Raw genomic sequence first — 278,053 nt, forward strand, 5'->3', positions numbered from 1 at the left:
TCAGAGCTGGGGCAGTTCTCTGCTGTTCATGGAGCAGTTTTTTCTTTATCTCTCCCACAGCCAATCCTCCCTCCAGGAGATCTCTGCTGTCCATGGCCACTGAGTGTCCCTGCAGGGCTGATCCAATTCCAGCATCCCATGGGAGATGCTCCGCCCAGGGGAGGAGCCAAGCATTCCTACCTGGATCCAATCTGAGCCTGGCACAGCACAGCAGCCTTTGCCCCCTGCATTGCCAGAGGAGCAGCTTTCTGCTGCCCTGCATGGCCAGAGGGAGCCCAGGTCCATCTGCAGCAGCCCTGGAGCTGCAGAGGAAAACTCCCCCCTTGTGCAGGATCCCTGCTGCAGCAGAGCCACAGCTGGCACTGCAGGAGGGCTGAGCCCCCATGGCATGGGGCTGGGACAGCCCCTGACACACAGGGGACAGGGCATGCTCTGAGTCTGTCTGTGATTTACTCTGTACTATTGCATTTGTATTTTTAATTTTCCTAGTAAAGAACTGTTATTCCTATTCCCATATCTTTCCCTGAGAGCCCCTTAATTTCAAAATCATAATAATTTGGAGGGGGGAGGTGTTGCATTCTTCATTTCAAGGGAGGCTCCTGCCCTCCTTAGCAGACAGCTGTCTGTTCAAACCAAGACACTAGGGACACTAGCCACCTCCACGTGTTCTTTGTACCCTGCAGGGATGGGGACTCCAAACCTCTCTGGGTAGCCCCTTCCAGTGCTTAACAAATCTTTCAGGAAAGAAATCCCTCCTGATGTCCTCTTGCAGTATGGTAGAAAAATTATAAAAGAAAGGCCTCATAAAATCAAACCTGCTCAGCTGGATGGATGGCTGGCCTGTCATTTCTTCTAAGCGCAGCCAGCACGTTGCAAGTGTCCATGTGAAAGCAATCCTGGTGTGAACAGTTTGTTAACATAACAATCTATTCCTAGGTAAAAAAAAACCCTGCATAAACATTAAACCTATCCCATCAGAACCAGTGAAGAAAATATGTAAACCCCTTAAGAGTAGAGAGATTTGATAGACAAGTAAAATACCTTTTACTAACAATAAAGTAATTGGCAAGAAAGCTCCTGATCAATTGGAGTCACACATGAGGTCTGTAAAACTGTATAAAAATGAGTTATGTGAATAAAGGATGGGCTTCTTCCACCATGAAGAAAATGGAGTCTCACCTGATTTATTCTGATGATGTCCAACCTGAACCTCCCCTGGTGATCCAGCCCCTCAATGTCTTTCTTGAAATGAAGGCCCCAGCACTTGTCAAAAGAGAGAATTGGACTCTTCAAGGCTTTGCTCACTCAACTCACACTGGCCACCTTCAGATGTGCAGGGCAGTTTTATTCCTCTTACAAGTGATTTTATTCTGTGTCGGGTGATGAGGCGTGTACATAGCAGGAATGCATTCCCAGAAACAAGACTGAGAGGAAGAAGTGATGTAGTAAAGTCAGAGAGATGGGGATGAATGGAGGGTTTGTCAGCCAGGCAGTCATGGCAAGGCAGGGGAGGGTAAGCCAGGCTCAGGAACTGGAACCTGCTTTGCCTTAATGTGTCTTTTCCCTTTGCCCCTGATGTAACTGTGCCCATTGAGACATTGCCCTCACTGTCTTTCTCAAATGTCTCCAACGCGGTGACAAAAGAAAATGTGAAATTCCAGCTGTGGAATTTTCCAAAACACAAGTTTAAATAAAAGGGGAGGAGGAAGGGGGAAAATAAATGTCTAAATGTGAGTGGAGAAGGAAGAGGAGAGGTGGGTTAGCAGGGTTAGGCAAGGAAAATAATCCAGTTATTTTAATTGATTAACTCAATTGGCAAAATTGCAAGAGAAAACAAGAATATTAAAAGCATAAAAGGCTTTTCCCCCCAAGGGCTTGGAGTAAAACAACTGCAGACTTTTTGGTGCAATGGTTTTTTTGTTTGTTGACTGGCTTCATGGGGCAGGACAGCAAAGGGGAGGAAGAGCCCAGGTGTGTAGGAGCCAGAACTTCTTCTGGGCGCTCCTTGAACCTCAGTGGCAACCTTGGACTCAATTTACCATCTGCTTCAGGATTAGAGTTGATTTAGCTGTGCTGCTGAAGGCTGTAGTTTCCTGAACAGCTGATTTTGGGAAAAGTTGTCAGTGGCACCAAAACAACTCATCTGCTTCCATCCTCCTCTCTTTGCTGGTTCAGGGAAGCATCCATATTGAAAGTGGCCTTTGTTGTTTTTGTTGAGAATTAACCTCAAACCTTTCCTAGGTGGTGTGAAGTGGCTGCTGGGTTTTATACCTGGACTGGCAGCAATTCAGGATCAGCTTTTCTCACACTGTGGTGTAAACATGGATGTAGAATGATGTTTTTTGAGAGGAGGAGCCAGTTTTTGCCTCTACTCACCAAGTTCACTTTTTCAGTTATAAGTGTTAAAATTATTATTATTGTTATTATTATTATTACTCCCCAGTGTTTGGGGTCAAGTAGTATAGCGGTTAGGAAGAATAATAGGTAGGTGAAAAATTTTGAAAAATGTAGGGGTCTGAGCAGAATATTTCCAAGGATACTTCTGCTTCCCAACAGAATCCTTCCCAGAACAGGAGAGTGTACTGGCCAGAGGAATCAGAGCAGACTGTGAACTCTCCAGCCCCTTCCAACTGTGACCGTGTTCACAGGGGTCCCAGGATGAGGGAAGAGACGAGGATTTGACTCCATGTTTCAGAAGGCTGATTTATTATTTTATGATATATATTATATTAAAACTATACTAAAAGAATAGAAGAAAGGGTTTCATCAGAAGGCTAGCTAAGAATAGAATAAGAAGGAATGATAACAAAGGTTTGTGTCTTGGACAGAGAGTCTGAGCCAGCTGACTGTGATTGGCCATTAATTAGAAACAACCAACATGGGCCAATCACAGATGCACCTGTTGCATTCCACAGCAGCAGATAATCATTGTTTACATTTTATTCCCGAGGCCTCACAGCTTCTCAGGAGGAAAAATCCTAAGGAAAGGATTTTTCATAAAAGATGTCTGTGACCTCCAATCTCTGCACCATGCTCCTGGCTATCACCTCTCAAAGTGGTGCCTCCCCCTCCTCTGGCTGTGGGAAACATCCAGCTGGAGCAAGGCAAATTTCAGGTGGATGTGTGGCTTTAGCCCTGGGATCCCCACTTACTGTCCTCCTACCTGAAGGCTCTGGGGAGAGGCAGCTCTTGGCTGCATGAGGGCCATGTGGCCTTTACCCAGCACAGGACACCACGAGGTTCTTGCTCCATGCCCTTCCCTGGTCCCAGCTCTCTTGGGGTACAACCCTGTGTCTTTTGTAGCTGAGCCCTCTGTGAGAACATTCACCAGATCTCACCTTTTCCTGTGCCAGTCTGCCCATCTTTGACTGTTTCACCTTGAAACTCTTACAGAGACCATGCAGTGGGGCAGATACAAGGGAAGCCTCCACCATGGGCAGTACAGACTGAAGAACACAGTGTCTTTCACTTGGAGAACAAAAGCTGATCTGTTTGATCCTTGTGATGCTCCTGCTCTGGACCACACCAAGCAGCAGCCCTGTCCTGGATCTGTGATGGAAGGAAGAGATGTGTGGGGATTCAGGGCTGGGAGCACAGTGTCCATATGGAGAAAAGTGGGGCCTGGATGGCAGGGAAAAGATCCCAGCAGGAATTACAGATAAGAAAATGTTCACAGACAAAACGCTGAGATGAAGTTCCTCAGTTTTGCTTCTAGGAGTTCAAACCAGCAAGTGTTGTGTGAACAGGAGTCTAGGAATTGCCATCAGGCCTGGGGCAGCAATGGAAGAGATTTCCTGAGAAAGTGAATGTGGTTTTGTGTCACTGGAGAGCAGGAACAAGGTGCTAACCCCTTGGTAGATCAGGTCTGACCTGGAACTGCTGAGGTCACCTGCCAGACCTGATGTGTGGTCCATCCCAGTGCTGAAGATGGCCTTGCATTCTCCAAAATGTCTGTTTTCCTTTGGCCTCCAAGGAGGTCAGTGTCAGACATTGCCACCCCATGCACAGTTTGTTCCTCATCACTTGCACGCCCATGGCCACAGCCGTGCTGCCCTCCCAAACGTTCCCAATCATGGCCCAGTCTCACAGAAATCACAATGTTGGTGGAAAAAACAATGAGGTTGAAAAACAATCCCGTAGGGTGCTTGCTCTGCTGGCTCTCTTTCAGAGGAGCTGCACATCTCCAGCCAGGAGGGCTGGACGAGGGGAAAATGAACATCTGAGTGTGCCTGCACGCTGCCTCCACATTGTCCTGCCACACAATGCTTCCGGGTCCCTCAGGGCCAAAATCCTCCTCACACATGCCATGTCTGCCCTTCAGGCTGTCCTGGCAGTGCCTTGCTGACGTGCAGGGGAAACCTCAGAGGTGCCCAGCCCTGACAATGGCTTCCAGAGCAGTTGTGCCTGTCACCCTGCCACCCCCAACACTGCTCCTCAGCTAGAATGCAGCCCACAATGGCCTGAGCCTCCTCCCTGGCAGCTTGGCCCAGCACCTCAGTGCCCTCCTGCCCACTTGGGCTGTTGCAGTGTGTCCATCAGCTCAGAACTGTGGCCTTATCACAGTGGGACTCCCAGCCTAGCTGCACTTAAAATAATGGAACCTGAATGATTTGGGTCAGAAGGGACCTTTAAGCTCAACTCATTCCACTCCTTGCCATGGGCAGGGACAACTTCCACTATCCCAGGTTGCTCCAAGCCCCGTCCAACCTGGCCTTGGACACTTCCAGGGATCCAGGGGCAGCCACAGCTGCTCTGGCCACCCTGTGCCAGGGCCTGCCCACCCTCACAGCCAAGAACTCCTTCCCAATATCCCATCTAACCCTGCCCTCTGGCAGTGGAAGCCATTCCCTGTGTGCTGTCCCTCCATCCCTTGTTCCCAGTCCCTCTCCAGCTCTCCTGGAGCCCCTTTAGGCCCTGGAGTTGTCTCTTCCCCAGGTGAGCACCCCCAGCTCTCCCAGCCTGGCTGCAGAGCAGAGGGGCTCCAGCCCTGTGGTCAGTGTGGTGGCCTCCTCTGAACCTGTTCCCACAGATCCACATTACCTTGTGTTGGTAGCCCAAGGAGTGGAGGCAGCTGCAGGTGGGGTCTCACCTGACCAGAGCAGCCTCATGAACTCTTGCTGGTGGAGGATGGGGAGCAAGAACTTCCCTGTGTTCTGGCCTTGCTGAGGTCATTTCACACCTGTGCTGGTGGCCAGAAGTGGGTGGCACAGTCTAAGCTGACTCCAGCATGGGTGTGGGACTGGCCAATCCAGGTGGAATGTGCTGCCTGCAGAGCCCAGAGTCACCCCAGGTACCACAAGGTGGGCAGGGTGGCACCAGTAAGGACCACACCAGCTGCTAGGAAGGGAGGTGGAGTGGTGTGGGATTGCTTTTACTTTTAAATTTTTTAAAGAAGTTGTTGAAGTTAGTGCTTGGTAGAGTGGAAAGACATGTACACTGTTAGAGATGTGGGGAAAGGCATTTCAATGAGCATTTTCCAGAGAGCTCACACTCTGGATTTATGGCAGCAGAAATGGAAAGGTGCTGCTTTCTGTTTCCTGCAGATCCACATTTCACTGTTTCTAGGGCACCTCTTTGGTCAGTACAGGATGTGCTCTGTGTTTGTGCTCCCTCCTTCCCCTTAGCAACCCTGCAAGGAGCACAGCCCAGAGAGGCCTTCAGGCTGTGCCTGCTGCCATGGGCTCTGAGGGGCTGCTGTGGCCTGGGCAGCAGAGGGAGCAGAGGGAGCAGATCCCTGCTGCATGGCCAGCTTGTGCTCAGTTAAGCAGATCCCTGCTCCATGGCCAGCTTGTGCTCAGTTAAGCAGATCCCTGCTCCATGACCAGCTTGTGCTCAGCTAAATTCCCCTGACTGCCTGTGCAGCAGCAATGTGTGGGAGGGCTCTGTGCCCATGGGAGCTGGGTAAGAGAATCCTGGCTGGTGCATTGAGCAGTGCTCCAAGGAGCTTTGTTCTCTCTGAGCTGACAATTCCTGAGTTGCCAGGAGATGGGCATTGGCTTTCAGAGGCAATTGAGCTTCCCTGGAGGGAGCCAAGGGACTCTTTCCTCCTGAGCAGTGAGGAAAAGCTCCTGTGCTTTACAGCATGTCTGCTTTTGGGGCTCAGGGCTCTTTGGGGTGATCTGGTGCTCTGTCTGTCCCTCCTTCCCCAGAGATGCTCTGCAGCCTGTCCTTTGCTTACTGGGGACACCCTCCATGCCTGCAGACATCAGTGAGGCAGAAAAAGGGTGCAGTGGGGATCCTGGGTGAGCTCAAGTAATGGTCAGCACATCCATGGGCAGCATCTGCTGTGGAGCCCTGAGGGGTGAGTGAGGTGCTGAGGGTCTCCTTTTGGCTGCCCTGGGCTGGCTCTGGCACAGACAGGCCCTGCAGGGCTGCTGGCCATTGCTTCATCTGGGAGGAGAGGGTGTGGGAAGTCCCCCATTGATCAAGGACCCCCACACAATCCAGAGAGCTTTTATGCAGACCCACAGTGGACTTTTCCACAGCTTCCTGGAGGAATTGTTCATGGGAAGGGCAGTGCTTTCACCTGTACCAGCCCTGTCATTATCTCAGGGTCTTCCTGGCTCTGTTTTTAATGAGCCAAACATGAAAACAGATTTTGAGCATGTGTAGGGTATCAGAGGTCTGGATCAGGATTCAAGTTTCACAACAGGCCATATTTTTCACAGTTCCCACCTGAAGACTGTAGCAGAGCTTTGGATTTTGTCACTAAATTTGGGGGTCCCACCCTCTTCTCTAATTGTTGGATCTTGTTCCTCTGATTTCTTGGTATCTCTCAAGTTTCTCATCTTGAGATAAGACCACAGGCCTCAAGTGCAGAGGAGGGAAGCAGAGCCAGGATCTGTCTGGTGAGTCTGGCTTTGCATAGACTCTGTTACATGATGTCCTTGCACTTTGATGCCACAGATCTGTCCTGGTGACAAACTCAAACCCCTGAGCAGCAGATCCCAGGGTACAGGGTCTCACATGGGACCTGGAGAGGCACCTGGTGCCACAATGCTGCTGCATGAAGGTGATTTGGCTCTTCCCTCTGAGAGCAGGGCTGGGGAGGGTGGTACCAACTCACATGGACACAACACAATTTCTCAGCTCTCACTCTGGCAATGCAGACAGCACCCAAGGCACAGCAGCTGCCAAGGGAACCACCAAGGTCTCCTCACGTGAAAGAGGACAGAAACCAGCCACTGGTCAGCAACAGGGCTCATTTATTATCTCATGAAAATGAGTGACAAACAGCTGCAGTAACGTCAGCAGAACCAAAGCTTTGCCCAGGCCTGAGCCCTGAGCACAGGGCTCCCTGCTGCACTGGGGGCACTGGGAGGGTTTGTGATGGAGTCAGAGGATTGGGAGATCCCTGAGCGGCAGGGAAGGGATTTGAGGCTGTTCCCAGTGGCCTGTGTCCTCCGGATGCCACCATCCCACAATGCTGATTTCTCTTTCCTCCTTCTACACCAGCTGCCTGCCCTTAAAACAGGAGAAGGCACATGCAGTGCCCAAAGTGGCTCCACTGTGTGTGGGACATGTACCCAGAACCAAGAGCCTCTTCCAGGGGTGAGGTTTGGGGGCAATGAGGCAGCAGCCAGACCCCATTCTCACCATGTCTGACCAGGAGCAGGTGGCTGCAGACAGGAGTGCCCCAGGTGTGCTGTGCTGTTTGAGGGGGCCTGCTGTGCCCTTGGGTGCCTTGGCTTGGTGCTGCTGGGTGACCTCAGGCAGAGCACATGGGATTCTCTGGGAACTGTTTGGGTTTGGCTGCTGCGGGTTTCAGAGACCCCTTGTGAGACTCTGTGGGTCAGATTGAAAGGCTGAGCATCCCCAGCTCCTGGGCTTGGCTGGAAGTGAGGGTTGTGTCCAATCCATGAGGCTCCCAGTGAATGAATGGGGATTCCCAAAGTAGAGGTGTCCAAAACTCAGGTGTACACATGGATATGCTGCTTTTGGTGGTGTGAGGCAGGCACCAGCCCATTTCCAGGGGTGTGTGGGACCTGCAGAGAGCCCTAGAGGACAAGGCCTGGGGTTCCTGTGGGTGGCCATGTCCTCACAGGTAGCCATTTCCAGGGGTTGCCACAGAGCCATGGCTTTGGCCAAGAGGTCTCTGCCTTGGGAACACAAGCTTGGCTTTGCTGCAGGCTCCTCCTGGCTGGTGATGCTGCAGGGTGGGCAGGAGGAGCTTTCCCTGACCCACTTCCTGAGCCAGGGGGGCTCTCTCCCAGGCAGTTCCTAGCAGAAGTGAGACTCACACAGGGATTGTCTCCTCCCATGGCCAGCCCTGAGTGTCTGGAGCTCAGTCAGAGCCCTTCCAGGCCAGGGGCAGCTGGCAGAGCGGTGCCTGTTGCCCAGGCAGGTGTGATGGGGATGAGGGTAGACAGATTGTACTGGTGCTTTTCAGGGAGCCGTTTGTGTCACCTTGCTGGCCCCTGGGCACTGGTTTTGGCCCTCGGTGTGGGCTGTGGGGCCGTTCCCACGGCTGCTCCCAGCAGGGTTATAAGTGAGATGTGTAGGGCGGCGTGGCTGGGGAGGGGAAGAAGGTTATCCGGAGGCTGCTGCCAGACAGATCCCGGCTCTCTGGAGTTATCAGCACCTCACTGTCATTGAGGCAGGGGCAGTGCTCAGAGCAGCCCCTGTCCTTGCCTCTGGTGCCCACCCTTTGCTGGCAGGGGATGAGCGCCATGGAGGGGAAGCTGTAGCTGTCAAGGATGGGCCGCACTCCCAGGGAATCAGGTGTCTCACACATGTGGTCGATGTCAGAGAAGTTCACCAGAGCCTGGGTGGAGTCATAGGAGCTTTTCTCCATGCCATCAGCCCTGCAGGACTGGGGGAAGCTGCTCTTGTCCTGCCCTTTCTGCCTCAGCAGGCGGAAGTCATCTCTGAAGTGGGGGTTGAAGAGCAGGTAGAGCAAGGGGTTCAGGCAGGCGGGCAGGGGCAGGACCACAAGGAAGACGGATTTGATGACCTCTGGGGTGATAAGGAAGAGATTGAGGGTAGAGGAGAAGGTGAGGAAGGCCACTGGGCAGTAGAGGAGGCAGTTGGTGAAGATCAGCCAGGCCACATGCTTGACCATGGCGCAGTCCCAGACAGCGCTGAACTCCCCCTTGAGCAGGCTGCAGTAGAGGCGGATGTAGGTGCCCGTGATGGTCAGGAAGCAGAGCGTGTTTGTCATCACCAAGGCCACGGTGAAGCCCAGGCTGCTGGGTTTCCCCTCTGGGATGGGGTATGGGAGGCACAGAGGGGATGCTCCATATTCCCCAATGGAGAAGAGAGGCAGGATGGCGGCCACAGAGGACAACAAGAGGCAGCAACAGGCGGCGGCCTTGACCTTGCCCAGGGACGGGGACTTCCCGTATCCCCGCACGCAGGAGGCCGAGAGGCTGCACTGCACAGCAGCCAGGGTCAGCAGGAAGATGGCAGCCTGGGAGGCCAGCACGGACAGGAACCCTGTCACCCTGCAGCCCGCGCCCGTCTCCCATCGGGCGCCGTAGCGGGCGAAGCGGCCGTAGGTGAGGCTGTCCACGAGGGCCAGCATGCTGCACGAGATGCCCGTCAGCAGGTTGGCCCCGGCGATGGAGCCCACCAGGAACTTCACCGGGGACAGGTAGCTGGGGGAGGCAAAGACAGCCAGGATGACCAGCCCGTTGCAGAGCACCGAGACCAGGACGATGAGCCAGACTCCCAGGCGGATGATCCAGCTCTCAAACAGGTGATCACAGGGCTTGAAGGGACCTGCAAGACAAACCCCAGAGTTACACCCAGCAGGAACTGCCTCTCTCCAAGTCCCAGCCCTCTCCTGGCCCCACCAGCCACATGAGTGCCTTGGAAAATATGACATTGTCCCCCCTCTTCTGCAGCTGCCTCTTGGGTCTCCCCTGTGCTCCTGCCCTCACACTGGAGTGCCTCTGGCACCCTGTCAGATCTTGTCTAAGGTGGGAAGAAGGTGCAGGGTGGGGTCAAAATAAAATATAAAAAGCAACAAACTGATCAGTGCTCCTAAAATGTAAAAAAGTTATGACTGCAGACTCCTCTGGCGTGAGCCTGTTATTTGGGCTCCTCTGCCATTCCCTGCTCCTCCTCACGTTCCCCCTGGGAGCTGGTAGTGTGGAGATCTGCCAGGATGCTGCATCCTGCTCTGGCACTGCCAGCCTCTCTCTGTGCACTTAAGACCTTGGCTAAGAGGTGTCTGCACCTCTTCATTCACTCTGCATGAATGGGGATGAGCACCAGGAGGTGAAGTGTCTGGGCATGAGGGAGAGAGGGAGGGAGCTGGGGTGGCAGGGAAGGGACAGAGGGGTCTGGGCAGGCAGAACATGGAAGGATGTCAGGAGAAAGAAAGAATAGAAGTGTATGGAGGGGGAAGTGAGTAAGGGAAGGTCATGGAGGAGTAAAAAGATAACTGGTCTGGAACCTGAAAAAAGAAGAGAGTGGGCAATGGTATAAAATTGCCTCTGGGAGGGATTGGGATGTTTCAGTGAGTGGCTCAGCAAAAACAAAACTAGGGTGGTAGAAGTTTTAGGTGGTAGAGAGCAAAATAATTAGGGGAAATGGAGAAAGCTTTTTCATTTCTAAGGAGGTGAAGCTCAGAGTGCCAGGCAGCAGGACATGCCCTCAGCTGAAATCTTATTCGTTTTGCAACAAACTCAGTGGAACAACTGGTAAAGTCTGTCCCTGTCAGTGTCCCACAGCAGGCTGGCTGGAACCAGACCTCTGCAGCCTCCAGGTGTGCCTGTGTAGGACCCCACTGAGCTATGAACAGGGACAAAATCAGAAGGAAACTTCCTTGAGCCCCAGCCAGCATGTGCAGCCCAGTGCCTCCCCTCCCCTTCCTCAGGACACAGAGCAAAGTGTCCCTGCAGTTTGCAGTGCCATGGGTGCGATCAGGACACCAAGGACAAGGCCTGCCATGCAAAATTCCAGGCTGGATGAGGCAAAGCTGAGTGTCAGGAAATCAGGAGAACCAGAGCTGAGGGCAGCAGGTCAGTGGATGGAGGAGCTGGTGGTACCTGGAGTTCCTGCTCTGCTTTTCCTGACCTGGGAGAGCAGCTGTATCCAGGGGGGAGAAGGAGACTCCTCACCTGTCCCCCACTTGGTCTAAGCCCAACCTTTCTGATCTGTAAGGTCGTGGGGGATCCTGGGCATTGAGAGAAGCTCAAAGATCCCAACTCTGTTCAAAGGGTTTCCCTGGCTGCTCACCTGGGCTTGGTGTGCACTGAATTGTGGGGTGCAGCTTGGATTCCTCAAGGTCCAGCTGAAGATCATCTGCATCCAGGTCATCTGGGGAGGAAAGAACAAGAAATGGTGCTCAGATAAGAACCAGCAGAACCATCAGAGCCAAGTGGGTCAGGAGCTTTTCCTGCTGCCTGTCCTGCACACAGACCTTCCCAGCCAGTTCAAAGCAGCTGCTGGTGTGCAGTTTGTCCCCTGCAGTCACTGCTGCAGAGGGAGAAGATCTTGTAAATGTTGGTGGGTTGCAGTGTAGCCAACCCCTCTGTTTTTAGGTTGCTCTCAACATTTGAAGTGTGAGAGCCCCAGATCCCAGAGCTGTGGGACTGTGGTTCCCTCCTCCCAGCACTCTTTATTAAAAGTAAAGAAATCCTCCAGCCTGTGTGGTTAAAGAACACAAAGCCTTCAAATGCAGCTTCTCCATGGGAGCTCTCTGGGCAGGCCTTGTCCAATATTTGTTCATCAACAGGGATTTTGGGGCTTTGTTCAGAGGGAACCATCAGCCTCTTCTTGCAGCACAAATGTTTTGTCAGCAGCAACCGCCACCAAGCAGTTCCTCAGCAAAGAGACAAGGGAACACAACATTTATTGTGTTATTTTATGTCCTGTAAAATGCTGGGACTGTGGTGCCCTGTTTTTGATCGTGGATGTTCCCAGGATTTGCTGAGGGATTTGCAGACTCTGCAGCCATGGGGTTTGTGCAGCCAGGCTGCAGAGCCCAGCCCTGCACCAGCATCTCTGCACCCCGAGCCAGGCTGGGCTTGCTGAGGGTCAGGCAGAGCCCCTGGCTGAGAAGGAGCTGCTGGAAGGGGATGGGGCTGAGCCCTCAGCTGTGTGTTCAGTGCAGGCTGTCACCAGGGTGAATGGCATCCTCTCAGCCTAATCCACGACTTTTCTGCTTTGTTCCTTGCTCCTGTTCCCAAAGTCCTGCTGGCTGGACACGGTGAGGACAGCTCTGTCCTGCTGCCCCATTCCCAGCTGTGGCACCAGCTCCCAGTGGAGAGTTTGGGAAGGTTTTCTGCCAGCAGGAGGAAAGGGAAAGGATGTGGTTTTGTTCTTGCTACAACCTAGTAGCCAGAGAGTTGGATCTGTGGCTGTGGGATGAGCTCTCTCTTGGATGAATGGACTGATGCTGGAGCCCAGGTGTGCACCTGGCAGCTTAGACACTGGCCAGGAAGGCAAATCCCCACAGATAAGACTGACCTGAGTGGGATTGATGTGTCTAATCTGTTTAGAAGTGGTGTCTCTCAAGAGCTGTGCTCCCTGCCTGTGTTTGAAAATGTGACTGGGATTATTTGATTAAAGGATGATGACAAATAATGTGCTATCTTTAGTGCCTCCTGACAAGCTTCATGGCTTTCTCGGCTTCAGGGAGCTTTGGAAAAAAAGGTCATTTTTAAAATCTGTCTGTGTAAGAATTGAAATATTACTGCTGCTTTGGAGCCTGGCAAGGAAACCCTCACAGTGGGATGGAAAAATATTTCATCCTTGTATTTTATAGTCTTATAAATCTCCAGTGTCTTTTCCAGCCACAGTGCGGAGGCTGTGATGTGCAGTCACGATACCCAAATAAAACAGACACAGCCTTGCCTTGCTGTGCTCTGCTGAGACCCAGCCCTTGGGAAAGTGTAACCTGTGCCATCCATTTTCTCCTCAAAGCCTGGTTTTAAGCCCAGGTTAAACATTTTCCTGAAGTGAAGGATGATCTCTTGTTTTGCCTGGACTACTGAGCCTGCTGGGAATTACAGAGCAATCCTTAGTCAGCACAGTGGGATTCAAAGTGAAAAATGTACCTCTGTCTGCTCGAAACCAGTGCCTCTCCAGCCTGGGAGCTGTGAGAAAGGAAAATGGCTGTTGTGTCCCAGCAAGGCAGGCTGCATTGATTTTGAAGAAGCTGTTATTTATTTGAATTTTGCTGAGGTGCCTTCACTTTCTGAGGTCTTATGAGAAAAGCCCTCTTTGCCAGTAGTGCCCTTTCCATGAGAAAGGAGCTGCCTGTACCAAAAGTCAAGTGAGAGGAAGAGGAGCAGAATTGCTGAGGAAGGGGTGGAACAGAAAACACTGGGCTGAATGCTTTTCCCCTTAGTGCTGCCTGCTCATTCCCTGCTCAGTGCTGTCTGTCTCAGCCAGGGCAGCCCCATAGCTGGCAGGGCCCTGCCCTCTCCTCGGTGTGAGGGTGGCTGCAAGAGGCCTGGGCAGATCCTCTTTGGGGTCTGGAGTAGCTTTTTGAATGGCAGAAGTAGAGGTGTATCTCTGAGGACCCTGCAGGGTTTGCAGGTTGTTGGGGAAGATGAAACAGGAAAGCCTTATAAATATGGATGCCTGGCAAAAGATTTTGGGAACATAGAAACTATAAGTGAGATTGAAATGAAAGCAAACTTTGAGATCCCTCAGTTACTGAACAACTGGAAAACAATGGTGTGGCCAGCTGAAGGTGATCCCCTTTTGATGGAACAACACCCTCTGCTTGCAGACAGGCCAAAGGGTCAGAGCAGACCCTACAGCTTGGCAGAAGGCCCCAAAGAGGAGTTTTTAGGGTTTAAAATGTAACACAGTGTGGTAATGTAATGATTCTTATAGGCTGTGTATAAATGCTATAGGATTTGTATCTTGTACTAGATTGGTTAGTGAGAATTAGAATATTCAGCACAAAAGAAGATTTATGGTATTGTAATGGGAACCTCGCTCTCTTACCCTTTTACTCTCTCACCCTCTCATCCTCTTTGCCCCTCTCTTCTCTCAGCCCTGCTCCAGCTGTGGCTGGCAGCTCCCAGCAGGGCCCTGCACCCAGGCCCTTTGCAATAACCCACAAGTTCCAGCCCTGGCTGCAGAGATCTCTCATCTCTGTCCATCCCCACTGTCCCATCCCCGATGCTCTTACAGCAGGTGGCTGCAGAAGTTCATTCTAACATTAACTCAGTTCTAACTTCAGAGGCTGCTGGAGGTGCTGGGCTGGGGGAGCAGTGTCCCACTGCCCAGGATATCACACAAAGTGCTCCCTTCTCCCTTCCCACAGCTTTGTTCCATCATTGCAAACACATGCTGTAAGTGAATTCATCCCCCTCCTCTCCTCAGACCAGAGGTCCCCAAGGGAGGTGCTGGGATGGTGATGGAAGTGCCCCAGGGCACTTTTGCTGCCCTCCTCTGCAGCACCACTGGGAGCTGCTGGGGGCTGTGCTGGGGGCTGTGCTGGGGGCAGGTCCCTGAGCCATCCTTGGGTTCCTGGTCAGCCACAGAGGCAGACTTGGTGCAGGGGATGTCTGCTAAACACTGCCAGCTGTAATCCAGAGGCTGAGACAATTGGGATTGCCCAGCCTAAGAGGAGAAGGCCCCAGCATTTAGGGACCCTTCCAGTGTCTATAGGGGTGCCAAGAGAGCTGGAGAGCAGCTGTGGCTGCCCCTGGATCCCTGGCAGTGCCCAAGGCCAGGCTGGACAGGGCTTGGAGCCACCTGGAACAGTGGAAGGTGTCCCTGCCATGACAAGGGGGCAACAAGAAGAGCTTCAAGGTTCTTCCCAAACCATTCTAGAATTCAATGATATCCCAAACATTGAAAGTGCTAGAAATGAGACCTTAACTATCCATTTTGGCAAGGTGACAAACAGTTTGAATGGTGAGATGTGCACTGACCACTCTAGTTTGGGCCCCAGGTGGGTGTTACTCAGATGAGAATGGACACACTCAGGTGCTGAGGGGGAGTTCCCAGCACCCAGGGCCCTGGGGGGATGGGGAAGAGCTGGGGTCTGTGGCACCACCTGTGCTCTGGGTCTGGGGTCAGGGGCTCTCTCAGGGCTGGGCTTGGCTGGGATGGGGATGGGATGGAGCAGGAGAGGCTGTAGGATGGGATGGGGATGGGATGGAGCAGGAGAGGCTGTAGGATGAGATGGGGATGGGATGGAGCAGGAGAGGCTGTAGGATGAGATGGGGATGGGATGGAGCAGGAGAGGCTGTAGGAGCCACATCCAGGCAGGGCAGGGCACTGGAGCCTTTTCCTGTCCCTGCATAGCTGCCTGGGACGAGCTGCCTTTCACTGCCCAGCCTGAGGTTCTGGGAACCTCTTCCCTCATTTGGGAAGCAATGCACAAGGCTGAGAGGACAGAGCTCTCTGGAAATGTTCCCTGTCCCTCTCCAAGCTCTCCCACAGCATCCTGAGTGCCCTGACAAGCCTGGCTGGACCTGCTGCCACACAACCCTGAGGTATTTTCTCTCCAGCTGACCACTTTCCCTCTTGCATGAAAGGAATGTTTGGGAGCTTTTTTCCTCTTTAATGAGGAAGTGTTACAAGGTTCATATAACCCAGCTAAATGCCATCAGTGGCCATCAGAAAGGAAGCACAGGGAACAGAAATAAAGCCATGTTTAATTAAGCAAAACAGCAATACCACAAACCCCATATCATCAAGAGCAGACCCTGCTGCTGGAGGTCTGCAGAGTCATCTGCAAAAGCTGCACATCACAAGGAATGGCGTTCCTGTGCATTTCAAATTTGCACCTCTGTGCTTTGATATTCCAACACAGATCCAATGCTTTAACATCTGAAAATGGGAGTCTTTATGAGCTGTAAATATCCTCATTTGGCACATCTCAGAATCAGTCAGGAATCAGTCAGCATTCCCCTCCTGGTGCTGGGACTGGCCTGGAGGCCTGGGGTAGGTTCTGCTCTGCTGACAGGGCCAGGTGAGAGCATCCTTTGGCACATCAAAGACTGAGCAAAAGCAGCTCTGTGGCCCCTTGTCACAAACAAGATCTTCCCACAAATGCCATAATTTGCTGGGCAAACCCCACAACTATCTGCTCTAGGACTGCCACAGTATGGGCTGCATTAATGATGGAAAAAGTGACCTGGCTCAGATGAAATCCTGCAGCAATGACTGAAACATGACTCCTCTGTGCTGTCTGGCCAGTGTTACCACCAAGTCTACCATGCTTCCTGGAGCCACAAATGCCAGCAGGAATCACATTGGCTGCCCTCTGGCTGTGCTCTGTGCATGTCTAAAGGTCATTCTCAGGAAGGATCAGTGCAGGAGCAGCAGCACAGGGCTTGGGGGGTCCCTTGCTGGCTCTGTCACAAAGTGTCTTGGTCATCCTGCCCAGAACACAGTGAGAGGAACAGCAGATTTGTCTTTACAAACGAGCTGTGGGTCTGCTGGTAGATAAAAGAAGCAATGGGAAGGATTACACTGATTGATGAATGGAAAAAGATATTTGCTTTTACAAATAAACTTCAGGTTTGCTGATAAATGAAATTAGGCATTGAAAGATGAAAGAAACCATGGGGAAGAAAAACCCCTAAATTCCATAAGAATTAAAAATTAAAAGGGGGGGTTGTACATTAGAGGGAAATCTTTGGTATCAGGTGTTTTGGGAAGTCTGAACCTTTCAAGTACCTCAGAAATGGGGAAAGAGAGAAGGGAAATGCAGCTGGGAAATTGGGATAAAAAGGAGGCTGCGTCCTCCAAAAATCTGAGAGATCCCAGGGGAATGCCCCATGGCCTCTCCCTTTATTCAAATAAAGTCAAAGGACTCCTCTGTCTCCCTTTGGACATAAACCCCTGGTGTTTGTGGGTTAATTTTCCTGACAGCAGTGTCCGGCAGCTCTGGGTCTGGCTGTGCCTCAGATGCAGTCCTGCCTGCCCAGGCTGTGCAGGGCAGCAGGGCTGGATGCCCAGAGCTCCTGGATCAGGTGGGTCAGGGCTCTGCAGGGCACAGCCCTCTCTCACTCTCCAGCTACCACGTGGATTTGCCTGCAGGATGTCTCAGGCCTCGGAAGTGCACTGTATTTACACAAATATATAAATAGAATTAGCATCCAGGCTGTGCTCTGAAATGTTTGCACTCTCCAGCAGTTACAGAGGAAGCAAAGGGGTTCATGTTTTGCTTTATGCTATTCTGAGATTCTCTTGCAGAGGGGTCACACCAGCCTGGTGCTGGAGCTGCTGCTGTGCTGTGGGGCTGGGAGTGCAGAGGTGCCTTGGACTCTGCTGGCTCCTGGAACTGGTCTCAGGCAGTCTGAACAGAGCTGCACTTTGGAGCACAGAATAAATGGATTCCTGGACAGAAAGTGCTGTTCAGCCATGGAGCTTTCCTTCCCTTCCCTTGGTCAGTCCCTGTGCTGTGTTCCCCAAGCATGTCCTGTTGTCACACCTAACCCTGGCCTTGGCTGTAACACCCAAGAGAGAGATGACAGCTCTCTCTGCCTGCAGTCAGAGGGATGTTCCAGGTCTTTGAGTTCATTCTCTTACTCAGATTAATCCCAGGTCCTTCCTCTAGATGATGCAAGAACAAAGATTGATGTCCTGCCAAAGGCTCCACATTGCCCAGAAGCCTAATGACCAAGATGACCAAGCCCAGTTGTCCCAGGTAGCCTCAGCCACCTCCCAGTGCCTTGAGCAGCCTCCCTCCATGGCCAGCAAGGCTGAAATGACAAACATGCCCAAGGTGTGGGGGCTGCAGGTCCTTTGGCTCCATTGTGAAGGTTTGGATGTGCCAGACCTACTCTTTGTCCCACTCAGGGTCACCAAAGGAGCCTGCTCCAAGCAATGAGCCCCCTGTGCTGCAGAAGGCTCAGCCTGCCCACCTCTGAGAGTGGCACCAGCCCTGCAGAGGCAGGATGGCACCCCAGCTCTCAGCCCTGCCCAGGCTGATCCCCATGCAGGCTGTCTACTCACAGTGGTTGTCAGCGTGGCCTGGGAACAACTCCAAGGTCCTCTTGTGGGGATCCTCCTCCTCAGGGGCCATGTCTTCTGCCTCCCACTGGCTGGACACCCTGAAGAAGCTGCTGCAGCTCCCATAGGCACAGCACTGGTAGGCATAGGGCACCTCCAGGACTCTGCACAGAGGAAAGCAGAACTTTAAGATGTGTCCCTGTTGAGAGTTTTTTGCAGATTGAGGAGTTCTTGCCAGACAATGGCCATATGCAGCTGATGCACAATCCAGCCTGCTTGTGCTAATGGACAATGGACACGTGCACAAACAATGAATAATGGACATATTCAGAAATAGGGTCTGTATATCCTTGAAAGAGATACAAGAAGAAGAGTCATCAGGACTCAGCAAGTTTGTCAGCAAGCTTGGGAAAGTAAGAAAAAAGTGAGCCATGGGTGAGACAGATGACCACAGCAAGATGCATGAAAAATTAGCTGATCCAATCAGCATTCTAATTTAGACACATGAACATCTAGGATTAACCAATCGTATTAGCTAGAGACACGTGGACAGTAGAGATTTATTATAAATATAGTCTTTTAGGGATAATAAATTTGGCTTCACTGGATCATATTGGTTATGGTGTAATGACCCTGAACCTCCGCACCCCACATGTCCCCTCCATGGCCTGACTCTCCATTGCTTTGGACTTTTTGCTTAGTTCCTTCAGTTGTTCAAAGATGAAACTCATCTATACAGAGTCACAAAATATTCTGGGCCGGAAGAGACCCACAAGGGTCATCATGGGCAGCTCTGAAGTGAATGGGCCCTACAGGGATCACATCCACAATGTTGGTGCTATTAGCACCGTGCTCTAACCAGATGAGTTAAAAAACCATGGAACACTTCATGAATTTCTGTGCAGGAGCCATGCTGATGTTCTCTGTATCATTCCAGTTTTGGTACCTGTGCTGCTGACATGACAAAAGCTGGTCTGTGTGCTGATGGTTGCAGTGGAGAGGGACTTTGCTTTGGTGCAGGACAGGGTGTGGACCCAGGGCAGCCCATGGTGTCTCTGCACCACTTTTGATGCTTAAGGAACTGTCAGTCAATAGAATGTTGTCAAACACCAGGTTTGGAAACTGCTCTACAGTTCCCAGATAGTTCCTTGTCCTGGTTCCAGCCAGAACAGGGTTAATTTTTGCAGGTGTGAGGGAGCATGGCCAGGACCCAGAGGTTATTCTGTACCACTTCACTCATTGCTGGGGGCTAGGGGGAAAGGAGAAAATGTGGTGGAGGAGCCATCTGGCATTTGTTTGTTTTTGGGGGCTTTCCATGTAAATAACTTTCTTTTCTTATATTTTTTGTTATTAATATTGTTGCTGTTAGTGTTTGTGTCTTATCTCATTGCTGTTTCCAGTAAATTATTCTTATCTCAACCCATGATCTTGGCCTTTTGTGCCTCCAGTTGGGGAGGAGCGAGCGGTGCACGGTTTTAGCAGGAACGCTAAATTGGAGAATACCATTCCTAAACCACCACATTCCTAAAAACCCTTCTGCTGTTCTCCTCAGAATAAACTAGCCCCTCTCTCCAACATGCAATGGAGAGAAATGATCTTCAATTTTTACCCCAAGGCCATGTTTTTCCAGGCATCCTTTCCCTCCTTCAAGGGGAGAAGCTTCCCTAGAGCAAGGCTCCCCTTGCTTGCTGTTGAGGGCACCTTCAAACTCCACTTCCAGGAGTCCCAGCTCAGGCAGGGAATTCTCAGGTCCCCCAAGTGAAGCAAGTTATTTAAAAATGTCTGATTTCTACTCAAAAGTTGAATTGATAGTTGCTAATTATAGTATGTATTAGAAGGTTAATTCAGCAGCAGCTGAGCATCATCTGGATGCAATACCAGGCTGTCTGTCAGCAGCTGCATTTTTGGCTTTGCTGCAAGTCAGGGAGACTGCTGATGAAGGCAAAGGAACCCCAGGTTTTTCAGACAATTAAGGTCCTCTGACAAGATCAGTAAATATGGTAAAACTCTATATTCTAAAAATATGCTTTTGTTTTATGTTCCCAAACATTTCTGGCCGAGCCCCGGGAGGGTCTGGAAATTCTGTATACAACTTGTTTCCTGTTATAAGCTCCAAATTAGATCCTATTATTGAAAGGTGGTAGGGAGGTGCAGCTCCTCCCAGCAAGGCTCAGAACTGCTCCCAGATGACTCCTGCAGACATGCCCCAAGAGTAAGGCTGCTTAATGGCAGCACCCCAAATTTGGGGAATGTTAATGGCTCCATTGCCTGGCATGGTTCACTGAAGCACTGCTGCAGGCTCAGTTTCTCTGCTACAAACACAAACCAGCTCAAGAGATGTGAATGGAACTAATTTAGAGGAGAAACACCCTGGAAGTGCTGAACTTGACCCACCCTGCACAAGGGACTGACTCTTGGAGCAGGTCCAGAGGAGACCACGGAGCTGCTCCAGGGCTGGAGCCTCTCTGGAGCCAGGCTGGGAGAGCTGGGGGTGCTCACCTGGCCAAGAGAAGGCTCCAGGGAGAGCTCAGAGCCCCTGGCAGTGCCTAAAGGAGCTCAGCACTTGTGAGGGTGCAGCTTCAGTCCTGTGCCCAATTCTCACTCCAAGGAAGACATGGAGGGGCTGCAGTTGGGAAAGGAAAATGGAGCTGGGGAAGGGTCTGGAGGGTAAATCATATGGAGAGTGGCTGAGGGGGCTCAGCCTGGAGAAAATGAAGCTCTCCCCCATCAGCAGCAACTTTATCACTCCTTACAAATGATGATTTGTAACAAGGTGGGGATTGATCTCTTCTCTGGGCACTGCAGGGAGAGAGAAAATGGCCTCAAACTACACCAGGTGAGACTCGTGTTGGAATCAGGAGGAATTCCTTCAAGGAAGGGCTTGTCAGGCATTGGAAGGGGCTGCCCAGGGAGGTGGTGGAGTCCTCATCCTGGGAGGTGTTCAGGGAACAACTGGAGGTGGCACTGAGTGCTCTGGGCTGGTGACGAGGTGGGGACAGGTCACAGGTTGGACTCGATGATCTCAGAGGTCTTTTCCAACATTAATGATTCTCTGGTTCTGTGGCTGTGTGAAGAAAGCTGGAGAGGAACTTTGGACAAGGGTTTGGAGGGACAGGACAAGGAATCGTCATTTCCTGCTGGAAAGGACAGGGTTTGATGGGATATTGAGAAAAAATTCCTGGCACAGGGTGCCCAGAGCAGCTGTGGCTGCCCCTGGATCCCTGGAACTGTCCAAGGCCAGGCTGGACAGGGCTTGGAGCACCCTGGGATGGTGGAAGGTGTCCCTGCCACAGTAGGGGGTGGAACAGGATGAGCTTTAATGTTTCTGTCCAACTCACACCATTCTATTGTTGTATGATCTTGGGTGTAGGAAACCCTCCAAAAGCTTCTGGAACCCCCTGCCATTTGGGAACCAGTCATGCAGCATTTCCTAGCCATGAATAAAAAAGTCAGAAGGAGAGAGCCCTGCACTGCTGAGGCAGATGAAGGGAGAGCTCCACACTCCTCCTCAGGCCTGAGCTTTAATCCCTGTGTTGGTGCAGTGACCCCAGCCCTGTGTGTAACCTGGAGAAGCTCCAGCTTTGGGAACCCATCCTGGATGAGTGGGAGCATCAGCTCAGGCATTTTTGGCTTGAAGGGAACTCCCTGGGACACCCAAGCACGAGATGACTTCATCTGGGAGGAATCTGTGCTCCCTGGACCCTGGGTGTCTCAGCCCAAAGGCAGGTGCCACACTGGGACCCAGGAGCCAAGGAGGGTCTGAAAGTCTGAGCCTGCAGCACAGCCCTCTGCTCTGAGCCTTCTGCAGCCTCTTCTTCATCAGCCTGACTCCTCCAGGCTCCTCATTAATCCGTAACAGACAAGACAGGGCCACACAAGCAGAGTTTATGGAAGAAAACCTGGATGTCATTAGGTAGGACTGCTTCTGGGAATGTTTTCCATTGAGAGGAGCCCTGAGCTGGGCCTGCTCCACGTTTTCCACTTGTGTGTGTGTGTTTGGGGTGGGGGTGGTGGCCTGGGAGCACATCACTGCTCTCCCATGGAACAGATTCAAGATGAGATGTGCAAGCAGCAGATGGATCCTCCTCAACCCGCCTGGAAGTGTGGGGACAGCAGGAGATGGGCCAGGAGAGCAGGAGGCTGAGTGCTGTGAGCAAACACAGCCCAGAAGGGAAAGAGCCAACACCTCAAGTACCTCATTTTGGGGAAGCTCTCCTTGCTGAAGGGCTCAGAGAGAGCTGGGTTGCCCTGGAGCTTCAGGTGGGTCAGTCCAGCCAAACCATCCAGGGGCAGCGTGGCCAGCTGGTTGTCAGTCAGGTCCCTGTGAGGGGAGAGCAGAGAGGGAGAGCATGGTCAGGGCTCTGCTGCCAGGGGTCTCTCAGCCAAGCAGAGGGCACTGCCTCAGTTTCTCCCTTGATGTGATGCTGAAATGAGGCTGGTGCTGCTCTGGGGCCAGGAGCTCTGGAGATAAACACTGCAGGGCTGGGGTTGGTGGCCATGCTGGCAGCTCTGGGTGGCATCTCCCTCCCTGTGCACATCTGTGCCCCACACATCTCTTATTCCACTGTGGGTCAGGAGTAGCTGCAGGTCCCAGCCCATCAAATACCCAAGGGTTTTAGAGAGGGGGCTTGTCGCAGACATGTTTTTGTGAAAATCCTTTCTTAGGATTTTTCCTGCTGAAGCTGAGAAGTTTCAGCAAGAAAATGTAAACTGGTTGTCTGCTGCTGTAGAATGCAACAAGTCCATCTGTGATTAGCCCATCTTAGATGTTTATAATTAATAGCCAAAGGCCGAGCAATCTCGGACAGAGTCTGAGAGAGCTGCCTTTTGTATTCATTCTTTTCTATTCTATTCTTAGCCTTCTGAGAGGAAACCTTTCCTTCTATTCATTTTAGTGTAATTATAATGTAATATATATCTCATAAAATAATAAATCAAGCCTTCTGAACATGGAGTCAACATTCCTGTCTCTTCCCTCATCCAAGAACCCCTGTGAACACTGTCACAGGGGCTGAGAACTGGGGCCCTCCAGAGCCAGCACAGATGGTCTGCAGTGACTCTTGCAGAAACAGCCCATCCTGTTGATCTTCCTTAAAGGCATCTATGGAAGCATCAGGAAATAGAGGTTTAGTGTTCAGGATGAGAGCATCTTGAAGATGGCCCCTCCTGCACTTCATCATCCCTTTGTTAACAGTATTAATAGGAAACCTTGGGATTTGTTGTGTCCACATCAGTGCTGAGACATGAACCTCAACACATCAGTCATCCAACATCTCAATCCCAGGTGTTCTGGTAACCCAGGGAGTGAGTCTGAGGTGCTCAGATACCTCCCATCCCTGGTGAACATCCCTGCAACTTACAGCTTGGTGAGGGAGTGCAGGGTCACAAAGGCTTCTGGGTGAATAAACTGGATGGAATTCCAGCTCAGGTCTCTGCAAGGCAAGGACACAGCAGTAAGAAGAGAGCAGAGCAGGGCAGTGAAGCTGCTGACAAAGGCCCTGGTGGGAGCACATGTGGGATCTGAAGCCCCTTGGTCAGCAGCAATTTCTGTCCCATTGCAGCTCCCCACAGACAAGTCTGGGGTTGTGTCTGGATGGTTTCCAACAGAGGGAACAAGAGTTTGCCTTGCAGGAGCTCCTCTGCTGAGACCAATAGGAAAGGATCCATGAAAAACGTTCTTTCCTGGCTTAATTTCTGCAAATTTGGGAACTTTTTGCCAACATGCCAAACAGGTCATGCCTTAGTGCCAGAGCATCCCCAGTGCAGTCACAGTGCTGGGTGGGGCACAGGCAGACAGGGCCAGTGTGGAAACCCAGAGCACATTGGGAATATTTCTGTGTCTGCTCTGGGGTGCCCTGACCCCCAGGGGAGCACTGACTGTGACCCTCATCCATTGAGAAAGTTTCCTAAACTTCAAGGTAAACTAGAATCAACAAAAGTGTGAAATAGATTTTAGAGAGTAGTGTAGGTGTATCACTTGGTGAGAAATTGAGGTTTGAGGTTTTGGGATTTTTCATGTGTTGTGGATGGAAGCAAGATGGAGGGCACAGGGTGTTGTCCTGGGTTTCTTCTTCATGCTTCTTCTTCCTCCTTCTCCATGGGTTTGGGTGGCATTTTGTAATTGGGCAGAAAAGTCTGCATTGGGGGCTCTTTGGGATCAGTTGTTGGGCTAAAAGGGGAAATAATCCAGGTGTCAGTTCTTAATTGGATAGCTTAGCTTTAAAAGACCTTGTAACAAGAGATTGTTGGCCATTTTTGTGGTGCTTTTCCAGTGTGCTGAGCCTGATATGGACAGCGTGTAAAACTTTAAATAAGATAATAAACAGGAACCTGAAGACTGAAGCAATCCACTGCATCTCTCTTTCCTGACACAAAACCAGTCCAGAAGGGTCTCCCCTGACAGGGGAGCCACCAGGGAGAGCCCAGCCTGAGCCCCAGAAGGTGAGGAACCAGCAACAGGAACCCCAACAGCCCAGGGCTCTGGGGAAGGTGAGTTTGGAATGTCTCCTGCCATGCACAGGTGCTTTGGGTTCACTGAGTCCCCTCAGAAAGCTCTGCCTTCATTCAAGTGAGACAGCTCCACTCCCTCTGTAGGCAGGGCAGAGGGAACCAGCAAACTGGGACACATTTCTTGCCCTAAGGCTGGGTACAGGCCAAACTTCATCTCTCCAGCTCCAAGGGAGCCAAGACACCTGCTCAGGTGTGTGACATTGGGTGGGATGGATCCTTTCCCAGGGACCAGAACACACCCAAAGCTGCCAGAGCTTTCTCTGTGTGTGTGACTGGGCTGGGGCAGCCTGCTCAGGTTCCCTGGGTGTCTGCAGTGTCCCCTGTCATACCTCAGGTGTAACCCTGGTATCTGCGACACTCAGGGGATCCCAGGAACTGTTAAATGGCACTCACATTGCTGCACCATGGGAGCAGGTTTGGTGGGATTTAGCTCACTTCCTAACAGAACAGCAAATAAAGACTGTCAGGGCTCTTCCTAGATGGCACAGAGCCAGGGGTGCCCTTCAGGGCCTTGCCTGGCACCTGGGAGGGGACTCTGTGTGTGTGGGAGGTGCTTGGGTGCACCTGTGGAACACAAACTGCTGAGGAGTTTCAAACCAAACAGGATAGGTGTTCCAGGAGTGCATGGCCCAGAACCTGCCTGTGTAGGACAGGAGTGCTGGAGCTCAGGTACACTCAGGAACTGCCCTGGGTGCCTCCTGGCATTCAGGAGCCTGTCTGTGATGTGGGCTCTGCCTTGGCAGTGTGTGGGGTGTGGGCACGAGGGGGCAGGTAAGGAGGGGGATCTGCAGGCACAGGGGGAGCCAAAGGATGGTTTGTGCCCTCCTCCTTCCTAAGGAGGAATGGAAGAGGGATGTTGGGGAGGATGAAACAGGAAAGCCTTATAAGTATCATTGCCTGGCAAAAGATTTTGAGAATATGGAAACTATAAGTGAGATTGAAATGAAAGCAAACTTTGAGATCCCTCAGTTACTGAACAACTGGAAAACAATGGTGTGGCCAGCTGAAAGTGATCCCCTTTTGATGGAACAACACCCTCTGCTTGCAGACAGGCCCAAGGGTCAGAGCAGACCCTGCAGCTTGGCAGAAGGGGCCCAAAGAGGAGTTTTAGGGTTTAAAATGTAACACAGTGTGGTAATGTAATGATTCCTATAGGCTGTATGGAAATGCTATAGGATTTGTATCTTGGACTAGATTGGTTGGTGAGAATTAGAATATTCAGCACAGAAGAAGATTTATGGTATTGTAATGGGAACTTCCCCTCTTACCCCTTTACGCTCTTACCCCTTTTACTCTCTTGCCCTTTTACTCTCTTACCCTCTCATCCTCTCTGCCCCTCTCTTCTCTCAGTCCTGCCCCAGCTGTGGCTGGCAGCTCCCAGCAGGGCCCTGCACCCAGGCCCTTTGCAATAACCCACAAGTTCCCAGCCCTGGCTGCAGAGATCTCTCATCTCCATCCATCCCCACTGTCCCACCCCCCGATGCTCCTACAGAGGGACTCAACAGAAAATCCTCCCAGCAGAGACAGGGGCAGGCTGGGAGCTCCCCCAGCCCCCCTGGGCTCACAGCCCCCTCCCCAGCACAGCCCCAGCTGCTCCCTGGCAGGCAATACTTGCATGGAGCGCAGGGCCAGCAGCTGCACAAAGGTGTCTGCTCTGATCTCCTGGATCTTGTTGTGCTGGAGACCCCTGGAAAACAGAGACTGGTTTGAGAAGAGAGCTGAAGGCAGTGATGGAGATCTTTGTCCAGGGCAGCACTGTCACTGTGGAAGTTGCAGTGCTTGGGAGACCTACTCTGATTTCAGGAGTTGAGCAGGATGAGCAGGAAAATGTGTCAAAGCCATTCTCTCCTACAGCAGCGCCAGGGCTCAGACAGCCTCTGCTTTTGATGCCATCGTGACTCAGTTAATGTGCAGTGGCCAAAGGTGCCCTGTTAACCCCAAACCCACACTGGTTTCCCACTCTGCTCTGCCCTAAGCCTCCAAACTGCTTTTTCCAGAGGAAAAGCTGAGAGCTTGGAGCCAGTGGTCAGCAAGCAGCTCTGTGTGACCCTTCAGGAAGGACCGTGGGGTGCTGCCCTTTGCCTGGGGGAGGATGAAGGTTTGAGGGCTGAAGGTATCTCAGTGTTTCATGAAGAATTCTCTTGATGTCTTGTAGAACCCACTGTCCACATCTGCACATGAAGTGCCTCAGCCCTGCACATCCCCTTTCCAGCTTCTTCATCCCCTGGGAAGGGGAAAAAACAGGGTGAGAGTTCACACAGAATCTGTGACTGACCTACACACTCCCCACATCCTCAGGAGACATCCTGTATCCTGACAAAAACCTCATTTTGGTCCCTTAATAAGAAAAAAAATTTAATTTTAATATTAATACTTAATATTAATACTTAATACTAATTAGATATTAATCTTTTTAGAGATACATAGGTATAATCTATTTGACTTCACTAGCCAAAAACTGGGATTTAATGTGATTCTATATTAATGTCAAGTCTGAATTTGGCATATTATAAAATTTTGTAAGAAGGAACTCGGGCAGAATATGTGAAACTACAGGTTTGAAATTTTGAACATTTGTCTTTTTTTGGTGTACTTTTAATTTTTTTCAAATGTTTTCCTGGGGGTACTCTCACAGCTGCCACAAAAAGCAGCAGGGGCTGTGTGCTCTCATTTCCATGTAGTTTCACAGTGTTCTAATGTGCAGTTTGCTGAGGCTGGATGAGCTGCTCTGACTATCCAGGCTAAGGTGCTACAGAGAGCAGGGACAACCTCTGCTGTGGGGTTTTAATGGGGATGCTGCTCCCATACATGTGTTCTTCCAGGTAGCAGAATTCTGTGAAAAATCATGGAGTCTATCTTGATTGGTTTTTTTAACAGTTTTTCTCAAAAAGGCCAAGAACTTGTGCTTTATTTGAAGTGTAGAGCCACATTTTGAGCTGAGTGTGAATAACTTTGTCTCAGAGCAGCAGCAGTGCCTCCTGGGGCCTGGAGAGGACCCAGTTCCAGAGCTGAGGAAGGAATCCCCCTGAACTGAGGAGGGGCTGGCCCTGGGCAGGGTGGACAAAATCTGCTTTGTGCCCATGGCATGGACCCCTCCTTGGAGCAGAAGATGTTTATGGTGGACATAAACCCATTTTTGATTAGCTCATAGCAGGGCTGGAGTTAGAGAAGGGAATTCAGTGTTGTCACATCCCACTTCTGTTTGAAGTGGCTGGGACCTCTGACAGGGCCTGAATTAAGCTCCTGTGCACAGGGGATGTATTTTTATTTATTCTGTGTGTGCACAGGGGATGTATTTTTATTCTGTATGTGCACAGGGGCAGAGTGGAGTGTGGGAATCCAGGACATCCCTCTGTCTGTCCAGGATGGCCAGGACCCCTGCCAGGGGGCTCACAGACCCTGGCACAGAGCCCAAAACACCTGTGGGTTTGATTCTGACCCGTGGAGCAAATTACCAACCTTAGATGAAGATCTGCCACCCACAATAGTTCAGGTAGAATATTAGTGAAGTTATCACAAGGTGGAAAAGTAGATTTTGGGGTTTTTAGAATGGGGGTTCAGGGGGCAAGATGGAGGAATCTGGGTGTGCCCAGTCTTTCTCCTTCTTCTTCTTGGCCTCCATCTTCTGCTGTGATGTTGGCACTTACAGATTGGTTTAGAGTAGAAGCTCACTGTCTAACATAGGTGAAAGGTATTGGGAAGTAATTGTAAACATTGTAGATGTAGATTTTAGTATAAAGACATAACACTGCCCTGGGGAGAGAGTGCCTGGAACTGTCCTGCTGGATGGACCTCAGCAGGGCAGGAGAAAATATTTTATAGGTAAGATGCAATTAAAAACCTTGAGACCGAGAAATGAAGAGCCCTGACTCCTTCTTTGAGCACCAGCCTGGGAAAAGAGACTTTTGAACTTTTCTCGGGGTCACTGTGACAAGCTAAAGATCCCAACAGTGGAGCTCTGGTCCATTTGCACTCCAAACAGTGAGTTACAATGCCCAACTTCCCCAGTGCTTGGGAGTTCTGTGGGTGGGAACCACCCCTCTCCTCAAAGCAGCCCTTTTCCCCAGAGCACAGCACAAACAAGGACATTTCCATACTCACAGCTCCTCCAGCTGCTGGCACCGGTGGAAACTGGGCAGCTCCTCAATTTGGTTGTGTGACAGCTCTCTGCAGGGAAAGGACAGCACAGGAATGTTGGGACGCCAAAAGCCAGAGCCCCTGAGCCCTCCCTTGCAAGGCAGGTACTGCTGAGAACGAGGTGACCTCACTTCATCCTGCACAGCTCCACTTTTGGTAACCCAGAGAGTGGGATCTGCTCCCTGCAGCTGCTGCTGGCTCTGGGTGTCTCTGTGCAAGGTGAGGGCTGCCCCATCATTTCTTGTCACAGACATCTTTTATGAAAAATCCTTTCCTTAGGATTTTTCCTCCTGAGAAGCTGTGAGGCCTCAGGAACAAAATGTAAACAATGGTTATCTGCTGCTGTGGAATGCAACAGGTGCATCTGTGATTGGTCTCATGTGGTTGTTTCTAATTAATGGCCAATCACAGTCAGCTGGCTCAGACTCTCTGTCTGAGCCACAAGCCTTTGTTATTCATTCCTTCTTTTTCTATTCTTAGCCAGCCTTCTAAGGAAATCCTTTCTTTTATTCTTTTAGTGTAGTTTTAATATAATATATATCATAAAATATTAAATCAAGCCTTCTGCAACATGGAGTCAGATCCTCTTCTCTTCCCTCATCCTCAGACCCCTGTGAACACTAACACAATTTCTGTGGAGGGTGAAGGTTGCCCCATGATTTCTGTGCAGGGTGAGGATTGCTCCATGATTTCTGTGCAAGGTGAGAATTGTCCTATAATTTCTGTGCAGGGTGAAGGTTGCCCCATGATTTCTGTGCAAGGTGAGGGTTGCCTCATGATTTCCCCACTCACCCACCCCCAGCCCAGCTCCCTGCCCAGCCCGGAGGCTGATGGAGCTGCTGGTACAGCTGGGGTGGGCTTGTCCTCCCCAGCCTCAAATCAGCTGGGAAAGGAAACCCTCCTGTGCCACTTCTGCCATGCCCAGCCCTGCTTTCCATGGGCACAGCACAGAGATGTATCTGCCAGAGCTTGCACAAGCTGCAGATGTGCCTGGAGGATTTGACCAGCTCCCTCCTGGCACAGCAACCCCACTGCCCATTGCCTGCTCCCCATTCAGCCTTTCCTGGCTTTGTCCCAGGGTCAGGGAAGGGGTTGTGCCATTGGCAGGGATTTGGTTCAGGACATTACAGACTTTGGCAACCCCTGGTCCTTGTTTTTTCAAGTGCTGTCATTCGAAAGCAGTTTGCAGCAAACTCCTCTTGCCACTGGTTCATGGCTCAGTGTCCTGTCAGCATCCAGAGTGGCTTGATAGTCAGAGGAAAACCCACCCTGGCACAGCTTAATGAGAATTTATTGAAGCTGAAACAGGCTGGGGAAGGAGCAATGTTTAAACCCAGCTCTTTCCCCACCAGCAGAGACTGGATTTGTGGTTGTTCAAGGGAAATTTACCCCAGGGTAAAGTTTTGTATGTGGTTTCTCGGCCGACTTTCCAAACTCGGTTTCCATCTTTCTGCCAATAGATTGCTCCTCAAATATTTCAATTATTTTTTTTTGCCAACCCACTCACCACCAGTTTTCCATGGTGGAGAGGAGGAGGGAGGGAAAAGCAAGAAAAAGGTTTGTGCTTGGCTCTGGAGGCTGTCACCCAGGATGGAGAAAATCCTTAGCTTCAGTCACTGTGTCAATGCATTGGGCTTGACAGGGCTGCAGCGTAGCTAACAGTGATGGGGAGAACCAGCCCCAGGAGTTATTTCTGGCTCCTCCAGACTGAGGGTAACCAGGTGCAGCCCAGAATCTACAAACAGAGCAGCCTCAGTCACTCCTGCTCTGTTGGGAGCACACCAGGATGAAGGTGCTGATGGCACCAAGGGACTTCAGCTCTGCTCGGGGCAGTGTCACCTATTTCTGCTTGAGGAGAAAGACAAATCTTCAGAGCCCAAGGAGCATTTGGACTACTCTGTCAGGCCCAGGGTGGGATTGTTGGGGCGTTCTGAGCTGGACTCAATGATCCTTGTGGGTCCCTTCCACCTCACGATTGAACAAAATCTGTGCCCTGAGCAGGAGCTCTGGATAGAAGCAGCAGGATGATGCCAGGTTGATGCCCAAGGCTGCCCTGCCTGTGTGGGGCATCCCAGGATGGCTGTGACCCTCTGCCCCTGCAGTGGCTCCACAGTCCCTGTGCAGGGTCCTTGCAGAGAATCCACACCTGGAAATGCAGCTGTACCTGTGCCACCTATGGCCAGAGGTGTCACAGCCACAGCTCCTGTGGCTGCCCAGAGACCTGCAGGGAGCAGCACTGGCTCTGTGGGGACAGGGGTGAGGCATTTCAAAGGCAAGAGAGATGTGAACATGCACAAACATTGGCCCTCACGCTCTCTTTCCAAACCCAAAAGCAATGCAGTTAATGTCAGGAATGTTCACTAGGGAAGAGGCACAAGGGGCAAGGAACAAGGTGGTGTGTCCCAATAAAACTGTCCCACAGGGTGGTGGGGGCAGGCACAAGGAACAGGCTCTGCTGTGAGGGTTTGCAGTCTGATAACAGCAAACACAAACAGAGCTCTGGGACCCAGAGCCTGGGCCAGCCCAAAGGCTGCACTTTCATAGCAACTCATCCATTGAATTGGTCCAGATGTCTAAAGATGGGAGATCTTCCCTACAGGGACATCTGGAACCAAAAGCCTCTAATCTCCTAAGTTACAAATTGTCTTCTTTTATTTTTATGTTTTACTCTTGTTTCCAATTTCTGTGATCAAGAATTCACTCCTGTTGCTTTCCTGGAACAAACTTGTTTTCTTTTTCAGCTTGCTTGTATAAAGACTGATGAGACGCAAGCCTGTTGTTGCCCTAAGGCTGCAAACTTGTATAAATCTGGCTCATGACTCATTTCCTGAGGATGTCTTTCACTGCAAACATAGTTGAGGATCTCAGGAACCAGGGATGTGATTCCTGAGATGATGCAGAACCTTTCTGAGATGTTGATTTCATCATGTACCAGGCTAAAGGAGAGAGATGACCCCCCAGCATCATTCAGTGCCTGGCTAAGCAGGCAGAGCCAAAGAAACAGAGACCAAGCAAAACCCTGACCTGGCTGTGCTGCCCCAGGTGAGGAAATGAGGCCTTGTGGCCTCACAGGTCCCCATCAGGTCAGACCTGATCCCTCCTGGGGTATGAACAGGATCCTTCCTCCAGGCGATGGCACTTGCTGCAGCTCCAGCTGCAATAAGCCAAGGCTGGGGCAGAGGGTGAAGGTGATTTCCCCCTTGTGTTTGGGCTGAGAGGAGTTGTGAAGGGCTGTGGCCATCCTCACCCATCTGCTTTTGTTCTCTCTCTACTCCCCCTGCATGGTGCAGGGCAAGGAGGAGGTGCTGGTGCAGCCCTGGGACCAGAGCAGCACCTGGGATGGAGCAGCAAGGGCAAGAACAAGCAAGAGCTCAAAGCAGTGATGGAGAAGGTGGAGATTTCTGCATGGAAAAACGATGGGAGCAAGAACCACAGGAGGGTCTCCCACAGCTGGCCCTTTCCCTGAGCTGGACAAAAGGAAAGCCCAGTTCCTGAGGGCACTTTGTAAGGACCAGGCAGGCAGAGGCACGGGTTACTCACAGGACTCGGAGGCTGGGCAGCTGCTGGCACATCCTTCTGGGGAGGAAATGGATTCCTGCCCGGGTCAGGGTCCTGCAGGGATGGAGGAGAGAGAAGAAATGCTGCTGCTGACAGACAGCACACAGACCCTGACCCAGAAACCCAGCCTCAGATAGTGGCAGGAGAGACAATGTCAGTAGGGCAATAAAATATATGGAGAGGATAAAATCCTGCCTGGCAGCTTTGGAAAGAGGCACTGCTGCTGGACCTGGCTAAGGTGAATGTGAAGAGCTCTGGGCCATTCCATGAAGAGTTCTGGGCCACTGCTGAGTACTGAATTCACAGCTGTCCCTGGCCTTGCTGGGGGCAGGTGGCAGTGGCCTCTGTAGCATTCTCTGCCATCCCTGCTTCCTCTGTCCAGGCTGGACAGGCCTGGAGCCAGGACTGCTCAGAAGCTGTGTGTGAGGGATGGATGGATGGATGGATGGATGGATGGATGGATGGATGGATGGATGGATGGTCCCTGTGTCCCCAAGACATGGCAGGGCCAGGCCACACCCTGCCAGGGGTTCTCCAGTTTGGGCTCAGCATGAGGATAGTGTCCAAGAGAGCAGAACCATGTGTGGCCAGGGGCAGTGTGTCCTCCAAGGCCCTGGGGACACGAGGAGGGGACCAGAGCAGCTGCAGGAGCCCCAGCCTGGGTGGCAGATATTCCTGAACTGCAATATGGTGCTGGTTCCAGTATGGGCAAAGACACTGGGGTGCAGGAGGGGAGGAAGGAAAAAACAAACAAACAAATGAAAAAAAAAGGCTGGAGAACACTCAAGAGTCCCGAGAGAGCCACTCACAGGGAGGAAAGCTGGTTCAGGAGCCACAGGGGTGAAACGAAGCAGAAGGGTGAGCGACCAGGGAGAGGCAGAGCTGAACACTGCACAGCACTGGGAAAGTTGTCCTCACTGAAACAGCCTGGAGCACCTTGGAGGAGGAAGAGCACAGCTAGCAGGGTAAGAGGGAGAGAGGTGCCACTCACAAAACTTCTAGGCTGGTGGTGCCTTTGAGGTCTGGGAACTCCCTGATGTCTGTGGCTCCATTGAGGGACCTGCAGAGAAACGAGGCTGCAGTGAGGTGGGCAGAGCACCTGGAGGCACCTGCAGCTGCTCAGGGCTCCAGACCCACCAGCCAGGGTGGCAAATGTGTTCCTCACACCCAGATGGGATCAGGGCCCAGCCCCAGCGTGTCCCTGTGGCTGGAGCAGACACTGTGTGGATACAGCAGGATGGAGCTGGGGCTTCCATGCAGGGAGGCTTGGCAAGCTCCAAGCCTCTCCCAGCCACTGACATTCTTGGCACCATCTCTACCCAAATTAAATAAAAAAAACCCCCAAACAATTACCATGGGGAATGTAAGCAGGGCATCCCACCCAAGCCTCCCTGGGTCTATGCATTTGGATCTAAAGAATGCAGGGCTATTTGAATGATTTATTTTATGTCTTGGGTGAGGCTTATAAATAGAGATTTATGAGGTTGCCTCTGTGCCTCTGCCTCAGTATTTTTAGTGCTGTGCCACAACAGGTTGGCTGAACTGCCAGAGTGGGGCAGCTGCTGTGGTTCAGGTGGTGCCCAGCCTGTGCTGGTGGCCCCGGAGCAGGGACAGGGCCAGACCTGTGAAGGAGGCAGTGCCACTGCCAGCTGCCCTGTAACATCATTTGTGCCATGGTGCTGGGACATGTTCCTCCACTTCTCCATCTTGTGGAGAAAGGCAGATGTCTTCAGTGTCCTTCTGTTTGGGCAATTATGCAGCAGCAGAAAAAGCTGTGACACTTGTGTATGGCACTTTGCTGCTCCTGGCACAGCTGTGGAGACCCTGGAAAGCCCCAGTGCCTGTCAGCTGTGTGGGGAGGAGGAATTAGTGGCTGGCTCCAAAATGCCCTTTCAAAATTAACCTTCCTCAGAAGAAAGCATCTGCAGTGTCTGTTCCTTAGAATAACCTTTGGGGTTGGACGAGAGAGAGGTTTCATGGTCCTCTGTTGGCACAGGGGCTTGGAAAAAGGGAGGCCACAAAGGTGCCCAGTACACAGGGCTTGGAAAAAGGGAGGCCACAAAGGTGCCCAGTACACAGGGCTTGGGTGTTACCTCTCTGGGAATGGTGAACTTGGTGAACTTACAGAGTGTGGAGCTTTGGCAAGTACTGGAAAGCAGACTGTCCAACAAACTGGATGGGATTGTCATAAAAATGGCTGCAATGGGAAAGAGGAACAGGTCAGAGTCTGCTGCACACAAAGAGAAGGTCCTGTTACAGGTCAAGAGCCCCAGAGCCACCAGCAGCAAGCCATGCAGGAGGTGCTGCTGGGCTGTGAGGAATTCTTGCTCCCAGATAAACACAGGTTCTTCCATGGCCTCTTTTGGCTGGACATTGCTACAACTGAGGTCTCCTGATGCTCTGAATGGCCCCTTTGGGGTCCTGCTGAACCAGATGGGCTGGAAAGATGTAAAACCCTTCTTCAGTCCTACTGAGAAACAAACACCTTGAACTGGTGTCACGTCCTGTGGTGTCACACAGAGCACCAGCTCCTTTCCCACTTGTCACAGTCAGTGCAGTGACCTCTTCTAGGACCCAGTGAGATGTGGGAGGAGTTGGGTGACCTCCTACAAGAAGCACTTCCTCCCCACTAACTTTGTGTCACAGACATCTTTTATGAAAAATCCTTTCCTTAGGATTTTTCCTCCTGAGAAGCTGGGAGGCCTCAGGAACAAAATGTAAACAATGGTTATCTGCTGCTGTGGAATGCAACAGGTGCATCTGTGATTGGTCTCATGTGGTTGTTTGTAATTAATGGCCAATCACAGTCAGCTGGCTCGGACTCTGTCTGAGACACAAACCTTTGTTATCATTCTTTCTTTTTCTATTCTGAGCTAGCCTTCTGAGGAAACCCTTTCTTCTATTCTTTTAGTATAGTTTTAATGTAATATATATCATAAAATAATAAATCAGCCTTCTGAAACATGGAGTCAGATCCTCATCTCTTCCCTCATCCTCAGACCCCTGTGAACACGGTCACAACAGTGGAAGGCTTTAGATGGGCAGATGCAATGGGGAGATGAACACTCTGGGAGTGTTGGCCCCATCATCACCCTGTGGATGCTGCCCAAGCAGATGGGATGAGGCTGGTGGCTCTGGCTGGAGCACTGAATGGTTTCACCCAGTGTCACCATGGCTTCCCAGATATTGGTATTTCTATAATTTAAGTCCAGTTTGGACAAGCAGAGCTTTTGTCACACAATTTTCAAGATCTGTGTGGTTCAGAGAAGTATCCAAAAATCCCTAACTGTGCCTGGGTCAGAGCAGACATGACCTGACAGCTGGGTGTGTTTATCTGCAGAGCTTTGTGTCCCAGGTCTGGGCAGACACACAGGGAGCTGCAGTCCCAGCTCTCTGACACGTGTGGCTGCTGCTGGAGCTGGCCAGCAGCTTTCTGAGCACAAGGAATAAACAGCAGCAGATGTCAGCCAGGGCTTAGGTGGTTTCCATGCAGACCACCTGTGTTTGTTCCTCCCTTGCTATCAGCAAATGTCAGCTGCAGGGAAATCCTCAGCCTTGAGGATGCCCAAACTTCACATCCCACAGCACCCAAGGGCCTCAAAGATCCTGAGCTTGGGACTGATCTCTTGTCTTCCTGAGGGGGAGAGAATCATCCCCCCACTCCCATGGCCATTTCTTCTCTCTCACCAGCTTTGCTGAGGTTGTGTTCAGAGGCAACACTGTCCTCTGAAAGGAGAACCCACAGCAGTTCTGAGGAGGAGCCCAGAAGCAGCAATTTCAGCCTGCTTTGGCACATGGATAGCAAATACCAGATTGTTGTCATTTGTCAGAAATCCCAACTAAAGACAGCAGGAAATGCTCCTTTCTGGGCAATGTAAAGATGTAGGAAATATTTAATTTTCTTACATTGTTTGGAGGAGGGGATTCCCAACGAATGCGTTCTCTGGAATAGCTTTGATGTTGTTGTTGTGAAAACCACTGTTGGGAGAAACAAATATCTTGATATTAATTAAATTAACATTCTTTTCTCAACACTTTTAAAGCCAGAGAGCCTTCAGAATAACAATCAAATAGGAGATATAGGCTCCTTCCCAGGTGCAGCATCATCCCAGCAGGTGAACAAGGTCTGTGGTTTGGCAGGGCAAAATCTGCTGCATTTACTCTGTGAGTGTTCCATATGTGACTCCACCAACCCCACCAAGGGTACAAGGACTTAACACAAGGGTACAGGTTTAACACTTAACAGGTCAGGAAACAAAAACAAGCAAATACAACATTTTCTATCCACCAGGAACTACAATTTTTGTGGATGATTTCCATAACAGCCCCACAGCTGCCAACCAGAGTGAGTGTGCCAGGAATTATCAGCCCTTGTGACTTTAAAGGATTTGTAGCTGGGATATTTTTGGTTAAGCTTGAGAACCAACTGACAGAACCAGAGGACACAATCTCAAGCTGCACCAAGGGAAATTTAGGTTGGATATCAGGAAAAAGTTTTTAACAGAAAGAGTGATAAAATTATGTAATGGCTGCCTGGGGAGGTGGTGGAGTCCCCATCCCTGGGGGTGTTTAACAAAGCCTGGATGTGGCACTGGGTGCCAGGGTTGAGTTGAGGTGTTGGGGCTGGGTTGGACTCGATGATTTTTAAGTTCTCTTCCAACCCAGTGATTCTGTGAATTCTGTGAAAATTTCTATCAGCAAACTTGTTCAGCAGAAGAGAGCTCTGTGGGCACAGTCTGACCTCCTGTACAGCAAAGGCAGTCACAGGCTGCTGTGTCTGTCCAGGACTTGGACCAAGATCTGGGTGATGCCCAAGTTGTTTATCCCAGAGGAAGTGATTAGTTGATGACTATTTGGAATTTGCCTCCTCTTTAGTGAAGGCATTTCAAAAGCCATATTGGAGGGGATTAAAGATCTTATTCTCATTTTGAAGGTGAGGGTAATGATGATATTGGGATGAACACAGAAATCTCATGAGAATTCTTCCAGTAAAGAAAAAAGTAGTGTCAGATTTTTACTCCAAGGCTCCCAGAAACATGAGAGCAGCTGCTTTTGTCCCACCAGTGTGACACAGGAACTGTGGATCCACATCACTCACCCCACCCTGGGGCTTCTACCTTTGTGGGTGATAACTGGGATGATTTCTTATTTTTAGTGTCTCCCAGGCTGACCCGTTAGAGGAAGGAGAGCTACCCACTAAAATGGTCATAAACTGGTAATTCCCTATTATAAGTTTATCCTAAGGGAGCTATCCTATAAATTTATCCTAAGTTTCTTTGCATTAGAGGAGGTGGCACAGTGGTGGCACAGGAAGTGGCACAGTGCCTGCAGAAACTGTGGCCTCTCAATATCAAGTTTAAGTCCAGGTCGTGGTCCCAAGCTAGGGAATGGACATCAGAAGCAGCCAGAGAACAGCTGGAATTTGACCCCTGAGATCCCACAGGAGAGGGAGGAGCAGAAGGAGTAACCTGCTCCAAGGCTGGCAGAGAATCCCACTCCCCTTTGAGGTGTGGGGGCTGATGTGGAGCTGGGCAGGGCTGATGGAAATCGAGGGGATAAACTTTGAGGCAGTGGATAAGGCTGGGAAGGAGAAGAAAGGCCTGGACTGAGTGCTCTCCTCCAGTCAGAGCACACTCGATGCTTTATTGGTCACTCTCTCACAGGGATTGGGTTTGAAAAGGAATAAAAGGAAAATCTCACAGCTCCTGCAGTCGGCCCAGTGTCCTGATAGCCCCGGGGAATTCCAGCAGCTCATTGTAATTCAGATCCCTGAAAGACAGAGAAGGGAAAAGCATTAATTAACATTTCTGTAGGGACTTGACCTTTGAAGCTGGGAACTTGGTCCTTAACGTGGGAGACAGGTTTTTCCTCCCATGCTGATCCAGCCACTGCCTGGAAACACAATCTCACCCTTTCCTGCAGCAGGAATATTGCAGCAGGAACATTCCCTGCTCAGAGCACTGCCAGGTGAGAGCCAGACCATGCCATGGCTGTGCCAGGGGGCTCCTCCCAAGTGTCCTGTGCCCAGCACTGGGCAGTGGAGAGCTGCTCCCCATCTTCTGAGGGCCCTGGCCCCTTCTCCCAGGAGCTCAGCCCTGGGCCTTTGGCTCTCCAGGTCAAAATTGGGTTCATTGAAGGACAAGAAACACGAGCAGCATCAGTTGTGTGGGGCCCATGAAGGGCTTCTCTGTGGTGCAGAGGGGATCAGGGGCCATTCCCCAGTGGGGACATTGCTCATTCCCCACCTTGGGGACACTGAGTGTCCCTGCCACTGGGACAATGCTGTGACTGGGAACAGTGGCAAGAGGAGTCTGTGGAAGGACTTAGGTCTCCTTCTGATGGTTGGAGCCAACCCCACATTGGAATCTATGAGCCAAAGTTGGAAGTGATGTGCAAGAAGTACTGACACTGCTGAGCATTGTCTAATTTACTGTATAGTAAAATAAATAAAATATACTCTGTTGGTTGTAATGACAAGTGTAGAATTTACCTACCCTGACTTGGCAACTAAAAGAGACATTTGAGTCTGAATGAAATCTCAAGAGTTGTCTTTGTTCTCCAATGATGGGCTTAACCTCTGGAAAAGGATTTATTTGACTTTTGGGGCACTGCTGGCTGTTGAAAGCAAAGGGAGACGACCCATCTTGTTGTTGATCAGCATCGACTCCGATTTATTGATCAAATCAGTCACCCTTTATAATAGTGTTAATTAACTTCATGCATATTGCAAAATCCGAGTTCACGATAGGTTACAGAGAAAACTCTAACCCCTCCTTTTGTTTACAATACCCGTGGTTGTCCATTGAAACCAAAATTAGTGTTCTCACTGTGATATGAAACCTTCACTCACTGTGAAGGTTCTCAAAACCTTCATATCTGTTCCCAGAGCAGCCAAGGACTGTTATGAGAAGACTGTCTGAGAATCCTGCTGTTTATAGAAAAGGTGTCTGAGAACCTAGTTATTTACAAAATCAAGCCTGGGAACTGCTGCTTTACAGCTACGTTTTACTTTCCCATCAGCTGTATACCTTCATGGCCTCTTTCTTTAAGCCATGCTTGAACCAGGCTCTCCACAGCTGGCAACCTGGGAGGGGCAGCCCTTCAAAGGCACCGATCCTGCTGTTGGCTGGAGGGGGCCCATGGAGACTGGCTGGGCTTTGGGTGTGCAGCATTTCTCTAACATGCCAAACTTTCTCCTTGGAAGGCAATTTCAGCTGTCACAGTAATATTTGGCCCTGTCCTGGCCATCCCACTTTGCAGTTCACTGAAGTCTGAAAGCCATGAGACTGCTTCCTACCTGCATGACACTCAAGTTTTAAGTGGTAGATACTTTGGAACATGATTACTGGCTCCTGGAGATTACTGTATAATTACACTTAATGAACCTCAAAGTAATTACCATGTAACCTGGATTGTGGTTTATGGAACAGAAATAACTGAGCATTTACACAGCAATGGGCTGCTGCCCAATTACCCTGTAATTCTCATCCTCTGGCCCAGGCTTGGTCATTATGTTATGATCTCTCTTGGCCCCCTTGTCTCTTACCTCTTCTCTCACTACCAGTGCCCCTCTTGGGAACGACTCCATGGCACCAGCTCAGCTTTGCCCTGGAGGTGTTTACACAGGAAATCAACCCAGAGAGCCTCTCCAAATAGGTCCTTCCAGGACTTCCAGTTTATATGATTTATGTCTTAGGGAATGCTTATCACACAATTACAAGATAGGGCACAAACCCAAGAGAAAAGTATGGAATGAGGTTGTTGTGGGTGGATTTTGTCAGGTTTAGCTCTGACAAGGTCTACACCAGATCCTGCTGCTGGATTCCCTGAGAAGCCCAGGTGCTGGGGCAGCTCCTGGTGTGGCAGGGTTTGTCCCCTGACACTGAGGGCAGTTTTCCCTCCTTCAGTTATTACACAGGGATCTGGGTGCAGGTACTCTGTGCAGAGATTTGAGCTGATGAATCTGCTTCTGCAGGACCCAGCCAGGGCTCCTGCTGTCTGATAGTTGGCAGTGCTGGCACTTAGCAGGGGAGGAGCACAGGGCTGGTGAGACCCTGAGCTCTGCCTGCCCAGTGCCAGCCCTGCAGAGTGGTGACAGGGTCCCAGCACACCTGAAGCTGCCGTATCTGTCCCAGGAGTGATGTCCCCTCCTCACATCTATTAGGCAGGAGAGCTCTGCCTCTCCCTGAACTTGCTCTGGCACACTCTGTTCTCATCCTGCTCCAAGCAGATCAGTGCTTTTCCTCAGACTTCCCTGTTTGAGCCCAAATTGATCTGTTCAAGGATAAATAGCCCAACACATGGCTGCTGATAGCCTCACTCTTGGCTTGTAGCCCCCTCTCAGCTGCTTGGGTGCTCTTGGCCAGTGTCTGCAGGTGGCACTGCCAGGTTCCATCAGGGCCTGGCTGAGGGCTCTCACTGCACAGGGTTGGTTACCAGGGGCAGGACTGGTAATGACACATCTCTGCTGCTCAGGAAGATACAGGAATGGATTTCCCAAGTGAACAAGCAATGGGAAGTGCAGGCAGGACCCCAATGGAAACTTTCAAAGCATCAGTCAAATCTGATTAACCTCCAGATCCCTGCACTGATTGAAATCAGAGGCATTAGCAGCCTAAGTTAACTGACAGCCCCAAATTATGCACATAAGGTGCATAATACCTTTAAAAATTTCACCCTACAGTGACTCCCTGAAATTAGAGGGAGATTCCACAGAGCTGCAGAGGTCTTTCAAGGCTGGGTGTCTGCCTGTGCCACTTCCCTCCGCTGCACCACAAACTGGGGCTGGGATGAGCCTGTGTGATGCCAAGGGAGGGTCCCTGGAGAAGAGGCTCTGTGATCCCAGCCCCGGGTGACATTCAGCCCATCACTGCACTGTCACTGCCACTGTGGAGGCTTTCCGTGATGGCACAGGGCTGTTTCTGTGAGCTGCCAACAGATGGAAAGTATTTCCCAGCAGAGAGGAGCCTTGGCTCACCTGTGATTCACTAACAAAACAAGGGATCTTAGATCTGCCACTGGTATTATTTACAGGGAATAATTCATCGTGCTGTAATATTTGCTCCTGTCTTTAAAAATGTGTTTCCTTTCCAGCCTGCACCTCTTCCAGGCAGGCTGGTCTTTCATCAGCAGATGAAGGTTCTGTTTGTACCTCCCCATGTGAGCAAGTACGTGCAGGACCAGCTCTTCCTGAGCGAACACACAGCGCTCCCAGCCCTGGCAGCATCCTGGGGCCTCCCTCCCCTCTGCACTTGACACATACAAAGAGCATTCATTGTGTTCAGCAGCTCCTGCTGGGTGAAAGCCCATCTTGGAATGCTGGCAGCCACTGGGCTTGTTGGAAAGTGGAAATGCAACAATTGTAGTGCTGCTGCTGCACCCCAGCTGCCAGCGACCCCGTTCTGTTCTGTTCAGAGGAGACAATGCCTGTGCTCGCTCCTGCCCTGCTTCCTGGGTTTGGGGAGGTGAGCCTCCCTCCTGGAAAGAGCCCAGCTGCTGAGGGGAGCAGGTCCCTGGTGCTGCTCACAGGTGGCAGCTCTGGATGGAGTGCTGCTGTCGCCCTGATGTGTCCCCAGGGCAGCTCCCGGCCCAGCTCTGCCCAGTTCATGGGGCTCAGCTGGATGGAGGGGGATGGGAGAAACCAGCACTCAGGATGGCCCTCAGGTGCCATCTCTTCCCTGCAGTAGGGCCACTCTTCCCAAAGCCCACACCCAAACCATGATGTGAAAAAATTTCCCTGTCCCTGTAGCCCCACATTTCTCTTCACAGAGAAATTTCTCTTCACAGAGAAGTGTAAGGCACATCTTCCCAAGAATATTTCTGGGTTTCACATTCTCTGAACCTCAGAGAAAGAAAACACAATTCTTATAATTTGCTGTGCCTGTGTTTGTGCAAAAGTAAAATGCAATATGGAGATTGTTTACCCACAGTGATGGTGTTTTGTTTCCTTGGCCTGTCAGATCCAGGTGTGTGTGTGTGTGTTGGGACTGTTGGCTGACAGTCATGAGATTCAGTGCAGTGTGACAGTTGTGTGCAGGGTTGAGTGCTTGGCAGATTCAGTTTTAGATGTATAGAATAATGTAGTATAATAAAGTTATTAATTAGCCTTCTGATATCCATGGAGTCAGATGAACATTCTCTCTCCCTTACCAACACTGGAGTTGCTGTTGATTTGCAACATGTCCCTTCTTCTGTCACAGAACTGGAGTTGGGCCCTGGTCCAAGCAATGGCCCAGAAACAGCATTCAACCCCCACCAGAGTGCTCCTGTCCATGGGGAAGTTTCTGTTCATTTGGTGAAATCCAGTCCTCAGGTCTTTCCACAGGTGCTGTCAGGCTCCATCTGGCCCAGACATCTCCTCTCTGCCTGCTGTCAATGGGGAATTTGGCCCAGCCCATGTTCCTGCTGGTGGATCTCCAGAGCTTCTTCCCCAGGACTCAGATTGGAAGGACTTTAAAAAAAGACTGGATGTGGCACTTGCTGCCATGATCTAGCTGAACAGTTAGAACATCGGCTGGACTAGATGATCTTATAGGTCTCTTCCAGTCTTGAAAATTCTGTGATTCTGTGATTCTGTGACTCACAACTTGGTGGGTCGGGGATGATTTTGCTTTTTGACTCCAGTGGCAACGAAATTTCCTGTCCTGAGCATCAGAGAACTGCTCACCAATCATAAACCCTCTCCAGGAGATGGTGGATGTAGGAAGGGTTGAACCTTGAAGGGTTCCCTTCCTTTTCCTGCCTTCCTTGAGGTATTGGGCAATGCTTTGCTTCCCCAGCTCCATACTCTGCCACCTTCCCACTGCTGCCAGATTTGGGATGAAGCAGGGAAAGCTGCAAAAAGCCACGTCACTGTTCCCACTGCACTGCTGGGGCACGGGCTGGGGTGGCCCAGGAGGGCTCTTGGCCCAAGGGAGCTGGACCTGGCAGTGCTGCCCCAGCCCTGGGGTCTGACCAGTCCCTCCCAGTGCAGCTCTGATCTCCACTGAAAATCCCAGCAGTGTCCAGAGTGTGGCTGTTCCCCTCAGGACTCCTGTCTGCTCTCCTGTCACTTTGTGTGTGACCTGTGGCGTTCCCCACATGAAAAAGCTCATTGGTTGTTGCTCATCCTAATAACTCAGCACAGTAATTTCCTTTTAATTTTCCCTCATTCTTATCCCAGGGATTAGGAAAATTCCTCAGCACAGGCATTGTCTCCCTGGAATAATTAAAGGAATGATTAAAGGACAACCCTTCCCTCCCCAGCACTTTGATTTCATCAGTTTCTCATCCAGAACACCAGGAATATTCCCCTGGATCAGCTCAAATATCCCTTTCTGTGCCATGAGGAGTTCCTGCACTCCCAAAGAACCCGGGAACAAAATTAGAAATCAGGGAGAAAAAGCAACCAAGGGAAAGGACCATCCGGCCCCAAATTAATCCCTGAATTCTGCTGTTTACTCAGGGAAAGAACACAAGGAATTTTTTTCTCTCCTCCTTTTTTTAAAAGGACAGGAGTGTTGTCCTTTTTGGCACAAAGGAAATCAAAGGCAGCATTCCTTGGTGGAACGATGGCAACACACCATGGCCATGGCTATGCCAAGCAATAGGGAAGCGTCACAACAACAAAAATAAATTAAAAATAATGAGCATGACATAAAGGAGATTTCCCCATTATCAAGGGCTTTTGAAAGTGAAATCAGTCAGGCAAGAGGTTCAGAACTGATGTGCAAGAGCAATGTCTGTGAATAATCCCTTTCCTGAGCTAGGCTCAAAGCTACCAGCTCTATCACGGCAGTGGGATGGCAGGAGGAGCCTTGTCTGTTCTTCTGCTTGAGATGAAAGCCTCTGAAAGGTCACCCAGTCTGCCCAAGACACAGTGAACTGGCTGGCTTTCCACTGTTTTCATTGCTAGAGGGAGCCTATAGCTTCATATTTGGAAGATCTTAACCAACACTGTTGTTTATTTAGAAATAAAAGTAAGTTGACATCAAAGGCCCAGTTATTTTGGGCTTTAACTGCCAGGGTGATTTGAAGCTGACAGCAAGCAGGCTGGAACTATTAATATCTTCAGTCATGCCAAAAGGAGAGAAGGAGGGGAAAGAGTCTCAGGTCAATTTTCTGCCTGTTAGGGACTATTAGTGGTTCCACACAGGAAGCCAAAAAAAAAAAAAAAATTATATAGTACTATAAATTCTTCCATAAGCCACAAAACACCACAAATTTGCAGCTAATAAACCTGAAGATGAAGTGAGATTAGAAGCTGTAGATGGGACATTTGCTGACTATTTCAGTCCCAGTGGGGTTGGAGATGGTACCCTGGTGCCTGGAGGGGACTTTTTGTGCAGCCTTCTCTGAGGACCTGCATTTCCACCTGTCCAGTGCTGGCACCTCATCAAGCTGCCAATAAATGTAATTACTGCCTCTGCTAGTTGTGCTGGTTACTGTGGGCAAATCAAGCACTGGAAATGATTTAATTGGTAGTCTGGAAGCCCAAGGGGGCCATGGTGACCATGTAGTTTGACCTCTTGCCCAGTACTGAGCAGAGAGCTTTACCCAGACTCCATGCATCCAGTCATGGCTTGCCAGATCAGTTCAAATATGAAAAATAACTGCACAATCTGGTGCTGTATTTTATGGGATCACAGATTCATTAAGGTTAGAAAAGCCAAGATCATTGAGTCCAAGCATTACCCCCACACTAGAACATGTCCCTAAGCACCCTAAGTGGTTTTTTGAATGCTTGCAACACTTGATGCTGTGTAGCACCAGCCCAAAGCCCACTCTCCTGGCAGTGGCTATCGTGGCAATGGTCCCCTGAATGGGGAATAATTAGCATTATTCAGCAAAAGGCAGAATAATTGCTTTATTCTTCTATATCACACTATACTGTACTATACTATACTATACTATACTATACTATACTATACTATACTATACTATTAACTTCTAACTCTTACAGACTGTCTGACACAGCTTTAACTTAATTGGTCAATTAATCTAAACACTATCTAGTGTCTAACTAAAAAACTACTCTTTAGTAAACAGTTTCCTATAACACATTCTACATGTGCACAACAACAGGTGCAGCAAGTGGAGATAAGAATTGTTTCTTATTCTCTTCTATGAGCTTTCTCACAGCTTCTCATAACTTCCCAGGAAATTCTAGGAGAGATGTGTCTCTCTCTGTTCAGAGGATATGTGATTACCACAGGTGGCAGCAGTGTGTGCGTGCCCTTGTGTAGCCACATTTCTCCTCGCAGAGAAGAACAAAGCCATCTTCCCAAGAATATTTCTGAGATTCACATTCGCTGAACCTCAGAGTATGATCATAACAATTCTTATCTCATTTGCTGTGCCTGTGCAAAAGTAGAATGCAATATAAAAATTGTTTACCCACAGTATTAGTGTTTTATTTCCTTGGCCTATCAGGGCCAGGTGGGTGTGTGGTGTGTGTCGGGACTGTCAGCTGACAGTCACAAAATTCTGTACAGTTGTGTGCAGAGTTGAGTGCTAAGCAAATTCAGCTTAAATATAATATAACATAGTTATATCTAGTTATGTTATAGTTATATCATAGTTGTGTCATAGTTATATCATAGTTAAATTATAGTTATATCATAGTTATATTTTATCAGCTGACAGTCACAAAATTCTGTACAGTTGTGTGCAGAGTTGAGTGCTTAGCAAATTCAGTTTAGATATAACATAGTGTAATATAAAATAATGTAGTATAATAAAGTAATTGATTAGCCTTCTAATAAAATAAAGTCAAATGCATCATTGTCTCCCCCTGGTTGAGGACAAAAATGTCCACTATACCCAACTTGGCCTGGGGGATGAGATGCTGCCAGTGCTGTAAGCAGTGAGAGGAGGGAAGGGGGATGTGGAAGGACACAGAGCACTTGTCTGGCTCCAGGCAATGTCCGCATCCCCTAAAGGAAGAGGGGGATGTTCACATGCACCACAGAGAGACAAGACCCACCATGGGATTCATCTGCTAGGGTCAGTGTTTCCACAGGGACATGAATCATGCCCTAGAAAACCCCCTTTTTTTGCCAGTTATAAGGAGAAGCCAGGCTATGATGGAACTTGAGGAGTGCATATGTGTCCCAAAGAAGCAGAGATGCAGAGATGAGTTGCCCACTGTGGGGAGGTTGTCAGGTACTTGGGGTACATGATTCCTGCCAGGACCAAGCAGCAGTCTCTGAACAAGGATTCAGAGAGTCTGGAAATGTCCCAGCCTCTCACTGACAGGGTTCTGCAGCACTTTACAGGGTTTCTGTGGCACTGATGGCCCATTGCTGACTGTCTGGGGGTTGTGCCTTGCACCCCTGCAGCCACCAGTCCCTCCCAGTGCAGCTCTGACCCCCACTGAACATCCCAGCAGTGTCCAGAGTGTGGCTGCTCCACCCAGGACTCGTGTCTGCTCTCTGACTGGCAGAGGTGATGGATAAATGTTTGATGTATTTAACCCTCTGCCATGCACATTCAGACACAAAGGGACCTCATTTCTGGGTGCTGGGACACACAGAAACACCCACGAGCTGATGGCTCAGGAGGCAGGCAGGGAGGAGGGGAAGAAGAGGAAGGCAAAGCTCAGGGAAGCCTGCTCTACAGCAGAGCATTCCCCAACTGCAGAAAAGAAGCTGGGGATTTCTACCTGCTCCCCAAGGTGCACAAATGGCTGGGGATCAGCCCCTGGAGCTCTGCTGCTGGCAGGAGGGAGCAGAGCTCCTGTGCATCAGCACATCCATGGTGGAAACGTGCCCCCAGCTGCCTCTGCTGCCCTTCGGCTGCCTGCATAGGCACCACTTCACATCACACACCTCGGGAGGAAGAGGCACGGATAGCTGCTCCAGGAAAGGCTCTGGCAACAGGGAAAGGCTTTGGGCCAAGAGCAGAGGAGCTGAGGATCTGTGATGGTCACAGCATGTGTGCAGACTCAGAGGCTGGAGCTTGGAGAGCCCCAGTGCTGTTGTTCATTGCAAGATCAGTGGCAGGGGGAGGCAGGCTGGAGAGCTGCTCAGGAGCAGGAGGGGGTGTGAGGGTCTGGTGGGCAAAGGGAAAACAAGGAGAGACCTGCAACGGAGATGAGCCTTACAGCAGAGCTGTGGACAAGTGCAGCACCTCCAGAACCACCTTTTCATCTGAACTGCCTTCACTTTCTCTCTTTTTTTTCTTTATAAACCTACAGAATATCATGTCTGATATGGCTTGTGCTCTGCAAAAGCTTAGCCTGTTACAAGGCACTGACAGGTTCAGGGCTGAGCTGCACCAGGGAGGGCACGTTCCCGGTAGTCCAGGCATCTGCCTTAGGGGGAGAAGCTGTAGCACTCTGGGAGGAGGGCCCAAGGGACACCCAGTCAGTGCCAGGTGTGGTTGTCATTTCAGTTTTATAGGTGACTCTGAGTGTTTGGAAAAGTCACTTTCCACTTATACAGTGATCAGAGCAGTCAATGAACTTTATAGCTCTGTTCTTGGGCTGGGCACAGAGACCTGTGCAGCCAGGGCCCTGAGCTGTGGCCCTCTTTCCAAAAAGCCACATGTCCCCTTCCTTTCTCCATCCCCTCAGCCTGGGTACCTGAGTGCCTTAGGTTGCAAGAAGTGGCTGGGGGTGTTTATTCTATCACCATCAGTCAGAGCTGGGGCAGTTCTCTGCTGTTCATGGGGCAGTTTTCTTTATCTCTTCCACAGCCAATCCTCCCTCCAGGAGATCTCTGCTGTCCATGGCCAGTGAGTGTCCCTGCAGGGCTGATCCAATTCCAGCATCCCATGGGAGATGCTCCGCCCAGGGGAGGAGCCAAGCATTCCTGCCTGGATCCAACCTGAGCCTGGCACAGCACGGCAGCCTTTGCCCCCTGCATTGCCAGAGGAGCAGCTTTCTGCTGCCCTGCATGGCCAGAGGGAGCCCAGGCCCATCTGCAGCAGCCCTGGAGCTGCAGAGGAAAACTCCCCCCTTGTGCAGGATCCCTGCTGCAGCAGAGCCACAGCTGGCACTGCAGGAGGGCTGAGCCCCCATGGGATGGGGCTGGGACACCCCCTGACACACAGGGACCAGGGCATGTTCTCACTCTGTGTGTGTTGCTTTATATTTCTGCATTTCTATGATTTTTCCCCTAATAAAGAACTGTTATTCCTGCTATTTTTGCCTGAGAGCCCCTTAATTTCAAAAATTATGATTCAGAGGGAGGGAGTTTGCATTTTCCATTTCAGGAGAGGCTCCTGCCCTCCTTAGCAGACACCTGGCTTTTCAAACCAAGACACTGAGCCTCTCCTGAAGTCCCTCCCATCCTCTGGCAGGGCAGCTTGGGATCACACAAGCAAGCTCTGCTGAACTGCCTAGGGAGCTGTGCTGACACTGTAGCATCAGGATGCTGAGGAAGTACCAGAGCAGCTCAGTGCAGCAAACAGGGTGTCCTTGAGGGGTCAGATCCATCAGCTGCTTTGGAGTTGTACAGATTTGGCATTAACATCAAGAGACTGCACAAAAGGCTTCAAATTAAACATGCTGATGGAGAGAGATCCACATGAGGAGCAAGGTACCATTTGACAGACAGTTTTCTGGGAAAACAGCAAAGCCTGCCTGGCCCTTAAAGTGTTAAACAACCATTGTATGAGCTGTGCTGGAGATATTTCCCATTTCCTTCTTCCTGCCTTCATTGCCCAAGGTGTACTTTATATTAATTTTCTTACTTTCTTTTCTTTTTTTTTTTTTCCTCTCCCATAGAAAATCCAGCTCTCCAGAGGAGTTGGTAGGTTCCAGCTCTGCTCTGCATTTACAGACTCGACTAATTACCCAGATAATGGGATGGGTGCTGTGGTAAGGGCATTTCCTGTGAGGCAAGGTTAGGCAGATAAAGTGCCTGGAGCCAGAGGGTTTTGGATTCAGCCCTTCTGGGAGACGTTTCTAATTTATTAGTGCTATTTTTTAGAAATAAATTAAAAGGTTTTTAAATGAATGGAGGTTTGCTCTTTCCAAGTGATTTATCTCCTTTGTGTGATGGGCGGAGGAGCTGGCAGGGATGCAGAGGGGGAGGGAGAATCCAGGCAGAGAGGAAACAGCGGGGTCATCTCAGGTGGAGGGGATGGGCAGGGCTGCGTGGCCTCCCTGAGCACGTCCATGGCACACACAGGCTGGAGATTTCCCAGAGGAGCAGCCCTTCTGGAGCAGATTGTTCCTATTTTGGCTCCAGCCCAGAGACCTCCAGCACTCTGAGCTGGTCCTGGGGAGCAGCCATTGATTCCCCAGCCCTGCCTGTGCCCCAGGAGTGACCTTGGCGCTGCTGGGGCTGGCTGGGAAGGCAGGACACTGCCAGGACTGGCTTCTGCTCTCTGCCAGCACCAGGGGCTGCTGTGTGAGTGTGCCAGGGCAGGGGAGCCCTGGCACTGTCCCTGCTCCCTGGGACCCAGCCGTGTCCATGACAGAGACCACAGCCGGGCCACAGCTCTTACTGTGCATTTTCCCTTTGCCTCAGCAGCCCCAGACAGAGCTCTGAGCAGGTGTTGGGGAATGTTGTTGGGGAAGATGAGACAGGAAAGCCTTATAAATATGATTGCCTGGCAAAAGATTTTGAGAATATGGAAGCTAGCAGGTCAGAGCAGACCCTGCTAGCTTGGCAGAAGGGCCCAAAGAGGAGTTTTTAGGGTTTAAAATGTAACACAGTGTGGTAATGTAATGATTCTTATAGGCTGTATGTAAATGCTATAGGATTTGTATCTTGGACTAGATTGGTTGGTGAGAATTAGAATATTCAACACAGAAGATTTATGGTATTGTAATGGGAACTTTGTCCTCTTATTCTTCACTCTTGTCCTCTCTCTCTCACTCTCTCTCTCTCTTTGGGGCTCCTCTCTTGGGCCTGCTCCAGCTGTGGCTGGCAGCTCCCAGCAGGGCCCTGCACCCAGGCCCTTTGCAATAACCCACAAGTTCCCAGCCCTGGCTGCAGAGATCTCTCATCTCCATCCATCCCCACCATCCTACCCCCCGATGCTCCTACAGAATGTGAGGTGGATTTTGTGGTGGGGACCCTGCACATGCTTTGCCAAGGTGCTGCCTGGCACTGCCAGCCCAGCTGAGCCACACCTGAGAGCACCAACCTGCCAGAGCCACTGCTGCTGCCCCCTACCTTGTACCAGAGCCCCCAGGGACTCTCATCCTCATCAGGATTCCTGCTGTGTGTGTGTGACAGTCAGCCCCCAGGGCCACCACCACCCTCTCCTGCTTGGACAAAACAGTCTGATGGGAGAATAAATAGCTTCCTCTTTTTCTTCAAAGGAGAGATCCTATCCCAGGGCCATCCCATGGATCTTCCCAAACCCTCCACCAAAGCAGTTGTGGAAGTGACTCACTGAAAATGCCACTGGGATGGGATCTCCAATGGCTGTTCCTCTGAAACCACAGCCATGCCCTCCCTAGCATTCTGCCCCAGCCCTGAGCACAAGGTCTGGTGTTCCCAAAAACCAGTCTCTGCCATTGCAGGGATGCTCCTGGCTGCAGCTGAACTGCTTCCATCAGCTTACCCATAATACTTCTACTCACCAGGCTTATGACACACAAGTCTCATCACAGAATTATGGGATGGTTTGGGTTGGAAGGGACCTTAAAGATCATCTCTTTTCACCCCTGCCATGGGCAGAGACATCTCTTACTAGCAGATGTCTAAACCCCTTGCCCTTCTTGCTGCTTTGTTAAAGACTGAGAAATTGAGTCTAGGATAATCAGGAAATGTAGAAGTCAAGATCTTTCCATCCAAATGGCAGAATCAGGTGATGCTGCCAGATGTTTTCAGCAGGAGTTAAACATCCCAAAGGAGGATACACCATGGGGCAGGACTGACAGGGGAGATCTGGAACAGGGGAGCAATGCAAAGAGCATTGTGTCTGCAGTTTCAGCTCTTGGCATGCCTTGCACCTACTTCTTGCAAGAGATGGTGCCCTCTTGACTCTTTTTCATTTCATCTCCCCATCCCTCACCCTCTCAGGATACCCTCACCCTGCTGTGCCAGGCTGTTTGCCATGGTCCAGACATTCACTCTGGCCATCTCTAGCCATGCCAGGGGGTGATGGATGTCCTTCCCTTGGTGTTTTTGGTCTCCATGCCCAGCAGGGCAGTGCTGCCTCCTCCCTGCATTTCCTGCGGCCATCCCCTGACCTTACACCTTGTGTGGAGGATTGAGGCCATCACCCAAGGTGGCTACAGGAAGAATGTGTCACATCAGGGTATTTACACTCCCTTTTACTCCATGTCTTTGGGAAAGGGCTAAAAAATGCCAAGCTGCTCCCACTGACCATCTAATCCCTGGTTCCATGGCTCAGCTTGGGGCTTCTTCCCACAGCCCTGCAGGGTTGTTCTGTGCCATCTCTCAGGCTGGTGGGAGCTGGAGAGGGAATCTCACTGCTTTACAGGGCTCTTTCGAAACCCCTTTGGAACCTGGCCCAGGCTCTGAGCTGCTTCCAGCCTATCCTACCTGCCAGCTCTCCTTCCCAGAAAGAGAAGGCTGGGGGGGTGGCTGGGGAGCAGCCAGGTCTTGCCCTGACAGAGAAAATTTTCTTGGAGCTGCTTTCTCCAGTTTCATGCTGGTATTTGACTCATTGAGGCCTGGTGGGTGCTGCACATCTGCCTGTCCCCCATCAGTGAGGAGAACACTGTGCACTTGGCAGAGCTGACTTGTGCACAGGAGCTGCAGGTCAATGCAAGGGAAATGTGAAGTCATTCATCTGGCTTCACCTCTTTCTAGATTTGCTGCCCTCCTGAAATATCAGGGCCAAGCCCTCTCCAAGAACAAAGATGCTCCACTGGGATCTGTTTTTGCAGAAATGCTGGGACTTGGAGCAGGTGAGCAGTGTGGTTGTACTTATGCAGCTCACGCATTGCTGAGACCTGCACGGGGCAGTGCCTGTTGCTTCTCTCAGGGTTTTGGCATTTAATAAAAATAGAAGATTTCCTGTCTAGCTGAATATGAGAAGAAATATTTCCCTTAGGGAGACAGAGGTTTTTGCACCTAAAACTTCCCAGGCTCTTCTGAAAAACCTGAAACAATGTTTTCCATTCTAATATTACAGTTCTTCAACTATTGTGCCTGGTTTATAATCAGCATCTGGCCAAAAATACTCATTTTAGGAACCCTGGAGAAATTTCTGTCTTCACCAACCCTTACCATCCTGCTGCCTTCCAGGAGGTAACACCCACGGGGTAACTGAGAGCATGGTTTGGCCTCCACAAGCCAAGAAAATGTGCTAAGTGCTGTCAACAGAATGTAATCATAATCTGAGTTAAAGGATAAATGTGGAGACTATAATCGTCTCCACATGCACAGGAGCTGAGAGGTGGAAGGTGGATGCAGGTCCAGCAGCTTGGCTGGGACACTGCAGCCAAAAGTTTGGCAGTTTTTAGCCCCAGAGCTTGCCCAGCTTTGGTCAGCAGACAGGTGGGTGCTAAGGATTGACATAGGGGTGGCTCCACTTGAGGAACACCCATTCCTCAGGGGTCACTGAGCTGGAATTCCTGCTGGCCCAAAGGAGAGAATTGGGTGTTCAGGCCAAGAGGAGCAGAAGGCCTCTCATTGCTCTGGAGGACCCTTTTTCAGAGCAATCAGACATGGAGGAGAGTCTGGAGCTCTCTGCCCCAACACTGTCCTGGGGTTGTGGGACCCTCACACCCATCCATCCTGCAGGGCCTGGGCACAGCAGAGCCCTGTTCCACCAGGACCTCCCTTGGAGGCTGGATCCTCCCAGGGCTCCTGATCAGCAGAGAAGAGACAGGGCTTGCAGAGCTGCAGAGCCCCCAGATTGCTGCACAGCCCTGGCCCTGCAAGCACTGGGAGCAGCAGCAGGGGACACGGAGCTCCCCAGGTGCTGGGTGACATCTCATATGGGGGCAAAAAGCAAACAAAGTGTGAGAGTGGGAGCAGGAGAGAGGGAAAATGAGCATTCAGCAGAAATGGCTGTGGAAACAGAATTATCTCCCAGGGCTATGAAACCCTTTAGTTTTTCCCATGGCAAACAAGGGGCCATCCTTTCCTCTGGAGCTCCATCCTGCTTGGGATGGGCAGCAGCATCCCTAACCACCCTGGCTGCAGAGAAGGGTTGCCCAGATGCAGGCTGGGGTGTTGCTGCATGTCTGCTACAGCCCGAACAAGGCTTTCTTCCATCAGCGAGTTCTCTGCTTCTTCCTGCAGCTCCTGCCTTTGTGCTGCCTGGGTGCCACAGCTCTGCCCTCACACATTTGCCTGTGACCACCAGAAATGACTGGGGAGAAAGCCAAGCTGGGACCCGTGGGTCACCAGAGGAGACCATCCATCAGCCTCCCACCCCTGGCACAGCTCAGCCTCTCCCCAGCTGAGCCCTTCTGGGTGGCCCCAGGATCTGCCAGTCTGCAAGGCAGAGACAATGTGTGTCATGGTCGTGCCCTGAGGAGTGCGTCTGGGGACCAGGGGTTGGCCTGCTGCTGCCACTCTTGCCTGATAGCTGCTGTTGGCACCACGCTGGGCACAGAGGGGCCCTGTCTCCTTGAGTGGCACTTGAATGCTGGGAAGCAGCATCTCCTCCTGCCAGGACCTGGACCCCCTGGTTCTCCTGGCAGGAATTGAGGGCCTGACTCCGACCCTGAGCCTGCATAAAGGGACATATTTCTGCACAATTGAAGGCATCAAGCACCTCTTCCAGTCTTTCAGAGTCCCAATTCATGTGTTTGCTTGTTTATGTTTCCTCCTGGGCCCATGCACAGCCCATGAGGCCCAGGCCGCTCATGCAGCTGTCACAGCACAGGGAATGTGTGGCCAGGCTGTGGGATGAAACTGTCCCTGAGCTCAGGGTGAGCTCCCTGCTGCTAATCACAGAAGGTTTGGCTTGGAAGGGACCTCAAAGCCCCTCTCATTCCAACCCTGCCATGGCAGGGACACCTTCCACTATCTCAGGTTGCTTCAAGCCCTGTCCAGCATGGTTTTGGACATTTCCAGGGATGGGACAGCCACAGCTGCTCTGGGGACCCTGTGCCAGGATCTCAGCACCCTCACAGCCAAGAATCTCTTCCAACTATCTGATCTCAATCTACCTTCCTGAAGGTGTGTCCTGGAGGTGAGTTCATTCCTGATTCCCATCCTCCCTGCAGTCTTCTGAGGGATTGTTTCCCAGCCACACCAAGCACAATGAAGTCAGCTGGCTGCGGGTGATGCCTGCAGACACGAGATCCCCTCAGAGATACCCCTCAGAGATCCCCTCAGAGATACCCCACAGAGATCCCCTCAGAGATCCCCTCATAGATACCCCACAGAGATCCTCACAGAGATCCCCTCAGAGATCCCCTCAGAGATACCCCTCAGAGATCCCCTCAGAGATACCCCTCAGAGATCCCCTCAGAGATCCCCCTCAGAGATCCCCCTCAGAGATCGCCCACAGAGATCCCCACAGAGATCCCCTCAGAGATCCCCAGAGAGATCCTCACAGAGATCCCCCTCAGAGATCCCCACAGAGATACCTCTCAGAGATCCCCTCAGAGATCCCCACAGAGATCCCCTCAGAGATCCCCTCAGAGATCCCCACAGAGATCCCCTCAGAGATCCCCACAGAGATCCTCACAGAGATCCCCACAGAGATCCCCACAGAGATCCCCACAGAGATCCCCCTCAGAGATCCTCACAGAGATCCCCTCAGAGATCCCCACAGAGATCCCCACAGAGATCCCCTCAGAGATCCCCACAGAGATCCTCTCAGAGATCCCCTCAGAGATCCCCACAGAGATCCCCTCAGGGATACCCCACAGAGATACCCCACAGACCCCAGAGGACTTTACATGCCCCAGACTCGAGTCAGCCTCTCACTTTGGTGGTCAGGTATTGGGAGGCTTTAGCACCATGCCCATGTGCTGAGGAAGGAGACACAATCCCTGAGAAGGGAATGCATCCCAGCTCTTGGGATTGCACCTGGACTGGAATGGTGTCCAGAGCCTTAGAACCTCTTGCTATCCACCCTGCCCACATGCACAGATCCCCCTGCAGCAGCAGCACAGGCACAGCAGGAAAGCCCAGGCTCTCACTCCCCCATTGGCATCATGCCCTGGGCATCCACTGGTGCTAGGAGTCAGCCCTGCTGCTGCCCTCAGTGCCTGGAGACCAGGGACATGTGTAGGGCTGACCCTCTTTCCTCTATGTGGAAATGGATTTGTAGAGACTTCTTAAAGCTTGACAGAAGGCTCAGATAATGTGTATCTGTATGTAAACTTTGAGATGAGAAATGTTGACTTAGATATGTTATGGAACAGGACATTGTTGAGAGAGAAATAAGTTTCAAAGGATGGTTTTGTAAATAAGACTGGATACTTTGGAGAAATAGAACTATGAAAGATGCATTGTAGTGGGACCCATGAGGGGTAATTTTAGATAATTGGTTTTAAGACATTTGCAGCATGGCATGGCAAAAAGCTGATAAGCCAAGAAACACTTATAATGTATTGAAATTAGGAAATAGTTGGCTTCTGATTGTGATGCTGTGAATTATAACATCTGTATTGTCTCACCCTTCACATGAGACTGAAAATAAAATAAAATAAAAGTTTTTAAAATGCCTCTCAGTTACCCCATCTGTGGGTCAGAAAGGGGGTTAATCTGACAATGCATGCTGTGCTGGGGGATGAACACACCCTGTGTTTTTAGAGCAGAGAATGAAACAGGCACTCACAGGGTTTCCAGGCTGTGCAGCCCATCAAAGCCGTTGGCTCCCAGGCTTTGGATCCGGTTGTTGTGCAGGTGCCTGTGGACAAAACAGAGAAGGTCACTGGGGGTACAGGCTGACCTTTTCCTCTGGTTCAGAACATCCTGTAAGCTGAGCACTGCCTGGGCTGGGATGCCAAGGGCACTTATGGGGTTCCCTCTCTACCCCATGAGACACATGTTGGGTGCAGTAGTGCTTGCAGAGCTACTGAGCTCCCACTCCTCTCAGGAGTTCCAGGCTCATGTAGGAGTTTCCCTGAGATCTCCACCTTCACAGCTGCCAGGTGGCTGTGGATGAACATGCTTAAGCAAGAAGCTTCAAGAAACACCCTAGAGCTCACCTTACCCTGGGCTCAGCCCATCTGTGGCTTCACCAGCTGCTCATGGGCACTGGGTGCTATCTAAGGACACAATTGTATTTGGGCTCCTTGGAGTCTTAGTACCAGCAAGAAGACTTTGAATGCAAAATCATCCTGTTAGTCACAGTTTATTATCTTCACATGTGAAAGGGGGGAAAAAAAGGAAAAAAGAAAACACTGCCAGCTCCTGGACCAGCTCCAGTTTGATTGCAGTGAGAGCTGTCTTCAGCTCAGTGCTTCAGAGCGCCTGGCTGAAGTGCTGGGGCTATGCCACAGGCTGATGCACATTCTCTGCACCATAGGAACAGTTTTTTCCTGTTCCCCTTCATCCTGCTGCTACATGCCACAAACATCTATTGCTTACAGGCTTGGGAGCTCCCAGCCTTAACGTTGGCACTGGGAAGCCATGTGCTGGGGGGCCCTGCAAAGCCACCTGGGGTAATTTTGCCTTGGAAGCTCTGTAGGTGATGAGTTTCTGGAGTTCTGGGTTCTGTGTTTCCATGAATCCTTCACTCCCCTGTCTCAGTCTTTTGGCAAACCCAAGCCCTTAATCCCTGGATTCCTCGTCTTGGGTTATCAGAGACTCTTGTGTATGTGTGCACATCTCAGTGCTTCTTCCATATCACTTCTTCTGCAGCTATGACTTGTAGCTAATTGTGCATCTCCCTCTGAAATTCCACTCAAAGGCACCTCTGAGTCCATGGACAGACTTCTTGTGAGCAGTCTGAGAAAAGTCTGCTGAAAACAGGAGAAGACAACCCACTGCTGCCCAGTCTGCACTTCTACCAGCCTGCACTTCACCCCCTTGGTGATGCTCTGTGTGCTGACTGCCCACCAAGGTCTCTCAGGAGGGGTTTCCTCATCAGTTCAGATTCTCTTTTAACACCAAGTCCATATGGTGATTTGCTGCCATACCACTCCTTTTCGGGATCCTTTTGTCCCATGCCCATGGTAGCACTAGCAAGGGATGCACCAGCCTTTGTCCAATGCTGCTGCCTCCTCCCAAGAGCCTGGGGGAGGCTCCATCCTGGCAGGTGGATCAATGATTTTTTCATTATTTGCTGCTTGATCTAAATGTGTCTCAGCTTGAAAAATCTCTCCCTCCACCTGGATTTGAGCGTGAGCTGTTTGGCTGAGCACAGACAGCTCCCACTGCCAAATATTGTAGGGTAAAACAGGAGGAAGCTGGGAGTGCTGCCCTAGCCAGGCTCTAGGGCAGTTTGGTAGGGACCTGCAAAACAGAAACCAGCCTGAGAAGGATGTTTGTCACTGGGATGAGAACATACAAACATTTCAGAGGAAGGGGAAGGGAAGGGGAAGATATCTGATGAAATATGTTTGCTCCTTTGAGCAAACGGGAAAAAAAGAAAAGGATGTTGCCTGCAAGAAAACTTGAATTGTGACTTTTAGAGGAGAAAAGAAGCCTGAGATCAAAATGAGAATCTTATGGGAGAATTTTCTCTTTGTCACAAGAAAAGAAGTTCGTGCCCAGATGGTTTCCTCCATCAAAAGTTAGCACTTCTGGTCATGCTGCCTTCTCTTCAGCTGGTGCTGAAAACCACTTTGAGCTCCTTTGCCACTGGATACTGCCTTTGGCAAAGAGAGGGTTGGGGTCTGGAGTTGCTGTGGGATCACATGAAGAGGTACCACAAAAACCACATATCAGATGTGAGGGGACAGTGGGGAACAAGGGAATGCTGAGTGCCAGGGAAGCATTCAGCATTCTGGATGCTCCCTGGAGCTTTGTCAGGATGGTGTGACTGGAAACCTTGTCTGAGCTCAGACCTGCTGCCCAGCTGACTGCTATCATTGCAGCCAGGCAAGGAGACAGCAGAGAAAAGCAATCACCTGCTGTGTTTATATTTGGCTCAAGAGTGCTTTGTTTGGAGGCAGAGTAATGAAAATCATCCGAAGGAAGTTCTTTGTTGGTGAGAAAATTATGAATGACCAAAAAAGGGAGTTATAAAAAAATTTGCTGTCCAAGTTGAACTCTAGAGTTACCCAACCACATGGCAATAATAGAAACAAGAGAGCTGGAAAGGTAAACACTTGAAAAGACATTCCTGCCTTCCATCCTGCCTCATTTTTTCTCCCCTGGTAAACAAATTTTAACAAGTGGAATTGCAACATCTCCAGTGCTTGTCAATTTGAGCTCAGCCCACACAACGTTATATTCTGCCCTGTAAATTACAGCTCAGCTGGTTTGATAGCAGCTCAAGGTGCTTGATTCTGGGCTATAAACAACCCCTGTGATGCGAAAACATGGGAAGTCTTTAAGCTTTTGCTGTAACCCATCCGTCACCCTGGTAAGGGCAATGGGCTTTAGGAGCTGGGTCTCTTCCTTTGCAGGTCAGTGCCATGGGGTGAGGGTAAGTTTGGGCAAATACCCATGGAAGGCTGTGCCCAGAATGAGGACAGTCACTGCTGTTTTGTGGGGTGGCTGTTCTCAGCCATGCACCTCCATCAGAAACAGGAACAGCCATGGCCACACTGAGCCCTGGCAGGGTGGGAGCTCCTGCAGCAGCACAAGGGCTCCCACCTGCCGTGGGATGAGTGAGCTCCTTGGTGAGCCCTTGCTGAAACCAACATCAGTGACAGCGGCTGCAGAATCCCACACGGGCTGGGGACAGAGGCTGCAGCCTGGCTGGTGCCTCTGGTGGTGAGAATTTAGAAACAAAGCAGAAGAAAACCAGACCCTACAAGATTAATTCTCACCTGCAATAAGAAACATGCAACAGATTCTATAAAGAAGATTTTCTCTCCTTGCCAACAATTTCTTGTCATAAATTTGGAATAAATGGGATTTCCCTTCATCTTTCATGCAGCACCCTTAGTGAAATTTGTTCAGTTTTCATCTGATTTCCTTTTCCATTTAGTTTTTCAGTGAATTCAAAGGTCCTGGATAACAGTTTGAGAGACAACCCAACACAGGCAGCCCCTTCAACTCTGGCAATGCCACCTCCAAGGGAACTGCACATTTGTCTTACACAGAAAGGAAATAAGCTGAACTAGTGCCTAAATACCGCTTTAATGAAGGTGTTTGTCTCTATGGGCAAGGAAAGGGAAATTTTATCAACATCTGCATTGAACAATGCTGAAAGCAGATCTGGCAGGACAAACGTGGTGCTGATACCCACACTGGTAACTGGATGTCAATGAACTGAAATGGGTGCAGAGAAGAGCAACAAAAACTATCCAAGGGCTGGAAAAAAATAGGATGAAGACTTAGAGAACTCAATCTGTTTAGCTTATTAAACAAGATCAAGGGGATAAGTGCAGTGTAATGTATAGGATTCTTCCTGGTTAAAAACTGGGTACTAAAATGGTTCTGTGATTTAACAGAGAAAAGAATAATAAGAACAAATGTCTGAAGTCAAAGCCAAAGAAAATTTAAATGGGAAATATGAGTGGGGCTTTTTTTAACACTAAGGATGATTAACCACTGGAACAGACTACAAAGAGAAGTGGTGGATTTGCCATTGCTTTCATTTTTAATGACTTCATTTTTTTCTTTTAAAAAAGGACAAATGCAAACATTTTCCATCAATTATTTGCATTAGATGATTTGAACCAAGCTCAAATCTGACATCATATGAATTCTCCCCTGACGAGCCACAGCCATGATGAGCTTCCATCTTTATTGTGGCAAAATTGTCCTTTTCCTCAACTTGGCCATGGATAAGTAGAGAAATCTAAATCATGAATGGTGCAAATTCCATGGATTGTTTCCATTACTGGAGGACCAGCATGAGGCTTGTCTGGTGAAGAATAAAGCTCGATCAGAAATGACATTCTCAGGGTGCACTGGAGCACGATTTGCTTCTTCCTCAAGTGCTGGAGAAGGAAATCCACTTTTGCCAAGGCAGCAAGCTTGGTCCTCTGAGAGAAAAGGCACTTTTGCCAATAAAAAGGCTCATGAATGGGACCCAGATGTCCCAGGCAATATTGTTCTTAGTGATAATGAAGTGCACATGCCTGGCACTCCCTGCCAGCACCAAAGTTCCCAACAACTTCTCAGAGAGACACTGGTAACCCCCTTGCACAGGTGAGGGCAGGGATTCACGGGCTCATCCTGCACCAGGCTGGGCTTTGGGTGCTGGGAGGCCCCAGGTGGCACTGGAATGACTGATCAGCTTCCCTGGGAAGCTGGGGTGTGTTGATGGCTCCTCCTGGGCTAGGAAGACACTGAAGTGCAGTGATCCCTTCTGAAAGTCTCAGCCAGAGTTCCACCAGAACAAGGACAGAATGAGAGTGGGAACTCAGGAGTCTTGCAAACAAGTTTTCTCTTCTAGTCACTAAACCATTCTGTTAGAGAGAGAGCTGCATCATGTCCTTTAATGACAAAAACTGTGAGAAAGAGGAATTCTACTAAAGGTCCTTCATTTACCGTCTTCACACTTTCAGCTGGAAGGTGCTGCTGAGTGACCTTGACAATAAATTATCAGCTGATATTCAGGTTGTGTGAATGCCCAGTGCAACAGAGGGGAGAACCAGTCCTCTATGAGCACACACACTATCAGGCTTTTATACATCTCCAGGGGAGAGGTATTGGTGCTTAGTAGATATGAAAAAAAGCAAATGAAGTGACAGGGATAGCTAGAAGAGGGAAAATGGGTACAGAACAGCATTGTACCATGATATAAACCAGAATTAATTTTTGGCTTTGATGCAGTGTACAGAGTTGGTCTCTTCACCTGAAGGTGTGAAGGAAAAAATAAGTGTAATATGAGAATGAACTTCTGATTTTACACAGACAGGTAGCAACAGGACAAGGGAAAAAGAAGGTAGATTTTTTTTTTTAACTGAGAGAGAGTAGATTTAGGTGAGATGTTGGGAAGAGATTCTTCCCTATGAGGGTGGGCAGGCTCTGGCAGAGGTGCCCAGAGCAGCTGTGGCTGCCCCTGGATCCCTGGCAGTGTCCAAGGCCAGGCTGGACAGGGCTGGGAGCAGCCTGGGACAGTGGAAGGTGCCCCTGACATGGCAGGGGGTGGAACAGGATGAGCTTTGAGGTCCTTTCCAACCCAAACCATCCTGAGATTCCATGTTGCAAACCAGGTAAGAGGATGGGGACTGGAAGAGCTGAGCTGAGGGAAGGGTGCAGTAGACATGACAAATCCAGCAGTGGCACAGAGGAGATGGACACACAGCACAAGAATTAGAGGGTGTTAAACAAAACTAACTGGTAAGGGCATGAGAACAACTCTTCCCAGAGTCCTTTTTTGACCAGGTAGGCAAGGGTGAGGGCCAGGTCAGAGGAGTGGAGCTTCTCTTTTGCTCCCATTGTGGGGCCAAAATGATTCCTGGAGGCTTCCAGGGGCCAAGGCTCCCTGTGGACCCAAACAAGGAAGGATTTGGGTTTTGACCTCTTTTGCTCTAACTTAAGGGGTTCTCTGCTATGTGATGAAAGTAAAACTACTTGAAGATTTTCTCTATCCGGGTCCCTCATTGCAGGGCAAACTTCTCTACTTCTTGGCCTGTTTTGGAAAGTTCACTGTGGCTCTGTGTCCCACACACATCCCAGCACCTCTGCTGAGAGCTCCTTTGGTGACAGCAGGGAAGAAGGGAACTGCAGCCCACTGCAGAGATGTGGCAGCAAGGACACATCTGCAGCATGGGGGATTCCCTGACAATGTAAGATTTTACTTGAGAACCCCTCTGAAGAGTGGGACTGCAAAAGGTGCTGTGATTCCTGGCTTGAGACTTCTTGCTGAATTCAGCTGACAGAGGAAATGAGGGACACTACTGAGAGCTGCTGTCAGACACTTCATTGGACTGTCAGCACAGCAGCATGGGGGTTTCAGATGCTGACTGCTGAATGAAAAATCTCTTATGCTCAAGAAAGAAGATGATTTTTATAAAGCAACCTTTACTTCATGCAAACCATCAGCTGAAAAGTATTCAGGATTATTTCTGTGTGCAGCTTCTAAGATACATTTGGCCCTGAATAGATCAGACTGGAAGGTAACCACCAATTCCCATGAAGTATCCTGATCAAATATCCACCTCTCTTCTGCCATCAAAGCACAGTGCCAGCAACCCAGCTCATGGAGCCTTTGTTATTAAAGCTGGGAAAGGATGGTGCCAGTTACAGAGAGTCATGGATTTCATGATGAGTGATGAACATGGGGCTCTGCTCCCTGAACAGCCTGCAGCCCTAGCTCGAAGCCTGCAGCAGCAATAGATGGGAATAAGATCAGGGAATTCCTCAGCAAAGGTGTCATTTATTAAGACACCAAACCTTTAAAGTATTCCAGATTGAGGCTCTGATGTCAGTGCTTGTCGCAGTGCAGGATGGTGAAATGGTTCTGCCCAGGGCACAAGGGGTGTGGAGGAGGAACAGCACACCTGGGAGCCTCCTGCACTCAGCCATGGTCAGCTGTGGTCAGTCATGGTCAGCTGTGGTCAGTTATGGTCAGCCATGGTCAGTCATAGTCAGTCATGGTCAGTCATGGTCAGCCATGGTCTGCAATGGTAGTCATGGTCAGCCATGGTCAGCCATGGATCAGTCATGGTCAGCCGTGGTCAGTCATGGTCAGCTGTGGTCAGCCATGGTCAGCCATGGTCAGTCATGGTCAGCCGTGGTCAGTCATGGTCAGCCATGGTCTGCAATGGTCAGTCATGGTCAGCCATGGTCAGCCATGGATCAGTCATGGTCAGCCATGGGTCAGTCATGGCCAGCCATGGTCAGCCATGGTCAGCTGTGGTCAGTCATGTTCAGCCATGGTCTGCAATGGTCAGCCATGGTCAGCCATGGTCAGTCATGGTCAGCTGTGGTCAGTCATGGTCAGCCATGGCCAGCCATGGTCAGCCATGGGTCAGTCATGGTCAGTCATGGTCAGCCATGGTCAGCCATGGTCTGCAATGGTCAGCCATGGCCAGCCATGGTCAGCCATGGGTCAGTCATGGTCAGTCATGGTCAGTCATGGTCAGCTGTGGTCAGCCATGGTCAGCCATGGTCAGTCATGGTCAGCCGTGGTCAGTCATGGTCAGCCATGGTCTGCAATGGTCAGTCATGGTCAGCCATGGTCAGCCATGGTCTGCAATGGTCAGTCATGGTCAGCCATGGTCAGCCATGGATCAGTCATGGTCAGCCATGGGTCAGTCATGGCCAGCCATGGTCAGCCATGGTCAGCTGTGGTCAGTCATGTTCAGCCATGGTCTGCAATGGTCAGCCATGGTCAGCCATGGTCAGCCATGGGTCAGTCATGGTCAGTCATGGTCAGCCATGGTCAGCCATGGTCTGCAATGGTCAGCCATGGTCAGCCATGGTCAGCCATGGTCAGTCATGGTCAGCTGTGGTCAGTCATGGTCAGCCATGGCCAGCCATGGTCAGCCATGGGTCAGTCATGGTCAGTCATGGTCAGCCATGGTCAGCCATGGTCTGCAATGGTCAGTCATGGTCAGCCGTGGTCAGTCATGGTCAGCTGTGGTCAGCCATGGTCAGCCATGGCCAGCCATGGTCAGCCATGGGTCAGTCATGGTCAGTCATGGTCAGCCATGGTCAGCCATGGGTCAGTCATGGTCAGTCATGGTCAGCCATGGTCAGCCATGGTCTGCAATGGTCAGCCATGGTCAGCCATGGTCAGTCATGGTCAGCTGTGGTCAGCCATGGTCAGCCATGGGTCAGTCATGGTCAGCCATGGTCTGCAATGGTCAGCAATGGTCAGCCATGGTCAGCTGTGATCATCCATGCTCAGCCATGTCCCGCTGTGTCCCCGAGTCCTGACCAGGCTGCACATGAGGGTTTCCCCTGTGCCCAGCCCCTCTGCCCTTGCCTTTCTCCCCAGGGGCTCATTCTAACCCTGCAGCTGGGAGTTCTGTGTCTGTAGCAGCAGGCAGGTCCTCCATGGACCTGCAAACCCAGACTTTTGCAGAGGGAGGCCACAGACCAGCTGCACCCTGGTGGGGAATGCCTTCTCTCCAGCTTGGCTGCCTTTTGGGAACATTGGCTTGTCAGCTCGGTGGGTGAGTCTGGAGCAGGGACATGTCCCTGCTTGGGACACAGGAGGGACACTGGGTGACTTTCCACTGGTGATGTGTTGACAAGGGCTTGCATGGAAGCAGGGGAGAGATTGATGGGGCCAGTTCTGCCAAACACTTGTGATCCCACAAAAATGCAGCATCGTGTCCCGCAGAGCCTGGCAGGATCACACATGTGTTCCCTTCCAATTGTGTGTGGTGGGACATTATTCCCTCCCTTGTGACCTAATGGTCAATGACTTTTATTTCTCGAGCCTGCCTGGTTAATTAAGGAGTTGCTTCTTGCCCACAGTATGGGATGAGCCAGAATGAAAGCAGCATGCTTTGGAGGCTGAAATGAAACCCCAAATGTCAGCTCACCCGCTGAGTGAGCTATTAAAGCCGACTGAAGTGGTTGCATTATGGTGGCCAGGGGTTGCCTTAGAGAATGAGCACTATTGTGGGTGAAAACTACTTTTTTGATTTTTCTCAAGTTGCTTTTTGCTTTTCTCCTAAATAAGCCTTTATGCTTTGTCTAAACAGATGAATTTGATGCTTAATAAAACTCTGAACAGTGCTTTGTCCAAGCACTTTCCATGCTGGATGGTCTCAGTAAACACTTTAAATTTTGAAAGGGAAATAATTGCTAAACTTTCACTAAGGCACTACATGCTGAGGTTACTTAACACCCTGCTATCAGTACAAATTACCAAACTAGAGGTGGCATTTCATGTGGATAGAGGAGCGCTAAAGCATTTGGCAATCACCCTGCAACTTGCTAATCAACACCAAAGAAGTAACAACCATCCAATTTGCACATGTGAAGTTCCTCTTAAAGGGAAGATAATCTGTTGATAGAAAGGATGCCCCTCCAGAGCAGCTGCCAGAGGGATCAGCTCCCTTCTGCCGGAGGTTGTGCCTGGTTTGGTGTCTCTGCCCATGGAGGGAGCGTTTCCATCCCGGAGCAGCGCTGCTCTCCGCAGGGAATGTTTCCATCCCGGAGCAGCGCTGCTCTCCCCAGGGAATTTTTCCATCCCTGGAGCAGCGCTGCTCTCCCCAGCGCTCCCAATTCTGGCCAGGAGATTCTAACAACAAGAACTGGACAGCAACCACCGCAGAACATCTGACCTGCAGATGTACCACACTCATGCAAATAAGCCGGCACTGGCTTGGACAAGGTGTTGACGTTAGACCTTTGGTTTAAAATCGTATTTGGTAATAAAAGGGGGTGGGGGAGGAAAGGGAGTGAGCTGGTATGCTTTCCAAGGAATTAAAATATTACTTTTTTGACCTGACTGCAGATTGTTGCAATTTATTTTTTTCAGGTTGCTAGAAATTCCTGTAGTTTTAACACAGGGATTGGAGAGACAAAAAGAAACGAGGTTTTTGTTGCTTGAGTCTTCAAGGAAAATAATCTGGTTTTTGTTTCCAGTTACTGATTTTTTTTAAATACAAAACATTTATTGAATTATATCAGGGAGCTTTCTAGCTCTTCACTGAAAAGTGGGGAAAATGTCAAAAATCAAAAGAGGCAAATTTAGCAATTCATATCAAATGAGGGGGAACAAACCCTCTGCCCCTTGGAACCCCTGGGCAGCACCTTGTCCCAGCCAAGGGAATAAGAACTGGAGGAGGCTTACAGCACCACGAGGCTGCTGAGGTTCTGGAAGGCGAAGTCGGGGATGTGCCAGATCTGGTTGAGGGCCAGGGTCATGGCCTGCAGCGCTGGCAGGTGGTTGAGGGCGCGCACCGGGATCTCCGTCAGCGCGTTATCGTCCAGCCACAGGTGACGCAGGGACAGCAGCCCCTCAAAGCTCCTGTCGGGCACCACGGAGATGAGGTTTGCATCCAGGCGGCTGCGTGGGAGAGAAACAGGGTGGGGATCAGTGAAAGCCCTTCCCCAGGTGTTGGGCAAAGGGAGAGGGATGGATTGATGGTCAGGGAGATTGGACTGGGCTGTAAATAGGAGATGGATTGGATTGGGCTGTAAATAGGGGATGGATTGATGGCCAGGGAGATTGGACTGGGCTGTAAATAGTGATTAACATGAGAAGGTGTTGTGATTCTCCCACCTGTGCTGGGAGATGTCTGCCTGTGGAAACCCAGAGCACATTGGGAATATTTCTCTGTCTGCTCCAGGGTGTCCTGACCCCCAGGGCAGCACTGACTTTGACCCTCATCCATGGAGAAAGTTTTCTAGACTTCAAGACACACTGGAATCCACAAAAGTGTGAAATAGATTATAGAGAGTAGTGTAGGTGTATCACTTGGTGAGAAATTTAGGGTTTGGGATTTTTCGTGTGTTGTAGATGGAAGCAAGATGGGGGTGTTGTCCTGGGTTTCTTCTTCATGCTTCTTCGTCCTTCTTCTTCATGGGTTTGGCATTTTGTAATTGGGCAGAAAATTCTGCACTGAGGGCTCTGTGAGATCAGTTATTGGCTTAAAAGGGAAAATAATCTAGGTGTCAGTTCTTAATTGGATAGTTTAGTCTTAAAAGACCTTGTAACAAGAGATTGTTGGCCATTTTGTGCCTTCTAATGAAAAGCTGCAGAACTCACAGTAGTGAGACTGTTTTACTGATAAGAAATAATAAACATCTGAGTCTGAACATGAACTATCATCTCAAGTGCCTTCAATCCAGACCCAGAGAAACTGATATCTGCTCACTGCCTAGTGATACCTCAGGTTTGGGCTTTTCTATTTTTCAGATTCTGTGCTGCTTTAGTGTGTGGGTCTGGGCTTCATATAAAGGGATTGTAAGCTCTCTTCACAGTGCAGGGAGACAAAACAATTCCTTCTCCAGCTGGGGACCAAGCACAAATGATCCAAATCTCAGGCCCAAGAGAAAAAACAACATGGAATGAAGAGAGAGAAACAAGAAGGATGGGACTGCGTGGGCAAAAGCTGTAATTGGGCAACTAACTGCAATATGCAAATGGAGCAGAACTGTGGGATCCCAACCACCAGGGGTACCTGTGCAGGAGTCAGACCCTGTGTCACAGGGCAGGAGCTGAGCCTGTGCTCTGCTGTCACACCTTTGGGCCTGTCCTCCCCTCCATTTGCCAATTGCTTCTTTTAATCATTGTGGAAAGCTTAAACCTGTTGAATTTGAGGTTTAATTTGCTGAGAAATTTTAATTTTGAACATTTGTTTTTGTTTCAAAATAGAATGACAAGCCAAAAAATATTAAGGTTATTATGAAAAAACTTTAAAACTTAGGTTTTGGAATCATCTCTCTAAAGACCTTTTATTGCAATGATGGTGAGCAGGATACAATGTTATCTGTAGATTTTGAAACCAAATTATAAGAGGAAAATACTTCGGATTTGGATGAAATACCAGGAACCAATTATACAAAATTTAAATTTCCATCCGCAGCCAACAGAGCTTATTTTATTTTTCCAAGCTATCTAAGGCAGTGATCTCTGAATTCACATTGCAGAGAAAAAGCACTTTGTCTCTTATCAAAGCATGAGAGAAGGAAGTTAACAGTGCTGTCATGGCCCAGCCCACAAATCAATGATCCTCCAGAAAGGAATGGGGTTAAGAAATTAGTATTCTTGACTATATAAAGTAATATTTTTGATGAAAGTTGAACGCCAGAGCAAACCCCCAGACACTGTTACCCCCCAGGTATAACCCTTTTTCAAAGAGTACCAACATTTCTTAATTTAAGGACACTGCAATAACTGCAGGAGACCAAAGGCCCCATCACAAGTGGGAGAGGGGAGAGGCTGGGTGCAAGCCTTGCTTTCTGCAGGGGAGTGTGGATGGTATTTCCTGGGGGAAATTCTCAGATAATCCTGGGAAACAAACCTTCCCTACATCACAGAAAGAAGCATTTCCTGCCCTGGCTGGACAAATCTGGAGATTTGTACCTGGTTAGGAAGTGCAGTCAAACCTTCCTGAGATCTTCAGAAAAATGTCCTTAAAATGCAGAGTACAAGCTCTGGTGCAGCATCACCTTAGACTGGAATGATAACCCAGGGTGGGTTAAACCCTATTCCATTATTCCCATTTTTCCACTTTATTGTATTAACCTCAGAGGATGGTGAGGCCCTGGCACAGGGTGCCCAGAGCAGCTGTGGCTGCCCCTGGATCCCTGGAAATGTCCAAGGCCAGGCTGGACAAGGCTTGGAGCCACCTGGGATGGTAGAAGGTGTCCCTGCCCATGGCAGAGGGTGGAACTGGATGGGCTTTGAGGTCCTTTCCAACCCAAACCATTCTGTGATTGATTCTGTGATTCTGTGATTCTGTTCAGTTGAGAGCATCACAAAAGCACATCACACCCAAAGCTCCACTCCCACAGGTTTTGTGTCCTTGCTCAGAGGGCCAACACAAGACAATGAATTTTGATTTTTCCTGTTGAGAGAGTGGGAACTGCAAGTTCTGCCCCAATTTACTTACTGCCCCCACAGCTACAAACAAATCAGAGAATAACATCATTCATCTACTTGAGACAACAATTCCAAAGAATAAAGATCAGAAAAGCAAACCCCGCAGCAGCTCAGAGTAAGGCTAAGTATTCTATTTGAAAATTCCACCAAAATGTTTTTGGACAAACAAGAACATTTTGAGCAAAATTAAAACTTCTGCACAAAATGTTAATTTTTGTTATTTTTTTCCATTCCTTCCTCGGCATAAGAATTCTGTTAGGTTTTGGCATCATAAACTGTTAAAATAATAATAAAAAAAGCCAGCACTGCTTACTTTTCCCAGAGATATTCTTTCATCCAAATCCCTATAAGTTTAATGAAAATTGTTTTAAAGTGAATGCTCTGTTTCAAGTTTAATTAATTAAAGAACAGATGATGAAAATACCCATGAGGGTAGTTATAATTTCTCAAACCCAAACCAAGCTTTCAGAAATGTAGATGCTAAACCAGAGCCAGGGGCTGGTACACCAGGCTGAGCTGGGACAGGGACAGGGATAGGGACAGGGACAGAAACAGGGACAGGAGCAGGGACAGCAACATGGGCAGGGATAGGACAAGGACAGGAACAGGGATAGGACAGGGACAGGGATAGGATGGGAAGAGGGACAGGGACAGGACAGGAACAGGGACAGACAGGGTTAGGAAAGGGACAGGAGCAGGGACAGAGACAGGGATAGGAACAGGGACAGGGACAGGGACAGGAATAGGACAGGGACAGAGACAGGGACAGGGACAGGAGCAGGAGCAGGAGCAGGGACAGGAACAGGGATAGGAAGAGGAGCAGGGACAGGGATAGGACAGGGACAGGAACAGGGACAAGGGAGTGAGGTGGAGCCCATGTCCAACTTTCCATCCCACTTTGCTCATGACCTCCTGAGTCTGACCCACAAAGGAGTTTCACAGAATCACAGAATCACAGAAGTTCAAGACTGGAAGAGACCTATAAGATCATCAAGTCCAGTCGATGTTCTAACTGTTCACTAGATCATGGCAGCAAGTGCCACATCCAGTCTTTTTTTGAATTCTTCAAGGGATGATGACTCCACCACCTCACTGGGTAAATGATTCCAGTATCTGACCACTCTTACTGTGAAATATTTGCTTCTTAATTCTAACTTACATCTCGCTTGACGCAACTTGAGACTGTGTCCTCTTGTTCTATCTGTTATCGCCCGGAGAAAGAGGCCGACCCCCAGCTCACCACAGCCACCCTTCAGGAAGTTTGGTTTGTGATGGTGCCCCAGGACCTGGGGAAACTATGAATGCTGCTGGATTTGCTCTGTGGCTGTTTAGCAACACCCAGGAAAGGCCCTTTTTCCTCTAGGGATGTCCATGGGTATGAGGAATGCAGCACGGGTCCTTGGTGGAGGTTTTTGAGTGCTTGGATCCATCCAAGGAGTTTGTTAACACTCCTGGATGGCCTCTGGCTTCAGCCTCATGTGTCCACAGCTCTGTGCCTTATCAGCTCGCTGCCAGTGAGAGGTGACCTCTGCAGGGCTCAGATAAGCCCAGCTCTGCTGCTCCTCAGCTCTGCAGGGCTGCCTGGGCACCTCCTGGTGAGGTGTGATGTGTGGCTGCTGTCTGTAGGAGTGACAGGGTTTAGGATGGTGGGGATGGATGGAGAGGAGAGATCTCTGCAGCCAGGGCTGGGAACCTGTGGGTTATTGCAAAGGGCCTGGGTGCAGGGCCCTGCTGGGAGCTGCCAGCCACAGCTGGAGCAGGGCTGAGAGAAGTAAAGAGAGAGGTAAAGAGAGAGAAGGCAAGAATGTGGTAAAGAGGATGAGAGAGCAAGGAAGGGTAAAAAGAGCAAAGTTCCCATTTCAATACCATAAATCTTCTTCTGTGTTGAATACTCTCATTCTCACTAACCAATCTAGTACAAGATACAAATCCTACAGCATTTCCATACAGCCTATGAGAATCATTACATTACCACACTGTGTTACATTTTAAACCCTAAAAACTCCTCTTTGGGCCCCTTCTGCCAAGCTGTAGGGTCTGCTCTGACCCTTGGGCCTGTCTGCAAGCAGAGGGTGTTGTTCCATCAAAAGGGGATCACCTTCAGCTGGCCACACCATTGTTTTCCAGTTGTTCAGTAACTGAGGGATCTCAAAGCTTGCTTTCATTTCAATTTCACTTATAGTTTCTATATTCTCAAAATCTTTTGCCAGGCATCCATATTTATAAGACTTTCCTGATTCATCTTCCCCAACATCTGTCCATGAGACACTCTCTGGGTTCACCTTCTGGGAAGCTCCAGCCATGTAATTTCTTTTAGTCTGCTCCAGAGTGTGGAGATCAGAGTTCAGATTCCTCAGTGGAGCAAAAGGGAGATTTTCTCATGGTACAATGAGCTGGGCCTGAGAAGTCTCAGAATCAGCAGCCTGCTTGGACCACAGCACAGCAAGATGCACCTATCTGGAGCCACGTAAGTTAAAATGAGGAACAAGGCAGTGCCCAGGTGAAGGCATTTCACAAGCAGCATGGTGGGCAGGACTCCTCATTGCCTCTGCAGCCCTGCTGAGGGGACATGGGCTCAGTGACAGCTGCATGCCTGGCACCAAGGGATGGTTAATTGCTCCTCAGGGAGCTGCTGGCTCTTTCTGCAATAGATGTGCATTCTTGCTAATAAAAGCTGTGCATCTGGGGATTGCTAATTGCTATGGCTTTCAGACAGCTCTCTACTCTCTTCTGGAAGCAGAAAAGCTGAAGTTCTTGGCACAGGGTTGTTAGTAATTATATCAATTATACTAAACAAAAACTAACCCAACAGTTCTTTCTTCAGTGTGTGACTCTGGCTCTGTAAGTGTTTTGTTATGATTTATACCTGAGGTAATTGGGCTGATTAGTGGGTAAATGAGACAGCACAGGCCAGGGCTGGCTCCTCACCTTCCACAGAGATGTTTTAATCTTTGTTTCACCAAATCACTCAGTTGGTTTTCCTTGCAAGCTTTAACCCTTTGCTTGCTTGCAGAGGAAGGCACCTCTGGCAGAGCTGCTGGATGGCTCAGGAGAGGAGCTCATCCCACCCCTGCTCTGAGCAGCGCTATGGGTCTGGAAAGAGCATCACACACAGGGACTCCAGATGTCAGCATGGCCAATGCTTCCAAGTGACTTCACAGGCCCAAGCAAGGCTCTGCTGAGCACTGGCCTGTCTGTTACATGCAGAAGGAGCTGATTTTAAGTGGGACATTCAAGAACAACAGCTTATGAAAACCAGCAGCTGCTCAAAGTCTCAGTTTCTGGCTTTAGAGCTGCATCTGCTGCTGAGAGTTACAGGATGATTATATGGCTTAAACATGACACTGACTCAGGTCCTCAAAGTGCCTGCAGCCACCTCAGGCCAGGGGACTCAGGGGCAGTGAGAGAGGGAGCTGCCTGCAAGGACATCCACAGCCCACTGCTCTGAGGCAGCTTTTTCCCTGGGCAGATGTTCACATCTCTGCAGAGCCATGGTGAGAGCATCAGGTCAGCTCGACATGTGAGTGTGGCTCAGCTTGCCAGCTGCTGCTGCTGGGGGGTGACAGCCCTGGGGAGGCAGAGGAACCTTGTGGGATGAGAAATAGAAGTGTTTCCTCCTTGGGCAGGATGTTTTCAGGTCAGCTTCATACTGAGTTCCAACATGCCTTGGAAGAGCCCCTTCATTGCTTGAATGTTGTCTGTGTTTGAGAAATGCTTGTGGAGAAATCAACTGCCCTGTCTGGAGCAGTCCAGAGAAGATGGTGGCATCAGGAACACTTCTAGAAGGAACAGGCAAACAGGGAAGTTCTTTTCTAAGGAGAAAAGGTCAAGAGTGGGAGATTCCTCCTTTCCAGTGACCAGAAGACAAATCAATGCCAGCAGTGCAGCCACTGGGGAGGTCTGGCAGGGGTGGGGTCTGTGCAGTCCTCAGTGCAGTGAATGAATTGTGAGGTTTGTGTTAATCCTGAGCTGATCTTGTGTTTTCTGTGTCACAGACCCAGCAGTTTCTGAGAACTGTCTTTTCCCCAGAAATGCTCCCAGAGTGTTTCACAGGATGTACAAGTGTGTTTCTGAGCTGTTGGTGTCATAACTGGCAGAATAACCAGAACAACCAGGGGATAACCAGAACCAGTCTCTCTGTTCCCTAACAGATGTGGTGCAAATGCCTCACCCTATGACTGGCAGAAGCAAATTTACCCATCTCTTACCATTTCCTTCTGGCTGTGAAGCCTTTACAGGGGGAGCTGCAGCCTGGAAACCAACAGAAATGCTCAATACCATGCTGCCAGGACATGTCCCAGATTTTGCTGCTGTTTTTTCCTTCCTCACACACATCAGAGCCAGTGAGAGCTGTCTGTCTGCATGTCTTAGGCCACTGACTGCCCTGCAGCACAGGCTGGGATGTTCCCCACAGCCCAGTCACCACAGGGGCAAAAAATATTGTGAGCCCATCCTCACAGTACTTTTTGCAACACTTTGAGCTGTTATCTCCCTGATAAAGCTGGAGGAGACTTGCCACTGAAGATAAACAGCACTGAGTGGTGCAGGTGCTCTCTCCAGAGCAGGGAGCTCCTCTGTGGTTCCCTGTGCACAGCAAACCACAGAACACAAAGAAAGTTCATTCTGGAGGGAGAGCTGTGCCCATTGAAGGTGTGAGGGCTGAGCCAGCAGCACGGTGAGGAAGCACTGGCTGCCACCCCTGCCACCCCACCCCAGGGACAGCAGAGAGCAGCTCCTGCCTCCCTGGCCCCAGAGCACACACGTGTGTCAGCTGAACAGGGCTGAGCTCACCAGAAATGTCTAATTGGTGCCTCCAGGCAATCGTGTCTCTCTTCCTGTCTGAGTTTATCTTGAAAGGCTCGATTGAGTTACCTCCTCTCCCATAATAGGATCTAAGTTCCTTGTAGTAACATAAGAAGGAGATGATGTCATTGCAGCTCCACTTCTCCGATAACTCACTCATGACTGGGGCCAAGAGCTCAGCTCCTTTCTCAGGCAGAGCTCCCAGCCTGAGTCAGGAGCTGCCTGGGGAGCCCCAGGAGTTGCTGAGGGCATGGCCAGGGAGGGCTCGGCCAGGGAGGGCTCTGGGGCCACCCTGCCCGAGCCCACTCTGTTCCCACTGTTATGAGTAGAACAGCTGCCCCATTTTTTTTAAAAGGTTGCAGAGTTAACAGGTTGGGCCAGTTGCTGCCAGGGTAGAGTTCTAACTGTTTGTTATTGTGATCACCTGTTGTTGATGGTTAAGAATTCCCTCTTTGAGTGACACCCTGCTGCTTCCTAGAGGATGACACCCAAAAGGTGAAGGGACATCAAAGTGACATGCAAATGACATCGGATCCAGTATGCAACGGGAGAGACCCCTCACCAAACCTAGCCAAAAACCCCTAAAACAACGAGCCAACACAAAACTGATGAATCAAAGTGATGAATAGATGTGAGGAACAGAATCCAGTATCTGCCAAGGCCTTTTTAACCCTCACCCTAACTTAAAGATGTCAGCTAGACAGAGGACATCAAATATTAAACCAGAAAATCCAGAGATTTTCCAGTGCTTTCATGAGGATGGAGCCCCCAGCTCTGCCCACAGACCAGTGGACAAAACTGCACTCTTCCTCCTCCTCTGAGTCATTCCTGAGAGCAGCAGTGGCATGAGTGTGAACCTGTCGGTTCTTCCCATCCAAGCTGATCACTTTTAATAAAGGCATTGAAAAGGAGAAAAGTCTCCTGCCCATGCTTTTTTTTGGGGCTGAAAGTGACCTTTAAAGGCCACCTAATCCAATCCCCTGCAATGAGCAGGGACACCTTCAACTACACCAGGCTGCTCAGAGCCCCATCCAGCCCTCAATGCTTCCAGGGAAGGGACACTTCTCTGAGCAGCCTCTGTTAGTGTTTCACCATCTTACGGTAAAAAATTTCTTCTTTGTATCTAGTCTGAATCTTCCCTCTTTTGGTTTAAAACCATCACCCCTTGTCCTATTGCTACAGCCCCTACTAAAAAGTCTGTCCCCATCTTGCTCATAGGCCCCCTTTAGACACAAGAAGGAGCTCTGAGGTTTGCCCAGAGCCTTCTCTTCTCCAGGCTGAGCAGCCCTATCTCCCTCAGCCTGTTTCCAGAACAGGAGGGCTCCAGCCCTCAGCACAGCCTCCTCTGGGACCACTCCAACAGCTCCATTTCCCCCACTGCCACACTGCCAGCTCTGGGGTCACCCTGCCTGAGCCCACTCTGTCCCCACTGCCACACTGCCAGCTCTGGGGTCACCCTGCCTGAGCCCACTCTGTCCCCACTGCCACACTGCCAGCTCTGGGGTCACCCTGCCTGAGCCCACTGTGTCCCCACTGCCACACTGCCAGCTCTGGGGTCACCGTGCCCGAGCCCACTGTGTCCTCACTGCCACACTGTCAGCTCTCTCATGCTGCTCCTTGTGCCTGCTCAGCCCTTCTGGGGCCTGGCACACAGAGGCTCCGGGGCTCTGAGCTTGCCCAAGGAGTCCAGGGAAGAACAGGGTTCTTCTATCAACTGATAACACCCGGGAGAGGACAAAGGCAGCCAGGGACTGCAGTACTCACCTGGAAAGGGAAAGCTGGGTTAAATTTCTGCCTGTCTCTTGTGTCTTTGCTGCCATAATGAATTGTAGATTCAGAGGGGAAATGGAGCTGTTGGAGTGGTCCCAGAGGAGGCCATGCTGAGGGCTGGAGCCCTCCTGTTCTGGAAACAGGCTGAGGGAGCTGGGCCTGCTCAGCCTGGAGAAGAGAGAAGAGAGAGAGAGAGAAGAGAGAAGAGAGAAGAGAGAAGAGAGAAGAGAGAAGAGAGAAGAGAGAGAAGAGAGAAGAGAGAAGAGAGAAGAGAGAAGAGAGAAGAGAGAAGAGAGAAGAGAGAAGAGAGAAGAGAGAAGAGAGGGCTCTTCTTCTCTGAGGGGAAACCTCAGAGCTCCTTCTTGTGTCTAAAGGGGGCCCATGAGCAAGATGGGGACAGATTTTTTAGTAGGGGCTGTAGCAATAGGACAAGGGGTGATGGTTTTAAACCAAAAGAGGGAAGATTCAGACTAGATACAAAGAAGAAATTCTTTATGGTAAGATGGTGAAACACTAACAGAGGCTGCTCAGAGAAGTGTCCCTTCCCTGGAAGCATTGAGGGCTGGATGTGGCTCTGAGCAGCCTGGTGTAGTTGAAGGTGTCCCTGCTCATTGCAGGGGACTGCACTAGATGGCCTTTAAAGGTCACTTTCAGCCCCAAAGCACTCTATGATTCTGTGAATGACACATTATTGCCTTGTAGGCCAGCTCCTCCACCTTGCATCCCTGCTGTGCCACAGAAAGGCTCTCAGCCCTCCAGCAAGACTCACAAGTGGTTCCTGGCTCCATTTCCAGCTGGAAACTTGTGAAAACCATCCCAGGCAGTGAATGGAGGTTCAAGACACAAACGTGTTTGCAGTTGGCTGTGGAACAGGACCCGGTGAGAAAGTTTGTAGGGCTCTGTTTGGATTGCAGTGAGTCTTCCCTCCTGACTCAATGGGGCATGTTTCTGTGGGAAGCTCTCCACGAGGGATGCTCAGGAAATGAAATCAGAGCAATACCTAGACTCCACACAAAGTGTCTTTGGTGTAGACAAGAGGGCTTTGTTATCCCCGGTTGCAAACACCTCCAAAACCCCTCAGGTCAGAACGGTGCAAGAAGGATTGCCAAAATCTCTGTGCAGCTACAGAAACTGCTGAAAGCTGGGCAGCTGTGCCAGCTCCCCGACCAGCCTCTCCCTGGGCCCTGGCACTGCCCCCCTGGCCATGGTGCCAGGCCCAGGGGAATGGAGGAGGCTCAGGAGGCAGCTGGAGCCTGAGCAGGGTGGCTCAGAGCCCACCCAGCAGCAGGGCCTGCATGGGAACCGTGGTGTTTGTCAGGCACAGGGCAGCTGGGCAAGAGGAGGGAGAGCAGCCCTTGGGACAGAAGGAACAGGACATGCTGAGCTCTGGGAAGAGGGCTCTGAACAGATCTGGGCACAATTGTTGCTGGGTCCAGCCCTGGGGCCCTCAGAGAGAAACACACAGGCCTGTTTATGTGGGTCCAGAGGAGCCCACGGAGATGGTCCAAGAACTGGAGCCCCTCTGCCCTGGAGCCAGGCTGGGAGAGCTGAGGGTGCTCACCTGGAGGGGAGAAGGCTCCAGGGGACCTGAGAGCCCCTTCCAGGGCCTGAAGGGGCTCCAGAAGAGCTGGAGAAGGACTTGGGACAAGAGATGGCACAACAGGACACAGGGAATGGCTTCCCACTGGCACAGAGCAGGGTTAGATGGGATATTGGGAAGAAATTCTTGGTTGTGAGGGTGGGCAGGCCCTGGCACAGGTTGCCCAGAGCAGCTGTGGCTGCCCCTGGATCCCTGCAAGTGTCCAAGACCAGGTTGGACAGGACTTGGAGCAGCCTGGGACAGTGGAAGCTGTCGCTGACCATGGCAGGGGTGGAACGAGTTGAGCCTTAAGTTTTCTTTATACACAAACCATTCCAGGATTCCATCATTCTATGACAGATGTTGCCAGTTTAAGTGTGTCCATTCCTTGCTCATCTCCCTATCTCCAGTTTGCCTGAAGCTCCTCATTGGTGTGTAAGGAGCTGTGGATGAACCACAGCTCCTTACACGCCAATGCCTGAACACCTGGGGCCCATCTTCCTTTGGCACTGACATGTCTCTTGTGTGGAACAACTGTTATCTGTCATTTCCATTGAGCCATCCCCCGGGACACACAGCATGGGTGCTCAGGTGGGTGGGTGGGCTCAGGTTCATGACAGTTATGTGTTATGCCATGACAAGCTTAATGGAAACACATTGGAACATTCTTTATGGCTTTATGAGGCAGGAGTGTGGATGAGAGCTGTGATTGTTATTTATTCAATGCTCACAATGTGCCCAGGACACACACTGGGGGCAGCCGAGGCACTTCCTGAAAGCTCTTCCAGCCTGAGGTGGGAAGTGACCGCGTGTTTGAGGAGGGTGTGAAGCTGGAGCCAAGTTTCAGTGTGTGTCAGAGTCTCTTCTGAGGGACCTCTGCTTATTGAAAAGTGGGTTCTGCAGTCACTGCAGTGTGGGCAGAGAAAGGGGGAAACAATCTGGGGAGATATGTGAGCACCAGGGGCCCCCGCTGCATTGCCACAGCCAACAGAGAGCAGTCTGGAGGTGACTGCAGTGCCTGGAGGGTACAGCCAGGCAGGAATAGGCACTGCTGGACAAGCACAGCTCCAAACACCCCCTGTGCTGGGACCTCCTCATTGGCAGCACAAGTAGGAATTCTGGAAGTGCTGGGGCATGGCAAGGGAGTCCCTCACCATCCCCATCACCATCATCCCCATCCCCATCCCCATCCCCATCCCCATCCCCATCCCCATCCCCATCCCCATCCCCATCCCCATCACCCCCTTCCAAGTGCTGCCAACCACCAGCTCAGTGAATGGGGAAATTGGAAAGTGAAGTCTCAAGAGAGAAGATGCCATCATGGACATGCTGGCCCCACTTAAGGTCATTGGGACCTGAATGACCTACTCTGCACATTCCAGGAGAGGATTTTAAAAGAAAGGAAGCTGCTGCTTTTTACACATTGTGAGCACAGATGAGGCAGCTGATGCAGCTGGGGCAGTTTCTCTGTCTTGTATCTCCACACACCATCCTTGGAGGAGATACCAATTCATGCAGATAGCTTTTTTCTGTATTATTTTCCAGTTCTTGACTGAAGTTTGCTAAACTTTTAGCTGTTAGCCTGGTAAACCACACAGCACTCTTGTCTTCCTGGGAGAGAAATCCTGGGATCCTTCACAGCATTGACACTTACAAGCATGAGATACATGGACATTGCATAAACTTCACAGCAACTCATTGCTGAAAAACAGCAAGTAATGAATGGAAAACAAATGCAGCAAGGATTTGTTGTGGCACTGCTGAAGTGAACTGCTCCTTGAGGATGATACATTCAACAGCTTGTGTGTGGTCATTAAATCTTCCTCTTAAAAATGCCATTGAGACCATTGTACTGGGATAACCACATTGCATTTCATGGTTTTTTACTGCTAAGCAGAAAAGACTCAAATCTGACCAGCTGAGCTCCTCCTACTGCCAGGAAAAAAAAAAAATCCATGTCTGTGATGCACCAGCAGCCATGTCTCCTTTCTGACTTGCTCTAAGAACAGCAGTTGCAAATTCAAATCCCTCCAGCTCTGGAGTGTAGAGAAATTCCTCCCTGGTTAGAGGGTAAGCTGCTCCTTGCATTTGTATTTTTTGGGTGAGATGATCTCCTCTGACAGATTTCCCTGAGGGCTACACAGATGTGCAGGGGACTGTGGGGAGCAGAGATGCTCAGGCCTGCTTTGGTACCCTGCTCTGATGGGGTGTGCCAGCTTGGGGGGCTGATTCTGCTGGATAAAACTGAGAGTGAGGACAGGGACATTTTTCTTTTGCCTTCCAAGTGTAGGAAAACCACATCTCACCCAGCCTTATTCACACAGTGAATAAAAAACCCAGTTATAGGGTCTTTCTATAGCCAGAAGAGAAAACCAGATTCCTCCAGAGAGTGATTCATGCCCCAGAGAGGGATCTGAGATAACAGAGATGATTCACCCTCTGCAGATGCTGATCATTTTCCACTGCTCCTGGGTGAGGTAATATCTAGCCAGCCACGGTCAGGGGAGACAAATCCACCTGGTTTGCCTGAGGGAGACGTGGGCACAGCAGAAACTGATCCAAATGGAAGGAAGGTTGTGTAGTGAGGCCATGCTGGTGACTCAGAAGAATTTGATCTCCTTCCTGGCAGTATTTTAGGATCTTCCACCATGAGAGAAGGATGCAGCACCCCAGTTACAGCAGAGGCACAAAGACACAGTCCCCTGGTCCCAGGCACTCAACATCCCTGCTGCAAAGCTGGCCCAGGGTTCTTTGTGGCTGTGCCAACCACAGTGGCTGATCCCCCTGCTGTCACCTGTGGGCTGCAGGGAGCTGATTCTTGGGTCCTAGCAAGAGCACAGTGACCAAGATACAGGTCTTGCCCCAATAAAAGAGAGTGATGCATGATCTGCCAAGTGGATTTACCAACTTTGGCTCTTGAAAATACATTGCTGCTCATCACTGCAGTAAAAATGGTTTTCAGAGGTTCTGGGGAGCACACTCTGAACAGCATGGGGACATGAGCTGAATGGCAAAGAAAGCTGCTGGAACAGCCAATAAGGTCCAGCCATGCACTTTGTTTCCCACTCAGGGACACTCCTGAACCCAGACCTAGGATTTGGGTCAGGCCTAAATGAACAGAGGAACGAGTCCAAAATCAGAATGTTGAACTGCATTTGTATTCTAATGCACCTTTTTCTCCTGAAACCTGGTCTGATCTTGCTAAGCCATTGTTGCCTGTCCTGGTGACAAACACAGAGCTGCAGTGGCAGCTCAGCCTGGCTGGAGGGAAGAGCAAGGGCACGGCAGGTTGGAGAACAGCCCAAGGTACACAGAATCAGAGTAATGTTATCTGTTCAAAGGCTGTGCCAAAAAAGCAGTAATTCCTCTGAATTTGCTTTATCATTGATGGATCAAATGATGAGAAGTGGCCTCAGAAGAAGATAAAAGAGAGTGATGAATGTTCTACCAAGTGGATTTACCAACTCTGGCTTTTGGAAATACATTGCTCCTCATCATTGCAGTAAAAATGGTTTTCAGAGGTACTGGGGAGCACACTCTGAACAGCATGGGGAGATGAGCTGAATGGCAAAGAAAGCTGCTGGAACAGGAAAGAAGGTCCAGCCATGCACTTTGTTTCCCACTCAGGGATACTCTTGAACCCAGACCTGGTTCAGGCCCATGTAAACAGAGGAATGAGTCCAAAATTGGAATGTTGAACTGCATTTGTGTTCTAATGCACTTTTTCTCCTCAAACCTGGTCTGATCTTGCTAAGCCATTGTTGCCAGTCCTGGTGATAAACACAGAGCTGCAGTGGCAGCTCAGACTGGCTGGAGGAAAGAGCCAGGGCATGGCAGGTTAGAGGACAGACCAAGGTACACAGAACCAGAATAATGTTATTTGTTCAAAGGTTGTGCCAAAAAGCAGAAATTCCTCTGAATTTGCTTTATCACTGATGGATCAAATGATGAGAAGTCGCCTCAGGAGAAGACACCAGTCCCTTCCAGGGACATCAGCCCACCTGAAACAAAATGGCATCATCTCTTCCCTGTCTGTGCACTGGCTCAATTACACAAGCCACTGTGCCATTTCCAGGTGACTCCCAGGCTGTGCAAGCTGTACCTGGGAGCTGGGATCATGGCAGGGCAGCCAGAGAGTCTCCTGCTTCCACCCAGCTTCGAGGAGCACTAGCAGCAACCAAACTTCAGCAAAGACTCACCACACCATGGCTACATCAGTGCCTGAAAATGAACTTCAGTGCATCCAGATGTGTGGCACATCTGCCTGCAGTGGTCACTTCAATGTGGTGAATGTTTGCTCTTGGACCCTCCCAGCGTATCTCCTTTGGAGAAATCTTATCAAAGCCTGAAGTGCCAAAATGGAGATCAGGATTGTGAAAACAGGAGTGGGGACAGAGCTCCTTGACTTGATTGTGCTGTTGTCCAGAGCTGGAAGAGAGGTCTCAGGGAAAAGGGGAGTTCAGAGCTGGGATGGGAAGGTTTTGACCAGCCTGTGCCCTCACAAGTGGAAGGACAGCATGGTGCTGGCACTGTGATGCCCACCCTGGGCTCCTTTCCCTGCTGCAGAGGAGTCCATAAGAGGGGAAATCCAAGGTCCTGTGTGCTCAGCAGCAGCAGCAATCACCAGGGAAACATTTGCAGTCACTTTGCTTTAGCCCATCTTCATGCACTCCATCAGAGCAACCTCACTGCTCTTCCCTGGTCTCCTTTTGTGCTCCAGAAAGACTCTGTAGCCAGCAAATCAGAGTTGAGGTGGGCTCACCACAAGACAGCTCCTGTGCCAGCAGGGTGCTGGTCACTGCTGTGCTTTATTGACTTTATAGGTGTCAGTTTGTCCACAGCTTTTATCCCCTAAACAACCCATGGAAACAACACCTTCCCCAAACCTCACAGCATCACCTGTGATTTATAGAGAGGAATATTGCTGTGAACAGCAAACTGTCAAATCTCAAACAGATCAAAGAAGTGAAATGAGGAATGAACAGACTGAGCTCTTCAGGCCATGTTGATTCCAAAGGAATTTTTTTCTTCCTTCTGTCATAAGAATTTATATGCTTGTGAGAATCTGATCTGGTGGGGAGAGCCTTCCTCCTTCGTCTACATCAAAGTCCACATGTTCTCAAATTGCTATAAGTCATTTTTTGCATTTTAATCTCTGGCCATATGTATGAAAATAATTACCTGCCTTAAGGGACAGGGGAGGGAGCAGCCTTTATTGCATTTCCACAGGAGTCCAAATGGTGGCAAACTAATGGGATGGAGGAAGTGGATTGTTTTAGTTAGAGGTACAATTAAACTGTGTACAGGGAGTTACATGTCAGGCTGATTTAGCATTTATTGATTATGGGTCAAGTACAGCTGGAGGGAAATCAGAATATAATGGGAAATTACAGCTTTAGCAAGCAGGAAGATGATTTCAGTGTTTTTAAGAACAACATTTATGGCAGAGTTTCTCCTCCACATTGCACCCCCTCAGCTTGTGAAGGCCAGATGAGCAGAACACAGCCCTGCTGTCACACAAGAGTCACAAACAAGAACGAGCCCTTGGTGGGGATGGTGCTGATGGGACCAGAGAGCTGCTCAGGGGAACCATGGATGATTTCAGCTGGGAACAGCAGGTTCATGGCACAGTGGCAGGAGAATTCTGAAAATATTCAAGAGGGAGGCAAGAGTGTGATGGAGAAAGGGGAAATAAAATGAGGGCAAGGCCAGGATCAGAGGGAATGGGGCTGCTGCACGCTGGGGCTGGCAGTGGCTGCCTCTGCCCTGCTGCATTTGCCACAAGGCAGCAGAGCATGGCTGGCTGTAGGGCACTGGCACATGCTGGCAGGAGGGAAGCAGTTCCTTTTCTGCACACAGGAGGAGTTGCCAAGAGACAGAAGAAGATGGGGACACAGTCACAGGTTGTTTTCCTGGATGCCATCAAGCCCAACAGCAGGAGAGTCAATCCTTGTGGGATACAGAGTTAGGGAATGAACCACAAGGCTGATTTGCCAGCAGAATGGAGCATCTTGCCAGAGAGAGAAAACCCAAAGTGCAGTGTGGAAAAGGGGTAAGGGGAGCTCAGTCTCATGGTGCAGGATCTTGAGGTTTAACTCTTCTGCCTGGCAGTAAATCCTCCCTACCCCCCCAGGCTGATATAGACAACACTCACACTGAAGAGCCAGACACATGCTAAACACCTTCCCAAAATGCTGATCTGCAAGAAACTCTCAAAAAAGCTTTCCATAGGCACTTGAAAAAGAAAAAAACCAGGAGTTTATCTTGATCTCTTAATCCACCAGGTTTTTTTTCTCTCTGCTTTCTCTACCTCGACAAGCTTGGTAATTATAATTTATAGCACCTGCTCACTTTGAAATACCTTGGACTCTTTCTGCCTGGCAGAGGAACAGACACAGTGCCCATCTGCTTTAGGTAAGTGCTCACAAACCACAAAGTCGTTAATTAGACTGACACACGACTCTTCCAGCATGCACATGGTATGTTGTTACTGCACCTACAAACCACTGGCAGCCAGACACTCTGCCAGGGGAGCACAACTGCATCTGAGCATTATGTAAGGCCTTGGCAGCCCTTGCAGGGCTCAGAGCATTGCCATCAGGTGTGAATGTTCTTTCTAATCCTCCCCACTGGCCTTCCCAACATGCTTCCAGATAAATCAAACCTGCTGGGAAGCAGCTCCCTCATGCTTGGTGGGAGGCTTGGTCTCCAGAGCTCGGACTTTTCTTTGGAAATCCAAATTCCTCTTTGTGTTCATCTAGAGAAAGCTGTCAAGGTGTCCTTCCTGACAGCTCCAGACAGTGATGTGTCCCCATCCTGGAGCTGACAGCTCTGGTTCTGGTCTGGGCATGGCTGCAGCTTTGCAGGACCTGGTGAGGGGTTTTTTTAAGCACAGGGGTGTGTGATGTGGATGGGGCTGTCTGCGTGGGTGTGACACTTGCCTCCTCATACTGGCTGACATCCATGGACAGAATGACCCATGGATACTGCTGGGGAAAGCCAAACCCTTTCAGGAGGGGTGGTGCAGACCACAGGAGGCCCCTGATGACCAATGGTTGGTGATACCCAGTGGTCCAAGCTGGAGCAGCCAAGCTTTGGGTCAGAACATGGCATGATGGCATCCTACCTACCAATGCCCTTTTGGCACAGAGTTATGTGGGATGGATGGAAACCTGGGATTCACAGCACCCCGGGGAGAGTTTGCAGGAGGGAGCCCTCTTACCATGTTTGAAATGTTATTTATTAGCCAGAACTCAGAGCTGCATCTTCCTTGGTTAGGAAGGATATGGGGGGATCACACAGGGCAACGGGAATGTCCAAGAGCAGGAATCCAAAGGGGAACACTCTGACTCTGTCATCTCACTGAAACTTGCCTGAACCATTTTTTTTCTGGTTTGCTGTCACCTTGGTTTTTTAAGATTTTCTAAGCCTTCTGATGTTGACATTCTTGTAGCGAACTTCCTCACACACTTTCTGTAAATAACTGATTGTTTTGCATCCCTTTATGGAGGAGGAGAAAGTTGATGGACTGTTGGTTTGTCCAGTGTCATTGGAGAGGTGGCACTGTCACCCTGCAATCCACTGTCACTTTTGGAAAACTATAAATGTTGAAGTCAAAAAGTAAACTTCCCTTTTTCTTCACCTTGAGAACAGCAGTGTGAGCTTGTGTTCTTTCATGTCCTATAACGACAGCTGTCTGTCCAGTGAAGGACTTTCAGTAACTTGGGCTCCCAGGAGCCAATGTGCCTTATCAAGAGTTGTTAAAATTTGTGTTCTGGCAGTGCTGGTTGCACAGCATGTCTTTTGTGGGGGACACCACCCCTGCCATGAAAAATTCTGCACACCTGAAGTCCATGAGTTGGCAGCTTTGAGAAAGCTCCTTACCCACAGACAGGTCCCCATCAGAAGACAAGAAGAGAAGCAGAACAGTGTAAGCATGGTCTTTGTGACACCTGTGTTTCTCCCTTTTTATCTGTGTTTTACAGATCAATGTGTTACATTTAGACAAAAAATGTTGTGTGGCTATTACATGCTCATTTCCTTTCAGAGTGAGAAACCAAGACAGATTTATAACTAAATGTGTATGACAGAATGTGTTTCAGAGCCAGATGTGAGCAGGCCCCAGGTGCAGAGAGCCCCTGCTCTTGGTACAGAGGATAAGCTGGAGCCCTGTGTTCAGGCTGCCATGAAGGCAGAGGTGAAAGGCACAGGGGGTGCAGGTGCACTGCAAGAGAGCCCCAGGCTTTCCTGGCGTTGAGGGCTCTGGAGCAGAGAGTTCATGCTCTGACTGTGCCCTGGCTCTGATCACTCTGCACAGGGCACTTCAACCTGCATCAGCACCTGGGGACCTGTCTGTGGGTAAGGAGCTTCCTCAAAGCTGCCAACCCATGGACTCCAGGTGTTTTTCATGGCAGGGGTGGTGTCCCTCACAAAGGACATTCTGTGGAACCAGTGTGACCGTGTTCACAGGGGTCTGAGGATGAGGGAAGAGACGTGGATCTGACTCCATGTTTCAGAAGGCTTGATTTATTATTTTATGATATATATTATATTAAAACTATACTAAAAGAATAGAAGAAAGGATTTCATCAGAAGGCTAGCTAAGAATAGAATAAGAAGGAATGATAAAAGTTTGTGGCTCGGACTCTCTTTCCGAGCCAGCTGACTGTGATTGGCCATTAATTAGAAATAACTCTATGAGACCAATCACAGATGCCCCTATTGCATTCCACAGCAGCAGATAACCATTGTTTACATTTTGTTTTTGAGGCTTCTCAGTTTCTTAGGAGGAAAAATCCTAAGGAAAGGATTTTCCATAAAAGATGTCTGTGACAAACCAGCACTGGCAGAACACTAATTTTAACAACTCTAGATGAGGCACACTGGCTCCCTGGGAGCCCAAGTTACTGCAGATCCTTCATTGGACAGACAGCAAACCAGAAAAAAATGTTTCAGGCAAGTTTCAGTGAGATGGGAGAGTCAGAGTGTTCCCCTTTGGATAAAAATGAGGAATATCTTTCCTTCAGCCCTCTGAGTGAGAGCATTTATTGAAGTTTCTTCCTGCCTGGCCTCCCTCTCCTTGAGCAGGTACATGAAGCTGATCTCCTGCTGTCAGGGACTCCCAGATTCCCTGCAGATTTCCAGCTGGTTCTTCATCTCTGTGCATGCACCCTGCAGGAGCTGCCTGCCCTGCCCAGCACTCTCAGCCAGCAAACAGAGGGACTCAGGGCAGGTCTGGATGTTTCTCCTGCCTGGGGCCAGGCTTGGACCACAGCAGTGCCACAAAGGGACCCTGCAGCTCAATTCCAAAGCCTGGGTGATGTGTCCTGTCTCATTCTCTCTAAATGCCCTGAAGCCAAGGCAGCTGCCACATTTGGAGACAACTGGAGTTCGCTGACACAGGTTTTTGCTGCATTTCAAATCTACCTTTGTGCTGTGCAAGCAGTGAATGCCAGCCTGCCTCTGTCCCACAGTGGCTAGAGCATCCCTTTCTGTCCCATTTGTCTGATCACCTCATCTCTTGAACTGATTGGCAAGTTTTTCTGATAGAACTTAGCTGAAAACAATTGTTCTCAGTCTCCACTTGGTTCTGCTGCTTCTGTTGTAATCCTGAGAAAAGACTTGGTTATTAAGAATCTGCCTTTCCTCTGCTGTGTCAGTTTGTCCCTGAGGGATGCCCACTTTCCCTTCAAATCCTGCCTGAACCCCAGAAGGACAAACATGGACACCAAATGTAAACACTTGAAAGAGCAAGAAAATAATCACCACACAATCTCTTTCTGTCTGGTGCTGGTTCCACCCCACTCCTGTTGGCTCCCATTTTCACCCCTTCCCTGCTGTCCTGCTTGCTTAGGATGTGTGGCCAACATGCAAACACAGAGTTAATATTTCACCAAGTGCCACACAAGTCTGGGCTGTCGTGGTGTGCCTCAAAGCCACTTCCCCTTCTGAATGGAAAAAAGGAATCTCTGAGCAGCACAAAGACACTGGGGGTCACATGGCCTGACCGGTAATTCCTGAAAACAGAGCTGTGGGTGACCTGTAGGTGTTCCAGGCTGGCAAAGTTTTTGGCAATGGATACACAGGAGTCTCATAAACTTGTGGAAAATGACTCAGATATTTGAAAAAGAGGGGGGAAAAAATCACTTCAGTGCAGACCTGAATGGAGTCTCTTGGTCTGAGGTGAGTAGCCACATTTGGAGTGGCGGTGGAAACCAAGCAGAGCATCTCAGCCCTGTATTCCTCTTCAGACACTGGGCTGTGTCACCAGACCTGGTTCTTGGGACCTCACCAGCCCAAGAGTCTCTGCAGGGCAGCTCATGTGGGAGGAGGAGAAAGCTGCTCTCTACAGCTGCCTAAAAGGAGTGGGGATAGGAAAAGAGGAAATGGCCCTATGCTTCTCTAGGGGAGATTCAGATTAGATATTAGAAATTATTTTTGCTTTGAAGGAGTGGTCAGACACTGGGATAAGTTGCCCAGGGAGGTGGTGGATCATTGTCTCTGGAGGTGTTCAAAGGTCTCTGGATGTGGCCCTCAGGAGTTTGGTGTGGGATCAATGTGGTGGTGCTGGGCTGGTGGCGATTAGATGATCCTGAGGGTCTCCTCCAACCTTGATGATTCTGTGATTATATGAAAGTGCAAATCATCACCTTTGTCTGCACATGCCCTCCACACTTTAAAGAAGTCAGGCTGGAGGCAGAAGAGGAGTTTGGTGTGGTGCAATGCAGGGCAGAGCTGGCTGTGCCTGTTCCCTGGAGAATAACCATCCTGTGGAGTACCCACCCTGGAGAACAGCTCCCTCCTGTCCTCTCGTGCTCAGGGCAGGTTTCACTGCAGGCAGGTTTCAAGACCAGTCTCCCTCAGGTTGTCTAAAGCAGATTATTTCTTCCAAAAATTTGCTTTTACTCTTTAGTTTCTGCAGGAAGAGCACTGGAACCCAGCTGGCCTTAGCTCCTGACCCATTTTGGAGACACCTGGGAAAACCACCCTGGGTGAGGTGGCCTCAAGATGCATTAGGAGCAGGTACCTCAGTGCTAATTCACACAAGGATCCTCCCACCCTGCCCCTTAAACAACCCCAGAGTGCTGCAGGTGTCTTCTTGGGGTGGTTGGCATCTGCCCTGTGGTATTTTGGCAGGTGCTGAGGGCTGAGGACATGGAGCATGTGAACCTCCCAGCCCTGGCAGTAGTGAATGCCCCAGGACTGGTGGCCAGAGCTGCACTGGAGGCTGTGGCAGAACCTTCACGAGGCAAGGCTGGCTCTGCTCTGGTGGCACTGGCTGTCACACACTGGCAGGGCACAGTAGAGACAGGCTGATGGCAAGGGGTGTTCTGGGGCAGTTCCTGGGGCTGTGACCTGCTGCTGGAACCCCCCTGGATGCTGAGAATTCCAGACTTTCTGTACTGGCAGGCACTGACCCCCAGGAGAACACTGCATTGACCTGAGGCCGTGGAGAAGCTTCCAAAAGGGAATGACAGAACTGGGATTGTGGGTGTGGAGTTTGAATGAAAGTGTGTGATATCACAGGGTAGGTAATATCATAGGGTATGGCCTCTGTAATATCATAGAGGAGCATGTAAAACCTAAAACTTAAGAGTTTAAGGTTTTGGAATATAGTAATATATATAAAGCAAGATGGAGGTTTTAGGGCAGAGGCTGCTCCTTCTTATTCACCTTGTCCATGGGTTTGGGTGGTTTTGTGTAATTGGATTAACAAACCTGCATTGCAGGGCATGGGAGGTTGGTTATTGGGTTAAAAGTAAAAATCATTTAAGTGTCATTTCTTAATTGGATAGTTTATCCTTTAAAGACCTTGTAGTGATAGATATGGGGCCATTTTTGTAGCTTGTTAATGAAATACTGCAGAACTCACTGCTTGTGAGACTGTAACATAGATAAGGAAAAAAGAAACATCTGAGTCTGAACACGAAATATCATCTTGAGCACTTTCAATCCTGACCCTGAGAGAGGCAGAAAAGAAACCAAGAACCAGCACACCTTCCATGCCATGCTTCCCTTGAAAGAGAAATCACTTGGAAAACAACCTGATCTCAAAATCCCTGGAGTGGGGGTCTTGACTCTGGCACTGGTGGTGATGTCAACACAATTTAATAATAACCACAACCATGTGCCAGTGATGTTTCAACAACAAATATTTCAAATCTCTTCTGGCAGAAAGAACATTCACATCCTGCACAGCCAACACCCCCATTGCAAATTAATATTTAAATTCATATTTACAGAAACTCCTACTGGGTGCTGGGAGGGCCACACATGAAGAACTGTGCCCAGTGTAAGGAGGATGAGGAGGAATGAGACAGGTCCAGTGGCTGAGCCAGGGTCCCAGGGCATTTCCCCATGAGCAGCAGTGGAAGGAGCAAGGAAGGGGCTGAGAGGAGAACTGCCAAGGGCCTGCAAGCAAAGATGATGGAGCCAAGCCCTTCAGGGTGGTTCCAGGTGATCAAACAAAGGGTAATGGCCACAAATTTCCTTCCAGGAGTTTTAGGTTGGACTTGAGAAAAAGTTTCTTCCCCAGGAATAGCAGCTCCAGGCTACCAGTGAGAGGGGAATCTCTGTGCTTGAAGAGACAAAGCTGCAGCTGCCCCCTGAGTATTTGGGATAGTCCTGCTCCAAGCAGGAGACTGCCAGAAAACATTTCTGGGATAAAAGGGCTGTGTAAACCTGGGACTGAAGTTAAGGATTAAGGGATAAGGGCAGATTTGCAGTGGTTCAGCCCAACTCAAACACTCTTACAAGCTTCAGCTGTGCTCCCTGCACCAAACACACCTTCCCTAAATCCACTGGCACTCCCAGGTCTGGTCTCAACTCCGCCCCTACTCAGGAAACAGCAGAATTCCAAAGTGCTGTGATTTTTAGGGAACATGGGAGCACAGACCTGCTGTGGGTACAGGAAAAGCACAGTCACAGGGCTGAATTGTTAAAGTCTTTAAAGCAGTTCTACCCTGCCACAATTATCCTCCTTTTGGGTTAAACAGCCCAATTTGCCCTTTGCCAGCCCAGACTGAGCTCTGTGCTCCCTGGCAGGTCCTTTCCCCACTGTGGTCCACGGTGCAGAGGACAGAGACTCTCTGGGTGGATATTTTCCAATGTTCCTTGAAATATGCATTGGCTCTGGTGGCCTTTTCATCACAATGCACACATGGGGAGCTGTAATTTCAACATCCTCCACCAAGACAGTGTTTCTTCCTTGAAAACTGCCCTCCCCTCCCTTCCACTCTAAGTGACAGTAATCTTTGAATAAATTGGAAAAGAAAAGGAAGAAGGAACAGAACATCCTTGACAAAGGAACTAATGACTCAAATGCTGGGAAGCCTGGGGTACCCAAGGGACTGTGCAGCTCGCAGCATTGATTTTTAATGACTTACAGAGATTGGAGATTTGGAAGATCTCTCAGTGCCTCTGCAGGGATGCTGCTCAGCTGATTGTTCTGCAACATCCTATAATTAGAAAAAAGAAAACTTTGTTAAAAACCCAACAAAAACAGCCTGACATGAAATGGAGGATGCTGCTGCTTGTTTCTCAAGTTGTTCTGGGCTCTTGCTGGAAAGGCTGGAAAGCATCACTTGGCCAGCAAGGGCTCTTAAAAGGTGGCTGGCAGGTAAGCTGGCAGATGAGCTGCAGCCCAGTGTGGCCCAGGAGGTGCAGCAGAAGGGCCAAGGGATGAGTTTGGTGCTGCACAAGGGGGCCTCTGCTCTGCAGATGTGCCTCTGTTACCCCAGACTGACACCAGTGCTCTGAGCCAGGCTGTCCCACATTTATCCTGGAGTCAGGCAGCCTTTGCCCATGTGTGTTCCCTCAGTGGTTCCCTCCAGAGGGGATGGAAACCAGCCCTGGGCAGCTTTCCTACCCCACTGAGGCACAGCAGGCACAGAGGGTGAGGAGGAGCTGCTCACAGATATTTGCTCAGGAACCCCACAGCTGGCAGCAGGAACTGGAACTGCCGTGGAAAAAACCAAACCAGAGGCTGCAGAGAGAGCAGGTGCCTGGGGCTGGTGGGCTGGACAGGCAGGAGCCAGGAGGAGCTTCAGGGGTGGAAATGAGTGCAGGGCATGGAGGAGGGCCATGAACATGGGGACACCTACACAGGAATGGGAAAGGAGGAGACAAAGGGGACAGTGCACCCAGGGGTGTGGAAGGGGCTAACAGCAAGCCTGTTAGCTAAAGGAGCGAGAAGAAGCTGATAAGAAGCAAGAAGAAGCTGGCAAGGAGCTCTCTCAAGGCTGTAACCAAAGACACCAAGAGAAGTGAAGAACTGAAGATAAGAAGAGATGAAGTATTTTTAGAAAGTTAGTTGAAGTCACTGTAGCTTTTCACCAATAGTGTTATGTTAACTTATTGTAGCCAATAGTTAAGGTAAAAGAAGTATAAACAATTAGAAAGTAAATAAAAGGTCAGCCATGTTCAATAATAAAGAGTTGCCATCTGAGACTGCTTGTGGTCTCTGCTTTGTGCCGTGACCGCCTCGACAGCGACACAGGGGTGGGGTGGGTGTGTGAACAGATCTAGGCATGGAGGCAGAGTGAGAACCACACTCCAAGGGCTGCTCCAGACCTGGTCAGACACAATCCTCTCTCCCTGACCCACTGGAACCCCGCACATCTGAGTTTACTGCTGCCATCATCTCAGCACCTTTGCAAAGGCTGTTCCTGACTCTGGACATAACTCTGTCCTGAACTTTGCTCCTTCCAGAGCTGGGACATCTCTGACACAAGCTCCCCTGGGTGACAGACACATCCCAGCAAGGTAGCTGGGCCTGGGGAAGTGCCTAAAAAGGAAGGTTTTACATTCCTGAGGTTACTCAAAAACCTCCTTAGAGTGATTGGAGATGGCATGAAAAAGGGAGTGGTGCTTAGGGTCCTATCATAATTTACTGCCAGTGTCGTGGTCTCAGTGGTGAGGGGCAGCCCAAAGAACATGGACCCATTGCAGTGACTGCAGCCTTTCTGCTAAGGATTCAGAGTCTGATGAGGAAGGAAAATTTGAAAGAGACATCCTTTAAAAAAGGGAAGCTTTAGGGCACAAAACTCTTCAACTTCTGGAAGAAAATGGGGACTTACCAGTAAACTATTTGTATGAACACAGAAGAAAGAGCAAGGAAATGAGGAACTGTCAGTAGTAGCTTGTGAAAAATGAGTTGTGCCAAAATTTCTTTTTTATACAGAGTAAAAGAGCATAAGAATGGAGAAGAAAGAATAGACACCAGCTACCATAACTTATGCTTTCCTTTAGTAAAATGTTAAATTTTGACATTCAGTGCAGGGGAGAAGATGTGTTTGGTACAAAAGGGCAGCAGAGAGGCCACACTTAATAAATGGTTCCCTTCCAAATGAAGAATATGATTAAGGATTGACAGCATCTCACCTGGCATTCCTGCCAACAACTTGCACATAAGTGGAGAGAGGTTGGTGTGGAAGAGCAGTTCGGAAATGCAGAATTCCACAGAGAAACTGAGGGAAAGGCTCCTGTCCTGGATTGCCAAGCAAATTGGATTTTATTTGCCATCTGTATGGCAGTTGTCAAGTGGGCAGTTTTCCTTATCTTTTCCACACCCACTCCTCCCTCCAGGATGCTGATAAGAGGCCATTGAATGTCACTGCATGGCTGATAAGAACTACAGCATCCCATTGGGAGATGTGAGCCCAGAGGGAGGAGCCAAGCATTCCTACCCAGATATAATCTGGAGATTCTGGAACACCAGCACAGCTTCTCCACTGGATTGCCCAGAGGAACAGCAGCTGCCTCTTCTTCCCCTGCATCTTCAGAGGCAGAGACTGCACCTTTCTCCAGGATCCCTGCTCCAGCAGAACCAGCCCTGACACTGCAGGAGGGCTGAGCCACAATTCCAATGGGACTGCTGCCAGCACCCTGACCCACAGGGTGTCAGGTTGGGTTCTGACTCTGGCAGTGTTGTTCTAGTGTACTGCATTGTTTATTTTATCCTTTTATTTTCTTCCCTATTAAAGAACTGTTATTTCCTGCTGCCATATTTTTGCCTGAGCGCCCCTTAATTTAAAATTTATAGCAATTCAGAGGGGTGGGGAGGGTTTCCATTCTCCATTTCAGGGGAGACTCCTGCCTTCCTTAGCACACATCTGACTTTCCAAACCAAGACAGCTCCATAGATGAACAGGGCTAAAAGGCTGCACAAATACAGCTGGGCATTGGCTATAGCTCTGCCTGGGCTAGTGAGAATCACAGGAGAGCCCGGGCAGGGCAGAAGTGCTCTTGGGAGAGAACAGAGACACTGGGGGTGACTGCAGGGGGTGTGAGGAGCAGGAGACACCACCTGTGATGCTTCTGCTCCTCCTGATGCTAGGCAAGCCCTGGCCAGCGAGGCAGCAGCAGAGCAGCAGGTGACAACAGGCAGAAGGATGGGGAAATGCCAAATCCTCACCTCTGGGCAGCCTGGAATAGAAACAGCAGGGCTGGTAGAAGAGTGGGATGGATGGGGCTCCCCCAGCCATGTCCCCCTCCTGCAGCTCCTGTGCTCAGCTGGGCCCTGGGCAGCACAGGGGCCCCGGGGCTCACAAGGGCCACTCCAAGCCTCTGCACTCTGGCAGTCACAGCTGCTGCCCCCTCAGCTCCTCTGCTGTGCCCCTCACAGCTCCCTGCCCCTCTCATCCCCCTCTGCCCCTGCTCATCTCTCATCTCTCATCTCTCCCCTCCTGCTGGCTGTGCTCGGGCCAAGGGCAGGGGCAGCGAGCACCAGGAGCTGCCTCTGCTGCCCCCAGAGCCCCTTCCCACAGGGGGCACGCTGCCAGGCTGCTGGCACCCCCCTGCCAGGGCTGGCACCCCACAGCACGTGGGGCTGCTGGCAATGGGCCCTGCAGCTCCATCACCACGGGCTGAGCTTCTCCTTCTGAGCTGTGCAAGGGTCCTGGGAACCCCAGGGATGGATCCCGGGGGTTCTCTGCAGCCCCTGGGGTGGAAACCTCATCCAGGTGGGCAACAGGGACCAGCACAGCCCCTGGGACTCCTGCTCCTGCAGAGGGATTTGTTTCTGCAGCCCAGGTGTGCTGGGGAGATAAACCCTGGGTCCTGCAGCCCAGTGAACTGGAATAATAATTAATGTGTGTTAAAAATCAAGAAGATGCAGAGCTGGGCACAGAGAGATACAGAGTGAGGCTTCAGAAAGTGCTTTCAGGGTTTTGGTGGGACAAACATTGAATCTCAGTGGCTCTCTGAAATGTGAGCCTGGTGTTTAGTGTTGGTCACTGGAAGTATCTGAAGTCAGCACTAAAGCAAAGCCCATTGTCACACTTCTGCTGGATCCTGCTGCCTGCCATTCAGTACAAGTCCCTCCTCCAAGCAGTAAAACAGACTGAGAGACTTTCCAGACCACCATCAGCATGGACTGGCTCCAAAATGAAACCATTTTGGTGCAGGCAAACAATATTTAAGGAAGATGTTTCAGAGACCTCAGAAACCACTGGAGTGGTGGACAATGCTGTTTTTCACAGCAGCTAGAGAAGTTTTCAGATGCTGGGACTGGGACAAGAACCAGTGCACTTCACATTGCACATAATGAATCCAATAACTCATCATCAGAGCATGACACAGAGAAACCATAAACCAATTCCAAACAGAGTTTGATAATATTCTAGGGACAGGGCCACCCTGGTGTTAAACAAGAAATTCTTCATTGGGCCTCAAGCTCAGGAAAGCTCCAGCTGTTCTTACAGGGAGCTCAGGTTTTATCAGGGGAAGACATGCTGTGTTTATCCCTGGATGTCCCAGGATGGCTTCTCTTACAGGACAGCCCCCATCAGGCCCTGCTCACTGCACTCACTCCTTACACATCACATTAGACCACCCTTGCTTATTACTTGTTGTTTATTTTTCATAAACAACATACAACATGATTTTGGGAAGAGCTCAAATAATTGTACCAAAACCTGGTGGAAGATCCTACACACCTGCAGGATCACACCTGCTCTCTGTGCCACCTCCTTCCTGGGGTTAGAGCTGGTTCTGATTCTGGTTTATGCTCCATACCATAAAACAGGAGCATGGCAAAAGGGTTCTGAGGACAGCATGGCATCTGAAAAGCTGGGACAGGGCTGCTGGGTCCCTCCCTGTCTAAGTTGTGGCGTTTTGCCCTTTGGGGTGCTGCTCTTAAGAAAGGGGAAGACAATGCTGCAGCTCACTGAGGAGACCACCTGCAGCATCCAAGGATGGCCAACACATTCTGCTTCAAGAGGTCACTGCACCATTGAATGTCAGCAGCATTGAAAAGAGGGAACAATTCTCAAATCAATCATCTGTCACCTCCTGACTCATGGTCCTAAAAGCCTTGGGCAGCCTCTGTTCCCTCCCCACATTCCTGCTGCCCCCAGGGTAGGAAGCTGCTCTCCAGGGTGTGGGCACGGAGGGTGGTGCAGGGTCTGTATGGAGCCCAGGGTGCTGGATCTCTGCTGCAGGGTGCCTGCCTGAGGCACAGACAGTCTGTGAGGCTGCACCTCAGTCCACAAAATCACAGCAACCCCGAGATCCCAGATCACACTGGCCTCAGCCTTTGTCTGTCAGCATCTGTCTGTTCCTGCCTCTCCCTCAGCTCCTGCCTTCCAACAAAATCCCTGGATTTCATTGGCTTTCCTACAGAAAGGTGCTGCTTCAGAGCAGCCTAGAGACAACCTTAGAGCTCAAATCCTTCTGGATTTGTTTCTGCAGCCAAGGTGTGCTGGAGAGATAAACCCCTGAGTCCTGCAGCCCAGTGAAGTGGAATAATAAGCATGGAGCAATCCTGGTCTAGTTGATGTGATTTCTCACTTGCTGAGTCTAATTTTTCTTAGAATTTATTCAGGGTGGTGAGGCCCTGGCACAGGGTGCCCAGAGAAGCTGTGGCTGCCCCTGGATCCCTGGAAGTGTCCAAGGCCAGGTTTGGGGCTTGGAGCATCCTGGGACAGTGGAAGGGGGTGAAATGGGATGGTCCTTAAGCTTCCTTCAAATCCAAACCATTTTGTGATTCTATGACCTTGCTGGTTGATGAGCCAACTTCTGGACAGGCTGAGGACACTGATGAACATGACAAAGACTGCTCAGAGCAGCAATGGCTCAAGCCCAGGTGTGGATGGAGCACTGTCACCTTGCTTGGCACTGCTCAGGTGGTACCAGACACCAGCAGACACGGACACTCCACCTGCTGCCCACAGCGGCCTGACTGGAACCACAATAAATCACAGCTCCTCAGAGGTGGGGTTTCATTTTCACAAGCAGGAGGATTGTTTGTTGGCAGGGGCCACGCCTGAACGACCAGAAAAATGTTGGGATCGGGTCCCATCACAGCAGGATCCTTGCACAAGAGAGCTCAGCAGACACACAGCCCTCAGAGTTGCAGGCCTGTGCATGATAAAATGTCCCCATCCTGGGAGGCTGAAGTGACTCAGCCAGCACAGTCAAAGGGCTGTTATTGCTGGAGGCAACTGCGCCTGGAGCCCATGCATGGGGATTAAAGGCATTCCAACCTCTGCACGTTCCTTTTCCCTCCCAAAGGGAGCGTCTCTTGGATGGGCCACACCATTCCCTTTGTCTCAAAGCCATTTCTGCACTGCACAGCTCAGGGCTGGCCAAGAGATGGGTCTATCTAGGGATTGCTGAAGCGTCCCAAGCCACCTCCAAACCTGCTATCCTGAGCAACTTGACTTTTCTGGTGATGTTGTTTGATGTGTGCTCACACACCAGGTGAGTCAGCACCTGTCCTGGGCTTCAGGAGCTCCTGAGGTCACTGCTGAGAAGGAAAAGAGGAGGGGATGGTGAGGGGGGCATTGGGTAGGGCCCATCCAGGGCTTGTGGTGTGTGCTGAGCAAGGCCACTCCTGTCCAGCCTGCCTATATAAGGAGATGAACCATGGGCAGGGCTGGGCAGGGTGTGCTGGGAGGGGGGTCAGGCAGTGCTGAGTGCACACCCCAGGCTGTGCTGGGCAGAGCTGGGCAGTGCAGGGCAGTGCAGGGCAGTGCAGTGGTCACACCCTGGGCAGTGCTGGGCAGTGCTCACACCCTGGGCAGAGCTGGGCAGTGCTGGGCGGAGCTGGGCAGTGCAGTCCTCACATCCTGGGCAGTGCTGGGCAATTCTGGCCAGGCCAATGCTGGGGCAGTGCTGGGCAGTGCAGTGCTCATACCCCAGGCAGTGCAGTGCTCACACCCCGGGCTGTGCAGTGCTCACACCCTGGGCAGTGCAGGGCAATGCTCACACCCCAGGACAGAGCTGGGCAGTGCTCACACCCTGGGCTGTGCAGGCAGGCTGGGCAGCACAGGCTCTGCACACTCCCCCAGGCTGGCTGGGGCTTGCTGAGGAATGGAGTGCCAGGGTGGGCCTGCTGTGGGAGCAGGGTCTGCAGCCTGGAGGATGCACTCAGGCATTTTGCCCTCCATGCTTTGGGGTGAGGTTGTGGTTGCACTTGGAGTCTTTCCCCGTGGAGTTTGGTGTGGGATTCCTTCTTGGCTAGAGAGCCCTGCTGTTGGTGCAGCCTGTTTAGCCAGGAGTCAGAGCAGGGGCACTCCTGGCTGTGCAGGGACACCTGAGCAAGGCTGGGGTGTCTGGGAAGCTGCGGCAGCACAAGTCAGCCCATGGGACCTTCCTGCTGATGGAGCTCCAGGCAGGACACCTGGAGGTGAGAAGCATCCAGGCAGCTCATGAGGAGCTCTGGAAGGATGGAGAAGTTTCCAGTTTTCCAGATACTCTCATTAAGCAGCATATTCTGCCACCTTGGAAAGTCCTTGCATGGACCAAGGAGTTGATTTTGAAAGGGAAGGAGCTTGCAGAGGGGTCAAAGCAGCCTGTGGAGTGGCTTGCAGTGATCCTGGCAATGAAGCTTGCACTGAGGAGCATCAGCCCTGTGGAGAGGAGGTGCGTGCTGCAGAGCAGCCCCAGAAGAGCTGCACTCCCAAAGTCTCTGCACAGGGCTGAACTTGCCAGTGCAGAAAATCCCTGAGCAGCAGCTCCTGTCTACCATCCCCCCTGTCAGCCTGCCCTGTCTGAGGGGGCTGAGGAGACCCTTGCCCTTGGTGGCTCCAGGCTCCATGCATGAAGACCCCAGCCCATCCCAGCAGATCTGGGGCATGGTGTTTGGTTGGGCCCTTCCCCTGCTCCCTTCCAGGTTTCCACACACCTGCTTCCCTGGGTGTACCCCTGCATGCTTTCTGCACAGGCCTATCTCCATGGCCACTTTCCAGGTGGTTTTTGTGCAGTGAAGCAGCCAGAGGAGGCAGAGCCAAGAATCTGCTCCAGGTTCCAGCACCTCTGGGATTCACTCCGAGGGCAGGGAGAGACCATCTGCACAGGTGGGTTGGTGGAGGAATTCCCAGGGTGTTTCCCATCCTTTTTTAAACATAAACTGATTCTCTGGGAAGACTGGGAAAGCACCAGGCCCCTTGACAGCCCAAGAAGCATGTGAGAGTTTACTTGTGGACCTGCACATGATTGCAATTAGCCCCAGGGCTCTAGCACACTAAAATTAAACCAAGAAAATTGTTTCCATCCCCAGATATCAGCCTGCCTCCTCAGGGGACTCCCTTGCCACCAGAGGGAAGATCTTTGACCCTGCTGTGAGTCAGCTGCTGAATTGCCCAGGTTTCAGCTGGTCATGGTTGGGGCAGCCATTCTCAAATTGTCAAACCTCAGCCAGCCTGGGACACAGCACCCATGTCTCTAAACACAACATCCCCAATATCCCTGCTGCCATCTACTCCAAAACCTGCTATTCCTCGTGTTCACAAATGGAGATGATGGATTTCCTGACTCATTGCAGCAGCAGCTGTAGTGAGAGCCCATGGCAGCACCATATCCCACTGCAGACAGGCCAGGAGAACCATCAGAGACTTTTGAAAGTGAAATGCTCCCAGTGGTGTGGGGTCTGGTAGTGCTCCGGTTTTGAGGGAGCAGGAACTTTGTGAAATAAGAGGTTCATGGGTGGAGCAGTCACTGTGAGCATCCACCCTCCTCCCCTTGTCCTTGAAGGTCTGTGTCCATTCTCAGTCCCCTCTCCTCCAGGTTAAGTGACCTCATGTCACAGACATCTTTTATGAAAAAGCCTTTCCTTAGGATTTTTCCTCCTGAGAAGCTGAGAGGACTAAGGACAAACTGTAAACAATGATTATCTGCTGCTGTGGAATGCAACAGGTGCATCTGTGATTGGTCTCGTGTGGTTGTTTCTAATTAATGGCCAATCACAGTCAGCTGGCTCAGACTCTCTGTCCGAGTCACAAGCCTTTGTTATCATTATTTCTTTTTCTGTTCTTAGGCAGGGATGGGGATCAGCCCTGGTTTGTCATGTACACATTGCAGGGTGCCAAGGGGTCTGCCAAGACAAGGAAGAGAGAATGAAATCTGCCTGTACATTCTCTTTCTATTCTTCTGTCTATTCATCCTTCTGATTAAATCCTTTCTTCTATTCTTTTAGTATAGTTTTAATATAATATATATCATAAAATAATAAATCAAGCCTTCTGAAACATGGAGTCAGATCCTCATCTCTTCCCTCTTCCTCAGACCCCTGTGACACTGTCACAACCTCATCTGATTCACTGTTCACCACCAGAACCTAAATCCTTCTCACTGGGCAGCAGGACCCAGGGTTTATCTCCCCAGCACACCTGGGCTGCAGAAACAAATCCCTCTGCAGGAGCAGGAGCCCCAGGGGCTGTGCTGGTCCCTGTTGCCCACCTGGATGAGGTTTCCACCCCAGGGGCTGCAGAGAACCCCCGGGATCCATCCCTGGGGTTCCCAGGACCCTTGCACAGCTCAGAAGGAGAAGCTCAGCCCGTGGTGATGGAGCTGCAGGGCCCATTGCCAGCAGCCCCACGTGCTGTGGGGTGCCAGCCCTGGCAGGGGGGTGCCAGCAGCCTGGCAGCGTGCCCCCTGTGGGAAGGGGCTCTGGGGGCAGCAGAGGCAGCTCCTGGTGCTCGCTGCCCCTGCCCTTGGCCCGAGCAAGGCCAGCAGGAGGGGAGAGATGAGAGATGAGAGATGAGCAGGGGCAGAGGGGGATGAGAGGGGCAGGGAGCTGTGAGGGGCACAGCAGAGGAGCTGAGGGGGCAGCAGCTGTGACTGCCAGAGTGCAGAGGCTTGGAGTGGCCCTTGTGAGCCCCGGGGCCCCTGTGCTGCCCAGGGCCCAGCTGAGCACAGGAGCTGCAGGAGGGGGACATGGCTGGGGGAGCCCCATCCATCCCACTCTTCTACCAGCCCTGCTGTTTCTATTCTAGGCTGCCCAGAGGTGAGGATTTGGCATTTCCCCATCCTTCTGCCTGTTGTCACCTGCTGCTCTGCTGCTGCCTCGTGTCCTGCAGGGCAGGGCCCAGGTGGGACAGCATGTCCTGGCCAGGGCTTGCCCAGCATCACGAGGAGCAGAAGCACCACAGCTCGTGTCTCAGGGCAGGGGGGTCCCAGCCCAGCAGCCAATACCTCCAGGGAGGTTCAGTGTGAAGCCTGAAGGGTGATTTGCCCTCTCTGAGTCCTCTTCTCCCTTGATTTTCAGCAGAGCCAGAATGGTTAAGTATAAACTCAGTGCTTTGCCTCTGCCTAGAGTGAGGAGACAGCACTTTCCTCCATGCTCCCGTCTTTAATACCTGACATCTCAACATCTTTCTGACGTTTCCTGTCTCATGGGGTCTTCAGATCCCCATCTCCAGATACCCTCTGAAGAGGGGAATATTTGTGTGGTTTTGGTGGAGATTTCCAGGTGAAATGCCCTGATCCCTCACTCCTCAAGCTTCTCAATGCAATATTTCCAGGTGAAATGCCCTGGAGTGTGGTGAGATACAGGTCCACCCATGAACTTTCTATTTCACTCCTCAAGGTCTCAGTGCAACATTTCCAGGTGGAAATGCCCTGATCCCTCACTCCTCAAGCTTCTCAATGCAATATTTCCAGGTGAAATGCCCTGATCCCTCACTCCTGCTGCCTCTGGGTCCCTGGTGAGCTTGTCCCTGCTGCCTGTGGCCCTGTCCTAGGGCAGAGCTCACCCTCCCCTCCCCACGGGGCTCTGAAGGGAGGCACTGCTCCAGGAAAGTTGCATTTGCCCTCACCCAGGTCTGACACAAACAGAATTGATCAAAAGCACCTTGAAAAGCTCCCGTCCCCAGAGCAGAAGGCTCCTCTTGTTGAAATTGGGTGGGAGAGCTGCGGTTTTTCCTCAGTTCCTTTGATTTGTTGCCTAATGCAGGGGATGGATAAATCTCTAAGCCATGAGATTTAGGGCAGGATTCATACTTTACATCTTCAGAAGACGTAGTAAACAGCCTTATACTCTCTAATCCTGGGAGCAGGTTTGTACCTGCTCTCTCTGCATAAACTGGACCAGCTACAACAATTTCACATTGTGGCTGAGTTCAAAACATCCCCTTGGGGATGAAATGTTTATTGCAGAAGATTTTTAAGATGGTTCCTCAGGGAGAAAGGGACTCCCACCTCAACATCCTGCACAGACCCTGGGGGCTGTCACAGGGACAGACACAAGAACAGAGTAACTCCATGAGGAGTGGGACACCTTGGGAAGGGGTGAGTGTGGGTGCCACAGCAGAGACAGCTCAGATGAGTGGGGATTTCAAAGTTTCCAGAGGAGATTTGTCTCTCAGAGCTTCCCCACTGGGCAGCAGGAGTGGGTGCTGCCTGCAGTGACATTTATTGAGCAGGGTTAGCCTGCGGGTACATTTATTGAGCAGGGTTAGCTGCGATGGTCTTTATTGAGCAGGGATAGCCTGCAGTCACTTTATTGAGCAGGGTTAGCCTGCAATTGCCTTTATTGGGCAGGGTTAGCCTGCTCTGACATTTATTGAGCAGAGTTAGCTGCAATGGCCTTTATTGAGCAGGGATACCCTGCAGTGACATTTATTGAGCAGGGTTAGCCTGCAATGATCTTTATTGAGCAGGGATAGCCTGCAATGACCTTTATGGAGTAGGGTTAGCAGGTCCCTGATGGCTGCAGAGCTCCAGGGTCCAGCTGCCTCCATGGGATCCCTTAGGTCACACTGCTCAAGGATCCCAACCTTTTCCAGGTCACTCCAGAGCCCTGCAAAGGCCTCCTGGGCTGTGAAGGGCTTTGTGGTGAGGGCAGCTTTCCCAGCTTACCCTTTCCCAGGTACCTGGACCTCGGAGTTGCTCCAACCCAGCCCCAACAGAGAAGCAGAGCAGAAGGGGCCAATTTGGGGTCTGGGCTCCACATTTGGGGGACGCCACTTGAGGGGGGTTTGGTGAGTTTTATGCACCATGTCAACCTCTGCAGATTCTCACAGGGCACATTGTGGGCACACCATGCCCTAGGGGGACCTTCCCAGTTTGTGGGGTGGGACACAGCTCCCCATTGGGGAGGACACAGCTCCTCATTGGGGTGGGACACAGTTTCCTCATTGGGGTGGGACACAGCTCCCCATTTTGGGGGACACAGCTCCCCACTGGGGTGGGACACAGCTCCTCATTTTGGGGTGGGACACAGCTCCCCACTGGGGTGGGACACAGCTCCCCATTTTGGGGTGGGACACAGCTCCCCACTGGGGTGGGACACAGCTCCTCATTGGGGGGGACACAGCTCCCCTGTTGGGGGACACACAGCTCCCATTGGGGTGGGACACAGCTCCTCATTGGGGTGGGACACAGCTCCTCATTTTGGGGGACACAGCTCCTCATTGTGGGGGGACACAGCTCCTCATTGGTGTGGGACACAGTTTCCCATTGGGTGGGACACAGCTCCCCATTGAGGGGACACAGCTCCCCAGTGTGGAGGGACACAGCTCCTCATTGAGGGGGGACACAGCTCCCATTGGGGTGGGACACAGCTCCCCATTGGGTGGGGACACAGCTGCCCATTGGGTGGGACACAGCTCCTCAGTGGAGTGGGACAGAGCTCCTCAATCACCAAGGGCATGTTTGCCAGGGTGGGTTTAACATCTGACCCTACACCTTGAAGCTTTGCATCCCCTCGGGATGGCTGCAGGTCCCTGCTCATGGCCAGGGGCTGGGGAGAGGCAGGGACAGGGATTGCCCTGCAAAGAGGAACAAGTTACTTACAGGATCTTCAGGCTGTAGAGGCCAGAGAAAGCTTCCCCTGGGATCCTGGAGATCTGGTTTCCAGAGAGGCGCCTGCAGTGGAAAGAAGAGGCAGTCATGTGTCAGCATCCTTGTGATGACAGTCCTTGCGTGCAGAGGCTTCACAACCCCTCCATGCTTCACTGTCCCCTCCAGGGGAGGCTGCAGCACCTGCAAGCTGGGCCACAAGCCTGAGCTGGGCATCATCCCCTGAAAATCCCAGCATCATCCCCTGGCCCAGCCTGAGGAACAGCAAAGAAAATCCCAGCACATCCCCTGGCCCAGCCCGAGGAGCAGCACAGAAAATCTCAGCTCTGCCAGACCTGAATCCAGCATTTTCAGCATCCAGAGACAGCTCATTGCTCAAAGCCATTTCCTGGATAGACACAGGCTCCCAGCACAGAAATACAGCACAAGCAGTGAGCAGCCCACAGACCCTGCTCCACACCAGCCTTGGCAGAGAGACTGCAGCAGGGCAGAGCTGTTTCTGCTCATGGATTTAGGTCTGTCCCTAAATCCTGGCTGGTGAATGAGGGCCCAAGGGATGGGAGAGGAAGCAAAGAGCAGCATCACAATGGAAAATGGGACATATCTGGGACATAGAGAAAAGAGCAGGGGAGAACATTCAGAATTTCCTGAAAGAATTTGTTGAAGGAAACCTGTGGGATTTGCCATTGTACAGCATCACCTGATCTTAGAATTCAAAATTCAACAAGGTCCAGAGGAGGCTGAGGAATTAAAAGGTATTTGCATTTTTCATTGCCATTAGAAACTGGATCACTGTTACCATCAGGACTATGGTGGGAGCATGTGGTTGAGCCAGGACTGAAGTCCAGAACTTCTGAATCTAGGCTTGATCTAGAGAAGGGGTGACTTTTCTCTTTCTCCTCTTGTTTTGAGGACAAACATGGATGAAGTCCCAGCCCCCATCATCCAGAAATCATAAAGACAGTTCAACAACCCGATTAAGACCCCAAATTGCCCCTACAATTGGGCAAGAATCTTGTCTACTTGACTTGGAGTGGAATATTGCATCTCCAAAACAGAGACAGTGAACATCATTTGTGACCAGGCTCATCTGCATTCTCACAGAAAGTCCAAACCAGGCCCAAGAGGTTGGGCACAAACAACCCAAGATTTTTAGCACAGACCTGGCAAAGGTATTCATTAAACTCTTGTTTCTCTTTAGGCATTTTTTAGGGGAAGGAGACAGGTGTGGAGGCTGAGCAGTGCAGTCCTGGCTGGAAGAGTGCAGGGGAACTCTTGGGATCTCTGCTGCTCACAGTGACCCTGAGATGTGTTAAAGTCTCTTTTCCCAGCCTGGTGCTTGAAGAAGGAGTCAGAACTCTTCAGTTCTCGGTCTCAAGGTTGTTTATTGTTCCTTATCTATAAAATTCTTTCCCCTGCCCTGCCGAGGTCCACTCAGCAAGAGAGTCAGAGGCACTCTGCCTGTCCCTGTTATCTTTTTATACTAAAAAATATAAAAACTTTTTAGTATTATTATTAGTATTATTAGGGGCAGTGTAATCTTTTTATGCTAAAAACTACGTGTACAATATTTACAATTACTTCCCAACACCTATCACATGTGTTAGACAGTGAGCTTCTACCTTAAACCAATCTAAAAGTGCCAACATCACAGCGGAAGATGGAAGCTAAGAAGAAGAAGGAGAAAGGCTGGACATGCCCAGATTCCTCCATCTTGCCCCCTGAACCCCCATGCTGAAAACTTCAAAGAGCTATTTTTCACTCTGTGATAAATTCACTATCATTCTATTTAAACTGTCGTGGCTTGTAATCCTTCATATAAAGGTTGGCAATTGTTTTTTCCAAGGGCAAAATCAAAGGCAAAGGGGTCTGGGGCTCTGTGCCAGGGTCTCTGAGCCCCCTGGGCAGGGGCTGGAGCCCTCCAGGGCAGCCAGAGGGATGTCCTGGGTTCTGACAGGGATCCAGGGCTCTGCAGAGGTCACCGAGGGGACCAAGGTGTTGTGGGCAGCCAGGCTCACCGGTGGCAGAGCCCGTGTGGGTGTCTGAGCTCTCCCTCCCCTCGGGAATCTGCAGAAAATCTCTCCCATAATGAGGCCTCTGACAGCACAAACAGCACAGGGTCGTCTCTTTAATGTGTGAGAGCAGGTTGGAACCTGCCTCCTGCAGCACATGATCCGCCTGGCAGGCTGGGCTATTTGTCACTTAGGGGCTGTGATTTGGGGTAATTGCTGCTTTTGATTGCTGATTTCCACATGGGAGGGAGGGAGTGCTGTCCGGGAGGCTGCAGTGCTTGCCTGGAGGGGAGGTGTTCCTGCACGGCATCTTCAGCCTGCTCCTGCATCCTCCTCCTCCCTGGCTGTCTGTCTGTCCTCACCTCCCCGCAGCTCCGGGTTGCTCACACCTATTCCAGGCTCAAAGTGCCTCTCTGCTCTCTTTTCTGGGTGTGTTTGAGTGTTTGCCAGGTTCCTGAATGGATCTGGGACCTCCAGGATTAGAAGCCTGCTCCTGCATTCTCCTCTCCTCCCTGCCTGTCCTCACCTCCCCGCAGCTCTGGGCTGCTCGCACCTACTCCAGGCCCCTCACACCTATTCCAGGCCCAAAGTGCCTCTTCTGGCAGCTCTGTGCCTCCCTGCTCACTTCCCTGGGTGTGTTTGAGGGTTTGCCAGGACCCTGAATGGATCTGGGACCCCCAGGATTAGAAGCCTGCTCCTGCATCCTCCTCTCCTCCCTGCCTGCCTGTCCTCACCTTCCTGCAGCTCCAGGCTTCTCACACCTATTCCAGGCCCAAAGTGCCTCTTCTGGCAGCTCTGTGCCTCCCTGCTCACTTCCCTGGGTGTGTTTGAGGGTTTGCCAGCTCCCTGAATGGATCTGGGACCTCCAGGATTAGCAGGAGAGGAATGTGGAGCTGAAATGGAGCCCCAGCTGGGGCTGCCGGCCTCAGAGGGTGCTGGGGAGCCCCAGATGCTGGTGGGACACTGCGGAGCCAGCTGGTGGCACCTCAGCTCTGTGGGTAACACAGAACATAAGGGAGAAATAACTCTGTGTTATTTTGAAGCAGATGCCCTGCTTTCACTGGGTGAAATTAGAGGTTTCTCAGGTGAATTTAGAGGCTCAAAGCACCCCCAGCCCCAGATAAGGCCCCGTGCCTCACTGCTGCTGCAGATGTTTCTGTCCTTGGCCATATTGCGCCAGGCTGTGCCTTGTCCCTGGCTCACCTCTGGTCTCTGGCTCTTCTCTCCATGCCTTTTACTCCTCCCTGCCCCTGGGGCAGCCCAGCTCCTCTCCCCAGGGTCAGGGTCCATGCCAGGCCAGGAGCAGGCCCAAAGGGAGGCCCCAGCCACAACCACCTCTCTGAACTCTCCTCCCAAGGCCATTGACAGTGTCACTGGGGTCCAACATGGGCTCTGCCCACTTCTGGGCAGGGGCTGGGAGGTGGGACAGTTCTGTGATTGTGCACACAAGCTGTTTTCCCTTTCCTAGAGGGCTGCATGGCTGGCTGTGCACACAGGGTCGGAGGTGTGGGGTTTGCTGGACCTCCAGGACAGGTGCTGATGCTGCTGGGGGTGTTCCAGGTGTTCCAGGCAGGGGAGCATGGCTGTGCCACCTCTCTGAGAGCAGACCAGGAATGGGTGAGCCTTTTGGGGTGTCCTGTCAAGGGTGAGCGCTGGAAACATATCATAGAACCACAGAACAGTTTAAGTCAGAAGGGAGCTTAAAGCTCATCTCATTCCACTCCTTGCCATGGCAGGGACACCTTCCACTGTCCCAGTGTGCTCCAAGCCTTGTCCATCCTGGCCTTGGACACTTCCAGGGATTGAGCAGCCACAGCTGCTCTGGGCACCCCGTGCCAGGGCCTGCCCACCCTCACAGCCAAGTATTCCTTCCCATTATCCCACCCACCCCTTCCCTCTGGCAGTGGGAGCCATTCCCTGTGTCCTGTCCCTCCATCCCTTGTCCCCAGTCCCTCTCCAGCTCTCCTGGAGCCCCTTTAGGCCCTGGCAGGGGCTCTGAGCTCTCCCTGGAGCTTCTCCTCTCCAGGTGAGCACCCCCAGCTCTGCCAGCCTGGCTCCAGAGCAGAGGGGTTCCAGTTCTTGGAGCCTCTTCCTGACCATCCTTTGCTTCCATGCCATTAACTCCTGTGCCAGTTCATGTCAGAGACCCAAGACATAAAAATCTTCCTGTGTGTGACCCTTCCTCTGTCCATGGTCACTTGGCACTCTTCCAGGTCCATGGTTCCCTCTGTCCCTCTCACTCAAACTCTCCAGAAATCCCCCTGCTTGGCAGACAGGCACCCATTGAATATATCTGCAGGATTCAGATCCCACAGGAAACGCAGTGAAATTGTTCTTTCCTTTCCATTTAAAATGGAACAATAACATTTGAAGTGATGCTGCCAGTGTGACATCCCCTGAGACAGCTCCTAATTCACTCCTTCTGTGGAGGAGCTTGGGTGAATAACCCCACCAAGGAGGACAGAAAGGCACTGCCTTTGCCCTAAGCACAGGGAAGAGGAGCTATTCTTGCAGGGCTGAAATTCTGGTCCACATGGGCTCAGCTCTAGGCCTGCTCAGGGCTCTTTTTAGGACAGACTTCATTCAGTGTTATGTCCTGTTCTCCTGAAGTTTACACTGTGACATGGGGTTGGGAGAAAGAGAAAGCTCTGCGTTTAAAAAGTGGCTGATAGAAGAAGGAGGGAAGGGGCAGGTAGAAGGGGAGGGTGACAGCTGGATGTGGCTGGCTTGCTTCAGAAAGCTCGTGGTGGATTTTAGATCCTGCCCCCCTGCCTCCCCTTCCACCACTCCCATGATTTCTGGGAACATTCCTCCAGGCTTTGATCTGCATTCCCAATACACTCCAAGTTGGAACAAACTCATGGTTTACCACTGTATGGTTGCTGCTGTTCAGTTACCACAGGCTCAACCCTCCTGTATCTTGGGCTTCTTGGTCATGCTGCAACTTCCATGGCACGCCCGAAGGCTGTGCTGGGCAAGATGGCTCATGTCAGGTGCTCAGGCAGCTCAGGGATGCTCTTATCACTCACATTAGGAGGCAGGAACGTTGCCCATTGGCAGGACAGGACAAACATGTGTGTCCATATCCCAGTGAAATTCTCCCCTTGCCAAAGTTTCACTGAGCGTGTCGGCCGCCCCTTTGATCTCCTGCTCAGGGTGGTTTCTCAAGCACTCACCTCTCGAGGCAGTGTGCCCAGACACTCCATGCTCCTGCCTAAACTGTGTCATCCTGCCAAGCCTGGGCCTTCCCCTGGGCACACAGGGGACCACAGGCCCTGTGTCATGCCTGGGTTTGTTCTTGTGCTGGTGCAAAGCAGGAATGAAGCCAATTAAGTCAACAAGTGAAAACATGGTGCATTTGAGGAAAGGGCCAGGCCTGGACTCTTCCTTCTCACACAGGAATCTGCAGCTGGTCCTAGTGTGGTATCTCCTGAAGATGCCTCTAATGTGGTCTGTGCTGTCTCACTCCATCCCTGAGGAGAAGACTGTGCCTGTTTGTAGCCCTGCTCGCTGTGCCCCCTCAGTGCCTGTTCCAACTCGATAGATTGATCGCATTTGTTCTTTTGTTTATGGTCCTCAAGCCAGTTTTCAACCCACATGAATGCTCATATGCAAGCCAGTTTTCATTCATTTGCCAAGTAATATTAGTAAGACACAGCTCCTTAATGAACAGGACACCGAAAACCTTCACTCCATCTCTTTATATTATAAATTGCAAAGGTTTTCTGTTTGTTCCCTCCAAACCTTCAGAGCAGTTTTCACTTTTGACTCTACTTTTGGTGCCCCACTTGGGGTACCCAGAACATAATTAGTCATATGGAAAGCAGTTTTCAGGAAAACTGGGGCCAGCTATCCCACCTAGCAAGGATTTTTCAGTTGCTGAACACTCTCCCTGGTCTAAATGGAGTAGAAATAGAATGGAAATTTCTAAAATTTCCAAATATTTTGAATTTCATTTGGGGAGCTGCAATATCTTGGCCTCATTGGTCAATGTTCATGATAGACAACCCCTTAGAAGCCCTTCTCTCCTGCACCTTGGCCATTGCTAAGGACAGTCCTCACCCCATGCACAGGGATGAGCTTTGGAAGGCTTCATCAGAGGAATTATCCACTCTCTCTGTGCTTTTGCTCACCCACTGAACTGATGGAGCAGCACCATCCTCTGCCAAGGACTGGTGCCAGAAAGTCCTGGATCAACCAGAGCTGGTCTCCTTTATGACAATGAGTTGTGCTCTGGTGCCTTCTCTGCACAGGAGCTGTGCAGAGTCCTGGAGGAACCACAGAGGCCAAGAATTCAGAGCTGCAGCTCTTTAGCTATGGCCACCTGGAAGTGGAGGGCTATGCCAGGCAAGGTGACTGCCAAGGGAGCAGTGAATTCTGCTGTGGATTCTGCCTCCAAATCTCAGCATAGCAAAATAATTTCATGGCCCTACAAGCATTTGTGTCTCCATGACACCTGTCCAGCATGATGTGTCATGGAAACCCCGCCAAAGCTGCTGTCTCAGGAGTCCCCTACTTCAGACACTGCACTGCTCCAGAAGCAGCTGCTCACCCCAGTGCCTGCACATGTGAGCATTGCCCAGGAATGCCAGCCCTGCTGCCACAGAGGAGCTGTCACTCTCACAGGAACCATGCCCCACTACAGTGCTGCCTCCTCCAGGTGTGACAGTGCCTTGGAGTGAGAGCCTGTGCTGAACAGCCCCCCAGAGTGGATGTTCCAGATGCCTGGAGGCTGATGGGGGGCTGGGGGTGCTCTAACAGCAGGCAAGGGTAGCCAAGAGCAGCCCTGGTGCCCCATAAGCTGTGATGGCTCCATTGGACCACATGGGAAGGGGAGTGAGAGGGGGGTTCCCTCACAGGTACAAGCAGGAGAGGAGGGCTGCTGCATTCCCATGCCTGCATGTCCTAGGGTGATGTTATGATGCTTGTATCCCCATTCCTGTGTTCTGTTTATGCTGGATATCATGTTCTGTGTCTTCAAGACTGGCTCTGAAGAGTGAATGTTTTGTTTTGGTTTTGTTATCAGCCGCTCCCCCACGGCTGGTGGGACACAGAGACAGGGCAGTACATGGTGCTGCTTTTGCTTTTTGCTTTGCTTTTTGCTTCTGCTCATTAGTTAGTTTAGCTAAGCAGCCCAAATTTTCCCTTGACTGTTTCTCCTTTCCCTTTTTTTGGACCTACTCGAGCCTGCTCCGGACTGGGACCTGGGAAACACCGAGAGTTTGCACCTTGTGGCCTAGCGTGGCCTGCTCTGGGCAGCAGCCATTCCCAATGCTGGAGGGACTGATAACAGAGAGGCCACCCCCAAGAGAGACTTTCTGAAGTTGTCATCTTTTTCAGAGCAGTAAAAGAGTGTTGTCACCTGGTATTGTTCATTCTGTGTGCTGGGGGTGCTTTGCCTGTTAAATAAACTGATTCTTTCCACTTCTTTCCAAGGAATCCTTCCTGACCCAGTTGTGGCAAAGGGCCATGTGGGTTTGCTTTCTGGAGGGGCCCCCCCTTTTGGAGGTTTTCTCCCAAATTTGCCCTAAACCAGGACACTACATTTTATTTCATTTTGCTTTTGTGCCATTTCTTGTTCCCCAGGCTGGCAGAGCAGGCAGCAGCGGGTGCTGAGCGCGGTGCTGAGCCTGCTCCCCATGCCGGTGAGTCCCTCTGCCCCCGGGGCCCGAGAACAGGCAGGTGAAAGAGCCAGTGGCTGGGAAGGGGTCTGATCTTGCCGCTGTGCCCCGAAGCAAGAGGTGAATGGCAATGAACACCTGCCTTTGGCTGCAGTTTCCCCTCTTGGCACCAAGCACTCGCGCTTGGATTCAAAGCGCGGTAACAAAGCCCTTGCCGGCGAACACATTTCAACATGTTATTATTCCCAGGCTGGCTTTCAAGATCTCTTTCTATTCCTTCTGTACTGATTGCTCTTGTTTCTCTTGGCTCCCAGCTCTGGCTTTTCAGGCTTCATTAACTGGAATTTATTAGCAACTTTAAACAATCTTCCTGCTGCCAAAAGGAGAGAAAGAAAAGAAGAAGGGGGGGAACAAAAGGAAAGAAACAAAGAGGAGACAGACTAAACTCTGGGCTGTTCCCTGCCTGTGTGAGGCCCCTGAACACCTCTATGTGTGCAGGTTTTCTTTGGAGGGAATGTCTGGTGAGTGCCTGGGCTGGGACTGTGCCTGCTCATGTACCCTCTCCTGTTTCTGGATGGGAGGCTGGGGGCCAGAGGGGTGCACGGCCACTGAGGCCCCTCTCCCACTCCTCACTAAAGGCAGCTGAGCCTGGAGGATCTGGTCTCTGGGCATCTCCTGAGTATGAGAACTAATTGCACTCACAACACCTTCCTGGGCAGCTCTCAGTGAATACAAACGGCCCAGAGGGCACACCCGAGGGCCTGCTCTCATCCCTGGACAGTGAACCTCTGGCAGCGAAAACAGCTCTACCCAGAGCACACAGGGAGTGAGCTGGAGCAGTCCCTGTGCCCCCATCTGTGCCCTAACCACAGCATTCCCCCTGATGCCATGGGGACACGTTTGGTGTGCAGAGCAGAGAGGAGCCAGTGCAGAAATGCCCTGGGGGACACAGCCTGGCTGGGTGTCACAGTGACACTCTTGGGGGATGGCTCTGCTGTCCTCAGGACCCTGCTCTGGTTTTATCCTCACAGGCCTCCACCCAGTGTGCAGAGGAATAATGTGCTCAGGTGGGCTCACAGCCTGGTTTGCAGGGCTCCACAGCAGTGAAGCCTGGCACATTTTGTCTTTATTGTCCATGGGACACAGGGGCTGCATCCACCCATTTTTGCAGCTCTCTTCCCCTTTCCCATTATTCCTTTTCCTCAGCTGAATCCCAGCTCCATGCACAAGCTCAGCCATAAGCCCAGCTGATCTCTGACTTCTGGGAAACTTCACTTGCATGAGGAGCCTGGGGGGGGTGCTAAAATAGAGGAACAGAAGGAGGAGAAGTGGTGAAAGGTGTGAAACACCAGCTCTCCTCCATGGGACCCTGGGCTACTGGGGCTAAATCTAATGAGAGAGAAGATGGAATCAGAGAATCATGGGCGAGAGCAGGAGGGGAGAACCAGAGGAACCTGGGCTTTCTCTGATTGTTGAAGATGATAAGGGTTATAGATCAAGGACAAGAGTCCTTGATTATAGATCAAGAGGTGTCAAGAGTTCCTGGGATGTTTCTGAACATTAGATCATTTCATAGAATCTCAAAAAAGGAGACTTGAAAATCTGGGTTGAACTTGGCAATTTTTTTGCTGAGGAACCTCTGATTTTTTCATAAGGTTCAAGCACCTAAGGTATCTTTGGCAATAAAGCAAATATAATTGGAAATACCAGTTTCTTTTAGGACTTTACCCAAAGTAAAAGACTAAATGTTAAGAAGTAACCTGAAGATGAAACAATTTTTTCTCTCTCAGGCTAAAAGAAATTTTTGGGGTTGACCAAAGCCCTAGAACATCAGTTTTAGTTCACCTTGAACTGAATTTTGTAAATTTTGTCTTTGGTTGCTCCAGCCTGTCACTCACCTGGTTTCTCCAGCAGGTAATAGGGAACCTAAGGCTGTAGATATTGAACTATCAGAGAGCATCCAAAGGAGGGCAGTGAGGATGATGAAGGGCTTGGAGGGGAAGTTGTGTGAGGAGCAGCTGGGGGCACTTGTTCTGTTCAGCCCCCAGTGAGGAGGAAGAGCAGCAGGCACTGATCTCTCTGTGAGCAGTGACAGGACCCAAGGATTGGCCTGATAATGTGTCAGGGCAGGGAATTGGTCATGGCCCCAGGCCTGACAGAGTTCAAAAAGCATTTGGACCAAGGTGACTCTTGGGGACGGTGCTGTATAGGGCTGGGGGTTGGACTTGGTGATCTTTGTGGGTCCCTTCCACCTCAGACCATTCTTGATAATCTTTGTGGGTCCCTTCCACCTCAGACCACTCTGTGCCTTTGTGACTCTGTGTAGGAGGCAGACTGGGGCCATAAAGCCACCCAAAATCCCTAGGGGTGAGAAACCTGCTGAAGGCTTTCCATCTACCTGAACACAGGCACTTGCAGCCAGGATGAGCTGCAGCAGAGCCCTCCTCACTGTCAGCCCTTCCCTGCTGGAGGGGACAGGCAGGGAGAGCTCCCTCCTGCCCAGGAGACCCTGGGATGGTGGGTTTGGGGTACCTGGGCTGTCCCTTACTGCTCAGCAGAGCTTTCTGCTCTTCACTCCCCTGGCATGTCCCAGCTCTGCCATGGGGATGAAGACAAAGGGCTTGGGCTGGTGTGCTATGTGTCACTCTGGCAGACACTGGGAATGTGTCCCAGGCAGATGAAATCAGCAGAGATCTGAGCTGTGAAACCTGAGCAAACTTCCCTCGAGGATGTCTAAACAAGCAGGATTTGTTTGCTTGGTTCTTATGCGTGTCCTGGCACAGAGGGTGATCCCAGCCTGAATGTCATGGTCCTGATGTAATGTTGTGGGATGAAAATTTGGTGAAGATATAAATGAAAAGAGCAGGGGAAATGCCAGGCAAGTTGCATTATTGGTCAATGACAGCCCTGTGAATGCTGTATAAACTGTCTCTGTCCAGCTGTTGTTGTTGAATCACTTTTAATTTGCCATAATATATAAAATTTTTCCTTGCTTGATTTAATATAAATTACTTGATTTCCATAAATAGGATTACTATCTTACTGCTATCAAATCCAAGCAGGCACTTTGCTATGCACAGGTATATGATGCTGCAGTTTGCATTTCTTCCCCTAACTGTGATGTCAATCCTTTCCAAAGGAGGACTTGTGACACACTGGACCTCCAGTAAAATATTATCTAACAACTTCCAACTATTTTTTCAGATTTTCCTCTTTAAATTTTTCCCCTTTGCTTGTTTCATTCATAATTATTTTTGGCTGTGGGGAGCTGGCTCTTTTGGAACCTATGAATATTTATTCCTTGCTGGTTGAGGCTGCTCTGTTTGTGCATGATGTAACCAGGACACGGTTGCTTGCAGCAAGACAACTGCTAATTGTGCACAGAGTGTGTGAGAAGCCTCAACACCCCCAGTGAAGGTGCTGGGTGCCCACATTTCAACATGGATGTGATAAAATGAAAGGAGAAAGGTTGCAAAATGGGTGCAAAGTGCTGAAGAGCCCAGTTGTGTGGGCAGCTCTGGCTCCAAAACATTTTTGACCCAAAACAGGATTAAAAGTGCCTCCTCGTCAGCCTGTAAATGCCTGCTGGGGTGGCTGGGGTCCTTACAATTCCAAAGAATTTGAAATACAGATAGATGGTGATCGGTTACAAGACAACCTGTAATATAAAATCACAGAATCCTACAATGATTCGGATTTGGAGGGACCTTAAAGGTCATCTCATTCCACCCTTGCCATGGCAGGGACACCTTCCATCAGCCCAGGTTTCTCCAAGCCCCATCCAACCCAGCCCTGGACATTTCCAAGGATCCAGGGTCAGCCACAGCTTCTCTGAGCACCCTGTGCCAGCATCTCACAGGTGTGAGGGTGATATCTATAATTCTGACATTTTGGAAAACACCATTTATGAAATGCCAGTGTTGTGCCTTGTGGTGGCAGCAAGATCTGATTCAGAGAAGTGAAAGTTGTTTTATTTAGGCACATTAAGTGGCAGTAACTGTTATATACACAGTAAGTTCACAACACACATCAAATGAAGTCTTAATATTAGGATTTCATGAATGCAATAACAGTGTTTTGAAGAAATTGTGTTTTCCAACAGAAGCCGTTGTGTTGAAAGTAACAACAGCATGAGAATAACACCTGGAGGTATTTCTCATGGTCAAGTGGAGTAAGACCATACAGGTGCAATTTACTCATGCAGAAATGGTCAGCCTCAACATTCTGCCCCCTGGGCTCCCATTTTTGGGGCTCACAAAGGATTCCAGTGGTTTCTTGTGCTGCTGGTTAATTTTCACACTTTCAGAAGTGGGGCCACTCCTTCACTGACACACAGCCACATGCTGATCCCCGGGACTGGGACTGCTGCTGTGCCTGAGTGTGTTTGCTCAGACCTCGGTGGGACACCTCAGCCTCTGGGAGAAGCTTTTTGGATTTCAGTTTTGCAGGGTGGCTCTGTGTGACATCCCTGGGGGGCTGAGCGTGACATCCCTGGGGACACAGGGACTGCGTGTGACATCCCCGGGGGGCTCAGTGTGACACTCCTGAGGGACTGTGTGTGACATCCCTGGGGGGTGCGTGTGACATCCTTGGGGGCTCAGTGTGACATCCCTGGGGACACAGGGACTGCGTGTGACATCCCTGAGGGGTGCATGTGACATCCTTGGGGGCTCAGTGTGACATCCCTGGGGACACAGGGACTGTGTGTGACATCCCTGAGGGGTGCATGTGACATCCTTGGGGGCTGAGTGTGACATCCCTGGGGACACAGGGACTGCGTGTGACATCCCTGAGGGGTGCATGTGACATCCTTGGGGGCTCAGTGTGACATCCCTGGGGACACAGGGACTGCGTGTGACATCCCTGAGGGGTGCATGTGACATCCTTGGGGGCTCAGTGTGACATCCCTGAGGGACTGAGTGTGACACCCCTGGGAACTGTGTGTGACCCTTGAGGGACCCTGTGAAGCACCCAGGGGCTTGTGTGTCTCTGGGCTGCAGGAGGCTGTGAGGGAGACCCTGGCTGCTGAAGGGTGAGTGAAACTCTCTGTTTGCTGGCTCTGCCCCAGGGTACAGTGCTGATTTCTGAATGAGAGATGAGGTCCTCTTTTATTTGGCTTTTGGCACCACCTCAGCCAGAAGGTGACAACCTCAGCAGAACCCCAAAGCTGGAGCAGCAAACAAACCCTGTCCCACACAGGCTACTCCCAGCTGAGCCTGCAGCTGCAGGAGCAGCCCTGGAGGCGGTGGCAGTGCTGGAGGAGCCTGTGCAGTGTCCCCCCAGCCCCTCAGCCCCCCCTGCCCATGCAGCACCCCGTACTCACAGCTCCTCCAGGAAGCGCAGGTGCCGGAGCGCACGCGGCTGCAGCTGGCTGATGTTGTTCATGCTCAGGTCTCTGGCAGGGAGCAAACACAGAGGTTTCTGATCAGTAGTTTGCACAGAATGAACCTCAGTGCCAGGCTCTGGGTCCCCTCTGTGCTCGGTGGGAGGGTGAGAAGCCTCTGCAAGCAGCATTTCAGTGTTAACATCTAATCACAGCCCAGGCTCTGCCTGCAGAGGGATGGATGGAGAGGAGTAGCCAGAGAGACCTGGCTCCTTCAGGGTGGTCTGCCTGAGCTCCTCCAAGTTCTGAAGCAAGTTAGGACATTTCCCAACAGCATCAGCAGTCTCACAAGCTCTGGAGAGGGAACAGGACGCCCCGTGACACTGGAAAGGACAGCATGTCCCTGGGCCCAGGAGCATCTCTCTGTCACCATGGCCATGCCAGCCCCCACAGGGAGATGTTCCAGTGTAGGGACACACATCTGCCTTTGAGGAGCCAGCAGCCCATGAGAGAAGGTGTCCATCCCACTGGACTGCCTTTCTCTACACTGCACAAACCAGAGAAGCACACAGCACTGAGGGGCACAGCTTGGCTCTGTGGGTGACAAACTGAGGTTGGGAGGTGAAGGAACCTGGCTGATTGTGCTTGTCTCACTCTGTCATCTCCAGCTAAGGGCTCATCTCCTCTGCCTGGCTTCCAGAGAGCCTCTGGAGGAGGCTGTGCTGGTACCCAGAGGGTCCAGGGTGGTGCTGAAGTCCTCTGCCCATTACAGTCACTGTGAGCTGCCTGAGCAGAGCTCTCCCCATCTGAGGGTGTGAGAGCAGCTCAGTCTGTCCCAGCTGATTCAATGCACAAGCTGGTATTGGGGAAAACAAGGATATTCCAGGCTGTTCTGGGTCAGTGCACAAGCTAGTATCTGGGGAAAACAAGGATATTTTCAGGTTGCACTTGGGGTCAGTGCACAAGCTGGTATTGGGGAAAACAAGGATATTCCAGGCTGTTCTTAGGGTCAATGCACAAGCTGGTACCTGGGGAAAACAAGGATATTCCAGGCTGTTCCTGGGGTCAATACACAAGGTGGTATCTGGGGAAAACAAGAATATTTCAGGCTGTTCTTGGGGTCAGAGCACAAGCTGGTATTTGGGGAAAACAGGGATGTTTCCAGGCTGTTCTTGGGGTCTGATAGCCCTCATGAGCAGCTGCACGTGAAGAAACCCACACTGCTCACCCCAGCCTAGACCAGGCTGTGTCCAGGTTAGCAAGAGAGCACTGACCATTAAAGCTGAGGTAAGATGAGGCAGAATTAAAAGCTGGGGTGGTTAAACCCGATGGGAATAGATGGGGCATATCCCCTGGTGAGCATAGCACCTGGGCAGTGTCTGTGGGTGCTGAGAGCCCTGTGGGAGGCACAGGGGCTGCTCTTTGTCACTGGACACAGCTCAGCTCCTCCTGGCACTGAACAGCACAGCCTGATGGGTGTGATGGTAAAATGAGCAGAAACAACAACCAAATAAAGGCAATTTATTTACTCTTTCCTTCTGTGAACCTCACAGACTTGTGAGCCTGAGGAAGGCCCTGCCCTGCCCTGCCTTGGCATTGGAGAGGCTCATGCCAAGCACAAGGACAGAAGCACAAAGGAGAAAATCCCCTCAGGAGAGCCCAGCAATGCAAGAGGGACCTCTCTGAGCTGTTCCACCTGCTCAGAGCACCTGAGGTCCCCCAGGTCTCATAGCAAATGATCTGCAGCATCTCAGCTGGCTTTGGGCTCTGGGGAGGAAATTGCTTCACTGAAAAATGTACTGAGATCCTTTGTATTCCTCAGTAAAAAATGCTGGAGTTTTGCTGGTAAACAGCAGAACACCTGGGGGGCATAGGCTTCTACATTTTGACCACTTTCCCCAAAAAACCCAAACCACCATGTTCTAACCAGCTCTATTTGGCATTGGTGTCACTGCAGGTGACACACCAGGAAGCTTGGAAGCTGTCTTTGCATATTCTCTGGAGAGGTGTCCTGTGACAAAAGCACAAACTTTTGTGAGCCCTTTTGAAAAATACTCCTGAAGAAGTTTACTTTTTCCTTTATAACTTTCTCTTCTCCAAAGAAGTAGTAGAAAACTCACCAAAAACTCATGAGAATTCAAAATTCTGTTTTCAGAATGAGTGCTAAAAGAAAATTATTGCCTGCAGTGCTCTGTGTGTAATGCTGCATTCCATAATTTGGTGATCCTGGGACACAAGGGTTAAAATATTATTTTGTGCTGCTTCTATTTTTATTTTAAAACCCCTAAGGGCAGTTGCTACTTAGCACCCATTAAAACATCTTTTTTTCCTACATCAAAGTGTCTCCTGTTTGTGTTGTAATGAATCTGTCTGATGTTTTGACATGTTGTGGAACAATGTGAAAATAACGAAAAATAATGTAAAATGAAAGACTGTGAGAGAAAACACAGATCTGAAACATCCAAGATCTCCTCAAAACTCTGAGGTATATTCCTTAAGTTGCCTTCTGCTGGTAGTATAGAGAATACCCCTTGCCTGGCACTTTCCAAGCCTCCTGGAAGTGATTTCTGTGTGCCCAGGTGTGGTGGGGACAGCTGGACAGTGGCTGGGTCCAGGTGGCTGCAGGGATGTCCAGACCCATCAGTCTGGACCCATCAGGATGGGACTCATCAGTCCCAAACAGCAGCAGGGCTCTGAGTGGCTGAGGATATGGGAGAATATAAAATACTAATTTATCTTATTGTAATTATCTTATTATAATTTATATTATCTATAATTTATTAAATAATAAAATATCTTTTATTATCTTTTAGAATCCCAGATGGTTTGGGCAGGAAAGGACCTCCAAGCTCATCTCATTCCACCCCTGCCATAGCTGGGGCACCTTCACTCTCCCTGGTTTCTCCAAGCCCCATCCAACCTGGCCTTGGACACTTTCCTCCTGCCCTGATCCACAGTTAAAAGAGAAAATCCATACCTAAAAGGAACAAAATACACTGGTTTTTGAAAAAATCTTCCAAAAGGCAGAGGAGAGATGCCCTTATCCCATCACCCTGCAGCCTCACAGCTCCACAGAATGTGGTTTTCCTTTCCAAGCCCCCCTCCTGGCCACGGGCAGGTCTGAGACAAGGGAGTCTCTCCCACCATCTCTTTGGGCAGTGAAGAAGAGCCCAGCCTTTTTTTCAAGGTTGTTACATAGAAAATATTTTGAGTAAATTTATTTAAAAGTCGCTGCTGTTTTGGCTGTTTGAACACTCTGGTGGTTTGCAGGATTCAAGTGTATTACATCTCCACTGACAGCCCTGGAAAGGGCACCCCAAAAGGGCAGATCCTGGCAGTGCTTTGCCAGCTAATGAACAGCAAGGCAAAGGTTCCAGGGACTCAGTTTTGCCATGAACTCTGCACTGTGACACCTGCAGGGACCCCCAGAGCAGGGGACATCACACCCGGCCTGAGGTGCTGCAATCCCTGGCCTGGCCCTGGCGTGAGGACAGTGGGGAATGTGCAAGGACAAATGGTGTGAAGGAGGAGCAAATTCCTCCAAGGGCTGGAAATAAACTTCCCAAGCACAGCCCTGGACCTGGTGATTTTTCTAGCCACAAAAGTACGAGATGTTTCTCCACAGGCTGTCCATGCTTGTGTGAAAGCTGAGGCACAGGATTCTTGCCTGAAGTGTTGTGGGAGTAAATATTTGACTTATTACTCATTTAAAGATGTTGTTGACTTGTTGCTGTGTTTTCCCAAGCTTGTGATTTTCCTCTTAGTAAGGTTTCTTATGTTATGCACATCCCCAACACATGCAAGGGTGGAAATGCTTCCTGTCAGAGCAATCAGAGGAGCTGTTTATCTCCTCAAGTGTTTGGGGGTGGTTACTTCAGTCAGCCACATTCAGTTCATTTAAAAGGAACCCACAGTATTTGAACCTTGTTGGATTCGTTTTTTTCTGCAGCATCTAGCAGAATAAAGAGGGATCCATGGATAAATGGGTCAGGAGCTCTTCTGACCTTTCCCAGCTGTGTCAGTGACCTTGGCTTTCCAAGCTAGGGCTCTCTTCTGAGTGACTGAAGAAGGAAGAAGAACCCTTCCAGGGAAGCCAAATAAGTTCTGGATCACTCGTGTCTGTGCATGGCCCTTGCCATTTGCACTGCAGAAACCATTCCAAAGGTGAGCTCTGTACCAGAGCACACAGTACAGAAATGCACAAATTATTCAAATCAAAGTCCCTTAAACTCTAAAAGAAATCAGAAAGGTAGGAGAAGAAATGGGGTGCTGCAGCTTCACCCAGGCTCGCAGGACCTGCAGAGGAGCTGTCAGATTCTTGCCTTGGAGTTCATGATACCTCCCAGCACTGGTGCTCTGGGACAAGCCACCCCTCTCCTGTCCCAGAGCTCCCCTGTTCCTCCTTCCCCTGTCACTGCCATGTCTGTCCTCTCTACAAAATATCAAATAAAAGCAGGAATTCTTTTGCTGTCAAATCACCCTTCATGGCTGTGGTCTGGAATGTAGCCAGCAGAGTGAACTACTCTACTACTCCCAAAACTGAAACTCTGCTCTCGTATCACCCTGCTTACCCAAGAAGCCTTTTAATACCTCTTGCATTAGGTGTAGGATACACCTATGCTTTCAAATGGCACTGCACCAAAGCCATCATGGCTATAATTAGTGTGATTTAACTTTCCCCCCTTCCCCAACTCATTCTAAACATTTATCGTAAGCATTTCTAACTTGTACCTGCAGGAAAACTGAGACACAGTTCATGGAAACTGAGCTCATGTGATTCAGCCTCAGACCTTACAACTCCTTTGGCCCTCGAGGGCTTCCTTAAATTGTTTGCTTTGATGTCACCTTCTTTCATGAACAACCTTTGATTATTCACTGATTAGCTGATCTTCCTTTATCAGAAAAGGAGGTGACACACACACACGGTGCTGGGCTCACTGCTGGGACTGCCTGCCATGCTGTGAGATGGTGAGCACAGAGTTTTAGCTCAGGGGTCATAGGAGAAAAGAGATAAAAGGGTTTATCCTCGGCATCACTGCTGGGCAGGATGTGTGGGGTGCTCTGAGCCATGGGGTGTAGCAGACCCAGAGCCTGCAATGCCCCCATGGTGTTCAGCAGTCCAAGATAGGAAATGCCCAGTGATGGTGACTGGACATTAGAAGCCCCTTTTTTCTCCTCCAGACCCCTGCTTATCTCTCTGTAAGACTATAGGTCACTTTCCTTTAGCCCTTACTATTGGACAATTTCCAAAACCCCTGTACCCTATAAAAACCCCTACTATTGCTCAGTTTGGCAGAAAAGCTGTCCCTAAGAACCTTCACAGAAGATTCAATAAAGACACTCCTGTGGAACCTCACACAGCCTTCTCCTCTCTCCCTGTGTCTGCCCAAGGCACCCAGCAAGCTGAGAGCTGAAATCACAAATGAGCTGATAATCACTAGAGCTGATATCACCCATGCCCCTATGGTGTTCAGCAGCCTAAGTTAGGAAATGCCCAGTGATGATGACTGGACCTTAGAAGCCCTTCTTGCTCCTCCAGACCCTTTATTATCTCTCTGTAGGACTGTAGGTCACAATCCCCTCGACCCCTCCTATTGGACAATTTCTAAAACTCCTGTACCTTATAAAAACCCCTACTTTTGCCCAGGTAGAGGATTCAATAAAAACACTCCTGTGGAACCTCACACAGCCTTCTCCTCTCTCTCCCTGCCATAAGGCACTCAGCAAGTAAAGAGCTGAAATCCCAAATGAGCTGATAATCACTAGAGCTGATATCACCCAAGCTTGCTAAGGCGGCCTGTGGCTGGGAGCTGTTTGGGAACTGGGACAGGCTGTGCTGAGCAGGGCTGGGCTATCCAGGGCCCTGCAGCCCCCCAGGGATACCCCAAAACCCGTTGGGGGCTGCATTAATGGAACTGTGGATGTCCCTATGGGGAGCTGTGGATGTCCCTGTGCAGCCTCTCTGAAGGAGGCAGAGAAGGCACCTGCAGGGCTGGGTGGACCTGCAGGCTCTGGGCCAAAAGGACAGGAATTTATGCTGAGGGGGCTTCATGAAGGACACCCTGCAAGTTTTGCCTAAGCAGCATCCCCAGGATGCTCCTCTGGGGACAGCAGGATTGGTGCCCCTGTCACAAACCCAAGGCATCTAAAGCTGCCCACTTGTTCCAGGTTGCAATGCAAGATGTTTTCAATTACCATCTGTATAGCAGATTATCTTTTGTCAAGTGGGCAGTTTGCCTTATCTCTCTGAGTGATCACAATCACACCTCCCTAGGGAGGGACATCTGCTGATAACAGCTATTGAATGTCACTGCATGGCTGATAAGAACTACAGCATCCCATTGGGAGATGGGAGCCCAGAGGGAGGAGCCAAGCATTCCTACCCGGATATAATCTGGAGATTCTGGAACACCAGCACAGCTTCTGCACTGGATTGCCCAGAGGAACAGCAGCTGCCTCTTCTTCCCCTGCATCTTCAGAGGCAGAGACTGCACCTTTCTCCAGGATCCCTGCTCCAGCAGAACCAGCCCTGACACTGCAGGAGGGCTGAGCCACAATTCCAATGGGACTGCTGCCAACACCCTGACCCACAGGGTGTCAGGTTGGGTTCTGACTCTGTCAGTGTTGTTCTAGTGCACTGCATTGTTTATTTTATCCTTTTATTTTTTTCCTTCCCTAGTACAGAACTGTTATTTCCTGCTGCCATATTTTTGCCTGAGCGCCCCTTAATTTAAAATTTATAGCAATTCAGAGGGATGGGGAGGGTTTCCATTCTTCATTTCAGGGGAGGCTTCTGCCTTCATTAGCAGACTCCTGTCTTTCCAAACCAAGACACTCCTGATGTGTCTTCCCAGGCACAAAGCAAAGTGTTTCCTCAGAGATTGGCTGCAATTAATTAATGCAAGCACAATTAATGCAAGCAGAAGCTAACAGACCTAAAGCAACACAGGCTGAAGCCCCCCTAGAACAACACAACAAGACCAGGGTGCTCAGCCAGGAGGGTTTGAAGGGGAACCTGCAGGGGTAGGGCTTGGCTGAGGCCAAGCAGAGACACCTCAGAGCTAGATGTGCATCTGTCCATAGAAAATTGCACATCTGGCAGAGAGATTCTCCTACAGAAAGAGCAACTCCTGCCTGTGCCTGGGAGAAGACATTCCCCAACCACCTCTGTTACTCGAAAGGGGCAGAAGTTCTGGTCCTCATTTTCAGTCACCTGAGGTGCCCCACATAGGTCTCACTGTCACTCAGCAGAGCAGGAAGCCTCTGTCTTACTGCTCTTGCAGCTGCCTTCATGAATTTTGTTCTGCAAGGTCTCTGCAAGCTCAGGTTGCTGTTCCTGGACCTTCACAGAGCCCACAGTGGAGCACCCCATGGGCCTCTGCCTTCCCTGGTACCTCAGTGAAATCCAGGGTGTGTAGCTACAACTGGAAATGAGGGCAGCCATGGCCCCAGTCACTGGAGAAGACTTCCAGTATTTTGGGAAATGAAGCTCTTGCTTCCTGTTTGTAAGGAGGCAAAGTGACCCCAAAGGACAAATCTGACTGGGATCCTGGTTTGAGCCTACTAAAGCTGCTGAGAATCCCAGATGGTGACTGTCCTCTCAGCCCCTAAATTGCTCTGCTGGATGAATATGTTCATATTTTTCAAGATGTTCAGGATATTAATGTGCTCTCTCCCCTGTCCAGGCTCAACCCAGCTCCTCTCACTTTTGGTGCTGAAGCTGTGGCTTCCTGGACCATGAAAATCTCTTTCCTCACAGTCAGGCAGGTGAGCAGAAATTTTTGTGATTGTGAGGAGAAGCTAATGACCTGCTATCCTTTTGATTAATTAGTTGCACAATTACAGCATTAAGGCCTCCCAGTCCAGCAGTCTGATTTCATGGGGAACTGAACAAACCAGACCAAAATTCCCATCCTTATCCTGGAAAGGCCCAGCACTAGCCCTGTTCTTGTAAGGAATGAAGCACCCTGAAATCCCTGGGTGCTGAGCACTGTCTGTGCCTCTCTCCTGGCCACTCTCATTAGCATCCAGTAAAAATGCACAGTTACACCACCAGAAAAGAAGCCCAAAGGCAATAAATGATGGTTTCAGAAATACTTCACATTATACTAGAGTGATTCATAAAGGTTCTCACTATCTCTTTTCCTCTTTATCTTGAAATCTCCAAGGTCACCACAAATGCCTGAATTGCCTGGGGTAAAGCTGGGGCTGATGGTAAAATGGTACCTGGAGCCATAGAACCAGCTGAAATTCTTCCTAACAGCCTGCAGGTTCAAAACTACACTAAAGGTAGTCTCCAAAAGAGAAGGAGAAAGGGAAGATAAAGAGATCAAAGCACTCAGAGCTCATTTACATCACACCATATCTGGAGGCACCAGCACTGCTTCAATCCCGTATCACTGCAATGGGCAAGAGCTGAACGTGTTTCTACTCCCACCTCTCCACGTCTGAAAATAGATCAGTCCTCTCAGATCATCCCCCACGTGTAGGCCCTGGCCCAGATCTCCACAACATTTCAATAATGAACTCTCAGCCAAGGCCAGTTTGCCAGGGTGGGATTAAAGCCATTCCTGCACCAGAAGCTGGGTCTGTGCAGTGGGAGCAGTGACCCTGGGCAGGTAAAGCTCTGCCACCCTGGCTGCTCCTCCTGCTCCTCTCCCTGTGCCCTGTGCCAGGCTGTGCCCTGTGCCAGGCTGTGCCCTGTGCGTGGCTGTGCCCTGTGCCAGGCTGTGCCCCGTGCCTGCCCAGGCTGTGCCCTGTGCCTGGCTGTGCCCTGTGCCTGTCCAGGCTGTGCCCTGTGCCAGGCTGTGCCCTCCAGCAGGGCAGCAGGAAGGGGCTGAGCAGGGCACTGGTGCCTTTCTGCCCCTGGGAATGGCTGGTGAGGGAAACAGAAGAAATCACTTCTAGAAACCTCTGCCAGGTCAGGGCTGCCATCGCAGCCCAGGGGCTGCCAGGGGGAGTCAGGGGAGGCAGGAGGATGTGGGGTGAAGCCCAGGGCAGGTGGAAGCTTAGGGCACTTGGCTGCAGCCAGGTGGAGGAGAGGGGGATGAGAACAGCAGCCCCTGTGCCAGGAGCAGGAATGAGACTTGGATCAGAGCATAAGGGCACTCTTCCTAAATAGCAAAATTGTAAATTTTGCACAGTGTGTCATAGAATCACAGAATCATAAAATATCATGAGCTGGAAGGGCCCACAAAGATGAAGTCAAGTCCTGCACAGGACAACCCCAAGGATCTCCCCATGTGCCTGAGAATTGTCCAAACACTCCTTGAACCCATGGAGGTTTTCTCCTTGGTTCTGTCTCCTGTCTGTAGCTGTCCTGGCTCCCAAGGAACAATCCCAGGGGAGAAAATCCCAGCCCTGGAGCTGTGAGGAGGCAGGGAGCAGATGGCTTCTCTGGCTGGGTGCAGCTCTGGGGAGCACGAGAGGCACTGACACCCCCTGGCCTGTGTGAGTCCTGTGGTGGCTTCTGTGCCATCACACAGAGCTGGGCATGGGGAATCTCCCACTGCTGGGGAAGATGAGACAGGAAAGTCTTATAAATATGATTGTCTGGCTAAAGATTGTGAGAATATTGAAACTATAAGTGACATTGAAATGAAAGCAAGCTTTGAGATACCTCAGTTACTGAACAACTGGAAAACAATGGTGTGGCCAGCTGAAGGTAATCCCCTTTTGATGGAACAACACCCTCTGCTTGCAGACAGGCCCAAGGGTCAGAGCAGACCCTGCAGCTTGGCAGAAGGGCCCAAAGAGGAGTTTTTAGCGTTTAAAATGTAACACAGTGTGGTAATGTAATGATTCTTATAGGCTGTATGTAAATGCTATAGGTTTTGTATCTTGTACTAGATGGGTTAGTGAGAATCAGAATATTCAGCACAGAAGAAGATTTATTGTATTGTAATGGGAACCTCGCTCTCTTACCCTTTTACTCTCTTACTCTTTTACTCTCTTACCCTTTCATCCTCTCTGCCCGTCTCTTCTCTCAGCCCTGCTCCAGCTGTGGCTGGCAGCTCCCAGCAGGGCCCTGCACCCAGGCCCTTTGCAATAACCCACAAGTTCCCACCCTGGCTGCAGAGATCTCTCATGTCCATCCATCCCCACCATCCTACCCCCGATGCTCCTACACTCCACACCAAACAGGGGAGGCTGACACAGCCCCTGCCATTCCCTCTTTCACCTCCAGACAGAGCAGCCAGGGCAGCAGTCTGCTTTGAGTTGGATGTTGGGCAAGAAGCACAATTTTTCTTTTCTGTTGCCATTCTGCAAGTTCATGTTTTTGGTGATTGCCATGAAAGAGAGGTCCAGAAGGAATTGGTTTGGGTTGATCAAAATAATAAAATCCATGTTGGTTTTTTCCCCCCCTTCAGTGTTGACATTAAAAAAATCATCCCAGAAAGGGCATTCTAAACCAGAAGTAATTTGAAAAGAAAAATGCTTTCTGTCCAGAAAATGTCAAAGCAGGGCTTCCCAAACTCTTTAAAACTCTTTTTACATGTCAGCCTAACTTAATAGGGTTCAGAGTTGGTAAGTGGATGAGCTGGGTCAATCTTAACATTTTCATTCTAAAAGAACCTCTAAACTAAAAGGAAATATTGGGGCCTGAATGAGAGCAAGGAACAATTTTTTAAAGCAAAAAAAATGAGATTGCAAGTATATGTCCTTTCTTCCCACCATGTCCTTTGGAGCAGCCACAGCCCAGCAACATCCTGACTTCTGGCAACTAAATGGTCTCCACTATGAAAAGTGGAGACTCTTGAAAGAGAATGAAAAGAACCTCATTCTTTTGTTGAAGGAAGAAATTCATTCAAGAAAAGCATGAATAAAAAAGAATGAAAGTGAAAATATGAAAGGAACCTCACATCCCCTTGTGTCCAGATTGGGGGCCTGTTCCCTGTCCTCCTCCAGGTCTCTGCTGCATTTCAGATCCCCCCTTGCCAGACTTTTTGAGCACAAAATACCTTCTGTGGGAGGAATTATTGTCTTAACCTGGAACGGCTACCAGGGAAGGTGAACCCAGCAGCATCTTCCTCTTTGCTGCCCAGCCAAAGCCTTTTGAACAAGACAAGGAGCAGCAAACAGCAAATCAACACAACTGGTGCATCTCTAACATTCCCCATGCAAGGATCCTTGAAACCAAACAGGTGTTGGAAATGTGTGCCCTCCCAAATACTGCAGAGATTAACCCACTTCTGGAACCAGGACAGCAGCTCAAGATCAGCCAGGGATGGTTTAAGCCACAGGGCTGTTCTGGGCAGGCAGAAGCTCCCTGGCAGAGGCTCCTGCACGGACTGGAGCTGTTCTGGCACCACAGCACCTCAGAAAGCAGCTTATCCACTACAGCCTGCCCTGCCTGCTCTGGGTCCTGCCCACAGCTCCCAGACCTCTCTGGGCAGCTTGCCCCCATGCTCAGAATAAAGGGATTTATTTACAGCCCTCTTGGTGCCACCTGCACAATGGTCCAACCACTATCGGAGCCACATGGTGGGAACAGCAATAAATTCCTGTGGAAATGGTCGTGGGAGAGAACTGATGCACCTAGAGAGCAAGGCTTGTTAAAGGGTACCAAACAGCAGACACTGATGTACGGAAACCCAGAGCACCAAGAATATTTCTCTGTTTGCTCTGACCCCCAGGGGAGCACTGACTTTGACCCTCACCCATGGAGAAAGTTTCCCAGATTTCAAGATAGACTGGAATTCACAAAAGGGTGAAATAAATTATAGAGAGTAGTGTAGGTGTATCACTTGGTGAGAATTTGAGGTTTTGGGATTTTTAGTTTGTTGTGGATGGAAGCAAGATGGAGGGCACAGGGTGTCATCCTGGGTTTCTTCTTCATCCTTCTTCTTCCTTCTGCCTCATGGGTTTGGGTGGCATTTTGTAATTGGGCAGAAAATTCTGCACTGAGGGCTCTGTGGGATCAGTTATTGGGTTAAAAGGGAAAATAAGCTAGGTGTCAGTTCTTAATTGGACAGTTTAGTTTTAAAAGACCTTGTAACAAGAGATTGTTGGCCATTTTGTGCCTTCTAATGAAAAGCTGCCGAGCTCACAGTAGTGAGACTGTTTTACCGATAAGAAATAACAAACATCTGAGTCTGAACATGAACTATCATCTCAAGTGCCTTTAGTCCAGAGCCAGAGAAACCCATAACTGGTACCCCCACACTGAAGCAGACAGGAACAGGAGATGGGACAGGGTGTAAGGATATGGGCCAATGCACACATGCAGGACTCCTCTGCTTGCAGGAGATGAGTGAGGAGGGTGTGACAGAGGCAGGATGCTGGCTGGATGCAGTAGGAGGATGTGCTTTTTATGTACAAATTGCTGGTAAAGAATTGTATAGAGTCTCTCTATACAGACACAAGACAAAGATACAAGACAAAATAACACAGAATAAATCTCTCTGTGGCTATTCAGTGCTACATCTGGTTCAAAGGTGCCTAAATCACTGATTGCCAGTACCAGCCAGTGTGTCCAGGCAGGCTGAGGGCAGCACAGCAGCAGAGGTTATTGAAAGTTGTCTTCTTGTGGCTCCCAGAGGCTCTGGGTGGATTTCCATGAGCAAACACCTGAGAGTGACAGGCTGGCTGTGCTGGAGACCTGGTGTGACCCAGTACTTCCTGGGTGTGTACCTGGCTGGGACTGGCTGCAGACCACCTGGGTACCTGTGCCCAGGTCAGAGAACCTGCTGAGAGCTCTGGGTCTCCTTTGGGGAGCAGGCTGAGGGCAGGAAGGTGTGGGTTGCACACAGACAAGCTTCCAGCTGCACATGGGGTTCCTGCAGCCACTGTCACCCACAGCCTCCCTGTGATTGCACCAGCTCTGCACAGAGCAGATCTGGCCCCACATATTCTGGAGAAGTATCAGTTGGAAGCCTAAGGAAAGGCAGAACTTGGGTTAGGGAGTTCCACCTGTACTGGGAGCTGGAAGCCCTTGTGCACTCCTTCTGTGTGCCCACCATTAATTTGTGCAAGAGCTCCTTGCACATCTGGCACAGAGCAGCCACATCTGTCCTGTTTCTCTTCACTGCTCACATCCCCCCTCTGTGAGGGTGTTCACAGGGGTCCCAGAATGAGCAAAGAGATGAGGATCTGACTACATGTTTCAGAAGGCTTGATTTATTATTTTATGATATATATTACATTAAAACTATACTAAAAGAATAGGAGAAAGGATTTCATCAGAAGGCTGGCTAAGAATAGAATAGAAAAGAATGATAACAAAGGTTTGTGGCTCAGGCTCTCTGTCCAAGCCAGCTGACTGTGATTGGCCATTAATTAGAAACAACCACATGAGACCAATCACAGATGCACCTGTTGCATTCCACAGCAGCAGATAACCATTGTTTACATTTTGTTCCTGAGGCCTCCCAGCTTCTCAGGAGGAAAAATCCTAAGGAAAGGATTTTCCATAAAAGATGTTTGTGACACCTCTCTGCTGCCAGCCCTGAACCCCAGGGCTGTCCCATCCCTGCAGCTGATCCTTCTTGTCCCCAGCCCTGCCCCAGTGACCTTAGAGAACTGCTGGCCAAGGCTGTGGCTGCAGGGCAGGAGCTCCACAGCCTGGAACTGCCAGAAGTGCAGGTCAGCACTCTGAGAGTGCTCACTTCCATCACACGGAGGAGTCTGGCAGCACACAGCTCCTCCTGTCATTCTCTGGCTGGCAGGAAATCAGAGGAAGGCTCTGACAGGTGTCAGTTACTGTGGGGAAAGGCTACAGCAGTGAGGGAAAAGCTGCTGAGATGGAGAAGAACTGGGAGAAGGTACTACTGGGCCAGGCTGCCTCTCCCCTTGGAAGCCACATTTTGGTGGGGGTAACACCAAACCATGTATGAAGTCACACCAAACTATGTATGGAATCACAGAGTCATTAAAGGTCTCCAAGATCATCAAGTCCATTTAACCAAATGCCACCATATCACTGTGGGCCTTCAAGCAGCCATCAACAAAGAGTGTGTTAGAGCTCCACACTGCAAAAATATAAGAACTTTATGACTCCCCCCTCATTAACAGACCAACCTATATTTAAATAGGAGAATTAATGCTAGAATGAGTAACCAAGGCCCTCCCTCTACGATGCAAGCTTGCATCCGTACATTATTAACAAATCACCAATATACAACAAATCAAACAATCAGAGTATTAAATATCTTGTTAACCCAACAGAGGAGTGTCCATTGAGAAAAATTAAAACCTGTGAAAGGAACTAGGCAAACCCATCAAGGCCCGAATGTTTATCAAAAACACAGCCTTCAGCAAACCAAAACCAAATATTGAACCATATTATGGCAAAGTACCACATCTGCACCAACGCCCTGGGGACAGGCTGATCCCAAAGTCCTGAGAGTGGCAAGTGAACAGTAAAGGAGAACTGGAGGGTTGGAGTAGATGCAGTGATGAATCTTAGTGCAGTTTGTGCCTGTCACTATGTTGAAGATTGCAATGCAAGTTGTTTTCCATTACTATCTGTATGGCAGATTACCTTTGTCAAGTGGGCAGTTTGCCTTATCTCTCTCTTTGAGTGATCCCAATCACTCCTCCCTCGGGAGGGGACATTGCTGATAACAGCCATTGAATGTCCCTGCATGGCTGATAAGAACTACAGCATCCCATTGGGAGATGTGAGCCCAGAGGGAGGAGCCAAGCATTCCTACCCGGATATAATCTGGAGATTCTGGAACACCAGCACAGCTTCTGCACTGGATTGCCCAGAGGAACAGCAGCTGCCTCTTCTTCCCCTGGATCTTCAGAGGCAGAGACTGCACCTTTCTCCAGGATCCCTGCTCCAGCAGAACCAGCCCTGACACTGCAGGAGGGCTGAGCCACAATTCCAATGGGACTGCTGCCAACACCCTGACCCACAGGGTGTCAGGTTGGGTTCTGACTCTGGCAGTGTTGTTCTAGTGTACTGCATTGTTTATTTTATCCTTTTTCTTTCCTTCCCTATTAAAGAACTGTTATTTCCTGCTCTCATATTTTTGCCTGAGAGCCCCTTAATTTAAAATTTATAGCAATTCAGAGGGGTGGGGAGGGTTTCCATTCTCCATTTCAGGGGAGGCTCCTGCCTTCCTTAGCAGACTCCTGTATTTCCAAACCAAGACACACTACTTGGAAGTAGGCAAAATTTGGAAACATTCTACAGGGGACCAAATCTAATAAATTTTGTAGTTGAAAATGTCTGAATGGCTGATTGAAATGCTTTATGCTCACATCAAAACATTTCATTCACTAAAAGCCAAGCCATGACAATGCAATAGTTAATGACAGGCAGCACCTGCACAAACTAACCCGAGGCTGAATTTGGAATTATCAAAATGAAACCCCAATTGAAACAAAATCCTTCACTTCAGACTCAAACATCTCCAATATGTTTTCATTCAAAAACTAGAATTTTTTAATATCTCTGTTGCCTGGACACTTTTGCATTTGAGGAAGAGCAGTTTTTGCTCTGGGAAGCTCACTCAGAGAAAAGCCTGGTTTCCCTGGCATTGCAGGGGGATCCTTTTGCTGCTCACAAGCAAGTTACCATTTGTGGGTGTCAGGTAGTGTAGGAGAGGCACTGAGGGAACCTTGGTCTTGATTCTGAGCTGATCCTGCCTTGTGGCCACAGAGATCTGTGACACCACAGGCTCTCCCAGACAGCACTTAGAGCTTTCCCCTAGGGGGGAAACTGCATCCAGTCCCAAAGACTTGGTCAAAACTTTGGGCAAACAAAGAGCAATGGTTGTGTTCAGCCCAGAGCTGGCAGAGACACCTCCCAGCTGTGTCTCTTGTCTTTCAATCCCAACTGTGTCTCTTGTCTTTCAATCCCATTTGTTCTCTTGTCTTCTCTATGCTGTGAACCCCAGCAGCCAGGTCAGCAGGGTCCTCCCTGGGCAGAATGGCTGAGAGAAACAGGGGAGGTGGGGAAGAGCTGTGGGGCAATAAGAGCCCTGTGCCTGTGCCTTTTGTCATGGAGTGAGGTGCCCTCAGTTCAGGTTATGCTCTCCACCATCAGGGAGGTGTATCACAAGGATGCAGGATGGGTCAGGCTGGGTGCAGCTCTGAGCAGCCTGGGCTGGTGGAACCCTAACCCTGACCTCAGCAGGGGAGTTGGAGTCAGATGTGCTTTAAGGTCCCTCCCAAACCAAGTCAGCCTGTGCTTTACAGTTCTATGTAATTCTACAATCCTGTGGCTCTAATCCCCTGCTTTGCCCTGAGAGGAGCTGCCCCTTGCAATGATGGGGCAGCAGAACCTCCCTCAAGGTTTGCACTTTGCTGTTTTAGTCTGGTTTGTGTCATGACTTTAGTCACGAGTGTGAGAAGCAGCTGTTTAGACAAAGGGCTACCTGTGCAGACTGGGATTGTCAAAGACACTCAAGTAAGGCCCTGAAAATTGCAAAGAGCAGCAGCAGCACATCTGCAGGATGGCTGCCTTGAGAGGAGAAAACCTGGCCTAACCCAACACCTGCTGAGCAGCCAGGTAGTGCCCAGGGCTTGCCTTTCAGCCCCTTGTCTTGGAGGTGGAATTCTCTGTGCCAAAAAGAGCAGAGAAGGAACAACCATGTCATGACAGAGCTGAGTACATTTAATGCACTCAAGCAGGAAGGGAAGGCAATAATTCACTCTGGAGCAGGGCTGCCTTGGGATGGTCTGGCACAGAAGAGGATTTATATTTAGAGTTGGGCTTGGCAGGTGCTTTTATGGACCAGAAGTTTGGTTTTCAATTGTATTCAACCTGTCCCAAAAGCTGTTCAAACCATTCCAGCTCGTGGCATGGCCAACTATTAACTAGGTCAGTTGGGAAAGAAGTGCACAAAACTGCCCTCTTCTGTTTCCTGGGAGCTGGGCAGTGCTGCCTGCTGCCAGAGGCGTGACACATTGATCAGAGCTCTGAGCCTCTTCAACATCCTGCCCCAAATATCTGGGTGGAGTGGCAGGAACCGAGAGCTGGGCTCCTGCTCTGCCCCAGTCTCAGGTTTTGGTTGTTAATTGCTGCCTCAAGATGTGCAGGATGTCTCTGTTTCAGCCCGCGTGTCCAAAGAAAGAGTCAGAGCTCTTCACTTTTCAGTCTTGAAGTTGTTTATTAATTCTTATCTATAAAATTTTCTTTCTGCCCAGCTGAGATCTGCTCAGCAGGGCAGCCACAGGCACTCTGTGTTGTCCTTTTATACTACAAACTACGTATAACATATTTACACTTAATTCCCAATACCTATCACCTGTGTTAGACAGTGCACTTCTACTCTAAACCAATTCCAAAGTGCCAACATCACTGCAGAAAATGGAGAACAAGAAGAAGAAGAAAGGCTGGACACGCCCAGGTTCCTCCATCTTGTCCCCCTAACCCCCATACCAAAAATCCTAACATCTACATTTTCACCCTGTGATAATTTTATTATTACATTATTTAAACTTCTGTGACTTTCAGGTCCTCATACAAAGCTGGTAACTTGCTCCAGGGGTCATAATCAAATCCCCAGGTGCTCAGGGCTGTGTACCAGAGTCTCTGAGCTCCCCGATGGGGTCCTGGGCAACTCTGGACACCCAGAGGGATGCACTGAGTTCTGACACCACAGCCCTCTCCCCTGCCCTCCAGCCCCCTGTGCTGCCATGCTGAGAGCACTGAAAATTGAAAGCCAGAGGAGAGCACTGAGATTGAAAGGCCAACTGAGGCCACGTTTTTCCAGCACTGTGACAGACAACTTGTCCATGGGGCTGTCCTAGGATGGGTTTTGCACCAGCCCTTGGTGTCAGCTTGTGACAAGGCTAATGCTCCTGAAGCCAGTGCTGGCCACTCAACACCCACACAGGAGGGTGTGGAGGGGCTGGGGCACGCTGTGCTCAGCAGCTTGCCCACTTCACTCTGGAACCTGGATTTGGGCCTGTTAGACAAAGCCTTGCTGCCAGAGCCATGGGGATGGACAAGCCTCTGCTGGTGGCCAGGCCAGCATGAAGTGTTTTCCTTCATCATGAGACTCTGAGTAAATGAAAACTCGAAAAAAAAATAAAATTGCTCCTGCAAATGTTTCTGCCTTCCCTTTATTTTGTGTAGGAGGATGAATTTGCAGAGTGAGAAGGAGGTATCACTTTAACTTAAGGAAGAAGAACAGGCTCTGGGGGATTCACAGGCAATCCCTGCCTGAATTCTAGTGGCTGAGCTTGCATATGGGGACAGAGTCAGGAAAAGGAAAAAGAAACAGAATTTGACACAATTCAGAAGCTCAAATAAAATTTAAAATAGCTCTTTAAGTATCAATGGAGCCCTGGATCTAGAGTTTTACAAGAGCTGAGCAGCACTGGCTTTCCTGCTGGTCCTGGTGTGGAAAACCACAAGGCTGATGTGAGGTGCAGAGATGAGATATCCCTGGGCATCTTCCACTGACCCCTGGAAGGGCTGTCAGAGGCCATGGCATCAGTCTGGACATGGATTTCATCCATTGCCTTCCCCCAGCATCCAGCACCAGAACTTTGGGGGGTGCATAGCCCCAGGCTGGGGCTGTGCCCAGCATTTCCCCCTGGCACTGCCACCCTCTGCCCAGATTGTCTGCCAGGCTGTGCCCAGCTGATAATGGCAGTGCTCCTGCTGGCAGTGTGTGTGCAGAGCTGTGCTGAAGGGCCCTAACACATCACCCTGCAGCTCCCTGTTTGTGTTCTCACCAGCTCTCTCAGCTGTGTCCAGGCCACAACCCAGAGCTTGGAAAACTCGGTGAAGCAGCGCTGTCAGGAGGGGCTGTAAAGGTGGACAAAACTGTGCAGCTGCATACTGAGCCCAACCAGCCACTCAGGACAGACACAGCACCTGGCTGGAGCAGTCCAGAGCCCAAGCAATGTGGCAGCCTCAAGTTTTGGGTGCCAACCAAGTGGTGTTTGCACCTGAAAGGATGATGAGGTGTTGGTGCTGCTGCTGGAGCATTTCCTGGTCTGCGCCTGCTGCACCCACACCACAAAGGGAAGGGATTTCAAAAGCACCACGGGCAGTTGAGAGTTGCAAAAGTGTTTTTTCCTAGCTGAAAACAGATCCCTCCTCACCTCACACAGCCCACAGGACCTCACCTCTTGCACTGACTTTCTCACCATGCACCCACACACTTGTGTGATCTGGCTTGTGATGCTGCCTGTCATGTCCTAATGCACTATCAAAGGCATCAAGGAGAAGTTTAATTCTTACTGATGAGGTAAATGAAAGAGGGTTGGGACATTTTTTTGCTCTGAATAAGGAAGAGGGGGGTCACCAACCAGCCATGGTTGAGAAATCTGGCAAAAGAAGTGTCAAAGCAGGTGGGGTAAGCTGCACCCAGGGGCAGGAAACCTTCCCAGCACAAGAATTCAGGCTCTGGCTGCCATCTGTGAATGCAGCTGCTGCTCAAAAGGTGAACCTTGGTGCTCAAAAGGCGAACCTTGGTGCTCAAAAGGCAAACTTTGCCTGCTGCAAGCACCCCGTGCTCGGGACCCTCCCTGGCTCTGCTTTGCTGGCAGGGCAGGACAATGGAGGCAGTTCCGGAAGCAAAGAAAGTTCAAATTCCTCCAGCCGATTACCTCATGGCAGTAAATCTTCCACCTCTCCTTCCCAGCCACAGGTGAAGCCTGTCTATTGTCTGGGGAGCCTGTCTGTCTGCCCAGCACAAAGGGGAGAACAATCTGTGGGTTTGTGTAACATCCGATGCATTAAAACACAGAATAAAGCAGGAAAGGGCCAAGGAGAGCTGGGTGGGGAGGAGATCTCCAGGGGCTGCTGTGATGCTGGGGGTGTCAGCTTTGCTTCCAGCCTGTTGGTGCAGGTGTCATTCAGGCTGCAGGCTGGTCAGGGTGTCACATTCACATTCTCTGAAAAATCCCTTTGCCCAGCTGTAGGAGCATTGGGGGTAGGACAGTGGGGATGGATGGAGATGAGAGATCTCTGCAGCCAGGGCTGGGAACTTGTGGGTTATTGCAAAGGGCCTGGGTGCAGGGCCCTGCTGGGAGCTACCAGCCACAGCTGGAGCAGGGCTGAGAGAAGAGACGGGCAGAGAGGATGAGAGAGAGAGAGGGGATGAGAGGATAAGACAGTAAGAGATTGTAAGAGAGAAAGGTTCCCATTACAATACAATAAATCCTTTTCTGTGCTGAATATTCTAATTCTCACTAAACCAATCTAGTACAAGATACAAATCCTATAGCATTTCCATACAGCCTACAAGAATCATTACATTACCACACTGTGTTACATTTTAAACCCTAAAAACTCCTCTTTGGGCCCCTTCTGCCAAGCTGTAGGGTCTGCTCTGACCCTTGGGCCTGTCTGCAAGCAGAGGGTGTTGTTCCATCAAAAGGGGATCACCTTCAGCTGGCCACACCATTGTTTTCCAGTTGTTCAGTAACTGAGGGGTCTCAAAGCTTGCTTTCATTTCAATCTCACTTATAGTTTCCATATTCTCAAAATCTTTTTCCAGGCAATCATATTTATAAGACTTTCCTGTCTCATCTTCTCCAACATCCAGGATTGTTCTCCTGGGAAGCTGAGAAGCCTCAGAGAAAAAGGAAAACAATTCTTATCCCATTTGCTTCTCCTCAGTTTTGCTCCTTTGGAATGTGTTTGGAGATTGTTTACCCACAGGTGATTGTTCCATTGGATTCTGCTGTGAGTTATTTTGACTCATTGGCCAATCAGGCCCAAGCTGTGTTGAGACTCTGGAGAGAGTCAGGAATTTTTGTTATCTTTTTAGCCTTCTGTAAGTATTCTTTCTGTATAGTATAGTATAGTATATTATAGTATAGTATAGTATAGTATAGTATAGTATAGTATAGTATAGTATAGTATAGTATAGTATAGTATTCTTTAATATAACATAGTATCATAAAATAATAAATTTGCCTTCTGAGAACATGGAGTCAGATTCATCATTCCTTCCTGCCACTGGGCACCCTACAAATCCAATAGTCAGGGATGTGCTGGAGAGGGCTGGGATCCCTCAGGGCTTTCAGAGAAGGGGTTCTGCTGCCCACAGCACTGTCCAAACCCTGTCCATGCACCATAAAGCTGCCTTCCCTGAGGCCAAGCTGCCCAGTGTTCAGGCAGCTAAATGGCAAACAGCCCCTGAGGGCTGGTGGATCATCTGCTGGTTCCCTCTGTGGTGCCCCACTGCACTGCCAGGCACTGATCTGCACCAGAGGAAAATGGAAAGAAGAAAGTATTTTGTGCTAACAAGATGCAGACTTCCACAGAGCAACATCTCTTTGTTATTGCCATCAGAGCTGATGGTCCTGCATTGATTATGGGCCAGTGGCTGCTAATGGAGGTGCACTGTCCAGCCTTGAAGCTTGCTAGGGCCACCCTCACCTTTCCTTTGGTTCTTCCCAGGAAAGACCAAGGTTCTGGGGAGTTAAAAATCTGCCCAGTCCGTGTTTCATGCACTTTATCCTGCTCTGTGGCTGTGGGGAGATGAGGAGCACTGCAGCAGTGTCTGCATTCTGAGGCATTTTCCATAGTCTGGAAGAGCCAGGAGCTGCACCTGCGAGCTGATAGTGCTGGAGTGCACCACATGTGAATCCTTCCACCTGCAGCCCTCTCTCTCAAGCCCAGCTATGGCAAGACTCCAGATCCCAGTCTTGCTAGACCAGATTACTGAGAGCAGAAGACAGAAGCTCTAATGAAAGCAAAGAATTTCTTTAAAGCAAACAGAGTGAGTCCAGAGCTGTGCAGACCATGAGAGACTGAGGATAACCTAGTGAGGAGCAGAGATCAGGCTTGCTGGATCCTTGGACACCTGGGTGATGTCTGACCTCTCCCTGCCCTGCTGCACCACCAGACCAGGTGCTCTGCTGCCCACCAGCCCTGTACTGAGTGTTTGATGTCTGGGTGCATGTCAGAACTCAGTGCATCCCTCCGGGTGTCCAGAGTTCCCCAGGACCCCACCAGGGGGCTCAGAGACCCTGGCACACAGCCCAGAGCACCTGGGGATTTGATTGTGACCCCTGGAGCAAGTTACCAGCTTTGTATGAGGACGTGAAAGTCACAGAAGTTTGAATAGTATAATAATAAAATGATCACAGGGTGAAAACGTAGATTTTAGGAGTTTTGGTTTGGGGGTTTTGGGGACAAGATGGAGGAACTTGGGTGTGTCCAGCCTTTTTTCTTCTTCTTCTTCTTCTCCATTTTCTGCAGTGATGTTGGCACTTTGGGATTGGTTCAGAGTAGAAGTGCACTGTCTAACACAGGTGATAAGTATTGGGAATTAAGTGTAAATATGTTATACGTAGTTTGTAGTATAAAAGGACAACACAGAGTGCCTGTGGCTGCCCTGCTGAGCAGATCTTGGCTGGGCAGAAAGAAAATTTTATAGATAAGAATTAATAAACAACCTCAAGACTGAAAAGTGAAGAGCTCTGACTCTTTCTTTGGACACGCGGGCTGAAGCAGAGACATCCTGCACATCTTGGGGCAGCAATTAACAACCAAAAACCCAGAGGTGCAGGAGAGAAGCAGCGTCTGGATGGGTGTGAAGGGCACATCCCTCATACATGTTTGGCAAGGCACATCCCCATTGCTGTGCCCTGGGAGCCTCTCTGTGTGCAGAAGGTGCAGGCTGGACACAGGCCTGTGGGGCAGGCACAGGACAGCACAGGATGTGTTTCTCATTTGTGTTCCAGCACTGCTGCACTCTCTGCTCAGGGCTTTGACAGGCATTGGCTGCAGTGGGCACCTCTTGTCCTCTGCAGCCCCCTTGCAGCACTGTGCCACCTTGTTCTTTGCTCTCCCCAGGACACAGAATAATAATAATGAAGAACATTCACAGAAAGAATGTTCTTTCTGTGCAGCCTGGGTCAGGGGGGTTCCTGTAGCCCCCAGGCAGCAGAGAAAGGGCAGCAGACAGGAGTGGGGTCCCGCAGTGTGGAGGCACAGGAAGGCTCTGCTGTATTCCCAACTCCAGGTGACTCCTCTGCCCTGTTTGAGTGGAGCTGACCTTGGACATACTGACATTTGTGTGGGCAATCCAGGGAATGCTTTGGGGTTTGACTGCCTTCCCACTCAGGACGTGGCCATGCACCCTGGGATATGGGCAGACTCCTTATCATGGTTGGAGCAGCTGCTGGCAGCCAGATTGTGAATAAACCATCTTTAGAGCCATGGCTTGACTTGCTTCAGGTCCCTGTGGCACTTTAGGGTGGAAGGAGGAAACTCTGGATGCCAATGAGACAAGGAGCATCACCCTAGGCTGGGCCAGCCCTCTCACCCAACTCCAGTTTGCTGGTTTTATCTCATGCAGCTCAATTGTGCAAAATGTTTCTGGAGGAAAACAGTGATTGTGTTATTTCCTCCCCATGTTTTGGACTCAGCTTTGGGATCAGAAGCATTTCATTGCCCCAACAGACTTAGGCACAGAGAAAGAGAAAGCCTCTACACTGTGCTGAGAGCTGACACAGCTACTGTGACCCACCCAACTGCTGAATGTTGTTGGGGAAATCTAAAACCACCAACACAGCCCCAGAGTGATTGTTTGAACCCAGTCTGAACCCAGTTTGAGCCCAGTCTCACCTGCTGAGTGATGGATGAGGGCTGGTGTCTCCTCAGCAGGCTGCACAGGTGCCCATTTGTGAGCCAGCTGTGCCCACACATCACCTTGAGCTGTTCCTCACAGCCACAACCAAAGGTCACTGTCCTGAAGGGCCCTTGGAGCGCTCCCCACACTGTTCCTGGCAGTGGGCAGGGCTGGATCAAGCTGCTTTTCATGGATGTTTTTGTGAAATGGGGCTGGGAATGTGCCACAGCCTCTCCATCTGTCAGTGCCCCAACAGAATCCCAGAATCCCAGACTGGTTTGGGTGGGAAGGGACCTTAAACCTCATTTTGTTCCACCTGCCTGCCATGGACAGGGACCCCTCCCACTATCCCAAGTTGCTCAAAGCTCCATTCAGCCTGGCCTGGGACACTTCCAGGGATGGGGCAGCCACAGTTGCTCATCCTGGTCATCCTGTGCCAGGGCCTCTTCACTGTCACAGGGGAGAATTTCTTCAGTATATTTAACCTAAATTGCCCTATTTTCAGCTCAAACCCATGGCTTCTTGTCCTGTACTATAGCTCCTGATGAGGAATCTCTGCCCAGGAGCTCCACATGCCCACACCAGTGTTCACCAGAGAATATTTGGGCAGTCACTGCTTCCCTCTGAGCTGTGCTGGGAGCCACCAGAGGTTGGGACAAAGCAATGAACCCATTGCAGAGACAGAGAAAAGGGGTTTGACTGATATTTTCTTTGCCAAATGCTCTTGTAGAATGATAATTCAAGACTTGGCAAGTCAGCATTATGTTTTCTAATTTGTGGAGGCACAGGCTGCAAAACTCTGGAAATACTAAAATGCTCTGGTTTTACAAAGACCCTTGGAATACATTATTCTTCATGCAAACTGACATAGTAAAATAGACTGAATTGCTTGAAATCAGTTCAGACAAAACACTGTCTTCAGCTGAGAAAAAATGCTCCTGCCTTTCAGCTTGTGAGAACAATTGGAATATATTGTTCTAAGATATTGTTCTAGGATTTATTTTTCTGTTTCCTACAGTTTGTCCATCTCCATTTACAAAGACCACCAGCCAGGAATCAGAAAGGACCTGGGGAAAAGCCAGCTAATCTGATCAAGGCTGACTGAAATATTCCCAGTGTCTTTTTCAGAGCAACAGCAAAGCTTGAAATACAATATTTGCTTTCTGTTTTCTACCTAGAGAGCAGTTCTCCAGCAGTAATGTCTCTATCACATCACAGACACTCTGGGGCTCCAATTAGGAAACCTGTTAGCAGGATTATCTGAGCTACAGGTCCAAGCGATTCCCATTATATATTTCAGTGTCTTTGTGAAGTCAAACATGGTTTTGTTTGACCCAGCCTGGCTCCTTGACTGGACACCAGTCAATTCCTCATGATTCATTTTCCCAATGGAAACTTGAGACGTTCTGGCAAACACCACCATGTTCTGAAGGAAATATTCAATTTGAGGACAAAAGTGCATTTTGCCACTTAAAAAATCCCTAAGCCAGAAACTTCCCCCTCCCATTGAGCAGCTCCTGCCTGGAGGAACAGTGCCAGGAGCTGCTTGTTTTGGAGCCAGATTCTCAGAGGAGCTCAGCTTCCCTGTAGGCACCTCAGCTCAGTCTGGATTTCATAAAGAAGTAGCACCAGTGGTTCCTGTTGACATAATGACTCAATTTCTGAGCACCCCAGCACCAAATATACTGAGCACTTTGAATCCAGCTGTCACGGTTGAGCGTAGCCTGGCACCCACTGGAGCTGCTCACCCACTCCCCTTTGCAGCTGGACAGGCAGAGACAATTCAATGAAGGGTTCACGGCTTGAGATCACACTGATCTCAGTTTGGAGGGAGGGCGTTTACATTTTCCATTTCAAGGAAGGCTCCTGCCCTCCTTAGCAGACACCTGGCTGTCAGGACCCAGGACATCCCTCTGGCTGTCCAGGATGGCCAGGACCCCTGCCAGGGGGCTCAGAGACACTGGCACAGAGCCCAAAACACCTGTGGGTTTGATTCTGACCCGTGGAGCAAATTACCAACCTTGTATGAAAATCTGCCACCCACAACAATTTAAGTAGAATATTAGTGAAGCTATCGCAGGGTGGAAAAGTAGATTCTGGGGTTTTAGGTATGAGGGTTCAGGAGGCAAGATGGAGGGATCTGGGCATGTCCAGCCTTTCTCCTTCTTCTTGGCCTCCATCTTCTGCTGTGATGTTGGCACTTACAGATTGGTTTAGAGTAGAAGCTCGCTGTCTAACATAGGTGATAGGTATTGGAAAGTGACTGTAAATATTGTACATGTAGTTTTTAGTAAAGGCATAACACTGCCCTGGGGGCAGGCAGAGTGCCTGGAACTGTCCTGTTGGATGGACCTGGGCAGGACAGGAGAAAATTTTTATAGATAAGATACAATAAACAACCTTGAGACCGAGAAATGAAGAGCTCTGACTCCTTCTTCAAGTGCCGGGCTGAGAAAAGAGACTTTCCAACACATCTTGGGGTCACTGTGACAAGCTAAAGATCCCAACACATGGCTTTTCAAGTCAAGACACCCACACTGCCTCTGCTCTTAGCCCACACTGTCCTGTTCCCAGTTCCTGCTCTGCTGCCAGCCAGTGGCTCTCAGACCTCCTTATGTCCCCCTTCAAAACTGTCCCCGTGTCCCCCACCTGCACAGCTGGCTGCCCTTCTCTCCATGGCTGGAGAGGAACATCTGCTGGGCAGCTCACAGACTGCATCCCCTGGGAGAGGTCACTCATCAAAAGCTGTCATGGGCAAAACAGGCTCTAATTAGAAATATTAAATTAGTTTATTACAAACAAAATCAGAGCATGATAAGGAGAAGTAAATAAGCCCTTAAACACACTTTCCTCCCACCCATTGTCCTTCCCAGCTCTACCTCCTACCCTGGCAGTGCAGGGAGATCAGGAATGGGGATTTGGGTCAGTCAGTGCCCTGTGGCTTCTCCTGCTGCACAGACCTCCCAGGGGATCCTGGCCTCCTCTCAGGCATCCACGCACCCCTGTGTGGGCTCCTGCAGGGGCTAAGGGGGGAATCTCTGCATCCCTATGGATCCTCAGAGGCTGTGGGTGGATCTCTGCATCCCCCATAGATCCCCATGGGCTGTGGTTGGATCTGTGCATCCCTGTGGATACCAGTGGGCTGGCTGAGGGTTGATCTCTGCATCCCCCGTGGATCTATGCACCTCCTGTGGATCCCCATGGGCTGTGGGTGGATCTCTGCATCCCCATGGATCACCACAGGCTGTGGGTGGATCTCTGCATCCCTGTGGATCCCCATGGGCTGTGGGGAATCTCTGCATCTTTTTGGATCCCCATGGGCTGCAGGGGCAGAGCTGCTTCACCACAGCCTGCAGAGGAATCTGGGCTCTGGTGCCTGGAGCCCATCCTGGCCTTTCCTCTCCACTGCCCTTGGTGTCTCCAGAGTTGTTCTCCCATGTTCTCACTTAGCTCTTTTCTGGCTGAAATTAAAACTGCTCAATCAACATTTTTGCTTATCTTTCTTCTTAAATCTGCTGTCACAGAGGTGTCACCAGCCTCTCTAACTGGCCCAGCCTTGGCCAGCAGCCTGTCCATCTCCAGAGCCATCAGAGACTGGCTCTGCCAGACATGGTAGAAGCTTCCAGCAGCTTCTCACAGAAGGCACCCCTGTAGCCCCCTGATACCAAAAGCCAGGCCATGAAAAACCAATACACCAACCCAGAGAGAGATCCTTCAGAGGGACCTGGGGCTGTCTGACCCAGCATGGAACAGGAGGAAGGAAGCAGGACATGGTTCCTGTAAAGTTAATGATATTTTGGAAAGGCAGAAGAGTCAGAGAAGTGGTACATAATTTAACAGAACTAGTCTGTAATATCATCATGATGGGATCAGTAACCCATGCTTTTATAATTTCATTTATACCAATTCTGTATCTCAGTTATATTCACTTTTATGATCATTCCACTGTCAGTTCACACAGAGAGAGAGAACCCTGTACCCAAAACAGCCTTGAAAACTTCTGAAGTTGAATTTTTTGACAAAAGTGCTTCCCAGCGTGGGAACTTGCTCTGAGCGGCAAAGGGAGGAAAGGCCTGGCAAAATGAACATTTTCCTAAGCTCCTGAGTCAAAAGCATGTGGAACTGGCTGGGGCAGTACAGCAGGACCTGCTGGAGTCAGCAGGGGAAGCAGAGATTTGAGACCAGAGCATGGAACTGATTCATGGGGATGACAGAGAATCACAACTTCTCTCTTTCTTCTGCCATGTCCTTTGTGAGCTCTGGACCCTGAGCCTGTGAGATTTGGATTTAATCGCAGATCAGGATGAGGGCAGGCACCACTTTGGGTCATTCCTTATGACTTCAGCAGAGCTACCACACAGTTTTATAGACCATAACCCAGGCTTTACAGACTGGCTCTGCTGTGGCTTCCTCCCAGCCCTCCACACCTGCCTGTTGATCACCCTGAGCACCAAGCTGGCACATTTCTCAACCTGCCTGCAGGAACTGCTCCTGGCTGGCCATTACAGCCCTGCAGCCCATGCTGGGTGCACACAGGTGCCAGTTGCTCTCTGGGTTTCTCAAAACTGATTTTCCCTATCTGTTCTCCTGGCAGAGCTCTGGCACCTGGAACAGGCACAGATTTCTGTGATGCTCTCCCAGTTCTTGGTTCATCCTGCCTTCTGCTCTCAAAATGCTCACTGATCATTTTCTCATTTCCTTTCTCTTTACCAGTGACCAGCCCATACCAACTGAATCCCTTTACGAGAGTTTGATGTGGGCTCATTTTGGAGACTCTGTAAATTCAGCCACTAATTTCTGTTGGACCAGATGCCTGTTGGCACCTTCAATGAATGGTTTCCTTTTCTCAGATCCTCCTCTTTTTATCTCATACCAATTTACCTTTCGTAATTTAGTCTACTAATTCTATTCCTTACTTCTACCTTCATTCCATCTGATGGGCTTAAGGGTCTGTGATTCTTTGGGTTGCCCCTGGAGGCTTTTTGAAAGCTGATGTTGAATTTGTCCCCTTGCATTTTTCAGGCAGCAGAACAGGTTTAAGCACTGGGCTAAGCACAATGGTTAGGAGGTCAATACCCTCAAATTTGGATGCCTTTAGGAGCTGTGTGAATTCCACCTGATATTTGTTGTCATTCACCCTACCCATTTGTTTTCACATTTGTCCACATTAAGAATGACTTTGAGGGAAGCACCCACAGCCTGTTCTCAGGGGAAAACTAAGAAAATGATTTAATTTTATGGTGATGGCCTTGTGTTTGAGCAGCTCTTCCCATCCCTGCCACCTTTTGGCTTGTTGGATTGCCTGCACCTCCTGTGTTGGAAATATTATTAGTGGCTGCAATTACAGAGAAAAAGCAATTAGCTATTAAGAGTTGTCTGGCTCCTTTGCCTCATTTCCCAATCATGTGAAGGGGTACAAGGGACTGACTCCCTTTGCACAATCATAAAATTCCCAAAGCCATTAGGAGTGAGGGGATAACATTGATGTTTGATGTTTGTCTCCATCAGCCTGTCATCAGCAGTGAGGTCACCCCAGCCAGGATTTGGGCAGGAAGGTCCCTGGCATTGCCCCAGCCTGGGTGAGTCAGACCAGTCCTGCTTCTGCCAACACAGGACTTGGCTGTGGAGACACAAGGCTGCTCCTCCCACCTCTGGGCAGGTGACCACACTGCCCTGGGAGGAGATCTGGCTTCCTTTATCCATTGTCAGACCAGCATGAAAGCACTTGGAGAACAGCTCTGAGAGCCAGAGGGGTTGTGTGTCCCTCAGCTGTGCCACATTCTCTTTGTGGGCAAGTAGAATGGCTTATTTCCATTGTACATCAAGGTTTGGGAAATCAGCTAAGAGTGATGAGAAAAGAGAGCTTTACTCTTGATCTTGAAAATTAGATTGTAGGGTATGTCTTTACAAAACTGCAGCTCAGAGACATCTGAAGTTTGGCAAGAGAATCCTCAGAAGATAAAACAAAAATTATCTTTTGGACCAGAAACAAACTTGAGTATTTGGTGATGCCCTTTGGCCTGTGTAGTGCTGCAGTTACCTTGCAAAATTTTTAATTATGTTTTTTGGAGATTTACTAAATTCCTTTATAATAATGTTCTTGGACAACAGCATTGTACTTTTCACAGGACATGAACTGACCTGAGCAGCTTGTAAAATCAGTCCCAGAATACTTGAGTTATCACAAACTCATATGCCAAATTAGAGAGGTAAAATTCTGAAAGGTTTTCCATGAAATTCCTGGGCTGTTTCAGCTCCCCAGAGGCAATGGAAATGAGCTCTGAGAAATCACAGACGTGGCCACGCCAAAGACAGTTACTGGGTTCCAATGCTTTCTTAGCTTCATTAGCTTTTATCACCAATTAATTAAAGACTTCACCAAATAATCTTCCCATTTCTGGACTTACTAAAGAGGGGGATGTTTGAATGTCACCACCTCAGTTTAGAAGCTTAGAATGTACGTGCCTACATCTGAGCTAGACTTTGGATTTCCTTTCTTGTCCCATGGGGAGAAACCAGTCCTTTCACTGTGTGATTCATGCTGCCTGGTTTGGATGGGAGCTTTAGGTGGAGGTAAATCACGCCCTGCTTGCTGAGGAAACATGGGATAATTTTGAACAGGTTTTTATAATTGTCCCATTCATAATACCCACAGACCCTTCCCACCAGGTCATTGTGAAAGCAGCTCTTTCTCACTGTGCTGGAGGAGCAGTTCCAGCCAGGTAAAGACCTTTCAGCCACATCTTGCTCCCAAATGAGCTATTCTTGGTGATGACAGCAGCTGAACTCAAGAGAATTAGCAGCAATTGATGAGCTCCTGCAGCCAGGGTGGGAACACTGGGGAGGATAAAGCACCATGGTCACAAAACTCAGCCACCATTAACCCACTCTGTCTCCTGGTTATCATCTTTCTGCTCACCATCTTGGCTTTTGCCTGTTGGAAAGATGCAGAAAGTGGGTTTGGATTACAACCAGCTCTGGTCTGTAGTCCTGGAGGTCAGAGTTAAACCACCTGGGGTTTGTCACTGTGAACTGTTCAGCCACCCTAAAGAAGATTTTGCTGACTCATGGCTCACAGTATTCAAGCAAAGCCAGCTGCCCATGCAAGGCACCATTCAATGGCTTCATAAAGGACTCAGAGGCAGCAATTGAAGGTTTAATTAAGTTTGTTGGTGACACTAAATTGGGAGGACACATAGGGCCTGCAGAGAGCTCAGCAGATGAGTGAGCAGAACAATTATGGAATCATAGAATGGTTTGGGCTGGAAGGGACCTTAAAGATCATCCCATTCCACCCCATGCCATGGGCAGGGACACCTTACACTATCCCAGGTTGCTCCAAGCCCCATCCAGCCTGGCCTTGGGCACTGCCAGGGATCCAGGGGCAGCCACAGCTGCTCTGGGCACCTGTGCCAGGGCCTGCCCACCCTCACAGAGGATTTCTTCCTAATATCTAAACCTAATCTCTGTCACTTTGAAGCAGTTTCCCCTCATCCTGTCATTCCAGGCCTGTCGCAGACATTTCTCCACAGAAATCCAGAGGCCAGAGGCCTCCAAAGACAAGGTAAACAATTATTATCAGCTGCTGGGGAATGCAACAGGGGCACCTATTTTGATTGGTGATTGGTTCATGTTTTATGTTTATAATTAAGGGCCAATCACCAGTGCAAGCCAGGGGACTGAGTCCTTGGCCACAGCTTTGTTGTGGATTTCTTTTCTGTCTTTTCCTAGCTAGCCTAGCTGCTCTGCAAAACTTCTCTCCTTATTTTTTTTAGTATAACTATAATGTATTATATATTAATAAATCAAGCCTTCTGATTCAAGAAACAAGATTCACCGTCTCTCTCACCAGCTGCGCCCACTCAGGCACGGTAATACAGGCCCTCAATAACAATCTCTTTCCATCTTCCTTGCAGGCTCCCTTAAGGTACTGCAAGGCCCCAGTTATGGCACCCCAAAGGCCTTCCTTCTCTGTGCTGAACAATGAAGTTTTAACCAGGGCAAGTGCTGGATTCTGCACCTGGGATGGAGCACTTTGGGTGTGTGGGCACGCTGGGGAATGAGGGCTGGAGAGCAGGAAGGGAAAGGGACCCTGGGCTCCTGGGCCATGGCAAGTCAATGAGCCAGAAGGGCCAGCAGGTCCTGGGGGCCCAGCAGTGCCAGGGAGGAGATTATCATGGCAACAGCCCCCTTAACAGGGAACAATTGTAATTATTCATGCTAATGAGTCATTAGCATTGACTCCATGATTGCAAAAGGCTGATCAATTCCTTTATTAGGCTATACTATATTATACTCTACTATTAAGAAACTCCTAACCCTTACAACCTGTCCAATACAGCTTTAACCTAATTGGTCAATCAATCCAAACACCATCCAGTGGCCAATTAAGAAACCACCCTTTGATAAACAATCTCCATAACACATTCCACATGTGCACAACAACACAGGTGCAGCAAGTGGAGATAAGAATTGTTCCTCATTCTCTTCTCTGAGCTTTCTCACACCTTCCCAGGAAAATCTTGGGAGAGAACTCTGGCTCTCTCTGTTCAGAGGATATGTGATCACCAGAGGAGATTGTCCTGCTCTGCTCTGGGGCAGCCTCACTTCAAGTGCTGGGGCAGTTTTGAGCAGCACAATCTGAAAAAAATCTAAATCTGTTAGCATATAAAGGAAGGGTGCTGGGATGGTGAAGGGTCTGTAGGGGTCCCATGAGGAGCAGCTGTGGGCACTCAGCTGAAGGAGAGGGGACTAAAGGGAGAGGTCATCCCAGGCTGCAGCTCCTCATGAGGGGCAGCTCTGCTCTCTGTGACAGTGACAGGAGCTGAGGGAGCAGCTGGAGCTGGGCCAGGGCAGGGTCAGGCTGGATCTCAGGAAAGGTTCTTCCCCAGAGGGTGCTGTCACTGTGGGGTGCAGAGGTTTAGGGATATCACACCATAACCAATATGATCCAGTGAAGCCAAATTTATCATCCCTAAAAAGACTATATTTATAACAAATCTCTACTGTTCACGTGTCTCTAGCTAATACATGATTGGTTAATCCTAGCTATTCACATGTCTAAATTAGAATGCTGATTGGATCATCTAATTTTTCACGCGTCTTGCTGTGGTCGTCTGGCCCACCCATGGCTCACTTTCCTGAGCTTGCTGACAAACTTGCTGAGTCCTGATGATTCTTCTTGTATCTTTTTCGAGGATATACCGACCCCATTTCTGAATATGTCCATTATTCATTGTTTGTGAACGTGTCCATTGTCCATTAGCACAAGCAGGCTGGATTGTGCGTTGGCTGAATATAGCCATTGTCTGGCAAGAACTCCTCAATCTGCAAAAAACTCTCAACAGGGCACTGCCCAGGCTCCCCAGGGAATGGGCACAGCCCTGAGGCTGCCAGAGCTCCAGGAGTGTTTGGGCAGCGCTGCCAGGGATGCCCAGGGTGGGATTGTTGGGGTGTCTGTGCAGGGCAGGGGCTGGACTGGATGGTCCTGGTGGGTCCCTTCCAGCCCAGGAGGTTCCTGATTCTGTGGTGTGTGATGCTCACATCAGCCTGCTTGCCCTGGCTGGGAGCCCACAGTGGAATGCTTGGTTCAAGGTATGAACAAGCCACGTTTCTGACCCAGGAGGTTGTTCAGAGATTAGAAGCTTCTCACTCTATTATTTTTGACCAGCCTAGCATGCCTGGGGACAGCCAGGACTGTGTTTTATAGGCCAAACCCTGCCAATAGATCAAGGCTGAGGAGTTGGAGGTGCCTCTGCATCTGTAATCACACCAGCTCTCTTTAGCTGATGTTTTGATGTAAGCTTACATTTCCTACCTCCATGGAATCAGAATGGCTTTTTATTGGCCTTATTAATCAGCTTAATTAAGATAATGCACCTTCTACTGTGTACCTACCCTCCTGCTATTAAGGAGCAGCTCAGCTTTCCTTAATTTGTAAACTTGCTGTCTGCTGGGATTTCTCACTGCATTAATTTAATCCATGTTTTGGAAAGAACTTCTTATCTTATTAACTTAAAATGCTATGTATTCTCTTTAAGGTAATGGGTAAATATAGAAACTAAACTAAACTCTGGGGTGATGGTTTGGTTTGCACTGTTTGACTGACCAGGTGTATTTTATCCTGCTTCCCATAGCATTCCTCCTTTCATTTATCTCTACAATTGTCTGGACTGACAGGTTGAGGTCTATCAATTATTTCCATCTCTGGCACACTAAATTACAAAAGGCCAAATTTCTCACCTAGGCCAGACTGTGCCTTCTGTACCCTTCTGAAGACAGAAGGGTTTACAGTCCCTTCTGAAAATATCAAAGGGAGTCTTTAAAGCCCAGCCAGATTTTCATTGTTTGGAGTCTCCAACTTCATCAAAAGAAGAGACAGTCTAGACAAAACACCTACAAACTTCACTCTCATCTAAAAATGTAACTGTTGTTTTTGTGGGGAACCTTTCACAATTTCTGCCCAGATCCACCCAATAAATTACATCTTTGCTGCTTTGAGTTCTTCCTCTGTTTCATGAATCCCCATGAAAAAGCATTTCCCTCCCTCTCATCTACCTTGGGGACCTTCCAGAGCGTCAAATCCAAAAAATTACTGATTATAAGGGAGCTCACAGGGCAGCATTTCTTTGCTTTGAGAGTTGTGCACATTGGAGAACTCCTGAAAAGGCACTGAAATCTCATGAAAATTTGCCATCCATCAGACACTGGGAAATGCAGGACACACTGTGGTAGATGGAGTCGCTACAGAGCCTCCATGTCCAGGGAAGCTCCTACCAACAATGCTGGACCTGCATGATAAATAATGGGCCAATAATCCCAAAAGCTTCCTACACTCAGCTGCCAACAGCTCCCCAAATCTCTGCCCTCTCTTAATAATTAATTAATCATCTCTTACTGATCCCTGCTTTGAGCTCTAATCCAGCCTTTCCCTGTCCCATAGACCTTATTTCTGCCTGGAAAAACATCTCTGTTTCTGTTTTGTTCTGGTTTTAGCAGTTGCTCCAGTGGAGACCCACAGCACAGCATGGGAGTGTCAGATGAGGTCCTGAAGGCTTTTTCCCCCTTTCCACGTTCAGGAAAACAGACTGGAAACATCTAAAATGCTTGGAAAGGAGGAGTATGAAGGGCCAGGTGCCTACACAAGCAGTTTTAGCAAAGCCAGGCTTGGCCATGCCTTTCTGAGGGCAGGCACAGGCACTGCATGAGCTCCTGCAGTGACAGAGGGAATAAATCAGGGGTGGCCACCTGCCAGAGAGGGACTTTATATGAGGAGCTGGACTGAGGCTGCTTCTGCATCCCTGGAAGTGTCCCAGGCTGGGTTGGATGGGGCTTGGAGCAGCCTGGGCTGGTGGAAGGGCATCCACCTGCCCCTCAGGCAGCCAGGCTCTGGGGCACAAGGAGTAAAACACAAACAAACCTGTCCCACAGGTAAAAACCCTCCTGAGGAACAGCCCTGACACAGCCACAGCTCCCCGAGGAAACCATGGCAGTGACTCTGCTGTCTCCAGGGCCATTCTGCATGAGAGGGGCCCTGAGCTGGGAGCACATGGCTGAGGCAGATCCACCAGTCAGTGTCAGGCTGCCAGGACCACAGACAGGTCCCAAATGTCCATGTCCCCATGGCCAACAGGTCCCCCAGGTGTCCATGTCCTCATGGCCAACAGGTCCCATGTGTCCATGTTGGAGTGCTTTTTTCCCCTTTCTACATTCAGGAGAACAGACTAGAAACATCTAAAATGCTTGGAAAGGAGGAGTATGAAGGGCCAGCTGCCTACACAAGCACTCTTAGCAAAGCCAGTCCTTGGCCATGCCTTTCTGAGGAGAAGCCAGACAGGCAATTCCCTGATGGGAGGAGTGCAAATGAACAGAACTGTTACACTAAATAAGTCACCTTGCTCTTTCCTAGGCATGGTGCCCTCTACATAGAGAAAATAAAGTTATTCCTGGGACACAGCTCCCTGCTGTGATCAGAGGATGTTGTTCCCTCTGGAAATCCCAGCTGCAGCCCCTCAGGGCACCCAGGGCTGCCCATCCTGCCTGCCAGCACTGGGACCTGCTCCCCTCCATCCCACCCATCCTGGAACCTGCTCCCTCACAGCTGCAGAAGACAATGCAGTTAAACAGAGGAGATTCACAGGCACCACTAAGTCATGAGAATTCTAGGGGGAAACAGGAGTTTCTGACAGCAGGACTGGGTATGAGCGCTCACACTGGCAGGAAGGTTGGAAGCTCATGCTTTCACATCCCTGCTGGTTGCTGTGGGGTCAACAGTGAAGGGACCCTCCAGCAGGGCGTTTCTAATTCCTTCTTTTGACAGATGTGATTCAGTGCAAATCCACTTGGCTGCATGACCTGGAAGCTGGTGGATGAGGAGGATTAAGGAGCAGGTAATTGCCAAGGACTCAGAGAGCCAAACTCTTAAATCACCGAGGAGGACGCGGATGAGATGGGTTCATCTCCTCAGATCAGTCCCCACATTCCTGCAGAGGCAGCAGAGCCAGAGGAATGCAGAGCCTGCACACATCACTAATAATGAATTGTTCCATTGTGACTGGTAATGGGAAGGTTCACTAATTAGAGGGAGTTTTGGAACTGCAGGGGGGTTACCCTGGCAGACCTGTGGGCAGGCCCCAGTGCTCTCCTGGGTTGGGAAATCACGAGCAGAACTTGTGCAAACTCCCCACCTCTGGCTGCCACGTGCTGGACCACGGCCCGAGGGCTCAGCACTGGATTTACCCAGCTCCTCCTGGGGCAGGGAGGGCAAACTGGGTGGGGCAGCAGTGGGGCAGAGCAGGAGTGGGGAGCAGAGCTCTGGGGGGAGGCAGATCCTGCTTGATCCATGCTCTGACCCAGCCCTTGCATGTCCCCATGTGCCTAACGCCACGTGCAGCTGCCCTCCAGAGCCCTGGCCATCCTCACAGCGCTGGGGACACTGGAACCACTGACAGCCACCAAGAGGGGACCTGCAGGGCTCTCAGGTGGAAAGAGCTGCCAAGGACCCTCCCCACCACAGCACCAGGTGTTGTCTTATACATATTTATATATCATGAGTTCTATTATCACTATAGTGCAAGGATTTCACACCACCAGAGTTTCATACCTCCTCATGTTTCTCACAGACAGTCCCTCTAAGCACTGACTCTTCCCAGTCCTTGCAGTAACCATCTGACTCCATTTCCCACCAATCCCCTCTTTTATACCACTGTTCTCATTTGCTACAGGTGTGGCCTGTTAACATCAGGCCTGCTCCTAATCTTTAGTAATTGGTTCAGCTGCAATTCTTTACATTCTATACCACCTTCATTTACACATACTGTATCCCCCTACACCAGGCTGCTCCTGCTGTTTATTCCTCCCACAGCTCCAGGCAGGGAGCTGGCCCAGACGTTCCTCATGAGTGAGAGAGGAGATCCCACCAGCCCCTTTTGCTCCCGTGGCAGCTGCAGAATGTGGGAGCCTTTGCCTGCTCTGGTGGAAAGCCCTGAGTGCCAGCTCTGCTCCCTCCCTTCCACTGATGGTGCAATGAGCCCAGAACCTGTGACCTGGTCTCCTGGGAGAAAGGCAGTGAAGCATGTGGGCCATGTCTGAAAATCAGATGCCCTGTGGGTGATTCACTGGCATTCCCTCTGCTCATGCACCAAAAGATCATCTGTCCTGTCCAGACAAGTTTCACCAGAGTGAGAAACAGCAAAAGACAGCAATATTCCAAAATAACAATATCTGAGAGGCTGCAGCTGACAGGATCCACCTGTGGGAAACAGCCCCCAGGTGTTCCAGGGAACATCTGGTGGGCACCCTGTAAGGAATGTGGGCAGTGAAACACCTTTCCTGTCACAGAGAAAGCCATCAGACGCCATGGCAGGCTCCTGGCTGATGGAGGTTACACATTCTGCAGCCTCACCACTCCAAAATCCACAGGGCAAACAGCTCTCTTCACCTTGCTGGGTGCCAGCTGGGGAAGTCCCAGTAGCAGCTGGCCAAGGGAGGGTTAATGCCAGGCACCTCCACCCCTGCAGGTACGACCCAAGAGGCTGAGAGGAGGAAGGAGGGCACTCTGCTGCTCCCTGCCCCTTCTGTCCCCCTGAGCTCCTGCTGCACTGGCCACAGGGCAAGGATTGCTGTGGTTCATCCCTGGCCTCCACAGAGGCTCCTTTCCCAGAGGTTTTTCCCTCCTCCTTTCTCAGAGGCTTTTCCCTGCTCCCTTCCCAGCAGCTTGGGATCTGCATTTGAGGAGATGCTGGGCAGGTGGATTCCCTGCTCCCTCCTTGTTGCAGACTCCATGGAGCTTGCGAGAGCTCCATGGAGGGCCGAGGCTTAAAGATAGGAATTGCTGAGTCATGATGAGACAGCAAAATAAGCTCCTGTCTTCTGCCCCTCGGACCCCAGCTTATCTCTGCAACCCCATAGGTCACTTTCCCCTAACCCCTACCATTGGACAAGTTTGGATCCCTCTGTACCCTATAAAAAGGGGCTGTTTAGCCCATTTGGCAGAAGAAGAGCCATCCCTGGAACCCTTCACACACCCCTCAATAAACCATCACTGTGGAACCACCAGGACCTCTCCTTCTCCTCTCTCTCGCTGCTTCTCCCCCGAGCCCACTGGTGCCTGAGCAAACAAAAGCTGGAATCCTAAGAGAGCTGATAATCACTAAAGAGCTGAAATCCACTGAGCTTGCTTAAGGCAGCAGTGGCTACGAGCAGCCTGGGTATCCAGGCACTCTGTCTCCAACAGGCACTGAGCTATCCAGAATTGCCTGTACCGCACGGGGATAAGCCCATATTGGAAGATCTGGGTCTTATCACCTCCTCCTTGAGCAGGCAGGGTTTGCTCCTGGCTTCTCCCACAGGTCTGGGGAAGGGCTCCTGGCACACAGCTCGTGGCTCTGCAGGTGACCTGCCGGGTGTCACAGTCTGTGTCAGAGTCTGTCCTGCCAGGTGTGACTGTCACAGTCTGTGTCACAGTCTGTCCTCCAGTCCCCCAGCTGCTCTGGACATGTGCAGTCTCTGTCTGCTTGAGCTATGGGCACTCCAGTGCCTCACAGGAGCCTCAGTGCTGTGCCAGGGCAAAACCAGCTCTCCTCTAAGGTCTGCTTGATCACAGAATCATGGAATCATTGAGGCTGGAAAAGGCCTCTAAGATCAAGTCCAGCCGTTAACCCAGCACTGCCAAAGCCACCACTAAACCATGTCCCCAGTGCCACATGCACACATCGTTTGAACAATTCTTAGGATGGTGAGTCCAGCACTGCCCTGGACATCTTCTGCTAGGGCTTGACAACCCTTTGAGGGAGGGTTTCTCCCTAATATTCCCTAATATTTAGCCTTGTATTCTCTAATATTCAACTTGAGGCTGTTTCCTCTTGCTGTTCCCTGGTAGCAGAGCCCAACTCTCCCTGGCTGCCCCCTCCTGTCAGGAGTTGTGCAGAGCCAGAAGGGCCCCCCTGAGCCTCCTTAGCTCCAGATCCCTCAGAGACCCCTCAGCCCCCTCAGCCACCCCTCACCAGCTGCTGCCCCAGACCCTTCCCCTTGTGGTGCATTGTTGGGTTACAGCAGCATCTCTGCTCGTGCTCTCCCTTCTGAAGATCTCAGCCTCACCAGAAAGCACCTGGAGCTCTGTTTCAGAGAGCACAGAGAGCATTGGTCCCAGCCCTGGAGATCTGTCACACATCCCAGACCTGGGCTAGCCAAGGGGGAACTTTAAAATGAGGAGCATTGTGAGAAAAACAATGGGTAACAAAAGGGGGACAAAGCTCCTCCAGCACAATCTGAGGGCTCTGTCCTGTGCTAAGAACTGCAGCCATGCAGGTTGGGAGAGGTCACTGTCACAGACATCTTTTATGGAAATCCTTTCCTTAGGATTTTTCCTCCTGAGAAGCTGAAAAGCCTCAAAACCAAAATGTAAACAATGGTTATCTGCTGCTGTGGAATGCAACAGGTGCATCTGTGATTGGTCTCATGTGGTTGTTTCTAATTAATGGCCAATCACAGTCAGCTGGCTTGGACAGAAAGTCCAAGCCACAAACCTTTGTTATCATTTCCTTCTTATTCTATTCTTAGCTAGCCTTCTGATGAAATCCTTTCTTCTATTCTTTTAGTACAATTTTAATGTAATATATATCATAAAATAATAAATCAAGCTTTCTGAAACATGGAGTCAGATCCTCGTCTCTTCCCTCAACCTGAAACCCCTGTGAACCCTGTCACAGGTCACCCCCTGCCACGATTCCTCAATGTCTCAGGGTACAAAAAGCCCTTTTATGTCCCACCATGAGCCTGGTGGGTCTGGTGAAAGTTCAGTCTCTGTCAGGAATAGAAGGGCTGGCCAAGGAACCATGGAAAATTTCTGAGCTCAGACACAAAACTGCACAGATCCAAAAGTCCCTCACATCTGCCAAGCAGAAGAATGTCATAACTTAATATTAATTTTTATTTGGACCTTTATAAAAATGATGTTATGTCTGGGCCCTGCCCCAGAAGGCTGGTGATGTTTTATGGGACTCTGGGCAAGACTGTGGGACTGAGCTACAGGTATCAATATTACATCTCTACTGTTGTGAGAAAAATAGCCAGGGAGGGTGTCACAAAGCTGATGAAAATCATTACAGAAAGAAGGAGATATAAAGTGAATAAGTCAGATTGATTTATCAGAAATGGATTGATTTATCAAGATTGAGAAGAATCCTGCCCACAGCAGCCATGGTCTGGAAGATCAAGACCAACAATCAGATTAGCTAAAGCCTGATTCTAATCTGCTGTGGCCATGAATTAACATGGTGATAACAGGATCTGGGAAGAGAGCCTCGATCTCCACACCAGCCTGCAGAAACCTGTGGAGAAGTGCAAGCAGCTGGAGCTGGGGGAGTTGATGGGGATAGGAACTGGTCCTGGCTGGGATGGAGAGAATTTTCCTACAGCAGCCCATGGGGTGCTGCAGTGTGGGTTTGTGACTATGCTGAGACCCCAGCAGTGCCCTGGCTGTGCTGAGGAGGGCTTGCACAGCAGCTTTCCCCCTCTCTTCTCCCCCAGGAGCAGTCTGGGTGCATGTGAGAGGGACAGAGCACAGCTGGACAGCTGTGACCTGAGCTGGCCAAAAGGGTGTCCCACCTCCTGTGGCACCAGGCTCACACTGAAAGCTGTGGGGAAAAGGGCAGCAAGGGGGCACATTTGTGGCTCTGACATTGACGTTTGTCTTCCCAAGGAGCCCTGAGGTGTGACAAAGCCCTGCTCCCCTGGGAACACCTGCCTGGCGTGGGAAGCAGTGCAAGATCCCCTTGGTTTGTTCTTCCTGCACACCCAACTTTGCTCTCCCTCCTAAACTGCCTTTGTCTTGACCCATGGGAGTTCTCAGCGTTGTCTTTCTGATTTTCTCCCTTGTAGGGGGATACAGTATGGGTAAATGAAGGTAGTATAGAATGTAATGTTATCCCCTAAAGAGTTGCAGCTGAAACAATTACTAAAGATTAGGAGCAGGCCTGATGATAACAGGCCACACCTGTAGCAAATAAGAACAGTGGTGTAAAAGAGTGGATTGGTGGGAACTGGAGTCAGATGGTTACTGCAAGGACTAGGAGCAGTCACTGCTTAGAGGAGCTGTCTGTGAGAAACATTGAGGAGGTACGAAACTCTGGTGATATGAAATCCTTGTACCATAATGATAATAGAGCTCATGATATGTAAGACAACACTCCCTGCTCCTGCTGGGGAGAGGGATCAGCAGGCACAAGCTGCCTTGCAGGGCCAGGACAACCCTGTCCAGTCAGCCTTGCATTGGCTGCAGCTCATCTTGGCAGCACTGCAGCCAGAGTGAGACCTGTGCTGCCCTGTTTGGAGATCTCCTCTTCTGAGAAGTCCCAATCCACACCAGCTCTTCTGTTTCTTGGACTGCTGCACAATAACCCTTGAGGAGCCACTGAGCATCCCACCTGCCTTCCTTCTGGGCAGCCCCATCAGCTGCAGTTCAGTCCCAATCTTGGGCTGTGTGGAAGGGGTTTTACAGCAACTCCTGTGAGCCATGGAGAAGTCTGAGAAGAGGATCTATGTTTACCCCTGAAAGAATTTTCTGGCAAGGTCACTGGGATAGAAACCAAGAAAGAAAGAAGGAGAAATAAGAGAAACCTGCAAGTGCCTGTTCCAATGAGCACTTTGTTTCTTGCGACCAATGAGTAAATTGTAAACTTATGAGTTTTGTAAGAATGCATAAAAAATGCGCATGCTGTAATAAAAACAGTTTGAAGCCTTCTGAAAATGGCCTTCTGTATTGTATTTGTCTCAACAGGGCTGCCTGCAAAGAAAAGCTCATGGTATAGTGGGAGAGACTGCTCCCCATCAGCTTCATCAGGCAAGATTTCCTGCTCCTGCAGTCTCACGTGTACCCATGGGCTTTATAACTTGATTTCCCCACCTAATCTGTTGCCCTCTGCTGCCATGACTTTGTCAGCCAGCACCGTTCTGAGCTCACCTTTCCTCTCTGAGCTGAGCCTCAATGTGCAGCAAAACACAATCCAGCCAGTTCCATAAATGTCATTGCCATCCCCACAGAGCTCAGACCCTGGGCCAGAGCAGCATTCTGCATCTCTGGAGGCAACAGAAACAGTCCTGGAGATGGGACTATGCTGGGTGACAGAGATGGATAAACTGCTGGGATCCCAGGGGAGAGCTGCCTGGAGATATTTGACTCCTCTTGCAGGAAATGTGATGAACAGGGAGCAAAAAACAGTTGTTGACACTGTAAAATGGAGAATAGCATTTTTATCAGAACTGAAAACTGCTGGTGGTTTTCAGCAATTTTTGGCTGATAATTATCTGTGTTCAGACCAAAGACTTCCCAAAAAGAAACATTATGGCTGAAAGCTTTTGAAAAATGCCTTTTGGACTTCTGGCCTTCTCGAGAGGACATTTCAAAAACAGCAGCTGTGAAGTTCAGCCAGCAGAAGCTGAGGCTCCAACCCAGAGGATGCATCCTGGTTGTGGGGACGCATGGCAGACAGGATGCTGTCACTCCTCCCCTCTGACGCGGGCAGACGTCCCTTGTGGTGCCAGTGCTGACAATCCAGGCATTTCTGAGCCCTTCCCTGGGGAGATGCTGCTCCTGCCAGCACCTCAGCCAGAACAGCCTGGATCTCTGTGGCCAGGCAGCCTCACAGCCCTGCCTCCCAAAAACCAGCCATGATTTACAGGCACAGAGTCTGGGACAGCAGAGCGGGGAGCAGCTCCGTGCTGTTTGGTAGCAGGCTCCGAGCTTGCTATGGCCCCATGGAGGGCCGAGGCTTAAAGATAGGAAGTGCTGAGTCACGATGAAATAGCAAAATAAGCTCCTGTCTTCTGCCTCTCGGACCCCAGCTTATCTCTGTAACCCCATAGGTCACTTTCCCCTAACCCCTACTATTGGACAAGTTTGGATCCCCTTATACCCTTTAAAAAGGGGCTGTTTAGCCCATTCAGGTTAGAAGAGCCATCCCTGGAACCCTTCACAGACCCTTCAATAAAACCATTGCTGTGGAACCACCAGGACCTCTCCTTCTCCTCTCTCACATCTGCTTCCCGACTTGCCTGGGTGCCTTAGCAAGCAAAGAGCTGGAATCACAAGAGAGCTGATAATCACTAAAGAGCTGATATCTATTATGCTTGCTAAGGTATCCAGGGGCTGAGAGCAGCCTGGGTACTTGGACACTCTGTCCCTGTGAAGGACTGAGCTATCCAGCCCGTGCTGCCTTCTCGGGGGTGAATCAGCCCAGAGGGAGTCGGGATTGTCAGAACTCAGTGCATCCCTCTGGGTGTCCAGAGTTGCTGAAGACCCTGTCAGGGGGCTCAGAGACCCTGGCATGCAGCCCAGAGCACCTGGGGATTTGATTGTGACCCCTGGAACAAGTTACCAGCTTTGTATGAGGACCTGAAAGTCACACAGGTTTGAATGGTGTGGTAACAGAATATTCACAGGGTGAAGATGTAGGTTTTGGGGTTTTTGGTGTGGGGGTTATGAGGACAAGATGGAGGAACTTGGCTGTGTCTAGCCTTTCTTGTTCTTGGTCTCCATTTTCTGCTGTAATGTTAGCACTTTGGGATTGGTTTAGAGTAGAAGTGCACTGTCTAACATAGGTGATAGGTATTGGGAATTAAGTGTAAATATGTTATACGTAGTTTGGAGTATAAAAGGACAACACAGAGTGCCTGTGGCTGCCCTGCTGAGCAGAAAGAAAATTTTATAGATAAGAATTAATAAACAACCTCAAGACTGAAAAGTGAAGAGTCCAGACTCGTTCTTTGGACGCGTGGGCCGAAGCAGAGACATCCTGCACATCTCGGGGCAGCGATTAACAACCAAATCCCGAGACAGGATTACTGTTTGACACTCGTTGCTTGGCTGGGGCTTACAGCCCAAGGTGGGAGATGGATCCCAGCTGCATTCCTCACCAGGAGATGCCTGCAGGGATTTGGGCTGAGGGGCTCTCCAGCCGAGCCCAGCCGTGGTCTGGCAGTGCTGGAGCCCCTCGGGAGGCCAGGCTGTGTGTCAGGGATGCTGGGAGCTGGCTCCTCTCAGCCGTGTTTGCTCCCCTTAGCAGAGAGCTGACAGACTCTGTGGTGTCACCAGAAAGCCACAAGGCATCAGAGCTCTTGCTTTGTGTTATCCTTGGGTGGGTGTCCCCATGTGTCAGATCCCAGGACATTCCTCTGGCTGCCCTGGATGGCTCAAGACCCTGGCAAGGGGCTCAGAGACCTTGGCACAGAGTCACAAACACCTGTGCCTTCGATTTTAACCTATAGAAACAATTACCAACTTTGTGTGAAGATTTACAAGCCACATGAGTTTGAGTAGACTGATAGTGAATTTGCCACAGGGTGAAAAGGTAGAATTTTGGGATTTTTAGAATGGAGGTTCAAGAGGCAAGATGGAGGAATCTGGGCATGTCCTGTCCTTCTTCTCCTTCTTGTCCTCCATCTTCTGCTGTGATGGTGACACTTTTGGATTGGTTTAGAGACAGACTGTCTAACATAGGTGATAGGTATTGGAAAATTATTGTAAATAAAGTACACGTAGTTCTTAGTATAAAAAACCAACACCACCCCAAGGGCAGTCACTGTGCCACAACCCAACCTACTGGACAGATCTCAGCAGGTCAGAGAAGGAATGGAATAGATAAGGAAAAATAAACCCTGAAAAGCACGACCGAGGAATCTCGACTTCTTCTGTCGTGGGGCTGCAGGGCTGAACCTCCTGTGAGGAAAGTTCCCTTATTTTATCCATCTCACCCTTCCAAAGGCCAGAGGAACTCGGATCTGGGAATCATGCCTGCAGGCAGGAGTCCTTCTTAATAGTATAATATAATATAGTATAGCTTAATAAAGCAATTGATCAGCCTTCTGCAATCGTGGAGTCAATGCTTATGACTCATTAGCATGAATAATGGCAATTATTCCCCATTCAGGGGACTGTTTCCACGATAATCTCCTCCCTGGCACTGCTGGACCCCCAGGACCCAGTTCTTCCATCAAACCCCAGAGCTGTCAGTGCAGCAGAGCCAGTCAGCTCCACTTTTCCTGTGTAGACAAAACCCAACTCCAAGCTGAAATTTCCTTAAGACACATCTTGTATTTCAGGATCTTTTGGTACTGCTTTTCCTGCGAGGAACCAGGTCGCTCTTGTGGGAGTTTAGCCATGGAAAAAGTGCTGTGGATGGACCTGACTCATCCTCCCCCGCTCCCCAACGTGAGTCAGGTATTGTGGTTCAGGTAGAAAGTGAAACCTGATGCTCTGCAGAGCCTGTGACAGGAGAAAACCCCCATGGGATTGTCCTGGGGAGTCCCGTCCAGTGCCTGGCCTCACTTATGGCCCACCATTAATAAGAATGGGGCAGGACCAAGGAGCAGCTGATGGCGAAGGCTGCGCAGATCCACGGTGCATTAAGGACGGAGCTGGTCCTGGATCAGGAATGGTGTGGCCAGCAGGAGCAGGGAGGTCACTCTCCCCCTCTACTCAGCACTGGTGAGGCCAAACCTCGAGTGCTGTGTCCAGTTCTGGCCCTTCAGTTTGGGAAAGACATTGGGACACTCGAGTGTGTCCAGAGGAGGCAACGAGGCTGGAGAGGGGCTGGGAACACAAACCCTGTGAGGAAGCCCTGAGGGAGCTGGGGGTGCTCAGCCTGGAGAAAAGGAGACTCAGGGCTGCCCCCATCACTCTGCACAGCTCCTGAAAGGTGCCTGTGCTCAGCTGGGGCTGGGCTCTTTCTCCAGGCAGCACTGACAGAACCAGAGGTCACAATCTCAAGCTGCATAGAGGGAAATACAGGTTGGATATTAGGAAAAAGTTTTCACAGAAAGAGTGATAAAGTTCTGGAATGACCTGTCCAGGGAGGTGGTGGAGTCACCACCCCTGGGTGTGTTTAACAAAGCCTGGATGTGGCACTGGGTGCCAGGGTTGAGTTGAGGTGCTGGGGCTGGGTTGGACTCAATGATCCTGAAAGTCTCTTCCAACCTGGTCATTCTGTGATTCTCCATGTGCTGCATCCAGACCGCCCTGGCAGAGCGTGCTGGGTGCTGGAAGGGGCTGGAGAGGGCAGGACACAGCTCTGGGCCCAGCCCTGCTGCAGTGCAGGAGGAGCAGAGCACAGGAGCTCTCTCCACACCCAGCGACACCAGGAGCCTGCTCCAGCCTCCACTGCAGCCTCTGAGCTGCTCAACCCTGCATGCTGAGAATTTTAAACTTTCTCTGCTGACAGGCACTGATCCCCAACAGAATTTGACCTGAGGCCATGGAGAAGGCTCCCAAAATTGATTGATAGAACTGGGATTGCGAGTGTGGAGTTTGAATAGAGGTGTGTAATATCACAGGGTGGAAAACTTAGTTTAAGGTTTTAAATTATAGTAATATATATAAGGCAAGATGGAGGTTTTAGGGTGGTGGCTGATCCTTCTGCACCTTCTTCTCCATGGGTTTGAGTGGTGTTATGTAATTGGACAGAAAAGTCTGCATTGCCAGCTTTGTGTGATTAGTTATTGGGTTAGAAGTAAAAATAATTTAGGTGTCCTTTCTTAACTGGACAGTTTAGCCTTAAAAGGCCTTGTATAGAAAGATAGTTTGCCATTTTGCAGCTTGTTAGTGAAATGCTGTAGAACTCACTGCTTTTGGGGCTGTTATATAGATAAGAAATAATAAACATTTGAGCCCTAACACAAAATATCATTCTAAGTGCTTTCAATCCTGACCCTGGCAGAGGCAGAGAAGAAGACAAGGAATTGACACTGAGGCCTGTGAGGACACCAACTGCCAAACTCCTCACACTGAATGGCCCAAACACCAGGGACTGATTTTGTGATTTCTACAGAGCAATCAGGGCGTCTCGTAAAGAATGGTGAAAATGTCTGTTTTCACTTTTTATGCTGAAACTGCTCTGGAATTGCTCCGACTGGAAACACCCTTCCAAAGGCCAGAGGAACTCAGATTTAGGAATTACGGCTGCATACAGGAGCTCTTCCATCAAACCCCAGAGCTGTCAGTGCAGCAGAGCCAGTCAGCCCCACTTTTCCTGTGTAGACAAAACCCAACTCCAAGCTGAAATTTCCTTAAGACACATCTTGTATTTCAGGATCTTTTGGTGCTACTTTCATCTCCAATCCACATATTGCAGGCCTATAATAATAATAATAGCAATAATAATAGTAATAATAATCGTAATAATAGTAGCAATAATGATAATACCTTTTGTATGTACATAGCACCTTTCATCCAAGGATCTAAGTCACAATTACAGCCCCACACATTCCTGCACATTACAGCCCTATAATTCTAAGACTGTTCAAGTATCCAGACTTCAAAGGGAATGTGGATTTCCCCTGCAGCCCAGTCATGGTGCCCAACATGCTGGAGATGTTTCAAAGGTGTTTCAAAGGTGCCTTGGCAGTAGCCAGAGGTAGTCAGAGCAGCTCTCTGAAGCTAAAAAGAGCCTTCATGGGTTCTTCCCTTCCCTCTCCCAGCCCCTCTTTAGTGTCCCTGGGAACTCAGCACAGCCCTGGGATGAGGGTGATGCTCCCATGGGACCTTTGTGTCTGTGCAGTGGGAGGGGAAAAGACAGAAATGTTGTTGAAAGGAAAAGCAAGTGACAGCACAAGCTTATCTGGATGACTGCGACTTCCAGCCAAGGTGGAGTTCACAGCATTTTGGTCAAAAGTAAGTTCACAGAAAAATTGTGTTCCACTAAAAAATCAGTGAGGCTGGGGGAAATGGCGGCATTTTTCATTGTAAGACCTTTTTTTTTTAAAGGGTTCAAAGATTTTCAGATGACTCAAAAAAGAAAAGTACTCTGGTTTGGGTCAAAGCAAAATGGTTTGGGGATAGTCAGAGAAAACTTGCTGTGTTTTGGTTTGGTTTAGTTTTAATTGCTTGGGAAACCTGAAGAGAACATCCCTACTTGTTTAACCTGAGCCAGCCTTTTCCCTCCTTTTTAGGCTCAGCAAAGAGCTGCACCAGCTGCTATTTACCCCATCCATGCATGAGGAATTGTGCTGCAATAAGGGAGCTTCCTACAGAAAACAGATCTGGGCTTTACAGCATCTCTGAGAGCTTCTCTCCCTGCTCTGAGCTGCTGCCTTGGCTGTGAGGAGTTTCTGAGCAGCTGCTCTGACTTGTGGCTGCTCCGTCAGTGATGAGGTCAGTGCACATGAAAGGCAGCCACTGAATCTGAGAGTTCAGTGGTGCTTTTCTCTTCGTGTTGTGGCTGAACAAATGGAAAGCTCAAGAACTTTTTAATAAACTTCTAGAAGGTATTTTATCTTGAGAGGTCCAGACATGTGGCTGGAAAGTCTCTAGCTCTTCCAGAGCACCAGTTTGAGCAATTGATCTCAAAGCAGGTTGGGAAGGGGTTATTAGTAGTGCTTTAAAGATGGGAAGACTGAGGCACAGGAAAAGTTTTGGGGTCAACCATAAGGCTGGGACAGAACTGAAGACCTGTTCCTCATGCTGCACTGTCCTTTGTGTCTCCCAGCTATATCACACAAGCTTGTGGGACACCTGTCCCCAAAACTCTGAGTCCTTGTGTGCCTTCATCTCTCGGGTTTTGGTTGTTAATTGCTGCCCTGAGTTGTGCAGGATGTCTCTGCTTCAGCCCGTGCAACTGAAGAACAAGTCTGGACTCTTTACTTTTCAGTCTTGAGGTTGTTTATTAAATCTTATCTATAAAATTTTCTTTCTGCCCAGCTGAGATCTGCTCAGCAGGGCAGCCACAGGCACTCTGTGTTGTCCTTTTATACTACAAACTACGTATAACATATTTACACTTAATTCCCAATACCTATCACCTATGTTAGACAGTGCACTTCTACTCTGAACCAATCCCAAAGTGCCAACATCACTGCAGAAAATGGAGAACAAGAAGAAGAAGAAGAGAGGCTGGACACAGCCAAGTTCCTCCATCTTGTCTCCATAACCCCCATACCAAAAATCCTAACATCTACATTTTCACCCTGTGATAATTTTATTATTATACTATTTAAACTTCTGTGACTTTCAGGTCCTCATACAAGTTGGCAATTTGCTCCAGGGGTCACAATCAAACCCACAGGTGCTCTGGGCTGTGTGCCAGGGTCTCTGAGCCCCCCAGTGGGGTCCTGGGCAACTCTGGACACCCGGAGGGATGCACTGAGTTCTGGCATTCACCAGGAGAAACCCTTTCCCCGGAGCATCTGTGTGCTGTTAGATCTCCCCTGAAGGGGACTGGATGCACCCCACAGTCTCCCCAGAGCTCTCCATGGAGGAGCAGGGCGGTTTTCACAGCTCACCTCAGGCACACCACACTAACCAGCACGGGCTGCTGCACATTTCCTCTCCCCCTTCTTCAATAAATCACAGCTTCCAGCATTCATGCTTTTGTCACTAATAAATCTTCTGCTGTCTTACACCACATGAAAGCACAACAATGCCTGAACTGGCAGGCACTTCCCTGCACAGGAGCAGCTGCAAACACAACCTGCAGCACAGGAACCTGCTGCCTGGCCCTGATCTGCAGAGAACTTACACTCACAGGTAAAGGAGGGCTGCTCCATGCTCTAGAAAGCCCCACACGTGTTGCTTTGATTATTAAAGATTTTTTTAGGCTTTCTGATGTTTACATTTTTGTAACAAACTTTCTGTAAGTAACTTATTGTTTTGTATTCTTTTATGAAAGAAGAGAAATTTGATAGACTGTTTGTTTAATGTCATTGGAGAGGTAGCACCTTCACTTTCTAATCTACGAGAATTAGAATTTAGAATTCTATAAATGTTAGAGTCAGAAAATAAACTTCCCTTTTTACTTTGAAAAAAACAGTGTGCACATCGTGTTATTTTGTGTCCTTTGGTGACACACATGGAACATGAGGGCACACACACATGGAACACATCAAACCTTTCTGTGCAACAGGACCTCATTAATCCATGGAGCACACTGCCACAAGAAATCAGGGCAGCACACAAACCTCACCTGCACCTCTAATCAAGGTCCTGTTCTGGCTTTTGTTCAGTGTCATTGGAGAGGCAGCACCTTCACTTTCTAATCTACTGTCACTTTTAGAACTCTATAAATGTTAGAGTCAGAAAATAAACTTCTCTTTTTACCTTGAAAACAGCAGTGTGTGTGCATCGTGTTATTTCATGTCCTGTGGTGACACACAGGGAACACCAGGGCACACATCAAACATCCCTGTGCAGCAGGACCTCATTAATCCATGGAGCACACTGCCACAGGAAATCAGGGCAGCGCACAAACCTCACCTGCACCTCTGATCAGGGTCCTGTCCTGCTGTGGTGCCTTTGCTACAGTACCACACACCTGAGCCTAAAGGTGCTTCTCTGTCCTTTGGTGTATGAGGGGACCTTCCAGTTTTGGGATGATCTGACCACTGCCAGCCCCTGTGCCCAGGAGAAGAGATCCAGAGAGCAGCTCTGTGGGTCTGCATCTCATCCTTCCCTGTGAGCAGCCAGCTGAGCATGAGCAGCACAGAATTCACCCTGAGCCAGGGTGAGCCAGAGCTGCTGGGGAGGGCAGGGGAGGCTCTGGGAGCTGCTGACAGGGCTGGAGCCCCCCTGCTCTGCAGCCAGGCTGGGGAACTGGGGTGTTCACCTGAGAAAGCTCCAGGGAGAGCTCAGAAAGCCTTCGAGAGCCTAAAGGGGCTCCAAGGGAGATGGAGAGGGACTGGGGATAAGGGCCTGGAATGATAGGACAAGGGGGAATGGCTTTGAACTGCCAGAGATATTGGGATAGTGGGAAGGAATTGTTCCCTGTGAGGGTGGGCAGGATCCCTGGCAGTGTCCATGGCCAGGCTGGACAGGGCTTGGAATAACCTGGTACAGTGGAAGGTGTCCCTGTCTGTGGCAGTCAGGTGGAACAGGATGAGCATTCCAGTTCTTTCCAACCCATTCTGTCATTCCAAGATGAAGTGCTCACATGGCTGTTTCCTTTCTCAGCCCCCAAGCCCTGAAGGGCTGGTGCAGGGGGACACTTTCAGGGACGCAGAACCAGGGACAAAGCAGAACTGCAGAGATTGTTTCCTGCGACCAGAATTTTTTCTTGCATCCTCAGGGAAAGACAGAAGATGAATTTCTATCTAAAGGTGCAAATGTCTTTCCTGCAGGTTTCATGCAAAGATGAATATTTGCTTTACTGAAGTTGAGAAATACCCACAACGTGAATTCTCTTGAAATTTCAAGACACAATTATACCCAGAGCCATCCCCACATCAGGTGACATCCTTGGGGAGGTGACTCGTGCCTTCTGACCCTGCAGGTCCCTGAGATCCCTGTGCTGCCACACCTCACACTGCCACAGCCCCCATTGCTCCATGCTGGCACAGCCAGCACTGGGAGGTGGCACAGGCAGGGGAGTTCCAGATTGCAGTGCAAGATATTTTCAATTACCATCTGTATGGCAGATTATCTTTTGTCAGTGGGCAGTTTGCCTTATCTCTCTCTCTGAGTGATCATAATCACACCTCCCTAGGAAGGGAACATCTGCTGATAACAGCTATTGAATGTCACTGCATGGCTGATAAGAACTACAGCATCCCATTGGGAGATGTGAGCCCAGAGGGAGGAGCCAAGCATTCCTACCCGGATAGAATCTGGAGATTCTGGAACACCAGCACAGCTTCTCCACTGGATTGCCCAGAGGAACAGCAGCTGCCTCTTCTTCCCCTGGATCTTCAGAGGCAGAGACTGCACCTTTCTCCAGGATCCCTGCTCCAGCAGAACCAGCCCTGACACTGCAGGAGGGCTGAGCCACAATTCCAATGGGACTGCTGCCAACAGCCTGACCCACAGGGTGTCAGGCTGGGCTCTGACGCTGTCAGTGTTGTTTTGGCTTACTGCAATGTTTATTTTTATTTTCTTCCCTATTAAAGAACTGTTATTTCCTGCTGCCATATTTTTGCCTGAGAGCCCCTTAATTTAAAATTTATAGCAATTCAGAGGGGTGGGGAGGGTTTCCATTCTCCATTTCAGGGGAGGCTCCTGCCTTCCTTAGCAGACTCCTGTCTTTCCAAACAAAAACAAGGGGGAATGTCCCAAATGGCCTTCATGGCTCAGTGTCACCTCACCAAACCTTTCAGCCTGGGTGTAGGGCAGCCCCATGCCTGCCTGCCCCTGGTCTCCCTGCCAAATTTCTGCTCCCTTGCAGCCCTGTGGTTCCCTGATGGGATCGTGGCACATCTGATGGGATGACACGTGGTGCTTGGGCTTCACCCTCCCTTTGAAGCAAGGGAATGTTCCTAATTGGAGCCCCACGGGGATGTTCAGAGCTGGGAACCATCCTGTCTCCCGGGCTCTCTTTGTAGTGGGGCCTGTGGCTGCTCACCAGAACAGACAGCCTGTCCCTAGAGCATGTCCTGCCCTTACAGGTGTGTTCCACTGCTCCACTCCCATGGGCACTGCTTTTCATTTGCAAATCCTTCAAAGGGCTTGAAACTGCCACAGGAAGGCTGCAAACAAGGCAAAGGGAGACAGAGAGCTGTGGGTAGCCTGAGAGACCTGTCCATCCATGGAGGGGAGGAGAGTGGGAGCTGCCCTCCTTCATCCCTGCCAGCAAAGCCTGGTGCAGCTGGGAATGGTTTTACATGAGCCCTTTGTGGGTCCTTGATGCATCCCTGCAGGACTGGAGGCATCACCTGAGCTTCCCTGGATCCTGCCCCTGCTCTGCATTCTGGCACAGCTCCTGCCTCCCCATGGGCTGCAGCCTGGCAGGACGTTTGTCCTTGGTCCTGCTGCTCCTCACAAAAACCTTTCCTGATGTCTTTCCTGCTCCTACCAAACTCATGCCATCCCCTCCCAGCCCTGCCAGCCCTGCCCTCTCCCTTCCCATCACTTTTCAGAGTGATCCCTGTCCTGTCTCCTCTCCTGTCCCTCCAGTCCCTGTCCCAGGGGCAGGACCCCGTCCCTGAGCCCAGCCCAGCCCCTGGGGCAGGACCTGAGGAGCAGCAGCGAGTTCCAGAGGCAGGGAGCCATTCCACACCACGGCTGGGTGTGCGTGTCCCAGGCACTGCCCTGCCGTGGGCAGAGGATGCTCCCTGTTCCCAGAGGGGTCTCTGGGCTCCACTGCAGAGCTGGGAATGCTGTGCTCCCCTGCTCCCTGTGCTCCCCTTGCTCCCAAAGAGGTCCCTGGGCTCCCCCTGCTCCCCGACGGGTCCCTGGGCTCCCCCTGGTCCCAGAGGGATCCCTGGGCTCCCACTGCAGAGCCAGGAGTGCTCTGCTCCCCCTGCACCCCACAGGGGTCCCTGGGCTCCCCAGAGGGGTCCCTGGGCTCTCCCCTTTCCCAAAGGGTTCCCTGTGCTCCCCCTGCACCCCAGAGGGGTCCCCGGGCTCCCCCACACCCAGAGAGATGCCTCGGCTCCCCCTGCTCCCCAGAGGGGTCCCTCAGCTCCCCCTGCTCCCCAGAGGGGTCCCTCAGCTCCCCTCACTCCCAGAAGGGTCCCTGTGCTCCCCGAGGGGTCCCTGTGCTCCCGGTCCCTCCCGTTCCTGCCCCGGGCCGCCGCTGCTCCCTGACCCAGGCAGGTGCGGGGGGGGAGCGGCGTTCGCAGCCCCAGCGCTGCCTTTGGCACCGGAGCCCCCAGCAGAATCAAAGCGCTTTTCAAAGCAAACCTTCAACTGCTTTAATCGCCGGCGAGAGCTCCTCCCACACACATCTAAGGGCCATGAGCTCAGTGTTTGCGTTGCCCCGGGCAGATTTATGAGGTTATTCTTCAAGAAAGGGCGGGAGAGAGGGGAGGCTGTGGCACATTGCTTAGCCCGGGGGGCGGGCAGGGAGCGGGGGGAGCGAGGGAGGCTTTGAGCTGCAAGGACCTTGCAGGGAGCCGGGCGGTGCAGGAGAGGAGCAGCGGGATGGGGCTGGGCGGGCTGGAGCCCAGGGCTTGGGACGGGCCAGCAGCAGATCCCTGCATCCCCGGCTCCTCCATCCATCCCCGGCTCCTCCATCCCCGGCTTCTCCATCCATCCATCCATCCATCCATCCATCCATCCATCCATCCATCCATCCATAATCCATCCATCCATCCATCCATCCATCCATCCATAATCCATCCATCCATCCATCCATCCATCCATCCATCCATCCATCATCCATCCATCCATCCATCCATCCATCCATCCATCCATCCATCCATCCATAATCCATCCATCCATCCATCCATCCATCCATCCATAATCCATCCATCCATCCATCCATCCATCCATCCATCCATCCATCATCCATCCATCCATCCATCCATCCATCCATCCATAATCCATCCATCCATCCATCCATCCATCCATCCATCCATCCATCATCCATCCATCCATCCATTCCTGGCTCCTCCATCCCTCGGCTCCTCCATCCTCTGGCTCCCTCCATCCCCGGCTCCCTCCCTCTCTCCATCCCCTGGCTCTTCCATCCCAGGGTGACCTGGGCACCAGTTGCTGGTTTTGGGATGAGGCAGAGCCGTCCTGCATCTCCCCTCGTGCAGGAGTTGAATTCAGCCACTCTCATGGGTCCCTCCCTTCTTGATCAGCCTAATCCCAATAGCAATCCACATCCACTCCAGAACAGAAAGCCTCACCTCCTTCTGAGAATGAAAATTCATTATAAACTTCAAAATCCCCATCAGCCTAAAAATAGACTTCTACTCCCTTACCTTCTTCCCCATTGCACTGTTGATACCATGATCTATCCTACAATTTGCAACCTGATATATGGCCTCAGACTCTTATATTACAAAATTTTTCACCTACCTACTATTCTTCCTAATCGCCAATTTCATCCTAATCATTGCCAACCTCCTATTTGTCCTATTCATTGGCTCAGAAGATTCCAGAATTCTGTGGTATCTGAAAGTGTCCCCAGCAAGAGTCAGAGATCTGCCCACATCCAGATGCTCATCACCACTTCAACCAGCCCTGCAAGAGAAGCCTCTTTGCTTTGGAACTGAGATCCTGGGGAGGTCTCAGGTGTGATGGCACTGTAGGCCCAGCCCTTGTCACCTGCATTGTCACCTGCATTGTTATCTGCATTATCCCCTGCATTATCACCTGCAGCACTGCCTGTTGTATCTGGAAGGACTTGAGGGATGCACCCCTGAGACCGTGTTCACAGGGGTCCCAGGATGAGGGAAGAGACGAGGATCTGACTCCATGTTTCAGAAGGCTTGATTTATTATTTTATGATATATATTACATTAAAACTGTGATAAAAGAATAGAAGAAAAGGTTTCATCAGAAGGCTGGCTAAGAATAGAAAAAGAATGGAATGATAACAAAGGTTTGCATCTCGGGTAGAGAGTCCAAGCCAGCTGACTGTGATTGGCCATTAATCAGAAACAACCACATGAGACCAATCACAGATGCACCTGTTGCATTCCACAGCAGCAGATAATCATTGTTTACATTTTGTTCCTGAGGCCTCACAGCTTCTCAGGAGGAAAAATCCTAAGGAAAGGATTTTCATAAAAGATGTCTGTGACACACCCCTTGTTCATGGAGCAGTTTCCTCCCCAGCATCCCATTAATGCCAGCCCTACCCACCCTGGGCAAACAGCAGCCAGGTAAAGGGAACACTGCTGGACCCGAACCTCGTGGCATCAAGAGCAGAAGGGAGCAGAGCCTGTGGCAGTAAAGGGGCCTGGGAGATGAAGCAGCAGGAGGAAATGGGAAGAAATGCCATGAAACTCACTGGAAATTCAGAGACTTCTGAACTTCCTTTCCCTTGGGCCTAGAACAAAGAGCCAGCATGTCAATATTTAGCATAGGACAACAAAAAAAAAACAAAAAAAACAAACCCAAAAAACCAACACACTGTGTTTCAAAAACAGCAAAATGTTTTGATTTGGTAGTGTTGAAGTCCTGCGATGTGAATATTAAATGGCCTATGGGTAAATGTAACAGCAGCAGGTGAAAATATGTAAATGGAAACCCTTTTTTAGAAAGACACCATGAAATGAAAACATTGAAATGATCTCTCCTGACTGAACTTGTTACTACATTTCTACCGTTTACAGCCCCATGAACACTGTACATTTTCATTAAGCTTTTCCTTTTCAATTCAATGAGATATTGCTTGGAAAACCATCCCACCAAACATGCTCCTCAGGCTGCTCCAGGACTGACTTCACTATTAAGGCATGCTGAGAGCTCTGGGGCTCAGCCTGGAGAAAAGCAGCTCTGGGGAGACCTCAGAGCCCCTTCCAGTGCCTAAAGGGGCTTAAAGAAAAGAGGGAGAGCAACTTTTACATGGGCAGATAGTGACAGGATAAGGGAGAATGGCTTGCCACAGACAGAGGGCACATTTAGATTTTATGTTCATAAGAAATTCTTCCCTGTGAGGGTGCTGAGGCCCTGGCACAGGGTGCCCAAAGGAGCTGTGGCTGCTCCATCCCTGGCAGTGTTTGGAGTCAGGTTGGATGGAGCTTAGAGCAGCCTGGGATGGTGGAAGGTGGAATGAGATGATCTTTGAGGTCCCTTCCAACCCAGACTGTTCTGGGGCTCTATGATTAATGGCCCTGCAATTCTGGCTTTCCTCTGAGCACTCCCACCCACCCCTCACTCCATCCAGCCCCCTGACCTGGGCTCCCTCACCACTATTTTGTCTGCTTGCTGTGGAGTTTGGTGTCTTTGCACTGCCCTGAGCCTGGAGTCCAGACTCACAGCCACCAAGCATTTGCAGAATCATGCTCATCATCCTCAGTGCAGGGATGAAGGCACACTGAGCACTGCCAGGGGACCAGGGCATTTCAGCTCCTGCTGGCCTAGGGGCTCCAACTTGCCCAGAGGACACAAAAGAACATTTGGAAACACTTGCTGAGGAGCTGTGCTGTTCCCTTGGTGCTGTTCAGGTTCTCTCACAAGCTGTGCCTGGTCTCAGATTTTCTCAGTTTGGTTTTCTCCTCCTGTGCTCCACAGGACAGGAATTCCTGTTTCTGGTTAGTGCCCTGCTCCAGAGGGAAACACCAGCCAGAGCCCTGGATTCAGTGCCAGCAGCTCTCCCTGAAGTCAGTCCTTGGTTTGGACCTGCCCATTTAGGTATCCCAAAGTGCCATTGAGCAGGAGTGCTGGGAGATGTTCCCCCTTGGGGCACTCACAGCAAAAAGCCACTGTCACCCATGGGAGAGCCTGAGGATGTGATTGAGGTGCTGGGCAAAGGGAGCTGAATCCCTTCCTGCCTCTAAAGTCTTTGGGCTGCTGCTGGCAAGGATGCAGAGCACAGCTGTGTCCCTGTGGAGTGCCGTTATGGAGTCAGCAGATGGACTCTGTAGAGTCCCTTTGAAGGAACCCAAATCCCAGAAAGCAGGAAACCCTTCTTAGTCTTGATATTTCAGGTGTGGGGGGGAAAAAAGCTCCTCAAAGCTGATAAATGGTGAATATAAACCTGTGAATGCACTGCAGTGTGCAGAGCCCAGCTCTTCAAGTGTCCCTCACCAGCTTTATCTCCCTCATCCACAACCCCAAGCCCATAAACATTTCCCATTGTTCCTGCTTTGGTTTCCTTTCTCCCAGGCATTCCCAAGGAGGAGATTGTGGGCTTTGGACTGTACAGGCGTCCTGGATTGTGTATAAGTGTAAGATAAGTGTATATTCTATCATCATCTGTTAGAGGTGGGGTAGTTATCTTCTGTTCATAGGGCAGTTTTTTTAATCTCTCCCACAGCCAATCCTCCCTCCAGGAAATATCTGCTGTTAATGGGCCATTATTTATTATCTTCTCTTAATGGGCCACTGAGTGTCCCTGCAGGGCTGATCCAATCCCAGCATCCCATGGGAGATGCTCCGCCCAGGGGAGGAGCCAAGCATTCCTACCTGGATCCAATCTGAGCCTGGCACAGCACAGCAGCCTTTGCCCCCTGCATTGCCAGAGGAGCAGCTTTCTGCTGCCCTGCATGGCCAGAGGGAACCCAGGCCCATCTGCAGCAGCCCTGGAGCTGCAGAGGAAAACTCCCCCCTTGTGCAGGATCCCTGCTGCAGCAGAGCCACAGCTGGCACTGCAGGAGGGCTGAGCCCCCATGGATGGGGCTGGGACACCCCCTGACACACAGGGGGCAGGGCATGCTCTGACTCTGGCAGTGTTTGTTTGTTCTATTGCATTTTTATTTTATTTTTAAAATTTTCTTCACTAGTAAAGAACTGTTATTCCTGCTCCCATATCTTTGCCTGAGAGCCCCTAAATTTCCAAATTATAATAATTTGGAGGGAGGGGGGTTACATTTTCCGTTTCAAGGAAGGCTCCTGCCCTCCTTAGCAGACACCTGGCTTTCCAAACCAACACAACAAGGCAGGAATGGCTCTTCCTATCAGTCTGCCAGCAGGAGGAAGGTCTGTCAGAGAGCACCCACAGTCTGGTGCCAGCTGTGGCAGCATTTGTTAGTCCTGGGCTGCATTGTGGCCTGAGAAGTGGGAGGGTCTGGGAGTGAGTCTGTGCCTCTGTGGTATGTTTGGATGGACCCTGGTGCAACCTGGGGCTCCTGTGGTGACCTTGGCATGAAGAAGGACCTGTAGATGGGCCCTGGCACTGGGCATGCATCGGGCACAGGATGGTGGCTCACTGGTCTGTACACAATCACCTGGGGCAGGAGGGCAGCACTGACCCCAGGAAGGATTTATTTACACTTTGCGTTGGGATTTTGTGCTCTCTGCATTTTTGGCTTCTCCCTCCTTCTCCCTAGGGTGTGTGAATGTCCTAAAGGCACGCAGGGGACCCTGTCACCCCTGCAGGGAACCCCAGGGAGCTTTAATCACCCCTTCAGCCCCAACACCCTCCAGGGCTGTCCTGCCTGCCCAGGCTTCCAGAGGGCAGCCCCACATTCCTGCTGTGCCAGCTCCTGGGGCAGCTCCTGGGTGCTCCCCATGCTGGGGGGCTCTGGTGGCTGTTTCTACCACAGGGGGGCTGCAAGGGGCAGATGTTGCACATAGGGAGGGGTTTGGGCTGGGGGGAGCTCCTTCAGCTCTGCTGCTGTGCTGCTGCAGGCACCAGCTGTGTGTGAGCCTGCAATCCTGCTGCCTCACCCACCTGCTGCTCTGTGGCTCTTTAGGAATTGCAAATATCAAGAAAATATCACCTTTCCTCACTCTGCCCTGTGCTGCACCCAGCACTGTATGACATGGGAAGTGTCTTCTCAGCTTGAAAGCATCCCTGTCTCCTGCACATCCCTGTCAGGGCACTGGGGCACCTGATTCCAGAGGGCAGCTCAGAGGAGATGCCCTCAGAGGGTGAAGCAGGGCCCCAGACTCCCAGGGGGATGCTAAATTCCAGACAGGGTCTCAAAATGTCTCTGCAAGGTGAGAACAGCCCTGAAGGCTCCTGGTCCCATTCTCCTCAAGGGAAAGAGTGTGGGGAGTGAGGAGTATCACACAAGATGCTTGGTGACACCTGGGAGCAGCCAGGACCTGCTGCTTTTCCCTCCCCCAGCTCCGGCTGTGGCAGCAGCAGCCTGGCAGCCCCATCAGATGTGTCCTGCCCCAGGTCCCTGCTGGCTTCCCAGGACACAGAACAGCTCTGCAGGCTGTGCCTGGCTCCACAGCAAGGTGTGCAGGGCCAGGATCACAGCAGGCACTGGTGTTTCTGGGGATGGGCACAGAGCAGCAGAACTGACCCCTCTGTGGGGCTGGGGAGACCTGAGACCCCTGGGAAGGGGGGGATGGCTCCTCCAGCTGAGCTTTGAGCCATGGGGCTTCTGGTGTGTGGCACCCTCCAGGTTTGTGCCCCTCATCTCTCCCCCTGCAGTATCTGCCTTCCCCCTCTCCCACAGGGCTGTGCTCCCCTGTCCTGGATTGCCAAGCAAGTTGGATTCCATTTGCCATTGTATGGCAGTTGACTTCTGCTCAGTGGGCAGTTTTCCTTATCTCTTCTGCACCCACTCCTCCCTCCAGGGGGACATCTGCTGATAACAGACTACTGAATGTCACTGCATGGCTGATAAGAACTACAGCATCCCACTGGGAGATGTGAGCCCAGAGGGAGGAGCCAAGCATTCCTACCCGGATATAATCTGGAGATTCTGGAACACCAGCACAGCTTCTGCACTGGATTGCCCAGAGGAACAGCAGCTGCCTCTTCTTCCACTGCATCTTCAGAGGCAGAGACTGCACCTTTCTCCAGGATCCCTGCTCCAGCAGAACCAGCCCTGACACTGCAGGAGGGCTGAGCCACAATTCCAATGGGACTGCTGCCAACAGCCTGACCCACAGGGTGTCAGGCTGGGCTCTGACTCTGTCAGTGTTGTTTTGGCTTACTGTATTGTTTATTTTATCTTTTTATTTCCTTCCCTATTAAAGAACTGTTATTTCCTGCTCCCATATTTTTGCCTGAGAGCTCCTTAATTTAAAATTTATAGCAATTCAGAGGGGTGGGGAGGGTTTCCATTCTCCATTTCAGGGGAGGCTCCTGCCTTCCTTAGCAGACTTCTGGCTTTCCAAACCAAGACATCTCCACTCTGCCCCACTCTGTCCCACATACTGCTCACACCAAGAGATTTGATCAGTCATCACAAAACCAGAAGCAATAGTTAGAGTGTTACTGCTCTCTTTAACTATTGACTAGAAGGGTGTAGAGAAGCTGGAGCCAACATCTCATAGGAGCTGTGCAGGGCAAGGATGAGAGGTAATAGGCACAAAAGAACCATAGGGATTTGCAATTTGATATTAGGAAACATGGGATTGTAAAGAATGAGAAAAAGGTGAGGGACTCTTCGGGATACTCCTAAGATTATTCAGTAGGTTTGCCAGCTGGATGAGATCCTGACCAGCCTCACAAGATGGACCCATTAGAATGTGGATAAGAGACCTCCAGAAGTGTCTTCCAGCCCAGGGTATCTGGGCAATCCATCCAGTACCTCCCCATGTACATGGCTGGGGATAAGAACCTGTCCCATCCCTCTAGACCTGTGCAGGGTCAGGGCGTTTGTGCTCCCTGTCCAGCTGATGTCCACTCGTGGTCACGGCACCACTGGTGTTGCCTTTCCATCCCAAGGTGCTCTCTGCTGAGACAGATTCTCCCTTTCTTTCCTGCAAGTGACAGCTGGACAGGCCAGCACATCCCTGGGGGGTCCTGGCAAGCACAACCAACACAGTGTCTTTTGGTTTTTTGTGAAAGAGGAGCAGCCTCAGCAAACTGAGATCCTTACTACACCCCAGCATTGCCACCTGTCCCCCTTGCAGGGGCTGGTAGCCAGGTACATGGGACTGAGGGGGTCAGGATTATAAATTGTTACAAAGCAGGTGAAATATTTCTGATTTTCTTTTTCCTCTTGAGTGTTAATTTTTAAAGAGTCCACTCTCTGTTAATTTTGATTTTTTTTGCTTTTGAGCATATTTTGAATGTTAAATATTCCCATGTGACTATGAGGAACAGGTAATTTCCAGCTGCCTCACGTTAGAAAACCCTGGCTGGTGGTTTAATTTTGCTTGTTCATTTTGCATCATTGCCACTTTTCCTTGCTCATTAACTGCTCCTCACCCCTCCTGGGGCAGGGGCTGCCCTCAGCACCTGCACCCAATTCAGGCACCTTCCTGGTGACAGCCATGGGGACAGAACTGCACCAGACCCTGTGATTCCCTGGGCAATCTGAGCTGGGGCTGCTCCTCCAGCTCACGTGCAGGGTGGGCAGTGGTGCCAGGGATCCCAGCTATGACAATATTTTAAGCACCAAGAAGCTTTTCCCATTTCCCCATCCTCCTGTGAGCCCTTTAGTACACTGGCCTCTCTGCTGCACAGGAACCTTCCCCAAAGCAGCTCCACTCTCCTGCACCCCCAGCTTGCTGCAGTTCTCTCCGGGGAGCCCCAAAAGCTCCAGCCCCCTGTGCTGCAGCCCCAGAGCAGCTCTGACACACACTGAGGGACAGAGATGGGTGACACAGGATGGCACCGGCACATCAGCTAAAGGGGAAATCTCTCCCCTCTCCTGGACCGCAGCTGCAATTTCACCAGTGATGGAATTTTCACACTGAAAACACCTGGTTTGGGATGGATGGGATCGGGGTCATGTTCAGAGAGGTGCAGGAGTGAGCACGGTCGGGATTCTTGCGGGGACACGGGCATGGGGGTGGGTACAGCACCGGCAGGATGGGGCAGGGACACCAGCTCATTAGTGTGAGGCAGTGTCTAATCCAGGGTGATTACTGATCCTTTCTTTTGCTCCAGAGGAAATGCTGCTCTCACAGTGCCAGTGGCTTGCTGACAGCACAGGGCACGGAGCAAAGAAGCTGGGAAGTTTTGTGAGCAGCTGCCCACCAGCTCCGTGCTCCTGCCGCCCTCCCAGGGCTCCCTCTTCAGCCCTTGTGGCTCTCCAAGCACTCCAGCATTTCTTTACATATTTGAATGTGGAGTTCAAGCCTGTATTTCCACAAAGAACTTAGATCTCACTCCAATATCCACACTTCCTACAAAATTTATGCTGATTTGCTGTGACAAACCCCCCACCTGTACCTGGGGTGCTGATCTCACACAACTCGCTGACAGTAGTGACAGCAGCAGGGAGGAGCCCCAGCTCTCCAGGGCTGCTCCAGCCATTCCCAGCTCGTCCTGACTCTCCACCTCCATCCCATCCGTTCGGTGCTCTCTCTCCCTGGCAGGGTTTTTGGGGAAGCACCAGACGGGTCGGTTTTCTCCAAAGAGGAAGGAGGAACACTGAGGCTCCCCCGACGCCACTGGGACAGACACGGGAAACGGGGCCAGGACAGACGCGGGGAACGGGGCCGGGACAGACACGGGGACAGGGCCGGTAGAGACACCGGGAACGGGCCGGGACAGACGCGGGGGATACAGACACGGGGAGCGGGGCCAGGACTGACACGGGGAACGGGGCTGGGACACCGGGAACGGGCCGGGACAGTCCATGGGGGAACGGGGCCGGCGCGGACATGGGAGATAAGAGACACGGGAATGGGGCCGGGACAGACATGGGGAATACAGACACGGGAACGGAGCCGGTACAGCCCATGGGGGAACGGGGCCGGTACAGACACGGGAGAAAGACACGGAGAGCGGGGCCGGGACAGACGCCGGGAGCGGTACAGACACCGGGAATGGGGCCGATACAGACACGGGGAGAGCGGGTCCGGTACAGCCCATGGGGGAGCGGGGCCGGTACAGACACCGGAACGGGGCCGCGGCCAAGGGACAGCACCGGCAGCATCCCGAAGTGCGGGGTGCCCCAGGCTGTCCCGAGGGTCCAGCCCCGCTGAAATCCAGCATTTGTGACAGCGCCCGGCTGCACCGCTCCGGGCCGGCAGCACCTCCGAGCATCCCCCCGGTCCATGCACGGGGATCCGTGTCCCAGCGCTCCGTGTCCCAGCGCTCCGTGTCCCTGCTCCAGCCGCCGTGGGCAGGGTGACGGCGGCACTGAGCTCCGGGAGCACCGGAATGTGCCTGGGCTCGTGGGACAGCTGTGCAGCTCCCAGCCCAGGGGACAGCCCTGCGGGCATGACCTGCAGCACCTTCTCTGAGGAGTGGCACCAACGCGCGCCCCATCCTGTGGCACCCCAGGGTGAACGGGGTGCCATCCTGTGCCATCCTGTGCCATCCTGTGCCATCCTGCGGCACCTCAGGGTGAAGGGGGTGCCCGATGGGGCTGCCCCTGTCCCCACAGGAGCGGGCAAGGTTCTGCATTCTCCCACATTTGCCTGTGACTTCTCACTCGTGGGCAGCCGGTTCCAAACCAGCCCCACGGACAGCTCTGTGCACTCACACCTCATGCCACAAGTGGTTCCCTCTCCCAGGGGAAATACAGCCTGCATGTTTCTCTCATCTTTCATGGTCTCCAGCGAGCATCGTCCTTCTCCTGCCTTATTTCCCTCCCAGCTAAGCCAGCACAGCTCGGGCCATGCAGTGGCTGCACAAGACTGCGCTCCTCAGGCGAGCGGGAGGAGCAGAACAGCTCTCACCCAGCAGGGGCACCGAGCAGCTCTCACCCAGCACCGACAGCTTTCACCTGGCTCTGCAAAATCCCCTCCTGGGCGGGTTTGGGTGCTGTGCTCTGACAGCTGAGCACCTGCGTCTCTGGGAAAAGCATCCCTGTGGTCTGTGTGCCACCCCAGGCAGTGAGCACAGCATGAACATCCATGCCCAGCACTGCCCGGGGCTGCCGGCGCTCCCCGAGGGCACACACGGCTTCCCCTGGCACTGCCCTGGCAGCATTCCGAGCCGGGAATGCCGCGCTCCTGCCCAGCCCGCTGCCAAACAGCAGCGCTGGGTACGAGCTCAGAAAGCATCAGGGATAACCTGTCCCCCTGAGAGGGATGTTTCCTCTCCCGGTTAAACCCTGAGGTTTTCTACAGTCATTTATCAGGATCCTCAGCCATCACCAGAATGATGGCACCGAGACCACCTCGGGGCTAGAAATGAACGCAGCAGTCTCTGTCAATTAACCCTTCGGGGCATGAAACATTCAGATAATCAATAATTCCTCAATAAAATTAATACATAAATCATCACAACACTTACCAACCCCCCAAACCTCTTCCTTTAATACTCGTTTTAAAAAGGCAGCTCGGACACTGCTGGTGGCCAGCACAACCCGAACCCCGCAAAGCTCTGAGTTATTGCAGCTATTGAAACGCTTGACAGAAGGATCCCAGAGCAGTTCGCGCTAATTGCTGTGTAAAAACACTCCATTATGTGCTCAGACAATCAAAATCGACCCGGCAAGTCAGTTCAGGGTCCGCTGCAATCCCGGAGCAGAGCGAGCAGAACATCGCAGCGCAAACAGCACGGGAGGAGGGGAGCCTGGCAGCTCCTGCCCATAGAGCTGCCTTTTCCCTCGTTATTTCGCTCGGTTTCTAATTTCCACAGGAAATTTAATTTCGGGAATATGTGGCACCAGCTTCCAAGGCGGAGGAAAGCTGCAAACTGTCGGAGGGCTGCGGGGGAAGCATCGCAAAGAGAAGCAGCGAGGGTTTGGGGTCAGGCTGTACTTACAGGTAGGCGGTGAGAGGGCTCAGGCTGGCGGGGAGCTCCGAGAGCCCCAGCTCGGAGCAGTCCACCGAGAGCACGATGCCATCCTGCTCGCAGTGGCACTGGGGCGGGCAGGAGGGCGCGCCCGGCTCGGCGGGCACCGCCTGGCAGCGGGCACTGCCCGCCAGCACAATGCCCCACAAGAGCAACAGCCCGTCCATGGGCACCGGGCAGCTCCGGGGATGCGCAGGCATCGCTGAATGATCTTGGTTATTGGGTTTCAAGGGCTGGGCAGGGGCGTGAGACACTCCAATGGGAGGAGTTAAACTTTCTACTCTTTCCTTCTCTCTCTCTCTCTCTCTCTTAGAGCTGGCAGGAATTTCATTCAAAGGGAAGAAAGGGGAAAAAAAAAAGTCAAAAGGAACCTCAACAAATAAAGACCTGTTCATAGCTCCAGGACGCAGGGTTGTTTTGTAAGCGTGTTTTTGTGAGATAGCAGGGCAGGGGAAGGCAGAGCTGCCTCCAGCAGGGCAGGGGAGTGAAGCAGCGAGGCAGGAGCACCCAAGGCACTTCAGGGGCTCCGGACTCGGGGACGCTGAAATGGAACCCCAGATAAAGGACTGAGTGTCTGTGCTGGGTGCTGAACTCAGCTGGGACAGGAATGTCAGGGGAGAAGGGACTGAGGAGCTCAGGAGCAGCTCTCTGCTGGCAGGAACCATGCCCGAGGCTCTGTCTGTCTGTCTGTCTGTCCTGAGCTGTCCCTCTCCAGCAGCCTGGGATGGAGCAGCAGTGTCACAGGGCTCCATGGGGGACACAGTGCTGTGTTGGCTTTGCCCAGGTGTGACCCTGTCTGAGCTGTGCTTGCAGGAGCTGCCCAGCACTGGTGGCAGGAGAGGGGCTGGGCTCCTTCCAGAGCTCTTCCTAACCCTGGCTAAAGTGGCCAAAGTAGAGAAATAACCCATTGAGAGGGGGTTTGAAGCACCTGGAGCTGTGTCACAGCCTGGCTGAGCAGGGGGCACTGCCAGGGTCTCACAGTGTCCTGGGACATGTGGGATGGGCACCACACCAGGATGCTGTGCCAAGGAGCTGCTGAGCTCTGGGGCAGCACAAACACCTGCCCAGCAAAGGGTTCTGACACCCTGCACAGGACAGCCCTGTGTCCCCTCTCATGCCACCCACGGGCTGTCAGTGTCACTGTGATGCCCTCAGGAGGGGTCACTGCTGTCACCCCATGGCAGGGGGTTGAGAGCCTGGCCCCACAGCTTGAACCACCCCAAATCTCTGTACAGAGCCAAGCACCTCCTCTGTGACAGGGACAGCAGCTGCACGTGGGTCTCACCTGAAGACAGAAAAAAGCTGTCCATGGGGGTTTAGGGGGATCTGGACCCTGGTTTGTTCCTCCCTGGTTTGTTCCCCCCTCTCACCCTGCATGGAGGAGGTGAATGGGGCACAGAGAGAAGGGTCCAGGTTTGGGTGGCTGCGAAGCGCACCCAAAAAGTCACTCCCCCTGTACCCATGCAATGGCAAAGTGCCCCATGGCCAAGGCACAGACTGAGGGCGCTCTCACAGCCCTGCTTCCTCTGAACAGGCCTTTCCTTCTGGCATGAGAGTTTCCTGACTGACATCCCCATTACTGCAGGATAAAGGAGGCTGGAGTGTTATCTGGGGTCAGGAACTGGCACAGGGGCAGACTGAAACAGCTCCAGCTCACAGGCCTGGGGTGCCTTGAGCCCTGTGAGAGCAGGATCCGCTCCCCTAAAAAGTGCTGAGATGGAGCTCAGGGTTCAGGGTGGATGCACAGACTCTTCTGAGGGCTCCTGGCTGGGGTGATGCTGGATCTGAAATATTTCACTTGCAAAATTCAGATCCTGCAGCTCCAGGACTCCCTGAGCCTGCTGCAGTCATTGGAGAGATCATCCCCCAGTGCAGAGCAGAGCAGAGCAGAGAGAGGATTTTGGTCTGGGAGCAGGAACTGGTTGAATTGGAATTAATCTGCCCCCAGTGCTGGGGATGTCATTAATTAAACATTTGCAATGTCTTTTGACAGCTCCAAGTGTAAAACACAAAAGCTTGGTGGGGAGACAGGAGCCCTCCTCAGAGGGATGAGTCCCTGGGGCTCTCAGCTTCCCCTCCAGCTCTGGGACACTGACAGGGACTGGGAAGGCTGGAAAGGCTCTGGCAGCAGCCAGGAATTGGAATTTGGGCTGGAGAAAATTCAGAGCTCCCTTGGATCCTCGTGTCATTTACAGGGAGGACAGAACCCTTGAGCTGTAGGTGGGGGTGAAATCCAGGTGGGTTTTCATGGTTTAGATAGAATCCTCATGGATTCACTGCAGCTGGATCAAAACTCCCTTGGGTCTTGTGTCCTCTCCAGGGAGGACAGAACCCTTGAGCTGTAGGTTGAGGTGAAATCCAGGTGAGTTTTCATGGCCCAAGGAAGATTCCATCCTCATTTCTCCATCCTTCCTGGAAAATGCAGCTGGATCAAGGCTCAGAGCTCCCTTGGATTCTTATGTCATTTACAGGGAGGACAGGTGGGTTTTCATGGCTTAGAATCCTCATGGATTCACTGCAGCTGGATCAGAGCTCAGAACTCCCTTGGATCCTCATGTCCTCTCCAGGGAGGACACAGCCCCTGAGCTGGAGCTGGGGGTGAAATCCAGGTGGATTTTCATGGCCCAAACAAGATTTCATCCTCCCTGGAAAATGCAGCTGGATCAAAGCTCAGAAGTCCCTTGGATCCTCATGTCCTCTCCAGGGAGGACAGAGCCCCTGAGCTGGAGCTGGGGGTGTCTCTCCCTCCTGGCTGCAGCAGCAGCAGCTGTCACCTGTGACCCCTGTTCCTCCAGCCTCAGCTGCCAGCACCAACCACATCACCCCCTCCTGACCATCCTCACTCATAAATTGTCCCCAGCACCAGTGTGATTAACTGATCACACTGTTAATGCAGCTCTTGCAAAAAATCACACTGAAGAGGTTCCTATGGCAAACACACATTTCCTCAGGAAGGTTCTGACTGCAATTTTCACATTTCTGTGGAGCTGCAGGTCTTGACATTGCAGAGCTTTTCTCCACATGCCTCACTTTGACTTCTCTGTTTGCTTTTTATTCCAGGCTGGTTGGGGTGGTTCATATCCATGTCTTATTTCTTTGAGATCTTGTAACACCAGCCAGCACCCAAAGCATCACTTATTCCAGTGTGTCACCTGAATCCTGGCAAAACTGAGGGTCTGCAGACTGAATTACTTGCTCCACAGAGCTTGGATGTTTCCATGGTCTCATAGTTTAACATAGGAAAAAATTAAAGAAGTTATACAAAAAGTCTTTATATAAGTAACATATACTATAAGTATATAAGTATACTTATATATATATAAGTATACATATAAGTGTATATATATATATACACATATATATAAGTATATATATATACACATATATATAAGTATATATATATATATATATACTTATCTATATAAGTATTGAACCACTGAAAAACTAAACACACCTCCATGAAAGACCCATGTTGAAGATGAAAAAAAAAAAACCCAAGAAACCAAATTTATTAATCTCAAAATTAATAAAATCTCGAATTAACCAACCAAAACCACTACACATGGCAAACCTGGAATTTCCGAATAAGCTCCCCGGGGGTGGAAGTGTAATTTCCAGCCCTGTTTGGCTGAAGCTGCAGCTCAGAGTGATCCGTGCATCGCTGCTGCTCGGGGTTGGGGTTTTGCTGCAGCTCAGCCGTGTTTCTGTGTTGTCCTCTAGCGGCAGCGAGGGGAGAGCGCTGCCCCTGCCGGGTTCCTCTGGGTCTGGACTGAAGGCACTTGAGATTATTGCTCATGTTCAGACTCAGGTGTTCGTTATTTCCTATCAGTAAAACAGTCTCACTACTGTGAGTTCTGCAGCTTTTCATTAGAAGGCCAAAAATCTCTTGTTACAAGGTCTTTTAAGGATAAACTATCCAATGAAGAACCGACACCTGGATTATTTTCAGTTTTAACTCAATAGCTAATCACTCAAAGTTGGCAATGCAGATTTTCTGTCCAATTACACAAAACCACCCAAACCCATGGAGAAGAAGGTGAAGAAGAAGGAGCATCCTCTGCCCTACAACCTCCATCTTGCTCCATATATATTGCTATATTCCAAACCCTTAAACTCTAATTTTCCTGCCCTGTGATACCACACACTTCTATTCAAACTCCACACCCACAATCCCAGTTTCATCAATCAATTTTGGAAGCTTCTCCATGGTCTCAGATCAATGCAGTGTTCTCCTGGGTGTTGTATCAGTTTCTCTGGGTCTGGACTGAAGGCACTTGGGACAATAATTCATGTTCAGACTCAGGTGTTCATTATTTCTTATTAAAACAGTATCACAACCATGAGTTCTGCAGCTTTCCATTAGAAGGCACAAAATGGCCAACAATCTCTTGTTACAAGGTCTTCTAAGACTAAACTGTCCAATTAGGAGCTGACAACTGGGTTATTTCCCCTTTTAACCCAATAACTCATCCCACAGAGCCTGCAGTGGGACTTCTCTGCCCAATTACAAAATGCCACCCAAACCCATTGAGAAGAAGGAAGAAGAAGCATGAAGAAGAAACCCAAGAGGACACCTTGTGCCCTCCATCTTGCTTCCATCCAGAACATACTAAAAATCCCAAAACCTCAATTTCTCACCAAGTGATACACCTGCACTACTCTCTGTAATCTATTTCACAGTTTTGTGGATTCCAGTCTGCCTTGAAATTTGGGAAACTTTCTCCATGAATGAGGGTCAAAGTCAGGGCACCCCAAACAGGCAAATCTTACTCATCTCCCCTGTTTTGGCCCCTGCACTGATGGAGGAGGGCAATGGTTGGATGCTGCACATCTGGAGCAGGATAAACACGAAGAACAACATGGCCCAGAACTCAGTGGGCAGCTCAAGCCAGGGGTTTGTTTTGTTTTAGTGCTCTGTTGTCTTTCTGTCCCCCTCTGGGTTTCGTGGCTCTTGAGCTGCAGGGCTGGAAAATTATTCATCCCAACCACAGCTCCCACAACACCCTCTGTAAGCATCTGTGGCTGCAGACTCCACTGCAGCCCTGGGTGGGAGGCCATAAATTCATCACCATCATCATCATCATCATCATCATCACCACCAGCCCGGCCTCCTGTCAGGCAGGAGCAGCACAGGCTGTGCCACAGACACACCCTGGTGGCACAGCCATGGCACTCACTGGGCACAGCCTGGGGGACAAATCCCTGTCCTGGGCTGCCCTGGGATGAGGGGTGGGAGAGGTTTTACTGTGACTCCTGTGAGCCACAGAGAAGTTTGAGAAGAGGATCCATGCTTACCCCAAAAGAATTTTCTACCAAGGTCATTGACACAGAAACCAAGAAAGAAAAAAGGATAAATAAGAGAAACCTGCAAGTGCCTGTTCCAATGAGCACTTTGTCCTTCCTGATCAATGAGTAAAGTGTAAACTGATGAGTTTTGTAAGAATGCATGAAAAGCATGAATGCTGGAATAAAAATAGTTTGAAGCCTTTTGAAATGGAGTGTGTTGCTTTGTGTTGTCTCTGTCTCAACTACAACAGAGGAGCTCCCACCACAGCTGCTGGAGGAGCTTCACTGCAGGTGTCTACAGGCTCACCTTGTGCTGGGAGCACCATGCAGATGTGCTGGCCAGATGTGAGGGCCGAGGCAGGACTCACTCCTGGACCCATGGAGGCTCTGTGGGCAGCACCACAGCACTCCCACCATGGCTTTAACTTCCCTCCTCCTGTCTCAGGCCAGTGCCCTGGAGCCCTGTGCCACCAGCTGTGGGTGACACCCCGTGCCCTGTCCTGGGGCTGTGTCCCTGTGCACACACAGGACACCCAGGGACCATTTCCAAGGGACTGTGAAGGTTCCTGGTGCCCTGCCCATCCATGGGGAGGATGGACAGTCCTGTGCTGTGCTGAGCTCCAGGGTGAGGCTGGTGTGGTGCCAGCAGAGCTCAGCCCAGCCCTTGCTTGGTCACTGCCATCAGGGCATGGACTGGAGTGTGCCCAGGCTGATGTTCTGCTCTTCTCCATGGAGTCAATTCTGTCCCATCCTGAGCCTCCCTCCTGTGCCATCAGCCCAGAGCTGAGGACACAGGGGTTTGGGACTACTCCTTCTTGGGCTGAGACCCCCAGCACTGGGGAGATTCTGTGCTGCTGGGCAGCTCCAAACTTCACCTGTCAGCTCCAGACTCTGGGCAAATGGCACCTGCTCTGGACCAGGTTTGTCTCGGGACTCTAGCTGCTCACAGTGACCCCAAGATGCATTAGAAAGTCTCTTTTCCCAGCCTGGTGCTCGAAGGAGTCAGAGCTCTTCAGTTCTCAATCTCAAGGTTGTTTATTGTATCTTATCTATAAAATTCTTTCTCCTGTCCAGCTGAGGTCCACTCAGCAGGACAGACAAAGGCACTCTGCCTGCCCCAGGGCAGTGTTATCTTTTTATACTTAAAATGACGTTTACAATATTTACAATCACTTCTCAATACCTATCACCTGTGTTAGACAGTGAGCTTCTACCTTAAACCAATCTAAAAGTGCCAACATCACAGCAGAAGATGGAGGCCAAGAAGAAGGAAAAAGGCTGGACATGCCCAGATCCCTCCATCTTGCCCCCTGAACCCCATTCTAAAAACCCAAAAAAAATCTATTTTTCACCCCGTGATAAATTCACTACCATTCTACTTAAACATTTGTGGCTTGTAATTCTTCATATAAAGGTTGGTAATTGTTTTTTCCAAGGGCTAAATCAAAGGCACAGGACACCCTCTGTGTCACCCCTTGACACAGGACACCTGTGCCACCCTGCACACAGGACATTCCCTGCACACAGGACACCCTCTGTGCTGCAGGCAGGGCTGCTCAGCCCCTGTCCCTGCTCCCAGCTCCAGGCTGCAGCACTCCTGGGCTGGAGGATCCCATGTGGAGCAGCCTCAGCCCCATGGAGGGCTGGATTTGCTCCCACCCTGGCCAGGCTGTGTGGGCACTGCTGCCCTCAGCACAGCCCAGACCACCCTGGGCAGCCCATGGGCACCCTCAGCCCTCCTGAGCTGCCTTGTTCTGGCTGCAGTTGCTGTTTGGAAACGTTTCTGTGTCACCCCATCCTTGTGCCAGGCTCGGCCAAGTGTGCTGTGCCCTGTCCCTGCTCTCAGCCTGCACCAGTGCCCATCCAGTGACTCTGCTGCTCCTGGGGACGTGCCAGCATGCCAGGGGCTCTCAGGAGGATCAGTGGACACTCCCAACATGAAAAGCCTTGTGAAGCTCAGTGGACGCTCTCATGTGCACAGAAGGATTTATGATGTTGCCTTGGGAGGAGCCCAGCTCACAGGGAGCCTGATGGCTTTGTGGCTTTTATGTAACCAGCAAGTCCTAAAGCACACTGGGGCTGCAGGATGAGGGGCACAGGAGGGAAATGTTTGTTTCCACAGCCAGGATAAGTGGCATTGTGGCATTGGGCTGTTGGCTGCTCTGCAGCAGCAGCACCTGCCCTGTGTGTCTGTGCCACCATGGGAGGACACCCCAGGGGACACTGGATGTGTCATCAAGCCAGCTGCAAAGTCAAACCTGTCAGAACCCAGGAAATCCCTCTGGCTGCCCTGGAGGGCTCCAGCCCCTGCCCAGGGGGATCAGAGACCTTGAAGTCCTGTGTGCAGGGTGACAGAATTTGTCCTGTGTGCAAATTTTAGATTGGTTTAGAGTAGAAGCTCACTGTGTCCCGTGTGCAAAGGTGACACAAAATTTGTCCTGTGTCCCTGTGGTGGGAGCAGGAGGAAACCTGATTTAGGAGAGGGAAAAGGATTCCCAGCTGCAAGAGGCCTCATCCCAGGGCTGTGGTGGCTGATGCTGAGGTGCCCTGGGTGTCCCATCCTGGGGCAGATCCTTGTTCTGGAAGAAGGAGAAGCTCCTAGTGGGATCACAGGGGCGTTAGGAGGAGTGGCCAGCTCAGTCACGCACCTGGGGCTCTCTGCTGCTCATGCCAGGTGTTGGGAGCCGCTTATCAAACCTGTTATACCTCCTCACCCCACCCCAAGGCAGGACATGGAATAATGGGCAGGATTTTGGGCCACACTGGGTCCCAATATAGTTTTTTCTACATGAGGAACATGCTTGTGAAACCATCTTCTTTTTTTTTAACTCTTCCTTCAGTCCTGCACTTGCAGCTCAGTGAACTGAGTTGTTTCTTGTGATTTCAGCTGGTGCATGGGCAGCCCTGCTTGCAGAGCAGCCACGTCCCTGCATGGACAGCCCAGAGCAGCAGCACTGCTGAGGCTGAACCAGGGGGCTCTGCCCTGATCCTTGGGCAGGTTCACAACTCTGAGTCCTGAAAATGTGCCTGGCTGGGCTGGACATTCCCTGCACAAGTGTTACCTCAGGGGAAGGAGCAGATGAGAGTGAGCAGAAGCTGCTGAGCCATGGACTGCAGCACTGGAGTGCCAAGGGACACTGCAGTGACCCATGGCTGGGGACACAGCTGCTCTTTTGGGAACAGCTGCTGTGCTGCAGCCCCCAAAAGCCAAGCCCCCCTTACAAGCACACACTTTCCTAGGGCTCTTTATTGTTTGTACCTAAGAGCATTCCAGCTGAGACAAGGCAGTTCCCCCAGGGCTGTGCCCACAGCAGAGCCCAGGGGCACTGCAGCCCACGGTGCCCCACACTGGTGCTGGGCTCAGGGGCACCACAGAGCCCCACAGTGAGCCCTGAGGGGGCACAGAGCCCTCCAGGCACCAGAAATCTCAGGGGAGCTCCAAAAGAGGAGAGGATCCTGCCCAGCCCCTCACTGTGTGTGCAGTGGGATATGGCAGGACACTGTCCGTGTGTCCCAGGACACTGTCCGTGTGTCCAGGAGTCACAGCTGGCACCACGCTGGGGACACTGCCCGGGCAGGGAGGGCACTGCTCCTCCTCTGTGCCACGGTGCCCCCAGCTCTGTACAGGAGCAGGCAGAAGGTGCCAGAGGGGCCAGGGGGCGTCAGGGCTGGTTCTGAGCCAGGATGTCCTGGATGCAGCTGTGCAGGAAGATGTACTGGTCCTGCAAGAGACAGAGGTCAGAGTCAGCTTTCTGACATCAACCTTGCAGCTTGCTTTAAAAAATTCTAATTAAGGAGCAGTGTGTGGTACCAGAGCAGGATTTGCTCTCCCCAGCAGTCCATGGTGGTTCTGTGTCACCACAGCCACCCAAGCCTGTTACACCCTGCTTGTTTCCTCTTCCTCATGCCCTGTGGTGGGGCTGAGAGGAACATCCCATCCCAGCCAAGCTGCAGAGGAACAATTTCATTTGGCTTCTCCTCCAAGGGCCCCAGTGGCTTTTAGATGTGCTGTGGTGTTTGCATCTGAAACATGAGCAAAGAGCAACTCCAGGGATGTGGAGAGCATCATTGGGGTCTGGCAGTGACCTGAGACCAGGAGGGAAGAGCCCTGGAGCAGCATCTGCCCTGCTCTGCTGTCAGCTCCTAACTCTGTGCACTGGGACTGCACCAAGGGAAAATGGGGAAGACCCCTGGACCAGGAGTTTCCCTTGGTGTGGGAGCTTGTGGAGTCAGGAGCTGACAGCAGAGCAGGGCAGATGCTCACAGAGGTACAGAAGGATCTGTGTGGGTTTAGCCCAGCTGCACTTTGTTCCTTTTTAGTATCACCAAACTGATCCATCAGGTGCAAATGTGAGCTCTGAGTCCCCATGTTTGACATGAGGTTCTGCCCAAACACCAGGCTGCCCCACAATGACACCAGGCCACAAACCCAGGGCTGGGTAGGGAAGAAGTGAGGATGTAATGGGGTTGTGCTCAGGGCACAGAGCTGGAGGCAAGGGCAGGCAGCTCATGGTGTGGGCTGGCATCACGTGCCATGGCCAGGGGGATTAGGGCTGCAGAGGGGCCCCAGAGCATTCCCAGAGCTCATTCATGCTCTGGCTGAGCCACAAGTCACGAGGAGCCTCCTCCCTGTGCTGGGGGCTCGGCCTCACCGAGGGTGAGCACACAATGGCTGAGGCTCAGGGTCACACAGGGAGTGCAGTGAGTCACAGATTGTGAAACGGGCAGGGACAGCCCTGGGACAGCCCAGACACACTCAGACACTGCCACATGCAAGAGCACATCCCCTGGGACATGCACCACGCTGCTGGGGCTGCTGGGGATTAATATCTGACAGTTATCCCTGAACATCCATCAAAGGTTCATCTTCCCCCCAAAATCCAATGCCTCCAGCACGGCAGCAGCCAACAACCCCCAGACACCAAGGGGTGCTGGCAGGGCCCAGAGGGTGGAGGAGGCTGCAGGGCAGCCCTGCTGCTCCTCTGCTGCTCCCCTTCTGCAGGACAGCAGCGTTTGATGGGCCCTTGAAAGGCAAAGGTTACACCCTGCTGTGCCTTGATGGGGAATTGTTGGGAAGGATGAAAGTTGGACAAGAAAATCTCACAGATATGTGTGCTTGGCTTAGCAGAAAGATTTTTAAATGTAGAGTTTGATGAAGGAATAGAGATGGAAGCAAGTTTTGATATGGAAGAAAAGAATTGCTGAGCCAGTCTTACTGGATAACCAAGGAGGCAAAGGGTGTGTTAGTTAGAAGGGTTTTTTATGACTTAGAGCAAAGGATAAACCCACCCCAAACAAGAAGATGTTTTTACCAAGCAGAAAGATAGCACAGGTAAAGAAGTCAGAAAAGCTGCAAGTAGAAAAAAGGTCTCAGAATTTTCCACTACAAGAAAACTGAAAAAAAAACTTCTAGCTTAAACTGTAATGTACTGACTTTGAGTGATTGGAGAACAGTAACATGAATATGGTAATTACAGTAGTTATGATAGGCTAGAGATAAAAGTTAAGGTATAGAGTGGTTCTACTGTGTTAAGATGCTCAGCAAAGTATAGAATGCATTGTAACAAAAAGAAAAGTATATAATGCATTGTAACCAAAAGAAAAGTATATAATGCACTGTAACCAAAACCAAAGGGTCTCCAGGCCTGCCTGCAGCTGGAGCTGACATCTGTAGGCACAGCTCTGTCACCCATGATCCTGCACTGCTGTAACCTCTTGGATGGAATAAACTGCATTTTGGAGAGCCCCTGGAGTCCCAGATCCCTCATTCAGGCTCTTACAGGGAATTGTGTCCCTGCAGGGCTGGGCACTGTGGGAGCACAAAGCAGCTCTGAAGAGGGGCAGGGGATGCCTGGCCCTGCTCTGGCTCCCACCACGCACATGGTTCACATTAATTAAGAATGCAATTAGCTTCTTGAAGGAGGCTGTGCAGCTGGGAAGCCTTGGAGAGATCTTGCCCGGTTCTGCTGTGCCCTGTGGGGAGTGTTTCCAGGGCTGTGCATCAGCTCACTCAGCAGCTGCTGCCACTGGAGCGTGTCCAGAGGCACTGGTGCCACCACAAGCAGCCACCAGGGCTGGGCTGGCATGGAATGGCTCAATCAGACAGCGCCACAGCCCACAGGGCCCCTGCAACTTGACACTGTGTCCCACTGTCCCCCTGGCAGGCAGCCCCAGCTGTGACAGCAGGCTCTGGGGCTGGGGGGGCAGCAGGGAAGGAGCTGCCCACGGGGACACCCAGCAGGGAAGGAGCTGGCCACAGGGACACCCAGCAGGGAAGGAGCTGGCCACGGGGACACCCAGCAGGGAAGGAGCTGGCCATGGGGACACCCAGCAGGGAAGATGCTGGCCATGGGGACACCCAGCAGGGAAGGTTCTGCCCATGGGGACACCCAGCAGGGAAGGAGCTGGCCACGGGGACACCCAGCAGGGAAGGTTCTGGCCACAGGGACACCCAGCAGGGAAGGAGCTGGCCATGGGGAGACCCAGCAGGGAAGGTTCTGCCCATGGGGACACCCAGCAGGGAAGGTTCTGGCCACAGGGACACCCAGCAGGGAAGGAGCTGGCCATGGGGAGACCCAGCAGGGAAGGTTCTGCCCACAGGGACACCCAGCAGGTTTGGGTCCCCAGGCTGACAGCCATGCCCAGGAGCCAGGGGGAGCAGGCAGGTTGCGTAGGGTGACACCAGTGCTCCACTCTCCCTCAAGTGCAATGGGAAGAGTGCTTTAATTACTGTGAGTTCACATGTAATTTAACTGATCTCAAGTCAGAACCCAGGAGAGGGAAAACTCTGACTGGGCAAAGTCAGTGCCCTCAGCCCTTGGTGGCTGGCAGAGCCTCAGGGTGGGGAAGGAGCAGAAGGAAATCCCTGCTGAGGCTGGACAGGGAGCACCCAGGACGCTGCCAGCCCCAGGAAGGGGAGCACAGGACTCTGCTGCACCTGCCCACCCTCCCCTGCCCTCCCCACCTACCAGAGTGGGGGTCAGGAGGCAGCAGCTCCTGGCCAGCTGGAGGCTCACACCATAGATGTCCACGGTTCTCTCAGCTTTCATCTGGTGCAACAGGCAGTCCAGGGAGATCAGGGTGCCCATCTGGCTCATGTCACCACTGCAGGGGACAAGAGGGGTCAGTGGTGCCAGGCCAGGCTGAGCTGAGCCCCTCTGGGGAGGGCACAAGGAGCCATGTGGGCACTGAGGGACTCTGAGCTGTCTCTGTGGGCATCGGGGCTGCTCCCAGCACTCTGCAGCCACCCAGGGATGGCCTGGGCCCCTCAGCCTGGCAATGCCTGCTCCACCCATGCTCCCCAGCCCTGCCCTGTTTGCCCTGTGTTCTCCCAGCCCCTGGCAGGGCACTGTGACCTCCCAGGCTCAGAACTTCCACTGGCTCCCATTGACTCAGGGCATGGCCCATTTACAGCAGCCCTGGAGCTGCAGAGGAAAACTCCCCCCTTGTGCAGGATCCCTGCTGCAGCAGAGCCACAGCTGGCACTGCAGGAGGGCTGAGCCCCCATGGATGGGGCTGGGACACCCCCCTCACACACAGGGGGCAGGGCATGGTCTGACTCTGGCAGTGTGATTTTTTTTTGTTTCTACTGTTGTATTTGTATTTTAATTTTCCTAATAAAGAACTGTTATTCCTGCTTCCATATCTTTGCCTGAGAACGTTTTAATTTCCAAATTACAATAATTCAGAGGGAGAGGCTTTGCATTTTCCATTTCAGGGGAGGCTCCTGCCCTCCTTAGCAGACCCTGTGTTTCCACAGGGGGTCAGCTCCTATTCTGACTCTGGCAGTGGCTTTCGTTTTTGTACTATTGCATTTGTATTTTTAGTTTTCCTGATAAATAACTGTTATTCCTGCTCCCATATCTTTGCCTGAGAGTCCCTTAATTTCAAAATTATCAGTTTTTGGAGGGAGGGGGTTTATATTTTCCATTTTCCATTTCAAGGGAGGCTCCTGCCCTCCTTAGCAGACCCCTGTGTGTTCAAGCCCAGCCAGATTCTGGCATGCCAAGCCCTGTGCTGGCCCTGGTGCAGGTGCAGCCCTGGTACCTGCAGTGCAGCAGGACAGGACCCCCTCTCCTGCGGGGGGGGCTGCCCCTCCTGACAGCCCCCAGCAGCTCCACCAGGCTCTGCACATCAGGCTGCTTCTTGCTGCTCCACAGCGTGTACAGGAACCTCTGCACCTGCCTCTCCTTGGCCTTCTTCTCCTGTGAGACACAAAGAGCTGATGTGGGTGTTGGGGAGGGATGGGGGAGTGTGGATGCAGAGGAGCCCCAGCTCTCCCATCCTTGGGCTCTCTGAGGCTCCCCTGAGCTTTCTGCCAGCTTCTGGAAAGGTGAACAGGCATCTCTGCTGGGGCACTGCCCCCCACCCACTCTGGCAACCTGCTCTCCTTCCCCACAGCACCCTGACCTGCTCCTGGAGAGGGAACTGCGAACTCCAAAAGGCTCAGACAGACCTATCAGCCCCCAGGGCTTCTCCCATCTGTCACAGACATCTTTTATGAAAAATCCTTTCCTCAGGATTTTTCCTCCTGAGAAGCTGGGAGGCCTCAGGAACAAAATGTAAACAATGGTTATCTGCTGCTGTGGAATGCAACAGGTGCATCTGTGACTGGTCTCATGTGGTTGTTTCTAATTAATGGCCAATCACAGTCAGCTGTCGCGGACAGAGAGCCAAGACACAAGCCTTTGTTATCATTCTTTTCTACTCTTAGCTTAGCCAGCCTTCTAACGAAACCTTTTCTTCTATTCTTTTAGTATAGTTTTAATGTAATATATATAATAAAATAATAAATCAAGCCTTCTGAAACATGGGAGTCAGATCCTCATCTCTTCCCTCATCCAAAAACCCCTGTGAACACGGTCACCCCCATCTATCTCCTGTGTCCACTCAGTTCTGGATGCTGCAATCCAGACTCACTTCTGCACTGTTGGCTCTCTGCTCTTGCAGCCTGGAGAAGCCCCACAGACCCTTCAGCCCCTACAGACCCATCCCCATCCCCAGCCAGGAGCTGGGAGTCAGCACAGCCCCATGGACACACACGTGCTTCAGTTTGAGCTGGGTGCATCTCCATCCTGAGACAAGCTTCTCTGTGTCACACTGGATGGTCAGGGTCCTTGTGCAGAGAGAGTCTCCTTCCAGGGGCCAGCACTCCTCACCTGGGACCTGTGTGCAAACAGAAATTTGGCTTTTTGTTGGTGGGCATTGTCTGTCACACCAGCCACCCTCTCTAGGGTCTGGTGCACTCCCAGCACCTCTCCATGTCAGCTCACCCCCCACTAAAACCTGAGGGAGCTCCAGCAACACCAGCAGGCTCAGCCAGCTCAGGTGGGAACCCAGAGCTGCCTGGCAGCTCAGCTCAGAGCTCTGAGCTGGAATCTGCCCAGCCAGAACAGAACCCATCTCCCATGACCAGTTGTGGGAGCTCCTGGACACATGAAAAGTTCAGCTTTAGCTAAGCTGGGTCTGCACCAAGGACTCAGTGAAGAGCTGAGGGCTCTGCTAGTTCCAGCTCCCCTGAACAGATCTCCCCTCTGCCCTGGCACAGGTGGGCACAGTGCCTTACCTCCCCCTTCTCCTGCCATGGCAGAAGTGTGAGCATGGTGTGAACATCCTGCTCCCACACCAGGGTCCAGAAGTCCTCCATGGTCAGCTTGTCAGGGCCATGGACAGCCAGGTAGTCCCTGCTGGAGCTGCAGCCCTGGGTGGGAATGGGAATGTCACTGTCCTGCTCTGCTGGCCCAGGTGGCTGCAGGAATGGTCAGGGAGAGCAGAGAGCTCAGCAGGTCAGGAGGCAAGGAGAGAAGGGAAAGCAGCAAGGGAGGCAGGAGAGGGCAGCCCAAAGTGGGCAGGGGAGGGAAGGGATGTCTTCAGTCCCTGCAGTCCCCTCTTCTCCACACAGGACCACTGCTGGTGATATTTTTGCCTGACATCTGGGAGGAATGATGTATCTGACTCTATTGATATCAGAAGGCTAATTAATTACTTTATTATACTATATTATTCTATACTCTATTACACTATATTACATTACATCTAAACTGAATCTGCACAAGCACCCAACTCAACTCCACTGCCCAGAATCCCATGACTGTCTGACTGACAGCCTGCACATGTGCTTTGCCCTGAAAGACCAAGGAAACAAAACACCATCACTGTGGGTGAACAACCTCCTGTTCCAGACTGCAAGGCAAGATGTATTCTGTTACCATCTGTATGGCAGTTGTCTTTTGTCAAGTGGGCAGTTTGCTTTATCTCTCTCTGAGTGATCACAATCATTCCTCCCTCTGAGGGGACACCTGCTGATAACAGCTATTGAATGTCCCTGCATGGCTGATAAGAACTACAGCATCCTATTGGGAGATGGGAGCCCAGAGGGAGGAGCCAAGCATTCCTACCCGGATATAATCTGGAGATTCTGGAACACCAGCACAGCTTCTCCACTGGATTGCCCAGAGGAACAGCAGCTGCCTCTTCTTCCCCTGGATCTTCAGAGGCAGAGACTGCACCTTTCTCCAGGATCCCTGCTCCAGCAGAACCAGCCCTGACACTGCAGGAGGGCTGAGCCACAATTCCAATGGGACTGCTGCCAACAGCCTGACCCACAGGGTGTCAGGATGGGTTCTGACTCTGGCAGTGTTGTTTTGGCTTACTGTATTGTTTATTTTATCTTTTTATTTCCTTCCCTATTAAAGAGCTGTTGTTCCTGCTCCCATAATTTTTGTTTCCTAACAGCCCCTTAATTTAAAATTTATAGCAATTTGGAAAGGGTGGGGTTCATTTTCTCCATTTCAGGGGAGGCTCCTGCCTTCCTCAGCAGACATCTGGCTTTCCAAATCAAGACACCTCCATATTGCATTCTGCTTTGGCACAACACAAGAGCAGCCAATGAGACAAGAATTGTTTTGATCATCCCTTTCCCTGCTTCTCTCAGGTTCAGAGAATGTGAATCCCACAGCCCACAGTGACAGGGAGCAGTGGAGCAGAGCAGGAGCACAGCCAGGATGGGGACAGGCACAGGGTGGGTGCTGCTGGTGGGGGTGAGGTTGGGAAGGATGAAAGTTTGACAAGAAAGTCTCACAGATATGTATGCCTAGCAGAAAGATTTTTAAATGTAGAATCTGATGAAGGAATAGAGATGGAAGCAAGTTTTGATATGGAAGAAAAGAATTGCTGAGCCAGTCTCACTGGATAACTAAGAAGGCAAAGAGTGTGTTAGTTAGAAGAGGTTTTTATGGCTTAGAGCAAAGGATAAACCCACCCCAAACAAGAAGATGTTTTTACCAAGCAGAAAGATAGCACAGGCAAACAAGGCAGCAAATGTGGCAAGTAGAAAAAAGGTCTCAGAATTTTCCACTGCAAGAAAACTGAAAAAAAACTTCTAGCTTAAACTGCAATGTACTAACTTTTAGTGATTGGAGAACAGTAACATGAATATGGTAATTATAGTAGTTATGATAAGCTACAGATAATAGTTAAGGTATAGATTGGTTCTACTGTGTTAAGATGCTCAGCAAAAAAAAAGTATAGAATGGATTGTAACCAAAAGAAAAGTAAATAATACACTGTAACCAAAAGAAAAGTATATAATGCAGTGTAACCAAAACCAAAGGGTCTCCAGGCCTGCCTGCAGCTGGAGCTGACAGCTGTAGGCACAGCTCTGTCACCCACAACCCTGCTGTAACCTCTTGGATGGAATAAACTGCATTTTGGAGAGCCCCTGGAGTCCCACATCCCTCATTCAGGCCCTTACAGGGTGGGACTCACCGGGACACGCCAGACCTGCAGCAGTCCTGAGAGAGGGCCCTGCTCCAGCAGGGAGAACTTCACCCTGGAGCGATCATCTGCAAAGAGAGCAGCAGCAGCTGGAGGGATCCCAGGCACTCCTGAGCTCAGACAGGTTTTGCAGACTGACTGCCACACAAACCCAATCCTTCCTTCATCATTTCTGGGCAAAGGCCCTCCCTCCTGCAGTGCTCATCTCATCTCCAGCCTGCTGGCTCCCACAGGCCAGGTCTCCATCCCTGCTCCTGTAGTGCAGCTCACTCAGTGCCTGAGCCAGAGAGATCTGCCTCTCTCCAAGGATGCCTGTGAGCACTCTGGGCCTCTGTTCAGTGTTTGACATCTCCATGGAAATTCACTAATCCTTCTGCTGACTTGGATTACCCTCCCAAACCACTCCCTTGTCTCTTGTCCCTCCACGGCACACCTCTGAGCAGACTCCATGAACTCCCTGTGCCTTCCCACAAGTAGCTGAAAACAGCAACCAGATCTCCCGTTTTCCTTCTCCAGGTTTTTCCTTCTCTCCCCTTTCTTATCCCAGTCCAAGCACCACATGCTCCATCCCAAACACCTTGGTAACCCTCTCGGGGGGTCACCAAAGCCTCAAAATACTTTCTTATGCTCTGGACTTCTGGCTCTGGTCCAGGATGGCTCCATACAGGAGGAAAAGGAGCAGGAGGGAAGAGGATGCAAGGTGTCCCAGAACTCACAGGGCAGGATGCTGGAGGAGGGCCGTGCCTGCTGGCTGCCTGAAGATGGAGATGCAGAGCTGGCTTCTTCCTTGACAACCTCCAGGAGAGCCTGCCAGGGTGAGAGAGAGGAGGAGGCAGTGAGGGAAGGGGCAGGACAGGAGGAACTGAGGACACCTGGACTGGGCACAGGGGTCATGGCAGCGCAGGTCATGAGGAGAAGAGCCATGAGAGCAGCTCTGCGGGGAGGCCAGGGCAGTGCCAGGCTGCCAGGAGGGGGATGCTGCTGTCCAGGCAGGACCTGGGAGGGAGGGAGGGGGTGGACAGACCCTGAGCAGTGCAGAATGCAGGAGGGAGCTGCAATGCCATGGAGGGGGGACACTGCCAGGACACCCAGGAACCCAGGGCATGGGACCCACTCAGGAGGCACTTCCAGGGTGTTCCCCAGCCCCAGCAGGTTCAGTCACTCCCCCCAGGTCCCCTCAGCACACACAGCCATGGCAGCACCCCCTGCACCTCAGGACAGCTCTCACCTCATACTCCCTCAGGAAGCCCATGTGGGACTTGGCTGCCTTCTGGGCACAGTGCTGGGCAAAGCTCTTCAGAGGGATGGGGCAGGACCTGGGGAGAGAGCCAGGGCACAAGGCTGAGCTCACTGAGCAGCAGCCAGGCTGTGCCTGCAGCAGGTGCAGGGCTGTGAGCAGACCCTCACTCCCCAAATGCCAGGGGTGTCCCAGGCTGCCAGCCCAGCCTGTGACAACCTGCTGTCCCCTAGACAGGGGTGACACAGCCCAGGGCCTGTGACAACCTGCTGTCCCCTAGACAGGGGTGACACAGCTCAGGGCTCATTCCCAAGAGGCAGCAAGGACAAGGACACCCTGTTCTGCATGAGGGAGGAGACAATCTGACCACAAATACAGGTGTATGATCTCCAGATGTAGCCCCAAGACAATGAGATAGGTGGTCAAAGCCATGCCCAGCTGGACCCTGCCCCATCCTCCTGGCCTCCATTAGGAGCATGTCCCAAGGTCACCCAGCTGCCATGAGCCTCTCCAGTTTTACAGATCTCCAGGGTACGTTTGTGGGCTGGGAAGCCAGAGGCTGAGGGAAATGCCTTCCCCAGGACAGTTCTGCACATCATTGTGTTGGGTGCCCAGGAGAGACTGCACTTTGTTCTGTGCTGCAGAACCACCACCCCCAGCAGCAGCTGGGATGGATGCTGGGCTTCCTGTCCTTCTGTCCTGCAGCTGGGAGGGGCTGTCAGCAGCGTGGGCAGAGGGGCAAAGCACAGCCAGGCCTCACCTCTGTGTCCCTGATAAATCCAGGAGAGGCTCCTCCAAGATCTTGTCCAGAATGCAGCTGTGCAGGAAGATGTACTGGGACTGGAAGGCAAAGGCAGACAGAACACAGAGCATGACACTGCAGGGACAGCAGCAGAGGGGGCTCTGGTCCCTCTCCTGAGGGCAGTGCTGACAGCCTGTCCCAGCCCCAGGACAGCCTGGGGAGCACCACAGACCAACAGCATGGTGTGAGTTAAGAGCTGCTTGCAACGGGCCTGACCCTGCTCCTCAGTGCTCCAGGCTGTTTCTGAGCCTCTTGGGAGGTCTCTGAGACTCTGGATGTTGCTGTTGTGGGTCTAGCAGGGCATGAAGCAGCTGGAGACCCCCCCAGCAATTTCCACTCCAGCTGAGCAGCTGCTCTCAGCAGCAGGATGGCAGTGACAGCTGAGGAGCAGCCTGGGGGTGCTGGGGCTGCCTGCCCAGCTCATCCAGAACTGCAATGGGATGGAGCGAGGGGCCAGGGGAGAGAGGGGGCAGAGATCTCACCAGGGTCTGAATCATCAGGTACCGGTTCATCCTCAGGGAGTACACCACACCAAAGATGTCCACCACCTTCTCCTGCCTCATCTGCTGCAGCAGCCGGTCCAGGGCAATGAAGGTGCCCGTGCGGCCCACGCCTGCACTGAGGGCAGGGACACAAAGGGTTAAACAGGCCTGAAACACAGCCCTGGCTCCCTCCTGCTGCTGGACACGCTCCCAAAGTGCTCCCTGGGCACCCAGGCAGGGCATGGGGCTGAGGAGCACCCAGGCTGCCCTGGGCTGGTGCTACCACCTCCCCCTGCCCTCTGGGGTTTCTGTGGCTGAGATGACCCCCCAGGTATCAGAAAGTCTTTTTTTTCCCAGCCCTGTGACCAAAAAAGTCAAGATTTGTTGGTTCTGCTTTTCAAGGTTATTTTTTCCTTATCTATTCCATTCTTTCTCTGACCTGCTCAGATCTGTCCAGCAGGTTAAGTTGTGGCACAGTCCCTGCCCTTGAGGTGATGTTAACTTTTTATAGTACAAACTACATGTACTTTATTTACAATAATTTTCCAATACCTATCACCTACGTTAGACAGTCTGTCTCTACTCTAAACCAATCCAAAAGTGTCACCAGCAGAAGATGGGGAGGAAGAAGAAGGAAGAAGGAAGAAGGAAGAAGAAAGAAGAAAGAAGAAAGAAGAAAGAAGAAAGAAGAAAGAAGAAAGAAGAAAGAAGAAAGAAGAAAGAAGAAAGAAGAAAGAAGAAAGAAGAAAGAAGAAAGAAGAAAGAAGAAAGAAGAACAAGAAGATGAAGACAACGAAGACGAAGAAGACGAAGAAGAAGACGAAGACGAAGAAGAAAAAGGAGACAAAGAAGGAGACAAAGAAACCCCAGAATTCTACTTCTTCACCCTGTGACAAATTCACTATCATTCTACTCAAACTCTTGTGGCTTATTACTCCTCACACAAAGCTGGTAATTGTTTCCATGGGTTAAAATCAAAGGCACAGGTGTCTTTGACTCCGTGCCAAGGTCTCTGAGCCCCTTGCCAGGGTCTCGAGCCATCCAGGGCAGCCAGAGGAACGTCCTGGGTCCTGACACTGCCCCACACCCTGGGTGTGTAGGTCTGCACTCCTCAACACTGAGCAGGAGACTCCAGAGAGCAGCTGTGTCTCTCCTCACTCACAGTTTGTGCATCCTTCATCCCCCTGCCCTCTCCCATCATCCCCCCAATCCCATGGGGCAGAGCCTCACCTGCAGTGCACCAGGGTGGGCCCTGCATCCTTGGTGCTCTGGATGTGCTCCTGGACCAGCTCCCTGAAGGCCATGATGGACGTGGTGGACTCGGGGATGCCGTGGTCGGGCCATGCTGTGTAGTGCAGGTGGGACACGAAGCGCTCTGCCCCCAGAGCCTCCTGCAGGGAATGCTGGTGGGTGTGCAGCCCCAGGGCAGCCTCACAGCCCTGACAGCACCTGGCCACCTGGGGACACCTGGCTCAGCTGCAGGAACAGCCAGCATCAGGTCTGCACTGCCTGCTGGATCCAGGGTTTTATCAGAAACTTTGCACAACTCCAGTGTTTTCCAAACTCTGTCCCAGGGAAACATCTCTGATGTTGAATCACTGCCTCACCTCATGGAGTGTGAGAGCAGCAGGAGGTCAGGTTCTGAACTTGGGTTAAAGAACCCTTTTGGTAAGAACATGGGAGATTCACCTCTAAACGGGAATTACACTTGGTATTTGAGAAAGATTTTCTATCTTAGAAAAACACAGCACTGAGAACTGAGTTCTGTCAGCTATAAATCAATTCTGTAGAACATGTTTACATGTATAGCTGCATTTTTCTGGCATTGCTTCCCAAACCTTTCCTAACTTCCTCAAGTAACAGAAATCCCATAATATTCCTAACTCACCTGATTAAATATTAAGTATTCTTACCATCAGGAAGCCTTTCTAATGCCCAGTCTAAACCTTCCTTTATGTAATTTAAGCCCACAGCTTCCCAACCTACTCACTGCAGCCATGGAGAAGAACATGTCAATGCTGTTACATCCAATTACATGTCAGAATCTGTTTCTTTAAGCAGAAATGCAGTTTTGTGTTTGCAAGATTGAAAGATCAAATGAAACATCTGTTCCTTTCTGCTCCTCCATGCTCCCCACGGCCCCTGCAGCAGGGGAATTGTTGGTAATTGTTTCTCTCACTTTCAGGCCTTCTCATAGCATTTAACTGAATATTTTGAAGTGGAATCAATATTTTCTTTTTCCACTCTCCTAAGCACTCTGTTGCTGTGGTAGACTACTGCAGGCTAGCTACTAGAGCTTTTCATTTTCACCATATCTGTTTGACATCCTCAGGCCCTAGGTCACTCCTTTCTGTATGAATCACTAGGAGGTGCCAAAATATTGGCAAGAAAAGTCATTTTTTCAGGCCAAGACAGAATGAATCACCTCCATTTCTTTGTCTTGCAACCAGGAGGGAGGGAGGGAGGGAGCACATCTGCCTTTGGGAACATGGCCTGGAAAGCACAGGGAACGTGTCCTGGAAAGCACAGGGAACATGGCCTGGAAAGCACAGGGAATATGGCCTGGAAAGCACAGGGAATATGGCCTGGAAAGCACAGGGAACATGGCCTGGAAAGCACAGGGAACATGACCTGGAAAGCACAGGGAACGTGTCCTGGAAAGCACAGGGAATATGGCCTGGAAAGCACAGGGAACATGGCCTGGAAAGCACAGGGAATATGGCCTGGAAAGCACAGGGAACATGGCCTGGAAAGCACAGGGAACATGACCTGGAAAGCACAGGGAATATGGCCTGGAAAGCACCACAGGCTGTCCTGGGGCAGGGACATGGAAATGAGAGAGCAAGGGTGGAGAGCAGCACGACATGTGCTGGACACCCTCCTGTCACCTTCAGTGCTCCTCAGGGCTTGGGTCTTCTCTGGGCCCCAGAAATGGCAGGGAAAGGGGAGGAGGAATGCCAGTGCCCACCCCAACCCCCTGCCCAGAGCCCCTGGAGTCTGCACTCACATGCCACAGCTTGAACTCCCGCACTGTCCACTCCTCAGAGCTGCTCTGCATCAGCAGGTGCACCCTCACCTGCCCATAGGACACTGGGGCAGACTCTGATGGCCAGTAATGGTCACACAGCACCTGGAGCAGGACAGGGCACAGTGAGGGAGCAGATCTGGCTCCAGGGAGCATCTGCAGCAGCTGTAGGGGAGCCAGGACAGGTCTTGGGGAGCAGGCAGGGGTGTTTCCCCTTCCCACTGGGAGCTTTGCACAGCTCTGCCTCACAGCCCCTTCATCTGGATCTCAGCCTCCTCCAGGAAAAAGGACCTGTGTGGGTCTCATCCACTCCATGTGAGGTGGCTCACCCAGAGGACATGGCAATTTTAGATTCTGCAGAAATATCTGAGGGTGATGGGCATGGTCCTAGCTGGGCTCCCACCCCAAGCTGCACAGATCAGCCTCTCTTCCCCTAAAGCTGTGTGGGCTGTGCCCATCCTGGAGCCATATCAGAGCAGGGTTTGTGGAGGGCACAGCCCCAGCCTGGGCTCAGCTCCCACCACCAGGGCAGGGCTGGGGCTGGCAGGGACCTACCCTCCCATTCTCCATGCACACGGTCAGCATGATGATGTTGCAGACATTCTGCTCCCACACCAGCCTCCAGAAATCCTCTATGGTTTTCTTCAGGGGCCCCTGGGTGGCAATGAACTCTTGCTGGGATGTGTAGCCCTGAGCGAGAGGCAGACAAGAGCAAGGTGAGTTAGCAGGCTGCCAAGGCAGGTGGGTCCTGCCCTGGCACCAGTCAGTGCCTGGTCTGCTGTTGTGGCAGGAGGAGAAATTCCTGCTGCCCTCAGCCCATGTGGGCACAGTTCCCAGACTGCTGATCTCAGCTGATTTCACAGGAAGCATGAGCTGCCCAGCCACACTTTCTACATATTTGGAATAAAGTGACCCACAGCATTTCCCTCCAAGCAGTTCCTCATTCAGCCTAACCAGAGAAAGACAGATCTGTGCTGTCCCTGTGCTTCCCCTTCCCTGCTGAGGGCAGGGTGAGCATGCAAGGTCTCAGGGTGTCTTTGCCCTTGGACACACCATGCCCCAGATGCACACGATGCCCCTGCATGCAGCATGCCCTGCCTGTTACCTGGGAACACCTCACACAGGGGGCAGGAAGGCACAGCTCCAGGCTTGTTCAATTGCAGCTGCACAGACCAGAGGGGAAAAGAGCAGGCAGAGAGACAGGGCAGTAAGCTGGGAGGTGATGGAAGAGGATAGATGAGAAGAAAGCAGAGAGACTTCCCACACTCACAGCATTTGCCATCTCATAGGCTCCATCAGTGCAACCACCCCTCTGCACCTTCCCCCAGCTCCTGCTGGCCTGTGCCAGCTGTGCCCAGCTGTTCACCAGCACATCTCATGCCCACCAGCCCTCACAGAACACAGAAACCCAGGCAGAGTTTCTGTGATGGAGTGTTTGGCCACATCTCAGTGGGGAAGGCAAGTGGGCACTCACTGGCATGAAGTTGGCATTGATGTAATCTGAGTGAGGATCCTGCCCCAGCTGGCTCAGCTTGACCCGAGAGTGATCATCTGAAAGAGACCCCACAGAGGTGAGCCCCAAAGAGCCCCTCACCAGGAAATGGGGCTGGGTGAACCCCCAGGGACCCTCACCAGGACATGGGACTGGGTGAGCCCCAGGAGCCTTCTCCAGGGTGAATGGTGGGACTGGGTGAGCTCAAGGACCCTTCCCCAGGACTTGGGACTGGGTGAGGCAGTGGGAGAAGCCTCAGCAGCTCCTGCAGGGAGGCTCTGTGCTGTGCCAGGCACCTTCTCCCCACAGAGATGGGCACCAGATGCCAGCTGGGCTAGCAGGGCACTGGCAAACAGAGCTGGGGTCATGAGGGCCACCAGTGAAGCTCATGGACCCCCTCTGGTCTCCTGGTGGGACCATCCTGGGCTGGGCAGGATGGTGGCTCAACCCTGCCTCAACCTTTAGGCCTTGAGTCTCCAGCAGGAAAATGGAAACTGAGCCCATTCCAAGAGTCCTGCTCCCAGGAAAGGAGCCAGGCACTGGCCCTGGCAGGGATGCAAGGTGAGCCTGCCCTGTGAGCTCCCCCCTGGAGGCTGGGGGAGAAGGAGTATTCAGCACTTACAGGGTAATACATGGGGGTATCTGTTCTTGGAGACATTTTCTGGCAGCTCAGCCTCCACCTTGGACTGCTCCTTCCCAACTTCCTTCAGCTCCTGTAGGACAGGGGGAAAGAGAAGCACAAATATTCCTCTGGAGAGCTGCTGGTCAGCTCAGCTCCCTGCTCATGGCCCGTCTGGAGGGTGAAGAGGATTCTCCTCCCACAGAGAGCTGCTCCTCTCCTCCCTCACATGGCCTGGGCACTCTGAGCCATGGAGGCTTTTCCCACTGCCTTTTCCAACAGCATTGTTCATATTTAAAAGAAAAGCCCAAGAACAAATTCTGGGGGAAAAAGCCTTGGAAATCTACCACAAAGCTCAGAGGATTTTCTGCTGAGCAAACTGAAATATCTTGTGGTGCATCTGCTTCTGCCCCTGTCCTCACTCAAGAAGCCAGGAAAGGGTGATCTGAGGAGGGTTTGAAATTGCTGGTGGAAATTTGAAGGTGCTGCAGTAGAACAGTCCAGAGGCTGCAGGTGTTGGCAGTGGGAGCCAGGGAAGGCAGCCTGAGGTGAAGCTCACAGCCTGACCCTGGGTCTGAGAGTGCTGCTGGATCTCCCCTCTGGCTGCAGGCTCCTTCCTACCACTGTCAGGGTGGTTCTCATCACCTCCCCTTTCCCTTTCACCTCCAGTCAGGCCTGGGGCTCTCTGCTCTGTGCTAGTTCACCTCACACCACATGTGCTTTGACCAGAATTTGAACAAACCAGGTTTTGAGCAAAGGAACTGCTTGACACTTGGTCCATCCAATCTTTGGCCTCCAAGGCTGCTCCTCAGGCTGGCTGGATTGTCAGAGATGGGTGACCAGCCCTGGAGAGGAGCACTCCATGTTGGACACCCAACAGGATGAGCCATCAAGTGCAGAAACCAAATGTCATCTCTACGAGGTGTCACTGTGATATTTTCTGAAAAATTCCTTTGCCAGGATTTCTTCTCTTGGGAAGCTGGGAAGCTTCAGCTTCTCCATGTTTTGCTCCTCTGGAATGTCATCTGGAGAATTGTCTACCCAGCATGTGAATTGTTTTTAATTAATGGCCAATCACAGTCCAGCTGTGTCAGACTCTGAGTCTGTCACGAGATTTTATTATTCATTCTTTGTGAGCCTGCTGATGTCTCCTTTCTCTTTCTTTGGTATAGTTGTAGTATATTGTAGGAGTGATGGGGGTAGGACAGTGGGACAGATGGAGACGAGAGATCTCTGCAGCCAGGGCTGGGAACCTGTGGGTTATTGCAAAGGGCCTGGGTGTAGGACCCTGCTGGGAGCTGCCAGCCACAGCTGGGGCAGGGCTGAGAGAAGTAAAGAGAGAGGTAAAGAGAGAGAAGGCAAAAGTGTGGTAAAGAGGATGAACAAGTAAAAGAGAGGATAAGAGAGTAAGAGAGTGAGGTTCCCGTTACAATACCAGAAATCTTCTGTGTTGAATATTCTGATTCTCACTAACCAATCTAGTACAAGATACAAATCCTATAGCATTTCCATACACCCTATAAGAATCATTACATTACCACACTGTGTTACATTTTAAACACTAAAATCTCCTCTTTGGGCACCTTCTGCCAAGCTGTAGGGTCTGCTCTGACCCTTGGGCCTGTCTGCAAGCAGAGGGTGTTGTTCCATCAAAAGGGGATCACCTTCAGCTGGCCACACCATTGTTTTCCAGTTGTTCAGTAACTGGGGTATCTCAAAGCTTGCTTTCATTTCAATCTCACTTATAGTTTCCATATTCTCAAAATCTTTTGCCAGACAATCATATTTATAAGGCTTTCCTCTTTCATCTTCCCCAACAGTATATTAATATAATATAATATAATATAATATAATATAATATAATATAATATAATATAATATAATATAATATAATATAATATAATATATCAGCCTTCTGAGAACTTTGGAGTCAGATTCTCACCTCTCACCTCATCCTGGGGACTTGTGGTGGTGTTCACAGGGGTCCCAGGACAAGGGAAGAGATGAGAATGTTGACTCCATGTTTCAGAAGGCTGATATATTATATTGTATTGTATTGTATTGCACTTTATTGTATTGTATTATATTATGATGATATATTAAAACTATATTGAAAGAATAGAAGAAATGATTTCATCAGAAGGCTTGCAAGGAATAGAAAAGAATGATAACAAAAGCTCGTGACTCTAAGAGAGAGTCTGAGCCAGCTTACTGTGATTGGCCATTAATTAGAAACAATCAACATGGACTAATCAAAGATGCACATGTTGCATTCCACAGCAGAAGATAATCATTCTTTTTCTTTTCCTCTGAGGTTTCTCAGCTTCTCAGGAGAAAAATCTTGGCAAAGGGATTCTTCAGAAAATATCATGGCGACAGGGACCCACAAACACCAGCACAAGGAGGGTCTCATCTCACCTCAAACTCCTGGAAAAAAGCATGGTTAGCATTTGCTGTCTTCATCTCATAGTACTGCTTGAAGTTCTGCAGGGGCACTGGCCGGTGGACGTTCCTGCAGGAAATGAAATCCAGAGGAAAACTTGCCTTAGTTACTGGGAGGCCTGGGCAGCCTCAGGGGCCAGCCCTGCTGGGACACCTGGAGGCACACAGGGAGGGCTCACAGCCACCTCACTGCCCAGGAAAATGGGTCCAACAGTTTAAATACTGGAGGGATTTCAAGGTGATGAGAATATTCTCCTGCTGCAGGAACTCATACGGGAGGTGTGGACAATTCACGGACTTGGAGTGGAGCTGGGCAGTAAATACTGACCTTGGGAAAGGCTGATTTATAACATAACTGAGGGGAGGAGACAGCTGGACTTTTCCTGAGTCAAAGATTGAAAAAGGAAGTAGGTAAAGGCCAGTGGGAGCTGCAGTGGGGCCATACAGAGGGCAGACTCCAGCACCCACCTCAGGCTGTAGGTCACCATCTCCTGGGGTGGGCTGCTCTTCTTGGTTCTGGAATCAAAGCACAGGGTTAGGGAATAATGTGCTCTGACTCTGTGACTTAGAAAGCTGAATAATTGCTTTATTAAGCTATTCTATATTACACTAATACTATACTAAATTATATATTAAAGAGATATTATACTAAAGAATTTTACCCCCAACACAACTACAAACACAGTCAAAACCTCCTTCTTAATCACCCTAATCCCAATAGCAATCTACACCCACTCTGGAACAGAAAGCCTCACCTCCTTCTGAGAATGAAAATTCATTATAAACTTCAAAATCCCCATCAGCCTAAAAATAGACTTCTACTCCCTTACCTTCTTCCCCATTGCACTGTTCATATCATGATCTATCCTACAACTTGCAACATGAATTGAAATAAAGAATAATTTAATAAAGAAATACTAAAGAAAAACCCATTACTGTCTCCAGACAGTCACAATACATGTAGATATAATTAGTCAAGGAATTGAAACAACTTGCACTAGTGTCTAATTAACAAATCACTTTGAGTAAATAATCTCTATAACACATTCCACATGTGCAAAACAACAAAAACTGTAAATAAAGATTTATTTTCTCTTCTTCTTTGAGCTTCTCACTGCCTTTCCCAGAGAGAAATCCTTAAAAACTTGTGCCTGCTGCTCTCTGTGAAGAGCTGTGGCTATACACAGGAGCTGTTACTTTGCCTGCAGTGCAGAGATTGATGCCATGAGATATTGTGTACCACTGGCAGGCACACTGCAGGGTTTTGTGACCTAACTGCACATGGGCAGCTCCTCTGTCCCCTCTTCCTTTGGATGCTGAGCTTGCCAGGCACAATTCCACCAGCCCATGTGCTAATTTGTCCAAGACTCTTTTTACACCCCCTCCCTGCTCTCCTCCAGCCTTGGCACTGAAGGTTGGGTATCAACAGGTAAGATATGGCTCATGCTCACCTCCTTGCTTTGAGCTGTTTCCAGTAAACCAAAGCAAAAACAGCTGCAAGTGTCAGAAGAAACCCCACAATGATTCCAGCAATTATTGGCATTGAGAGTGGAGCTGTGTCTGCACTGGATCCAGCAGCTGGAATAGAAAGGAGTACAGAGAGAAGAATCAGTAAAAATGATTTTTATGATGAGGGTTGTGAGGGCCTGGCACAGATTTCCAGAGATGCTGTGGCTGCCTCATCCTAGGAAGTGTCCAAGGCCAGGCTGGACAAGGCTTGGAGCACCCTGGGATAGTGGAAGGTGTACCTGACATGGCAGGGAGTGGAACAATATGAGCTTTAAGTCCTTTCCAACCCAAACCATTTTATAATTCTATGATAAATGGCTGCATTTATTATATTTATTATATTTACTATAGCCTAGAAGCTCCCTCTGGCTGCTCTTTACCTCTAACCTGCACAGCCAGGTGGGGAAGATGCTGCTCTCCAGCTTACCTGAGAACATGGTGAATGTCACAGCAGGGGCCACTGGGTCATATTTGGTGAAGGCAGCAATGCTGAACCTAAAGGCAAAGCAGAGTTCTGAGTCAGGACAGCCTGAGCTGGGCACAGCAGCCAGAACCCAGCACTCAGGACCCAGGGGAACAGAACTGCTGCCTGGAAAAAGCTAGCTTTCTGTTATGGATTTAGGGAATGTGTGGAAATGGTCTTCCCTTCTTTTTATGCCTCTTGGACAAGTTTGTTCCACTTGGAAAAGCATGAGAAATGGTTCAGAAAGCACCAATGGGAAGCAGCTCTCTTCCAAAGGGTTATCAGCAGAGAAAGGTAGAGTCTGCTCTCTTACAGGACACAAAAAATTAAAACTACATTGTTCATGTCAGCTGGTTAGCAGGGCTGACAGAGAAGAGCTGAGCCCTGTTTGACATTTCAGCTAGAAGGGCCATGTCACGACCCAGGACATCCCTCTGGCTGTCCTGAGCAGCCCAGACCCCTGCCAGGGGACTCAGAGACCCTGGCACAGTGCCCAAAATGCCCCTGTGGTTTTGATTATGACCCGAAGAGCAAGTTACCAACCTTAGATGAAAATCTTCAAGCCATGACAAATTAAGTAGAATGATAGTGAATTTAACACAAGGTGAAAAAGTAGATTTTGGGGTTTTTAGAATGGGAATTCAGGGGGGCAAGATGGAGGAATTTGGGCATGCCCAGCCTTTCTCCTTCTTCTTCTTCTTGGCCTCCATCTTCTGCTGTGATGTTGGCACTTACAGATTGGTTTAGAGTAGAAGCTCACTGTCTAACATAGGTGATAGGTATTGGGAAGTAATTGTAAATATTGTACAGGTAGTTTTTAGTATAAAGGCATAACACCACCCTGGGGGCAGGCAGAGTGCCTGGAACTGTCCTGCCGGATGGACCTGGGCAGGGCAGGAGAAAGAATTTTATAGATAAGATACAATAAACAACCTTGAGACCAAGAAATGAAGAGCTCTGACTCTTTCTTCAAGTGCTCATTGGGAGATGTGAGCCCAGAGGGAGGAGCCAAGCATTCCTACCCGGATATAATCTGGAGATTCTGGAACACCAGCACAGCTTCTCCACTGGATTGCCCAGAGGAACAGCAGCTGCCTCTTCTTCCACTGCATCTTCAGAGGCAGAGACTGCACCTTTCTCCAGGATCCCTGCTCCAGCAGAACCAGCCCTGACACTGCAGGAGGGCTGAGCCACAATTCCAATGGGACTGCTGCCAGCACCCTGACCCACAGGGTGTCAGGTTGTGTTCTGACTCTGTCAGTGTTGTTCTAGTGCACTGCATTGTTTATTTTATCCTTTTTTTCCCTTTCCCTATTAAAGAACTGTTATTTCCTGCTCCCATATTTTTTCCTGAGAGCCCCTTAATTTAAAATTTATAGCAATTCAGAGGGGTGGGGAGGGTTTCCATCCTCCATTTCAGGGGAGGCTCCTGCCTTTCTTAGCAGACTTCTGTCTTTCCAAACCAAGACACACACACAAGTGGCTGGTGCATCCTCTTCCCTGTGCAGGTCTGCCCCTCATCCCCTCCTGGCAGCAGGCACACCAATGCCCACAGCTCCCTGACTTTCCTCCTGAGCAGTGACCTGGAAGGGCCTTTCTTGTGCCCTAAATGCAAACCAGAGCTTTTAAAGGCAGCCCTGGATTTTAGCAGCCAAGGGTTTGTTGCCTGTGTGTGGGTCCCCACACCTGGCTGTCAGGGCCAGACCTCCTCTGAACATGAGCATGCAGATGCCAAGGCATGAAAGATGATAAATAACTCACTGAAAGACATGAAACAAGAACAGAAATTCTGAGTGGGAATGAGCTGTCAGCTTTTCACCAGCCTAATAATCATTAATTCATCAGCACAGTCTGCTGTGGATATTTAGGTCGGATATTTAGGCTGAGTGTTCCATGCACTGAGGATATTTAGGCTGGATATTTAAGATATTTAGGTCAGATATTTAGATATTTACGTCAATGCTGTTTGTGCCGAGAACATTTATGTTTTTAGGGCAGCCAAACTGAAAGAAAGCTGTGGTGTAAAGTAAGAAAGCTGTGGTGTCAAAGTACCTTCTAGTCCTGAATAACTGGACAGTTCAGTACATGTTGGTGACTCATGGGATGGAATCATGGCAGGAGGATTAATGACAGGGCCTGGTGTCCCTGAGAAGCTGCTCCCCTGAGGGAGGTCCCTGCTGGATGAACACAGTGTGAGAGTGCACTGTCACCATTGTCCTGCCAGGCAGGATCACACAGCACACAGAACTGCTCTCTGCTCTCCATGACCCCAGTCTGCCTGGAATTTCCCAGGCAATGGCTCTCTGGAAACTCCCTTTTTTTCCTCCCTTAGGAAAAACAGTCATTTCCCACCCTCTGGATGTTATCACCAATCTGAGCCAGTGCTGCCCTAACCAGCAGCTGAAGAGACCCTTTTAGGCACATGTGTATAATATAAAATATTATATTTAATAAATATAATATTAAATAAATATTATTAAATGTTATATGAAATAAATATTCAATATATTTATATTAAAAAGGAAGGAAGGAAGGAAGGAAGGAAGGAAGGAAGGAAGGAAGGAAGGAAGGAAGGAAGGAAGGAAGGAAGGAAGGAAGGAAGGAAGGAAGGAAGGAAGGAAGGAAGGAAGGAAGGAAGGAAGGAAGGAAGGAAGGAAGGAAGGAAGGAAGGAAGGAAGGAAGGAAGGAAGGAAGGAAGGAAGGAAGGAAGGAAGGAAGGAAGGAAGGAAGGAAGGAAGGAAGGAAGGAAGGAAGGAAGGAAGGAAGGAAGGAAGGAAGGAAGGAAGGAAGGAAGGAAGGAAGGAAGGAAGGAAGGAAGGAAGGAAGGAAGGAAGGAAGGAAGGAAGGAAGGAAGGAAGGAAGGAAGGAAGGAAGGAAGGAAGGAAGGAAGGAAGGAAGGAAGGAAGGAAGGCACTCTCCCATGGACTCTCATTCTCTTTTCCTAATGCTCTCAATGGTTTTATCACCATCAGCCATCCTTGCTGCCAGTTTCTTCAAAGTGAAATGGGATAACCTTCCAGACTGGGGGATCACAGAAATGCCTGTGGATGTGGTCCCCATTTGATGAAACTGAGCTGCTAAATTAGCAGGACTGACTAAAGATACCATTCTTTGTTAGCAGTGGAAAACCTGTTTTTTCATCAGCAGATTTAAAGGTACCCTACAAGAAAATATGTAGGATCCTATTCACTGTCAAATAAGACTCTGAACTCATGACTGTTGGATCCATGTGTGTGTCCCATGGGGAACTCAGACCTCAGCCTGAGTGTTTGCTAACCCCAACTCTGGACCTCACACTGAGTAGGCACCACTGGAACTGTTTCCAAATCAGTTTCATTTTTGCACTGTCTGCACATGGTTATGAGTCACAAATTTAAGTCCTACAAATTACAGCATCTGGTTTAGTTCCTGCTCTGAGGCTGGACATCTGCTCAGCTCCTGAGACAACACACACAGCCCTTGGCAGCCTCAGCTTTCCCTCTCCCTGCCAACTACACTGCCTAATATTCTCTGCTTGTCAGCCTTGCCTTCCTCAAATGCTGCTTGGTGTAAAACCCTTGGGGATCTAGGAGTGTGAGGCTGAAGTGACATCCAGGGAGCTGCTGGAATTCCTGCAGGGACACATGCAGTCCTTTTTCTCCTCCAGCCCCTTTCCCTCAGGAGGGATGCTGACATCTCTCACCTGTACTGCTCGTTGGCTTTCAGCTTCCCATTGCAGGTGGCCCTGGAGTGGCCACACTCCTCTGTCCCCACGGGCACCCTCCAGGTGTTGGGGGAGCTCCTCTGATGGAAGGGGTTGGGAAGGAGCACTGCCAGGTAGGAGTCCTCTGTGCCATAGTAGTGATCGTACCACGTGCTGGACATGATCTCCTGGGTGGGCCTCAGCACTGCAGGGGAATGTGCAAGGTGACAGTGACCAAAGGGACATCCAGGGCTCCTGCTGCCCTCCAGGGAGCCAGCACAGCCTGGGACATGCAGGGACACTTACATGACTCATTGGTGGTGGCAATGACACCGTAGTACTCGATCTGGCCGTTCTCCTCGCTGAACAGCTCAGGGGAGATGATCACTGTGGAGCTGGCCTCCACTGGGAACACCTCTGCACGCAGGGGAGGGGGCAGAGCTGCAAGAACAACCAGCAGGCACAGAGAGTCAGGGTGTCCCTGCTCCCAGACCCCCCTGCTCAGCCTGGGATGGTCCCAGCACACAGCCAGAGCCCCGAGCCACCGCAGGGCAGCGCAGCCCCATGGGGCTCCCAGGCACCCCGAAGAGCCCCAGCTCTGACCAGCAACACCACGTGCTTCCTCCTGGGGTGTTTCCCCATGGAAGGATGTCACGGACATCTTTAATGAAAAATCCTTTCCTTAAGATTTTTCCCTCCTGAGAAGCTGAAAAGCCTCAGGAACAAAATGTGAACAATGATTATCTGCTGCTGTGGAATGCAACAGGTGCATCTGTGATTGGTCTCATGTGCTTGTTTGTAATTAATGGCCAATCACAGTCAGCTGGCTCGGACTCTCTGAGCCACAAGCCTTTGTTATCATTCTTTCTTTTTCTATTCTTAGGAAGAGATGGGGATCAGCCCTGGTCTGTCATGTACACATTGTGGGGTGCCAAGGAGTCTGCCAAGACAAGGAAGGGAGAATGAAATCTGCCTGTACATTCTCTTTCTATTCTTCTTTCTATTCATCCTTCTGATTAAATCCTTTCTTCTATTCTTTTAGTATAGTTTTAATATAATATATATCATAAAATAATAAATCAAGCCTTCTGAAACATGGAGTCAGATCCTCGTCTCCTCCCTCATCCTCAGACCCCTGTGAACAGTCACAGAAAGAAGGGACTCACGCTCCACTGCTGTGCTGCAGAGCAGAGTCACAGCCTGGCTCCTCAAGGTGTTCATGCCCACAGTGCTCACAAGGATTTGGTAGGAGGAGTTTGGCTCCAGCCCCTCCAGACTGGCCTCGCTTGAAGGGATGCTCATGGTAAGCCTGGAGGTGGGGGGTCCTTCAGAAAGTCTCTCTGTCACCACCTCATAAGCCTCCACATCTCCAGGAGAGCTCGTCCAGTTCAAGTAAAGGCTCCTTGACTCTGGTAGGCACAGCACATCCTTCACTGGATCTGGCTCTGCAAAGGAGAAAGGGACTGGACTCAGTGGATCAGAGAAATCCCAACCTCTGCCCTGCCAGCAGCTGCTCCCCAGGCCAGTGAGATGAGCAGAGCTGCACACCTGCAGCCTGGGAGCCTGCTGTGCCATGGGCCACAGGACAGTGGGAATGGGCAGGGCCTGAGCTCACATCTGACAGGAGACATTGACAGTGGAGATCTGCAAAGCCTGCTCTGCCACAGGGAGCCAGGAGATCTCTGTGGTGGGGCTAGCTCAGGGAGCCAATGGCTGCCAGAGGGTCACCCTGCTGGCTTTCCCCATCTCCCACCACAACACCTCCCATGCCTCTGTTCACACTCCAGACCTGAGGCCCCCCAGTGTTTCCCCCTCTCCTATCCTGCCTCCTCCCTCCCCATGGCACTGCGTACCCACCCACGGGCACTGCCAGGGGCTTGGTGCTGCTCCAGTAGGGCCCAGCCACGCAGCTCAAGGACACAGAGTAGTTCCTGCCTGGTATCAGCCCCTGCAGGAGGTGCTGGCCTTGTCCCCTGGCCAGGGAGTGCCTCCAGGGCAGGGAGCTGTTCCGGGGGTCCCGCAGCCACAGCTGGCACTCGTCCTGCTGGCCAGGGACACTGCCCCAGGAGATGAGCATGGAGCTGTTCCCTTCAGCCACCGCCGAGAGATTCTGGGGAACTGAGGGGGCTGCAACAAAAACAACACCAGGACCAGTTACTGGTTTGCATGTGCTCTCTTCTGTTCTCCAGAGACACCAGGAGGACATGGGGGACACAATGAGACTCCACATGTTCAGTGATAACATTGCCAGAAATGACCTTTAAATGGCAGCTGAAGGACACACAGAGTGAGGAGTGTGAGGAGATGGATTCTTCTTCCTGCTAATTAGCAAGTTTCATTAGAAACCTGCCTGAAGGGCTCTGCACATGACTCCCTGCACCCTGCCAGGGGATGGCTGAGCGTGGGAGCAGGCACTGCTGGATTCCCCAAGCAAAGTATGGGGACTGTGGGGACGAGCACATGAAAAGGCTTATTGTGCTTATCTGCATTTCCACATTCCATAAAAAGAAAAAAAAAGCCCATCCTCCCCTTGTACCCCATGCCAGCAATTCTCTGAGTGCCTGGAAAAAATGCAGCAGGAATGGTGGGGTGTCCCCCCTAGCTGTGAGGCCTCATGGCCCCCAGGCTGTGGGTGTGTGGGTGTCATCTACCACAGCAGCAATGCTGTGCTCTTGTTCAGTGCCTGGAGGAGCCAGTGGGGCCATGGGACATGAGTTGCCTCCTGAAACAGCACTGGTGGCTGCCAGGCCCTGCCACAGGCAGCAGGATTGCCCTGCCCCACTCTCCTGCCCACCAAGGCTTGCCCAGCCCATGATCCCATTGGTACCTCCCACCCCATCTCATCCCATCCCTGGAAATATCCAAGGTCAGCTTAGACAGGGCTCTGAGCAGCCTGATCTAGCTGAAGATGTCCCTGTCACTAGCAGGAGGGTTGGACTAGATGGCCTTTAAAAGGTCCCTTCCATTTCCAACCCAAACCATTCTCTGACCCCACAGCTCCCTGGCTGAGTCCCTGCCCTTCCCACTGTGAGCCCGCCCAGCTGGGAAGGCTGAGCTTCATGCAGGATGCAGAATGTCCAGCTCTGACACTTACTTGTCCAGTCACTGATGTTCCCTGCCGAGGCTGCGTAGGGCCCAGCCATGGACACCACCTCCAGCAGGTATTTGTGTCCTGGAGCCAGGCCAGAGAAGGTGAATTTGCTGGTGCCTTTCCCAACAGAGACATTGGCTGCCACAGTGCCTGAGCCTGAGTGGTACAGGAGGAGCCTGTAACCCTCCTGTCCCTGGGGCTCAGCTCTCCAGGACGCACTCAGCCTGTTGGGGTAGCCCTGGTTGGTCATGTACACATTGCGGGGTGCCACGGGGTCTGCAAGACAGCATGGGACAAATGTCAGCAAAGGCACCCAGGACACTGCCTGGGGCTCCTGGCAGTGCCATCAGAGTGGTGCGCCACACTTACTTCTCTAAGAAAATTAACTATGTATTTTACAGTCTAGATAAATAACTTCTAACAAGATTTAGGATGCACCACACTTACTTCTCTAAGAAAATTAACTATGTATTTTACAGTCTAGATAAATAACTTCTAACAAGATTTAGGATGCACCACACTTACTTCTCTAAGAAAATTAACTATGTATTTTACAGTTTAGATAAATTACTTCTAACAGGATTTAGATGCACCACACTTACTTACCTAAGAAAATTAACTATGTATTTTACAGTTTAGATAAATTACTTCTAACAAAATTTAGATGCACCACACTTACTTCTCTAAGAAAATTAACTATGTATTTTACAGTTTAGATAAATTACTTCTAACAAGATTTAGATGCACCACACTTCTCTAAGAAAATTAACTATGTATTTTACAGTTTAGATAAATTACTTCTAGCAAGATTTAGGATGCACCACACTTACTTATCTGAGAAAATTAACTATGTATTTTACAGTCTAGATAAATAACTTTTAACAAGATTTAATGCACCACACTTACTTCTCTAAGAAAATTAACTATGTATTTTACAGTACAGATAAATTACTTTTAACAAGATTTAGGACAATTTATGTTAAACAGCACTCAAACTTAGAATGACTAAACTTTAATCACAAAAAATAATAAACTTAATTTTTATACAATAGTAAAGTGATAAAATGTAACTCAAGAGTACTTAAAGTACTAGTACTTTAGTACTTAAAGTATTTAAGTACTAAGTACTTAAATATAGTGAAACTTTACTTAATCTTATTAACATTCAACTTACTGGTTATTTTTTATCAACTTATTGAAAGGTGATTATTTATAAATGTTTAACTTATTTTTATATTATTAACACAAAAGGTATTAAAATCTAGATAAAATAATATATATATTAGAAGATCTTTATATTAAACAGCACTTAAACTTACAATGAGTAAACTTTAACCACAAAGAATAATAAACTTAATTTTAATAGAATATTAAAGTGATAAAATGTAACTCAAGAGTACCTAAACTTAAATATAGTGAAAGTTAATCTTATTAACATTCAACTTATTAGAGGTTATTCTTTATAACTGTTTTAACTTATTTTTATAGTATTAACACAAAAGGTACTAAAATTTAGATAAAAAAAATAAAATATATATAGTAGATTTTTATATTAAACAGCACTTGAACTCACAATGAGTAAGCTTTAACCACAAAGAATAATAAAATTAATTTTAATAGAACAGTAAAGTGATAAAATGTAACTCAAGAGTACTTAAATGTAGTGAAACCTAATCTTATTAACATTCAACTTATTAAAGGTTATTATTTATAAATGTTTTAATTATTTTTATATTATTAACTCCAAAGGTATTAAAATCTAGATAAAATAAATAAAATCTATATATATATTAGAAGATCGTTTAGAGGGACAGCGCCCTTGGCCTCCACTGTGTGGCTCCACCCACCAGCCAGAGGCAGCTCAAAGCTTCTGCGAAGTTCTCTGCTTATCTGAGCAGGGACAGCCCAGACCCCTGGGAGGGGTGAGGAGGGAACACAAAGCCAGCCTGGGGACAGGGGAAGGCGAACTCCCCACTGCTGCTCCCTCCTGCCCTCACCCAGGCTGGTGGAGCTGATCACAGAATCACAGAATAATGGGGTTGGAAGAGACCTCTAAGATCATCAAGTCCAATTTATGCCCTAACACCTCAACTAGACTAAAGCACCAAGTGCCATGTCCACTCTTTTTTTAAACACATCCAGAGATTGTGATTCCACCACCTCCCTGGAAAGAGCATTGAAGTACTTTATTATTGTTTTGGTGAAATTTTTTTTAGCTAATATCCAACATATATTTCCCTGACGTAGCTTCAGACTGTGTCCTCTGGTTCTGTCAGTGCTGCCCTGTGGAAGAGCCCAACCCCACCTGTCTGCAACCTCCCTTCAGGAACTTGTAGAGAGCAGTAAGGTCACCCCTGAGCCTCCTCTTCTCCAGGCTAAACAGCCCCAGCTCCTTCAAACGTTCCTCACAGGGCTTGTGTTCCAAACCCCTCAGCAGCCTTGCTGCCCTCCTCTGGATGTGCTCCAGCATCTCAATGTCCTTCCTAAGCTGAGGGCCCAGAACTGGACACAGCACTCAAGGTGCAGCCTCTGCAGTGCCCAGTACAGGGGCAGAATGACTCCTTGCTCCTGCTGGCCACACCATTCCTGATCCAGGCCAGGAGCCATTGGCCTTCTTGGCCACCAGGGCACACTGCTGGCTCATGTTCAACCGGCTGTCACCAGCACCCCCAGGGCCCTTTCTGCCTGAACACTGTCCAGCCACACTGTCCCCAGCTTGGAATGTTGTAGGGGATTTTTGTGACCAAAATGTGGAATTCAGCACTTGGACTAATTAAACTTCATCCTGTTGGACTCTGCCCATCCATCCAACCAATCTAAATCTCTCTGCAGAGCCCTCCTTCCTTCCAATAGATCAACACAAGCTCCCAGCTTAGTGTGGTCTGCAAATTTACTAACTAAGGACTCAATGCCCTCATCCATGTCATCTATAAAAATATTAAATAGAACTGGCTCCAGCATAGACCCCTGAGGGACACCACTGGTGCCTGGCCCCATGTGGACGCAGCACTGCTCACCATCACTCTCAGGGCCAGCCATGCGGAGATGATGAGAGTGGGCAGAGCTCTGCTCACTCCCATTGCCTGGGCTCTGCTGTGAAGGTCAGCAGGGCCATGGTCTGGGCCATGAGCTTTCCTGACTGCCCAGCAAGGCACACATCTGCTGGAACCCTGGATGCTGAGAATTTCAGACTTTCTGTGCTGAAAGGCACAGACCCACAAGAGAACACTGCATTTAACCTGAGGCTGTGGAGAAGCTTCCAAAACTGATTGATAGAACTGGGATTGTGGGTGTGGAGTTGGTTAGAAGTGTGTAATATCACAGGGTGGAAAACTTAGAGTTGGGAGTTTTAGAATATAGAAATAAATATGAACCAAGACGGAGGTTTTAGGACAGAGACAGGTTGTTCTTCTTTACCTTCTTCTTCCTTCTTCTCCATGGGTTTGGGTGGTATTTTGTGATTGGACAAAAAGTCCACACTGTGGGCTTCCAGGGATCAGTTATTGAGTTAAAAGGCAAAATAATTGAGGTGTCATTTCTTAATTGGATAGTTTAGCCTTCAAATACCTTGTAACAAGAGACAGTTAGCCATTTTGTGCCTTGCGAATGAAAGACAGCAGAATTCAGTTTTGAGGCTGTAACACTGAGAAGAAACAATAAACACCTGAGTCTGAACATCAACTGTCATCTCAAGTGCCTTCATTCCTGAAAGAGGCAGAAAAGACAAGCAGAGAACCCACACACATCCCCTCAGAGCAGGTACTCACACGTCCAGTTGCTGACGTTCCCTGCAGGTGCCCTGAAGGCGCCAGCCACAGATGCCACCTCCAGCAGGTATTTGCTGCCTGGTGCCAGCCCCGTGAAGGTGAAGTTGTGGCTGTCCCTGCCCAGCAAGGCTGTGGCTGCCACAGTGCCCAGGGGCGCCCGATACAGGGTCAGGCTGTATCCATCCCTGCCCCCAGCTGGGCCCCCCCAGGCCACGCTCAGCCTGTCGGGGTGCCCCGGGCTCAGCAGGCGCACGGCGGCCGGGGGCAGCGGGGCTGGGGAGGAAACACAGGTCAGTGCCACAGCTGGGCACAGGGACATGCTCCATGGGGAGGAAACACAGGTCAGTGCCACAGCTGGGCACAGGGACATGCTCCATGGGGAGGAAACACAGGGCACTGCCACAGCTGGGCACAGGGACATGCTCCATGGGGAGGAAACACAGGGCACTGCCACAGCTGGGCACAGGGACATGCTCCATGGGGAGGAAACACAGGGCACTGCCACAGCTGGGCACAGGGACATGCTCCATGGGGAGGAAACACAGGGCACTGCCACAGGCACTGCTGGGCACAGGGACATGCTCCAGGTCTGTGTCAGGCCTGTGCTGCAGGAGCTGGGGCAGCAGCAGGGCTGGGGAGGAAACACAGGGCACTGCCAGCAGCTGGGCTGGGCACAGGGACATGCTCCATGGGGAGGAAACACAGGGCACTGCCACAGCCATAGCTGGGCACAGGGACATGCTCCATGGGGAGGAACACAGGGCACTGCCACAGCTGGGCACAGGGACATGCTCCATGGGGAGGAAACACAGGGCACTGCCAGCAGCCACAGCTGGGCTCAGCACAAGGAGATGCCCCATGTCTGTGCCATAAAGGCCCCCCTGCCCCAGAGCAGGCTCTGTCCCCAGCAAGGCAGTGCTACCCAGACAGCTCAGTGCCTCTTGGAGACATTGCCCAAATACCCAGGCTGCTCGTAGCCACTGCTGCCTTAAGCAAGCTCAGTGGATTTCAGCTCTTTAGTGATTATCAGCTCTCTTAGGATTCCAGCTCTTGCTTGCTCAGGCACCAGTGGGCTCGGGGGAGAAGCAGCGAGAGAGAGGAGAAGGAGAGGTCCTGGTGGTTCCACAGTGATGGTTTTATTGAGGGGTGTGTGAAGGGTTCCAGTGACGGCTCTTCTTCTGCCAAATGGGCTAAACAGCCCCTTTTTATAGGGTACAGAGGGATCCAAACTTGTCCAATGGGGGGGGTTAGGGGAAAGTGACCTATGGGGTTGCAGAGATAAGCTGGGGTCCGAGGGGCAGAAGACAGGAGCTTATTTTGCTGTCTCATCATGACTCAGCAATTCCTACTGTTAAGTCTCAGCCCTCCGAGGGGTCTTAGACAATTCTATGGGGTCTGCAGTGCCAGGTCTGTTCTGCAGGAGCTGGGGAGCCACCACACCTCATGTTAGGGACAGGACACCCAGCAGCAGGACACAGAGATCTGATGGTCATCGTGCAGCAGGACAGGTGCTCCCCGAGGGAGGATCCCCTCTGACAAACGCCTCCTCATCCTCACTTCTCTCTTTTCCACTCCCATCTCACCTTTAATGATGCTCACCCTTACTCGTCCCTCTCATGCCAAGCCCTCCTCATCCAGGTCACAATCATTCCCACAGCCCAGTGGGAACACCTGCACCCTGCCATGAGCACAGGGGTGTGCCCACACCCAGCTGCTGGGCAGGTACAGCCCTGGCACAGCCTCTGTTCTCTGACCAACCCTAGAACCTTTCTGGGTGGGGAGAAGTGCTGGATTAGCCCATCTCCAGAGCAAAGACCTGTTCTCCTGGGAGGACTCTGGAGAATAGTTTCTTGTACTACACTGATTCATTTCATGAACCTTTATGGTAAGCTGGTTTCTACCTGTGGAAAAGGACTCAGTGAGCCTCCTGTACACAGGTACAGTACAGGTGCCCTGTACACATCTGTGCTTCTGTACACAGGGAGATGGGTCAGCACAGGGGGGAATGTTCCAGCACAGGCAGGGAATGCCCCAGCACAGGCAGGGAATGCCCCAGCACAGGCAGGGAATGTCTCAGCACAGGCAGGGAATGCCCCAGCACAGGCAGGGAATGTTCCAGCACAGGCAGGGAATGTCTCAGCACAGGCAGGGAATGTCCCAGCACAGGGAGGGAATGCCCCAGCACAGGCAGGGAATGCCCCAGCACAGGGAGGGAATGTCCCAGCACAGGCAGGGAATGCCCCAGCACAGGGAGGGAATGCCCCAGCACAGGCAGGGAATGTCCCAGCACAGGGAGGGAATGCCCCAGCACAGGCACATCTGGGCAGCCCTGTTTTATGGCAGTCCCAGAGCCTGCAATGCCCCCATGGCGTTCAGCAGCCCAAGATAGGAAATGCCCAGTGATGATGACTGGACCTTAGAAGACCCTTTTTCTGCCTTCAGACCCCTGCTTATCTCTCTGTAAGACTATAGGTCACTTTCCTTTAACCCTTACTATTGGACAATTTCCAAAACCCCTGTACCCTATAAAAACCCCTACTTTTGCCCAGTTTGGCAGAAGAGCTGTCCCTGAGAACCTTCACAGAAGATTCAATAAAGACACTCCTGTGGAACCTCACACAGCCTTCTCCTCTCTCCCTGTGTCTGCACAAGGCACCCAGCAAGCTGAGAGCTGAAATCACAAATGAGCTGATAATCACTAGAGCTGGTATCACCCAAGCTTGCTAAGGGAGTTTGGGAGCTGTTTGAGAACGGGGACAGGCTGTGCAGAGCAGAGCTGGGCTATCCAGACCCATTGCTGCCCCCCAGAGATACCCCAAAACCCAGCAGAGGCTGCATTACTGTTTCATCAGCATGGCCCTGTGCAAGCCTACAGCTGTACATGCCAGTGCCATGCAGCCAGCAGTGTGCCCCTGCACTAACTGCTGAGTGTTGCATAGGTGTGCACATCTCCAAAGCCACCAGGTCCCCCATGAACCCCCCAACCCTCCCCAGGACAGCCCAGTGTGTGACATTTCCCACCCCTCTGCAGAGGACACTGCTTCAGGTTACTTACATGTCCAGGCACTGATTTTGGGTGCTGCTGCCTGGTACTGTCCAGCTGTGGCAGTGACTTCCAGCGAGTACTGGTGTCCTGGTGCCAGCCCCATGAAGGTGAAGTTGTGGCTGTCCCTGCCCAGCAAGGCTGTGGCTGCCACAGTGCCCAGGGGCGCCCGATACAGGGTCAGGCTGTATCCATCCCTGCCCCCAGCTGGGGCCCCCCAGGCCACGCTCAGCCTGTCGGGGTGCCCCGGGCTCAGCAGGCGCACGGCGGCCGGGGGCAGCGGGGCTGGGGAGGAAACACAGGTCAGTGCCACAGCTGGGCACAGGGACATGCTCCATGGGGAGGAAACACAGGGCACTGCCACAGCTGGGCACAGGGACATGCTCCATGGGGAGGAAACACAGGGCACTGCCATAGCCACAGCTGGGCACAGGGACATGCTCCATGGGGAGGAAACACAGGGCACTGCCACAGCTGGGCACAGGGACATGCTCCATGGGGAGGAAACACAGGGCACTGCCACAGCTGGGCACAGGGACATGCTCCATGGGGAGGAAACACAGGGCACTGCCACAGCTGGGCCCAGGGACATGCTCCATGGGGAGGAAACACAGGTCAGTGCCACAGCTGGGCACAGGACATGCTCCATGGGGAGGAAACACAGGGCACTGCCACAGCCACAGCTGGGCACAGGGACATGCTCCATGGGGAGGAAACACAGGGCACTGCCACAGCTGGGCACAGGGACATGCTCCATGGGGAGGAAACACAGGGCACTGCCACAGCTGGGCACAGGGACAGGCTCCATGGGGAGGAAACACAGGGCACTGCCACAGCTGGGCACAGGGACATGCTCCATGGGGAGGAAACACAGGGCACTGCCACAGGCACTGTTGGGCACAGGGACATGCTCCAGGTCTGTGTCAGGCCTGTGCTGCAGGAGCTGGGGCAGCAGCAGGGCTGGGGAGGAAACACAGGGCACTGCCAGCAGCTGGGCTGGGCACAGGGACATGCTCCATGGGGAGGAAACACAGGGCACTGCCACAGCCACAGCTGGGCTCAGCACAAGGAGATGCCCCACATCTGTGCTGCGGGAGCTGGGCAGCAGCAGGGCTGCTGTGGCTCTGTGGCAGCTCTTTCCTGCCTCGCTGCTGGCTCAGACTGTGGGTGGCTCTCAGGGACAGGGTGTGGCACAGGGCCAGGCACAGACTCCTCGTGCTGCATCCAGCAGAGAACAAGCACTGGGTACTTGTGTGGGTGGCAAAGTAAGCAGGACAGCTGCACCAGTGTGGTGCCTGGCTGAAATGGGAAGGGAACAGAAGAACACAGCAAGGAGAACATCACACTCACGTGTGCAGTGGGTGAGGTTGGGGGTGCTGGCGTGGAAGGGCCCAGCTGTGGCCCTCACTGCCACGCTGTAGTGGGTGCCAGGGCTCAGTTTCCTCAGGATGTGGCTCCTGGCATGGCCACCCAGCAGTGTGTGCCCCACAGGAGTGCCAGATGCTGTCTCATGGGCATCCACCACGAAGCCTTCTGCCCCTCGGCCCAGCACTGCCCAGGTCACCACCAGGGCTGAGGCTGAGGGGCTGCTCAGGGTCAGGTTCACAGGGGCCAGGGGATCTGCAAAGCAACAGGGAAACAGACAGTGAGCCCTCCTGCTCAGTGCTGAGAGCTGTGCCCAGGGCTCCTCCAGGCAGGCTGGAGCAGAGCTCCTCTGGAGAGCAGCCTGGGCACAAAGGGCCAGGCAGGGCACATGGTTTTGGGAGTATCATCCCTGGGGTGTGCTGCTGGATGTGGCAGGGGAGATAACTAGAGCCTCTGGGGTGGATTGGGGACTGGCTCTGTGTCCAGGATGGAGTGAGGGCAGTGAGCAGAAGGGTGGGACCATCACACAGAAGCTGTGGGCACGGCTTGGGATGGGGAAGGTGGCAGTGGTGCTGTGGAAGGATCAGGTAGAGGCTCACAGTGGGGTGCCCAACCCAGGCAGTCAGACTCACATGTCCATTGGGTGACGTTGATGGAAGAGGCTTCTAAGGAGCCTCTCACTGCAGTGACCTGCACAGCAAATTTGCTGCCTGCTTCCAGCTGAGTCCAGCTGGTGTTCAGGGCATCTGGACTCAAGGTCTGGACCTGAATCCTGCTCTGGGTGCTGAGGCTGTACAGAGTAACATGGTAGTGGTCCCTCCTGCCTGGGGGCTCGTTCCAGGATGTGTAAAGCTCTGAGGAGCTGCCTGGGTTGGTAAGGCTCAGATTTGTTGGTGCATCAGGAACTGTGAGGAAAAACAAGACACACCAGTCAGAGAGGAAAAGAAAAATTCTGAATATGCAGCCATCTTCATACACAGAGACTGTGAGAGGCAGGAAGTGACCACAGGCCAGCTTCACCAGAAACCAGGCCAGGGTGCCCTCCTTCTCCTTCTCCTTCTCCTTCTCCTTCTCCTTCTCCTTCTCCTTCTCCTTCTCCTTCTCCTTCTCCTTCTCCTTCTCCTTCTCCTTCTCCTTCTCCTTCTCCTTCTCCTTCTCCTTCTCCTTCTCCTTCTTTCTCCTTCTTTCTCCTTCTCCTTCTCCTCCTCCTCCTCCTCCTCCTCCTCCTCCCCCTCCCCCTCCCCCTCCTCCTCTCCCCAGGTGCCAACACTGATGCCACCACCCGTGGGTGCCAGCTGCTGACCTGTGCAGCCGGTGACGTTCTTGGGGAGGGAGCGGTAGGGCCCAGCCACTGCCCAGATCCTCACAAGGTAGCATGTCCCTGCTTCCAGCTGTGCCACAGTGACATTGGTGCTGTCCTTCCCTGCTTCCAGGTTCCTTGGCCGTGCAGAGGAGCCCTCCTGGAGCAGGCTGAGCAGGTATCCATCCCTGTGGCCAGCAGCAGCCTCCCAGTGCACAGCCAGAGCCTGGGCTGTGCTGGCAGGGCTGGCAGACAGGGCACGAGGAGCCAGGGGGACTGTGGGAGAGAAACAGCATCACTGGGGCACACCTGGGCCGGGCAGCACTGATCTAGTGAGGGATGGAGCTGGCAGCTGGAGGGCTGGGGCATGCACACAGTGGGTGCAGCAGGGAGCTGTGCTGTACCGGTGTAGCCGATGGCAGTCTGAGAGGAGATGCGGTGAGGCCCGGCCTGGGAAATGATCTCCACGCGGTACCTGGAGCCTGGCACCAGCCCCTGCAGGGCCAGCTGGGTCACTCCCCGGGGCACTGACACATTCCTGATGATGGACAGCGACTCGGCCACTGAGAGCTGCACCAAGTGATCTCTGCCACCTCCGGACTCCACCCAGCTCACGCGCAGCTCCTGGGGCTCCCGGCCAGGCTGCACACTGACGTTGGCCAGGGACAGGGGATCTGCAGGGAACAGAGCATGGGCACCCATGAGGTGGTGCAGGTGTCACAGACATCTTTTCATTAAAATCCTTTCGTTAGGATTTTTCCTGCTGAAGCTGAGAAGTTTCAGCAACAAAGTGTAAACAATGGTTATCTGCTGCTGTGGAATGCAACAGGTGCATCTGTGATTGGTCTCCTGTGGATGTTTGGATTTACTGACCACTCACGACAGAGCTGCTCTCGCTTTCTGCCGGGACACAGATCTTTGTTATTCATTCTTTTCTATTCTTAGCTTAGCTAGCTTCTGAGAACTTTCCTTTTATTTCTTTTTAGTATAGTCATACTGTAGTATATATCATAAAATAATAAATCAAGCCTTCTGAACATGAGGTCAACATTCTCGCCTCTCTCTTCATCCTGCAGCCCTTGTGACCACTGTGACAGTGGAGGAGCCAGGGCACAGCCTGCACCTCTGCACAGGGCTGAAGGAGAAGTGGGGACACCTGCTCACTACATCTCCTGTTCTCCTGGGGGACATGCAAGCTGCCTGTGCATGTCCCCAGGGTGCTGCTGGCAGGCAGGTGCTGAGAGCACCCAGCTCCCAGTGGGCTGCTCTGCTCCACAGACAGGGAGCAGCAAGCCCACACAGGTCTCTATGCTTCCTCTCTCACATCCCTCTCCCACCAGTCCCTGGCTGGCCTTCAGATCACCAGAAGGTTCAACTTGACTGGGGAAAAGGATCTTTTGGGTCACAGCACACAGCACCTAACCTATGACACATGCTCTGTCTTCCAGGACAGGGAGCATGCAGGTGTCACTGGAGCCCTCCCTCCACCCAGACAATTTGTGTCACTGCTAGTTTACAGGCACTGCCAGGATGTCCCATCCCTGCAAGAGACTTGGAATATTTCTGACTCACATGTCCACTCAGTGGCAAAGTGTGATGAGGATCTGTATGGGCCAGCGAGGACAGTCACCTTCAGGAAGTACTGAGTGCCAGGGGACAGCCCCAAGAATGTGAAGTTGTGTGTGTTTGGCCCCACTGAGGTGTTCCTCTGTGCTGCATGGCTCTTGCTGTAGAGCTGGAGGTGGAACTGGTCCACATCCCCAGCAGCCTTGTCCCAGAAGGCCGAGAGCCCCATCGGGCGCCGGGTGTTGGTCAGCGTCACTCCAGATGGAGCCAGGGGGTCTGAGAGAGAGGAGAGAGACAGGCAGTGAGAGGAGACAGCCAGGCAGTGAGGGGAGACAGCCAGGCAGTGAGGGGAGACAGCCAGGCAGTGAGGGGAGGCTGTGCTGGGCACCCTCCCCTGTCGGTGCCTGCTGGGGTTAGGTCAGGAGTCAGCACAGCAAACCCAGAGCAGCCAGAGCTCCTGCTCCACAGCAGACATGGGAGTGGGCCCCCATCTTCCCCTGGGTGACATTTTGGAATGTTTTCTGTTCCTCCTGCACTGCAGACCCTTTTACTTCCAACATGGCTCCAGCTGACCACCCATTCTGTCTCTCTATGCACCCCTGTCTCTGGTTCCCCACCTCCCCACACATGGGCCACTCTGACAGAGCATTCTGCTCTCAGGGGCAGGGGTGGTTGTGACCTGCAGCAGGGTGAGGTAGCACTGTCACACTCACATGTCCAGTCAGTGGCTGATCTCACAGGAGATCTGTAAGGCCCAGCCACAGCAGCCATCTCCAGCGTGTACTGCCGCCCAGGGACCAGGTTCTCCAAGGTGACATTGGTCCACTCACTCCCTACAGTCACATTCCTGACCTGCTCCCGGGACTTGGTTTCCCAGAGGGTGCCTGTGTAGCCAGTGCTGCCAGAGGAAGCTGCTCTCCAGGAGGCTTGCAGAGAGGTGCTGTGGCCCCCATTGCTGAGGGTCAGCTGCTCTGGGGGCAAAGGGTCTGGGAAAGGAAAGGTGTAGAATCACCTGGCAGAAATACAGCTCCAAATGTGCTGGGGCAGGAATCCCCTTCCCTAGATAAACCTGCACCCAGGTGCCTGGACCACCCCTGCTGACACCCACACACCAGTGTGGCAGAGACTGGGACAGCACAGCTCAAACTGGGAGAGAAAAAATTGTTCTGGTGCTGGAGAGGGTGGTGGGTGGTGGAGGGGGTGGCTGAAGGCAGTGACAGCCTGAGTGCTGGGATTCATGAAGTTAGAGGGTTTTGAGAAAATGGTTAAAAAGGGCAGGCTTCAGGTAGAAGTTTTGTTAGCATTGCACATACAGCAAAAAAGTTTTCTAAGCAGTAGAGCAGACGTGACAAATAACAATAGCTGCTCCGTCCTGCTCGTAACTATATATAGTAGCCACAGCACCTGAGCAGTGCCACAGGAGGGTGGCTGAGGAGAAGGAGGAGAAGGGCACTGGGCTCAGCTGCCCCTTGTGCCTGGTGACTGGGGAACAGCAGGGTCACACACATCAGCAGCACCTCTGCCTCCTGCTGAGCCTTGTGCCCAGTTATTGCATTCAGCTGTGGAAGATGCGTGCTGTCAGCGCCCTGAGGTGTGACATCAGGGGAAGGGATTCCTCTATATTTCCTAGTACTAAAAACTAAAGAATCAATCATCATCATTCCACAATCACCCCAAAACAATACAGAACTAATCCTAAAACCAGGGAAGGAAGGGACTTCCTTTTCTTCCCCCCCCCCCCCAAAAAACCCAAACAAAAATATAAATCATGATCACAAATCATCAATTAATCATCCACTAAACTTCAACATTCTTGTAGCTTATAAAAAAGCACAACCCTGAAGATGTTAAGATGGCAGCCACACACACCCAAGGACAAAAGACTCAGTCCCACCATCTGGGGCTGTGGCACTCACATGTCCAGTTGGAGATGCACTGGGGTGAGGATGTGTAGGGCCCAGCCACAGTGCTGACCTCAAAGCTGTACAGGCTCCCAGGGTGCAGGCCCTCGTAGGTGAAGCTCCTGGCACCCCTGGGCAAGGAGCTGTTGTGCACAGGGTGCTCTGCAAGGCTGAGGAGCAGCAGGTAACCCTCTCCTGAGGCCTCCTCCCAGCTGGCCAGCAGCCTGTGGGGGCTGCCCTGGCTGGACAGGCTCACAGCAGAGGGTGCTCGTGGTTCTGCAGGGGACAAGGACAGCACAACATGGGGCAGTGCATTAGGCATCGCTTTCACAAGATATTTTCTGCTTTTCAAATTGGTCTAGGTGACCCTAGAGCAGGGGGGTTGGACTAGATGATCTCCAGAGGTCCCTTCCAACCCTAGCAGTGCTGTGATTCTGTGACACTGCAGTTGTCTCCACCCCACACAGGGGCAGAAGGGGCTGCAGGAAGAGCTCTGGGAGACCCTCAGCATCACAGGTTGGTGGGTATCTCCCCACAATTGTCCCTCCCCAGAGTGGCAGCACTGGGACAGCACCAGCTGTGGCTCCACAGGTCACCCACGAGAGACTGAGGACAGGGAGATGTCCCCTCTGGGGGCTGGTGGTGCTTCCCTGCCCATCCAGATGTGCTGAGGGGAAGGCAGGAGCTGCCTGCAACCTGCCAGAGTGCAGAAGGCACCAAGCAGGACCTGGTCTTGCTCTGTGCCTGGCACAAACCTGCCCAGGACTCTGAGCCCACCCTCACCAGGAGCTGTGGGGAGGCAGAATTTCCTGCTCTTGACACCAGGTGTCCCAGGTGCCCTGTCCCTGTGCCTGCCTCACCCCCAGCCCCCTCCAGGCAGCAGGAAGAGCCCCAGGGGTCACACATGGCTTTCTGCTCACCTGTCCAGGCTGCTGAGCTCTGTGCTGATGCCCTGTAGGGCCCTGCCACCGCCACCACCTGCACAGAGTACTGCTGGCCAGGGCTCAGCCCGTGGAAGGTGACGTGGTCGTTGTCCCCACCCACGGAGATGTTCCTGCTTGGAGCACTGTCCTGTCCCTCCAGCAGGGTCACCAGGTAGAAGTCCCTGTGTCCCCCTGGGACACTCCAGCGAGCCTCTAAGGAGTTCTGCTCCTCTGCACTGCTCAGGGTCACATTGTCAGGACTCAGGGGGTCTGGAAGGGAACAGGGTTGTGTGAGTCAGGGTTATGGCGCACTCTGTACCCCTTACACTGCTGAGCCTCATTCCTGCAGGGTTACATCCAGCCTGACACATCCTTTTGGACTGAGCCATCTGCACTCCCCCAGCACAAGCATTCCTGGACTAACAGAGTCCAGACAAAGCTGGCAGCCTTGCTGGGAAATTCCTGAAAGTCTCCTTGCACTCCATTCACATCCCACCATGAGCTTGCTGATATTCCCAGGAACTGGCCTGGACCCCAAGCTCCTGGCCCGATGCCCCTGGCTCGTGTGTCTGGCATGGGGGAATTCTGTTCAGTGGAGCAGGTCAGACCTGCAGACAGCAACAGCAGGGATCAGCCTCACTCCAGAGCAGAAATAAACCAGGTGGAGCTTTGGAGGCCTTCCAGAACCCCATCTGCACGGAGCAGGGAGCAAGCTCAGCCTCCCAGGCTGGCAGGTGGAGCAGGAAGGAGCTGGGGATTTGACAACTGGTGGCACCCAGCCCCTCCCAGCACACACATCATGAGCAGCGTTGGGCCAGTGCCAGGACAGGTCACTGGCCACAGCAGCTCTGAGTCTGCAGGCTTGGCACCTCCATCCTGTGAGGGCCAATGCTGTTCAGTGTGAATCTGCTCTGCCCTCTTCATTTCCATCCTGGTTTTCCTGGAAACATCTGGGAGAGCCAGTTCAGCACTGGAACCTTTTGCTGGGCTATGGATGTGGTGTCACCTGCAAAGTTCCCCTCTTTCAGGGCCCTCATCAGGCTGAGGCCACAGCAGAGAGTGGCTGGGGGAAGGCGCAATAGTGGGTTCTGCAAGGGCTGCCCTCACTGTTTTAACCTGGATTCCTTGGCTGTATTTGCACAGCACCCATCATGTTGGGAACATCCACCAGGATGAGGTGATCAGCTGCTACCACAACATATCCTTGACAACAATCAAAGAACACCAAAAATCCATTCCATAGAACCACACAACTGTGGAATGGTTTGGATTGGAAAGGACCCTAAAGCTCATTCATTCCCACCCCCTGCCATGGACAGGGGCACCTTCCACTATCCCAGTCTTCCAGCCCTGTCCAGTCTGGCCTTGGACACTCCCAGGGATGGGGCAGCCACAGCTGCTCTGGGCACGCTGTGCCAGGGCCTCAGCACCCTCACAGGGAAGAATTTCTTCCTAATATCTGATTTAAATCTCTCCTATTTTGGTTTAAAACCATCCACCCCTTGTCCTATCACTGCCCATGTAAAGTCTTTCTTGTTCTTGCATAAGCCCCTCCCAGAGGCCTCCAGTTCAAACCAGCTCAGCTGCTGCCCCTTTGCCCCATTTTTTCTGCTGCCCTTGTACAGCCATGAGAGCCAACCCCCTGAGGCAGTGAGCACCAGTGGGATCTGCTGCCCTTCCATCCTCCTCCTGGGGAGAGCGCACAGGCTGCTCCCACTGCATGCCAGGGAGAAGCAGGCCAGCACAGGGATCCACCTGCTGAAGGGATCCACTGGCCCCACCACAGCAGTGCCCCACAGCTGGGTCCTGGAGCAGCTTTTAGCCACGCAAAACCACCCTGTGCACCCAAGGATTTTTGTACTCAGAGGCTGGAGCAGAGGCAGGGAGCAAGCTGGGGTCACCAGGCTGATACTCACATGTCCAGGCACTGGCATTGGGTCCCAGGGCAGTGTAGGGCCCAGCTGTGGCACTGAGCCCCAGCCAGTAGTGGGTGCCAGGGTGCAGATGCTGGAAGGTGTAGCTGCTGAGGCCCCTCCTGGCTGACAGGCTCATGCTGACCTTCTGGGTGAGGAGGTTGTGGAGCTCCAGGTGGAGCCAGGCAGACCCTGCAGCCCCTGCCCAGGAGGCCACGAGGCTGGTGCTGGAAGCTGGGCTGAGCCTCAGCTGGGTGGGGACGGAGGGAGCTGAGGGGAAGAGAGGACACAGCAAGGGTCAGCACTGGGGATGGTGATGCCTGCAGCCTCCTCTCTCTGTGCCCACAGCTGCTCTCTATGGCCTGGGTGAAGGTCTGGTAGGGGTCTGTTGAGGGATGTCTCTCCTGTGCCCCCTCCCACACGGGCTGGAGGTCCCTCCACATTGCCATGTTCTTTCAGGCTGCAGGGGTGGCAGACTGGGCACTGCAGCACTCCCACAGCTCTCAGAAGCGAGGAGATCCAGGATCCCCACACTGCCCTCTCTGCTGGGAACAGGCAAATCCAAGCCCTGGGTGCAAAGTTTTCCCCTTTGGCCCAAGCACTCAGCTCACAGTGGGGATGTGAAACACTCCAGCCATTCCCCACCATTCAAGCTCCCCATCCCAAGCCTGCAGACCTCCTCCCCTTGCCAGGCTGCCACATGTGCTGCATCCTTCCTATCACCCCTCCCTCCCCGGGCACCCATCACTCCCTACCTGTCCACTGGTGGGCACTGGTGCTGGCCTGGAGGGTCCCAGCCAGGGTGCTGACCTTCAGGGCATACTCACTGCCCGCCTGGAGCCCCTCAAAGAGGAAGGTGGAGGTGCTGGGCAGGAGGGACACGTTCCTCAGCAGGCTCTGGGAGTGGCTGTGCCACAGTGCCAGGCTGTAGCCGTCCCTGTGCCCGTGCCCATGTGCCCAGGCTGCACGCAGAGAGGAGGAGCTGCTGCTGCTCAGAGTCAGGTTCAGGACAGCTGAGGGACCTGCGTGGGACATGGACAGACACTGCTGCTGCTTCTGCCACAGCCTGAGCTGTCAAACTGCTCACAGGCTGGTGGAGCTTGCCTTTGCCTGGCAGCTTCACAGGAGCCAGTCACAGAATCCTGGGAGGGACCCTAAAGCTCATCCAGTCCCACAACCCCATCAGGCAGTGCTCAGTGTGAATCTGCTCTGCCCTCTTCATTTCCCTCCTGGTTTTCCTGGAAACATCTGGGAGAGCAAGTTCAGGACTAGAACCCTTTCCTGGGCCATGGACATGGTGTCACCTGCAAAGTCCTCCTCCTTCAGGGCCCTCATCAGGCTGAGGCCAGAGCAGAGAGTGGCTGGGGGAATGCTGCACTAGTGGGTTCTGCCAGGGCTGCCCTCACTGTTCTGACCTGCCAGAGGCTCCTGCATTCCTTGGCTGTATTTGCACAGCACCCATCATGTTGGGAACATCCACCAGGATGAGGTGATCAGCTGCTACCACAACATATCCTTGACAACAATCAAAGAACACCAAAAATCCATTTCAAAGTACCACAGAACTGTGGAATGGTTTGGATTGGAAAGGACCCTAAAGCTCATTCATTCCCCCTTCCACTATTCCAGCCCTGTCCAACCTGGCCTTGGGACACTCCCAGGGATGGGGCAGCCACAGCTTCTCTGGGCAACCTGTGCCAGGGCTTCACCACCCTCACAGGGAAGAATTTCTTCCTAAGATGTGACCTAAACTTCTCCTCTGCCAGTTTAAAACTCCTGCCACCATCTGCCCATGTAAAAAGCCCCTATTTCTCAATTTTCAAATCCCCTCTAGGCACTAAAAGGCATTTTAAGGTCACCTGGGAGCTTTCTCCTCTCCAGGCTGAACAACCCCAGCTCTCAGCCTGTCTCCAGAGCAAAGAGGCTCCAGCAGGGACTCCCCAAGCACAGCCCCATGACCTCCCTGACCACCCACCAGCCTCCTATGGGCTGTGTGGCTGCACCATCCCCTTGGATCAGTCTCAGCAGCTCCTCTGAATGGAGCAGGGAGGCTTGGTCAGGCCCAACACACAAAGGTGAAGCCATCATCACCTGGAAGCTCACCTGCTGACAGGTCCTCTGTTCCTGGTGGCTCTGTGGGTCCTGCCACCCGCCTTTCTGTGACAACCAGATTCTGCCTCTGCCACTGCTGCCTGACAGCAGCCCTTCCACTGCCCAATCTCCTCCCTCCACCTCTACTCTTCTTTGCTTTGTTTCCCACCTTCACCTGCACTGACTTAGTCAAGGATCTTCTGGAGAGGTGCAGGCAAGGGCTGCCATCCCCACCTGAGCTGTAGAACCACCAGCCCTGTCCCCTTCTCCAGCCCTTGGCACAGAGCAAGGCCTGGGAGTGAGCACTGATTGACAGAGATGTGCCAAAATTGTGGGGCAGATGCTCCTTCCTTGTGGCTACTTCTTGACTTCCAGGCATGACATTTCCCTCAGCTCTCTGTGAGCCACACCATGGGCTGGTCCAACATTACCTCCTTTATTCTAGGAGGAGAAGACACAGCACAAACCCAGCCCATACAAGGAGCAGGGGCAGGACAAGGATGAAGGAATGATCCCTAAGACTCTGGGGACCCAGGAAGGACTTCAATTCTTGTGAAAGTGAGGAAAAGCCCAACCTAAGATTCAGGACACAGAAAGGACCCTATTTCTGGTCTGAAAGTGAGGAAAGGACCAACCTAAAACTCTGGGGACCCATGAAAGACCCTAATTCTTGTGAAAATGAGGAAAAGCCCAAGCTAAGACTCTAGGGACCCGGGAAGGACCCTAGTTCTTTTGAAAGTGACAAAAAGCCCAACCTAGGACTCTGGGAAACCAAGAAGGACCTAAATTCTTGTGAAAATGAGGAAAAGCCCAACTTAAGACTCTGGGGACGCAGGAAGGACCTAAATTCTTGTGAAAGTGAGGAAAAGCCCAACCTCCCACAAACCACTAGGACTCCAAACAGCACAACAACCACTGGAAGGAGCACTGAGGTCCTGGGAGCCCTTACTTGTCTGTGCTGTGATGGTCTGGCTGGTGGTGTCCCTGCAGGCCAGCGTGGCTGTCACCTCAATCTCGTAGCGTGTGCCAGGAGTCAGCCCATGGAACCAGAAGCTGGTGGTGTTGGGTCCAGCAGAGCCATTCTGCAGCAGCATGCCTGACCCCAGGGGGGACAGGGCAAGGAAATACCCCCTGGCACCTCCCTCTGGCTCATCCCAGGACAGGAGGAGGGAGTCTGAGCGGTCATGGTCACTCACACTGACATTCAGGAGGGTGCCTGCAGAGGCAAAGCCAAAACTCTCAGCAGGGATTGGTGGTGTTGGGTGCCAGGCTGCAGGGCCAGCTCCCAGCCACCCACCCCTGCTGAGGTACAGCACCACCCTGACCCCAAGGGCTCCGAACAGCCTTGTGAGGAACATTCAGAAACCTTCATTAACTCAGGTCAAAGAGATGCTCCAAACATGGAGCATCTGCTCCACTGGAGAAAGACCAGAAGGCTTCAGTCACCATGGGCTTTGTCCAGAGAGTCCTGGTTTAAGGCAGAGAAGTTCCCTGGCTGGGTATAATCCACTGCTCATCACCTTGGCTGGCCTGAGCCCCCCAAAAAGATGTTGAAGGCTCTGGATCCACCATGGAGAAGCAAGACAGGGAGCAGGATGGATGTGGCAGGGGGACCATTGTGATCCCTGCAACAGTCTCTGCCCCTGTGTGGGCTCTGACAGAGGAGGGGCAAAGGCTGCTTTGGGGGATCCATACAATGAGTCACCCCCATCCTGCCAGTTCAGAGGTGACAAGGGAGGAGTGGGACACTGCATGCATGGAGGAAATGTGGGACCAGAGTGACCCTGCTGAGGTGTGTCCCTGCCCTGGCTGTGCTGCAGCAGTGAGGACAGTGCACTGGGGCTGTGGCATCCCAATGGAGTGTCTGGGGACAGGGAAGTGGCATTCAGGGCTTGGCCTAATTGCTGGGTCAGTGGCTGAAACTGCTATTGAATTCCTGCCCTTGGAGCTGCTCAGGGTCACCCACGCAAGAGGAGCCAAGCAGAGCCTGTCTGTCAGGCCCAAGCTGGTGGTGTGACCAGGACAGGGTCCATCTCTGCCTCACAATGTCTCCAGCAGATTGTTACACACCCCAGCCCTCAGCCTTGCTGTCAGTCATGGAACCATTTAGGTTGGAAAAGCCCTTTAAGATCATTGAGTCCAACTGCACCCCCAGCACTAACCCAAGTCCCCAGGTGCCACATCCATGAGCTTTCTATGGCACTCAGCCTTTGGAAAATGCCAGAACAGCTCTAGTGCTAATAAGACATTTGTGAAATAATTAGCACTTAAAATTTATGGTGTGCAGTGTATTCTAACAGGCTTACACAGGGTCTGGCACAGTGAGACAGCAGGAACCAAGCACAGTGACTGCCCCAGAGCCCTGCCATGGGGCACCTTTACAGCCAGGGAGGAGCAGTGTGGGGTGAGCCCAGGGCAGGGACACCATTGGCACTGCTCAGGAGCTCTGTGTGTGTGTCCTTCCCAGAGCTGGACTTTCAGAACTATGTGCAACTTCTGTTCCATGCAATGCTCTGGTTTGGAGCCTGCTGGTGAGGGCAAAATGACCAGAGGACATCAGGTGGACATGAACAGGAGCATGTAGTGCCCCACAGGGCCATCCCTGAGAAGTTCAAGTGTGTATTTAGGATCAGCCAGCTCAGGAAAGGTAACATTTAGCTAACTAAATGCAGCTGGGTGCCATGGGTGAGGTGTCTATACCTGAGCCAGGTGCCCTGGGCCACCCTTGCTGTCAGCAGACACACAGAGCACCAGGCAGAGTGACCTGAAGGCAACCCACAGCTCACTGTCCAAACAAACAGGATGGTTTGTTACTGCAAGCTCTTTTTATCTCCTGAAGGTGTGAGCTCTCAGCCCATGTTTCTCTGCTTCTCTTGAGTTTCCAGCAGCTGCATCACCTGCCTCCCTCTGTCACCCTCCTCACATCTGCAGCACAAATGTACCTAAAATGGGCCAGAGACCTGTGACCCAGCACTGCTCATGTTCCCACTAACCACACCACACACAGCACATCCACACACACCTCATGCCAGGTGATTTCTCACTGGCACAGGCTGGTGCCATGTGGGCACTGTGCTGGCTCCAGGCCTACGGCAGCCGTGGGGCTGCCTTAGAGATTCTGATCCTACCCAGATTCTGATCCACCTCCAAGGCTCTGAGCAGGGCACCGCTGCCCACTGAGCCCAGCTGGTGCTCTGTGTTAGCAGAGAGCTCTGGAGCCTTGTCCACCTCTCACAGTGCCCCCATCCAGTTGGTTGCTGGAGAGGGATGGGACTGACTCTCCCCCTTCCCTGGGCGTGCAGTCAGCCTAAAGCAGAATATTTACAAAGCTACTCTTAACTCCAAGAGTCCTGGTGCAGCACATCTCATCTCACCCGGCCAGGCATGAGACCATGCTGCCCTCCTGTGCCTGGGAACCTCCTTGCTGTGACTCACCTCTTTCACCACGTGCATCCTGGCCCTCCAGCCCTGCCTGTGCTGTGTGGTTGCATCCCTCGCCCTGGGGGATTGAAAGTGTCAAGTGAGAGAGGAGCAGGATGAGCTGAGAGCAGCACCGGGGAGAGGTGCCCTGTGCCAGGCACAGCTCCCACCCTGCCATGGCATCTGTGGGCTGTGACCCCTTTTCCTAGGAGAGCCTGGGTCACTTCTCAGACCTCCCTTAGCCAAGGCAAAGAGACAGACTTGGCAGATGCAGCTTGTGGGCTGCCCTGGCCTTTTGCAGGGGTCCTGGGGCTACAGACAGGCCATGCCCACAGGGAAAAGGGCCACCAAACCAGCCAGGACACAGGAGAAGTTCTGCAGAGAGAGGGAGGGACTGAGCTTTGCACAGGCCTGGCAATCTCATTCCCTCTACAGGCACACATCCTTCCCACCATCAGGGGAAGGGAGGCACCACAGACCTCAGCCCAGCTGCCACCCCAACGGGCAGAACAGAGTCCCCGGAGCCCCCGGCACCCTCCCGGCAGCGGCGACACCCGTTCTCTCACAGCCTGCTCCCAGCAGGGTGTGCCCGGCTTTGGACTGGCGTCAGTTCCCCCCACGTTAAAGGAAATGTCTCCTGCCCACTCCCTGTCCTGCTACAAGCCTCAGCACAACCATCATTTTCCTGGCGTCCTTTTCCCTCGGCTCTGCGGGCAGACTCGGGTCGGCTCCCCACCGATCGCGGCGTTTTTGGCAGAGGAGAGCGGAGCGGCTGCGGAGCCTGGGAACAGCAGCCGGGCCAGGAGCCGCGCACCACGGCAACAACGGGGACACGCCGCGCTCCCGGGCAGCGGGCCCGGAGCACCGGGGGCGAGGGGCAGCGGGGGAAGCGCCGCTGGGATGGCGAAGCCGCTGATGTGGCGCGGCTGCACGGCCAGGGAGAGGCACCCGCAGCCCCAGCCCGAGCTGGCAGCAGAGAGCCGCGGAGCCAAAGCGGGGCTGGGGAGCCGAGCGAGCGCTTACCTGTGCCAGGGTCCCTGGGAGCCGCGGCACGCACAGCACCAGCAGCGGCAGCAGCAGCGACCTCATGGGGACCTGGTGGCAGCAGATCAGAGGGATGACAAAGTTGGGCTGGGGGGGCAGTTTCTCAGCAGCGGCTGTCCCCTGCCAGCCCCGTGTCCCGCGGCAGCCAGCAGCCGTGTCCCCGCATGCTTTCCGAGCGCGGGTGACAAGGTGACATCAGTGGGGACCGGCCAGCCCGTAGCACCGCGGCCGGGCCCGCTGGCCCTGGGCGGGGGCAGCGCTCGCCTCCAGCCCGGGAGAAGCCCAGCGGGGGCGGCCGCCTCTCGCCGGGCGCATTTGCTGTTGTCGCCGCAGGTCCGTGTGCTGTGCGGTGACTCCGCAGCTGGCCCGGAGAGCGGCTGCGGGCTGCGGGCAGCGCTGCCGGCCGGGGGGGAGGCGCTGCCGGCCGGGCTCTCGGGGGACCGCGCTGCGGCGGGGCTCGGCCGGGCTGGAGCCCGCTCTGGCATCGGCGGAGCTCCGGGAGCCGGGGCGGGAGGGGCGGGAGCAGCGGGAGGGGAGGAGACCGGACTGGACTGACGGCGGCTCCAGGCTGGGAGGGCGCGCCCGAACCAAACCCAGCGCGGGAGGGAGGGAAGGAAGGGAAGGAGGGCGCAGGGGTGGGCTGGGGTGCGGGAGGGAGCCGAGTGTGGAGTGAGGAGCGCTGTGCGCCCTCTGCTCTCTCTGTGCACCCTCTGCTCTCTCTGTGCCGCACCTTGGGCACCCTTCAGCTCGGTGTGCTGTAATTGCTGTGCAGGTGCGGCTGGGGAGGGGGGTTTGGGCACGCCGAGGGCAGGGATGGGGGTGTCTGTGCCGTGCCCATGGCGGGGGCAGTGCACACTCTGAGAGGCTCCTGCCGTGCCATCTCACGGGCACAGAGGTGCCCAAACCACGCTCTGCCCATCTGAGGGGCGAGCTGTGCCCGGTGGGAGGGCGCTGTGCTTCGGGAGTTGCCCCGGGGACCAGGCTGTGCCCCGGGCTGCGTGCAGGGCGGTGCTCTGCCGTGCCTGTGCAATGCGTGGCACGGTGCCAGCTCTCATTCACAGCAGAGATGCCATTGGCTTCACATCAGCGCTGGGGATCTGGGACAGTGCTGGAAGGGGTTCAGTGATGCATCAGTCCGGAAGCCAGCGCAGCCTTTGTGGCCGTGGGAGTCTATCGCAGTGGGCAGCACGGCCACCTATGGGGGCTATTCATGTTCTGCTCATTACTGTAAGCCACCGAGCTGTCAGAGTAGAACACATCCCCCACCTGTCTTCTAGAACACCAGAATCCTTCAACAAGAGACACAGAAGTTTGTCAAGTGGGACCTGTGACAGACAGAACAACCCCCAGTATCTGGACAAGGACACGGGAAAGCTCCAGCTCTTGCATGCAATTAAGAGGAGAAGGGGACAGAGGGGACCTGGTCTAGGATGCATCTCCAACCCCAGGTCCATACCCCAACCCTTCTGACAACGCCCAGGCTGATGGAGGCAGCTGGAAAAGGGGACAGGGAACATGAATCCCCCTCCCTTGGCATGGGCAACAGTTAATTTCCCAGGTCCCAGCCAAATGGGACTGGTGCCAGCAGTCCGGGTCCGTGGTCACAGTCACGTCTCTGCAGAGGTCCCTGCCTGGACTGGGCTGAGGACAAAGGAGCCCTGGCCCTGCAGCTCAGCCCAGCACTCAGGGCCTGTTTGTCACTTCTGTCTAGGGGTCAGATGTTCCCCCAGCAGAAAGGTACAGCTCTACCACCAGAGCCTCTTCGTGTCACTGTCTCCAGACCTCCCCCTCCCCTGCACCCTGAACACAGATCAGGGTGGGAGCAGAAGGCAATGCCTTGGCTCCAGCACAGGCAAGATTTTTAATCTTTAATGCCCACAGCTCCAAGGGCTGAATGCCAAAAATGCCATGGGTGCATCTGCTCAAGTGATGGATGCCCAGGGCAGCAGCTGTGGCTCTTAGAGATCTCCTGATAAGCCTTGGGACTGAGATGCACCAGCACCTGGGGTGATGAGGCTGACCCATCAACCAGTGCCACAGACATCTCTGGGGATACCCATCCCTGCTGCTGGGCACTGGCTTGATGGGCAGCTGGCCACCCTTCCCTGACCTGAGTGCAAGGTGAGCGCTCACAGGGACTGGGGTGAGCTCCTCCAGCCCCTGAGATGGAGCACCTCCCCAGAAATGAGACAGGGGGAGGTTTGGGCCCGATTGCTGCCGTCTCCAGTGGGCTGGGGACTGTTTTTAAAGGCCCCTTTCCAGAGCTGGGCAGCTGCAGCCGGCTGGGAGGAGGCTGGAGCTCCTCACTGCAGGGAGGGTTTGCCAGGTTTACCCGGGGGCCCAGGCAGGATCAGGGAGGTTACAGCTGGCTGCTCCCCAAACACGTTTGCAAAGGGGCTCTCACTGGGTGTCCCCTCACAGTCCATTGTGAGGTGCAGGCTGCCAGCACAGGTGACCACACTGTGGATGGGGAGTGGGGGGTTGTTTGCTGCCATGAGCAGCCTGGAGGGTCACCTGGAGGGTGGCTGGGACAGAGGCAGTGCAAGCAGTGCTGGTGTCCCTGGAGCATGGCAGGTGAGGAAAAGCTGAATTTAGGGAGCCCCTGGCTGATGAAGCAGGGGATGGGGTGAGGATGGAGGGCCTTGCTGGGCTGAGAATTGTTATCCAGGCACATGGGACAAGAAAATCCTGGAAAAAGATGTTGCATGCCCCAGTGTCAAGGGCAGTGTCCCCTGCAGTGGTGGCTCAGACAGGAGGTTTCCCTAGAGTCAAGGTGGGGCTCCTGCAGCTTCAAAGCATACCAAAGAGCAGTTCCAGGCCAGCAAGAGGACAAACCCAGCCACTGGGACACTCCAGCTGGGTTGTGCCTGCCCAGCCCTGCTGGAGAGAATCCGAGTCCATGCATGGTTACTGCACCTGCCTGGGCACAGCCTCAGTGTCCTGCACCAGCCATCTCCAGCTCCAGCCACAACCTCTGCTGCTGCAGCCCTGCATGGGCCACCACTCCCCCACTGAGGCAGCTGCTCTGGACAGTGGCTTGCCCAAGGAGCAAAGGGTCTGTTCTACCTGTTGTGGTCTCTGAGCTGGGCAGACAAGCAGGGATTTCTGGAACACAGTGTTCCCTCAGATCTTGCTGCCATACTGTGCCACTGCCCCACACCTCCACAGCCAGGAGGAGGGGTAACCTCACTCAGCATGAGGATGGGCTTGGGGGATGCCTTGCTGCCCACCAGGATGGGATTGGCCTCTGAGCATGGACCAGGAGACATCCCAGCAGCTTCCAGAGCCTCTGCATGTCCTGGTGGCACAGCGAGCTGTCACCCCCTGCCATGGGGACATGTGTGAACACCAGGCCTGCTTATTTAACCTCAGGTCCCAGTGGCTGTGCTCCCTCAGCTCAGGGAGTTTGGGCTGTGGCTGCAGTGGAAACAGCCCAAAGCACTGCTGGGAGCCAAGCTGAGGCCCTGTCCCTGGAGCTGCAGGGCTCAGCAGCCTCCCCACGGGACAGAAGCTGCTCAACCTGTGCCAGCCCTGCCTTCCCCACGGCCACCTCAGTGATACCGTGCCACCACACAGAGAGAGAGAGCCCTTCTTCAGCTGGGGATGCCGGATCTCCCCTCCAGTCCCCCCTGACCATGAAGCCTTCAGCTGTGCCAAACCTAAAGACAACTGCACAAGTTTCTCCACCCAGCAGCTGGAACCAGGCCTGGAAACTCAGGGGCTGCCGAGTCATCACATTTTCCGCGAAGCAGCGAACCAACAAATGCTACCGCGAGGAGCAGGGGGATGGGGACACCCCGCAGCCTGGGGCGATGGGGACACCCCCTGCCCGGGGGGATGGGGACACCCTGCAGCCCAGGGGTTGGGGACACCCCCTGCCCAGGGGGATGGGGACACCTGACAGCCCGAGGGATGGGGACACCCTGCAGCCCAGGGGGATAGGGACACCCCCTGCCCGGGGGGATGGGGACATCTGACAGCTCGGGGGGACAGGGACACCCCTTGTGCGAGGGGATGGGGATGCCCCCCTGTGCGGGATGTCTCCAGGGCTCCCAGGATGGCGGCAGGGCTCCTGGGATTGCTCCAGGGTTCCCAGGGTGGCTTCAGGGCTCCCGGGATGGCTGCATGGCTCAGCCCACCAGGGCTGAAAGGGAACAGGGGCTGTGCAGCCAAGCCACCGCCTTTAGGAAGGGGCAGAGCCCCAGCAGGGACTGACTGCTCATGCCCTGTGCTCCAGGGGCATCACCCAGGAGCAGAGATGGGAAAGGGGACACAGCGTGCCTGTCACTGTGTTGTCAGGGCTTGCTTGAGGTGAGGGACAATAGCCACAGTGCAGTGCAAAGGCCCTGCCTGGCAAAGGCTCTGGGCTGTCCTCCCGAGCAGAGCCAAGCCCAGAGCAGAGCAGGGCCCACCCATATTGTGCTCCATGCACTGGCCTCCTCTCCAGGTGCCCTGGGCATGGAGCTGGCAGTATTGGCTTGCCCCAGCTAAGGCATCTCCTCACTTGAGCATGGTCCTGCACTCCTGGAGGAGCCAAGGCCTCCCTGGGAAGCACCTGCAGGGCGGACAGCAGAGTGCCCACCTCACCTAAAGGTCCCAGCTGTATCACAGGGTCTGTGTGAGGTGACAGAGGCAGGTGATGCTCCCAAGGCTGGGCATAGGCAGAGCTTTGCAGGGCCCCTGCCAGGGGACAGCATGTGGCCAAGGACACTCCCACAGGGGCTCAACCTGTCACTCAGAGGGCACAGCCTTGACCTGGTGCTGTGGGCAATGCTGGCACTGCACAGAGGAGACTCTACTGCTGTCTGGACATGGCCTGATGTCTCTGTGAGAGCTCTGCCATCCCTCCCTGGGCAGGATTCTGTACATCCAACCTGGCACCATACAATAACATATGCCCAGGGGCCCCATGATATGTGATACTAATATACTGCCACTGGGACTGGGCTGGGAACAGCTCTGGAGCTCCTGTCCTGCCTCAGGCCAGCACCAACCCTTTGGTCCCTGTCCCTCAGTCCCTCCCAATGCCCATCAGCACTGTGAACTGCTCCAGGCCACAATTTCTCCCCTCTGCTACTCTGAGGTGCTGAGTGCTGCCCAGGGCTGCAAGGGAGGAGCAAGAGGAACAGGCTGCTCCCAGGGCAGAACCTGCGGAGGATGCAGGTGCCAATGGGACCTCTCGCTTTCCAAGGTTCACACGCCATGGTTCTCCAACTCTAAACCCTAGAGCACTGGGATGCTCCTTCTCCAACCCCTGGCAAGCGTTTAATCATTCCCACCTGGAGCCCTGCCAGCACCGCTGCCGCCTCCTGACCCGCTTTGATACCTTGGAGCTCTTCCCATTTTGCAGAGGCAGGAGGGCAGGCAGGCAGTGGGGGACCCCGCCCCTCTGCAGGGCAGGGCACAGCCACGCTGTCCAGCCTGGGGACAGCGACGAGTGGCAGAAATGACTCTGTCACCATCACCTGGGTGATGCCCTTGGCTCCCTGCACTCAGCCCTAGCAGCTGAGCCGGGATGCCTGCGGGTGCGAGGCAGCGCCTTGCAGAGCTGGGAGCGCAGGGCTGCGGTGACTCAGAGCGCGCCCAAAGCCGGCAGAGCCGGGCAGACCTGCTCTGCACCCCTGGGCCGTGGGTGCCGCCCCTGGGGCTCAGCAGGCTCTGCTTCCCCTGGCCAGGCAACAGGCACTCACTGGGGAGGGCTGAGAGCAGCCTGCATAGTGCCGGTCCCAGACCTACTGCACGGTAGTGCTGGGGCACCACCGGGCTCCAAAATCACCCAACCTGTCACCAACAGCCTGTGGAATCCTGGGGGGCTCTGCTCCCACCCAGCACAGGCTGGCAGCAAGAATGCCCAATGCTGCAAGGATGCCATGCACACAGAGCTGAGAAGTCGCCATGAGCAGCTCCCAGTGCCCACTTGTGCCACACAGGGCAAGGGGCCCAGGCAGGAGATTCCCGCTGTGCAGGGACAGTCACCAAGTGCCATGCTCTGCTCCTGGCACAGCCGTGCTCAGAGGCTGCCCATCCCCTGCCGCCCCCTCAGAGCTATGGCACCAAGTTTGCCTGCACCGTGCCAGGGCACAGGAGGTTCCACACTCCTTTCCTTGCTGCACACATCTGGCTATGACCAGGTGTCTGGGAAGAGGGAGAGGGACAAGGAATGGGACCCGTAGCTCACCTGGAGGGTGTCCCTGGCGTGGTTCACAGCCTGTTCCTGCGCGCTGGCGCGTGCGGTGTCAACTTGGCACGCTCACACTCACCCGTTTGCTCTGCTGGTGCACGGCCCTGACGTTCAAGTCTGGGCTGGACCGGCGGGAAGGCCCGCCTGGGCTCGCCCAGCTCTCAGCTGCAGGATGCTGGGGAGGAGGGATCAGCTGGACAGGGATGTCTCCCATGGCCCCTTGAGGCCAAGGGTCTGCACTGTGGGGGCAGGAGCTGTGTGCCAACACTGCAGGCTGGGCATGGCTCACTCCTCCCTGTCCTTTGCCAGAGTTTGTTCCACATTCTGTGGTTGCAGCCAGGTGCTGGGGATCTTGGTCATGCTGAGCATCCCCTCGTGCTGCTGCTGCAAAGAGGATCTGGGAGAGCCCCGGGACAGTGATGAAGGCAGCACAGGCATCCAACCCATGCACCAGCCCTGGGGGTGTCTGTGGGTTGTGATTGCCAAAGGCTTTGCTGCCCAGAGCCCCATCAGACCAGGCACCATCCCAGAGTGAAGGCATCCCGACCCTTCAGTCCTTCATCAGGGGAGCTGGTGCATTGGCTTGGACGTGCAGAGCATTCCAAGTGCTTGTCCAGAATGGCACTTATCCTCACCCTGGTGAATGGGGGCAGCTGGTCTCTGGGGACAAGGAGAAGGGTCTGCCAGGGGGTTTGGAGCAAAGCTGGGAGCAGGTCCCAAGGTGCTCCTACTCCCATCTTGGTGGATGGGCAGGAGGAGGTGCAATAGCCATGGCACTGAGTGTGAGCACTCCTGTCTCCTCCAGTCCCAGCTGTGGGCAAGGGTGGCACTTCACAGGTCCCATCTCCGTGGCAGAGGCTGGCAGGATGAGCCCAGCTTAGCCCCACATGAGGGCAGTGGGTTCCTGCATGCTGTGCAGCCCATGGTGGAGGAGTTCTGCACCCAACCCTTGCCAGTCCCACAAAGGAGGGTCCCACATTTCAGCTGCCACTCAAGGTATCCAGCCTTCACCCAAAGGGCACCTATCCCCACCTCGACTGGGCTAAGATTTCTGCAGACAGGGAGAGGGACAGCAACAGGAAGCCCCAGACACTGCTGCCACAATCCACAGTGAAAACCCAGCCTCCAGATTGGGAAAGCAGCTCAGTTTCCAAATATCGCCATGAGCTGGAAATCCCAAGTCAAAATGAAACCAACCCAGCCTCCAGTTCAAAGTTTCCTGTATAAAAACAAACCTTCAGACAGCTGCATTTGCACACAAAAGGTTTTGTTTTCAGGAGGAAGGTTTCTTTTTCAGAGGAGTAAACACAAAGCCTGCCCATCTTTCATGTCACAGGGTAGGAAGGAGACCTGCCTAGCAGCTCAGGTCACAGGCAGGGCATTGTCCCCTCTTAGTGCCCAGCTGCTTTTCTCTCCCATGTGCCCTGGCCTGTGCCAGTGCCAACACCAATGCCCCCACCAATACCACCACCACCACCACCGTGTCCAATGGCAAGCTCTGGACTGAGGCTTTTTACACCTGTTCCTGTGGCTGTGACACCTTTGAGTGTCCCAGAGGATGGGGACAGGCCTTTGCACTGCAGCAGTCCTGGGAAGCTGCAGTGTGGCACCCAGGGGTGCTCCTGTCCCTGCAGTGTGGCTGCAGCCCTGGCAGTGCCTGCTTATGCAGCTCCTCAGCTTCTCCTGGCATCTCCTGAAGCCAAACACAACACGAAGACTGCCAGCAGTGTCTGATGCTTTCTGCATCCAGCCCTCAGCACAAGCAGCTCTGCTTCTTCACAGGAGGACTGGGGGACCCCTTCTGGGTTCTACTCCCCCAGCCCAGCTGCAGGGAGCCCCAGCACCACCCTCCTGGCATGTTTGGGGCTGGCACAGGCTGGCTGCTCCCCAGGGCGCTGCTGTGGGCAGCCACACATCCCAGCAGTAGCTGCTCCCTGGGACACATCTTGGCCACAGGCACAGCTCCCACAGCCACTGGTTGCCAAAGGCTCTGCTGGCACATGCTCAGCCTTGCCTGGAGGCTGCTGCAGTTCTGGAGCAGGGGTGAGGCAGCCTCAGAGGGATGCAGGATCAGCACCCTCCACTGTTGCCTGCTGACAGTTTTGTCTGTCCTTTCAGCCACAACCTCTGCTGCTTGATTAGGGTCATTCACTAGGTCTTCCAGAGTGACACAGAGCTCAGCCTTGCCTCTCCAGGAGTCCTCAGCAAAGTGTCCATTAAATTGGACATCCTGATTTGGGGGTTTGGGGGCATGGAGCATCTGTAAGGCTTGGAGACCTGCCCAGATGCCAAACTTGGAGAGCTGGTCCCTACCCAAAGCACTGGCAGAAGCTATTTTCACATCTGAACTGGAACACATCTGCCTTGCCTCAGTTTACCATCCACACACCAGGAAGCAGAGATGCTCTGCTGCTGGAGGGGAGGGACAGCAGACTGGTAACAGTGATGCAGCAAGCTTTTCTGAGCCTCCTCATGCCCTCCTGGGCTCTCATTAGCAGTGTGTTTGGCATCTGGGCTGCAAAGCCACGCTGTCCTGCATCACTTGTGGGTGGTGGCTGGCTTGGGTCGGGCTGGGCTCTCTGCAGGGCCTAGAGGAACAGCCCCAAGGCTCAGAGGGATCAGCCGGGCTGCCGCTCAGCTTGAGCCACTCGGCTGGGAGAGCCTAAAACAACAAACATCGCAGAATGAGGGAATGTTTCACTGCTTTTTCTGGTTGAGTGGTTTCCTGTTTTCTAAGGAGCTCTTCCAGCACCTCTGGGGCAGAGGACTTGCCTGCACAGAGCCTGGTCCCAGAGCAGCCCCCTGTCTGGGAGGCAAGTTCTGTTGCTTGACATCTGGCAGAGGAGGAGGTTGCAAAAGATCGGCTGCAACCTTTGCCAGAGACCTGCAGCAGGAGTGCTGGGGGTTAGAATTTTTCCTTTTTTTTTCTTTCTCTCAGGGAATTTTGTCCCATCTGCTTCCTAAGAGATGATAAGAACTGGTACTGAAGAGACAAAAGACATGGCCAAGGTGGGGGAAAGGGTGCAGCTGGCTATTCTCTTAGCTGGAGGGGTTTCTCTTGGGAAGGGCAGAGATATCCCGAGATTTTGACAGGGGGTGAGGGGCTAGGCTCAGCTCCAGGCCCTCTCTTGCTCTCAGATCCGAGGGGAATGGTTGAGTTGCTGCCACTGCTGCGGGGACAATTCACTGTCACCACAGAGTCAAGCCCTGTGCTGCTTTGTCAGGAAAATCCACAAATGCCAGAGGTTTATGTCCAAAGAGGAGAGAGACAAGTCCTACACCTTAACTCGAATAAAGGGAGAGAATCCACTGGACGCATTTCCTCTCTTCCTCTCCCGAACTTTGGAGGGCACAGCCTCCTTTTATCCCAAACTCCCGGCCCCATGTTGCCTCTTCCTTTCCCCATTGGCCGAGGTGATGGGAAGGTACAGCCTTCCCGAACCGCCTACCACATATTCCTCCTTGAACCTACTATTTTACCCCAAAGTTCAAAAGTTCAGGCTTGTGCAGACACTTGTGTTTCAGGAGCCAAGCTGTCTGAGCTCTACAACAAACCTGCTGCTCGAAGTTAGTAGAGACATTAACACCCCTACCTTCACCCATCAAATTCTTTGTAAAGACATTAGCTTTCCTCTCAGCTTCTTCCTTACTGTGGGTGAGCCTTTGGTGTAAGAATGGCGTGGAACTGGGACCTTATTAACACCTGACCTCACTGGAAAAGGGCCCTCACCATCTACTGGTGCACCTCAGAGGAGAAACCCAGGACCCGACTCCTCGGCCTCTGCTGCCCAGCCCCGTTGTTTTCCACCCTTGCTCTGGGTTTTTCCCCTACACTTTAACCCAGCATCCCGTGCCTGCCAGGACACCTGCGGCTCAGCTATGGCTCAGAGTTTCTGCCTCATTTCGTTTGCCACTCCGGGTGTGCCTCTGCTGCTCCAGCCACAGCTCCGAGGCTCCTGATACAGCCCCTCTGAGGGGCACCGGGCCCGGCTGTGCCATGGGTGTGTGAGGGAGCCCCTTCTTCATGTCCTCACCATCCAGAGGGGGGCACCGGGCTCTGCTCTATGGGTGTGTGAGGGAGCCCCTTCTCCCTCTCCTCTACCATCCCGAGGGGCACCAGGCCCTGCCCCGTGGGTTTGTTTGTGAGGGAGCCCCTTCTCCATCTCTGCTGCCACCCTGAGGGGCACCGGGCCCAGCTGCCCTGTGGGTGTGTGAGGGAGCCCCTTCTCAATGTCCTGTGCCACCCTGAGGGGCACCAGGCCTGGCTGCCCCGTGGGTGTGTGAGGGAGCCCCTTCTCCATGTTCCTTGCCACCCTGAGGGGCACCGGGCCTGGCAGCTGCTCAGGGGCTGCGACAGGAGTCGGCGATGCCCCTGGCAGGAGCAGTGCCCAGGTGGGACATGATCTGCCACAGTGCCATGATGCCAAGCTGGCAGGGGTGTCATGGCAGGGCAGGGTGCCTGCCCCACCTGGGAGCACAGCTGGCTGCCCTTGCCCTTTCTCTGCAGCCCTGTGGGTGCTCAGCTGCTGCTTCTCCATCCTCTGCCCCACTGACCTCTGCTGCCCTGTCCTGCTACCACAGCTCTAGGCCCCAGCACCAAGGCAGGCTCGGCATCACAGAGGAACCCACTCTAACCCAAAACACCCCTCAAAAGCCAGAGGTGAGGTGTGGGGGTAGAGGGATGCTAAACCAGCAGCTGCAGCACTGCACAGTGACCATGGCGCTGCCCACCAGGCACCACACCTGTGATGTGCTGCTGGCCCCAGGGGTGGGAGGCCCAGTGCTTTGCTCAGGGTCACCACAAACACCACCCTGGTGCCAGCCCTGACCCCGTGCTCCGCTGGCAGGAGCAGGGCAGGGTGCTCAGCAGCCCTGGGGTGGTACAGCTGCTGTCTGGCAGGGCACAGCTCTCATGGGCAAGAAGCCAAACACTTCTGTTGCATCTGGGGCCCTGGTGACACCAGTTGCTGCCTGCATTTCTCCTCCAGTGCTGAAAGCTCCATGGCTTCATCCTTGGACTTGCTGGCAGGAAAGGTGTTCTCAGCCCCAGAGCAGCTAGGGACCCCTCTCAGCCCCAACAGCAGAAAAAAAGAAACTAAAAGCTCACAGTTTCTTTGCTTTTCCTCCAGATCTGGGGCAGCTGTGGCTCCAAGCACTAAAAATCTCACCCTTTCTTTGCTTTTCCTCCAGATCTGGGGCATCTGTGGCTCCAAGCACCCTGACTTCCCCACTGTGAACAGACAGGAATATTTCTGACGCCTGGAACCAGGACAAAGCAGACTCCATGTGCTGCAAGATCCTGTGGCTCCCACCTCCGGCCACAAGACCAAGAGCACTCAGAGGAATCACAGGAGGGGCAGGCATGGCCCAATATGGCAGCTCCCTGAATTTCTGCAATCCAGAGCAGCTTTCAAAGCAGACAAGCCCACATTCTGTTATGGCTGGGAGCTGGAGGAGAAGCATTGGGCAGAACCATCAGCTCTGCATTGCTGCCCTCTGGCTGCCTCTGCCTGTCCAGGCCAGGCTCCTCCACAGCTGCAGGGAGGGGACCTGGGTCTGCCAGGGCTCTGCCTCTTGCCAGGCAAGAATCACCACAGAGTCGTTCAGCTTGGAAAAGTCATCACTAAGTTGTTCAGGTTGGAAAAGCCTTCTAAGATCACCAGGTTCAACCACTGCCCCAGCACTGCCCTGCTCACCACTAAGCCACATCCCCAAGCCCCATGTGAGAAATGACTGCTCACTTTTTAAAATTTTTGAAGGTTGTGAAAAACGCCAATCACTTGTTTTTAAAATTTTAAAAGTTTAATGATAATAAAATGGTTATAAAAATAGTGATATAATTAGAGTAATAAAAATTTGGACAATTTGGATTAGGACAATATGAGACAGTAAAAAAAAGAGTTATGGTCAGTCTGGGTACCTTTTTCTGGGCAAAATAAGCCTGTAAAAGGACCCACATTAACAGAGGATTAACCCTTAAAAACAACAGCCTGTTGCATATTCATGCACCTCATACATGATGCATAAATTCCATTCAAACACAGGATTCTGTCTGGTCAGTGCCACCTTCTTCCTCTTAATCCTGATGGAGTCTTCAGGGCTGAGTGAGGCGGGAAGAAGTTTGTTTCTTCTGATAAGAGAGCAATAAATTCTCTTTCTCTGAAAGATATAGGTGTCCTGTGGCTGCTAGCCCTTTGGGAGTACTTAATTCCTCTCTTTTAAAAAAGTATCTTACAAAGCATAGTTTCTATTTTAACATTATGTTATAACCTAAAACTATAACACACTACTTAAGAGAATTAATACAGCATCACTTTCTAACATAACACATATAATACTACTTTTAATATTTGCAAAAAGCCAATCATAAAATATGCATTTTTCACACATGCAAGAAGAGAGAGTTGTTCAGGTTGGAAAAGTCATCACACAGTTATTCAGCTTGGAAAAGCCTTCTAAGGTCACCAACTTCAACCACTGCCCCACCACTGAGCCATGTCCCCAAGTGCGATGTGAGAAATGACTGCGCACCTTTTGAAATTTTTGAAGGTGTATTAAACTTTAACAAAAAAAAAATACAAACAAAAGGACTAAATAAGGAAAATTACAGCGCTGTGAGCCCCCTGACTACCAGCCACATGCTCATCTTCAAACTGGATGCTCTGTTTTTTATACCTCTACCCCCTCCTAAAGTCCTGTCAGTTAACCCCTTCCTTGCTGTCACTTTCTCACACCTTGGGTGGAGCTCAGGTGTTGCCTTAGTAACAAGCCAACCCTCCCAATGCCTGAGTACCAAGGCCATCCCATGATAACAATGAAGGGGAGAATACATCACAGTAACACAACTCTGCATCTACAAAACTTCTTTTAACACACACAGAATGTTCACCCTCCATTGAGAGCCACCATCTCATCACTCATCTACAACAGCCACATTTACCTGCCTTGTCTCCACCCTGGGCAACCTGTGCCAGTGTCTGATCACCTTTCAGAGAAGATTTTTTCCCTAAAATTTAAGCTGCTGGCACATCCTCCATGGCCCTTTGGCCTCAAGCAGCTGCATGTACAGTCTGTCCTCAGCAAGGTTAACAATCTTAACCCCTGAGCAGTGACTCACTTGTTATTGTTGTTGTTAGTAATGAAGGGATGGGCTTATTTTTGGGTTAAGAATGATTTATTGTTTAGATAAATATTAGTCTCAGAGGTTGTGAGATTTTAAAGGAGTATTTGGTTATAGTTTAAAGTAGTCACAAGTTTCTTTGTTGTAAGGTAATATATAGCTTTTTAAACTAATAGATAGTTGCTACAGAGTTTATTTTGTTATCACTTTTAATTATTTATTATTAAACTCATCACTTTTAATTATTTATACTGTATTACTGCTATTTTGATCAAAGGGCTTCCAACTCATGTATACACATATGCTTTTATTATAATTTTTAATAATTTTTTTATAGTTTATTAACTTTTAAGTTTAATCTTTTTTATAACAAATCAAATCCTTCAGTATCTGTAGAAGTTTCTGTTTATCCAACTCCCACAACTTGCCATTGACTGGACTCACCACACCTATTTCTGCAGCAGACACTGGCTGAGTGTGGGCTATTTGAAGCACCTTTCTAGCTGTTATCAAAGGCTAGGAGAGGATCTGTGCCTGTTGAGTTTTAAATTCTTTTTGCTGGGGTCAGGATTAAATGTGTGATTTTTTGTTGGGACCCAGATGTTTATTAGTTCTTATCTTTGTCACAGTCTCACAAATCCTGAATTCTACAGCACTTCGCTCTAACAAACTAAAAATGGAGCCCTGTCTCTCTCTCTCTACAAGGCCTTTAAAGGATAAGCTGTCTAATTAAGAAATTACACCTAAATTATTTTTATTTTAAAAAAACTAACTAATAACTAATTAATGGTAATTGATAATTAATGAATAATTAATATTTAATTAGTAATAAGTAATTTACTAATAACTAACTATGTGTGGGCTGCAATGTGGACTTTGTTATCTAATTACATACATTACATTACATTACATTACGTTACATTACACTACAATACCACTTAAACTTATGAAGAAGAAGATGAAGCGTTATCTATATAATTATATCTTGCTTTACCTATATTACTATATTCCAAAACCTTAAACTCTAACTTTTCCACCCTGTGATGTGACACACTTCCATTCAAACTCCACACCCACAATCCCAGTTCTGTCATTCCCTTTTGGAAGCTTCTCCACGGCCTCAGGTCAATGCAGTGTTCTCCTGGGGGTCAGTGCCTGTCAGCACAGAAAGTCTGAAATTCTCAGCATCCAGGGTTCCAATGTTTGCCTTCCAAGCCAGGACAATCACAAACTCTCTCTGGAGACCCCAGAGCAGCCCAGCCTGCAGGAGGGCAGTTTTATATTTGTGGGGTGCCTCGTGGCAGGAAGGAATGTTGAATTTGACTACATGTTTTTAGAAGGTTAATTTATTATTTTATGATACTATATTATATTAAAGAATACTAAACTAAACAATACAGAAAGGATACAGACAGAAGGCTAAAAAGATAATCATGAAAACTTGTGATTCTTTCCAGAGCCTCAACACAGCTTGACCATAATTGGCCAATAAGTCAAAACAAATTACATGAAATTAATGAAACAACCACCTGTTAGTAAACAATCTCTAAACATATTCTAAAAAAGCAAAACACAGGAGAAACAAATCAGATAATTATTGTTTTCCTTTTTCTCTGAGGCGTCTCAGCTTCCCAGGAGAAAATCCTGGGCGAAAAGAGTTTTCCAGAAAATTTGACTGTAACAGGCTGTTATAAATGAATACTCCAATTCAATAATGAAGGAAATTTATTAAATTATCAAAGTATAAATTTGGAAGAAGCCACAAGCAATTTGACTCTGAGCCAGGTGATCCAGGGTCGGGGAGACTCAGGATTTGGCCTCTACCACACCAAAGTCCCTGTGGGTCTCCAAATGCCATTTCTGGAGTCTGTTTTATATAGGCTTTTGGGCTCTGGAAGGGGCTCCTCTTTAGCATATTTTAGCATATTTTAGCATATTATCATAGTTTCTTCTTTCTTCCTGACACGTTTCCCAGAACTGGTGGATAATTGCTGGAATCCTATCAGATGAAAACTTTCTGGGACAAACTTCTGATGATGCCTATCAAATGCCTCCTGCTGGGGTCTTGTCAGACAGAAGAAAATCCCTTGAAATACCCATCCCTGGAGACAGTGTCCTCCTGGTGTTGCAATCTCCATTCTTATCATGTAGCCTATTACTGCTTGTTGCCCAACACTGCCTTTGTACACAAAATGCTGTGGTTTTAATTTCTGTGAAAAATGCATATTTTATAATTGGCTTTTCGCAAATATTAAAATGAATATTATATGTGTTGTGTTAGAAAGTTATGCTGTATTAATTCTCTTAACTAGTGTGTTAAGTATAGTTTTAGGTTATAACATAATGTTAAAATAGAAACTATGCTATGTAGGATACTTTTTTCCCTAAAGAAAGGACTCACACTGAGATAGCACCCACAGGACACCTGAATCTCTCAGAGAAAGAGAATTTATTGCCCCATTATCAGAAGAAATGAACTTCTTCCCACCTTGCTCAGTGCTGAAGATGACGTCAGGATTAGGAGGGAGAAGTTGACACTGACCAGACAGAATCCTGTGTTTGAATGGAATTTATGCATCATGTATGAAGTGTATGAATATGCAACAGGTTATTGTTTTTAAGGTTTAATCCTCTGTTAACATGGGTCCTTTTTCAGGCTTATGCTGCCCAGAAAAAGATACCTGGACGTCTGTAACTCTTTGTTTCTATTGTCTCATGTTGTCCTAATTCAAATTATCCAAATAATTATTACTCTAATTGTATTACTATTTTAATAACCATTTTATTACTATTAAACTTTTAACACTTTAAAAACATTTTAAAAACAAGCTATTGGTGTTTTTCACAATTTTCTTTAGCAGGAATTATTGGATCACATATATCACCCAGGGCAGCGCTGTTCCCCGTGCCCGCGGGTGCGTGGGCGCAGCTCCTCGTGCAGCAGTGACAGCTTTGTAACCGCTTCCTTTCTCTCTGGGGCTCTGTCTCCTGCCCCTCCTGCCCAGCTCGTTTCCTGTCACTGATAATGGCACTGCTGAGAGGTCACCAGGCTCGGTGTCCCCCTGAGGGAGCAGCCCAGGGACTGGGGCAGCAGGGCTGTGCTGGGCAAAGCCAGCAGGGCTGATGGGCAAAGCCAGCAGGGCTGGGCTGGGCTGGGCAAACCCAGCAGGGCTGTGCTGTGCAAAGCCATCAGGGCTGTGCTGGGCAAACCCAGCAGGCTGTGCTGGGCAAACTCAGCAGGCTGTGCTGGGCAAACCCTGCAGGCTGTGCTGAGCAAACTCAGCAGGCTGTGCTGGGCAAACTCAGCAGGCTGTGCTGGGCAAACCCAGCAGGCTGTGCTGGGCAAACTCAGCAGGCTGTGCTGGGCAAACCCTGCAGGCTGTGCTGAGCAAACCCAGCAGGCTGTGCTGGGCAAACCCTGCAGGCTGTGCTGAGCAAACTCAGCAGGCTGTGCTGGGCAAACCCAGCAGGCTGTGCTGGGCAAACCCAGCAGGGCTGTGCTGGGCAAACTCAGCAAGGCTGTGCTGGGCAAACCCAGCAGGGCTGTGCTGGGCAAACCCAGCAGGGCTGTGCTGAGCAAATTCAGCAAGGCTGTGCTGGGCAAACCCAGCAGGGCTGTTCTGGGCAAACTCAGCAAGGCTGTGCTGGGCAAAGCCAGCAGGGCTGATGGGCAAACTCAGCAAGGCTGTGCTGGGCAAACCCAGTAAGGCTGTGCTGGGCAAATTGAGCAGGGCTGTGCTGGGCAAACTCAGCAGGGCTCTGCTGAGTAAAGCCAGCTGGGCTGTGCTGGGCAAACCCAGCAGGGCTGCCAAGGTCCCACTTGTGAGAAACAACTGCTCACTTTGAAAGTTTAAAAAGGTTTATTAAACCTTGACGAAAGTACAACAAAGGGCTAAATAAGGAAAAACTCTCAGCGCTGGGAACTGCTCTCTTGGACACCACGTGGCCGGTTCATCTTCAAGATGGATGCTCAGTCTTTTATACCCCTGGGGGTTGCATCAGCCAGCCCTGGCCCCTCTCAAAGTCTGTCAGTCAGCTCTTCTTTGCCATTTATTGGTGAAAACTGCTTTCTTGTAACTGGATTGGGGGTCAGGTGTTGCCATGCCTCGCCCCCTAAGCACCAAGCTTTTCCATTCCCAACTGCCCCATGCAAGGGACACCTGTGCAGCTTCTTCGTACTTGTCCTAGATAATCTAGGCTGTCTGATGGTCACAATACAGGGGGGAAAGGAACTGTGGAGAGAACAGAGGATGTCTAAACTACAATAACATAACTATACATCACTAAAGCTTTTCTTAATATTCCTACAATAGTCATCCCTTAATAGTGAGAGCCAATCATCTCATTATCCATCTATAACACTCTGCTGCAGTATGCCAAGGCACCCAGGACAGGAATAACATGATAAATCTTGAGGATTTTCAGGCCTTTTTGTGCCTTTTTCACTGAGACCTACTGCTGGTCAGGGGTTATGTACAAATCACATATGGAATGGGACTGCTAGGAACGTGTCTTGAGCTGTTTTATTTTCCAGCATCAGTCTCATTACATGGTTATGACAATGGGAAGATGCCACCAGCTCACATGCCAGGCAGCAGATGAAGAACTCAAGGTTACAACTTACTTTAAAAGTTTTTTGACCAATCACACAAAGCAAAAGCACATTGACAGTATTTATATCTGTATGGTATATATTCTATATTGAGAGTAGTTCTATCCAATCACTATAAGCACAGGTACCTTTGGTTAAAACAATGCTTGCTTATTTCAAATGTAATACCTGCTTGTAAGCCTTAAGATACAATGCACAGAGCTCCATTATTAAACTTAGAACTCGCTAATATCTCAGTAGATAAACTTTTCTGTAGTTTAGGGAGTTATTCTACACAAGCATTAATACACAGACCATTGTTCTATTTGTCCTTACTTTCTACTTCTTAGATAATTTTTCTGCTGACAAACCTTATGGCTGCTGCTTAGCTCTAATTGCAGTTCTGCTGTCTCTGAGGCCTGCCTTTTGCAGCCTTCCCAAAACCCTGTAATTTTAAAGATTCCCACAAGAACTGCTTTGCCCTGTGTGCTGTGAGGACAGAGAGGAGCTGGGGGGTGTCCTCTTCCTAGGAGCCTTTTTTTGCAGGCAGTTCTGTGTCCTGGAGCCTCCTGAGAGGATGTGTGTGCCTCCTGGCCAGCCCACAGGTGTCCAAGCAAGGCTCTCTCCCCAAGGCAAACCAAAGCACACAGCATTTCCCTGACAGCATTTCTAAAAGCACAGCTCTCTTGGAGGCACCCAGGAAAGCAAAGGACAAGCCCAAGTGACACATGGATGAGCCAGGTGCTGCCACAGGTGTGTCCCCAGCAGGCTGTCCTGGTAACCAGGTCATTCTGTGGCCCTTGCTGGCCCTCTGTGGCTTCTCCATTGGCATTTGTTGGCTAGAGTGTCAAAGTCTCAGCACCTTTGAGGACTGGTCCCATGTCCAGGCTTAGATCCCCTTTACCCTCAGCCCCTGAGGACACAATTTAGTGGTGGACATGGCACTGGTCAGTTAATGGTTGGACTTAATGATCTTAGAGGGAGTTTTCAACCTTAATGTTTTCTGTCATTTCCTGATTATATACCTCATTATTATTTCCTATTTATTATTTATTATTATTTCCTGATTCTATACACCTGGCTTAGGAACAGTACTACACTGTAAAATGAACAGGGGGATCTTCTTCCCACATGAGGAGAGGAGCAAACCAAGCTGATATAAAGCACTTTCACTCTGGAGATCACCTTTCCCAGGGGAACTGTTCCTGTGCCAAGGCACCTTCTTTAGTCCACAGCAGCCCCAGTTCTATATCAGTGTTAGCCCAGCCCAGTGGTGCTGGTACTGGTGCAGCCCAGCTCTGCTGCTCTGTTGGCAAATTTGGAGGAAAGCTCAGCTTGTTTGCAGGAGATACAGGAGAGTATCTAATTCCAGAACCATGGTCTTACTCAGCAGTCATAGAATCACAGAATATGCTGAGCTGGAAGGAATCCATCAGGGTTATCAAGTCCAACCCCTGGCCCTGCACAGACACCCAACAATCCCACCCTGTGTCTGACAGCTTTGTCCAAATGCTCCTGGAGCTCAGACAGGTCTGGAGCTGTGACCACTTCCCAGGGGATCCCACTCCAGTGCTCAACCATCCTTTGGGTGAAAACATTTTTCTTTTTATCATTTAAACTTCCTGTGACACGCATCCAGCTGTTTCCTCTTGTCCTGGTCACAGAGAGCAGAGACTGGAGCTGCCCCTCATGAGGATGTTGAAGAGCTCAGTGAGGTCTCCCCTCAGTCTCCTCTTCTTTAGGCAGAACAAACCGAGTGATTCAAAGAAAATAATCCAGAGTTAAGCAGGAAATCCAGGTCCTAAACTCTTCCTCTGATTCTCCTTGAGGAGAGGGCAGGCAGCATCAGCGGCAGTGCCTTGGCAAAACGAACCAGCAATTCCATAATTGCTCCCAGCTCCAGCCAGGCACAGCACAGGAGCAAACTCTGCCCAGAGCGGCACCGGCCGCGGGGAAAGGTCGCGCATCCGCGGGGACCATCCCGGTCCCGGTGGGATGCCGGGGCTCCGGGCTCGCAGGCAGCGCTGTGCTGAGCGCTGAGCTCCGCAGCCCGCCCGGAGGATGCTCCTGCCGGGGCTGTCCTTGGGAACGCGCTGCCCTGGAGGACGCTGGAACAGCGAGAAGCCGCTCTCGGGAGGAGCCATCGGCGGGGCTGCTGCCCTGGGCCCCCGGGCAGTGCCTGGCCCCGGGCCGGCGGGCAGGGGACACGGACACAGGTGAGGGGCCGAGGGCTCGCTGCCTCCGGGCGGCTCTGCGGGATGCTCGGCATGGCTGCACCGTCCTCATCCTCCTCCTCCTCCTGTGCCCTGCCGGCAGCTGGCACAGAGCCTGCTCCATCCCCAGGCAGCTGCTTCACCTTCAAGCCTGCGAGCGATGTTCAGGCAGCGGAGGAGATGGGCTCATTTCCAGCAGACTGCAGGACATCCTGACTGCCAGCCGTGCCTACGGAAGCAGAACCATCCCTTCCTGAGTGCCGGACCCAGAGGTGACGGGGCCTGGTGGGACAAAGCCGAGGTGTGGTTGGCAGCCCTGGGGAGTGAAAGTGATGGGCACTGTCTGTGCTTTGGGTGCCAGCAGTGCCCCTGAGCTGGCAGTGCTGAGGTGACTTTAGGGCTGCAGTGCTGTGGGGAGAGGATGAGGAGAGAGAGGTGCTGGGGTGTGGATCAGGGCAGGGAGGCTGGGTGAGAGAGCCCATGCCCACGAGGCTGGAGGGCAGAAATGGGCATAAGGATTGGCTGGTCATCAGTGGGAAAACAGGTCCCAGTCTGGAGCTCGAAGGTGCTCTTTGCACAGAGGGAACTGGTTATGAAATTATGGCCAGAGGTGCAAGATGACCCCATGGAAGAGGAGCTTTAAAATGCAAGTGAACAAACAGCAAGTACCAGGGATAAATTCAGATCTTCCTTTCCAGAGCACCAACTCCATAGGGACCCCATATCTTGCTGAAAGTAAAGCCATACCTATAACGACTCTTCAAGGCCCTTGAGACTGTGTTACAGACCTCTCTAGTCCTCACATCCCAACAGATAATCTTAATGCACAGATGTCCATGGACAGAGGACACAGGGGATCCCATGTCTGGCACATCCCTGGCTGGGTCAGGGTGAATGGCTGGTGTGGTAACAGCTGACACTCTTCCCTTCATGTGCATCCCTCCATCACCAACACTCCCAGCACCACTCCGGGCATCACCATCACCCCTGACACCCCACTGCCACCAAGGTCAGAGCAGAAAGGAATGCTGGGGGACAAGGGATGTTCCTCTTCTGGGACCTCACAGGAGAGAGGCAGGAAGGTGAGGGGCACAGTAGTGACCTGCCTGGAGCCATTTCCTTCAGTGCTGCTTCCTCCCATCCCCTGCTGGATTTTGCCCCTGGACACTGTCATGTTCCTCTTTGCTCACACCAGGTTGCAGTGGCTGTCCTGGTATCCCGGTCCTGTCCTTACAGCAAACTGACCCTGGGCTGGGATCTGCCCCCAGCCTGGACATTGTCTCCCCTCAAAGCCAGGTGTGCCCTGGCCCCAGCAGTCCCTGCTTGTAGGATCCAGCAGCTCTGCTCCAATGCTGCAGAGCTGGTGATGTGACATGGGACAAGCAGGGCTTGTCCTGGCACAGTCCTGGCCAGAGCATCCCCCAGCTCTCTGTTCCCCACTGCCCACACCCCTCTGTGACCCAGCCGGGGTCCCTCAGGAGGAGCCAGCTGGCAGCATCCTGCTCCAGGTAGGGGTTCTGAGGTGGCCAGAAGTGATGTGCCCAAAGGTGCATTCCAGGGGAGGGATGGAAGGAGGGAGGGCATGTCTGGACTGCCCTGCTCAAGGTCTCTGCCCACCAGCAGGGATGGGCACTGCTGAGTGACCAGGGACACCTGCAGGTGTGGGTGTGCACCTGCTCTGTGCCCAGCAGGCAGGAGGGGCAGGGCTCAGTCCCAGGAGGGCAGCAGATGTAGGCGGGTGCAGCAAGGTACAGGGGACAGCTTGCTGCCCAGATGGCACTGAGAACTGAAAAATGCCCTGGATCATGCAGTGTGTTCTGACTCCCTCTGCTCTTCGTCTCCCTCACATCCAGTCTGTCTGTACCAGCTCATGCCTCATTTTCCACCAGCACCTTCATTTTCCTGCTGTGGTCTCCACAGGTCTGTATCCCCTCTCATGCTTTCCCTTCACATGCACCTCCTCAGCATGCTGGTGCTTTGGCAGAGAGGAGGAAGAGCAGCCATGCTGGCAGGTGGGAGCACACCAGGCTCCAGCTGTGCACCATCAGAGGTGTGTAAGGGTCAGGACATCTCAGCAGTGCAAACTTTTCTGATCCTAGGAGCCATGGCACATCCCCACACAACATCCCTACTGTGTTCCTCCTACCGTGGGTGAGAGGCCATGGCCAAGGACAGTCCCTTCAGTCTCCACTGAAATTTTCTGCATAAGGAGCAGCCCCAGGGGCCAGGTGTAGTTTCCAGAGGCTGCATCCTGGGTGTCCTGCTTAGCGGCAGCTGGCACAGGCAGGTGTGTGACTGGCAGAGCCAAGCCAGCAGCACAGGGAGCTCTGAGCAGCAGAGGGAAAGTGCTGCAAGGCTTTCCTGAGGACATCCCTGAGCAGGAGTACCTTGGTGTTGTGGTGCTTCAGAGGCAGAGGATGCACTGCATCCCAGCATCTCAGCTTCCCCTTTTAACGTTGAGTGGGGTCCTTTGTCATGACCAAATTTAAGTGGAACCAAATAAGCCATTTTGCAAAGGAAGTGCATCAGCATCTTTCCTGCAGCATCCAGGGGCATTTCATAACCAAAGCAGCACCTGGCAGGAAGAATGTCTTGGTTTGAAAAGCCAGGTGTCTGCTAAAGAGGGCAGGAGCCTCCTTTGAAATTAAAAATGTAAACCCTCTCCCTATGAATTATTATAATTTTGAAATTAAGGGCTCTCAGGTAAAGATATGGGGGTAGGAATAACAGTTCTTTACTAGGAAAATTAAAAATACAAATGCAATAAAACAACAACAACAACAAAACCAAAACCAAAAACCACTGCCGGAGTCAGAGCAGAGCTGATCCCCTGTGTGTGAGGGTGGTGTCCCAGCCCCATCCATGGGGGCTCAGCCCTCCTGCAGTGCCAGCTGTGGCTCTGCTGCAGCAGGGATCCTGCACAAGGGGGGAGTTTTCCTCTGCAGCTCCAGGGCTGCTGCAGATGGGCCTGGGCTCCCTCTGGCCATGCAGGGCAGCAGAAAGCTGCTCCTCTGGCAATGCAGGGGGCAAAGGCTGCCGTGCTGTGCCAGGCTCAGGTTGGATCCAGGTAGGAATGCTTGGCTCCTCCCCTGGGCGGAGCATCTCCCATGGGATGCTGGAATTGGATCAGCCCTGCAGGGACACTCAGTGGCCATGGACAGCAGAGATCTCCTGGAGGGAGGATTGGCTGTGGCAGAGATAAAGAAAACTGTCCCATGAACAGCAGAGAACTGCCCCACCTCTGACTGATGGTGATAGAATAAACACCCCCATTTCCAACCTGAGACACTCTATCCTCAGGAACCCCTTGAACTCAAAGCCACCCAGATGGGACAGGTGCCCTCCACACTTAGAGCACAGACCCAGTCCCAGCCTCAGGAAGTCTCTGCATGTCTGGCAGCTTGTTATTCCAGCACAGATCCTTGTTTGTTTGCTCTGGTTCCTCCTGGGAGCAAGTTTCTGCAGACACCTTGTTTAGTGCCTCAGTGCTGGTCATCTCAGCCATTCCTGGGCTCTGTCAGGGACAGTGGGAAGGAAGGGCAGTGTGTGATGGGGCTGTCTCCAGGCCTTACAGATGTGTTCTATCATCCCACACAGGGCACAGAGAATTCCTCAGTCTATCCTCTGGCCACTCAAGGATCTGCAGGTAAGAGAGAGGTGCTGGTGGCTTTTTCTCCAGGATGAGGCTGTTCTGCTGCTGGCCAAGCCCTGCCCTTTGCTCTGGTGCTTGGGCCTTCTGATGTCCTAGCCCTCAGGTGGCACGGGGTGGCAATGGGTGGCACTGGCAGGGCTGCCCAGGGAAGCTGTTCTGGCATACCTGCAAACACACAGGTGTGCACAGACACGCAGCTCTCCAGCAAGGTGACAGCATAGTCACCTCAGTGAGCTGGGCTGGGGTGGCTGTGGCCAGAGCAGCCCTGAGCAGACACAGGGAAGGGTTTGGGGTCTGTGTGGCTGTTGGGGTGCAGCAGGAGCTGCTGCAGCACAGCGGGGTGGGGGCTGAGGAGGAAGGAAGCTGCAGAGCCCAGCACGAGCAAACAGGAAGAGCAGTGGGGATGTGTCAGGAAGGATGTGCAGTGCCCCAAGGGCAGACCTGGCCTACCTGAGCCAGGCCCAGGGACCTGCGACCCCAAATCCACTCCTGCCCTTCCCTGCTGGGGAGGGGGAGCCCACCTGTCCTACCTGAGGTACCCAGGGGTGGTCATGGGTGCAGAGGGGTGTCCCAACGTGGACAGGGATTGGGACAATGGGGTGGCACAAGGAGCACACGGGCAGGCACCGAGGGTGGGAGGCACTGAGTGAGCCCTAGCACATTCCAGGGGGATGGGGAACAGCCAGGGCATGGCCTGAGCAAGAGGACAGCAGGCATGGGGGGATTCATGGCAGCATGGGGGGATTCATGGCAGCATGAGAGGATTCATGGCAGCATGAGAGGATTCACTGCAGCATGCATGGATTCACAGCAGCATGGGGGGATTCATGGCAGCATGGGAGGATTTGTGGCAGCATGGGAGGATTCATGGCAGCATGGGAGGATTTGTGGCAGCATGGGAGGATTCATGGCAGCATGGGGGGATTCATGGCAGCATGGGGGGATTCATGGCAGCATGGGAGGATTCACCCTGGCTTCCTGAGGGGCTGTGGTGCACCCAGAGCAGCCCCACTGCCTCTTGCCAAGCAGCCCGCCTCACACCTGCCCTCATGGCTGGTCCTGCCCATCCCTCCGTGCCCCAGGGTGGCACAGGGCTGGCCATGGCATGTCACAGAGCCCATCGAGCTCACCCCACAGCCCCATTGGAGCTCCTGTGGAGCCTCCCGGGGCTCCGGGGAGGCCGGGCCATGCCCGGGGCAGGCGGGCCGGGGGGAGCAGGGCCGGGCGGGCCGGGCCGAGCTGCGGAGCTGTGGCCGGTATGTGTGTGGGCGGCTGCCGGGGTGGGGGAGAAGGAGGGAGAGGAAGCAGCAGAGGCAGCAGCTCCTTTGATAAGCGGCTTCCTGAACACTTTCAAACCGTGCTGTCAGGCCGAGCGTGCCGTGCCCGGGGGCCTGGGCCGGGACCAAGGAGCCCTCACGGCGGGCAGCAGGTAGGCAGCCCTCAGGGCACCAGGCTGGACAGGATAGCCCCCAGGGCAGTGCCAGGCTGGGCAGGAGAGCCCTCAGGGCACCAGGCTGGACAGGATAGCCCCTGGGCACCAAGCGGGACAGGAGAACCCCCAGGGCACCCTCAGGGCACCAGGCTGAGGAGGAGAGCCCCTGGGCAGTCCCCAGGCAGTGCCAGGCTGGGCAGGAGAGCCCTCAGGGGAGCACACCAGGCCTGTACCAGGCTGGTGGGCATGTGTGTGGGCATGGTGGTGCCAGGCAGGCCAGGATGCTGGGCAGGCCATGTGAGCTGAGGTGCTTCCCTGGCATCTCCCAGGTGTTCCTGGCCAGACTGGGATGGGAGCCTTGGCTGTCTCTGGTCAGCAGCTGCTCTTGTCCTGCCTGCATTGAGGGCACAGGGATGGTGTGAGTGGCAGTGGTGGCATTGCCACTCCCAGAAATGCCACCGGGCAGCAGGGAATCCTGGGCAGCAGCTCCTGCCCTAGCTGTGTTCCCAACCACCATGTGGACACCAGCTCTCCACAAGACCTCCCCGAGCAGATGGGCTGCCTGGGGTCCCACTCTTTGCCACCAAGAGCTCTGACTCTGCATAATTCGCTTGCTCTGGGTCTGTCTTCTGCTCATGGAGGAAGCAGGGGATGAGGAGGGTGCTCGGGATCCCAGGGTGCTGCTGCCCCATGAGGAACTGTGCCCAGAGGTGAGTCGGCATCACCTGCATCTGCCCAGCCCTGGTGATGGAGGATGTCTGACACCTTCCCCAGCTGGGCTGCCCACGGCCTTTTGCTCAATGACCCAGATAAAGCAGTTTCCTCTTGACAGTTGCTGTGACCTGCGGGATGGAGGAGGCTGTCCCAGGGCTATGGGGCTGTTTAGGGTGCCTGGTCTGTGTGTCCCTGCAGCAGGAGATGGCCAGGCTCTGTGCAGTGGCTACAGCCACCTCGTGTCACCTGCTGAGCACTCAGCCATTCCAGCTCCCAGTGCCCACCATGTCCCCAGGATGAAGCAGGGGGATGTGATGGGGAAGGGCTGGGAACACAGGGCATGTGCTTCCATGGAGGTGAAGAGCCTCTGGGGCTCCCCCAGGCCAGGCTGTGCCTGCCACCAGAGTGGGTGTCCTCCTTCAGGGGACGCAGGTGGCCCTTGGTGCCATGCCTTGGTCACCAGTGTGGGCTGCAGTGCTGCAGGGGGGAGGGTGACTGTGCTACCAGCTCTCCAGGATATCTGCCTGCATACAGGGGCTGGGGGTCCTGCTTCCAGGACAACTGAGCACTTAAAACCCATCCCTTGCTTGCAGACCATCTGTGGGGGCTCCATCCAGCCTCGTGGTGTCTCTCACATCTGACTTTTCTTTTCCAGCTGCTTCTCCTCCGATGGCTCCATGCTCTCCCAGGAGCTGAGTCCCCCCTGTGTGGCCCTGCTGTGCTTCAGGACGAGGGCTCTGTGCTTGCTGCAGCATGGTCCAGGCCTGCTTGGTGTGCTCCAGAGTTCATAGGGGCAGCCTGGCAGCCCAGGCAGCTGCAGAGGACATGGACAAGGCAGAGAAGCCCAGTTCCCCTGCCAAGAAGCACGTGCGACTGCAGGAGAGGTGAGTGTGCCTCCGGGTACCCATGGCACTGCTCATCCCAGGGCTCCCCTGACATTCCTTTGCCAGCCCTCTGCCTGCAGCTGCCAGCTCTGAGTGTGGAGGCAGCTCAGGACAAATCCCAACACCTTCAGTCCTTCAGGGGACTTTCTTCCCACCAGAAAGGCAAAATGTTCAGCTATCAATCATAAAATGTTCAGCTAGCTCCTGTTCCTCAGTCTCCCTATCTGCTGGGGTCTCCATCTGCCTTTTGCCCAGTGTGGGGTGGTTTTAGCTGATGATGCAGTGGGGTGGGCTGTCCTTCTGTCCCAGGGTGGCAGTAGGTCAGCCGGGGACCCCTGTGCCTTGCAGGAGGGGCTCCAATGTGTCACTGGTGCTGGATATGAGCTCTCTGGGGAACGTGGAGCCCATCCAGCCTGTCTGCACGCCACGGGACATCACACTGAAGTTTCTGAGGACATCCAGCCACGTGCTGAGGAAACAGGAGCTCCAGCAGCACGCCCAGAGCCTGGCACAGCTCCAGGAGGAGTTCTCGGTGCGATGATCACGATTTTCCCTCTCCCTCCTCGCAGGAGGGGTGCCAGGGGCTGGCAGTGGTAGGGCTGAACATTGGGCTCTGAGCCCAGCTGTGCCCCACAGCCCCAGGGGGAGGGCAGGAGGTGTGGGCAAACAGGGGAGGGGTGCCCAGGTCTCACCTGGTCCCTGTGCACACGTGTCCTGTTGGGGTCCCTGCAAAACCCTGTCTTGCCCTGCTATACCATGCTCTTCTCCCAGCACTGCCTCTCTGGAAGGAGTCCCCCCACAACTGGAGTAAAGCCAGGACTCATCCCAAGAGCTGGCATCTCTGCTGATGCCCCTGGGCCAGCTCTGCCCTGCTGGGCAGCCAGGTCTGCCACCAGCAGGGGACACGAGTGGCAGCAACGGGCTTTTCCTCATGGCTGTTTTCTCCCCTTGCAGAAAATCCCACCCAACTTCGTGAGTCCGGAGGAGCTGGAAATCCCTGGCCATGCTTTCAAGGACAGATACAAAACCATTCTCCCCAGTAGGTGCCACTGTGTCCCTTTGCCTGTGTTTGTCTGTGGGTGAGGGGCGGCTCAGAGCAGCCCTGGCACTGGCATGGGCACCCCTGGGTGCTGTTGCTGCCCATGTTGCAGGGGTGTGCACAGTGCTGGGGCACAGGGGGAACTGCTCCTACCCAGGTGTGCAGCACTCCTGGGGCCTTCCATGTCCCAAGGGCATGGTCCTGGGAGGGTAAAGGCTGAGGGTGTTGTGGAGGGGCACAGCTGAGATCTGGTTACACAGGAATGCTGGGTTTTTCTTTAGAAAATCTTTTAAGGTTCTGTGGATGTCCTGGGGATCACTGCAGGTGAGTCACCCCACCTGCTCACTCCGGCACCTACAGGTTTGGGCTGTGCCCTGCCAGGGGAGTGAGGCTGAAGTGGGACAAGAACAGGCCTGGGGGAGGGTGCAGACAGCTCTGGGCATGGCGTGGAGCAGGAGGACTCAGGCTCCAGCCCCTGGGGTCGGGGAGGGAGGATGGGCAGGATCAGTCCCTTGGGTGAGACCTGTGACATCTTTCAGATCCTGAGAGCCGGGTCTGCCTCAGGAGGGCTGGGAGCCAGGAGGAAGACAGCTACATAAATGCCAACTACATCACAGTGAGTGTCCTCTCCTCCCAGGGCTCTCAGTGCATCAGGCTGCAGGTGCCACACTGCTCACACATGCTGGGACACTGCCACCTGCTCTCCTGTGGCTGCCCTGGGGTTGCAGACTTAACTTACCACCCCTGCTGGAGCTGGAGATGTGGCTCCATCTGCACAGAACAGATACACTGCTCCTGTGGTGGGACAGTCTCAGGAGGGAGCTGCTCTCAGCTCCTGGGCACACTGAGCACCCCAAAAGGCTCCCTGGCAGTGGCTTCTCTATCTGCTCCTCACACACTGGCCCATTGTCTGGCACAGGCATGGGAGGCAAGCTGTGTCAGCAGCTCAGAGATCCTCAAACCTCACTGATCCTGGGATTTCCTCTCTGCTCAGGGAGCTTGCTGCAATTTCCCAGGAAGGGAGCTAATTAAAATGGGGTGTGGCTTATGCTTGGCACTTGGTGGGTTCCTTTCCAGAGACTGAGAAATCCCCAGACCCTAGGATGTTACATAGACAATTTAGTTTTGATTCCATCCCTGTGCAAACCCTTCCAGGCTGCAGTCTCTGCCAGAGTGGCATCTCTGTGAGCCAGGTGCCAGCTTTGCCTTTGGGGCAGAGTTCTGGCTGAGCCACTGATCTCACTGCAGCACCCAGCCCTTGGGGCTGCCCAGGGCCCTGGCTCAGCCACTGATCTCACTGCAGCACCCTGGGCAGTGAAAACATAGGCTTGGATTATCGCTACTGCTACCTCTAGGATAGTTAGTAAGAAGACAACTAGTAGAGTTAGGAGTGAAACTGCTGGTATTGTGGAGAACTGCCCAGGGCCAGGGAAGCAGAGGGGAGCTGTGGGTGCTGTGAGTGAGCCATGAGGGAAAGCAGGATGTGGACAAGCAGCCCACAAGAAGTGCTGGCTGGGGTGCCACACAAACCCCTGGGAGGTGGAGCTGTCAGGAGGGCAGTCAGGAGCATTTCTCTTCTGGTGCTGCTTGTGGCTCAGACCCACAGGAGCAAGCAGCAACCAGCAGGGAGGGTGGAAGCTCCCTGAGACAGGAGCACTGTGCCCAGAGCTGCTGGGAGCTCCAGGGGCAGTTTGCCCACAGGCAGCAGAGGAGCTGTGTGTTCCTGAGGCAGCCTGGCAGCTGCACAGCAGGTGACACTGCCACCCTGTCCCTACACCCCAGGTGTGGCACACCCAGGAATGCTGGGATTTTCTTTACAAGATCTTTTAAAGCTAAACTATTTAATTAAGAAATGACATCTAAATTATTTTCACTTTTAGCTCAATAACTCAAATGATTACTCAAAGTCCACAATGTGAGCTTTTTTGTCTCATTACAAAACACTACTTAAACTTACAAAGAAGAAGGTGAAGAATAAGGACTAGTAACTGGTTTAAAACTAGTTTATTTTAGTTATATATATATATTATAGTAGTCTATTTTAGTTGTGTATATATTATTGTATTCTAAAACTCTAAATTTTCTACTCAGTGAAATCACACACTTCTAACTGAACACATTATCCTAGTGCTATCAGTCAGCTTTGGAAGCTCTCTCTACACGCCCAGGTCAAACACAGTGTTCTCCTGGGTGTCAGAGTTTGTCAGCACAGAAAGTTTTAAACTCTCAGCATCCAGAACTCCATCATCTCCCCCTCTTGTTGCATCCCCTCTGCCTCACCTGACTGCTGCCAGTGCACAAGCACTGCCCATCCCTGTGGCACACACACCTGTGTCCACTCTCCCCTGTGTGCAGCTGGTATTTCCTGACTCCTTCCTTCCCCTTGCCTCCTCAGAGGTGTAGCAGTGCAGGAATTTGTGGGCACATCAGAAAATTGGCAGCCCAGCCTGCCTGGGCATGCCTGGGAGGCACAGGAATCTGGGAGGGCTCTGCAGGTGTTTGATCACATCAGCCCCACCTGGGATTGATGCTCTTCCTGCTGAGGTGTTCCATGAAATGTCTTTGACCATGGCTGTGGGGGGAAGGTGGAATTCCCAGGGTTGATACCCCCAGGGAATGACAGTCCTAAATGGAAAATCACATTTCTTAGGGAAAAAAAATCATTTCAAGGCATGAAATTAGAGCTCTGCAAAATGTTCCTGAGAACATTCCTATTCCTTAGCTGGGCCAGTGCAACTTCTTGTGAGACCAGAGCATCAACAGATTGCTGGGAGGGTGTGGATTTTCTATACGTTTGGCAATTTTATACCAGGAGAAGTGTCTGGAGGCAGAGGATGCCTGGAGGTGCGAAGCAGGGGATTCCTGTTTGTCCCTGTGGAAATTCCCCCACTGAGGAGTGCACTCCTCGTGTGCGCTTTGCCTTGCCAAGGCATCTATCAGCTACTGGCACACTGATAGTGCCCTTGGGTGTGCTAGGATCGACTTGCTCCTGGAGATGGGACCAGTGGGGTGGGGAGGATGCCTGGTGGCTCCTCAGCAGATCTGTAAAGCATTTTAAGGACAGGTTCAGTAGGAAACAGCACGTTTTAGCCTCTAAAGCATAGAGGAGAAAAGCGTGGTGGGGGCTGGCGTGAGTTGGGCACAGCCGCGGTGCCCTCAGGGTGCCCTCAGGGTGCCCTCAGGGTGGCCCGGTCCCTGACAGGCTGTGCTCGGCAGGGCTACGCGGGCCGGCCCCGGGAGTACATCGCCACACAGGGCCCCCTGCTGAACACCGTGAGCGACTTCTGGCAGATGGTGTGGCAAGAGGAGGCGCCCCTCATCGTCATGATCACCGAGCTCCAGGAGCGCAAGGAGGTACCAGGGAGCCTGCCCAGCCCTGGGCACAGCGGGAGGGGGTGCTGATGGCAGCAGAGGGCTGTGTGAGTGTGTGAGGCCGCATGTGGGGCCGTGCACTCGCTCGCTGTGCTTTTATCTCAGAGGGTTCCCTGATGAATCACAAGTGGAGGAGGAGATCCCCAGGGCTGCAGCCTTGGTCCTAGCTGGTTTTCCTCCTCACATGGCTGTGTGCTCTGGGCTTTCTTTACCAGCTGGATAATAAAGGGTTAAAGCTGGATAAAGAGTTTAGGGCAGTCCCCAGGGATGGGGCAGAAGCAGTGGGCAGCAATGCCCCTCTGGCCCCCCAGAGCTCTGCCCTGGGCTGAGCTCTCAGCCAGGGAATCCAGCCCAGGCACTGCTGCCCACTGCTTCTGCTTCTGGGGTGGGAGCCAACAGCACCTGCCTGGGGGAACTGAGACCTGGAAACTCTTTCCTGGCCATGTCCTTGCTCCCTTCTCTCCCTGTGCCCTGGGTCCTGCTGCATCTGGAAGCTTCCTGGGCTGAGCAGGGATGCATATCCCTGGGGCCTGAAAGCCAGGGCAGGGCGTGGGAGAGGGTGCAGGGGCAGGGATCCATCCCTTCTTTACTCTCCCTCTGTATCACTCTACCTCCACCTTCCCCACTCCCCTACTGCCCCCAAGGTGAGGACCCCTCCCACCAGCACTGACTCAAGCACAGTTCAAACGTCCTTGAGGAGGGTCCTTGGGTGCCTTGAGCATCTCCACAGCCACAAACCTGCCTTGTTCTCCAGAAATGTGTCCACTACTGGCCTGAGAAGGAGGGCACCTACGGCCCCTTCACCATCCACGTGCAGGGGGTGAGCGAGTCTGTGGAGTACGTGGTGCGGGACCTCTCCATCCAGGTGGGTCTGAGCCTCATCCTGGGGGCACAGAGGGAGCACCTGGGGCCCAGCAGTGCCCCTGGCACCCCTGGCATCTCTGGTGAGATGGCAATGCTCTGTGACAGGAGAGAGGAGGGTTCATGATTCTCAGGAGGGCCCTGCCAGAGGAGGGGTGTGCAGAGCCTGGGGAGGCTGGGAGGGAGCAGGAGCCAGTCCTGGGGTGCAGAGGAGAAGGGTCAGCTGGGCAGAGCAGCACCAGCCTGGTATTTTTGCACTGTGTCACTGGGCTCTGCCCCATGGGCTCTCTGTGTCACCCTGGGGTGACACCAGCCAGAGGATCTGGCTTGCTTTGCTTGGACTCCGGTGGCAGTATTGGAACACTCTGCATCTATTCTCATCCTCTGGCTCTGGCCCTGGGGTCTCTCCCTCATGTCTGGCAGAGGCTCAGAGAGGGATTCAGAAGGAAAATGGCTGAGATGGGTGCAGGCTGCTTGAGCTCTGCTGAGCTGAACTCCCCATTTCATCTGGCCCATGCCCTCACATCCCCATTTCTCTTTGTGCTGTGCTGGAGAAGCTTGGGAAGGAATGCCGCAAGGTCAAGCACATCCTCTTCCCCTCCTGGCCAGACCAGCAGACACCTGAGTCAGCCAAGCCCCTGCTGCACCTGGTGGCCAAGGTGGAGGAGGCTCTGCAGACTGCAGCCAGCCCAGGGCCCATCGTGGTGCACTGCAGGTAAGAGCTTGCACCTCACTGAGCCCTGTCTGTGCTTCTGTCCAGGGTCAATCCCCTGTGAGTGCTCACACAGAGGTCCCAGGTGGTGCAGAAATCCCAGGGCACAGCCACCCACAGCAGCTCCTGTCCTGGCAGCTCAATGGTGGCATTAGAGTGGCAGCTCCTGCACTGGGGTCCAGCAGGGCGGGAGCAGGAAGGGTCTGCATTGGGACCCAACCACCAGCCCCACCCTACACCCACATCTCCAGCTCTGGAAGGTCCTGCTTGAGCAGGGAGATGGAACCAGGTGACCCCATGGTTGGTCCCTTTGAACCTGACCCATTCCTGCTCCCTGTGCCACCCAGCATGGCCTGTGGCTTGGATGTGGCCATGTTTCAGGACAGCCCTCCTGCAGGAGGTGGCCTCTGCCTGTTCTCTCCTTGCTGATGAATCTGGGGACAGCGGAGCAGAGCACCCAGCTGTCCCTATGGAACGTGCAGCATGCACTGCTGCAGGCTGAGTGCAAACCTGGTGCTGGGGTTAGAGCCCAGCTGGGAGGGGAGGGCTGCAGAGCCCCCTGCACTGCACAGGGATGGGCACAGACTGGTTTTGTGCTTGCAGAGCAACCTCAGCTGGGCTGTGCCACTTGGCAAGAGCTCCCTGCCATGGCAGAGCGACCCCAGCCCATGGATTTGGTGCCTGGCTCAGAACCTTGGTCTGGCAGCTGGGGCCAGGACCCAGCCTCCCTCTAGGCAGAGATCCCAATCCAGGAGTGCAGCAGCTCAGCAATTCCAGCACAGGCAGTGGGTGCTGAGGGTGCTCACAGCTGTGTCTGCCCTGCAGCGCGGGCATCGGCCGCACCGGCTGCTTCATTGCCACCAGGATCGGGTGCCAGCAGCTGCAGGACACGGGGGAGGTGGATATCCTGGGCATCGTGTGCCATCTGCGCATAGACAGGTGGGTACACAGGGCAGGGGGCTCCCTGCTGGGTGCCAGCCTGACAGCAGGGCTGGGGGAGGGATGTGGCAGAGACATGGGCATGGGCATGCCAAGGGGCACGGGGACTATTTCTGCTGGAAACCAGAAAGGTGCCTGGGGAAAGCAGGTGTGTGGATGGCAAACAATTCCCAGTGCCAGGCTGGTTCTGCAGTCAGAGCTGTTGTAGCTCTGAGCTGAGGACACAAGGGAGAGGATAGGGGCTGTGAACCTGGCAGCCATCTTCTCCTCCCTTCCAGTTCAGCCACTAAGTCCAGAAACACTCCACCTGGCCACTTTTCAAGAAGTACAGGTGAAAATTAGCACCAAATCAGCTGCTAATCTCATTTTGAACAGCCCAGCAATGCTTCTGAACCCCTCCATTCTCTGGGCTGCTCTGCTGCCTGTTTCAGAGGCATCTTGATATGGCTGGTGCAGCAGGAATGTTTGTGCCGTGGGAGCAGAGAGCTGGATCAGGGTTCTGTGTCTGTGAAGTGTCAGTGGTCCCTGCCTTTCCCTTGCAGGGGTGGGATGATCCAGACGAGCGAGCAGTACCAGTTCCTCCATCACACGCTGGCTCTCTACGCCTCCCAGCTGCCAGAGGGGGCAGCCTGCTAGTGCAGGGCTCCCGCCGGGCCCGTGGCTCCCTGCTCGGACCTCTCCTGCACCAGCCTGGGGATACCTTCACCAAAACCCCTCCTGATACTGCCAGGCCACAGAGCAGCAGCATGAGCATCCCTCGGGATGAGCACAGCCCAGCCAGCCCAACTGTGGCTTTGGACCCTGGGGATGAGCAAGGTGAGGTGCTGCACTGGCTGCTCCACGTGGCCACTGCTGCTGCCTCCAGGCAGATTTCACCCACAGAAAGCAGCTTTGGCTTTTGAGAGGTGCAAGATCCTGACGCAGAAGAGCAAGCTGTGTGGAGGAACTGCAGCTGGCAGGTGCTGGGTGTGTGGTTTGCCTTTCAGCTGCACACAAATGTCCACCCTGTCAGACACAGCACTGGTGGAACTACCCTGAAATAAACAGAGCCTCTGTCCTGGCTGTGCATCCTTGTGGACAGGGCTGGGCTTGCTCCAAACATGCACCATGAAGCTCTGCTTGCTAAAGACACACCTTGATGGCTTGGTGCACAGTCACTAACAGCGTTCCACAGCTTGCTTTCCTCTCCACCTTCAGCCAACATCTCCTCAACAGCCTTAAAGCAGAATCATAGAATTTCAAAGGTTGGCAAAGACCTCCAAGATCATCAAGTGCAACCTCTGATCGAACCCCACTGAGCCCACTAAACTGCATCATGAATTGCCATGTATATTTGTTTCCTGAGCACCTCCAGGGATGGTGAGTCCACCTCCTCCCTGGGCAGCCTGTGCCAGTGCCTGAGCACCTTTCAGAAAGGAAATTTTCCCCCATATCCAACCCAGACCTCCCCTCTCTCTAGCAGGGGAGATTCCCAAATGCAGTTTGCAAGTGATGTGTTCCCAATTGCCTTTTGTTATATGAGGGTGGGGATTTTAAATTCTTGGGGTTTTTTTCTGAATTAAGAACAAAATAATATTTGGGTTTTATTAGGTTGGCTTTTTAACTGATAAATCCAGAGGGGGAAATATAGAAGATGGAAAAACATTTTGTCATAAAGCATGGAGATGGAAATACTCTGGGAAGTATTTTGAAGTACTATGAAGGTATCCAAAGCTGCCCTTGCCAATGGGCATCAAACACCCATTTGGGCAGTGAGGGCTGGGAAGGAGAAGGGAAATGCCCAGTCTGTGCCCACCCATGTCACAAGCCCTGACATGATCCAGTGTGAGATGCAGGGAGAAAGGCTCAATTTTCCTGCTGGAAGATGTGTGTGCATGACCTACCCCTTCCCCCCTCCATGGCTCCCCAAAATGCAGCTGAATTGCTGCCCAATGGTCATCCCTGCCCACTTCCCTCCCTTTGCATCAGGCACAAATCTGCTTCCTGGCCCAGCAGCAGGAAAAGGAGCAGATCTCAAGTGCCATCCTTTCACCTGCTGCATTTCCATCGTCCTGGCAGAGAAATCTCTCTGCTCCTAGTGCCAGCTCAGCCCTTCCTCAAGCCCCAGCCTGCCCAGCCAGGACATTTGGGGTGGAATTGTGTTCTCTGTGGGACTCTTGTGTGATGCTCAGGCACTTGGAGAGGCTGTGGAGCTTCTGCAAGCTCCCTGCAGGTCAATGCATGGCTCAGGACTTTGTCTTCTCCGGTAATTTGGTGTAACACTTGTCTTTAATGGTGTCTCTGAGGCACCCATGGAGGTTTGAGTTGTCAGACAGGCTTTATTCGGCATCCCCCTCCTCAAGTCTTTCTCACCCACTCCCATCAAGCAGGAGAAGTTGAAGACTTGCAAACTGCACCTGGACAGTCTTCCTGCACTCCCTGGACAGCAGGACACACACCATTTTCCTCTTGCTTTTAGTGTGCTGTCCAGAGGAGAGCTCTTAGGGCAGGGTCAGGCCAAGGGCTGCCTGAGGGTCTCCCAAGGCATGCAGGAGCAGCACCAGGATCCCAGCTGGGTCAGGGGTGTTGTCACCTCCTCCCAGATTCCCCATCAGGTGCTGGGAGTTTTTCCAGTTCAGCTGTCTGATGCAGATTATGATCAGTTAAGCAGATTTCCTGCCTTTGATCTCAGTTTCTACCAGCTCCATCTGCTCCACACTTACCTGGCCCCTGTGGGAGTTCTCTCCATCCTCTGTGGATGAACCATCCCCTGTGTTATTGCCAAACCCTCCCTGGGCTCAGCCCATGTCAGGGGTGAAGTGGGTGCAGCTGTGAGCAGCACTGACAGCACTGAGCCATGGAGTGCCCAGGGGTGCTGAGCAACCACAGAGGGAACAGAGGGCACACAGGTGCACTGCATGAACATGAGGTTGGGCTAAAGAACAAGAAGGGCCAGTTCTTGAAGTCTTCTGAAGTGGTGTGGTGTTGCTCTGTGTGGCTTGAAGCCTTCTGGTATTACGTGGTGACACCTGTGTATTGTGCCCATCTCAAGTGTGATGTGTGCTGTGGCAGGTTTGAGCTGCTCTGGCTGTGTCCTGAGAAACTGCCTCAGGTTCATAAACAGCACAGGGTGCCAGCGGACAGAGAAAAGGAATCTCTCTAAAATCTTGTGCTCTCCCATGCCCTGGGCTAGCATTAAGCCCCTGAGCTTGGGTCAGCACAGCAAGATTGCTGCCGTTCCTCAGTTCCCCACTTAAACACCAGGTATGGTCCCAGCTGTCCTGCTCATGGTGTTCCTGTGCTCCAGGGGAGGTACAGCCCAGGCAGAGCTGGGGGCCCTGGGTTGCAGCATCCTGAGAACCATGTCCCCAGGGCTCAGGAAAAGTCCTTCCTCCACACAATCATAAACCAGTTTAAGTTGTAATTCCATCTAGCCCTGGGTACTCCAGGGATGGGGCAGCCACAGCTTCTCTGGGCAGCCTGTGCCAAGGCCTTACCTCCCTCTTTGTGAAATATTTCTTTCTGACATCTAAGAAAATATATTAGGTATAAAGATACAAGATATAAGATCCTATTTTATCCATATGACTGTAATTTTGGCCTGGGGTTTTCCAGGCTGATAGTCCTTGCAACAGCTCACTGGGATGGGAGGAACACAACATGGTGGCCACATGGCACACATCACTGTTGTGGCACACACCACCTTTGGTGGTGGCAAGTAGACCCAGAAGGCTCCAAATTCACTTGCAGCTGGTGGAAAGCTTCAGTGCCATCAAACACAGCACTGCTTCAGAAAGTCCTTGGAAAGGCAGAGCATGTGCCAAAATCAAGCATTTTGATTAATTAATAACAGCTTTGCTCTCAGGTGAGCGATGATAACCACAGGCTCCAACAGCACCTGTAGACTCCAAGTAATCAGTGACCAAGCCATCACCTGGAAAGCAGACATTTCAGGAAAGATTTCTTCACCAAAAGGGTGCCCAGGCCCTGGCACAGGCTGCCCAGGGCAGTGGTGGAGTCACCATGGACATGGTTCAGCGGTGACCATGGCAATGTTGGGTTAACAGCTGGACTCAATGATATTAGCGGACTTTTCCCACCTGAACAATCCTCTGATTCTATGAAAAAAACCCCTTCAAGCAGAAATTCCATGCAAGATTTGGGGGATGATGAATTTTTCACTGGTATGAGGAGTTCTGAAGGGGTGATTACAGAAAACAATGATATTTCTGCTTCCTAGGCCTCCCTTTAGGAGCACAGGGATCCTGAGCAGGCTGCAGCAGCTTGGAGAGCAAAACACTTTCTGTCTCCAAAAATAAAGTCAGCTTCCCCATGACTTATAGCACATGAGGGAAACTTCCCCACCATTAATTGTCAGGACTGTGAGGTGAATTGAGCTCTAACCCAGTTTCCCCATTTCCTGTGCACACCCATTTGTCTCAGGCAGCTCCAGCAGTGGATTCAGCACTTTGTCTCTCACAGAGCACCAGCAGCTGCTGCAGTAAAGGATCTGCTGTGAGGAAACTGCAAACAGCCTGGTGTGTCAGTCCTTGCTTTAGGCCTGGCTCAAAGCCCACGTGGATGGAATGAGCCCTGTTGGAGTGGCACAGCCAGGGAGCCCATGTGTGGGAGAGCACAGCAGAGCCAAGGCACAGCCAGCACAGCCCTGGGGCAGCTCTGCACCCCCAGCCCAGCAGAGTGAGCAGGGCCAAAGCAAGAGGGTTCTGAGGCTGCTGAACCTGATGGCTGAAGGCTGCTAAGGCAGCAGGCTGGGTACGGCTCTCACAGGAACATCCTCTGAGGGAGCTGTGCCTTTGGGTTGTGTCTCGTTCTGCAGGTGGGAATTGCCAGCTTCTGTGGCATTGCTTGGGGCTCCTGGCACCCCCTGTGCCCCAGTGCCACCCTGGCTGCTGGCCCCAGCTCTGCTACACACCCCACACCTGCACCCCCAGTTCTCCTGCACTGATCACACCCTGCACCCTCCAGTACCCCAGGACCTCTGCAACCCTGCATCTCCCCCACCCAGCACTGCCTGCACCCCTCAAACACCTGCACCCCCAGCACCCTCAGCATCCCTGCAGTCTGCACCCAAACCATCCCTGCACCCCTGCAGCCTGCACCTGAACCATCACACAGACATCACCTGGGGAAACTGAGGCCTGAGGCCAAGCACAACCTCCAAAGGCACCAAAGCAGTGACTGGCCCATCACTGAAGAAAACAGCAGGTGGATGAGGTACTCCGTGTGCCCATGGAGCTCCCACCACAGCAGGTGCACTTCCCTCAGGACTGGGGCTTCAGGTCCCCCCTCACCCACCGGTGTTCCCTGAGCCTCAGGAGCCAGGGGCCCTGCTGTGGCCTTGCCACCCTTGGTGTCTCCTTGGCACACCTCCTTTGGATGCCACCAGCCCTGGGCAAGGGGCAGCTCCTATGTCACTTGGCAGTGACACGAGGGGGACAGGTGACACCAGGGGGACAGTGGGGCAGGAGGGCAGAGGGGCAGCCCCACGGGCTGGCTCTGCCCTGCTGTGTGTGCCAGTGGTCCCGGTTGCACTCCCAGGTGTGTGGGGGCCTGGGGTGCAGGTACAGGTGCAG

The 278,053-nt window shown here is 51.7% G+C and overlaps 3 protein-coding genes and 1 non-coding gene across 4 annotated transcripts; 1 reads left to right on the forward strand and 3 right to left on the reverse strand.

The window, feature by feature from the left end:
- Window positions 1-8,482: 8,482 nt before the first annotated feature.
- Window positions 8,483-180,699, reverse strand: LGR6 (leucine rich repeat containing G protein-coupled receptor 6). The gene is made up of 18 exons (XM_058819408.1): window positions 180,503-180,699; window positions 115,615-115,686; window positions 102,653-102,724; window positions 90,022-90,093; window positions 65,728-65,943; window positions 55,738-55,809; window positions 37,783-37,851; window positions 35,989-36,060; window positions 34,208-34,279; window positions 33,074-33,142; window positions 32,065-32,136; window positions 28,489-28,554; window positions 26,003-26,074; window positions 23,238-23,309; window positions 22,073-22,198; window positions 17,881-18,041; window positions 11,185-11,265; window positions 8,483-9,720 (listed from the first exon to the last, which is right to left on the reverse strand). Exons 1-18 carry the CDS (start codon window positions 180,697-180,699, stop codon window positions 8,483-8,485), a joined length of 2,871 nt encoding a protein of 956 aa, XP_058675391.1.
- LOC131567849 (U6 spliceosomal RNA) lies at window positions 18,749-18,841 on the reverse strand. Its single transcript, XR_009275669.1, has one exon. It is a non-coding gene; the product is annotated as a U6 spliceosomal RNA (small nuclear RNA).
- Window positions 180,700-189,107: 8,408 nt separating the features above from the next.
- LOC131567698 (receptor-type tyrosine-protein phosphatase V-like) lies at window positions 189,108-238,815 on the reverse strand. Its single transcript, XM_058819411.1, has 39 exons — window positions 238,750-238,815; window positions 237,742-237,805; window positions 235,256-235,522; window positions 232,971-233,237; window positions 232,219-232,485; window positions 230,300-230,572; window positions 229,395-229,655; window positions 228,192-228,464; window positions 227,485-227,754; window positions 226,317-226,586; window positions 225,916-226,188; window positions 225,245-225,517; window positions 224,598-224,867; window positions 223,260-223,532; window positions 220,205-220,477; window positions 216,441-216,713; window positions 215,204-215,473; window positions 214,513-214,791; window positions 213,653-213,787; window positions 213,347-213,551; window positions 209,629-209,696; window positions 209,144-209,270; window positions 208,161-208,208; window positions 207,669-207,762; window positions 205,254-205,344; window positions 204,614-204,690; window positions 203,695-203,829; window positions 203,122-203,244; window positions 201,345-201,505; window positions 200,115-200,250; window positions 199,591-199,670; window positions 198,822-198,909; window positions 198,310-198,400; window positions 197,585-197,661; window positions 195,384-195,518; window positions 194,861-194,983; window positions 193,865-194,022; window positions 192,787-192,922; window positions 189,108-189,540 (listed from the first exon to the last, which is right to left on the reverse strand). Exons 1-39 carry the CDS (start codon window positions 238,813-238,815, stop codon window positions 189,481-189,483), a joined length of 6,810 nt encoding a protein of 2,269 aa, XP_058675394.1. The 3' UTR covers window positions 189,108-189,480.
- Window positions 238,816-263,888: 25,073 nt separating this feature from the next.
- PTPN7 (protein tyrosine phosphatase non-receptor type 7) lies at window positions 263,889-273,912 on the forward strand. The gene is made up of 10 exons (XM_058819447.1): window positions 263,889-263,956; window positions 265,329-265,557; window positions 265,906-266,089; window positions 266,512-266,596; window positions 267,136-267,212; window positions 269,813-269,950; window positions 270,723-270,833; window positions 271,387-271,544; window positions 272,367-272,480; window positions 273,023-273,912. The coding sequence occupies exons 2-10, from the start codon at window positions 265,427-265,429 to the stop codon at window positions 273,114-273,116; spliced, it is 1,092 nt and encodes a 363-aa protein (XP_058675430.1). The 5' UTR covers window positions 263,889-263,956; window positions 265,329-265,426; the 3' UTR covers window positions 273,117-273,912.
- The last annotated feature ends 4,141 nt before the right edge of the window (window positions 273,913-278,053 follow it).

The sequence above is a fragment of the Ammospiza caudacuta genome, chromosome 24, assembly GCF_027887145.1.
Source record: "Ammospiza caudacuta isolate bAmmCau1 chromosome 24, bAmmCau1.pri, whole genome shotgun sequence".
Lineage (NCBI taxonomy): Eukaryota > Metazoa > Chordata > Aves > Passeriformes > Passerellidae > Ammospiza > Ammospiza caudacuta.

What these genes read in the sequence shown, in the direction of transcription:
- LGR6 (XM_058819408.1), bottom strand. Translation starts at nt 180,699, where the DNA reads ATGGACGGGCTGTTGCTCTTGTGGGGCATTGTGCTGGCGGGCAGTGCC. An exon ending in CTGCACAGCCTGGAAACCCT is followed by an intron (nt 37,852 to 55,737) that starts GTGAGTGCCTGT and finishes TCTGTCTTTCAG; the next exon opens with GGATCTGAATTACAATGAGC. An exon ending in TCAGTGCACACCAAGCCCAG is followed by an intron (nt 9,721 to 11,184) that starts GTGAGCAGCCAG and finishes TTTGTCTTGCAG; the next exon opens with GTCCCTTCAAGCCCTGTGAT.
- PTPN7 (XM_058819447.1), top strand. Translation starts at nt 265,427, where the DNA reads ATGGTCCAGGCCTGCTTGGTGTGCTCCAGAGTTCATAGGGGCAGCCTG. An exon ending in ATACAAAACCATTCTCCCCA is followed by an intron (nt 266,597 to 267,135) that starts GTAGGTGCCACT and finishes GACATCTTTCAG; the next exon opens with ATCCTGAGAGCCGGGTCTGC. An exon ending in CCCATCGTGGTGCACTGCAG is followed by an intron (nt 271,545 to 272,366) that starts GTAAGAGCTTGC and finishes TCTGCCCTGCAG; the next exon opens with CGCGGGCATCGGCCGCACCG.
- LOC131567698 (XM_058819411.1), bottom strand. Translation starts at nt 238,815, where the DNA reads ATGAGGTCGCTGCTGCTGCCGCTGCTGGTGCTGTGCGTGCCGCGGCTC. An exon ending in TCCCAGGGACCCTGGCACAG is followed by an intron (nt 237,806 to 238,749) that starts GTAAGCGCTCGC and finishes TCAATCCCCCAG; the next exon opens with GGCGAGGGATGCAACCACAC. An exon ending in CATGGCAGGAGAAGGGGGAG is followed by an intron (nt 194,984 to 195,383) that starts GTAAGGCACTGT and finishes GTTTGCACACAG; the next exon opens with GTCCCAGGTGAGGAGTGCTG.